The following is a 288,358-nucleotide window of genomic DNA, read 5'->3' as shown; positions in this document are numbered from 1 at the left end:
TGTCAAATCTTCAATACCTTCTACATTTTTTAATGTAGTGGCACCAAATTTACACTGGTTACCAATTACCAAAACTTACTACAACCTTTATTTTTTGGATCTGGACATTTATTTTGAAATTTACGACAAAATATGACGATTTACGGATAGTACTATTTGACAGCTTCTACAGTTTTCAATGTAGTGACACTAGGCAAGGCAAGGCAACTTTGTTTATACCGCGCATTTAGTACACAAGGCAACTCAATGTGCCTTGCCTCAATGCACTAAATTTACACCAGTTACCAATTATTATACTAGCAACCTTCTACAACCTTTACTTTTAAGGTCTGGACCTTTATTTTGAAATGTATGCACAAATATGACCATTCATGCTCTTCAATAGCTTCTACAGTTTTCACAGTAGTGACACTAAAGGCACCAGATCAATTATTAAATTAGCAACTTTCTATAACCTTTATTTTTCTAGCACCAAATTTACACCATTACCAAATCACAATAGAAACTTACTACATGTGTTTAATCCTACTTCATTGCAAAAATATACGGTGTATTTAAAGTATTCAGAATACAGTACTCTGATTGGCCAGAGTAACGGAATACATTACAAAATACATTTCAGGCAAGTATTCAGCATTCTATAACGTAATAAATTTTTAAAGTATTCTCCTCAGCACTCGGGGTGGGAGACTATACGTTTTCTTCTTCTTACTCCGTTTCGAGCTGTTCTGTATGAAAAAACACAGTATACAGTATTGGATACTTCTGTACCTGGTTATGTATAATGTGATTCTGGAAAACTGTAATGAAAGTGTAAGTTATTGACTGAATTGTAGTTCATAGTGATTAGGAAAAGTTGATTGAGGAAGCCAGAATTTGCCTTTTGTTACATTAAAGCAGAACTAAAGCTTTTTTCTGCTCATAAACCGAGGAGGAGCATCAGTTTTTCCTTGTCCTATTTTTGGTATATAGTTAAACAGGGAACGCGCCACAGATGAGTCTTTCTGTCTGTGCTCATCTGTGGCGCTCTCTTGGCACAGACCACTTGTCTTTTGGGACTGAGAATGTGGACAGTTATGTGTTGTATTAAACCTTCAACTAAAGCCAACAGTGTTATTTGATGTAGAATTTTTGACCAAGTTTACCTGAGTGTTGTAGCCTCTGAACTAAAGACAAATCATGATAAGGCCTCTTCTTATATACATGAAACAAGACTTTGAATTGTCTTGGTTTTCCTGCAGTGCCGTCAGGTGAAGATCCGTATCCTGGGGGAGGAGGGCATCGCGGTGCAGGTGGACGGAGAGGCCTGGGTCCAGCCTCCGGGAGTGGTCAAGATCGTCCACAAGAACAGAGCCCAGATGCTCACCAGAGACAGGGTACGGCACTGGGACTTTGCTTGTTTTAGAAAATGAACGTGCCTGTCATAAGTACAAACCGGAATGTGTTTCTGTTGGCCAGGCGTTCGAGAGCACCCTGAAGTCGTGGGAGGATAAGATGAAGGTGGACCCCTACCAAGCGCCACGGCCCCGGCTCAACTCCCAGCAGTCCATGGAGTACCTGACGGAGGAGGAGTGCGCGCAAGTGCAGCAGCTGGGGCTGGTGGCCGACACGCTCATCAACAAGTGAGTGACGTGGGGGCCAGTGAAATCAGAATGGGTGAAAGTTTTGTGCACTTAAAGGGGATGTTTGAGGCGTGAGCTCTTTGTGGTTTTAAACAATACTGAACTTTCCATGAACTTCCTCTTCAAGACTCATTTAGATACACTCTGTTATTGTAACTCTTCAGATTCAATTGTCTGCTTTATTCCTTTTATGAACCGTCATTGGAAGCAGAAAAAAAAAATGTATTCTGGGAAATTTAGGAAGACAGGAAGAAGTCATTTAGTTCTGAAATGTATAAAATATAATGTTTTTGATGTCGAAAAATCACGATTGATTTAAAATGGTCGTCCTGAAGATATTCTTTATTGCAGGTCTGAAGTGATCTGATCATTACAAATATTATATATATATGTAGTTTTTTCTTAACCTTTTGCTTAATCCTAACTCTCATCTGAAGTGAGCACATTTTCCCCATTTTGGCTTTCTCAAATAAAAGCTGCTTGATTAAAAAGCGTAAAAATAGCGCCGAAAACAAGGATGAGAAGGCAAAAATAAAGCAACAAAACCATGACAAAAAAAAGCAATGAAAACCCGATGAAAATGAGACAAAAGCATGACAAAAAAACTATGAAAAAAGTCAAAAAGTGAAGACAAGGCGAGGAAAAAGATCAAATGAGGCTTTACTCTGGCCTATAGGCTGCAACATTTTAGATTTGGATAAAGCTGAACCAGAAGAGAGAAAATGAGAAAAAATGTGAGAGATAATGTGCTCAGTTAAGGCGGGGTTAAGGGGTTAAACTACGACACAAACACTTGGCTTCAGCAGTGGTTATTTCATTTTATTTGGCTACTTAAGGTATTTGTATCATAGCTTCTGACCCAGCCTTGATTAGTGTTCGTTTGCATTAGCATGCTCCCGCTAGCTTTAGCATGCTACTGCTAACTGCAGAATTTTGCGCGAGAATCAAAAAAAGGTTAAAACTAAGGTTAAAACTAATTGAAATCTCCAGGGTCTTAGCTTTACAATGACATACAGCATGCCCATATTCACTTAGATTTAGAGGGTAAAAGTTGTGTTTTTAAGGCGTGGGGGAGCCATAACTTGTATCGGTTCAGTATCGGATATTTGTAGCCGATACCCGATATCGTAGTTTTTCCAGTATCAGCTCCGATATTGGATCAGTGCATCCCTATTTAGTACAGTTATTCATTTATTAGTGAACTAAATGTGTGTACAGTACATTTTTAGATCAGATCAACAAAACAGAAATGCCAAAATATACTTTTGTAGACACAGGTTATACCATATGTGGACATGGCATTCCTAATTTGAACGCTTAGAACATCTAGAGATCAGAGTTGACAGAAAACTCCCATAAACCCTCACAGTTATGTTTTAAGTCAGTTTTCGGTTCCTTTTTAACACGTCCATGAGCTGAGACTGGAATATGAAACACCAAAGTAATACAAGACATTTCCATTGGGTTTCAGGACGTATTTGTCGAGGCCTAAACTACACGATGAGCAGGCTTTAAACATAATAAGACTCGGTTGTTTTGCGAAAGATTTGTCATTTCGTAAAAGAAAAACATCCGATCTGCAATTTTATATTTATGTTTTTCAAAGCGCTCATGATAGACACTCATAAACACCATTTTGTTATGTTTACACATTCCCCCGCCCCATAAACGCTCCCAAAATGACCCTCCATTTTCCTCCTTGAAAGCATCTTGACATTGCAAATCGCCGGTCACTATTTTTTGCCGAGATTCCTCCGCCTCGCAGCAATCATCGGCGTTATTTGCAGAACTAATGCCTTCTCCTTTCCCGCTCCATCTCTCCCCCTATCACCTCTCCCCGGGCTCCGGCGCCTGGATTTCCCATTATTATTTTCAGCTGGGGTACTTTTTCAATCATCCCCGCTCAACTAATTGTCTCCAGCGCGACGGTAAATATTGTAATAGTAGACTTACGCTGCCGAGTAAACGCCGTTTTCAATATCGCGGTGTACAATAGAGAGCGCTCGGAGTTTAACCCGTTCATCTAATCATTGTAATTACGCCGTCGCTAATTACGCAGGAGTGGTAATTAAAGTTGGTTCCAGCCGCTGATTTTCTCCTCCCACTCGTTTCGCAGGATCCGGGACACCGCCAAGAGCCAGAAGCTGGTGGAGCAGGAGCTGGCCCACGCAGTCAACGCCACGGCGCTGGTGCTGACCGAGGCCAAGCTGTCCAGTCCGGAGGTGAGGGAGAGGAGAGGGGGGACAGAGGGGAGCGAGAGGAAACATGCTCAGGTTTGGGAAAGGGTGGAGCTCAGCCGCCTCAGAGTCCAGATCTTTACCCTGTTGAGGATCTTTGGGATGTGCTGGAGAAGTGGTCGCATTCTCCCATCATCAAAGCCGCACTGGGTCTTTTGCAGAGCCAGCGTCAGCATCTAGATTAGTTTAAATGTCTCAAATTGAGCATAATATTTTATATTTAGTCGGACCTAGAATATTTCACTTGTTCTGAGTAGTTTCTTTCATGTTTATTTATCTGCCAATGGGATGGGAATATTGCACTTCTCCCATTGACAGTTTTACTTTCTTATTTCAAGAGAGATTAACTTAGAACCAGTAAAGAATATCATCAAATCAGCAAAGTGTTTTCGTTTAGATCAGGAAAAAAGTTTGAACCAAGATTAATATTCTCAATTCAAGTAATTTTAACCCATGCTTGAGATTTAGTTTTTGAAGTGTAATCAAAGCTATATCAAAGCTTAATCTTCTTTAGTGTTAAAGCAGAACTAAGTAACTCATGCCCCTAGAGGCCATAGGCGCCACTGCAGGTGACAGAAAAGACAAAGGGAGAGAGGGATGTTGTACATCCAATTACACAATGGAGATCATTTTTCTTAACTCAAACTTGGCTGTAAATACTGTTTAAGTGGCGCTAGCCCACAGTTAGCTTTGCCCTTTAGCCTGTTAGCTTCTTCGTGATTCCTCCCGGGGGGAGATGAAAGATCATCCCATTAACTCTTGTTTTACCTACAGAGGGACTACGGAAACAAGTAAACATGTTACTTAGTACTGCTTTAATGCACAGGCGACAATGGCGTCTGATGCAAAGGGATAGATTTAGCCTGTATTTGTAGACATTTTAAGTTTCATTTAGTGGATCAGTCAACATCAACATGCGCAGAATTGCAAATGGTGCTATTCAATTAGAGTTAAAGGCCATTTCAGCGCTCACAAAGCAGTCACCAGGCAACCGCTGACTTTGCCACGTTTTATGCCAAGGTTTTTTTTTTTTCATTGTTTTATTCAGTACAGTGAAATTCCACTGAATTGTGTGCTGTTTACCCAGTGTCTGAGTCGAAGCACGGCTGTGGAGATCGTCAACAGCAGCAAAGTCCTTCAGGCCGAGACCAGGATGCTGCTGGATGGAAAACTACTGGTAAAAGAACTCAACCTCGATCTTTGCTTTTCTTTTTCTGCTCGCGTTTCACTTTATTTTTGCTTTTGTCCACCGTAGTTTTGTCGCTTCAGAGAAAAACAGGCTCTTTACAATAGGCCTTTGTCAAAGCAGTGACATGCCAGGGAACAGCTCAAGTTACAGAACTGTCCCTGCTGTCAATGCAAAGTCCATTTATTTACAAGGGCAGAAAAAGAAATGTTTGGCCTCATGTACCAATCAGTGAATAAACGTTCACCCACACACAAAACAGCTCTTTCCATCAACTCTGAAGCCATCACAGACTTTCAAACTCCTCAGTACACACATCAGTAACACATTCAAATGGAAGCAGCATGCAGATGAAACCTACAACAAAAAACAATAAAAGACTTCTTGCAACAACTGAAAAAGTTCAGAGTCAGACACAACATCCTCCTTCAGTTTTACACAGCCATAATTGAGAGCATCCTCAAATAATCAATAACAGTCTGGTATGGAAGACTGTCATTCATGCACAAAACTCCAACATATACCATATTTTCCAGACTATAAGTCGCTCCTGAGTATAATAAAAATTGCCTAATGAAGGAAAAAACAACAGGCTGAATTGGTGCTAACGTAACACATTGATTGTTAGCTACATGAAGCATAAACAACAAACTAAATAGGTGTCTGGTATGTTAATGTCACATAAACAGTTCAGATAACTATAGCAAGAACATACAAAACTCTCCATCTCACTCCAAAATCTTCATCCTCTGTGTCACTTCTGAACAATCGCCATGGCAATGACCTGGGCACAGAGGTGAACCGTTGACAAGCTTCTCCCGGCAGCACGTTTTTCAAGCTCTCATTTACAAACTCGTTCCTCTCGCTGTGACTCTAGCTTTCAACCCGTGATTAGCTTTGTTATGTTTTCTTCTTTGTGGTAAGAGTAATCTCCGCTTCTTGCTCACTCCAACCTTGCTTTCTGCTGCTCGATTAGCAGCAGAAGCTGCTAATGTGAAATTATATATTCGAATTTTTAAAAAAGGGGAAAAAAAATCACATATAAGTCACTCCGGAGTATAAGACGCACCTGCCAAACTATGATAAAAAGTGCGACTTATTGTCCGGAAAATACGGTTATCAACAAATCATCCAAAATCACTGTCCACACAGTCCCATCCATAGAGACTCTGTATCAAAGACGAGCCACACAGCGGGCGCTGAAAATCACCTCAGACCACACACACCCTGCTCACCACCTGTTCACACTCACGCCCTCTGGGAGGCGCTGCAGGTCTTTGAAAGCCAACTCAGACAGAGCTAAGAACAGTTTTTTTCCTACTGCCATATGGACACTAAAAAAATGCCTATAGTAACTGTACCTGTATCTGTACCTCATCATCGTCACTCTTTTTGTCACTTTTTTGGGGTTAAGAAGTTAAAAAGCATCAAATGAACTGCAGTAATTAATTTTCTGGAAAATAATGACATCGCTCACCAATTTTGACTGCATTAGTTTGTCAGAAATACCCGCCCTCCTGTAGCTTTCCCCATGTCCCGCTGAGTGACCCTGTATTGTCCACAGTCCCATTGTGAGGAGGAGAAGGAGCTGAGGTCCACGCTGAACTCTCTGAGCGCTGAGCTGCACAAACTCGACGACATCCACTGGATCTGCCCGCTCATGCAGTGCACTGAGGAGGTGAGACACTCGACACTGGAGACTCAGGAGAATGACGAGCAAGAACGATAGTTTTATACTTTTATCCTGAATAAGTTGAGACAAAGCATACGCTAAACAGATTTAACCAATTCTTTCATATCAGTATTCGATAAGGCCGGGTAAGAAAAGATAATCCGTTATTGATCTCACAATGGAGAAATTCACTCAGTTAAATGTTTCCTGTCTGGTATCGGAAAAATAGTGATGGTTCTACTGGTATCGAAAAAATATAAGTATTGAAAGCAGGTACCACTTCTTTTTTTTTAATCTTTAGATCCAACTTTTGATTGGTTGATTCCATTACAGGAAGTGACTTTTTTTTCTTTCTTTTTTTGTTTTTGTTTTACTGATATTTTCCCCCAATTTTTCTTCCCAATTTTTCTTCCCTATTTTTGCCCCATTTTTTACACAATTCTTTCTTATTATTGCCACAATTTCTCCCAATTTTACAATTTTTTTTCCAAAATTATTCCACATTTTTCAGACACATTGGAGATTAATTATTTTTCTGTTTTCTGGTTCTAGATGACAAATATTTTAGGTATCGTTCAGGTATCGGTATCGATATCGAAAACCAAGTATCGTTAAAGTACTGGTATTGAAAAGAATGTAACGTTACCCAGCTCTTGTATTAGGTCACATTTTTTACTTTATTTTTTAATAACAAAGGCTAAAATGGCCAAATTCCATAAGAATACTTTGGTTTCCGTTGCCATGCAGTGACATCATCTGCATACCCACCACAGTCCTGCTCGTCACTGTCAGACGCCAGGGGAAGCTCTCGTGCCCTGAGTCTCTCTGGACAGTCCATAACTGCAGGTCAAACATGATTTTGTCTGACAGCGATCTTTTGACCCCGGGGCCGGGTCTCCTGACGCTCCGAGGTCAGACGGGGTCGTTTGTTTTGACGTTTTGACGCGTGTTTGTTGTGTCTCCGCCAGGACTCGGTGAGGAGCAGCAAGAGCAGCAGCAGCAGCAGCAGCATGAAGCTCAAGATCATCCCCAAAGCAAAGAAGGAGAGGGAGAAGCTCCACAAACAGAAGTCCAACAGCTCCCTGTCAGGTAAACACACAGGCAGTCTCTATCCTTGCTTTTTTTGCGCTATTTATAGTCGCATTATTGTTGCTTTTTCGGCAGATACAGTGCCTCTCGAAAGTACTAATACACATTGAACTTTTGCACATTTTGTCATGTTTACAACCATAAACATAAAGATTTTATTTTGATTTTTTTTTACTGAAAGTTCACACACAAGAAACAGACAACTGTGAAGTGAAAGCAAAATGATACATGATTCTGTTTTGTTTTTTGTTTTTTTTAATAGAAAACCGAAAAGTGGGCGTGCATAAGTATTCATACAGCATGAATGAATACTTTGTGGAACCCCCTTTTGCTGCAATAACAGCACAAGTCTTTTAGGGTCTGACTCTACAAGATTTGCACATGTAGAGACTGACATTTTAGCCCATTCCTCTTTCCAAAACAACTCAAGCTCTGTCAGATTAGAAGGAGAGCATTTGTGAACAGCTGTTTTCAGATCTTTCCACGGATTTAGGTCAGGACTTTGACTGGGCCATTCTAACTCATTAATATGTTGTTGTTTTTTTTCATTTGTCATTGTCCTGCTGGAAGGTGAATCTCCGCCCCAGCCTCAATTCTCTTGCAGGTTTTCCTCCAAAATGTTCCTGTATTTGGCTCCATCCATCTTCCCAACTATTCTTACAATCGTCCTAGTCCCCACTGAGGAAAAGCAGCCCCACAGCATGATGCTCCCCCCCATATTTGACACTGGGGATGGTGCACTCAGGACCATGAGCAGTGTTAGGTTTGCTCCATACATAACGTTTTGCATTTGGGCCAAAAAGTTACATTTTTGTCTCATCTGACCAAAGCTCCTTCTTCCACATGGAGCTGTGTCCTCCATATGACTTCTAGCAAACTTTAAACGGGATTTCTTATGGCCTCCTTTCAATAATGACTTTCTTCTTCCACTCGTCCATGGAGGCCAGATTTGTTAGAGTACGACTTATGTCCCATGTACAGATTCCCCCAGCTCAGCGGCAGGACTTCACAGCTCCTCCAGAGTTATCATGGGGCACTCGGTTGTATTTCTTACTTGATCATGTGCTCCACTCATTTAAAGGGATATTTCAGGATTTTTGACACAGGGCCTCATTTCCTAGTTTTCCAGAGTGTTGCTGATTTCTGGTGATATTTTATTTTATTTTAACATATTTTATTATGTTTGAAGAGTTTCGTGGCGCTAGGCTAGTGCTAGGCTAGCACATTTATATGGTATCAGCTAGCCTGCGTTAAAAACAGACATTTATATGGTTAGTCTGGCGTTATAAGTGATTTGCCTCAGGTGCACTGTGGAGCGGGTCAGACTGTTTTTAACGCAGGCTAGCTGATACCATAGAAATGCGCTAGCCTTGCACTAGCCTAGCGCCACGAAACTCTTTAAATATAAGAACTGCATGAATTACAAAAAAAAATATCTCCAGAAATCAGCAACACTCTGGATAACTAGGAAATTAGGCCCTATGTCAAAAATCCTGAAATATCCCTTTAATGACATCACATGGAAACAAACGGAACAGAAACCTTTCTTTAAATGAGTGTTTTCCTAAGCAGTGATCTTCTTCTCCCCCCAGGGACCTTGGACATCAAAGCCGGCGACGATTTCTCAGGCAACTGAAGCGGCTCCTCCCGTTGGGGTGCGTTTGTTTTTTTCACCTGTGACCCAGTGGCGTTGAGGAGCTCCCCCTGCTGCTCTCCTGCTGTCACTGCTCACGGCGCCCGGCAGAGAGGATCGAGCCAAACACACAGGAAGTTCAACTCTCCTCCGGCTTCTTTTACTCCTCGGCACTTCTTTTTTTTTTAACATTTTATTTAATTTTACACAACTTTACAAACTTTTCCGTTCAAAAATGTGCTTACGACTTACAACTCCGCCGGTTTGGGGAGGACGAAGCCATGACGAGCGGCTAAAGCGTCAAGAAAAACTGTCTGAAAAACGAGGAACAAGACCATTTCTTTGCATGTGGAGTCCGCCATTTTGTTTTTGTTTTTTTTACGTTCAAAGTGGTTTTAAGCCTTTTTAATTTCTCTATTTTCGCCTTATTTATTTGCTGTTGCTACTGCCATGAGAACTTCTTAACTACTACAGCAACGAAAACGATCAAACATCTCGACTTTACGAACTTCTTTATCCTAAATGTTGCAAAAAATATACAGACGAATGTAACTCGTGTGGACTTGTTTTAAATATGTGAATAATAATAATAATAATAACGATGTTTTAGGTCGTACTGTTGTGGTACTAAAAAGTGGTTAGACTGTGGTGATAATAACTGTATACGCTGCAAAAATCTGTGTTTTTGACGAGTCGTTTCATGTTGACGTGGAAACAAAAAGTGGTCGAGCGATATTAGTAAAAAGGGAGCATACTTGAATCTATGGGCGGACTTAAGATATTAGTAAAAAAAAAGAAAAAAAAACAAAGTCATCCACTGCTTTTCACTCGTGCTGAACGCTATACGGAGGATTTCTCAGTCTATTGCAATGATTGTATCCGAGTATGTGGACATTTGAGTTTTTTGCCTTGTCCGTGGTTAAAAGCTATTATTACAGATATATATATATATTTTTTGTATTTCCTGACGGTACTACGTGAAGCTGGTTTTTTGCTGCTTCTCTCTCTCAGACTTAACTCCACTGTGCGTAATAGTTATCGATATGTAAACAAAAACAAAAAAAATCGACTCTAGTTTGTGTGCGTGTCCCCCCCCCCATCCCCCCCGTCCCTTTGCATGCAAACCTCTCGCCGCCTCAAAGATACTGAAGCCTCAATGTGGAGTTTCGGGTTCCACTCCCGAGACGGCGTTCTTATAGTTTACCGCGTGCCGTCTGCTCAAGGGTTAACGATGAAATACTACAGGACTGATGTTTCGGACGGAGTTGAGGGAAATGTTCAAAGCGAATACTAATGATCCTTAGAAGTAAAGTAAAAAGTCGGACAATATCAACACGCTGTGGCTTCGGGAAGTCTAAACTCAGATTATCCTTCAGTAATACATGAAAGTACAAACTGCAAAGTCTTAAAAGTATGAAAAAATTGCATCAATATCATGAATTAACCCGGGAGTTAGGGTTATGATTAGGGTTAAGAACGGCAAATGCGATGTAAGTTGTGTTTCACCCGCACAAATCTTGCACATAGTTTCAGAAACTAGAAGGTCTTGGCTTTCAAATGAGGCATCACACGGGCATATAGGCTGTAAGCTCTCCTGTCAATACGCTTTGAGATTTGGGTGTGCATAATTGCAAACACTAACCAGGTTAAAGCCAATGTCGGCTTAAAGCAGAACTAAGTAACTTTTTTATCTTACTAAATCCTTTTCGTAGTCCCTTTGGTGATAATACAAGTGTTAATGGGATGATTGGGGGGTCTTTCATCTCCCCCTGGTGTCTCTGTCCAGAAAACCACAATTGCAACTTCCCTGCACCGGGTCGGAGCCACCAATACACAATAACAGAATCACGAAGAAGAAGCTAACAGGCTAATGGGCGAAGCTAACTGTGGGCTAGCGCCACTTAAACAGTATTTACAGCCAAGTTGGAGTGAAAAAAATTAGCTCCATTGTGTAATTGGATGAACAATATCCCTCTCTCCCTTTGTGTTTTCTGTCAGTGTAGTATTTACTCTCACAGACGATTAATGAGTCAAAAAAACTCAACATGCTACGACACTTGCAGTGGCGCTTATGGCCTTTAGGTGCATGAGTTACTTAGTTCTGCTTTAAGTTCCTGAATAAGGTGAATACATGAAACATAAAATGAAATAAGGGTACGAGGGCTATAAGGGTACGAGAAATAAAATAAGAGAAAAAGATGTGGTAAACTTAGCAAAACTCTGAATTAGAAGAGGGCAATATTTCGTCTACAAGATAATTTCAAAATTTCTGTTTGGAAGTTATGCAAATTTACGAGTTTATCTCCAACGTCAAGAAATATGGGGAAAACTGGGGAGAAAAAATTGGCAGAAAATTTTTTAAAATAAGGGGAAAACAAGTTTTAAAAATGGAGGAAATCATAAAAATAAAAAAAAGCAATTTTAAGAAAATGATGCACATTTTTGCATATTTCTGATGGTTTGCCAAAACCGTTATCAAGAAAGTCCCCAAAAATATTGAAATATAATTTTTTGTCAATATCACATATATATTTAGATAACTGTGCAAATGTATGGTAACAGGTTACTTAGTGTTCATGATTCAGACAGGAAAAAGCCGTCCATGGGGTTGTTATTGGGTAAAATGATCTCAAGCGAAAATGCCTTTGGAGTGTAATATTTTTACTACTGTACTTTGGGTATCTAGGATCATAGTATTTGCTGCGTAGGGCTTTCACATTTTACCTTCATGTGCCATGGTTGACCCGCTCACTTTCTCGCGAGGCTTTGGTGAATCTGTGCCAACTCAGAGAGAGAGAGAGAGAGAGAGAGAGAGAGGGCCCATGTCGAACATTTCAAAACGTTTACTTACTGTGTCACGCCTTGCACTTTACGACTACGCAAACTCCATGGGGAAAAAAAGAAAAGTACATACTGTGTGCATTATAATGATTGTTTTTTATTCATCTGAGAAAAGGATATATTTATATGTATACAGAAGTAAAGCGTGGGTGTGTGAAATGTTTAAATAGCAAACAAAAAGAGTATTTACGAGATGTTCTTTAAGAGCTGTGTGACATCCTAAAGTTTTTAAGGCGTTTGAGCTTCGTCGCAGATTTACAAAAGACAGTTTAGTGTTTTGTAAAGGAGGAAACTATGAGAAGCTGATTTGTTAAATGGAAAAGTGCCCTTCGCATGTTGTGATCTGGCAACTAAAGTGAAAATACCTCACACTGGTAACAATCGTCTGAAACCCACTATGTCTTTTGTTTTTCCCATAGATTTAAAAACATAGCTAATCCGCTACATGCTAACTCGCAACCATAGAACACACACTTTATATAATCCCTATAGTTTTCTGAACCTTTATGAACAGAAAAGTATTTACAACGATATTATCCTCCACCGTGCTTTTACCAGGCCTGTCATGAGAGCAAATTTTTAAGTTCGATATATATTATTGACTCTAACACATGTGTAGAGCATAAATTACTGACTATTCCAAAAAAAGACAGACTAACCATTTACCACGTGGCCATAATGTGTTGTTTATATCTGGATCTCTTATTATGTCAGTGCCCTCTGCTGGACACGTGTGGAATTCTTTCCTTTGTTGATTCAAGCTGCCCCATAGTGGCTGGAGTGAGCATTCTGGTTATTTCTCATCACTCCACACGGGAATATGCTAGAGCCAGGGGTAGACAATGTCAGGCCCGGGGGCCAAATCCGGCCCTCCAGCACAGAACCTCTGGCCCCCAGGATGATTTTGAGAAATATTATTGTGCAAATAAGAGATTAAATACCTGTTAAAGTAGTCTTAAAATGCTAGAAATAGTGTCAGTATTTTAAAAATGTCAGAACATCCCGCTTGGTCACATATAATGTTCAATGGGAATTCTCTACTGGTGGGTCGGGACCCTAAAGTGGGTCACGGAACCAAGTTTCAGTGGGTTGCGAGACTATAGGGAAGTTTTATTCAATATTTTCCATCTGAAAATGACAAATTACAGTTCTATTTGGGTCCTCGGCTTGTCATCCAAGGGTAATGGAGGATCCCAAAGCCCTGCTTTCTGAGAACCACATATGTAAAACATTGGCATTTGCAGAAAATAGTTCTTTACTTTAGGCTACAATGTGGAGGTTCGGCCCTTGGGTGTTTTGGGAATGATGAAAATCGGCCTCCACGACGCCTACCCCTGGGCTAGACTTACTTTTTATAACATACTCAGGAATTTGTGCTCTACAAGTCATGGGCTTGATTGAATCATCTCGGAAGTGGCCCGCGGGCCGCCTGTTGGAGACCCCAGCTCTAGCCCATTCCTGTGCGGAGTTAAGATAAGATAATATAGCCTTTATTGACCTCACAATGGAGGAATTCACTTGTTAGATTCAGCTCTCAGAATAGACAAGAAATGTACAAAGAATGTTCACTCCAGCCACCAGGGGGCAGCCAAAATAATAATTAAAAAGAGGAAAGAATTCCACACGTGTCCAGCAGAGGGAACTGACTTCATATGAGATCCGGATATAAACAACACATTAGAGCCACGTGGTAAATGGTCGGCCTAGTGTAGAGAAACCTGTGACACAGGCTGGTAAAGTGCAATACAAATGAAAGCCATTGTTATTATTATTTATTAGGCTTCATTCATGTCCAAATCAGCATCATGTTAAAATCACAGCTCATTATTTTTAATTTATTTACATTTAGATACTTTCAAATGACTGTAAAGCTTTGTTCTAAAAGTGCATACCCTGAAATAAATGTAGATACAATTAATATTGAGCCCAAAAAAGTATCATCTGTTGTAAGATATAGTTATTATCGTGACGAGCTTTTACACTTAATAGTTTTTGTCTATGGGGAAATGTACTATGTTTGGAGTGTGGTTCCATTTAGTGCCAATTATTGCCATTAAAACAAACGACTGTCTTGAATAGATAGATTTCCTAAGTATCTCATAGTCTCAATTTTACAAACCACTACACTGTGTTTTATTTTTATTATTTATTTTATTGATAAAAATCCTACTTTCCCAAAACAGATGTTAACTTATTCTTTTGATCTTGAGTGCTCTTTGTTGTAAATTATAAGTTGCCTAAGACAAAAAAAAAACGTAAAAAAAAAAAAAACATTGTTGCCTAAATGAATCTTTTTGAGAAGGATTGAGTACAGCTTTTGTTTTTTTATAAGTTGTTTACCGTTGTGTTCGATTTAGTTTTTTGCTGTATTTATATATTAAGTGCTTTAAAGACTCTACAAATGCTTTCCCACAGTGGACCATGGACTGTCCTCTGGCGTCAGTGTGCAACAGTGTTTGACAGTGCTGTCTGTGAACGCAGCTCTGAGCCCCATGTGACAGACCTGGGTGTCGATGTTGCACGATCGTGTGATGGAGGTGTTTATCGTGTTCGTTGTGTGCATTTGTAACAGATACAAGTCGGAGCAACTCTCTGGAGATTAAACCGTTTATTAAAGTGTGAAAACAAAGGATGTGTCTTTTCTTTCCGTTTCTGTTACTATTTCCCTCCCCCTACATGTTCCAGCCATGTCCTAATGTGTAGAATGAGCCCAGACCTGTTAAAGGTGTTATTTCGGGTCCGAAGTCCTGTCATGCACGAGCTTAAAGGGACTATAAGGAGTTTAAAAATGTTAAAATTAAGTATTTTCCTCCCCCTACATGTTCCAGCCATGTCCTAATGTGTAGAATGAGCTCAGACCTGTTCACCACAACTGCCTCTAAAATCCTGTACGGTCAATCAAAAATGTGTCACTTCGGCCCGAATTGCCGTCATGCACGAGCTTAATATAGAAGGTGCAGTTACACATATGGCCTGAGGTGGCAGTAGTGGGTATAAAATGGCCATCTTGCATCTAGCCCCTTTAAAGCAGAATTATGCAACTTTTTATGCAAAAAACAAGTTGATATTTGTGCGTATTTGACCTTAGAGTGACAGTGGGTCAGCTTGGCGCCTTTACTTTCCATCACAGTGGTCTCTACAAAGCTCCAGGACCAATTGTTTTGTAGGTATTCTGGTGGGAGGGTCCATCAGCAGTGAAAACCTTCCAAACATTTGATCCTGGAGCGTCCAAGAGACCACTGGGATGGAAAGTAAAAGCGCCATGCTGATCACTCATACAGCCAATGGTCAAATACGCACAAATATCAACTTTTTTTTCCCACATAAAAAGTTGCATAATGCACCTTTAAGCTGAGCTCTAAAAAAAGACCCTTCATTTCATCATAACATTGAATTTAATCTGGATATGATATGGGGACACTGAAGTGGCCTGTTACAAAACCAAGAGAGAGAAAAGAAAAACTGGTCATTTCTAAACAGCCTATATTTCTTTTGAATACACAGAAATCGAGAAAAAACTTTTTTTCAGTAGTTGTAAGGACAGAAACACGATGCCCAGAAGTGGCTCAAATCACTGTGAACACTCAGACAAAAATGCTTTTATGGGGAGATTTCGGATGGTCAGGGACAGTCTTTTGTCCCCGAGTTGAACAACAATTTGACCGAGCGGGGTGCTTTACTGTAATAGCACTAATAGTTGTGCAACAAAAGTCATCGTTCCATGAGGGGGCGTGGCTTATAGTTCAAGTGTGATTGATTGATTGATTGATTGATTGATTGATTGATTGATTGATTGATTGATTGAAGTGTGTTTTTCTTGATTGCACATTTTTCCTGACTATTTGCACCCTGACTGTTCTGAAGAGCTGCTGTAAGTCCAATGTTATCCTCATATTAAAATAACCAAATACATAATTCATTTCAAAATTAAGCTAAATGTAGAGTTTGAACTTGTCCCTCTAATTTCCCTCATTGTCCAGCTTCGTCCCTCTTAAAAACAAAAACGCCCCACATCTTTGTATTTCTCTTTATTCAAATGAAATAGCTCTCCAAAATACCACTTTTCACTGTTTTAACACTGAAAATGACAAACAAAACATTGGCAAAATAAAAAAGAAGGAGGACAGTTTGCAGAGCACGCAGTGGCACAGTGAGGTAAACACTCTTGTAAACTGTTGTGAATCATCTGAGGCCTGAACACGATCAGGTTAATCCTCCAGGTCGGGCATGTCGTCGTCGTCGTATCCCTCCTTCGCGTCCTCCTCCCTCTGCCTCGCCTTCTCCTCTTCGTCCCTCTTCCTCTTCTCCATGGCTTTCTTCATGTCCGCCTGCACCTGGGCCATCTGAATCTTCTGCATCTCCTCCAGCTTCTCCCTCAGGTCCTCCTCGTCGCTCTTCTTCTCCGGCTCTTGCTGAACCGGTTTGTTTTTCCTGTTTTCGGGCGTGTCGTAGGCCCACTCCTCGTCCGAGTCGCTGATGTCGTCGTCCTCGATGTCCCAGGTGGACTGGTTCTGCTCCTGCTCCAGCTCCAGGTCCTCGGGCTCCGGCTCCGGTTTGTAGTTGGGGTCCTCCAGTTTGCCCCAGGACACGGGGTCGGCTTTGCGCAGCACGATCTCCACTTTGGACGGGACGTAGTTGATGCCGCTCTGCTGGACGTCGGCCACCTGAAGGAGGGAGAGAACAGGCTGTGAAGGTTTCAAACCATGTCAAGACACAGATCAGGATTGTGTTGTCAACCTCTGGACCGAGCGCATTTTCTCCAGTTCGTTTTTTTTCCCCAAATCTAAAAGCTTCTCGACTGGAGAGTCAGTGTAACACCTCATTTGAGAGACTTACAAAAGTGCTTGTAGCGTTTTTGTCACATTTTTGAAACATTTTTCTTGTGTTTGACATGTTTTTTTAATTACATTTTTGTCACTTTTAAACATTTTTATTCAACTTTTTATCACAATTTTGTCACATTTTTATCACTTTTTTATTTTTATCACATTTATTTTAGCAAATTTTTGTCACTGTTTTAAGACTTTTTGTTACTTTTTTATCACTTTTCAACACATTTTTGTCACTTTTTAAACACATTTTTGTCACTTTTTTAACACCTTTTGTCACTTTTTTAACACCTTTTGTCACTTTTTTCTAACACTTTTTGTTACTTTTTGTCACTTTTTCACACATTTTTGTCACTTTTTTAACACTTTTTTATCACATTTTTGTCACTTTTTAAACACATTTTTGTCACTTTTTTAACACTTTTTGTCACTTTTTAAAAACTTTTTATCACATTTTTGTCACTTTTTTAACACTTTATCACATTTTTGTCACTTTTTTAACACTTTTTTATCACATTTTTGTCACTTTTTTAACACTTTATCACATTTTTGTCACTTTTTTAACACTTTTTTATCACATTTTTGTCACTTTTTAAACACATTTTTGTCACTTTTTTCTAACACTATTTGTTACTTTTTGTCACTTTTTCACACATTTTTGTCACTTTTTTAACACTTTTTGTTACTTTTTGTCACTTTTTAACACATTTTTGTCACTTTTTTAACACTTTTTTTATCACATTTTTGTCACTTTTTTAACACTTTTTTATCACATTTTTGTCACTTTTTAAACACATTTTTGTCACTTTTTTAACACTTTTTGTCACTTTTTAAAAACTTTTTATCACATTTTTGTCACTTTTTTAACACTTTATCACATTTTTGTCACTTTTTTAACACTTTTTTATCACATTTTTGTCACTTTTTTCTAATACTTTTTGTTACTTTTTGTCACTTTTTCACACATTTTTGTCACTTTTTTAACACTTTTTTATCACATTTTTGTCACTTTTTAAACACATTTTTGTCACTTTTTTAACACTTTTTGTCACTTTTTAAAAACTTTTTATCACATTTTTGTCACTTTTTTAACACTTTATCACATTTTTGTCACTTTTTTAACACTTTTTTATCACATTTTTGTCACTTTTTTAACACTTTATCACATTTTTGTCACTTTTTTAACACTTTTTTATCACATTTTTGTCACTTTTTAAACACATTTTTGTCACTTTTTTCTAACACTATTTGTTACTTTTTGTCACTTTTTCACACATTTTTGTCACTTTTTTAACACTTTTTGTTACTTTTTGTCACTTTTTAACACATTTTTGTCACTTTTTTAACACTTTTTTTATCACATTTTTGTCACTTTTTTAACACTTTTTTATCACATTTTTGTCACTTTTTAAACACATTTTTGTCACTTTTTTAACACTTTTTGTCACTTTTTAAAAACTTTTTATCACATTTTTGTCACTTTTTTAACACTTTATCACATTTTTGTCACTTTTTTAACACTTTTTTATCACATTTTTGTCACTTTTTTCTAATACTTTTTGTTACTTTTTGTCACTTTTTCACACATTTTTGTCACTTTTTTAACACTTTTTTATCACATTTTTGTCACTTTTTTAACACTTTATCACATTTTTGTCACTTTTTTAACACTTTTTTATCACATTTTTGTCACTTTTTAAACACATTTTTGTCACTTTTTTCTAACACTATTTGTTACTTTTTGTCACTTTTTCACACATTTTTGTCACTTTTTTAACACTTTTTGTTACTTTTTGTCACTTTTTAACACATTTTTGTCACTTTTTTAACACTTTTTTTATCACATTTTTGTCACTTTTTTATGAATGTTTCATTGCTTTTTTGTCACTTTTTGTCGCGTTTTCATCCTTGTTTCGTTGCTATTTTTATGCAGCTGTGTCTCGCACTGAAATACAACTTTTTAAGATTTTAATCATGTAGATCAGAATAATTAAACTTAAAGCTGCATTATGCAACTTTTATGTGGAAAAATAAAGTATGTGTGGTCAGTATCGCCCTTTCACTTTCCATCACAGTGGTCTCTAGGACGCTCCAGGATCAACTGTTTGGAAGGTTTTCTCTACTGACGGATCCTCTCACCAGCAAACCTACAAAACAAGGGATTCTGGAGTGTTGTAGAGACCACCGTGATGGAAAGTAAAGCTGGCTCATTACAAGGTCAAATAAGCACAAATATCAACTTTTTTCCAAATCAAAAAGTTGCACAATGCAGCTTTAACCTCTCTTTAACTGGGTGCATTTCCTCCAGTTCGACTTAACACAAATCTAAAAGCTTCTCGACTGGAGCTCACAGGGCACAAAAAACACAACAATAAAGACTAAACTATGTGTAACAAGATCCACCTGAATCTGTGTAAACTATATTTAAGCTGAGTGTACTGTAAACATGCCTAAGCCTGGACAAACGCAATAATTAGTCATTTCTTTACTTACCCCCCAAAGGTGAAACTCCCTCTTGAAAATCTTGTCGTTTTCAAACTGGATTTGGCAGAAGACCTAAAGAAACAAAAGAGAAACACAATCAATAAAGAGACATGAGTTTAGAAATGTTAAAGAATATATGAAACTCACTATGGTGCTGTTGGCCTCGATGGTGGTGAACTCCGGTTGTGCGTTCTTGGCATAAATGGTCACGACCACGTTGTTTCCCGTCTGGTGCCAGTCGTGTCGACACGCCACCTTCTTCTTATCCTGGAGATGTGTTTAGATGTGTTTAGATGTGGATAGTTTAACAGCACCCAGCTCTCAAACACTATAAAGAGCACAATATGCAAAAGAGATCCACAACTGTATTTCAACACTTTAGCATTAAAAAAACATAAAACACACCATTTTTGATCTACACCATTTACTGTCTTTTTAAGCCATTTCTTTGCGCTAAAGTTAGTTGTTCCCACATGCTGATTTTGTAAATGTACAGCAGGGGTTTTCAAACTTTAACTCTCGGGTCTCGTGCATGTAAATACACCACACCAGGTTGTAGCCTTAGGTTAATTTCCATCCGTTGTCCCACACTTGCACTTTCAAACACACTCACATTCATCCTGGCCTATTGTACATGTTTTTAGTGGTAGGGGAAACCGGAGTACCCGGAATGAACCTATGCAGACACAGGAGAACATGCAAACTCCACACACGTTAGAGCTGTGAAGCTAGAGCTACCGTGCTGCCCAATAGTGCAAGAATCAGCTTATTAATATCCATAAACATATGACCAACGCTAACCAGTATGCTAACCAGTATGCTAACCAGTATGCTAACCAGTATGGTAACCAGTTTGCTAACCAGCATGCTAACCAGTTATCTGCCAGCTCAGGGTTAGGGTTAGCGATTATGCATATCCAAATTTCAAAGCGTATTGACAGGAGAGCTTACAGCCTATGTGCCAGTGTGAAACCTTATTTGAAAGCCAAGACCCTCTAGTTTCTAAAACTGTGTGTAAGATCAGTGCTGCACTACCCTGCCCCTACAGGCCAAAGCTGCAACTGCAATAGTACAGAGGCGGCACCGAGTCCGGAGAAAATCACCTGGAGGTCAGAGAAAGCCTAATCTACAGATCTGTGTTTACAGTTACAGTACCTTTTCTTAACCCCCACCTTGGCTTTACACAAATCTAAAAGCTTCTGGAAAAAAAGTGTCAAAATAGCGACAAAAATGAGTCAAAAACATGATGAAAATGCAACAATAAAGCCACAAAAGAGCAACAGAGGAGTAACAGAAAAATAAGAGACAAATAAGAGACAAATAAGAGACAAATAAGAGACGAAGAAGTGATGAAAAAGTGACAAATAAGTGATTAATAAGTGATTAATAAGTGATCAATAAGTGATTAATAAGAGACAAATGAGAGACGAAAAAGTGACGAAAAAGTGACGAAAAGTGACGAAAAGTGACGGAAAAGTGACGGAAAAGTGACAAGAAAGTGACAAGAAAGTGACGGAAAAGTGACGGAAAAGTGATGGAAAAGTGACAAGAAAGTGACAAGAAAGTGACGGAAAAGTGACGGAAAAGTGACGGAAAAGTGACAAGAAAGTGACAAAAAAGTGACGGAAAAGTGACAAAAAAGAGACAAATAAGAGACGAAGAAGTGATGAAAAAGTGACAAATAAGTGATTAATAAGTGATCAATAAGTGATTAATAAGAGACAAATGAGAGACGGAAAAGTGACGAAAAAGTGACGAAAAGTGACGAAAAGTGACAAGAAAGTGACAAAAAAGTGACGGAAAAGTGACGGAAAAGTGACAAAAAAGTGATGAAAAAGTGACGAAAAAGTGATGGAAAAGTGACAAAAAAGTGCCGAATAAGAGACAAATAAGAGACGAAAAAGCAACAGTGATTAAAAGGAGACCAAAAAGTGACGAAAAAGTGATGAAAAAGTGATGAAAAAGTGATGAAAAAGTGATGAAAAAGTGACGGAAAAGTGATGAAAAAGTGATGAAAAAGTGATGAAAAAGTGATGAAAAAGTGATGAAAAAGTGATGAAAAAGTGATGAAAAAGTGATGAAAAAGTGATGAAAAAGTGACGAAAAAGTGATGAAAAAGTGATGAAAAAGTGATGAAAAAGTGATGAAAAAGTGACGGAAAAGTGATGAAAAAGTGATGAAAAAGTGATGAAAAAGTGACGGAAAAGTGATGAAAAAGTGACGGAAAAGTGATGAAAAAGTGACGGAAAAGTGATGAAGAAAGTGACGAAAAAGTGACGGAAAAGTGATGAAAAAGTGATGAAAAAGTGACGGAAAAGTGACGGAAAAGTGACGAAAAAGTGATGAAAAAGTGACGAAAAAGTGATGAAAAAAGTGATGAAACAGTGCCGAATAAGAGACAAATAAGTGATATAAAATAAAATAAAAGTGACAAATAAGAGACAAATAAGAGCCGAAAAAGTAACAGTGATTAATAAGAAGTGACTAATAAGAAACAAAAAAGTGATGAAAAAGTGACAAATAAGTGATTAATAAGAGACAAATAAGTGACAAATAAGAGACGAAAAAGTGACGAAAAAGTGACGAAAAAGTGACGAATAAGAGACAAATAAGTGACAAATAAGTGACGAAAAAGTCTTAGCTTCCATATGTTACTCTGGCCTATCAGCTGCGACACTTTAGATTTGGGTAAAGCTGACCTTGGCTCTGGATAAGATCATTTTGTCCAATCGTCCGGCTGCCTTGCCTCTTTGACCACTGACTCATTGGTCACTTCGGACATGACCTCACACCTGTGGATCCCTGTCAGGGCCACCTCTCCTCACACCTGTGGATCCATGTCAGGGCCACCTCTCCTCACACCTGTGGATCCCTGTCAGGGCCACCTCTCCTCACACCTGTGGATCCATGTCAGGGCCACCTCTCCTCACACCTGTGGATCCCTGTCAGGGCCACCTCTCCTCACACCTGTGGATCCATGTCAGGGCCACCTCTCCTCACACCTGTGGATCCATGTCAGGGCCACCTCTCCTCACACCTGTGGATCCCTGTCAGGGCCACCTCTCCTCACACCTGTGGATCCCTGTCCCTGTCAGGGCCACCTCCCCACACACCTATGGATCCCTGTCAGGGCCACCTCTCCTCACACCTGTGGATCCCTGTCAGGGCCACCTCCCCTCACACCTATGGATCCCTGTCAGGGCCACCTCTCCTCACACCTATGGATCCCTGTCAGGGCCACCTCTCCTCACACCTGTGGATCCCTGTCAGGGCCACCTCCTCTCACACCTGTGGATCCCTGTCAGGGCCACCTCTCCTCACACCTATGGATCCCTGTCAGGGCCACCTCCTCTCACACCTGTGGATCCCTGTCAGGGCCACCTCTCCTCACACCTGTGGATCCATGTCAGGGCCACCTCTCCTCACACCTGTGGATCCCTGTCAGGGCCACCTCTCCTCACACCTGTGGATCCATGTCAGGGCCACCTCTCCTCACACCTGTGGATCCATGTCAGGGCCACCTCTCCTCACACCTGTGGATCCCTGTCAGGGCCACCTCTCCTCACACCTGTGGATCCATGTCAGGGCCACCTCTCCTCACACCTGTGGATCCCTGTCAGGGCCACCTCTCCTCACACCTGTGGATCCATGTCAGGGCCACCTCTCCTCACACCTGTGGATCCATGTCAGGGCCACCTCTCCTCACACCTGTGGATCCCTGTCAGGGCCACCTCTCCTCACACCTGTGGATCCCTGTCCCTGTCAGGGCCACCTCCCCACACACCTATGGATCCCTGTCAGGGCCACCTCTCCTCACACCTGTGGATCCCTGTCAGGGCCACCTCCCCTCACACCTATGGATCCCTGTCAGGGCCACCTCTCCTCACACCTATGGATCCCTGTCAGGGCCACCTCTCCTCACACCTGTGGATCCCTGTCAGGGCCACCTCCTCTCACACCTGTGGATCCCTGTCAGGGCCACCTCTCCTCACACCTATGGATCCCTGTCAGGGCCACCTCCTCTCACACCTGTGGATCCCTGTCAGGGCCACCTCTCCTCACACCTGTGGATCCATGTCAGGGCCACCTCTCCTCACACCTGTGGATCCCTGTCAGGGCCACCTCTCCTCACACCTGTGGATCCATGTCAGGGCCACCTCTCCTCACACCTGTGGATCCATGTCAGGGCCACCTCTCCTCACACCTGTGGATCCCTGTCAGGGCCACCTCTCCTCACACCTATGGATCCCTGTCAGGGCCACCTCTCCTCACACCTGTGGATCCCTGTCAGGGCCACCTCTCCTCACACCTGTGGATCCCTGTCAGGGCCACCTCTCCTCACACCTGTGGATCCCTGTCAGGGCCACCTCTCCTCACACCTGTGGATCCCTGTCAGGGCCACCTCTCCTCACACCTGTGGATCCCTGTCAGGACCACCTCTCCTCACACCTGTGGATCCCTGTCAGGGCCACCTCCTCTCACACCTGTGGATCCCTGTCAGGGCCACCTCTCCTCACACCTGTGGATCCCTGTCAGGGCCACCTCTCCTCACACCTGTGGATCCCTGTCAGGGCCACCTCCTCTCACACCTGTGGATCCCTGTCAGGGCCACCTCTCCTCACACCTGTGGATCCCTGTCAGGGCCACCTCTCCTCACACCTGTGGATCCCTGTCAGGACCACCTCTCCTCACACCTGTGGATCCCTGTCAGGGCCACCTCCTCTCACACCTGTGGATCCCTGTCAGGGCCACCTCTCCTCACACCTGTGGATCCCTGTCAGGGCCACCTCTCCTCACACCTGTGGATCCCTGTCAGGGCCACCTCTCCTCACACCTGTGGATCCCTGTCAGGGCCACCTCTCCTCACACCTGTGGATCCCTGTCAGGGCCACCTCTCCTCACACCTGTGGATCCCTGTCAGGGCCACCTCTCCTCACACCTGTGGATCCCTGTCAGGGCCACCTCTCCTCACACCTGTGGATCCCTGTCAGGGCCACCTCTCCTCACACCTGTGGATCCCTGTCAGGGCCACCTCTCCTCACACCTGTGGATCCCTGTCAGGGCCACCTCTCCTCACACCTGTGGATCCCTGTCAGGGCCACCTCTCCTCACACCTGTGGATCCCTGTCCGGGCCACCTCTCCTCACACCATGACTCCATCTCGTTACTGCTCGGCCCCGTGTTCCCGTGTACCTCATTAAACTTTCATACCTGTTTCCGCACCCAGCAGTGTTTGCCCGTGGTGCAGCCTTTCTGATCCAAGAAGGCGTTGAAGTCGAGAGTTTTGATGCAGCAGCAGCTCCAGTACTTGTATCTGCGGGATCACGGCGTGCAAAATTAATGAATCAAATGAAAACAAAAGCCGTGCGTTAGAACTTCCTTTTCAACTTTTGCGAAAAGCCCGCTCTCTTTTATCATCATCATTTCGGGCTGGATCCTCCGTGCGCGAAAGGCCTTGAGTCCCGTTTTCGGAGCCGCTAATTGTGGCTTCAGAGAGTTATGTAAATGAATATAGGAACGCGGGACTCTGATGTTTCGCGCACAGTCGGATCAAAAGTGATTATGTTCTTTTCTCTTACCCCTCGTGGAAGACCGGCCCGCCCGGATGGTGCATGCACGGTTCTTTGTCTGTGTTCGCGTCTTGATAGACCTATAAAGGATAATAACATCAACAATGGTGGAGGATAAAGAAGAAGAAGAAGAAGAAACTGGATGAAACTGAACAGATGAAAACTTGAGGCAAGTCCTGCACATGAGCTGATGAGAAGGACTCGAGCACAGGAGAAAGGACCTTCTTAAAAAATCACTTGAATTAAGGCACTTTATGTTGAGTTTGAGTCAGTTTGAACTTAACTAAGATCAGATAAAAATGCCAATGATACGAAATGATACGAAATAATCTGAATTAAAGTCGCACTATGCAACTTTGTACATGTATGTAATCTTTTTTTAACTCATTAAAATGTATTTGACCTTTCAGGGACCCCAGGGATGCTTGGGTGTTATCACACACTGCAAACATGTTATCTTGAAATCAGAGGAATTTTCTTGAAATAAGTAAATTTGTCTTTGATTTGAGTCTAATGTCAAGAAATCTGTCCATGCAGCAAGATATATACACTTAAAGGGACTATACAGAGTTTAAAAATGTTAAAACTAAGTATTTTCTCCCCCTACATGTTCCAGCCATGTCCTAATGTGTAGAATGAGCCCAGACCTGTTCACCACAACTGCCTCTAAAATCCTGCACTTTCACTCATAATGTTGCTACTTCAGGTCCGAAGTGCCGTCATGCTCGAGCTTAATAAAGGCAAGGCAACTTTATTTATACCATTTCGTACACAAGGCAACTCAATATAGAAGCTGCAGTTACACATAAGACCTGAGGTGGCAGCAGTGAGTATAAAATGGCCAACTTGCATCTAGTCTCTTTCATTTCAGTGTAAATATCTTAACACAAGGACAAATGAGGCAACTCCTGTATTCATTTATTTTTACTTTATGCAGTGTAGCCTTAACAGCTGATTGAACCGTCTCCGTGGTTACAAATCCAGAAATCCTAAAAAAAAACCTGAAATGAAATTGATCCTGAAGCATTATATGAGCATTATATTATTATTATTATTTTATTTTTTTTGGAACTAAAAGTTGCATAGTGCATCTTCCAATGTTCCATTTGCAAGAGGTTTTATCTTATCCGAGACCAGACTAAATAACACTTTAGATTTAATCTCTTAATCCAAGTAAATTGATGTCATTTCTTACTTAAAATGATGATTATTTTTCCAGTGTGTTAATGTGTCTTAATCAATAAGCACACATGAACAAATGTGAATATGAAATTAGAAGTCATGGTTTACTCAGGAAATCTAGTTCAGTTGTTACCAAAGCCAGAAGACTTATAGAGAAAATCAAGTAATAAATCAGCGTACGTCCCCCCCACTCCCAAAAACATATTTAAAACAATATTTATCAAGTTTACAGCATTTAACATCTTCCAAAAATGTGACTTTCATGCAGAGTGACGTTTCCTGCTTTGCACACTAGATGGTGCTGTTTATGAACTTAAGAAAAGCCCTGATGTGGATTTGAGATTGCAGTTGGAGAAGCTTTCATCTAACCTTTGTGGAGGAGTGTGTTGTTTTTATATAATCTGGCAGATCTCTGAGTACAAGTACACAGATATTTCCCATGTACAAGTGTCAGATAAAAGCAGTGAACCTGATAAACCAAAATACACTGTAAAAGTAAGCTGTCTGCATTGACATCATTGTCCAGTTTTTGCTTCAGTGATAAAGTCTCGTACCGTTTTACAGCCCGCGTTCTTGCAGCGAGTTCCCGGCGTCACTCCTTCACTCTCTGTTCAAACAACAAAAGCAGAAACTATGAAAGTCGCGCCGTATCTTTCAGCAATCGGCCACATTCTCCTCAGAGCGGCAGACAGCGCCGAGCCTTGACCTTTGCAGACCCTATTATAGCCGAGTTTAAAGTTTCTGGGAGAAAAGTTCACATTAGAACTTCATTTGCTGGAGTTGCATAACATAAGTTCATCACTGACCTTTTGAAGCGTAAAGGTTATAGAGTTGGGGATGGAATATTATATAAATTAAAAAAAACATTACAAACGACTAACAACATGGGATACTTTAATTTATGCTGATTCTAATAATAAATATGAGTCTAGTGTTAAAGTACTGCAACAGATAATATAAAATTCCTCAGAAACAAAACAAAAGGGTTTTAGTTTTGGCGGTGTTGTTTTACTAAGGCCCGCCCCAGGCAAAAAGGCGAGCGTTTGGGGAGTCCCAGTTGCCATGGGTTTCGATTGATTGTTGCCATAGCAATAAATAATAAGAAGCATCACTGGGCTTTCTTTTGATTGGTCAGAAAGTCCTCAAAATGGCAACAGGAAATAGAAAACGAGCAGATGAGCAGATTCAATGAGAAATTCACTGATGACGTGCTTTCCCCTAAGATACGTACATTTTAGGTTACATCATATTTTCTGGAACCCTATATAAGCTCTTACAGTGTAGGTTAGAGTTCACTCCAAACATAAATAAATAAATTCTGAATAGTTTAGAGACTTTATTGTCGTACCTTTCTTCTCCTGCTCCGCCTTCTTGTTGAGGTTGAGCTTCTGTAGGATTTGCTCCAGAGAAGGGGACACTTTGAAGGGCAGTTTGGTCCTGGCCTCGTCCGCACTGTGGACGCAAACAACCACAAGAGGTCACCAAAAAATGTAACAAATGAGTGTTTTAATCTGAACTTTCCAAGGTCAGATAATAGTCTAAAATCTGTCCAAAGTGCTTTACAGTAAGGAGTCTAGTCACTCATTCACTCTCTCATTCACACACCAGTGTGCGCAGACACTGGAGGTGAGGAGGGGGAAGTGTCTTGCCCAAAGACACAATGACAGTGTGCATTTGCGGGAACTGGGATTCGAACCTACGACCTTCCGATCACGAGACGATCAGCTCTAACAACAAGGCTGTTTACCTCTTCACCCCCACCTTAACCGAGCACATTTTCTCCAGCTCGGCATTTGTCAAATTGTTGTCATGTTTTTGGAGCTTTTTTGTTACATTTTTGTTGCTTTTTTGTTACTTTTTTATTACATTTTTGTTGCTTTTTTGTTAATTTTTGTTATTTTTTGTTCCTTTTTTGTTATTTTTTGTTACATTTTTGTTGCTTTTTTGTTACTTTTAGTTATTTTTATAGTTATTTTTTTAGTTGTTTTTTACTTATTTTTTGTTACATTTTTGTCACGTTTTTCTTGATTTTTTGTTAATTTTTGTTATTTTTTGTTGCTTTTTTGTTGCTTTTTTGTTGCTTTTCTGTTACTTTTTTGTTACTTTTTTGTTCCTTTTTTATTTTTGTTATTTTTTGTTGCTTTTTTGTTATTTTTTGTTCCTTTTTTGTTATTTTTTGTTACATTTTTGTTGCTTTTTTGTTATTTTTTGTTATTTTTTGTTCCTTTTTTGTTATTTTTTGTTACATTTTTGTTGCTTTTTGTTACATTTTTGTTGCTTTTTTGCTATTTTTTGTTTCTTTTTTGTACTCTTTTGACGCTTTTTACAATAGGCTTTTAGATTTGGATGACGACAAATGAGCAATACCAAGATCAAAGTTTGTTTACATTTCTAAAGCCGTCATCGGTGCTGCTTCGGTTTTAAGGTTGAGGATGTGTCACCTTTCACCTCCAAAGGCTTTGTCAGCAACTAATCTTTTAGCAGCAGGCTATATTTTAAAATCATTTGACTTGACTGATTTAGCAGGGAGGGGTTAACTCATTTTAGAATAACGATGGATGGAACCAATGCCGAGATAAATCCCTCCCTGCTCAGTCAGTAAAAGTATATCCTGCTGCCAAAACATCAATAGTTGCTGATGAAGCCCGGCGAGGCGAAAAGATCCATAACGTTATAACCTCGCGACCCTGGAATCCACATAAATGTTTGACAGGAGCAGATTGTGAACTCAACCGAGCGCACTTCAATGTCGTGCTCCCTAAAACCGTGATATTAGCAGTCGTCGCGAGAGCAAGAAAACATGAACTTTTAATAGTCTCAATTTCAAAGTCAGACTAGACCACAGCGCTTGATAGACTTCCTGCTGAATATTCAACACAGCCGCGCCGTATATGACCCGAGGATGACCCGTCGGATTTGGTGCATACTGATATGTCTGTTTGCATAAAGAGGGAGAAGCATCGCGCCCAAAAAAAAAAAAAGGTTGGACAAAATTTCGAAAACTCATACTACTGCGAGGGGGGATTGGTCTCTACTTGAGTACGTGTTATTTGAAAGTAGGTGCGAAGGGTTGAAGGGTGTTGCCGGGGAAACAAGAATGAAAGATTTAATCAATATTTTACCCCAGTTTATGGTTGAAAACGACTCGATTTTGAGAAACATTATTACACAAATCAGAGAGTACTTTGAACATTATTAGAGTTAAACGGGAGAAACAAAATTATAAATACTCATTACACCCAATTAGGTCATATATTATGTACAACACTGGAAAAAGAATAATCGTTTTAAGGAAGAAATGACATAAATCTACTTGAATTAAAGGGGGGTATTATGCAAAATCGACTTTTTCAAGCTTTACATCATGTTATTATGTCATTCCGTTAAAAACATGCCTGAAGTGTTGCCTTGGCACATTCACGTGTTTTTGAGTAATCTGTAAAAACTCTGATGGCGGCCATTTTAGGGATAGGTTTGCCTGAGTCCTCCTAGGAACGCCCCCACCTCCTGGAGACGCCTCCGAGCTTTGGTCACCAGCCGAGTAACCAACCACTGCTCCTCAGCAGAGCCCCCTCCCCACTGATGCCACAGACAGCGTGTGGAGGGGGCGTGTCTGAAAGGGTCAGAGGTTCTTAAAGAGACAGGGGCCTATTTCAAGACATTCCCTACAGCCATTTTGAGAGAGACATTTTATACAAGGCAGTTGTTCTAATTTACTGCATTTACAGACCAACAGAAGGTTTGGTCATCATTGTAGTGTGATATAGACTGGTGCTATGTGATTGAAAAAAGCAAAATACCCCCTCTTTAAAAGATTAAAGTAGATTAGGTCTGGTCTTGGATGAGATACAACCTCTGGTAGTAGTTATTCTCTTAATTCAGATAATTTTGTGTCATTTCCCGTGAAAAGCTGATCTAAAAAAAAAAAAAATCTGATTTCAAGTGGGTTTTATTCTTGTTCCACTGGTGCGAGCTTTTGTATCTTGGATTAGTTCATTCATCAAATTTAAAATGGTCATAAGATGGTTATTTTTCCAGTGTTGTGCTTTACTTTGGGCTAATAATCAGCGGCTTCGGCCCTCGGTCTATTTACAACAAAGAAAATCGGCCCTCCGCCAAGAAAACTTGCCTACCCCTGCCGTATATTTTTGAAAAACCTTAGAATTAGTTACATCAGGCTTTGATTATGGGAACATGGCTCAACAACAATGATCTGGATCAGGGGTGGGCAATTAATTTTCATAAGGGGCCACATAAGAAGCCTGAATTGCTTGGAGGGCCGCACCAACAATAACTCGAACTTATTTGGCAACTTTATCCTATTGTACATTATACTAAATTGTGTATTTTGAATATCTGATCTTGTTATTCAGTAGGACTATTCTTCTTTATTTTGCTTATTCAACTTCTTATACTCATTAACTCTCCAAGTAAATTTCCCTGGGGGCCAAAACATACATGGGGAGTGTATTGCCGGGGTCCATAAACAAAAGCTCCTAAATACAAAATATGTTTTCATTGGGAAAATACAATTGAGGAAACTTTTTTGTAGCCAATGTGTTGTTTGTATCCTGATCTTTCATTATGTCAGTGCCCTCTGCTGGACACGTGTGGAATTCTTTCCTTTTCTTTTTATTTAAGTGGCCCCCTAGTGGCTGGAGTGAGTATTCTGGTAATTTCTTTAAATAATCATAACTCTTCAACGGAATGGGCTTGAGACTTCCTTTTTTTTTTGACATACTCAAGAATTTATGCCTGACATGTCGTGGGCTCAATCATCATAATTTGCCCAGGTCTGATCTGGACAGTGCCAGTTTTACAGGTTTTCGATCAAAAAGGATTATCTCATAGGGAGATTCACACATGAGTCTTACAACTTCTTCACTCCTGCCATTATGGAGAAGACTGTGATCTGGTCCAGGTCCAACTGACAGGAAGCTGAACTCTCCCCTTCCAACCCTCCACATAAATACGTTTGTTAAGTGGTGACGTCACAGCTCTACTTCCGGGTCGGCAGATGTGCGAGAAACTACAAAAAACTCTTTAATACCACAATGAATATTTCTGAAACTCAACAGAGAGTTACTGAACATACTTATTTATCAGACTCATTAGCCAAAACTGCTGTACCTACTGCTATAAAAGTAATATTTACCAAAATCGGCACTTCCTGGTTAGCGGAGATAAATGCTAACGGCGCAGCAGCTACGCTAACCCTGGAAGCAGTGACTTTGGTAAATATTACTTTTTTAGCAGTAGGTGCGGAATTTTTGGCTAATGAGTCTGAGAAATAAGTAGGTTCAGTAACTCTCCGTTGACTTTCAGAAATATTGACGGTTGTTTTTAAGAGTTTTTTATGTTTTTTTCTCGCATATTTGCCGCATATTGCCTAAGTCATGACGTCACACTTAACAAACGTATAGCTTTGACATAGGGCTAACTTTGACTTAATAGAAAGTCAAAGTCTTAAGCACTATAATACTAATTTTCCATAATAATGAGATATTTACAAATGTATTTCTGTATTTTCTTCAAGGTCACACTGATAAGTAATATACATTGGTTCACATATTCACCTCTACAAAGTCGTGTTTTACGGATTACCTGGGTCTCTCCCTCTGCAGCGCCTCTGCAGACTTGGGCCCCTGGAAAATCATCTCGGCGCCGTTGATGACTTTGTTCTGTCCTTTGTCTGAGCTCACCTCCGGCACAAGAGGCTCCTGAGGCTTCTCATTACTGTGGCGCCCCCTGGTGCAGCCCTAGGGTATAACGCACAGGTCAAATCAGGTTAAATTATCTAAGTGTGGATTACTAAAGGGTTATGGTAAATCAATTCTGAGCTACATTTGGCAACTTGTCAGTCTTTGCTTTTCGCTTGTTCCAACTAGTTTAGTATTGGATAGAGATTGATGTTTTGTGTGACTATATTTCAAAACAGTCAGTATCAGTCAGGTATTGCAGTACTTTTTCAAGGTAACTGTGGCAACACTGCTCATTGTCGCACTCGAAATTAGATTAAAAAAAATCTCAATTCACATGAAAAAAGATCGTTTTGGGGAGACACTACAGGCAAAACTCAATGTTTTCAGTTTTCGGGCCAAATTGGTCTCCAGAAACAAAACCTGGAAACAAACAAAATACCTAATCTTCATAATGACATGTTTGAATATTGCGCTGATTCAATGTTTCCCCATAGACATATGTAGGATAACGGAATTTCAATAGCTTTTTTCTCAAACTGCATTTTTCTCTCATTGTGGCGACACCATCTCCACGTCAGGAGCTCCTAAAGACTTCAAATTCTCCAACCTTGGACTGAACAATATTTTGAAGATTTTTTCAGAGGGATTTTTCAATATCTAATTCCTAGCCTGATTTATTGAGTTTTAAATGTCAAAAAATGAGGCGAAAATTGGTAACTCATATGTTATTCAGATTTTGTCCCTTAAAAGATGGGAAATTTGGGGGCATTTTCAGGCATAAAACACCTTATTTTTTATATGAAAACATAAAATGACAGAAAACTTGCAATATATTTTTTTGTCACATTTATGCCAGTAATCTACAGCGAAAGTTTCAAATGAATATCAGTAAATTAAAAAAAAAATCCTATTTGCCTGCAGTGTTATTCGGGCTGCAGTGTTATTCACCTTAACTGTACAAAAATAACTTGCCACACGGACAGATTCCTTGAAATTTGTTACTCAAATCATTCCAAGAAAATTGTACTTATTTCGAGATTTTCAAGTCACTAAAACTTGTTAAATTCTCTGTTTACTGCTGAGGAGTTCCACAAGGATCTGTTTTAGGTCCTCTTTACTTTCATGACCGAAGATGAATTGTTACTTTGGAAGCATAGCATGTAAATAGCAATACAAGTAGATCTGTACCCAATTGTCATTTAGATTTATTTTAGAAAGAGACATGTTAAATAGGTACATTATCTGTTTACTGCTGAGGAGTTCCACAAGGGTCTGTTTTAGGTCCGCTTTACTTTCATGACGGAAGATGAATTGTTACTTTGGAAGCATAGCATGTAAATAGCAATACAAGTAGATCTGTATCTAATTGTCATTTAGATTTATTTTAGAAAGAGACATGTTAAATAGGTACATTCTCTGTTCACTGCTGAGGAGCTCCACAAGGGTCTGTTTTAGGTCCGCTTTACTTTCAGGACGGAAGATGAATTGTTACTTTGGAAGCATAGCATGTAAATAGCAATACAAGTAGATCTGTACCCAATTGTCATTTAGATTAGTTTAGAAAGACATTATGTTAAATATCTTCACAGGATAATAGTGTTTCAGGGTTCATTGTCACCTTGATGGAGAGAAACTCGGAGAAGTCTGTCGTCCTCTTCCTACAGCAGGACCATCCCTACAGGCACAGACACAAACATTATTATGGCGCCTTGTTCGGTTTTATTAATCCTTTATTTATCGTGTAGCCGCCGATGTTTCTGCCTTCCCTCAATTTACTTCCCTGAGAAGACATCTTTGAATTTCAATGAGTTCTGTCAAATTAATTCAGGACACAAACTGAAATGAGACGACTTGAGATTTGTATCGGGCTTCGCTGCTTTTCTTATCTATTTATTTATTTTTTACCTTTAGAGCGTCGTGGAAGATGGGAACGCCGGGATGAAACACGCAGGAATCTGAAGGGAAAAGAGTTTGGAGAATGAGATGGAGAAGCTTAGGTTTGGGGGAGGAGAGGTGTGGTCGACATCAGCCCGAATAACTGTTCACAAAGGCCTCAACCAAGACTGTTTTTGGATTTCAGATAAAACTGTAGGAGCTAGAACGCACTACTTTTTCTGATCCAAAATCTGTTGTTTTGGTCAAATCTTACACCAGTGGTCCCTATCCCTTTTTGTCTTACCCTTAGACGTTTCTTTTATACTTCAAGCACTATGTATGTCATGATTGCTAACAACTATTGAGAAAATGATCAAGAAAAGCTCAGATTTTGGGTAAACAAAGCTAAAAAGGCTCTAATCCATGTACAACATAATTCAAACTGCTTTAATTTGAAGACATTACTCTGCACTTTTCCCCTGCTGGGAAACACAGGATCAATAAGATCATTCTTGGCAAAGCTATCAGATATCCTGCAGAAGAAGAAGCTATTTTCATCTCAAGGTTTATTTTCATTACAAACATGGAACCTATTATATGCAGCATGTTCATTGCAAACAAGGAGGGAAACTGAAAAGGTGTAGCTGAAGCTGCAGCTTATTATTATGTTTGGGGCCTTGGCTAGAAAAAATGTTGAAGCCAGGGGTCTCCAACCATTTTTTAACCAAGTGCAATAATCTTGGTCAAACAGCCAACTACATTTATACTAGTCAAAAGAAATCAAATTTCAATTATTTTGCTCAATTTGAGACATATTAACTTATACTTGTATATACTTGTTATACCGATCAGGTATCGCTCGGGTTAGGGTTAGGGTCAGAGGTTAGGGTTATGATTAGGGTTTCACTTACACAGATCTTGGCTTTTAAATGAGGTACCACACTGGTATAGGCTGCTATAGGTATAGGCTGTAAGCTCTACTGTTAATACGCTTTGAGATTTGGTTATGCAAAATTGCTAACCCTAAGCTGGCAGATAACAAGTTAACTAACCTAGTTAATTATTTTTGCAGTGTGTTTGGAGAATGCGTTCAACATATTTAAAACAAATAGAAAATTAGTCTAAATCTTGATTTATCAAGCGTTTGCAGAAACAGAGAGCCTTTGTGGAGCTGCTTAAGGGCAGACGAGCTCCCGGTAACTCCCGAACTGCTGGTTGTGGATCCCTGCTTTACCTTGAGAACATAATTTGTTACAAAACACATGCTTGGAAGATATTGTACCTGCATGTTTCGTTTTTCTGTAGTTTTTAAGGATGAACATACTGATGATAAACTTAAACCGCACACCCATCTGACGGTGTTTTGCTTTTCCTCTTACTCTCGGGCTATCCTCTTGTTTACATCTACAGAGCGTGTTTCATCTGAGGACCCCCCACTGAGAATGTGCCGGCCTCCAGAACCTTCTCTTGCTTTACCGACATCACAGTAAATCCTTCACAATGGAGCGCGCTGTGGTGGTATAGTGTGAATGTCGTCATCTCGTCAACATTGTTACTAAATGCCAACTTAATCAAGAACCACTAAATCATCACTCCATTCAAATGCATGGGTATCGCACACACTGATCGCCCCCTTGTGGTCAGTAGCTCCACTCATTCATTCTACCATTTGGCAAGATTATGGTTTTAGAATCGCCCTTATTGTTTACTACATGTTATTACAAAAATAAGCTTCAAGCATGCATAAAACATATAGGCATCAGTACAAGTTGAAATATCTCACCGTCCTTATTCTTGGGTGGATCAAACTTCTCCCCACAGCCTCGGTTGTAGCAGTTTAAAGCCATCTCAGCCTGTGCTTTGTAGTCGCAGTAGTAGCAGTAACAGTTGTGAGTAAAGTAGTAGTTGTGGTATTCCCTCAGTGCTCACGATCTTCTCCCCCAAACTCTCTGCCCTCGCGGTCTTTAAAAACCCATAGAAACCTCCAGAAAGAGCTTCCCCCGTCCTGGACAGTGTGGGACCATGTGGTGGTGGTGGAGGTGGTGGTGGTGGGGTAAGGCCAGGGTGAATGAAGGTTAAATTTAGAAGCTCCCCCCCCCCTCACCACTCCCCACAGCTGTCAGGACTTATCTGCGGAGCGGCCTGTCAGCGAGGGAGTGCCACTGGAGACTGACACAGCGCAGATTTGTGTCGTTTTAGGCCGTCACAGCCGCTGAAGAGGGACATTTCTCCGCTTATTGATACTGATCAAAAAAAAAGGAAGAAGAGGGAAAACAAACCAAAGGTGAACGCAGATGACAATACGAAACTGTGGTGGTGATGAAAGTAGAGAAGCCACAGTTTTTAAGTGAAGACTTTGGATAACAAGCTCTCATTGAGTTGTGATATGAATGGTATGCTGAGTGCTTGACTGTTTCCTGAAGTGCTGCTGGTTTTGAGATGTGAGTATAACATCAGCCGGTCCAGGGTAGGGCTGATACCAGTATAAAAGTTTAGGCACTACTGGAATTGAAAAATTAGAATGATCGAAAATCTTTATAGACCTTAGAGCAGGGGTAGGCAAGTTTGTGTCCTGGAGGGCCGATTTTCATCATCGTCAAATCACCAAGGGCTGAACCTTAGGGCTTTTACATTATACATGATGTATGAGATGTTTTTTTTTTACTTCTTACCTCCTGGAAAGCTAAGACCTACGAAAGGGATTGGAACTTCTCTGTTTTTATGCTCTGCACATTTTTTTTGTGGTCACATTTTAAGTGTTTTTGTAGGTCTTTGGTCCTGTTTTCTTGTCACTTTTTTCTCGCCTTTTTGTCCGTTTGTTGTTATTACTGTCTGGCATGTTTTAGAGGTTATTTTGTTTGCATTTTTTTGTCCCTTTTTCTTTGTCGTCAGGTTTTCATCCACATTTTCGACACCATTTTGATGTTTTTTTTTTTTTCAAAAAGTTTTTAGAGCTGAGTAAAGCCAAACTGGACAAAATGTGCTACGGCGATTTCTGAATCCGAAAATGGACAATATATATACATAGTAAGATTTTGTATTTACATGGTACAGTTTTTACACAATAACCACAAAAGCAAAAAGAGGCTCATCTTCCCCCACTCTCCCCGACTTTAGCAGGTATTTGATCTCTTATTTGCGTAATAATATTTATCAAATTCATCTTGTGGGCCAGAGGTTTAAGCTGGAGGGCCGGATTTGGCCCCCAGGCCTGACGTTGCCAACCCCTGCCTTAGAGAGTTATCATGCCTGTTTGTCCAGAGACAGCATTAAAGGAGGTTAAGTAGAAGAAATAGTCTTTAATGGAGTAAATTAACATAATTGTTCTGTTTCTGGTTTGAGGCGACAAATATTTTAGTAAAGGTATCAACATACTGGATACTTTTGTACGTCTTTGCCGTGTTTTTGTGGGGTTTGGGGATTTTTTTTTACTGCAGAGAGTCAATAATGGTCCTGAAGGAATCAGCTTTTTATAAGTAAACAGCCAGACCTACAGGCCTACAAATATCTTCTTCTGAGACACTGAAGAGGCACCAAGAGCCCCCACACCTGCAGCACAGAGGAGGCGTCACAAGAGGAACTAAAGGAAACAAGGAAGGGACAAACGAGGAGGTATCCAGGCGAGACTCACAGCTAAGCCACACATGCCTTCTATTGTTCTGACTAATGGATGTTCACTGGAGAATGAAACAGATTAACTGCTGAGCTCTTCCCAGAAGATGGTGAAAGACTGTTGTGGAGCGGAGGGAGCTGCGCAGGAGGAAGGAGGAGTTGACCAGTGCAGGACACCACGCTCTGAAACAGGGACAAACCCAGGAGGCGCTGCACCGTTTCAGAGGATCAGAGGAGAATGAAGGGAACCAGGTTTCCTCCAGGTGCCACAATCTCCCCGACCTCCAAAAACATGTTGGTCAGGTTGACCCACAGTGGTGGTTCGGCTCAGTTGCAGCGGCTCAGGACTAACACTTGAACACTATTTCGTTGTATGGTTGTACAATGACAAATAAAGCACTTACATAAAGAGAGTATTGTTCAGGTATGGCATCATGAACAAAGTATTGTTTAAGCACCTGTAATGAAAGAAATGTGACAGTGCCCAGCCCTTAGGGTGGAAATGTCATGTTTAGCTTTAAACTGGCACATGACGTCTTTTTAGATGTTTTTTCTACATTGCCCTGGTCATTAATAAGCATTATCTATTAACCTACTTCCCATCCCCCTGATCAGGGGTTTGGGGATTGGGGTTATGAACGACAAATGTTACATAAGTTGTGTTCCACTTGCACTGATCTTACACATAGTTTTAGAAAGTAGAGGGTCTTGGCTTTCAAATGAGGTTTCACTCTGGCATATAAGCTGTAAGCTCTCCTGTCAATACGCTTTGAGATTTGGATATGCATAATGCTAACCGTAAACCTTAGCTGGCAGATAACTGGCTAGCATTCTAGGGCATTGATAATACGTTTATAAGTAAGTATAATAAGCTGATTCTTGTAGTATTGGGCGGCACTGTAGAAGCAAGAAGGTCCCGGGTTGGATTCCTGCCTGGGCATGGTCTTCCTGTCTGGAGTTTGCATGTTCTCCTCGTGTCTGTGTAGGTTTCCTCTACCACTAAAAACATGCACAATAGATAACCTTCTGGGGCAAGGATTCCCCTGAAAAAGCCATTCTTTATCTCAGTGGGACTTTCCTGGTTAAATAAAGTTCAAATACAAAAAAAATATATATCTACCACGCTAATAGGCCATGAATAATCTTCTTATTCAAATACAAATCCTAACCTTAACCTGTAACCCTAAGAAGATTACTAATGCTTTGTGATACTTTATTAATACTTAAGCAGCACACCTTGATATAAAGCGATATAATTGTACCTCATCAAATGAATACACTGAGCAAATATGGATTTTTTTTTTAACAGATCCTCATTATTATTTACACAATTAAAACTATCTACAAAAAAACACACAGACGAAAATGATTTAGGAATGGAAAATGACTTTTATTTCTTCCAAAAAAAGAGAGAAAACAAACCCGGAGGATAAACAATTTACATTTTACGACAAAAATAAAACGCTTCCGAAGTGATTTTCGTAACATTAGTCGAACGTCCCATGCTCAATACAATCCATAGACCTCGAATTTAAATAAATAGAGACATGTACAAAGAAGGGGAGGAGACAGAAGACAGAGGAGATCGAAAACATTTGGCATCATCGACCAATCAAGAGCCGATCCTGACGTTAGTCCCGCCCCCCCCGAACCCTAGACTAGTATATACTGCATTGCGGATATGAAAAAATAATAGTCATGATTTGGCGATGTCTATATACACGAGAGTGAGGCAGCAGTCAGAGGGTGTTCAGTTTGGAAACGTTACAAAAAAAAACAGCGTGCACGAAAGGACGAAAACAAGAGCATTTGTTACCAACAGAGGGCGCCACCACAGAGGAGGAGTAAGGCAGTAAGAAAATGTTGCATGAAAGAAGAAGTTGTCTTTGGGGAAATGAAAATGCTTGTGGTTTTTTGCTACAGTGGCTTGACTTTTTGACGATTTCGATGACATTCTTTCAAAGCAGAAGCAACGTAAATGTGAGGTTCAACACTTTCTCAGAATTTTGAATTTTGTAGGAATTTATATTCGCTAAATATAGAGGATTTGTTTGTGTGTCATCAGAATGAGAACTTGAATTGCCTGTGAATGTTCTGCTTTGAAATATTCGAACACTGGAATAACAAGTTTGGATATTTTTGTCCTCGGATTCCAGACACTGAATATTCATGACTCATTATTCAAAGTGTTTTAAATTCAAAATGAAAAATTCACCGTGTATTGTTTTTGAAATATCTCAAATTCATTCGCAGTGGGAAAAAAAAATCAAATGGAAAAAAAAATCACCCTTAAAATATTCAATATTTAAAAAATCAAGCCCTCAGCTATGTCTTTTTGATTATTTTTTTGTCTGTCAGTGAGTGTAGGGAGTAGGGAACACTGCTTTTTTTCTGGCATTTAGAACATAATACTTTCATGTAGTGCAGAGCTTTTTAACCCGCAACCCTAGAACGCCTCACAGCCTCCCAGTGCCTGTTTTGCTTATAAGGAGGAAAAAGACCTGATAGCTCCCTGTAGATAATCTATCCAGAGTCATCAGCAAACAGTGCAAAGGACCAATCAGAAGCTCTTATTTTGACTCTTCGATTCCTGTTTCCTCATCTGTAAGTCCCGCCCACAAAATACACAAACCAATAGGAAACATCCTGCGTCTCGGCTCTCAGTCACCCAGGATCGATTGGTCATGCCTTGAAGTCCAGGATGTTCTGTGCGAATTTTTTCACAGCAAATTTCACTCTGAATTTCAACTGTACAGGATTTCAAAATATTTTCATGTTTCATTTGAGATATTAGGTTTGTACAGGACCACAGGAGAGCGAGGGGAAAAAAACTTTACATTTTAATTGGCCCACCGCAAATTCTAAAAATATAATTGAATTTTGATTATATAATTGAATATATATAAAATAAATGAACGCTGTGATGAAGGCTGTTTCTTACTTTAAGCACATTCAATTAAAAAGCAGATTTAACATTTCATTTAATTTTTTCACAGCAAATTTCACTGTTGAATTTAATAACTTGGACTTTTTTACATTTCATATTTTAAGGGTGAATTTATGTATTTCATTTTTCTTAATTGCAAATTTTACACCGTTTTCACTACTCGGTGCCTGAAATTCGAGGACGAAAAATATTTTCAGATTCAAAGCCTAAACTTCACAGACATTCACATTTTGACGACGCAAAAAAAAAAGAATCTCCCATAGACTTAGGGTGTAATTCTATGGACAAAACAGCGATTTATCTTCTAAATTGTGTTATGTTTGTGTGAAAATTGAGTCTGTGTCGTATGCTTTGATGATAAACAACACGTTTCTGACCTTTTTACCAAATCAGGCCACTGAATGCGTGACTATGTGCGCTTTGTTTTTCCCCGTTCGGTTTGGAGAACAGATCTGCTCACACACACAAACACACACACACAATCTTGTACTTCTATCTTAGTGAGGACAATCGTAGGCATAATGTGCTACCCAGACCCTAACACTAAGTTTAGAGCCCCGAACCCCAAACCTAACCTTAATCCTAACCCTAAACCTGACCTAAACCCAATTCTGACCCTAACCCTAAAACCCCATCCTGACCCTCAAACAGTCCTTCAAACAAGTGAGGACCACCCAAAATGTCCTCACTCTGTCTTAAAAACGCAAACGGGTCCTCACAAAGTAGCAAGTACAAGAACACACACACAGCCACACACACAACTGGGTACAGACAGAAGTTATCATTCCACCACCGTCACAGTCAAATCATGCTTTTCCCACAACAATAACAACAACAACGACAAAAACGAAAAAAGAACAGCACACAAACATGCACTCACCACCCAGAACTCACGACCCAAAGAGACGGCAGAGACAGTTTCATCTCACCTTCACTGCGTTATTCATGCTACAAAAGCTGGTAGGAACAGCCGGAGAAGCTTCTGGAAATGGCGGGGGAATTCCATTCAGTGAAAGGGGTTTTACCGAAAACAGCGTGCGAGTTCAAGACCGACCACGCCTCGGATAAATAGGGTTAATCCGAAAGAGCTTTTACTGCAGACGTTTGAATGGAAGTCAATGGAGAGGCGTGTTTTGACACATAGAGGAAGGATATTTGGTGATTTTCTCTTCATTAATTAAGTTGGTCTGATTAACAAAGCTTGGCGAGGTGCGGGAATAAGTGCAAGGGTTGCTATGCAGTAAACACATTCTAAATAAATATCTCTCAAGAAAAGTAAAGTGCAATTGGCCTATAGATGAGACAATTTCAAATGAAGTGCGTTCCTTTGGGGATCGTGGTGGACAAAAACATTTGGGACAGATTCTATGTACAGGGTTTCAAAATCTTTTTAATTTTTCATTTGGTTCGATTTGGAAACATTTAATCAAACAGGAGAGTGAGGGGAAATTTTGATGTTCAACTCTAAATTGGACACAATGGGCAACTTTTGAGGAGAAGATTGTAAAATTTCAGTCAGAACAGCCGTTTGTTTTAGACCAGGGGTGTCCAAACTACGGCCCACGGGCCAATTGCGGCCCGCGGCCCACTTTTCATTGTCCCGCTGCAAATTGTAAAAAAATATAATTGAATTTTGAATATATAAAATAAATGAAAATCCATCAATAGAGAGCTGTGATGAAGGCTGTTTTTACTTTAAAGGGGCTAGAAAGCTGCAAGTTAGCCATTTTATGCTCACTACTGCCACCTCAGGTCATACGTGTAACTGCAGCTTCTATATTGAGTGACAGTGCAGGATTTTAGAGGCAGTTGTGGTGAACAGGACATGGCTGGAACATGTAGGGGGAGGAAAATACTTAATTTAAACATTTTTTAAAACTCTGTATAGTCCCTTTAAGCATATTCATTTAAAAGTATAAACATTTCAATACAATAGAGGTGAAGTTACTTATCTGACCTCTATGGGTGTGGCCCAGTTGTTTATTTTTCTGTATGTGGCCCTCAGTGAAAAAAGTTTGGACACCCCATAGTGTTTTTGACAAATGTATGAGGCAATGGAAACTTTATATTCTAAGAAATGTTGGATTTAATTTTGAGCATATCTCATTTTAATGCCCCCTGGAAACCCTGTATGTAAAACTGGGACAAATCGATGGTTTTCTATAAGGGCATGGGACAAGGGACTCAAAACTGGGACTGTCCTGGGCAAACTGGGACACATGGTCACCCTAGCTAAATGTCTCCAATTTCACATGGAATAAGTAAGAATACAACACCTTTTTAAAGTGTTATTCAGCAGAACTATTACATGTGACCTTTTTAATTGGCCTGAACACACTATGACTGCATTGACTTCCACTCAAAACTTTTACACTTCAATAGTAAATAGCTTCAACAAAAAATTGCATGATGGAGCATTGAATTGGCCAAATATACCAATTAAACACTATAGTGCGCAGCAAATCGATAAAAAACTTTGTAAAGGGAATCCAGTTCATAGAGAATTGAATCTAGACCTGATGTTGTTGTTTTATTTTCCAAGTTCCAATTCCGACGAGCCGCCATTGTGGCTTTCTTAGAACGCTCCAGAGATATTGAGTTTCACAAATCGGATCGTACGGGCTACGAGAAGAATCCCCCCCCCAAAAAAAAACTGCAACCAAAAGTGCATAAAGTCAGTTCACCGGCACGGACAAGCTACATTTGGCCACTCGAGACCGTCCTACGTTGCTATAGTTAAAAGCTAAAGCTAACAAACAGGCTGCTTAAAAAAATCTCTGATGATTTGTTGTAGAAAAAATAAAAACCTGGGTATTTAAGTTACTGCAGACAATTCACAGTTCGGTCCAAGTTTCAAACGCATTTGACATCATATAGTGGCGATAAAAGATGGATGGGGGGGAAATATCGTATGGCCAGCGAACGGCAAAGGACAGAGACGAGATAGATAAAGCTATAGTCACTAGACACTGGCGGAGATAAAGGGGCCTACGGGAAGAGGTCAACTACGGGGGGCGGGGAGGGTCAAAATGGACAGCACTAACACAAGACGGTTTGGGGAGGAGGAGGAGAATTAGCTATCCACAAGCGACGGAGATGTTAGTATTTTGTACATATCTACACAGAGTGGTTAAGCGGCTACGAGAGCAGAGGAGACAGGAGAGATTTCACAGCAAAGAACACGGATTATGGTACAAACGGGCCAGGGGTGTCCAGATAGCGGTCGAATAGGGCACCTGTAGTATGTTCATGTTAGTCCAGTGCTCAGGTCTCTGCACCGGCTTCTAGTACCGTTCATCTCTGACGTGTTAGAAGAGAGAGTCTCTTGCTGGTCCCAGAGTAAGGACTAAACATTTTTTAGTTTTATGTAGCTAAGAACAGTTTTCCAGAAGATGTGAGACAGGCCTCAACTTTGACAAATCCCGGAGTTAACAGTTATTTTTAGCTGTACACATGATTGGTTGATGAATGTGTCCATCTTGTTCGTCTTAAGGTGAGACACTGGTGAATAGGGAAACTTTTTAAATTTAGAGAAGTCAATTTGAAACTTTTGATGTAGATTACTGACATAAATATGAGGAAAAAATATATAGACAGACGGCATAGTGTGATAGAAGGGGACGTGGCTTTGCTGAGAGGGAAAACAGAATATTTAGGGAAACACAAATTCCACTCTTTTTAGCCATTCTCTAGTGAAGTCTAAATTGGGTCCATATGGATATTTTCTCACAGCAGATTGTTCAGTAGAAGTGAAAAAACGGCAGTCGTAGCTAGTGCTAGCTAGCTTAAGCATTAGCACGATGCTAACATGTAGCATCATGTTAGCATTCTCCGTTATTAATGTATTTATGGGCTGTTGAACCACTTTGCTCCTCTCCATGTCTTTGTATCTTTATTTAGTAGAAAACTATATTCATAATTCAGCGTTCGTTAAAGTAGTTTTTGAATAATTAGAGAAAGTTTAGATTTTTCTCCCCCTTAGCTGTTTTCAAACATGACCATATATGGGCGAGTCCAGAGATGCCGTCTGTATCTATTGCAAGTTTTCTGTCAAAAACCTTTTATGCCTAAAAATCAAACTTTTTTTTTGACATATATAAGGGGTGTTATGTTTATTATTGGAAAAATCAGCAAAAAATCTATTTCATCTTGTATTTTAAATCAGGCTTCAAAATACTGTTCGGTTCAAGGCTGAAAAATTTGAAGTCTGTAAGCGCTACTTGTGGCCCCTGAAATTTTAATTTGGCGTATAAATCTATTTACGACATTGTGAAGATTAGGTATTTCTTTGTTTCCAGGTGAAGGTTTATATGTTTGGCCCAAAACCTGATGTAGTGTCTCCCCTTAAGTTTCTTCTAGATACATTTCCAAACAGGACCGTAACACAAAGCACATTGCACTTTGTTGAGGAGTCACATTTGACCAATTGATACTTGGCGAATAAAGGTTTGCATAATTTGTATTAAATGCTACATGAGCCTGATCTTTGCACTCGGTCTGGACGATCATGCGGGCGGTTTCAGACGACTGTGCATGTTTTAATCTTACAGTACCTGCGGGAAACCTGCCCAGACACAGGCAGGACGTGGCAAAACTCTGCCTAGAAGTGTGAGGCGAGAGGTCCATAACAGCAACAAGAAATCCCCACATTATTATTTTGCTTCATTTTGCTGATGTAAAGAAAACTGGCAAAGGTTCTTACTGGTGAGCACATTTTAGATGAAACTACGGGCTCAGTGCAGCTCTATTTTGGCAAGAGAAAATACTTCAATACTAGCGAGTGCCAACTACATAATCGCATCTGGACATCCCTGGTTACAATGGAGATGACACTTACAAAAGGCTGAAGATGGCGACTTTAGTGAGTGCCAAAAAGGCTGGCGTTAAACAAACTCGTATCGTTGTAATTATTGTTACTGGAAAAAACCCCAAACTACAAATCTCAAATCTACTAATCGCCAGAAAAGCCGGCGGCAGCTCTACGACGGCAGGATAGTCACTTCAGTGCAAAGTTTCTGCATGTGCATTTCGCAACAAAACGTGATTTTTCTTTCCGTTATAGAAAACAAAAGGATATTAAAAGCGAGTGTCAAGTTTCGTTTGGCTCAAATTTGGCTCGAAGGTTTGACACGTTTTGACCCTTAGAAATAGCCCTCAATGAAAGACGAGTGTGTAACAAATATCAACACCATGGCAACGGACGCTTTGGCGAAAAGTGGCACGGTCAGCGCGTTCATAATCGACGACACACTATTAACCCTTTGTAACACATTTGCAAATACTTCCAAAACATTCCCGAAGCATTTCTGATCATTCGTGAATCGCTTATAGGCACGAAAAAAACAGATGCTATGTGTGTTGCCGTGGTAACACTGCGCACCATCCCCCGTGTCTGGGGGAAAGAACTATTCCATTATTTTGTGCTTAGAAATGATTCTCAAATGATGTGGAAAGCTTCATAAGTGTTCTATAAACGGGAAAGTAAGTATTCGGGCCTGGGTTTAACGGTGTGTAGTTATCACGACGCGCAACCGATGGCATCAATCTCCGAGATTTGGATGAATTTACATCAACAGTAAACAATGAAGTAACCCAAAGTACATGACGCTTGGCTGTAGGGACATGTGAGCCTCCTATAGACCGGGCGTTTTCCATCAGATTAGGACCGAGCTTCGGGCTTTGGAGACTTGGCCGATGAGATTCACCATCATAAATCAGTGGTTGAGGAGAGATTAGTCGTATTAGCTCCAATCTGATGTCACTGCCGGGTCTATGAGAGCCCGTTTCTATTCAGTGCAAAGTATTAAAAATAACAAATTATCTTCTTGCGTTCCGTCCTTCAGTCAGCGCGGTGTCATCCGTCACCAGCACCGACCGCATTCCTAATAGAAAAGCTTTTTATTTTGATAGCTTTGTTGATTCCGAGTGTCACGAAGGCTCAAATAAACACATATTTTAACGATCATGCCTTCCCGTTATTCAGCAGCCAAAAACTGTCAGTAACTTTCCTTTCTGGGAGAGGAAAAAAACAAAACCAAAATATGCAAATTTAAGGTTACAAAAACATCAATTTAGACAACATTAGCTTGCTTGCATGTTGTCGACACTTAAGGGCTAAAAACATTGCTTATGAATAGCTTAAAAACAACCATTGCTATTAACAACAAATTGGCGTAAAAAGCCTCGGTGTCACAGAGCAGGGAACACAGATTGAAGAATACAAAGCGGGAAATTGGGGCGACACTCTTAAAAGATGCTGACTTCGATACAAAAGGAGGAGGAGGAGGAGTGGTGGTCTGGAGCAACCGGAGGTAATGAACGAACCCGTGGCCTCTGCTGCGCGCCCAGCCTCCGAGAGGAGAGGTCTACGGGAGGCCGGAGAGGACAAGTAGCACCATTGTGAAATAAAGCTAATTGTGCAGCAAACCCCGTCCCACACCTGGATAAGAGTTAGGTGCCCCACCCCCCTCCCTCGCTAGTTTTAGCTCCTTACATTGTTTAGAAATGTGGAAAGAAGTGATCGATCGAAAACACCCGTAAATCTGAAACCACTCGGCAATGGACGGTCATTCCTAGTATTTAATATATCAGTTTAAATGGCTTCATTCATGTTTTAACACAGAAGAATCACCAGGAGTGGATTTTTATTACTTTTTTTTTTGTCGATATTCGGAGGCACAAAAATCAGTTTGCATTTCAAAATAAACAGAACATGTACATTATTTTATCAATTATAAAACAACACCAAGCTATATCGTACTTTACGTCCCGTTGGTAAAGTGTCACATAAATTACTGGCCTTTGTCAAAAAAGTCCCTTAGCCCAACGTTTAAGCTAGCTCAATTGCTTTACGAAAATATAGTCCAGTTCTATTGGTCTATGATAGATTTTCATGGGGACATTAGGGTAAAAAACTAAACAAAAGCCATGTAGACACTCAATACTGATGCTAAGCGCTAACCGCTAAGCTAACACATGAGCTAGCTTTGTTAGCTGACTTTTCTGTATTATAACATTACAAACTACACAAAAAAGTAGCAAATTGATCAACTTGATCTACTAAAGTTCCCGATCAGTCCCCAAAACACAGAATTTTGCCACTTTTATACATGTTTTTTCAAATTCTTGCTTGATTTTCTGGTCCTGTCAAAGTGGACCTAGCAAACGCAAATGTGGCTGGAAACCTTCTTTGTAGCACTTGCTCTTTTAGGGATTTAATATGTTGCTTTTAGCGCCCTCTGCTGACACTTAGGAGGAATTACAAATGATGAAAGAGATACGAGCTACCATCTTTAGCTAACAGCAACATGCTAACAAATCGATGGTGCTGTGGTGAGCGCATTTAGGCTAAGAACAGGTCCGGTGATGGTTTACGGATATGAAAAAAAATGCGACGGACACTTCTGGGTTCGATCTATTACGTAAAAAAAAATCCAGGAGACGCAGATTGCCGTGTTTTTGCGGAATATCGTTGATCAAAAAAGTCAATTTCGCATGATAAGTCCCCTTTTAAAATCCCCAGCCTTACCAATTCCCAACAATTCTTGTACAAAATAAATATACAAAATCAAATATCTAGCACACAGTTGTTTCAGACCACCACTGACATCAACCCTCTCCTCATCACATCCCATCATGCATCAGTCCTCAGACACTTCCTGTGGCCTGGTTCTGTTCGTGTCGGTTTCTCTAAGTTTCTCACTTCTCAATCTGCCTGACCTCGTCCTCCCTCCCTCCCTCCCTCTCTCTCTCTCCCTCTCTCTCCATCGAATGCGCTTCCCCCTTCGTTTCTTCCGCTGTTTGTTTGTTTATTTGTTCGTTGCTTTTGGCACTCTGCTTCCCTCCTCGTCGCTCGGGTTTTTTACATAAACTGCATCTGAAAAGTGGGACGGAAAAGACAACACTTGTTAGTGTGGGATTTCAACAGCTGCTCGCTAAAATCAACTCGCTTTTGGACGATAAACGATGAGGATTTTTGGGTACCATTTGTGAGTTGCGTGTAGAATAACTTAAATGTCGGGAGCGGAGGGCTGTGGCCTGATGATCGAGATCTTAACACCTATTCACCTTATTCAGGAGGTGGCGATTGGTGCTTTTGTTCAGAACCTCAGACATTCACCTTGATTTCTGTTTCTGGTGTAACATGCACTGTGGTTCAAAAAAGAAAAAAAGAGTAATCTGAAGAAGGCAGTGCCGAAACGTAATCTTTGATCAATAAATACACCTTTGGACATCGGGTACTTGACTGCAAAGCTGTTTTTTGATTTTTGAAGATTTTCCTCAACATCTGCACCTCTGATACAACTTTAGTTACTCCTCTGATGTAACATTTCAGATATATACTGTACATCTTGGGAAATATATTTGGTTCTGTGTTTCCCAACCAGAACCGAACATGGGGACCCCTGGGACTACTTGAGCACTTGGCAGGGGGTACTTGGAATTACCTGAGATACAAAAAAGTGAAACTGAGCAGAATTTCAATATTGCTTTCAAAGAAAAGTTAGTTTTATTGATGTTTTCCAGTAAAAGGTTTGACTTTGAGATTATTTTAGCTAAACTATGTACGTGTAGTTGCTCACGAGTTAGGGGGTATTCGGAGTATAAATCAATGCCTCAAGGGGTACGTGGGACAATAGGAAGTAAACAAAAAGCATCACTAAAAATAATGAGGTCAATCTGTTTTTAGCCAGAGGAGAGGATACTCATTTCCTTTGAGTTTTTGGTTTATTCACATCACACTCTTCCACTGACAACAAGGCCGTGCTTACACAAAAAGGAAATTCTTTAACAACAAACGTGGCCAGGGCTGAATAAGGTGAATAAGGTTAAGTGTCTCGTTGAGTTTGTCAAAATTCAAATTGGGATGACCAGAGTCCAGACCATATCTTTTGGGGTTTCCCAGTCTGTAGGGATCTATGAGCAGTGCTTTTTAGCAGAGGCTCCCAACCTTTTTTCCTAGAGGTCCCCCAGGTTTGTGCTGGAGACAGGCCACGCCCCCAAGTCTAACACCTCAGCCCCCAAAATGCAATAAAACTAAAAATAAAGGCCAAATAGCATTTATTTCAAGCAAATAAACAGAGTGTAGTGTTTTCTTAGTCACATGTGATGCTTTTTTACCATTTAATTTGCTAATATATCTTATGTTCAGTTCTTAGCGTATAGTTCTGTAGTTCTGGGTGTATTTACATTTAGCTTTATACAGTATTTAATCGAGCATCGAACATTTTAATGGCGACAGTTTGTCATATTTGTAGCACTTCCGATGCGAGTGGTAAATGTTTTTTTTTTAATGAACCTAATGTGTCACCGACTGCCAGTGTTTCAGTCGTTAAGAAAGAATATTTAAGCGGTGACAGCCAGGTGTCTCGAACGCTCATGTGAATTATCAAAGAGGCACAAATGTGGCCGTAGTAGCTGCGGGATGAGGTACCTGCGCTCCTGGGATGGGGGCGAAGGGGTTGGTGGGTCTGAGCACAGGCTGGTTGTACATCATGGGCTGATGCGCCATCACCGGGACCCCTCCCATCTGACCCATCTGGGGAGGGACCTGCAGGTTGTGAAAGGAGAGAGAAATGAGGAGAAGAAATGGCAGTAAATGCTTGTGTCAAAACAAAGAGAATTAGCATTTTACAGTCAACAATTATAAGCAACAATTCAGCCGTTCTGCTCTCCCTAAAATCTTATCCGATGGGCAGGGGAGTGACTGAGTTTTGCATTGCATTATGGGTAATTCTCCCCATCACAACCTCCGGATTTGTCTGCTGGCGAGTCTTCGTTCACTCGCTCACTGTCATCTACTTCTACTAAAGCAAAAAAGTTGTGTAGCTGATATTTATGATGCAGACTTTGACTGTTCCGACTCCCTACATTTGGCGCTTGTGTCTCCCTGCGTCCCGTACAGCCTTCAGCGTACACTCAGTCACACACTGCCTCACTCTACAGTCTCCCGCCTGCCTCGGAGCCTCGAAGGCAGCCTGGGATGGCTAACCGCTGCCCCCTGTGAGCTGTCCCTGGGAGAATAAAGCAGCCCCATCTCATAAGCCCTAGCAGCCTCTGATTAGCTCTCTCTGCCCAATACAGCTTTATCCTGCCTGTATTTTCAACGTGAGAACATCCATGTCAATAGAGTTCGGGAATGTGACGTCATATCGCTAAGCATTATGGGATTAGCAGCAATTGTAAGCTAATGGAGAAGTTAAAATACTGGAGTTATTGTTCACATCAAAACAGCACAGTGAGTTAGATGTATTAACCAGCAGTAGCCTAACCCAGCAGCTAACGGAGTTGTTCCACGGCTATTTTCTCCACTTTTTATACTGTTTTTAGCTGATGTTAGTCAATGGGAATGTATGATCACAGCTGCAAAGATGGCGGATCTCCATGGTGCCGAACACTTTAAATAAGTCCGTAGCCGAAGGGTTAGCACCCGGGGTGCTAGCTAAATTAGCTTCTAGCTTGCATCGATCCTGCAAAAAAAAAGTAGCCTTTCATGCACTAACAACGTCAATAAAGCCGGTAACTACATGAAGCAGCCTTTAAGAGGATCACACTGAGCCGGGGTTGTTGATTTAGTCGTTTATTGCTCACATTTAATCTACAATTGACGATAGCAGAGCGGTTAGCACCCGGAGCTAACCTAACTCGCTGATCAGCAGCCTGCAGCTAGCTCGCATCGATCCATTGAAGTATTATGCACTAATAACGTAAAAAAAAAAAAACTAACTGTATAAAGCAGCCTTTAAGATTATGACACACTGAGACTTATTTGTGTTTTATTGCAGATTTTTCATCAACAATGAGCTGTAGGCGATGGTAACATGCTAACGGGGTAACCTGGAATAACCATTGTCTGCGGGCACAAATAACTGCCCTGTATTCAAGCGTATGGGCTGGATATAATAAAGGCTTAAAATCTGGGGAGATCCTGGCATAGAACATGGGGGTAAGATCCATAGGACATGGCAGTATCAAAGAGGCATGAGGTCCTTCTAAAAAAATGACAAACAATATCATTTTTTGACCACAACGCCGCTCAGTGGATGACATTTTGGGAAGCAAGGAATCCATACATGTTTCATAGCGTGAACACAATCAGCCTATTGGAAATGTAGCTGCCAATACAGCACAGTGGCCACATCTATTTGACTATTCTGCTCTCCTGCATGCACTGGCCTCAGGAGAGACGCATGCATAAACATCAGCAGCACACAGACACGGCGAGGCAGAGGCAGTAGATCCAGCAGCGCTAACGACTTTTACACAGGCTCCATAAACTCACCATTCCATAGACAGGCACTTGAGGTGTGGTCATGGGGAACGCCATAGGAGCCGGAGCCTGGAGCAAAAGCAGAGAAACTGGTTAGAAACAGCAAAGAAGGAAAGAAGACAAATGTGCATAAAGTGATGAATAAAAGAACAAGTGTCAGTGTGATGTGTTTTTTCGCAACACGACGTCTTCATTACTCAGTTTTACAGCAGAATGTTTATAGTTCTCATTTGAAAAGGTGACTTTGGGCACTTTGTACGAGCTGTGAATGAATGAACTTGCATTATAGCATCTTACATCAGTCTTTTTATTGGACAAACCTCTTTTAAAGACCATGAACTCACTCACTAATCTAATAATAAAGTCTTAAAATGTATTAGATTGTAAAAAATGCCATAATCCACATTGCACACTGCTGATACTGAGTGGGCAAACCATTGGTGCAAAAAGACAATAGTCTGTACTATATACAAAGCAATATCAAATAGGTAAGCAGACAAGAGGGGGCAGTAGAGGGAAGGGAAGAGTTCAGCTTCCTGACAGCCAGTTGGGCAAAGCTGTTTTCAGTCAGTTGGACCCGTCACTGTTTTGAGAGTCTTCTCCCTGAGGCTGGACTAAAGAGGTTGTGAGATGGGAGTTGTATCTCCCTCTGAGGTTACTCTGCCGGTTTAAATTCCCTCATGGTTCCACAGATTTGAAAACCGACTTGGCCTCGCTTGAGAAAATGAACGCGAATAATAAAATATTAACTAAATCCATTAACTTTCTTGAACATGAAAATATTGTAGCCATGTTTATGATTTTGTGCTGATGTTTAATAAAAAGAACAGGTTTTGGTTCAACAACAATGATCTGGACGGGACCCATTCCACTAGTTTTTCTGCAGGTCCCACTGACTCAAAGGCAGCTTCACTCCTAAGTTCAACTCTCCACTTCCCTCCCTCTGCTTCCCCCTATTGTCGACATGTAGGCCTGTCACCATAACAAAATTTGAAGTTCGATATATTGAGACGATAAATGATATTATTGAGGACCTTTTAATGCCACGGAAACTAACTCTAAAGCTTAAAAAAGAACTTCATCTTAGAAATATCCCATAAAAAACATGAAATACCAGGGTCATGGGAACATATTTTGGTTAGGGCAGGCGTGTCGTTTGGGTCGAGGGCCAAAATTCAGCCCCCACGGCGGGTCGTGGGCCACATATATTGTAAAAGACTGTGGCCTCATGAATAACAACAGCTTACACTTATTGCTCTTTATCAGCCTGTGTCACATGTTTCTCAAAGTGTTACATGAAGTCATTATTCATTCACTCCACACTCGATGGCAGTAAGTTACTATTGTAACCACAGCCTGGGGCAGATTGACCATTTACCACATGGCTATAATATGCTGTTTATAACATCCTGATCTCTTATTGTGTCAGTTCTCTCTGCTGGACACGTGTGGAATTCTTTCCTTCTTTTTATTTAAGCTGCCCCCTAGTGGCTGGAGTGAGCAAACTGGTTGTTCCGTTAAAAATCCATAACTCCACACAGGAATGGGATAGAGGCTTACTTTTTTTTTGACATGCTCAGGACTGTGGCCTTGACCTTGCCACATGTGGGTTAGGGGATGCTGAGGAATAAGACTGACCTCAAAAACATGTTTTTTACTGCTTACATTCCAGATAATATTTGTTGCTACTATCCACCAGGGGGTGCTGCAACACTCTCAGCACCCTGTGTTCCCACGGCTTTGTGAAATGAAGAGATGATAAATAATGTTCTCAAAAATGTATCGACTTCAGGAAGAGTGCTCTCACGAAGGATGGCACGAAGCATCATAAAAGACACTGCGCATCCTTTGCATTCAGAGTTTCGATTGCTTCCGCCTGGGCGTCGGTTTTTGATGCCAATGAGCCACACAAACCGTTTTAAGAAAAGCTTTGTTCCCGCTGCCCTTTCCTTTATGAACAAGTCGGGATCAAATTGCCCCTGACACGGCTTTTTATCTTTGTTACTGTCAAGTGGCTTAAATTTCAGTTGTATCTATACCAAAGGCACATCCTGTTAGTATCTGGAGCACATACAAGCTTTATATTTAAATATGTGTGATGTTTTATCTTTGTATAATGTGTTTTAATGTGTTGACTAGTTCTCAGAATTGCAAGACGAATTTACCCACGGGTACAAATAAATTAACCTAACCTAACCTATTGTTTATCTGTCACTTATTGAACGATAAGTCGATGTAGTAATTATCGCGACAGCCCTATGCTTGTATTTGAAAATTGCCCTGTATATGTAAACTATTTATTTTGTTCAGAGTTGACGACAAAGCAGAACTGAACTACTAAACCGGGTGGCTGATCTTGTCAAAAAAAACTTGATTTGGAAAGACAACACAAGAAAAGAGACAAATGCACTATCTTTTTTTTTACTAAAAGCAGCCGACTTGATTCACCCTCTTTGTCCCGACTTTTTTACAAAACCTGTAATTTGCATGTCCTAAACTCGTGTGTCCCCTCTTTATCTCGGTGCCAGACTGCTCCGCTGGCTCCATTACCCCCTCTGTCATAAATACGTGTAATCCTCCCCTGTGCGTTTCTCTTTGAAGGATCGGGAATTGTGTTAGCGCCGATGAAGGATGCGCGCGTTAGCAGCCAAACAACGCAGCGTGTAGCAGAGGTACTTAGCAATATCCCACTGGGAGCCATCATTAGCCCCTGCTTTTAAAGGGACGTGAGCGATAGGACGGCGCTCAGAACGCCTCGCCACTGCACCAAATCACAAATCACGGCCATGTCGGCTCAACGGGCAAACAAATCTAACGAGACGGGGCAATTTGTTTAAACCCTACGGACTTGTGTAAGCGAGATGGGCATTTTTAGCATTGGCAAATTGGTCATTCATGGAGTCGCTTGTCCGTCAGTGTGTGGGTGAACGTCTGGGAAAGAAATAATAAGTTGGCAAATGGAGAAGCGCAGTTTAAACTTTCACACCGGCTGCTACCACACAAAATATTGACTTGGCCTGAACGGTCTATGGACTAAAGGAAAACCCAGCCAGGTCCAAATCATGTTTCACTGTAGTATTAGTCAAAACATTTAAGATTTCATGTAAATTACTACATCCAAAATACCTTCATGTTTTACATTTTGCTGAATTTATATATGATGCTCTTTCAAATAGTGTTTGTGGAACTTTAGGTATTTTTAGTCCCTCCTTTTCATTCACAAAAATGTGTGGGCAATTTAGTCATAGTTATAGTCTTTATTACCCGCCCCTCCCATATATACTTTTTAATAGGCTATATTAGGGCTGAACAATACTGAAGCAACTTGCGATATGCGATACGGCTGTGAAATATCGTGATAATGATATTATTGCGATATTGCACTAAACCATTTCAACAAAACTAGTTCCTTACAACAAAACTTGTAAGGAACTAGTTTTTCAGCCAATTGTCAAAAAAGACTAAAATGTAACTAAATTCTGACAATTTTAATTAAACGAAGACTTTAGTGATGTTGCAATATATTGTGGCTTCTTGCGATACGAATACTGCATCGCCTAATATCGCAATACGATTTTTTTTTTTGCATATTCGTTATTTCCCTTTAAGTTAGTAGCAGCATCTTGTCTGAAAAAAATAAAAAAAACTTACAGAACTTACAGAAAGATTACATGGCAGGCAGTGAGTTTCTGGTTAACAGTCACAGCATCATGTTAACTCATTGACTGCCAATGACGTCTATAGACGTCAATGAAGTTTTTCAATGGGAACGGCTGCAGCAAAGCCTTGAGCATCACAGTCACTGTTTTGCTTGATTACAAACACCTTGTTTTCTCAGCTTTTTGGTCAGAAACTAGCATTTTGGATGATTTCACCTAATTCTACGAACAATTACTAAAGAATGGAAAGAGTACAAACAGACTTTCTTTTTTTAGATGAGTCAAAATCCTGAAAAACCTCTGGCAGTGGGGACCTCTCTGATTTGAAAATGGCTCGCAGTCAGTGAGTTAAAAACTTTGCCTCAGGAGCAAAGAATTCACTGAGGAAACTCAAAACTCATTACAGAATTGATGCCATGTACTTGAACCAGCTGAGACCCACTGAATTTCACAAATGCCATCCAAGTTCTCCTCAGTTACTGTAAAACTTCCTTCTCTTTCCCATATGTCTTACACATGATGGGACATCACCACCAGAGGGCGCCTGTGTGCCACCATTCGGACCTGCGCCGCATCTTGGGAAGCACTGATTCGGAAAGTTAGCCTCCTACACAACACTCTGTGGCATATAATACATTTGGACATGACGTGGGTTAGCTGTCCATAAAGCAATTTCACAGCACAGCAGCCCAACAAATCACCTGCGCAATTCTCTACGGGGATATACAGTGCCCGCCGCTGCGTGCACAGAAGAATAGGGGCCTTATAGGTAGATTCTGAGGATGTAGTCTATAAAAGTGGCCATAGAAATAGTTACATCAGAGGAAATGTAAGCATAAAGACAGGCAGGGAGTCGGGGAGGTGACATTTAAAACCGGACAGAGCAAGAAACTGACCAAACGTGTTAATGAGAGAATATAAGAGCATACTGTAAACGTTAAAGGTCAGCAGTGATATAGCAGTGATATGCTATACAATGGTGGCATGGTGTGGTGGAGTGGTCAGCTTTCTTTTTTCACGGAAAGATAGGTTTCCTCCTTCTCTTTCAAAACACGCATTCTGGGCTAATCCTCCTGCAATGTGCACCTAACAAAGACCATGGCTCAAGATCTGGAGATCGGTCTCTGGGTGGAGAACGACTGGTGATCACTGCTCCACACAGTTTGGATGGGAAAAAAGCCACAGAGCCGCCAAGGATCTGCAGCCCATTAGATGCAAAGAGCCGATTCCTCCAGAAAATACCACATTGTTATCCGTAATGAGGACTAAACCAGAGGTAAACAACTACTGAGCAAACCAAGGAGCGAGCTCATCAGGAGAGTCCAAACATTGAAGCGTAGAGAGGGTGAAGGGCCACAGATCAGTGGAACCTTCGACTGAGTGTATTTAGCAAAGGTTTAACTGTGCTTCACAACTTTATCACGGTTAAAACCAGCTCTGTCTCACAATAAAATGTTGTTGAGGATATAATTGTGTAGAATGAAAAACTTGATGAACTTGAAAAAAAAAAAGGACCATCTCAGGTGATGTGTGCTCATTCAGGAAGAAGCCTGATTTTCTTCATTATAAATAGACCGAGGGCCAACGCCACCACACTGGAAAAATTACCATCTGGAATGAGATAAATGACTAAAATTACTTTAAATAAAAGTTCTTTAAGTTGAATTTGAGTCTGTTTGAAAAAGATACAAATGCTAGCGCCAATAGAACAAGTATAAAACCCACCTTAAACAAGACAAATTAACTTTTATTTTCAAAAAAAGATTTGATTTACTTTTAAAATTATACATAATCGAATTAAGAGAATGATTACTTGTTCCTTTCGCAAAAAGAGGTTTTATCTAATCCAAGACCAGACCAAACCCACCCAAATTTAAGATTTAATATCTTAATTCAAGCAGATGTATGTAATTTCTTCCTTAAAGCAGTACTTAACTTGTTTATCTCAATAAATCCTTTCCGTAGTCCCTCTGGAGGTAATACAAGTGTTAATGGGATGATTGTGGGGGTCTTTCATCTCCCCTCTGGTGTCTCTGTCCAGAAAGCCACAATTGCAACTTTGCTGCCACCGGGTCGGAGCCACCAATACACACTAGTGGAATCATAAAGAAGCTAACAGGCTAACGGGCAAAGCTAACTGCGGGCTAGCACCACTTAAACAGCATTTACATTTAAGTTTGAGTGAAAAAATGTAATTGGATGTACAATATCCCTCTCTCCCTTTGTCTTTTCTGTCTGCGTAGTATTTACTCTCACGGACAATTAATGAGTTAAAAAACACAACATGCTACACCTGGAGTGGCGCTTATGGCCTCTAAGGGGTTACTTAGTACTGCTTTAAAACTATTATTATTTTACCAGTGCACTTTCTACATATGCCAGTGCTTTACACAACATATGACATAATAGGTGGAATTGACAGTATTTCTCCCTTTTTCCTCCCATGTGCTGGAGAAGGCGGCACATCCTAGACTTCAAAATCCAAACTCCGAGCTACAGTCAGTTACTTGCTGACAAAACAAAAATGCAGAAAGTTGTTATAAATCACGCAGCTTCATCCTAAAGAAAAGGGAAGTCAGATAAAGATTACTGAAATGCTTTCTGGACACGATTTATAAGATAATTGTGTGATAAAAAAAAAAAAAGGAATACTAAAGTTTGCACATTCAAAGTGCTGTAAACTTGAGATATTTTTATTAAAAGGACGACAAATTGTTTCGGTTTTTGCATTTCAAACTCTCAATGGCCACACGGCTGCAGATGAAGCAGCCTTCTCCTCATTCTTCTCTGGTTAAAGAGCCCTGAGCAGATGATGTAGCTTTGTTTACAACTGGCAGCGGAGCATAGAAATGATAAAAAATGTGGGATAATTACACTGAAGTCCAGTCATTTTCCATGCTGCGGAGCCATAAAACGCCTCAGCTCTCTTCTGTAGTGATGGATGGCACTAATCAAGGCTATACATCGCAGTGTTTAGGCTATTCACAGGCAAAATCATCACATGGAGGAAATTGGCAGCAGTTTCTGCCGGTGCAATACAGTAAAAATCCCATATCGTGCTTTACCGAGGCTTGGACTCTTAACTTAGTGGAAATGTGGACTTGATTGTGGCAGGTGCAGTGAAAGAGAGTTCCTCTGGGTCTATAACAAACTGTGTTGAGTCATAGGATCAAAGCACAACTCCGGGCATGTTTTTGATAAGCGAACAATGGTCAGAAGCTTATGTCAGATCAGTATTATGTTGGAACTTTAATGCTTTTCCCAACAGTTCACACAATGATGTCGTGGTGCAAAAATACTGTGGGAATGCAAGTGGTTTCTTCAGGCCACAGGGAAAGCTCTCGGTTAGCCTGAGTGTGGACGGATGTGAAGCGCTAATCAATGCGATTGAGTGGAGTCTGTACTTAGTCCGGTCTCGGAGGAGCGGACTGTGAAACTGATCACAAGCATCGATCCAGAGGAGATGTCTCGGAGGAGGTGTCGGAGCTGGAGCTAACAGGAAACATGCTAGCAGGTGAGACGAGAGATATTAAACGCTCTGTTAATTGGGCAAACTGCATCGAGTTTTGAGTTGTTAGGACTAATGGTTGAGAGTGCAATTAGCAAAGACAGGCAATCAGCCAAGATCAGCTTAATGGTGTTGCATTGCAATACTTCATTTGTTGTATTTTGTGAAGAATAAACTGTGGTTATAGTGAGAAAGATATAAGCAGAAAGTATTCTTTTACTTTGCCATTTCTTTCCATTAGTACCCATTGCCAATATGGTGCCAGGAAGAGAATCTGTTTGGTGACAAAAAAACTAATACTGTATTCTAGCCTGTTATCTGGGCTTTTTTCCACTTGAAAATTACGACTTACGACCTCAGAGCGCACCAGCTGAATAAACTCGTATGTTAACAAAGCAGCTAATGCTACAGCAGTTAGCTAATAACACAAACTTGCTAAATACATAACATTCAATGCTTTGACCAACACACCATTGGGTCAGTGGTTTTGTTCAGGTTTTATCATTAGCACTTCTCCACTCGGGACCACCATTGCTTCATCTCGTATCTGAACTCACTATGATCATTACCGAGTTTACATGTTGTAACCACTTTCAGCGGTGTTTCAAGGTATTTTTCTGAGTCAGGGGTTGGAAATTTACCAATTACCAATTGCTTGGAACACACCATAACTTCCTGTTTGCTTGTGTGGACTTCTGACTACTTCCTGTCACTGTTTAAACATAGATTAAAAATAAAATAGGGTTAAAAAAACATAATTAAACTTAAAAAAAACAGTCAAGCCAAGTGTGTTTCATGAAAGTAAATGTTGAAATAGCTCCACCGTCTGCTATTTCAACATTTACTAGCGTGAATTGGCCGTTAGCCATTAGCTTCAAGGCTAAAACACTTACAATTACTGCATTTTCTGGACTATAAGTTGCTCTGAAGTATAAGTCGCACCAGCCTTGGTAACTACCTGGGCATGGAGGTGTAACTACACTGTTGACAAGCTCCCAGTTCTTCTAGCTGTGGCCATCTATCTTATAGCCCTTTTAGCTTTTTTTTTTTTTTTCTTCATTGCAGTCAAAGTAACCTACGCTTTTCACCAGTCCCCCCAAATTTAGTAATAGCAGATACAGGTACACAAGCCTAGAGCGCCCTCTAGCGGCTATCAGTGTGAAAATAACACATATGTTTAATGATATATTTGTATATGTAAGTCGCACCTGAGTATAAGTCACACCACAAGCCAAACTATGAAAAAAAGTGCGATTTATAGTCCGGCAAATGCGGTACTAAAAACACAGAGACAAAGGAGGGAAAGAAATTTCATCTCAGTATGGGTGAGATTTGCAGGGGGCGGCTGGTTTACTTGGACAGCGACGTGATTGGTTACATGTGGAATTCAACCATGACAACAGATGTTCCCCAAAATCCACTAGTTTTCTCCTCCACAGCCTCAAACATGGCAAGTGATTACCAACTACTCAAAGCCTAAAACGTAACACTTCAATTAGCACATCCTAATGCTCCAATCATTTTGCTTTTAAACACCGACATCCATTTCCTCCCGAGACTGTTGCACGTGTAAGAAGTGTTGAAATGACAAGCCCATTTATCACTCGCATGTACTGCCTCCTCTCCTCCGTCTGCCTCCAAACATCTGCACGCCACCGCGCCTTTCAATCACCTGCTTTACCCCATCTACATTTGCAACACGCGATCCGTCTTTGTTAATATCATCTTCTCCCCGTCTTTAAGCTCTCCGCAGCCTGCCGATTGATGCCGTTGTCTGCGCGCCGCCGACTTTCAAGCTGAACTTTTGCTATTCCCTCTGCAATCGCCTTCAAAGAGCCACTTTCTTGCTCTCCTTTTCCGATGAGTAGTGCGTCTTACCCTTTAAACAAACCAGCCGCTATAGTTAAGTCAAGGTTAAAAAATGCGTAATAGGCTTTCACGGAGGTGCAGGACCAGCATTTAAAGTACAGAAGTGGTTACAATGCCGGCAATGCTTCATCAGATGTGGGAGGTAGGCGCTGGAGTGAACTGTGAATGCCTATAGAGTCAACCAGAAAGCTGCCTTCTACATACCGATAATGTCTCTTAAAGGGGGATATTCAAAGAGGCTGCGGCAACTATAAAGAAGCACATTTCTTCTACCTTTTTTTTTTTCACATAGAAGTACAAGTTGGTAACACTAAAATGGCGGATACGAAAGAAGAAAAAGTTCTCAATGTGGGTAGTAGTTTTTCCCAAGCACTTGATTGATATGACTGCTGCTGATACAATTACTACAACAGAAACTCATATTACTACAACTTTTACTACTGCCGCCACTGCTATTCCTACAGTTAAGGTTGGTGTCTCTTGCAAGCGAGTTAAAATACAAGGATGTTTGCGGCTCATTTCCAAAAATATCCTGAAAATAATGCAGGAAAATAGAAATGTAAAGCTATTTTTGAGCTTGTTATACTGCTAGCTGATGCCTAGCGTAGTATTTGGCAGGTTTTCATATTTAGTTTGGTCCTGTCTTACCGTATAACTGTATTGTCCGGATTATAAGTCGCTCCTGAGTATAAGTCACACTAGAAACCCATGTGCACCGTTGACAAGCCTCCTCAGCAGCACGTTGTTCAAGCACCCATTTGTGAACTCATCCTCTAGCTGTGGCCATCTAGCTTTTGACCCGCAATTAGCTTTTTTTTTCTTCATTGCAGTAAGAGCAGAGGCGTAGCTTGCCATAAGGAAAGAAAGGCAGCTGCCTGGGGCCCCCAACAGTCAAGGGCCCTTATGAACTAGCCCATTATTTATAGGCCTGCATCAAACGCTTGATTTTCACAGGCTTCCTAATGACTTTGGTGTTTCAATTACATCTTCTCTCCACTAATCCTCCCTGGCGCTGTTTACCCCCTCCTGCTACATGCTTTAGTGAGTCATGGTTCTGTAATTTTAATTTAAAATGAGCAGTGGCCAGACTTTTTTACTCATGGCTCTATTTTAATAGTGAAACCAGTTTATTGTAACATTCATCATGACCTAAAGAACCCCATCCCTTTGTTCTGAGGGAAACTTATTCAGAGAACTGCATTATGGGAGTTGTCAGGTGCGACTTATAGTCCGGAAAACACAATACTGTGGAAGTCACTTCATTCTGCATTTTCATTATTTTGTTGAGTTATTAGGCATGGGTGTGACCTCAGCATTTAGCCGTTAAACTATAATCCTTCCTTCTTGTTCTGAGCAGTTCTGCAGTCAAACTCATTTATTACGCCGCCATCTATTTGATATGTTTTTTGTGTGTAGCATAATGTCCACAGCTGCCTGCAGAGGGCACTCTAACTTTACTCTGCAATGCAAACGAACACAGTCCATGCTAATTGTCATTTCAGTACACACACAATGACGACCTAAAACAATCAATGTTGAGGCGCTTAAAAGCACTTATGTATGATATGTCCACTTTAAACTAGAGCTAAGTGTATAGGTTGTTGTAAAGCCTGGAACAAGCCCAGTACAAATGCAGTCAGACTTGTCTTTTCAACAACATAAAGAGCTTTGTACGATGGCCCACTCCGCTGCCCTATATAGTTTCACATAGCTTTAATATTTAAAAAGTGAATTTTAATAAGCCTTTACTGCCATACTTTCACTATAGTAAGCACAAAAAACATTTCTTTGTTCAGATGCTTGTCTTGCTAAACGCGCTCTGCTGACTGTACCTCGTCAGGACTTCTGTCTCGGAGCACAGAGGAGGAGGAGAGGGGGGAGCGCTTTGGTTTCGCTGAAGGAACAGTTGTGACATTTGAACAAATCCGTGCGCTGATTTAATCCCTATGGACATTGTGGCTTTAAAGCTTTTGTTTAGCGGCGGCCACTGTCAAAGCAGGAAAAACAGCGCAGGCCTATTTTGCTCCTCTCAAACTTACTTCTAACAAGAAACATTTCGTTTTCATATCAGATTGTATCGTCAGGAGGTGAGTCCTCATTAAATGGAAGCATACGGACCACCCCAGGCTTGTCTTAACAGGCTTAACTTCTACATTGTGTAAAATGCTATTGTCATTGTGAATAAAGCAACATAATTGTTACAATGTCTGACTAAAAATAAAAAGTTCACACGCTCTAGGGCTGAACGATACTGAAGCAACTTTGCGAGATGTGATACAGCTGTGCAATATTGCAATAACGATATGTGATATTTCACTAAACGAAAAGTTCCCAGTCTGGGGAGCAAAGCTCTCGATTTACCGATCGATCTGCGCTCCCACTCTCACCTATGTTCATGAGATTTGTGAAATGACCGTAAGGACAAGATCGCGAATACAAGCGGCCGAAATGAGTTTCCTTCGCAGGGTGGCTGGGCGCACCCTCCGAGATCATGTGAGGAGCTCAGTTACCCGGGAGGAGCTCGGAGTAGAGCCGCTGTTCCTTCACGTCGAAAGGAGCAGCTGAGGTGGCTCGGGCATCTGTTCTGGATGCCTCCTGGTCGCCTCTCGCGGGAGGTGTTCCAGGCATGTCTTATTGGGACAAGGCCTCGTGGAAGACCCAGGACACGCTGGTGGGACTATGTCTCTGAGCTGGCCTGGTGTCACCTCGGGGTCCCCCCAGAACAGCTGGAGGAGGTGTGTGTGGATCGGGAAGTCTGCATCTCTCCTGAGACTGCTGCCACCACAACCCGGCCCCGGATAAAGCGGAAGAAAATGGATGGATGGAAAAGTACCCATCTAATTAAACACAAATTGTAAGTAACTAGTTTTTCAGCAAATTGTGACTAAAATAAGACTAAAACTGAACTTTCACACATTAATAAGTTCAATTCATGTTTTTTTTTTGGCTGAATTTGCTAAAAATGTGTCGATCTCAGTCAGATAGCGACTTTAGTAATGTTGCGATATATTGTGGCTTCTTGCGATACAGATATTGCAGCAGCTAATATCGCGATACGATATCTTTTGCGATATATTGTGCAGCCCTAACACGCTCTATTATTTGGTTGGACCCCCTTTAGCTTTGATTGTGGCTTTGCTTCAATAAGCTTCTGCAGTGTCAAAAGATCCAGTGTTGCATTCATTCAACACCAAGATCTTGTATTGATGATCGGAGAGTGTGACCACTGTGCAAAGCCTTCTCCAGCACATCCCAAAGATTCTCAAAGGGTTAAGATCTGGACTCAATCCATGTGTGAAAATGAAGTCTTGTGCTCCTTGCACCATTCTTTCACAATGTGAGCTGGATAAATCTTGGTAGTCTCATCTTGGAATATGCCCGTGCCATCCATCAGTGCCACCACTGATGGAACAACCTGGTCTTTCAGGATGTTCAGGTCTTCAGCTGATCTCATTCTTTGGGCTCACAGTGTTGCTGAACCTGGTCCCAGCACATAAACTACTTTTAAAAACATATGACTGAAAACTGACACCGCTCAAGAGCAGAAATTGATGAACCGACAAAGAAAGCCTTGAGGTATTGTGTGTGTGAGTGCATTAAGAGTTCTGCTGTCATGAATGTAACAATATTGCTTCCCATAATGCAACAGAATTCTTTGTCGACAATAAACAGATAAGTTGAAAGCAAATGGAAAAGATTAAGTTGTCAAGTGAAGAGTTTGCGAGATAAGTACTTACATAACTAGTATAGAACATTCCATTCTGCAGCGAGAGGCGACAAAAGACAGAGATAGGAGGGAAGAAGAGAGGATGACAATAGTAAGAAAAGTTTGTTAATACGCTTGAACGCAGGTGAGTGGGTGCAAGTGAAGGCCGCGGCGTTCTAAAGAACACGAGCGAGCCAACGAGAGAAGATAAAGTGAGTCACGAGATACACAGAAGGACAAATGCATGACGGTGCAAAAAGAGAAAAGGGAGGCGAGATTAGAACAAAAAAAAAAAAAGATGACGAGGGTCGAAGGGAAGGAAGAAAAATGATAAATATTGGAGAGGGAGGAAACGGGGAAGTGCAGGGTTAGTGACAGTTTGGCTTCGTAAGCTCAAAATCACAGTCCGGAGATCAAGAGCGGAGAGCGGAGCTGCCAAAGAGCATGAGCACGGACACGGCATGCACGGGCAGAACAGGCGGAAACGGCACCAAGGCAACGGCAACGAGTAAAGCACAAAACGATCCTCGTATAAATGACACATCAAGTCAGGAACGATGAAAAAAAAAAGGTGTATTGACATAAATTAAACACTCAATGCTCTTAGGATAAAGGAGCAGAGTATGCAATGTATCCAACATGTTGAAAATGTACTCTGGATTTAAGTGTGGCTGCAAGGAAGTACAACAAATACAAATTTAAAGCCATACTGAAGAACATTCCAGGTTATACATGTGTTTCCAGTGACATCACGCATAGTTACGGCGGCCATTTTGAATACCGAAGTAGCATTATGCAGTAGTACTACATCAATATATCTACTCAGGATGAAAATGAATGACAACTGATTGATAGGGGCATTTTTATGTTCTCGTAATCATTGCTCAAGAAGTTAAAACATGGCCCCAGAGACGCACGTTTATGTGATATAACCAGCAAATATGGTACAGACGTAGCAGCTCTGTCTGTCGAGCTACAGCAGGATTTGATTAAATGAACACATCAAAGAGGAAACAGAGTCTCAGTCTGAGTCACTGTTTAAGCTGCTCAAGACGATAGCATGCTACCGGTTAGCAACTGTCATCAATCAACTGTCAATGGCTTCAACACGATAAACACATCCATGAACACTGAGGAAATACTACAGTAACAGCTCAGCTCTGACCTCTGACACATGATGTTTTGAGTGTCAGAGCTGAGCTTTGAAGCAAAATGCTAACCGGTAGCACGCTAACATCTTAAACACTGACACACTAGTTTCTTCACATAAACGTGTGTTTCTATGGCCGTGTTTTACTGTTATCTTCTTGAGCAGTGATTACGAAAAAAATAAATATGCCACCATTTATCAGTTCATTTTCATCTTGAGTAGAGATCTTGTTACTTCAGTATTCAAAATGGCCGCCATAACAACACAGGTCACATGACTGAAAGGCATGTATACTGTATCTTGCTGCGTCATAAGATCAACCACTCAGCTCGCTCCTGATGATGCAAAGGCAAAACAGGCGGGACGGCACCAAGGCAGCACCCAGTTAAGCCGGGTGTTAACGCTCGCCGTGGGGAAAATCTTAGGTCAGAGCTCAAAATTAGATGGTACAGTGAGGACAAAGATAGAACGGCAAAACTTTGGTCGTAGCTTTGATTGTCTAATGTTGACTGTTTGGTTTCCTGTGGTCAAAGCTCCCTTCAGAGCAATGATTCAGGCGTGAGGAGAGCCCACTCAGAGCTATTTTTCACCAATAAAAAACTCATAATGAAATGCAGTATGGCTTTAAAAAAGTTATGCTTAATTTGTGTTCATTAACCTTGCAAAACTGTGAAAGTATGTAGGCTGGATATACTTTCACATAAGGGACTGTAACAACGTCCTTGTTGAAAGAACAGCGAACTGAAAAACCCTCCTCATAACAATCTGGTTACTATAGAAATATAATTGCGTTGCCATTTAGATAAGAACATAAGCACAGCAGGAGAAAACAGCTTTTGTCGTGTCTTATAGAAGCACACACAGAAATACAACATAGCACAATGGGGAAAGATTTCTCGTTACATATTAAATGAGTAGCATGGACCGAGTGGTACCAGGTGTCTTAAATGGACTCTGCAGTGTTGGTTTGGCTGTGTGTTTCTTACCACATGTTGGACGGGCATAGGCGGAGGGGCCATGGGCGCGGGGCCCCACTGTGTGGTGGACATGGTCTTGTTCTGCCAGTTCTGTCCCCCGGTCAGCTTCTTCTCCCCGGGCTGCGTCCACTGCATCTCTGGCCTAACACCAACATGTACTATCAGACTGAAGGGCAAATTAATATTGGTTTCCATTCTAGTTGCTCGCCTTCTCATCAAGTCTTATCTAGAGTATTTAGCTGCACACACGACAACTGAAAGTATTTTATCTGCACTAATCACATTTGATTGAACTTGAATGTTAAGAGAAAACAAACCGCCTTTCTACATAAAACTATAGGCTACAATTTCACATCAAACTTCTCTCTTTTATGCTCGATCTTGTTTGAAAAGAACAACAAAGCATTAGCACTCTTTAGATGATTCTGAGGCACACAGTGAAATACAAACAAATTCAGCGCTGTAATGAATGTAAACAGATGTTGTTGATTTGAGGCTTTAAGACACGACGACGGCGCAGGCTTAATGTACTGAGGAGCTGTCAGCGCTCGGAGATGACAACACTGGATTTTATGCTTCAGCAAAAACACACTTGGAATTAAATACTGAAAAGTTTATGAGGAATTTAAGCTGATTATAGAAGTGACAAGTTGCCTTCAGATTTCCTATTCCAAAGATACGGATGGGTTTTTACCAATAATGATGTTATGGAAATAGGGATGTGTCGATATAACCAATAATATTAGTGGCTCTATTGGTGTGATTGATAGCCACAGTTTTTGCGCAAATGACATATACTTGCAAATTGAGCCAAATAACTAAATCACCCCTTTTTGTTTCAGTTATAATAAGATTCTTGTTTGAAAAGTCATAGATAAAAAGTATCTGTCACACAAGTTAACCTTTTAAACCCCGCCTTAACCGAGCACATGTTCTCCAGTCTGGTTTTACCCAAATTTAAAGGCTTTTTACAGCCTATAGGCCAGTGCCTCATTTGAAAAGCTGATCTACGATTTTTCCTCGTTGTGTTTCCATGCATTGTTGCCGCACTTCTTCATCCCATTTTGGGCACGTTTGGCTACTTTTTTTTATTGCATTTTTGCTACTTTTTCCATCACTTTTTTGTGGTCTTTGTTGTCGCTTTGTTTTTCTGTTAATTTTTTGTTAGATTTTTGTTAAGTTTTTGCCACATTTATGTTAATTTTTTATCACATTTACGTTAATTTTTTGTCACATTTGTGTACATTTTTTGTCATATTTTGTTAATCTTTTGTCATATTTTTGTTAATTTTTCGTCATGTTTTAGTTAATTTTTTGTCACATTTATGTTAATTTTTAGTAGTCTTACTTTTTTGGGGCTCCACCAAAGTGCAGATCTGAAAGCAGGAAAACAAAGTAAGAAAAATAAAATGCCTCACCTACTAATCCATTTCCACAGCAAACCACAACATTGTCTAACTAAGGTAGTTTCTAACAAGTAAACATTGCATAAATAAAGTAAAAATAAAGTTTTCCAAGCTTGACCTAGAATCATTTTTCACCATCATGATTTGCCCAGAGCGAGATCAAACTGCAAACCTTTCGATTAATGTATAAATACTCTTTTGCCCAATATCTTTAGCCGGACGTTATGTAATCCCAAACAAACTTAAAAATAAAGTTCTCCTGGTTCGAACAAAATCCTTCTCCGCCGACATCACGATTTCGCCCTGAGCGCTCGGTGCATTTGTGCGGCAGAGAGACAGGGAGAGAAAGAGGCTGCACTCACTGCCTACGAGGTTAGCCAGAGACGAGTCCAGGTCGTTGGCCAAAAGTTTCCCTCCAGGATGGATGGCCATAGGTGGGGGCGGCGGAGGAGCGCTGTGGGTGGGAATGGTCGGTTTCAGCAGGTCTCCCAGAGCATCAAAACCTGGGCGGATGAAGCAGAAAACTAGCTTTAATCAATACAATACATTACAATACAAAGATACACTGTTGGCTTGAAGAGGAAATGCTGTGGGTTTAGAGTCCAGGAAACTTTTAAATATTCGTTAGCCTGATCAGTGTATTATCCCTATAGCCGTTAGCATTTAACATTATGCAAGATCCAGATGTTTTCAGCTGTTGTCAACTCATCGCCCACATGAGGAGATGTCAAAGCCTGTTAGAAATCATGAATGAATGTGCAAAGCTTTTGAGATGTCACTTTGGAGACACATTGGTGAATAAAAGTAGCCTCTGAGCTAAATGCTAAATCATAGACAGTTAGCCTCTTAACCCCCGCCTTAACCAAACACATTTTCTCCAGTTCAGCTTTACCCAAATCTAAAAGCTTCTTGGAAAAAGCGGCAAAACAGTGACGAAAACGCAACAAGACAAAAAAGTGATGACAAGCAGCAAAACAGACACCCAAAAGTTAAAAAAAAACAACAACAAAAGTTACAAAAATGCACAATAAAAACTGTAACTAAAAACGAAAAAAAATGCAACAAAAATGTTACAAAAAAGCGACAAAAATGCAACGGAAACAGCCCAGAAAAAAACACGACACAGAAATACAGAAAAAGTGTCAAACATTTACAAAACTGTTACAAAACTGTTACAAAACTGTTACAAAAACAAAACAAAAATGTTCAAAAATGTTACAAAAAATTTACAAAAATGTTACAAAAAAAGAGACAAAAAGGCGTCAATAGTACGACACAAAAGTGACAACACCACCGCAACAACGAAAAGTAAAATCTTAGATCAGTTTTGTAATTCTTAGCTTTCAAATGAGGTGTTACTCTGACCTATGGGCGTGAGCTCCAGTCAAGAAGCTTTTAAGATTTGGGTAAAGCCGAACTGGAGAAAATGTGCTCGGTTAAGGCGGGGGTTAAGAGGTTAAGTTTCTGATTTGTGTGGGGTTGGATACAGAGCCAAATAACCACAGAAATTAAATAAATATCATGAAACGGACATGTCATACCTCGCCATACTTTAATATAGGGACAGGCTTCACCATTGATTCGTATGGGGGAAGAACTGTGTCTGAAACCTACTCTTTGAAAAGATGTCAGTGTCAACACAATAGGAATAAACACAGGTGCATGACAACTTTCTGAATAAGCAAAGTGTGGTTAAAAGGTTTCCAAAACTACAACACAAAGTTACCGACATATATTATCATCAGGAGAGCGACGAGAGTGAAGAATCAGGCTGCTTTGAAGCACCAGAAACCTTGGATTGGTGACTCAGCTTTGGAAAAAAAAATGCTCCCTCACATTTTTAACGCGACAATAGCAAGAGTCGTTATGTAAAGGTATTTCTCAGGTGAAGCATACTTAATGAAAAGCCACGTTAAATAGGACTTTGTGGCGCGTAAACACGTCTTTCAACAAGTCTGAAAGGGGGAGGTGTGGGAGTGCTTTCAACCCGTTCAACTTTCAATCTCAATTCAATGAGGTGCTGAGATTCCATTATTGACACAATGTTAAGCCAAGGTCTGCCAGAGCACTGATTTTTAAGGAGAGAAATTGTAACACCACACCGCGCATGCCACACATCAGCGACTAGTAACCATTAGAAATCTACTGATTGAAAGAACCTTGAGCAAACACAACCATGGACTGCAGCTAATGTGATGAACCGAAAAGAGAAAGTGCATTGAGTTCTGTCTGTGTCTTCTGGAAATGTTAGATCTGCATTATATTAGCTCTATGTGCCCGAGTCCATCCTTTCATAACCTGAATTTGTATACTTGTGCCAGGAAAGTGTCAGGTTGGGTCATGAAATTCTCCTTCGATCACGGGTCGGGTTGGGGCGGGTCAAAAAACTGCAGTCCGGTTAATTTCAAGCACATTCAGACGTCAATTTTAAAGGTCCGATATCATGCAAAATCAACTTTTTGGAGCTTTTAACCATCCTGTTACGCTATTTCCTTATCAAAAACACCCCCAGAGTGGTTTATGACTTTGGTTCACGCAGCAATCCTCCTGAAGAAGGAGCTCTTTCTAACCTACTCTGGACACACCTGTTCTTTTTTTCTTGCAACGAGAGGTACAGGACTTTATTCAACCTTCCTAAAGAACAGGCTACTCCCCAGAAGTTGGAATTTCTCTCGGGGTTCAGCGACTGTCAGCCAAAATAGTGTTTTTCTGTGACCGTCACTGATGGGTGTTTGGTGAACCTTGGCCAGAATCAATGTGGATTAACTTTAATAACCAACGCGAGTCGTATAATGTAAACACCCGATGGAGCGGCCAGGACAGAGCGGTGAGTCAATCAAAACACGTGTTAACTTGTGTGTCAGCCATTTACGAGGCTGTGTTGCAGATGTCAACTCCTTATAACTGCATTGTGAAGTAACTTCACTTATTGCTAGAGAGGGGGCGGAGTTAACTGAATCGAAGCGTCTTGTCTTCCGGGTTTACAAAATACCCCCAGAAAATCCTTATATTTCTCACAAAAATGAGTACTCCATAGTGGTAGAGGTAAAATGCATCATATAAATGCCTACAGTTTATTTTGGGATGGCTAAAACAGCATGATACAGATCCTTTAATGGTTGGATCATGTCAGACCACGCTCCAAATGCCGCTGACTGAAAAGAACACTGACCCATGCATCACTAGTCCTCATGGCGGGGTTCTTAACAGCTGCGATACTACCCCTAGCAGTTAGAAGTGGCTTCAGAAGGAACTCTCTCATATAAAATCCTATGGAGACTTTACATCTCCCAAAATCAGCTTCAAAAGCCTGGCTCCAAAGACTTGTATTGTTTCTTAAAAAACAGAGCTTTCTCTTGTGACGACTCTGAGGGGTGTGTGCTCATTTTAACCACGCTGGTTCTGGTTCAGTAAATCTTTAAAGTTTGCGCTTTTTCCTTGGATTGACAGGCCCTGGAGGACAGTGGAGGCTCACTGTGGCTGCGAGGACAGAACTTCTCTCCTTTTTCCTCTTTTTAGGAGCAGAAGGAGATTGAGCAGCCATCATGGATTTTCTCTGGTGTTAACGCTAATGGGGAGGAGTGAGGACAAGAGGTCTATTACTTATTATGTCTTCAGTCATAACTCAAGACTTACTTTCTCTGGGGTGTCAACGCAACAAATCTGCACCGCATAGTGAAGAGATGGGCATTTATTTGGCTTCAGGAATAAGCACAGGAGTCTTTGTACGGTTGGAATCAGGTCATGTGATATTCCAGATATGTTTCAGAAGACTCTATAAGCTAAGGTAAGGTGTTTAGTATCCCTGAGGGCGTTGGGCGACCGCAGTGCAGCAGCTGAGGACCCATCTCCAGGTTTTGAGCTGACTATAAAACCTGAGGTAATGGACCGCGACTTGGTTTATGGTTAATATCTCTGAATAGCTACTGAACCTACCCACATGAAGCAAAATATGAGGTCAAACTATTTTCTCATAATCGTGAGCAAAAGTTGTGACAATATTGGCCCGTGGAGGATTTTACGTCAAAGGCTTGGACTCTTCCCCTCCTGGAACCGCCACCTTAACGTGGTGGAGGGGTTTGAGCACCTGAATGATCCTGGGAGTGCTGTTGTCGGGGGCTTCGTGCCCCTGGTAGGGTCTCCCATGGCAAAAAGGTCCTAGGTGACGGGTCAGACCAAGACCGGTTCAGAAGCCCATTTGAGCCCATCGGTCTGTAGGTGGGTCCACAGGAGGCCGTCCTCCTGTGGACCCACCACCTGCAGGAGGAGCCATAGGGGCTGGTGCAATGTGATTTGGCAATGGACATATGGAAGAAGATGGATGGATGGATGGATGGATGGATGGATTGGACACACATTTCTCATTCTTAAAAACAGAGTTCTCTTCGCCCTTGATCTCCACGAGAGCTTGAGAGGTTATCAAATTGCAGAATGTAAATGGTTGATGGGGGAACTGGAGCACCTGCAAGAAGTAATAAGCAAAAATTCTCAGTAATGCCACTCTCCAAGTCTGGTCTGACATCCTTTTCCACCTACCTCCAACTTAAAACATGACATGAATATGGACAAAAAACCCAGGTGTTTCATTTTTCTCCTGTTTTGAGTCATAGGCTTCTTGCTTCAATCACCATTTCTCCATTTCTCTCAGAATGTGTCACGCCTTTGACAGTAAGTCAGGCTCTAAATCCTTGGCCTTTTATATCATTCGTTACGTGTGCAGCGGCGGTTCCCGTCTCTACCTCTGCCCTCGGTCTTTGATTGATTTATCTGCTCGCGCCTGTCAGGTCTCGCCTCCACTCTGAAAACCATTACTTTGAACATACATGAGCTGTACCGGGCAGAGTATTTTCCAAAAAGGAGAAAACGAAAGAGCAATTTTATGCCCAAACAATTTCGATATTTATTGGAAAAATAGGCAGGAGGTGTTGAAAGTGGTGCTCACTTTGAAGATCTATCGATTCCAGAAGTGCTTGTGTCAACATCACTGAACCTGTACTTTTCTTTTGTTGCGTAAATAGTAGCGTAGTAGAAATTCGATGCAGCTACTGGCGCACTTTTCCTGGTGCTAACTACCCTTCGTTAAGAGGGGCAGAGAAATTACCTTCTGAAGCTTTTCCCTAGAGCGACACAAACTTTATTTTTAGCCTGTGTGGCTTTAGGCTCTTTAGGCCGAGGCCTGCATTGCTCTTCGATCGAGTTGCTGCCCTCTTTTTTGGGCTACCTGCCAAGAAGCTCACGCCTTTTAAATGTGCCCAGCTACAAGCCGAGCGAGGCGGGATTCTCTGGAAAACAACAGCCTGTCTGAGTCAAGAGTGTTGGGGAAACTGCAGTATATGACTCAAGAAGTGATGAGACTTTAAAGCAGAGCAAGTTTTCTTCGTGGCTGGATGTTTTTTGTTTCCTCTTCGAAAGACTAGAGGCTGAAGATCCTAATTGTGGCCCAAAGTAAAGCACCACTTACTCCAAATCCCAGTGAACACATCATCTATGACCTAACAGGGAGTTTTCTAAGGACAGTATTTTCATCAGTACTTTAACAAATATTCTATCTATCATACGTGAATATTATCCGTCACAATCATTTTGGGGACCAGACATGCTTTGCTGGAGGCGCCAAGTTGACAGAAAGGTCCCATCTTAGACAAACACATAATGGGCCCGATCTTGTGTCTCAAAACGCAGACAATAGCGTGACATTTTGCGCTCAGTAGGAGTGCACTTTGTAATCTTGCCACTCCAGACTTAGCGCATTTAAGTGGGTGGAGACACACATTTTCCTCCACTCTTCTGGACGCGGTTGTGGGGGGTGAACATGTGCTTTTGTTTTGCTTCGCGTTCACACCAAGCGCGGGCCAATCCGCGCCACAGCGGACGCTGTAGCTCTTTTTCTCTTGAGACGTGAACATCGTTTAGCTCACGATGGGGTAAATAAAGTTTTTAGTTTGACCTGTGAGAGCCTAAGGCTTAAGAAAGAACGCAAGACAGCGCAATGTAAACGAGGAAGTGAATGTCAGCCGTGTTTCCATCAGTGCAGTCACCTCCTCTTGTGACGCCCCCTCACAGGTGGCGGAGGCGAATGGCACATATAGCGCCGCCACTCGGAAAATAATTCGCTAAGAGCCTGCGCCGCCCCGTGCGCCGCCACAAGATCTGGCCCAATGACTTGCATTTTTAAATGGTAAATGGTCTCAACTTATATACCTTTTTCTACCTTGCTTCAAAAAATTAAAACTGTCATCATCAGCTAAGTCTTTGAGACTGAGCACTGGTCTTATATACACAGCTGTAGGTGATGACCCAATAGGCCATACCTGTGTCAGTCTGTGTTGCCAGGTTAGATGGTAAATATCCCTTTGAGGCAATCCTCCTTTAGTCTAAGGGGTAAAGATGTTTATGTTACCTGGATGAAAACCTTCACTAGGCCCAAAGCGCTTTACAGCAAGTAATCAGTGACTCATTCACACTTACATTCATACACCAATGTACGCTAGGGGTGAAGTGTCTTGCCCAAGGACACAGTGTGCATCCTCAGGAGCTGGGATTCGAAACCCGCTCTACCAACTACACCACTGCTCACCAATTTACAGGTTTAGTAAGCTTTTCCAAGTGCTACTTTACAGTCATTCATTGTTGTAGCCACAGCTGTGTGTGACAGTGACTCAGGCCGCCACTGTCACATTTCTTAACTTCTTAACCCACGCCTTATCCGAGCACATTTTCTCCAGCTTTATCCAAATCTAAAAGCTTCTTGACTGGAGCTTACAGTCTATAGGCCAGTGTAATGCCTCATTTGAAAGCTAAGACCTACAAAACTCATCAAAGCTTCTTCCTTGTCCTTGTCACGTTTTCACTGTAGGTCTCAGCTTTCAAATGAGACTGTAAGCTCCAGTCAAGAAGGTTTAAGAATTGGGTGGAGAAAATGCTTTAGAGAGTTTATAAGTGAAATGTGACAGTGTGAACGGAGCCCTGATTTCCAACCACTGACATTCGGATTCATGGACAAATCCAACTACAGCAGTAATAGTAAAAGTTGTAGGTGTAGCAGCAGTTGAAGTAGTTAAACCTTCAGGTACAGTATGTAAGTATCTTTAGGAGCAGAAGATCTCCCACATCACTTTAGCAATGAATAGCTCCTGTATATCCAATAGCCCGGTGTTTACAAGCGTCAGAATGCAGAAAGCACCGCAGAGAAAGCCTAACTCTGATAAGAAAGTGGTTTACAGAACTGGGAGGAGGCGGTGTGGGCCGGAGTGACTTGCTTTGGGAATAATATTTAGTTAGGAAGCCCTGTGTTGGTGTGACAGTGCTGCTGACACAAGAGATTCAGAAAGCGCTTTCCTGCTAACTTAGCAGATGAGAGCGACCAGGAGGGAGGCATATTATACGGAGGAGCGAAACAGACGTCTGACGAAAAACGGAGAGGAAATTAAATATGGATTGATAAGAAAGAGGAGCAACGTACTGTATAGGTTTAATTTAGCTTTTAGGAGGGGGTTTTAGTGCAGGCAGATGGGAGTAAGTGGTGAACTCAGCATCTAGACTTTCAGAGCAGACAAGTTTGATAAAGTTCTTGCGGTATTTTGTGGACGCTATTGTCCCCGTAGAGGATTAGCAAGATCAATAAAGCTTCAAACAAAATGGTAATATGCAATGGTGGAACGCAGAATTATTTCATTGATTTTAAGGTGAAAGGCGAGAACATTGATTTTTCCCGCAGTGAGATTTTTAACATCCTTTAACATCTTAGTTTAAAGGGACTATACAGAGTTTAAAAATGTGAAAACCAAGTATCTTCCTCCCCCCACATGTTCCAGCCATGTCCTAATGTGTAGACTGAACCCAGACCTGTTCACCACAACTGCCTCTAAAATCCTGCACTGTCTCGCAAAAGGTTGTTATTTCGGGTCCGAAGCTGCAGTTACGCGTAAGACCTGAGGTGGCAGTAGTGAGTATAAAATGGCTAACTTGCATCTAGTCTCTTTATTGTCTACATGTCTGAAAGTACCTACACTGCTAGTATTACTACAATTCATCACCAACGTGTTCCTTTAACTTAAAGGGACTAGATGCAAGCTGGTCATTTTGTGCTCACTACTGCCACCTCAGGTCTTACGTGTAACTGCAGTCCCTATATTAAGCACTTCGGACCTGAAATAACAACCTTTTGCAAGACAGTGCAGGATTTTTGAGGCAGTTGTGGTGAATAAGTCTGAGCTCATTCTACACATTAGGAGATTGTTGGAACATGTAGGAAAATACATCATTTGAACATTTTAAAACCCCGTTTAGTCCCTTTAATGTTAGTGTAAAAAAGGCCAGACACTCCCTTCACGATGCCTAAGATATATACAGGCAGCAGCAAGTCAAGTTTAATGCTTTTTAATGCCCAACTACTATATTTTAATGCCACATTTTCAGTCAAAACTTCAGGTGAATGCGCTTTCAATGCTTCAATGCTTTTTCATTACATTTAAGGCCTTAATTTTGACACAATTCATTTAATGCCTTTTAATGCCCCTCGGAAACCCTGTTACTGTATGACTTTTTCGCGTCTTGCCCGTCATAGCTATTTAGGAAACCAGTACAGCATCCCTTGGCTGAACCTTGTCTTTCCCACGCTTATCCAAAAACAAATATTGACATGTTTGGTGTCCATGTGTAGCACGAAACCAAGATGGCGCCGACAAATATGGTGATTTCCTTTGTGGCAGACAGCAACGGATAGAAATGAGGTTTTCCTTACACTCTTGCAACAATATCTGGACATAAGTAGGTCCTACAGCCTCCAAACTGTCCAGTCTTGTGCTTACCACGGGATTTTTGACTATCTAATCCCTGCCTGACTTATCAAAGATGCTTCTGCTGATCATCAATACTCTCCCATGTTTGTGCAGTCTTGCTTGCGACACTTCTGGGCAAATCTCTTTTCATTTTCATGGGAGCATCACTGAATTATTGGACCCTGGCAGCTGTAGCCAAAGAGATAAAAGCAAAGCAGTCTTTATAGTAGATCACGTACACCAGAGGCCAAGCACAACAACCAAGATGGAGGGGGCAGGTGAAGAAAGAAGAAGCAGGGATTGTCGTATCGAACGGATGGGATAATGCTATCAGTGGGAAGCTTAGCCCACAATCTGTATCGATATGGTTTAAGATCAACGGGAGAGAGGGGAGTAAATCCATGTCACGCCGAAGAATCAAAGGCGTAAAAGCCGCTGGAAGCAATGAAACATGGCGGATACGGAGTCCAGTTCAATAAGTAAGTAATAAAGAGGATATGGGGAGGATACGGGAGGTAGATGGAGAGAGGTAGATAGAGGGGAAGGGACAACAAGACCATTATACAAAATACAGAGAGCCAAAAATACAGAGAGCTGAGGTTTAAGAATGGATCAAGTTAGATTCTGTCATATTGTGAAACAGAGTGAAATGTTCGCAAATGTGTAACCACAGTTTACACAATTGCAAGGAGGCGGGACAGTTTTATCCTCCTAATTTCAAAAGAAGAGGGGGTCGAGCTTATGGTGCCCACAACTTTCTACAAATATTAGCGCCATACAGTAGTTAGGGGGTCTGAGAGTTCTTCTCCAGCAAACTGAGGGTATTTTAGAGCAGTGTTGCCCAACCATGGGCACAGGGACTCAATGAGAACACTGAGAAAGAAGCGTTTAACAGCGGCAAGTGAGGAAGGAAAGAGGGGAAGGCGCAGAGAGAGAAGACAAGTCTGAGCTCAAGTTCACTGCGGCTGCAGGGGCGGAGCCGAGAAACTCAGGTTCTGGGGGGAGGGGGCACCAACTATTAAACTGTTACATCTAAACTGTTATCTTAACTCAATTCCATTAATCCTACAAATATTATTGGTGTAGTTTTGAGCTGCAGTTTAATTTTAATGAGCTGCCCCTCCTCCCCTGTTTTTTGTTTTATTTCTGCTTCGGGCACCACAATGGCAGCCCTGCTTTAGCCTGTTTTTGAACAGAACATATTCGTTACTAAAAATCTGAACTTTGGTGGATCATTTTCTAAATTATTGGCAGCAACCTCAACATAGAGGGACATAGGGGGACAAGTACCCCCTATGTTCTGATTTTTAGTAACAAACATGAATAAAAGAAGTATAAAAGTATAAAGGGAAGGTCCAAGGGGTAAAAGGTTGGGCCCCAAAAATCACCCCCAACTGTAAAATATAATTAGTATTTACAATAAATTATGCAGAGTAAAGTATGTCGATTTCACTAACACGAAGCAATACATCAAAATCATTGTTATAGGAATTTCAGAACAATCATGTGGGGGCTAGAGGATATATTAGGAGGATGTAGCCTATAGGTTTCATTGAAAATATCTCTACAAAATAAAATAGAAAAGTGTTTTAAAGAGTGTAATGAAAGAAAACAATAGCGATACCCGTTCTTTGGTATTATCTTTGTTTTGCTGTAAGATAAAACATATATTCCTTTTTTTTCTTTCTTTTTCTGTAACATAAAAACATCCCTATTGAAGGAAACTACAGCTCTATAAAGACGACTGCTCAAAAAGAGAATTTACTGTGAAAATGCATCCAAAAAATAAATGTACTTAATCAAAGTGCCATCCTTGGAAACCTGTAGAAACTATTGCCAATTTTTCTGAACTCGTAATTCAATCGTTTTCTAAAAATAGAATAAAAGCTACACACCGCATCGTTTTACAGATGAACCATTAAAAAACTGATTTTCCCCGTCATGTCGTGCCAGCGCTCGACCTTCCAAATCAAATACTATGCAGATCCCGAATCGAAATACAGGAGATAAAGGAGGACACGGCGAAACATCTGCTTCACCAAATGCACGCTGTAAACCCCACGCAGGGCAAACAATAGAGAGACGTGCTCGAGTGGAGAGACAGGGGAGCGAGGAGGTGAGGAGTGAATTTTGCATGAGGGGAAGCCGTGTTGCCGGCAGATGGAGAGGAGCTGCCTGGGTGATTTTAGCTTCGGTGGGGCGTGAGAGAGAGAAAGAAAGGAAGAGAGAGAGAGAAAGCGTGATGGACAACAAACACGGAAACAAATAAGAGCTGTAGCAGTCGTGCAGGCGGGGTGGCGAGAATTGACAAAAAAACAATACAACTTGTCACAGACCGGTGAATAGACGTGCTACTTGGACAGACTGAGTACAAGGGGCTGCATTGCGAGAGAAATATTGCAGTTTGAGCGGCTGCGACGGCAGGTCTCAAAGGAGGTAATTCTTTTTGATCATACAGTATGACGTCCACTGCACAGTAAGGGTCACACTGGGGTCTAACTATGAACAAAACCTGCCTATGCTGTAGTTTAGACTTCTATAAACACGCTATGAAACACTTGGGATTCTAGTGTTAGAAGCTCAAACCTCTTGTGAGTAAATGTAACAAAATATAACGACAGACGGGATTTACAGGCGGAGAACACCCTGATACTTCAACACAAAGAAAGAAAATACATTAAGTCTTCGCTTAACATTTTATTGCTTTTGACTAAATATTTGCAGATTGCGTCCAGTGCGTTCATAGTAGGGATGCACCAATATGATACTGGTTAAAGCAGTACTAAGTAACTTGTTTATCTTAATAAATCCTTTTCGTAGTCCCTCTGGGGGTAATACAAGTGTTAATGGGATGATTGGGGGATCTTTCATCTCCCCTGGTGTCAGAAAACCACAATTGCAACTTTCCCTGCACTGGGTCGGAGCCCCCAATACACACTAATGGAATCAGGAAGAAGCTAACAGGCTAAAGGGCAAAGCCAACTGTGGGCTAGCACCACTTAAACAGTATTTACAGCCAAGTTTGAGTGAAAAAAATGATCTCCGTTGTAGTATTTACTCTCACGGACAATTAATGAGTAAAAAAAAAAACGCGACAGAACCTGGAGAATTCAGTCGCTGGGTCTGCGCAAAATGCCACGGCTAGCAACAGTATGTTAAAGGTAGTGGAAACATGCTAATGCTAACGTCAACTAATCAAGACTGGGACAGAACCTACACCTAAAGTAGTCTAATAAAATAAAAGCTGCGTTTGTATTTTAGCTCAGGATATAAGGCCTAGGCGTTAATTCAACCTGGTAGACTAATTTCAGCATCGCCTCCTCCAGCCAATGATCGCTTCCGTGAGGGCCACACCTCCACCTCAGCCATTAGCGTAAGAGCCACACCTCCAAAACAGCCAATAATCGCCCTCGGTCCGGCTTTTAAGCCCCAGCAATCATTGTTCGTTCGTTTCCCAGCTGTGCTGCGACCCACCTTCACTCCGTCTCCACCTCTTCTGCCCACGGTTTCTCCCTACTGCATCTTCATGGGTCTCCTATACCACCACCAGTGTCCAGGCTCCAGGGGAAGACATCCCTAACTCCAAGCTGTTCATCCATACTCGATGTCTGCCGCCGGAGTCTGCTCGCCAAAACTAATATACATGTCAATAAATCTTCCTAATCACTGCTTGTGTCTGTTTGAGTCTATCCAGGTTGAAATGCTATTAAGGAATAACATGTTTGTTATGCACAAGTTGTAATCATCCGATCAATTTATGAAAGTAAATTTCAAACTACTTTATGCTGCACGATTGAACCAAAGAAAAGTCCTAGTAGTAAACCTGTTCACTGACAATGGCAAATAAACCCCAATTCTGATTCTGCAGCGCACTATAAACAAACTCCTCCTGTGACTCGTGCAGTGCAAACTACAAACTTTTCTCACCGCTAGAAACAAATAACGAGTGTTTCGCGGCTCGCGGGTCGGTTTGGGTCAAGGAATTATCATTTCATCGCAGAGCGGGTCGGGGTGGCCCAAAAAAAAAAAAAAAGGCGATTGTCACACATGCGTATCATTGTACTGTGTAAAACAACGTCTTTACAGATGGTTAGTGGCATAAATATGAGGCTGATTCTCATAAAACGAGCAGCGTTTTGCAGCTTGTGATTCAGACTCATGCTTTAATGTAGCTGAATAGGGAGAAAGAGTGTGAGAGTGATTAAAACTACAGATGTTTTTCTGACAGCTCCATAAAATGCATCTCGCAGATTTGTATCTTGTCTGAAATGTAATAACTGAGTATGATGACGGTTAACAGCAGTTTTAAAAGAATATATGCAGCTCAAAGCTCAGACGCATTAAAAGGAAAACACATTATGCTGTATATGAAATATTAAAATCGCACATAGATACAGACGGCATCTCGTCATAGAAGGGGGCGTGGCTTCGCCGAGGGGGAAAATAGAATCTTTAGAGAAACACAATTTTTCAGTTTTTGGCCATTTTCTGGTGGAATAGGAACTTATTTATCGCACATAAGTAAAGTCAAGTGTAAATCGGGCCCATTTGGATATTTTCTCACAGCAGATTGTTCAGTAGAAGTGAAAAAACGGCAGTTGTAGCTAATGCCAGCTAACCGTTAGCATTAGCCCGATGCTAACATGTAGCATCAGGTTAGCATTCTCCGTTATTTACGTATTTATGGGCTGTGGAACCTCTTTGCTCCTCCCCATGTCTTTGTATCTTTATTTAGAAGAAAACTATATTCATAATTCCGCATTTGTTAAAGTAGTAATAGTAGTAGTAGTTTATTCGGTCACTTCATTCCTTTAAATGTTATACAAACATTTCCAATTCTTTGTGTACAACATGACCGAAAGGGTTTAGGCTGAAGTGAAAACTTATTACGCCTAACCCAGTTTACAGACTTCCACGAGAGAAAAAGCAAAACATTTATAATGAACAATATCAAGTGTCAAACAGAAGAGAAATAAGCATGTATCTGGAGTTGGTAACATAAATCTCAATATTCCAACAAATATGTATACATACATTTGTTTTATGTTAATTTAGTTGAAACTAAATCCTGTAATCATTATTATTTTGTATTTATTTTCTATTTTTTTCTTACTTTATTCATCCTAAGCTTATATATTCTTGAATTTTAGTAGCTTTAAACAACTTTTTGAAAGCTTTGACTGTTTGGGACTGTTTTAACTGATCTTCCAAGTTGTTCCACAGATTAACACCTCTTACAGTAGTTTTTGAAGAACTAGAGAAAGTCTAGATTTTTCTCCAAATTGTTTTCCCCCTTAACTGCTTTCAAACATGACCATATATGGGCGATTCCAGAGACGCCGTCTGTATCTATTGAATCACAAATAAAAATGTAGAAATCTTTTGGAAGGTTCACGGTAACTATTGGAGACCCTTCATTTATCATTTCAGCCTCCTCTCAAACGCTAATACTCCTGGTTTCAAATGCGCACTCCTTTTTAGAAAACTAGCAATTTTCGCTCAGCCCCAGACACGGGAAGGCATACATTACAGTAGCAGCGTGCACAAAGGAAGACATGCTGCCAGGGGCCCAGATGGTGAATTGATTTTCATCGTGGCAATTTAAACAACAGCGCTATTAATAAGAAATTTAGTCCAGCGAGATGCCAACTGTCACTGTGAGACGCTGAGACTAGCGGGGTTAGCGGAATCATGATTAAACTCTAAAAAAGACAGGGATTCTTTTTTATCACGTCTACAGGAATTGTCGTAATAATCTAGAGTGATCGAAAAGTAATCTTCGTGAATTAGGGCCCTGGCTCTGCCGTGGTCTCGTCCGAAGTCAAATAGAGCAGATGGGGGTTAATGTTGTGTTTCTGTTATAGGGCGACAGATTGGTGTCGCTGGCAGGATGCGGAAATGGCAAGATAATAAAAATCTCGGCATTGGGGTGAAATTGATTGCTTACTTTTTTTGCAACATAACAAAGACGTTTATTGCAGGAGCTACGGCTTGTTTGTCAGTGGGAAAAATAATGAAAGAGAGGTAAGGTTTTGATCAGGGACATGAGACATCTTTGGTTTCTGCTTTCATGTTCAAAATGAGAGATCGTAAACCGGACTGCTCCTCTGAAACGGCAAACTAACGCCTGGGTTTGTCCCTGTTTCAGAGCGTGGTGTCCTGCACTGGTCAGCTCCTCCTCCCTCCTCTTCCTCCTGCGCAGCTCCCTCCGCTCCACAACAGTCTCTCACCATTATCTGTCGTATTCTGCAGTGAACGAACATTGGTATAGAAGGCATGTGTGGCTTAGCTGTGAGTCTTGCCCGGATACCTCCTTGTCTGTCCCTTCCTTGTTTCCTGTAGCCCTCTTGTGACCATAGATATCATATAATAAAGGCTTGATGTCTCGCACGCGCTGCTGGCCAACGGAGGGCGACGTCCCCACACGGTGGCCATCTTGCCACAAGGAGCTCGCTCACTCGTAACATTATGTTTGGTGCATGTACTTTTTAAGTAACCACAACTTGCTCAATTTTCTACCGATTTTCAAACGATTTGGTTTGTTATAAACGTCAGAGATGTAGGTATGACACTGCATACACATGAACATAATCAACATGTTCCAAGAAACCAAATCGCTTGTAAATCCGTATAGATTTGTGTTTGTGCTGATCACTCACTTACTTAAGCTCGCCAGAAAGCTTCCTTGTGGCAAGATGGCCGCCGGACCTTAAGAGATCTAGCCTTTATTATATGATATCTATGCTTGTGACGCCTCCACTGTGCAGCAGGCGAGGGGAGCTCCTTGTGCCTCTTCAGTGTTTCAGAAGAAAACAATTGTAGGTCTCAAATGTCTTCAGCTCATAAGCTAGCTGTTTGATAGATTCAAGATTCAAAGATTTTATTTGTCAATTCATTTCACAGTGAATCGAAATGTTCATTCTCTCGTCCTTGTTGTGGGGCAGGGGGTGGGGTGTAAGGGAGGGAGGGAGTTCAGCTTCCTGACAGCCTGGTGTATGAAACTGTTCTTCATTATGTTACAAAAAAAAAGCCTCATACTCAAAGGGTCTGATTTACTGAACCAGGTGCTAAACTGCAAGTACCACGTAAAATGAGCAGATTCGATTTTACAGCGTGTTGCACCTGATTCATCATAAGTGGCATCATTAGTGAAAGACAAAAATCTCTCTCAATATCTATTTACACAAGTGCAAATGCTTAGTAAATCACGCCCAAAAGCCCAAGAAAAGAGAAATGTCTGTAATGTTTAGACACGGGAGGTCCTGGCCTGGTTCTCTCCGGCGCCCCTCACTCCAAATGCAAATGCAGAACAATCTGAAGAGGATGAGCGTTAATTAGACTCGCCTCTTTTTTTTAGATCATCATATTCACTCGACTTATTCCCTGTCAGCACCAGGTACTCGGCAGGTCTAATCTCTGTGACCACTGGCCACATTTAATTGAAACAGCCGACATGAAAGTTTAAAGTGAGTTCTAAGGGCCGGTTTCGTGTTAAACCACTCCACTGGGATGGGAATTGATCAAATTTTATCAATATCAATTCCAGTGGTAATTCCTGCTATCGATCCAGTTCTTTATTGAGTCCTGATAAATCTGGACTAAACTTCATGTTATTTAAAGCAGTGGTTCTCAACTGGTGGGTGGGGGGCCTTTACCACAAAACATTTTATATTCATGTACAGAAAAAATTACTTTTATCGGGTTGTTTTCATCACAATTTCAGCTTTTTTTTGGCTTATTTAATGCATATTCAACAACTTTTTTACAGGGAAAGACAATATTTTACATGATATTTTACAAGTCTGAGTTGTTTTTGGGTCACGGCTTGTCATCCCAGGGTGATAGGCCAAACCAGTTGAGAACCACTGCATTTTAAAGCATTTAAAAAGCCTAATTTTGAAAATGAGTATCAAATAAACAAGATTGTAAGCTTAAAGCTGCACTATGCAACTTTTGAAGTGAGAAAAAAAAAAAAGGAAAATCTTAATATTTGTGTATATTTGACCTTGTAGTGACTCAGGGGCTTCATAGGTGCGGCAAGGAACCTTTGCTTTCCCTCACAGTGGGGTCTATGATGCTCCAGAGTCAATTGTCTTGGGGTTTCTGGACAGTTTCTGGTACGAACTCAAAAAAACAACGGATCCTGGAGCGTCATAAAGGCCACTGTGAGGGAAAGCAAAGCCACTGAGTCAAATATACACAAATATGAAGATTTTTTTTTTCACTTCAAAAGTTGCATAGTGCACCTTTAAAGGAATAGGCCACCGTTTTTACATACTGAGATATGTTCTTGCCTGAGCTTAGACGAGTTGATACATACCTGTCTGGTCTTCACGCGTGCCCTCAGTCACATAAACACAGCAGAGACGGCGTTAGCATTTAGCCTCCCTCCTCTTCTCAATAGCTCCAAACGAGGTCAAGATAGAAGCTTCCAAGGTCTTCCACGTTTTCCCTATTTAACAATGTGGATTTTCTAAGCGGATAAAAGGGGGAACGATATTGTAAGGCGTAATAATACCAGGAGTATTTCGGTATCCGCACAGTAAAGTGAAGATATTACTGCACGGATGTCGAACTACTCCTGGTATTATTACGCCTTACAATATAGTTCCCCCTTTTATCCGCTTAGAAAATCCACATTGTATAATTTTGTGTAACTGTACTTTATAGTGCAACACTTCACGTAACCATATTTAAATAGGGAATACGTGGAAGAGCTTGGTAGCTTCTATCTTCACCTGGTTTGGAGCTATAGAGGAGAGGAGGAGAAGCTAAATGCTAACGCCGTCTGTGCTGTGTTTACGTGACTGAGGGCACGCGGGAAGACCAGACAGGTACACATGAACTCGTCTAAGCTGAGGTAAAAACATATCTCAGTATGTAAAAAACGTGGCCTATTCGTTTAAGTCCTAATTTCAGAGAAGCAGGAGACACAGACTTCTCTAAATAGAACTCTTATCTGACTCGAGGCTGCTTCATGCTGCCCATGTCAAAACCCGCCCCTGTGTTGAGACTGACAAAGTTCGATCAGTGGAATCTGCCGGATCTCACTGACAAGTTTTCAGTGACTAACCCAGTCACTTCCTCAGGGCAGTGACACATGAAAGATCACGCAAGTGCTGCAAAAAACCTGACTGAATTACAAAAAGGAGTCCCAAGACATCCATGAAAATATCTCAAATGACAATGACTTGCAATTTCAGCTGTGCATTTTCATGTATCACAACCCAAGGAAACATCCAGTGGAGGTTTTGTCACAAATAGTCACGAAACATTGCCTTTTCTGAGACCGGAAGAGCCGTATGTGTTGAACTGGATGTCTTAGGGTTCCCTTTTTATGTACAATGTTATGGCTACACAGATTCTACTCATTCAACATAAGTTCGGACAATGTTTTATAAAGCCTTGGCTGTAAGTTTGAGGTCATACCGCAGATAAGACCAGACACACCACACTGCAGAAGAGCAACAAAGCCGTTGTAAGCCCGCAGAGCAGCAGAATCACTCAGAGAGGGTTAGTTTTTGTGCCAGCGAAGCCAAGAGGAGGTTTTTAGTTTTGCTCCTCTGTCCGGACAGCGAGACAGAGGCAGGGCTTTTTACCGGCTGGCGTCTGTGAACCGTTGGTACTGGGAGCGGAGTTATTCCCGAACACGGCGTCAAAATCTACTGTCATGGTCTGGGCGGGAGGCTGCAGAGGCTGGCTGTCCACTCCTGAGGGAGGCACTACAGTCAGACACACGGCACATGAGGGAACATTTTACATAATACAGGCTGGGAGAGGCGCTTTAAATGTTTCACTGGTGTCAAAAGTTAAATGAAATTGTTGTTGACATTCTCTGTATATTGCAAGTGCAGACATGTGTGAAATCTCATTAAAAAGCATTATTAATCGATGATCAAGCAGCTGATTAAAGTAGTTGTTTGCTTTACTGTTGATCTTTGAAAGGTGTTCTTATAAACTAATCCCTGCCGGAAAAAAAAGCTGCCACCTGGATTTAACTGTTCTGATCTGAGGCTGCTGCAGTTGGTCAGAATAACTTGGAGAAAGAATAAATGTCTGGGTAAAGGTTCACGCTCTCACTGTAAAAATAAAAATAAAAAAATTATAAAATTATGACCTCCTAACCCCCACATGAACTGAGCACATTTTCTCCAGTTTGGCTTTACCCAAATTTAAAAGCTTCTTGAAAAAAGCAACATGAGAAGAAAACAAGGATGAGAAAAAAAGAGTGACAATAAAGTGATAAAAAAAATGTGTGACAAAAACAAAACAAAAAAGCCACAAAGAGTAATGGAAAAGTGACAAAAATACGACGTAAATGTGACAAAAAAGTGACATAAATACAACAAAAAAGTGGCAAAAAAAAAAAAAAAAAAAGACAAAAAAGTGGCAAAAAAATTATAAAAAATACGACAAAAAAAGTGACAAAAAATGAAAAAATACGACAAAAAAATGACAAAAAGTGGCAAAAAAATGACAAAAAAACGACAAAAAAGTTACAAAAAAAACAACAAAAAAGTGGCAAATAAGCCAAAAATACGACAAAAAACGGTCAAAAACACAACAAAAAAGTGGCACAAAAATACGACAAAAAAGTGACAAAAAAATTATGAAAAAAATATGACCAAAAAGTGGCAAAAATACAATAAAAAAGTGACAATAATGTGTGATGAAAACAACAAAAAGCCACAAAACCGCAAACAGAAAAATGCCAAAAAGTGATTAAAATGTGGAAAATATGTGACAAAAATGCAACAAAAAAGCGGTGGAAAAAAAAGGTGAGGCAAAAGATCAGTTTAGATCAGTTTTTCTCAGCTTTCAAATAAGGCATTACAATGGCCCAAAGGCTGTTAGATTTGGGTAAAGCTGAACTGGAGAAAATGCAGCTGGTTAAGGCGGGGGTTAAGAGGTTAAAGGTGATATGTTAAATAACTATTTTGGTGTTTTACTCAATTTCTGACGGATTTATATTTATCATAACCTTTGAAAACTCAACTTTCTTATTCATTTCATCCCGGGTAAAGTATCGCAGTTATAACAGTTTGTTACAATGACAAGTATAGGGAAATATATTGTATCACAACAAAAGTGTATCGTCCCAGCACTGCTTTAAATGAATGAAATCAGTGGTACTCTGTAGAATCATCTCTTCTAGCACAGTGAAAGTCTTGCCACTACCACCAGTTCACTTCCCCTTCAGTTGTTGGTCTTAGTTTGAGCCTCTAATCCATACATTAAAGCGTGCTATTGCCGCCTTATCCAGAGACATGCATCAGAAGTGTTGCAATGCCGGCGTGGTGAGGCTTTCTCCACCTCCACGCAGATCTAATCCTATTACTTGGGGAACACAGATGTGACAATGCGAGCCGGCGCCACTTTGTTGTTGCTTAGTAACTTGGGATTCGCAAAAAACATCGGCAGGAGAGCCGAGCCGGAGCGAGCGCAAATCCACTGATACACCTTTTGTTTTTGTCCTCTTCCCCGCGGAGGATTAGGCTGAGAGGGTGGCTGCCTTCACCGCGACGCCGCCCCCGGAATAAGAATAGGCTGCTAAAAATGACACAGCACTCCACAATGGCGATTATTCAACGCAAGGCACTGAAGAACATTTCCAGGAAAAGAAATACGAGGGAAATGAACAGATTTGTCTTCTGTACGCTTTTTAGGCAGTCAAAACAACGAGTGCAAAAGCCTCTGAGGGTCTAAATTCAAATCAAAGACGCATCAGAGGAGCAGATTTAGAACTACGGCGACCTGGGTGGGTCAGATCTCACATTCTCACCGCTACAACATGGGAAAATATATGATGCATGAAACGGAAGAGTTAAACTGGTGCAAAACTCAACATAAACAAACCCGTCGTGTGTTCATAATGATCAGCTTAGACACAGACAATGCCATTTTTTTGCTTTTCAAAACAGGGAATTTGAAAGGGGCCTAATTTATTTCAATCTTTAGAGAAACACACATTTTCACTCTTTTAGCCATTTTCTGGTGGAATATGAACTTATTTATCACATATAAATAAAGTCAAGTGCAAATCGGGCCCATATGGATATTTTATCACAGCAGATTGTTCAGTAGAAGTGAAATACACGGCAGTTGTAGCTAGCACTAGCTAACGTTAGCATGTAGCATCAAGTGTAGCATCAATTTAGCATTCTCCGTTATTTATGTATTTATGGGCTGTAGAAACACTTTGCTCCTCTCCATGTCTTTGTATCTTTATTTAGTAGAAAACTATATTCATAATTCAGCATTTGTTAAAGTAGTTTTTGAATAATTAAAGAAAGTTTAAATTTTTCTCCAATCTAAAAATTGTTGTCCTTCATCTATTGATACAGACGGCATTGCGTCATAGAAGGGGGTGTGGCTTCGCCAAGGGGGAAAATGTATCTTATGGGAAACACAATTTTCCACTCTTTTAAAGGAATAGGCCACCGTTTTTACATACTGAGATATGTTCTTACCTAACCTTAGCCGAGTTAATATATCCCCGTCTGGTCTTTGTCCGTGCGCTCTGCCAGGCAAACGGAGCACATACGCAGCCTCTGCCACATGTCACATAGCTCCAAAAAAGCTCACGATAGAAGCTACCAAGCTCTACGTGCAGTAACTCCTAAAGACCTCCCCGCTCAGTTCCGTCAATAGCCTTTAGCGCGGACGTTTTGCTCCTGTATCATTACGCCTCACAATATAGTACCCCTTTTTATCTGCTTATAAAATCGACATGCTACATTTCTGTGTAAATATACTTCGCATGAAAACACTTCATGTAACTTTATTTAAATAGGGAACACGTGGAAGAGCTTGGTAGCTTCTATCGTGAGCTTTTTTGGAGCTATGTGACATGTGGGAGAGGCTGCGTATGTGCTCCGTTTGCCTGGCAGAGCGCACGGACAAAGACCAGACGGGGATATATTAACTCGACTAAAGTTAGGTAAGAGCATATCTCAGTATGTAAAAACGGTGGCCTATTCCTTTAAGTGATTTTCTGGTGGAATATGAACAATCACACATAAATAAAGTCAGGTGTAAATCGGCCCATTAGCACGATGCTAACATGAAGCATCATGTTAGCATTCTCTGTTATTTATGTATTTATGGGCTGTTGAACCACTTTGCTCCTCCCCATGTCTTTGTATCTTTATTTAGTAGAAAACCATAGTCATAATTCAGCATTTGTTAAAGAAGTTTTTGAATAATTAGAGAAAGTTTAGATTTTTCTCCAAATTGTTTTCAGCTTTTGGAGCTGCCCAAATCACACTGCACCAGCCCCTTATGTCTCCTCCTGCAGGTGGTGGATTTACAGAAGCACGGCCTCATGATTAACCGGGCCTGTTGGTCTCTCATAAGGGGCTTCTGAACCGCTCTTTGTCTGATCCGTCACAGGACCTGTGGGAGACGCTACCAGGGGCACGAAGCCCCCGACAACAGAGCTCCAGGATCATTCAGGTGCTCAAACCCCTACACCATGTTAAGCCGGCGGTTCCAGGAGGGGACCTTCAAAATATACTGAACCTAAATCCACCCAAGGAGGATACAGCTCTCAATGGTGAACAACTGAGGAAAGCTTCGGGAACACAAGGCAAACTGCAGAAGTATTAGTTCAAACACTAAAACGGAGCATCTTCGGTAGGAGAACTGGCAAGACAGCAGTTTTAAGAGTCACATCCAACCCAAACGGTCAAAGCTCAAATCAGGTCACCTTGAATTATGCAAAGCTTCAAACTCGAACCACTGTAGATTTGAACTTAACTACAGCAGCAACTTCATCCTCCCAATATTTGACAGACAACAACATCCCTAACAGCGCTAATAAAACTGCTGCTTTATTTTCTGTCCGCATGATTTTTAAAATGAGGAGAGGGAGCCACACATGTTTGATCAAAGCCAGTTTTAATATCTCCATACTGCTTTAATACGCTTTCGCTCGGGGGGGAGTAAACAGCAATCTGAAATCGTGCAGCTGCATCGATCAGGCAGGTTTAAAAAGCACAAATACGGCCGCAGATTGCCAAAATATCCTTGTTTTCGGCGGCAAATTCCTCTCCCTCTGTTGGCTGTTTATCCAAGCTGGTCCGTCTCCAAAAAAAAAAAAAAAAGTTCTGGTTTATTTAGTGATTTCATGAATAGTGAAAGTCATTTGTACATGAAATTGGTCCATCTTCCTTTACATTAGTCGTGTATTTGATAACCTACACAAAACCCTGACTCGACTTCTTTTTGTGTCAGTTTTCATCCTCTTTATTCAATTCCCAGGCCCATCCTTCCTGATCTACTGCACCTTTTTTCGCTCGTCATAGCTCAGCGTTTTTCTGCCGCGGCCACATTTTCCAGTCTGACAAACAGGAAGACGAGAAGGCGCTGAGGACCCGAATCTCTGCACACATTTCCTCACGCGCCGGTTATTGAGCCGCTCCGAGCAACGTGTGGCGGCGATTTATTGGGGACGCGAGGCCGGAGGGCATTTACTGTGTGTATAATGCATGTCAGTTCTAACACGGGCAAGGCGAGGATTTATGACGTTTACAATGATCACCTTTATAGGCATGTTCAATACAATACCAGTTTAAACATTTGTGAAAAGGCATTTTTTATGGTTATATTTTGCTATGTCACAAGAGCAACTACTTCCGCCTGATTTCCCGGGCCATTTTTGCAAAAAGCACGAGACCCAAGGCCTGTCACGATAACAAAATCTGATGTTGGATGCAATAAACAATATAACTGAAGACCTTTTAGTGCCACAGAAACTAACTCTAAAGCTTTAAAATGACAGTAAAGATTTGTTCGAAAAGTACTTCATCTTGAAGGGACTATACAGAGTTTAAACATGTTAAAATGAAGTATTTTCCTACATGTTCCAGCAATGTCCTAAGATGTAGGATGAGAAATTGCAGTTACATGTGTGACCTGGGGTGGCAGTAGTGAGTATAAAATGGCCAACTTGCATCAAGCCCCTTTAAAGTATGCCGAAATAAACATGAAATACAATAAAACTCATCTTAATGCAGAACAAAGTAACTCATGCCCCTAGAGGCCATAAGCGGCACTGCAGGTGTTGTAGCATGCTACGTTTTTTTACTCATTAATTGTCCGTGAGAGCAAATACTACGCCTGATAGAAAAGACAAAGGGACAGAGGGATATTGTACATCTAACTACACAATGGAGATATTTTTTTTTCACTCAATCTTGGCTGTAAATATTGTTTAAGTGGCGCTAGCTGCAGCTAGCTTTGCCCGCTAGCCTGCTAGCTTCTTCTTCATGATTCCATTAGTGTGTATGGGGTCACCGGGTCGGAGCAGGGAAAGCTGCAACTGTGGTTTTCTGGCCAGAGACACCAAGGGGAGATGAAAGACCCCCCAATCATCCCATCCCAGGGACTACGGAAAGGATTTATTGAGATAAACAAGTTACTTAGTTCTGCTTTAACACAATAAACATGAAATACAATGAAACTCATCTCAATTTAGGTAAGGAAAAAAGGTATTACAATAGAAAAATGGGGGAAAAAATGCTAATAAATTTACTAACAATAAATATTGAGCCCAAAATGTATTGTTTATCTGCAAATTATTGAACACTAAGTTGATATAGTCTTTATCGCGACAGCCATATGATGATAAGTTAATTGGATTTAACTGGTTGCAGAGTAAAGCAGAAAAGTCGCAGGAAAGTAGAGGGTCTTTTGGAAAAGGCCGCACTGATTCTGCAGAGTTTCTTGATTTTGCGTCAATAGTTACGATCTCAAACTTCCTGAAGGGACTGAATAATGCTATTTATTGCAATGGTTCACCTTTGAAAGAGGAACTAATGTATTTAAACCTTATGTTTGGCTTCCTGTCGTCAAAGCAAAGCAAGAAACTCACGGTAAAGAGTTTAAAGATCATGTGGTAGGTAACATGTGGTTAGGCTCAATTTATGGGGACACAAAACTGCAGAGGCATTTACTGCACTGTCTGTGTAATGTGTAATGTACGTCATTTCTACCACACGGTGAGACAAAGATTTATAGTAACGAACGACCATGGATTAATCATCTTCATAGACCTGTCCCATACAATACAATATAAGTTGATATGAGAGCTTTGTCAATAAGGATTCATTCGCAATAACACCAGGTTAGTTCTGATTGACTTGAAGTCGGATAATCAATAGCAATTAAGTGGAGATCGCAATGTCTGTCATTGAGGTAATGCAATGTCCTCTGAAAACAACAACAATGCCGTCTCTGAAAGAAGCTACAAACTTGTCCTGAAATGCATGTAATTATTGTTAAAGTTTGACATTTCAGTCTTATCTTAAATGTTAATGCGAAGTGAAAAGTGCATTGTGACCTGAATCTTGATTTCCAAACATAATTGGCAAATCTAATCGGAAATATTGAAGGAGCAGCGAGTTACTACAAGAGGCTCCAAGTATGTGTGTGTAAAGAGATTTATGGGGACGCAGTACTGTAGGCCTTTACTGCGCTGTCTGTGTAATGTGTAATGCATGTCACTTCGAACACGGGGCGAGGTGAAGATTTATATTTACTGGAGGCAATGCAATGATCACTTTTATAGACAAGGCCGATATAAGTTGATAGGTAACTGTGTTTTTCTGCAAGCATTTCTACTGAACAGAAATGGATAAAATAGGAAAGTCTCCTTAAATTTGAAATGTGAAAGACAATTTGTCACATCTCTCTTTAGATATAAAGGGCATCTTAGGGAACACCCACAGATGGCCACAGTTGAGCAGCAAAAACAAAGTAAACAAACAAATGTTTCCCCTATATTACGCCAACGCAAATGATGAATTATGGATGTATTTTCTACCAAACAAAGGTTACAAAGACATGGAGAGGAGCAAAGTAGTTCAACAACCCATAAATACACAAACAACGGAGAATGCTAACCATAATGCTAATGTTAGCTTCATGCTACAAGCAACTTTGAGTGCCTTTTTTTTTATTTCTAGTGGACAATCTGCTCTGTAAGAACATTAAAAATGCCCTGATTTTGACTTTATTTGTGTTTGCTAAATATGCTATAGAGTTCAGGATCGTGATGTCCTATCGCTAAGCATCATGGGATTTGCAGCAATAATAAATTGATGAGATTTTAAAAGGCAAAATATTGGAGTTATTGCTCACATTAACTGTAACTGGTTCTGTAAATGTGCACAGTCTAAAACGAATTGGGCGACTCACAGGCTAATTCTCAGTGGTTTCAGTTAGTTTTAAATCAGCGGTTCCCAAACCGTGGGTCAGGGACCAGAGGTGAGAGAATGGGACCATTTGCCATTTTAAAAAGTTGGGAAATAGACTATAGTAGTCCTAAAAAATCCCAGTCTCATAGTGGCTTAGTGGTTCCCACACAGAGGGATGGGGCCTGAATTGAGGTCATTATTTTCCACTTCTGCCCTGCACCACTGCACCTTGGAACTGTTTTTGACCGTATATGGATTCACTCTTCGTCGAATAACCATGGGACGTGAACTGTAGGGCCCCCATGTGGATTTTTGTTTAGGGCCCCAGAAGGGCCAGAACCGGCTCTGCTGCTAGGACCCGGAAGCAGAAGTTGTGACGTCACACTTAACAAACGTATGTCGCATGTTCTTAATTATATCTGGTTTGGAGAAACTTTCAAATAACGTTAGTATCGTATGAGCTAGCATTAGCCGTTTTGTTTACATACGACCTTATTCACCTGGAGCGCTCTGAGGTCGTAAGGCGTAGTTTTCAAGTGGGAAAGGTACTGAGAACGCACCATTAGTCTTTGGAAAATGCTTTCTAGAACCAACAAACATGGCGGATCTCCATGGTAACAGTTAACAATTTTTCCGAACTCTGTAGCTAGCCAGAAAAACATGTTTGCTAGTCCACTCTCCATGACGCATTGCTGTCTGTATCTACAGCGCTCAGGATCGTGATGTCATATCGATGAGCATCATAAAACATTCGGCAACTACAGTGACAATGTTGTGCTCGTACCCACAAACATGGCGGATCTCCATGGTAACAGTGAATTCATAACACTCCACCCCGAACTCTATTCAATCCATTAAAATTAAAACAGTAAGACGTCAAAACATATCACGCTCTCGTACCCGCACACCGCTAGTTATAGTATTGTAAATAATAATATGCAAGTTTAATATTCAGAGCTTAACAACCCTTTTTTATTATGAATACGATTTATGGGGGCCTGTAAGTGTAGACATTTATTAGCCTGTAGTACCTCCATATCTTTTGACAGATATGCATAAAATAGGTCAACGCTTCCCATAAATCTAAAATGATGTTTATTATGAGCCGAGACGAAATGTTATGGCCATTTTCGCCCCCACGCAAAGTTCTTGGGCTTTGCAAATGACACACCAACACTCATTTAGCTCAGGGACAGAACATCGGAATAATAGAAATTAGATATTACGGGCAACACTTGCATTTGCTCGGGATGTATAGGCTAATGAAGTGCAAAATGGAGTTTCTGCATGAGAGTTTCAATTTGGGGGAAATTATTTTACAAATTAGAAACCGTGTTACATCGGCTTGTTTTTCGACAGTGTGTGTTTTGCAGCAAATTAGCCATGTTTTTCAGACCCAAAGGCAAAAGAAGATTAGGGAAACGCAACATGAGTAAAGGTCGTATCTGCCCACCGTCCGCAATCACGTCTTTGAGATTGAAAAATGCCGCAACTTTTGGATGAACTGAATAAAATTGCATGATAGACTGTCAATTTGATCTTGTTATTATAGTCAGTGCCATGTGGTTAGTGTGCAGGACGTACCTCCCCAGGCACTGTTGGCGTTGGACATGTTGGGGGTGTGAACAGCGGGGATGAAGGCCGGCTGCAGATCAAACAGGTCGCTGTTCAGATTTGGCATGCTGCGGAGACACGAAAGGAAAACGGGCACAATTATTTCGATAAGAAAACAGACAAAAGAAGATCCACAGAGATTTTTTTATACATGCACTGTATAATTCAGAGCAACTTAATCTGTAGGTGACTCATCAATATTCATGTCTGTCTGCAGCTATATGGTTTTATACAGCTTTGCTTTTTCTACTTCAGCACGACTCCAATTAAAATTTCTCCATGGGTCTAATATATACATTTGTATGCAGTCTTGTTGATTTTTATAGGCGGTAGGTACAATGTTTTTTGCAGTTCTCTGATAATACTTTCAAACACATCTTGATCAATATCTTAAAGGGGCAATACAGAGTTTACAAATGTTAAAATGATGTATTTTCCTCCCCCTACATGTTCCAGCCATGTCCTAATGTGTAGAATGAGCCCAGACTTATTCACCAAAACTGCCTCTAAAATCCTGCACTGTCACTCAAAAAGGTGTTTCTTCGGGTCTGAATTGCCATCAAGCTTAATATAGAAGGTGCAGTTACACGTATGACCTGAGGTGGCAGTAGTGAGTGTAAAATGGCTAACTTGCATCCAGCCCCTTTAAGCTGGGTGTACAGTGATCGATTTTGCCTTTCTGAGAGACAAACCAACGAGGAAAATCTTGAGGTGGGTGGTGGGTAATGGACCCCTGTTGATAATCTTGCAGCTTTTTGGGTGTCCATTTTCACAATGTAGTATTGCTTGATGGGTTATAAGTTGAATTTCCTGATTGTATGTGCGAAATTGTGAAATAAACTAAACTAAACTAAACCAAGGTTGTAGCTTATCGTTATCGTAGCTTAACCATCGTACGACCAAAGACGAGCTGTGACCGACATCAGGCAGTGTCTGATATTTTGGAAAGCTAATCTCAGACTGAGCCTCTCGCTGCAACTACGATCTCTGTCAAGAGTCTAATCGACATAATACAACAAAGGCACCGCCGCCAGAGTCACAAGCAACAGAGGCCAGGCATCAACGGGACCACAGTTAGCATGTTATACTCGCTATATAAGACTATAAGACTTCGTTGGTTAGAAACTGCTATATTGATCTAAAACGGCTTACTCTTCCTCGTAAAACAAACAAAACAAAAACAAACTCGTAAAACAGTGTGCACTCGGGACATGTTCAGACTAGTCCCAGTTGCAAATGTTTCTACCATCAGTACCTGTGATGGAAGGGCTTTGACAGAGATCACGAGGTGAGAAAAGCACTTCCTGGTTATGTAGGGCTACAGGAGGAGCTTTCTTCATGCATAATACATTTAAGTATCTATAAATAGTACTGCAGCAGAGTAATTCAAGTGTCTATGAACAGGAGGGTAGAAAGATCGATACTCGCCTGAGGACTCTGTGTCATTGTTACAATGTTCTCTCATCTACCTGGAGCTATGTTTCGGGCCACGAGCGCATCTTTGAGTCTTTTTTGGCTCTTCACTGAGCTCATGAGATCCTATGTGAAATGTTTGCCTCACCTCTTAATCTAATCTTAATCTTTTCATTTTTCAGCAGCTGCACAGCAAGGGGGAGCAATATTGTATATTCTCACTCGGGACCCCCATTGTATAAAGTTATTGCGATGTATGCTACTTAAAGTAAGAAAAAACATTTTAATATCATGTTAATATGTATTTAAACACTTTGTTTTAAGCATTTGAATGTTTTTTTCCCACAAATTATATGCAGTTACACACTCAAAAATATACTAAAAACAGTAGCAATTTTCTTTTCATTACATCTTGAAATCATTTGGGGACCCCCACCCAAGACCCCCCGAGGGGTCCCGACCCTCACATTGGGAACCACTGTTCTAACCAACAGTGTAAGATACAGTAGTGATGTGTTTGAGATTATAAAGCGTAAACACTTGTCATGTCTTCACTACGGGCAGAGCAATCTATTGTTTTTTTTTAAGCAGCTGCACAGCAAGGGAGAGCAAGGGGGAGGGGCTTATGAGGAGACTGTGGTAAATTTCAGGAAGTGAAACTACTGGATATTCTGTTGTTTTACACCAACATTGTATGTTCTAACCCAAGGGTTCCCAAACTTTTTTGGCTGGGACCCCAAAAATTGACAAGTAAACAACCTGGGACCCTCATTGTATAACATTATTGCGTTGTATGCTACTTAAAGGAGCTAGATGCAAGTTAGCCATTTTATGCTCACTACTGCCACCTCAGGTCATACGTGTAACTGCACCTTCTATATTAAGCTCGTGCATGACGGCACTTTGGACCCGAATTAACACCTTTTTGAGTGACAGTGCAGGATTTTAGAGGCAGTTGTGATGAACAGGTCTGGGCTCATTCTACACATTAGGACATTGTTGAAAAATGTAGGAGGAGGAAAATACTTAATTTGAACATTTTTAAACTGCGTATAGTCCCTTTAAAGTAAGAAAAAAACATTTAATATCATGTTAATATGTATTTAAACAGTTTGTTTCAAGCATTTGAATGTTTTTCACAAAGTATACAGTTATACACTCAAAAATATACTAAAAACAGTAGATTCAGATTCAGATTCAGATTCAGATTCATTTATTGGCCATTTGCAGTTTGAAGTTTGAGTAGCAATTTTCTTTTCATTACATCTTGAAATCATTTGGGGACCCCCACCCAAGACCCCCCCCGAGGGGTCCCACTGTTCTAACCAACAAAGTGTAAGATACAGTAGTGATGTGTTTGAGATTATAAAGTATATATATTTAAGTAAAGTAGCTGAGATGGCGACTGAATGGTAAAAACTGTCCTTTTTTAAAAAATAAAACAAAAGAAAGAGCCACAATACAGGGAGAAGAGAAGGAATTTTAAAAAGATCAAGAGCGATATATAACGGGCCCGCGACAATAACGGATTAGAAATCAAAGCTACAGGAGGGAGCAGAGCGGGGGGACAAAAGCCAGGAGTTTTTCAGCGAGACAAAGCCAACACATGAATGAGGAGGTGATGGAGGGAGACAGCAGCGGGACGCAACAAAGACGGATGAGGACAGGGGCGTTAATATTTAATCAGGCGCACATAAATAGCAAAAGCCACCACTAAAAACGTTCATTTGCCCGTGATCGAGGTGAATCCCGCGCCTCCGTGGGGCTGTAAAACTTCAGCGGCGCAGTTAAAGCGAACGGGGAGGAGCAGGGGAGGAGTAAATTGTACAGGAAACGGTGAAAGTCAATTACGGCGGCAGACTGTGTGTAAAACCCCATGTCTCTGCGATTAATAACATTTGGAAAGGTTTCGATGTGAGTATTTACTGTTCAGCTGGTTTAGTCTAGAGCCGTGTGTTAAATTTCTATACAGGGTTTGATGAGGAGACAATTAATATAACATCGATTTAATTTACCACGAACCACGACTCAAATGAACATGTTTATTGCAAGGACAAAGTAATACTGCATTTTCCCACTACTTGTTGCTGAAATAAAGGTTTACATACTTTTTCTGCGGATAAAATAGTGAACCAAAGAACTTCTGGCCCTCAAGACGATTTTGACAAATATTAAAATGTACTTCAAAGATAAAAAACCTGTTAAAGCTGTGGCATTTGTAACCCTAACCCAGTACTATGAAAGTTGTTGAATCTCATTAATAAATTGAAGATGAAGAATAAGTAGTAGAAGTAAAGGAAGTAAAAGAAGAAGTAGTAGAAGTAAAAGAAGTAGAAGAAGAAGTAGAAGAAGTAGAAGAAGTAGAAGAAGAAAATGAAGAATAAGTAGTAGAAGTAAAAGAAGTAAAAGAAGTAGAAGTAGAAGAAGTAGAAGAAGATGAAGAATAAGTAGTAGAAGTAAAAGAAGAAGTAGAAGAAGTAAAAGAAGAAGTAGAAGTAGAAGAAGAAGTAGAAGTAGAAGAAGTAGTAGTAGTAGTAGTAGCAGTAGCAGAAGTAGTACAAGTAGAAGAAGAAGTAGAACTAGAAGAAATAGAAGAAGTAGTAGTAGTAGTAGAAGTAGAAAAAGTAGAAGAAGAAGTAGAAGTAAAGGAAGTAAAAGAAGTAGGAGAATAAGTAGAAGAAGAAAATGAAGAATAAGTAGTAGAAGTAAAAGAAGTAGAAGAAGTAGAAGAAGTAGAAGAAGAAGATGAAGAATAAGTAGTAGAAGTAAAAGAAGAAGTAGAAGTAGAAGTAGTAGTAGTAGTAGTAGTAGTAGTAGTAGTAGTAGTAGTAGTAGTAGTAGTAGTAGTAGCAGAAGTAGTACAAGTAGAAGAAGAAGTAGAACTAGAAGAAGTAGAAGAAGTAGTAGTAGTAGTAGAAGTAGAAAAAATAGAAGAAGAAGTAGAAGAAGAAGTAAAAGAAGTAGAGGAAGTAGAAGAAGAAGTAGAAGTAGAAGAGGTAGAAGAAGAAGTAGTAGAAGAAGAAGTAGAAGAAGTAGTAGGAGTAGAAGAAGAAGTAGTAGAAGAATAAGTAGAAGTAGAACAAGTAGAAGAAGAAAAAGAAGAAGAATGGCTGCTGAATTAATGTTAAATAAGTCTTAAATAAACCTAAAAAGCTGAAATTATCATTGAAAAATCGTATTTTTTTTATATATTTTTTTTCCGTAGAAAAATATGGAAAGAACTGTTACTCAAATGTTCCCACAGTTGGTTTCCTTGGTCTCCCGTTAAGAACCATTGCTATATAGTATTTGTTGAGGTTGCGATTGACTTTAAACATGTTGAATTGATTTTACCCAAACAATAAACAAAGTATCATCAAAATTCAACACATTTGACAACAATCAATTAAAGATTCACCTACTCTCTATACAATACTAAGGAGGCATTAGGTTTCCCCTCTTTGGATCGCCAGGTTGAGGGTTAGTTGAGGACCCCACCAATAGTCCCTGTATTGGAGAAACTCTGCACTAGAACCCGTACACCCCCCACATGAATACGTTTAGTCAGTACCTGTTAGCGTTGAGCGTGGCGGTGAACAGCTCCGGCGTGTGCGTGATGTGGTTGTTGTTGATGCTGCCGATGGACACGCTGCTGGGGGAGGCCGAGGGGGGGGTCTGCATACTGATCTCCTTCAGGCGCTGGTCCTGGAAGATGCACCACACAACCGTATATGAGACTAGTTTATATTCATTTCATGGACTGACCTAAGAAGAGCTTTAAGTGGACAACAAACAAAGAAAAGGGTTTATACAGGGAATAGCAAGACACATTTACTGCTTTTTAATGTCATTTGAAGATAGAAGTCCCAAACAATATAACTCAGATGCTACAAATGCTAAAACAGAGGAAAGAAGAGAAATCTCAATATTCAAAAGGACATTTTTGTTATGTTTTTTAGTTTGACAGGAAGTGACAGGTAGAGCCAAACCATTTGACACTGTTGCCGTGCCAACCATGTCATGTCAATGGGAAATGAGGGAGTCAAACTGCTATAGAGTTCGGGAATGTCCACAGTTACCATGGAGATCGGCCATCTTTGCAGCTGTTAGCATACATTTCCATAGACTAACATTAGCTAAAAACAGTATAAAAAGTGGAGAAAAAAACAGTGGAACGACTCCGCTAGCTGCTGAGATACTGCTGGTAAACATATCTAACACACTGTGGTCTCCAAGTGTTTTAATGTGAACAATAACTCCAGTATTTTAACTTTTAAAATCTCCATTAGTTTACAATGGCTGCTAATCCCATAATGCTTAGCGATATGACGTCACATTCCCGAACTCTATAGAAAGGGGCGTGGCCTCGCCAAGGGGGAAAATAGAATCTTTTGGGAAACACAATTTTTCGGCATTTGGTGAAATATAAACTTATTTATTACATACAAACAAAGTCCAGTCTAAATCGGGTCCATGTGGATGTCTACTCACAGCAGATTGTTCAGTAGAAGCCAGCGCTAGCTCGCGTTAGCATTAGCACGATGCCAACATGTAGCATCACGTTAGCATTCTCCGTTTTTTATGTATTTATGGGCTGTTGAACCACTTTGCTCCTCTCCATGTCTTTGTATCTTTATTTAGTACAAAACTATATTCATAATTCAGGATTTGTTAAAGTGTTTTTTAAATAATTAGAGAAAGTTTAGATTATTCTCCAAATTGTTTTCCGCCTTAACTGTTTTTAAGCATGACCAATATATGGCCGATTCCAGAGATGCCGTCTGTATCTATGGAACTTTACCTCTATCTATGTCACTTCCTGTCAGCAGCTAAAGTCAAAATAATGATTTTGCCCAACATTTCTTCATTAAAATTGCTGCTAATGATAATTATTACGTGCCACTAATGTTATCCGTCTAAATGAGTCATATTTTCAAAAGCATTAACCTCTTAACCCCCACCTGAACCAAGCACATTTTCTCTAGTTTGGCTTTACCCAAAACCTAAAAACTTTAACTTTAACTTTAAAAACTTTAAAAAAGAGAAAGCTTAAAAATTGCGAAGAAAACGAGGATGAAAACACAAAAACAAAAAAGCCACAAAAAAGTGAGACCAAAAAGGTGAGAAAAAACCTGTCATATGCACTTTAAGCACTAAAAATAATATCCCAGCTTTAGAACGAGCATCATTATTTCCCAGGAAATCAATTTAATGCAAGCGTAACCTTTATTTAAGCCTGTTAGATTCAATCTACCCTCATCATTACGCTACTTATTTTTCCTGCAATGTGTGTACAAGAGCATGAAACATTTAAATGATAGTAGCAAGTATTATAATTGTGCCGCCATTAAACAAAGAGACTGTATCCAACCCATTTACAAGTTATCAAGCATTTTGTTTATGTCACTTCTCACATGGATTCTTCCCGGTTTTGAGAAACAATAACGATCGAGAAGGGGCTTAAAACACAACAGAAAAGCCGAGCATTAATATGAACTCTTTTAGCAGGACGGTTCCTCCTCCTGTTCCCCATTACTACGGCCGTGTTCCCGGATTCGTAATGAGTCTTTGGGAACCGGTCATTTCCCAGTTGGAGTTGCGTTCGCAGACGACTCAAACGGTGGGAAATGACAAACACGTTTTCCTGAGAGATTATTATGTAAATACAGATGTCGTTACACAAACAGGCCATTATAAAGTGAAGCCCCGGATTCATTCAGAATGGGCTTAAAGTCTGGGTTACACAACAGGATAATTACAGAAGCTGATATTTGTAGTGGCAAAAAACGTAAACAAACGCCATTGACCCAGCGTTTGGAAGAGTATACATGTTTTGGTTCACATGGTCAGATATTTAGCGTTTGCGTATATACAAGTCGATTTTAATACTTTAATTCTGTGTTTTTAATGTCACAAACGCATATGTCTTTTCACACGATTACAGTCCAGCAGACAGAGGAATGACTCGGGGAATTTTCATTATTCAAAAGCAGATTGGACTCAACGGGGAACTTCGGAGACAGAAAGTGTGTTCGGTTTCGGAGAAAACTGCAGCTGAATGTGTTTCAGACCAGGATCTTTATAGCCATGTCATTACTTTGCAAGAAATGTTGATATAATGACATTTAGACGTCTTAACACCAGCCGCAGCCAAGTGCATTTTCTCGTGTTCGGCTTCACCCAAATCCAGAAGGTCACGGCCTCATTTGAAAGCTAAGACCTATAAAACTCATCTAAATGGATCTTTTTCTTCACGTTGTTGACACATTTTTGCCATATTTTCATTGCTTTTTCAACACGTTTTCGTCACTTTTTCATAATATTTCAGTCACTTTTTCATCATATTTTAGTCACTTTTTCCTCACATTTTCCTCATATTTTTGTCACTTTTTCATCATATTTTTGTCACTTTTTCATCATATTTTTGTCACCTTTTCATCATATTTTTGTCAATTTTTCGTCATATTTTTGTCACTTTTGCCTCACATTTTCCTCATATTTTTGTCACTTTTTCCTCATATTTTTGTCACTTTTTCATCATATTTTAGTCACTTTTTCATCATATTTTTGTCAATTTTTCGTCATATTTTTGTCAATTTTTCGTCATATTTTTGTCACTTTTTCATCATATTTTTGTCAATTTTTCGTCATATTTTTGTCACTTTTGCCTCACATTTTCCTCATATTTTTGTCACTTTTTCATCATATTTTTGTCACTTTTTCATCACATTTTCATTGTATTTTTGTCACTTTTTCATCATATTTTTATCACTTTTTCGTCACATTTTCGTCTCTTTTCTGTTGTGTTGCCATCCTTGTTTTCATCTTTTTTATTGCTAAAATTACCCTTTTTTCAAGAAGCTTCTAGATTTGGGTAAAGCCAAGTCAGGTACAATTGGCACAATTCCTTGACTTCTACTATAACTATTTTCATTTCTGCTGCTACAACTAACCATATTCAAATCTCTCACTACAGTGTTTTTGTTCTCCAGTCCGTGCACCTTCATAGGATTTGTTCTGGGCATTTTGGTTCTCAAATAGCCTTCAGTACAAAGCATGTATTATAAAAAGAAAAAAAAAAAAGTTAGCATGTTATGTCACTTAACAACAATACTTGTTCCAATTAAAAAAGTCTGAAAAAGATTGATAATAATAATGAAGTATAATATAGGACGTCTCTGGAGACTTCATTTGCTATATTAAAATTTTGCCTTAGCAATAGGTCATTCCCCCATAATTTCACCATTATGCAAATATCACCTTTTGGAATAATTACTGCTGATTAGAAAGAAAATCCTTATTAAACGGAAGTGCTCAAAGGAAGGAAATTTGATCAACAGGAACCGCGCATGAATTTTGTATTTTAACTCTGAGCCACTGCGTCTGAGTTTGGCCCGTAAACTTCCACATTTGAAGTCTGCGGGGCCTGTGGGGAGCAGCCTCCTGATCCCGTATCAGGCTGCGGCGCTTTGAAGGTGGTGTCGGCCTGGACTCTCATCTGAGGCATGAATTTAAACATTTATCGCTCTGGGGTTGGTTTAACGCGGGCTGGAGCTTAAGCGCCACATGACCACGTTTTAGAATGTGTAGGTAAAAAAGGAATTCCTGCAGCAGTTCGACATGTGTATTTGTGGACATTTTTCAACACGTGTAGGGATATTTGATTTCTGTATTTGGCCCATTCCTACGACGCCGCTGGGAAAGGAGCGGGCGGGTGACTACAGCGCAGCGCCCGGGCTCATTTCCTCAAATCTTAAGCCAGGATCTTGATCAGGAGAACTTAGCAGGAAGATTAGTCAACTGCAGTAGTTCCCAAGGTGAGATCCGGATCTGAGTCACTGCAGCGAGGCCCCTAAGGCTGGTCTATACAACCGGCACATAAAAAAAAAGGGAATTTTAAGGGAAATGTACATGTATTTGTCACCAAGTGCTCATGGGATCTTGGCATGAATAGGAGGACCACGATGCTCTGGTAATGGCTACTGTGTATGTTTTAGTATGTGTCTTATGTTATTCACTGTAATGACAGAGGTGACAAAACTCCTAAGTTCCTTTAACCTCTTAACCCCCGCCTTAAAAGGGCTATACAGATGCTCTTTCTCCAGTTCAGCTTTACCCGAATCTAAAGTTTACAGCCAGCTAAGACTCAAACAAAATAGCTAATTAGCTAAATCTGGTGTAAGCTTCTTTTGTAAAGACTAATGGTTTTGTACATTGTCCCTGTTCTAATAAACAATAAACTAGTAAGTAAAAGTAAACTAGAAACTAATCTAAACAGATTTTTTTCATCAAATTTGTCACTTTTTCATCCCATTTTTGTCACGTTTTCGTCCCATTTTTGTCACTTTTTCGTCCCAGTTTTTCCACTTTATGGTCCCGTTTTTGTCCCTTTTTCGTCCAACTTTTGTCACTTTTTCGTCCCATTTTTGCCTTTTTTCGTCCCATTTTTGTCACTTTTTCATCCTATTTTTGTCATTTTTTCGTCCAACTTTTGTCACTTTTTCGTCCCATTTTTGTCACTTTTTAATCACATTTTTGTCCCATTTTTGCCTCTTTTCGTCCAATTTTTGTCTCTTTTTCATCCAATTTTTGTCCCATTTTTGCCTCTTTTTCGTCCCATTTTTGTCTCTTTTTCGTCCCATTTTTGTCCCATTTTTGCCTCTTTTTCTTCCAATTTTTGTTTCTTTTTCGTTACATTTTTGTTCCTTTTTCATCCTTTTTTGTCACTTTTTCGTCCAACTTTTGTCACTTTTACGTCCCATTTTTTTCATTGTTGTTTTGTTGTATTTTCATCCTTGCTTCTGTCTAATTTGTTGCTATTTTGACACTTTTTCCAAGAAGCTTTCAGATTTGGGTAAAGCCAAGGGTTAAGATGTTTAAGGCCCATTTTTCTAATAGCAGTAAAATCAAATGCTTTATCCTTCAGTGTATTGTAAAAGAGAACAATGCGCCATCACCAACAATGTAAATGTATCTACAGTATGTGCTCACTCCTTGTGCATAAATCAGGCATAAAGCTTTAAAGCAACAGTGACCAGTGTTTTTATCTTATTCTGAGAGTGTTTCTCTCCCCACGGTGGAGCAGATGTCGGCCTTGCTCCCTCTTTACAATATGTAGATCTCAGGACAACTACAAGGCCTGGAGGTATTTTCCAGACACGTAATTAATCTGATACTACAAGAAACACCAAGGCTAATGCGTCCCTCAGTATTTTAAATGAATGCGTAAAACAGGAATAGGACGTAACTAAACCTGGCTCATGCAGTGTGTTTGCTATATGTAATAAAAACAGACTATTATGGGCTGTGCAAATGCAAAAATAAGCAGTGCATGTTTTAGTAAGCGTTTTGTTCACCCCGTTCCACGACTTCATAGACCGCGCATTATTAAAATCCATGGTATAGGCCTTTCTTTATGTGCCCTCGCCCTGGCTCCAACTCCCTTCGGGCATTATTACATTTTGCGGTTGAAACGACCCAATTTCAAAGGACTACCAGCACGGCGTCCGGTGGGAGCGTGTAGCCGCGAATAAAAGTTTGTTTGCGCTTTCAAATTCACAAGACAGAATGCGCGAGGAGCACGGACGGCCACAAAGGAAATGGTAATGCAGTCGGTCCGTGCATGTACCTGGGGTTTAAATATGGACAGCACACGGCTTTCGGTTCAGTGGAGGGTGTGAGCTGGAAGAGTGCGGCAGTGATGGGGGTTTACTTAAAAAGCTCAAGTGTTTTTTCTGATGAGCATTTTGTGAATTAGTGAATAGCTTGAACAGGAGCATCAGCATTTGAGAGAGAACTATAAGATGAACTGCAAAGTGTAATCACAAGCATCTCAAAATGGTGGATGTTGAGCACAGTGTTTAGTTATCCGAGCACATTAAAGCTGCATTATGCAACTTTTGTGCAAAAAACAAACAAACAGCTGATATTTGTGCTTAATCGACCTTTTTGTGACCCAATGGCTGCACTTTCCATCACAGAGGCCTCTCCAGGATCAATTGTTTTGTAGGTATACTGGTAAGAGGGTCCTTCAGCAGTGATAATCCACCAGAAACTCTAAAAACAATTGATCCTGCAGCCGCATCGAGGGCGCTGTGATGGAAAATAAAAGGTCAAATACGCACAAATAATACCATAAGAGGCCATAAGCACCACTGCAGGTGTCGTAGCATGTTGCGTTCTTTTTCTCATTGTCTGTGAGAGTAAATACTACGCTGACAGAAAAGACGAAGGGAGAGAGGGATATTGTACATCCAATTACACAATGGAGAGAATTTCTTTCACTCAAACTTGGCTGTAAATACTGCTTAAGTCATATAAATATATTTGAGAGCAAGTCTCTCTCTCTCTCTAAAATCAAGAAATCAGGTTAGAAATCTAGGAGTGATCATGGACTCAGACCTGAACTTAAACAACCACATCAGAGCAATAACATCAGCAGCTTTTTACCATCTGAAAAACATGGCTCAGATCAGAGGAATAGTGTCAAAACCAGACTTAGAGAGACTTATCCATGCATTTGTCTCCTGCAGGTTAGACGACTGTAACGGCTGCTCACTGTCAGAGCTGCAGAACATCCAGAACGCTGCTGCTCAACTCCTGACCAGAACCAAGAAATACGACCATATTAGTCCAGTGCTCTGGTCTCTGCACTGGCTTCACTCAGAGAATATACTGTAAAACAGCTCTGCTTGTGTACAAGTCTCTTTATGGTCTGGCACCAAAGCACATCTCTGACATGTTGGAGCCGTATGAACCATCTCGGGCCCTGAGAACTTCAGGGAGGGGTCTCCTGGTGGTTCCCAGAGTCGATAATAAACACGGTGAGGCTGCGTTTCAGTTTCTGGAACAGTCGTCATGAGGATGTGAGACAGGCCTCTGACAATGTTCAAATCCAGGCTGAAAACAGTTTTTTGGCCTGTACATATGACACTGTACTGAAAGTATCTTATCTGCACTCTTGCCTTTCACTGTAATTGATTAATTGTATGTTCATGTATTGATTTTTATCTGTTTTCTTGTAATTTTATGCAACTGTGAAGCACTTTGAATTGCCTTGTGTATGAATTGTGCTCTACAGTTCCATAAACACAATTTCATATGTGATCATCGAGACATGAGGAGAACATACACAATACCACGTCTACCACCGGTCCACGTCCATGTGCATGAATCTAAATGTGTTTGATGAAGACGGGGAACTATAATGAGCGCTGGCACATGACAGTGGCACGGCGAGGAAACTCACTGCGCTGCACAGAGAGTTCACAATTTAAAAATCAATGTGTAAGGACCACATACACAGAGCACACGTGTCTCCAGCATTCTCTGCCAAGTTCTGATTAAATCAATAGAGAGCAAGACTAAAAAAATTAATTACTGTATTTCAAATTGATCTGTTGCCGTGGCTACGACATCATACACAGTCTCACACAGTCTCCAACCCCTTGAGAAAGCGACATGTTTTGTGGCTTTAAAAGAAAATGAAACAGTTAAACGGACGCCTCTCATAAACAACCTTCCTGGATGTTTTCTGTGTTGTGTGGATTAAAGTTTGAACCGTCCTCTGGCCTGTGCATCGCGTCGCTGTATCCTTGCGAGACACTTTACCCGGCGTGCCCCCGGTGTCCGTCTGCGTATGAACGGGCGAGTGCTTCTTTGATGTAAAGTGCTCTGAGTGCCCAGTGAAGGTAGAAAAAAATAAATAAGTATGACCATTTATCATTGAAAAGATCTACCGCTATCAACATCCACTATACAAATATCCCCGGCGTCCTCCTCTGACCCGCTGACCTCGTGTTCTCCGTTTGCAGCAAATGGCATCATCTCAGGACCCCTTTTAACTCCGCCGGGACCCGCTTCTCTCCGTGTTTTCCGAGCCATCAAACCACTTTTTGCGACGTTAAACTGTGAGAATTTCACAGATTTTCTCGACTGAAAAGACTAAATTCCGGTCGCTGCACCAATCCACCGACTGATTGGAATAATTTCTTCAAAAAAACACGTCTTTTTTTTCTTTTCTGTGCTTTTTGTCAAAATTTAAAACGCAAGGTTTTCACACTTTTCCCCAAACCTTTCTCTCTCTTTGTCAGGGCACATTCTCACACGTGATGATGCAAAAACATTATTAATTAAACAAAAATCTACCCATTTATTCTTGTGCAAAGATTTGTATGTATTTGATTTGTATCTACTCTCCGGATCTTTGGCGTTTTGAAGCATATTTTTTGAGCAGTTTCATTGTTTCACTCCCCCCAAAAAAATCTACATTTATTACCTCTTTGAATCCAATTGGCTGTTTTTTTTTTTAACCTCTTACCCTCCTGAGCGCACTTTCTCCAGTTCAGCTTTACCCCAATCTAAAAGCTTCTCTACAGGAGCTTTAATCTTAAAGGTCATAGACTGTCTTATTTGACTTTTTTGTAGGGTTTTATGACATACATGTGCTTATCCTGTAAACAGAATATCATGAAAAAGTGCATTTACTTCTGTTATTCAACTTAAACTGTGAAACTAATATATGACATAGACTCATTACATGCAAAGTGACATATGTATGTGACCATTGTGATTATGGCTCGGCTTGTAAAAACCTCACATAAAACATCTCAGAAAATTAGAATGTTTAAAAAATGGACTGTCACTTCGCATGTCATGAGTTTATATCATATATTAGTGTCACATTTTAAGCTGTATTACAGAAGTAAATGCACCTTTTCATGATATTTTGAGATATTTTTGTCTCTTTTTTTGTATTTATTTGGTCAGTTAATGAACACACATGGAACACATGCATGTAAACACGCCACGGCGGATTGCAGCCTTGGGCTAATTTGCTCTCATTCATCCTGGCCTATTGTACATGTTTTTAGTCGTAGGGAAACCAGAGGACCCGGAGGAAACCTACACAGACACGTGGAGAACATGCAAACTCCACACAGAGAGACCCCGTCCAGGTGGGAATCGAACCTGGGACCATCTAGCTGTGAAGCACAAGTGCTTACCGGTAGTGGTAGTCTTTTTTTTGGGGGGGGTCACTTTTTAATCATGTTTTTTTTGCTTGTTTATTGTGTTTTTGTTGTGTTTTGTTGTGTTATCTGCTTCACTTTATCAACCACTAGTATGACTGTAAAGCTGCAATGCTAATACATAAATTTTTTTTTACTATAGTCTGTTTATTTCATTGTTTACTGTTTATGCTTTTGAATAAAGTTTTTGGTAGTCATTGTATATAAGACACCTCTATTTACTATATAATTGTTTCCTGTCTATTGTGTTTCTGAGAGCTGAATGTGTGTCCATTGTGAGATCAATGTAGGCTTATCTTATCTTTTCATCCTCATTTTCAAGAAGCTTTAAATTTGGGTAAAGCCAAACTGTAGAAAATGTGCTGGTTTCAGGTGATGGGGGGTTAATGACTTTTAAGGCCTTAGTACGTCCTTAGAGCGCTGCGCTTTGTGAATTTTGGGTCCTAATGAAGAAAGTAGTGTGCGGTGTCTGGGGAAACATCTGCTCTGTGTCAGCAACAGTGCCCTATCATCTGAGGAAAACTGTAATGCAGCCATCCTCTCTTTGCAGCAGCCGGCTTCATCTGTATTCAGCGCGTGTAGCCTGAACAAATGGGATGCGCTGTTATGGTCTGGCGTGGCTGGACAGTAGCAGGCGGTGTGTGTGTGTGTGTGTGTGTTCGCCCCATATGGACACCAGAGGGAGCCGGCATCTGGGGCGAGAGAGCGTTCGCATGGCCCCCCTGACCTCGGCCTGGCCCTTTCCCTCACTCGGCTGAAGTCTATCCCAAACGCGTTATCTGTCCTCGTGTGTCTGAACTAAACCCAGAGGTAATCACTGGACCTTGGCAGGAGCAGGGCAAACAAGGGCAGAGTAAACAGCGAAAGCTAAAATCCAATCAAGTAGAAGCACGGGCTGATGGGAAAGACTGACAGAAGCAGCGCAGGCTAATATAGCGGGTGTCCACTAGGTACATGAGATAAGAGTATGGGATGTTTTACTCTAGAAATTATCAGGTAAACAGCTGGAGGTGGTCGATGACAGTGAGGCTACGCAGGTGCACACAGACGGGAATGTTCATCTCTATTTTGATACCGAGCTTATGCAACAATAATACCATATTAGGAAGAAAGAAAAGGTATGGACAGACAATAGACCAGGGGTGCCCAAAGTGGGGCCCGCGCACCAAATTTGGCCCGCCAGAGGGTGATCTACTTTTGCGCAGCATCTGGTTAACTCTCTCCCATTCATGTTCAATGGTAAATATGGATGCAGTACACTTTTTGGCCACCAGCGTCAAATTGGGGGCGCTGTTTCACTCCTTTCGCAAAGTTAAGGAAACACTGTCGTAGTGTCTGGTTATTTATCAATCACAGAGCATCAACTTTCACATTCTTCCAACTTTTATTGCAAAGGTTGTTGACATCAACAAAGGTACATGTTAAAAATGTACTTATAAAAGAATTTTGCTGAGCTGACACTTTCAAAATGATCTAATGTGGCATTTTCTTTGAGTTAACAAATGAATGAGGTAAAGTCACTGTAGGTGCTTTAGATCCAGGTGGTGTTGTTGTTTACATTTTGCACTATATGGCTACAATTGTTGATTTGCCATAATTAACATTTGTTGTAATGTAACATGTTATTTGCATGGATATAATCAAATGCAAATGTATGCCAAAAGATTATATAAAGTAACTATATTATTATTTGCTGTTATATGTGTTTCACGCTTCACATCGCCGTGTTTGGCCTACAGGCACTTCTTCATTTTGGCCCTCGGAGGCAAAAAGTTTGGGCAGCCCTGCAATAGACAATAGTGGCAGCGTGTTTAAAAGGAGGGTCGTTTGGTGTTTATTTGATCAGGGAAATCCCATTGAGATTTCAGAATCCATTTTTAGGGGAGTCCTGGCCCCAAAGAGCACCCTATCGTTGTTTGTTTTTTACTGGTGGGGAAACCGGAGCACCCAGAGGAGACCGAAACAGCTGCGCCGCCGTCTGTTTGCGAAAGATATTGTGAACGTAATTAATCGTTGCAGCCCAAACATACATTACGCTCGCCTCTGCTAAAAGCAAAAAAATCTGTGTGATTTCGCAGCGAGATGCACTGTCCTCCTAAACTGGATTAATTTTTAAACAGTTAGGAAAATAACCGCTCTGCGCCTGAGGGAAACCTTTGAATCTGGATAAAGGTCAGAATTTAGTAAACAACAAGCATCTGCCAAGTTAACTGTTGCTAGCCGGCTAAATGCTAGGATTAGCATACGCAATAACAAGCAGTTCTTGGGCTCAATGGGGCAGGAAAAAGAAAACAGTTTTAAAAAAGTAATGGCAATGTGGAAATGTGTTCATTTTCCTCCTAGCAATCAATCTCCAAAAGCATTGTTGGGGAAGTCACACAGAACCTATTTAGGATTTCTTTGTGGGTTCTGTGGTAATCATAGGATGTTTATTAGCACTAAACACTACAATTTAGGTTAATCTATAGCAGTGGTTTCCGACCTTTTTTGTATTGTGGACCCTTTGAACCATTGACAGTATGCTTTGAACCCTTCACAGGTTCTCCAGCTACCCCCTAGGGTGTTGCAGATTATTTAGAAGGGATCTATACAGTTTCATGCTCCTTTTTAATCTGAAATAATTCCAAGTACCCCTGGTTGGGAAAGACTGCTCTACAGGTTTAATTGTCACATTATATTACAAATGTTATAACACTGTATTAACGCATTTTCCGGACTATAAGACGCTCCGGAGTATAAATCGCACCAGCCAAAAAATGCAAAATGATGAAGAAAAGAACATAATAATAATATAAGTCGCACAAGCCTGGGCAACTTTCTGGGCATGGAGGCCTGACTGCACTGTTGACAAGCCTCTCCTCTGCAGTAAGAGTAACCTCCACAGCATAAGAAGACCAAGTATTAGACAGTGGGTTAAACAGATGTTGGCTACTCTTCCATTGGAGCGCATTACATATTTGCTAAAAGGAAAAAAGGACTTGTTTGAAAGTATCTGGAGACCGTTCATGCTTTTTGCAGAAAGCACAGACTGAACAGAGAGAATGACATTTTTGAGTAATTATACGATCTGCTCGATGGGAGATTGTTGGTCTCTGTTATCTTGTGTCAAAGGGCATGATCAATATTGTATTGTATTTTGTGTCTGAGAGGATGTTTTGTTGAATGTCATTTAAAAATCTAAAAAGACAAATAAACATAATGTTGGGGAAAAAAAAAAGAGTAACCTCCACTTTTCGTAGTCCCTTTCTTTCAGCTGCTCAATTACCGTGTTTTTTTCTTAAAGGAATAGGCCACCGTTTTTACATACTGAGATATGTTCTTACCTTAGCTTTGACGAGTTCTTCAGGACCTGTCTGGTCTTCACCCGTGCCTTCAGTCACGTAAACACAGCGCAGACGGCGTTAGCATCTAGCCTCTCCTGCTCTCCACAATAGCTCCAAAACAGGTCAAGATAGAAGCGGCAAGCTCTTCCACGTTTTCCCTATTTAAAGAGGGGTTATTATGCAAAATTGACTTTTTCAAGCTCTCCATCATGTTATTATGTCATTCCCTCATTAAAAACATGCCTGAAGTGTTGCCTTGGCACATTCACGTATTTTTGAGTAATCTGTAAAAACTCTGATGGCGGCCATTTTAGGGATAGGTTTGCCTGAGTCCTCCTGAATCCACATTGTTTATTTTTGTGTAATTATACTTTGTAGTGTAGCACTTCACGTAACCATATTTAAATAGGGAAAACGTGGAAGAGCTTGGTAGCTTCTATCTTGACCTGTTTTAGAGCTATAGAGGAGAGAGGGAGAGGCTAAATGCTAACGCCGTCTGCGCTGTGTTTACGTGACTGAAGGCACGGGTGAAGATCAGACAGGTCCTAAAGAACTCGTCAAAGCTAAGGTAAGAACATATCTCAGTATGTAAAAACGGTGGGCTATTCCTTTAAGTGGTACAGGAGTAGCAGATACTGGTGCATAAGCCTAGAGCGCCCTCTAGCGGCTGTCAGTGTGAAAATAACCAACATTGTGGGATTATATATTTTGATATATAACTCACACCTGAGTTTAAATCGCACCCCAAGGCAAATTATGACTTATAGTTCGGTAAAGACGATAATTATCCTTATATCACGCTTCCCAAGTAGATTCAATCTCTCCTCAGATGATGCGTTTCGTGAGGGGGTCTGGACTTTAATGGTACACTGCGTAACTTTTTTGACTATATTGTTGCCATCAACACAAAACATGCTCTCAGTGACCAGCTCAACACAGAAAATACTATTTTTGCAGTGGATAATCAAAGAATGGATCTGGATGAGGACCTAACATGTTTAACTCTCAATTCTACTGACTCTAGTCGACGTCTCCATGGAGACGAGCTGGAGACGTACCCACTCCCGGTAAAGTTATAGTCATGTGTTAGCAGAGGCGAGCTGCTCAAAGCTAAAGCACATGTTTGTTTGAGGTATTTTTCAATGGTGAAAATATCTATCATAAAATAAATGCTTGTATTTCAATTTTGTTTATAGACCCTTTAACTGCTGACATCATCTGGAGGCAGGAAGTGATCAAGAGAAATAAGATTAAACTAAAACTAGTGATTATAAGTGTAAAACTACGACTAAATAATGTGGTCCTGTTGTGGCTTGAGGTGCAAGACCAAGAGGAATGACATTTGAGATGATAAAATAAGGTTTATCTGATATTTCCTAAAACAGTTAAACATTTGTTTATCGGCAACAGATCTAATGGAAATAGATAGGAATCGAAACTTCCTGCCTCCAGCTAAGCCCGGAATGTTTACAAACAATTAAAGGGTGAAATCTTACGCGGTGTGGCTTTAAATCACAGAGGAGCAGAGTGTGGGCTGGCGTTTTGAGCGCGTAAATGAGAGATGGACAGAACATGCAGGAAACAAGCACAAATGAAACAAAACAACAGCCCAGGAATGTTTTCTTGAAGAGCATTTCCGATTGAACATGACATTCCACAAATACAACATTACCGGGACTCTAACCACCAGCCGTTCCCACTGCGCCCCCTCACTCGCCCGCTTTAACACGGCGTCCCCCCCCCCCTTCATGCTGGAAGTGATTGCGGAGAACGCATCCCATTGCCCGCTGAGCTGATGCATTTTCCTCACAGTGTTCGCCCCGTGAGGTCCGTCTGAAGAGTGCTTTAGATTCAGACCTCGTCTCTCTCCTCCTGGACTTGCCCTCTTAAGTACCTCCATGTCTCTTACTCAATTACAGTTAGCTGTGAGCCACTAGCGCTCTCCCGGACCGCCTCTACAAAATGTCAACACGTTCTTATACCCCGGCACCGCGCGGCTATTTCCTCCTCTACGACTCCCCCAATACCTTCTCCCTATAGCTCACAATTCGACAAAACAGCCACCTCTGCCAAGCTATCTATCAGGCTTTCCTTGGCAACGACACTAAAGCAGGCTCCTAAATGAAAGATTCGTTCTTTTCCTCTTTTTACTTTTGGGAGAAGAGTGGGTGCATTTTTTTTTTTTTTTTTTTCCCGGTTTGGAGTGTTGTGCCGTTTTCTGAAGTGGCTTGGCTTATTCCCTCCGAGAGAGCCGTCGCAGCGGGAGAGCGGATCAAGGCCAATGGCGCCTCTTCTTGCACAATCTATTTTTTTTCCCCCTTCCTCAAAAACCGTCCGTCCCTCTTTTACACAGCTTAGCTAAAACAGAACGCTTCTCCTCGTTTCCCCTGTCAAAAAATTATACGGTTTGACAACTGCGGGCCCTGCAGAGTTTAATTTTACTCCCCCAAGGTCTAAAGCGGTGATTCACGACCGGGGCGGTTTTTGGCACCGGCGTTCAACATTTTCGATTTCGTGTTAAACCGTGCCCTTCATGAATGGATTCGTCTCGACATGTAATGAAAACATTTAGCACTTTGACCGTCACCTTAATACAAAATATCAAATTAGTTTCCCTCAGAAGTCTGTTGATTTGAGGCAAAACGGGAAAAACATACATTTAGAGACTTTTGCTGTAAAACTGAAATAAATTACCAAAAAAATTACCAATGTTTTCAGCAATAAGTTAATAATGGGTAAAGCAGGTTTAAATGTATGGTTTCATTTTGTTGCTATATTAATCACAAAATAAATAAATAAACTGGTTTGAAGTGAAGCACTGTGTTTTTTGCCTTTCAAAGCTAAATAATTAGATGAAAAAGAGTCCTTCAAAACATTGTGAAGTACAAGATCAGAGTCTGTAGGAGCTACTTAAAGGTGAATAAAGTAACTTTTTATGCAAAAAAGAAGTTGATATTAGTGCGTATTTGACCTTCCAGTGACCCTGCAGCTGTTTGGGTGGTTAGCTTAGCGCTCCAGGCCCACTTATTTTAGTGTTCTGTATGTAGTACATGCGTAACCATGGCGATGGTTCCATCAGCAATGAAAACCAACCAGAAACCCTGAAAACAATTGGTCCTAGAGCGTCCTAAAAGCCACTGTGATGGAAAGACAAGTCACCACGCCAACCACCTAAGCTGCTGAGTCACAGAAAGGTCAAATACACACTACTATTAATAATTATGCACCTTTAAAGGGACTAAATGCAAGTTGGTCGCCTGTACATTATTTTGATTTCAGCGTCGTCTTAGTCGCCTTTCATGCTACACGTGGATACCAAACATGTCAGTATTTGTGACGCCTGGGAAACCGGCCGGTGTGGTGTTGTAGATATTTCTCCGGCTCGATAGCGGACAAAATGGCATAACATGAGCATGGTAAAGAGTCTTTTTTTTTTTACTCTAACTTTAAAACTAAGATGTTAAAGGAACAGGCCACCGTTTTTTACATACTGAGATATGTTCTTACCTTCGCTTAGACGAGTTCATTTGTACCTGTCTGTTCTTCACACGTGCCCTCAGTCACGTAAACACAGCACAGACGGCGTTAGCATTTAGCCTCTCCTCTTCTATAGCTCCAAAAGAGGTGAGGATCAAAGCTACAAAGCTCTTCCACGTATCTCCTATTTAAATACGGTTACATGAAGTGCTACACCATCGAAGTATAATTACACAAAATTAAACAATGTGGATTTTCTAAGCGGATAAAAAGGGGAACTATATTGTAAGCCGCAATAATACCAGGAGTAGTTCGACATCCGGGCTGCAATATCTTCACTTTACTGGTACTCCTGGTATTATTACGCCTTACAATATAGTTCCCCCTTTATCCGCTTAGAAAATCCACATTGTTTAATTTTGTGTAATTATACATTATCATGTAACTTCACATAACCATATTTAAATAGGGAAAATGTGGAAGAACTTGGTAGCTTCTATCTTCACCTCGTTTGGAGCTATAGAGGAGAGGAGGAGAGGCTGTAAAAACGGTAGCCTATTCCTTTAAAGGAAGCTACAAATCACTGGTTATGATGCATAGAAAGGAAAGATACAGTACCATTCATGAGTCTACAGACGCTTCTCAACTTCAAAATAAGTAACTGTTTCCTAAAATAAAGTCTACAAATTGCCTTTGGTTCGAAATGACATTTGTTTGCCGATGATTTATGATTATCAGCCCAAGTATTTACAGACAAAATGGTTCAAAAGCACATCTAATCCTTGTTATCCCATTATATCCATCATTTGCAGGGTGGATGTGCTGCTGTTTCCCATCGGCCTCCTCATACAGTCGTACTTATGGAGCCCATGTATTTTGAGCGTGACCTTTTTCCGCGAGTGTCTTACAAGAGTGGTTCATTACACGATTTTCTTCACATGCCGTCGTACGGCTAATCCAACTGGGAGCCAGGAGCACTCCGAGAGCACGGAGTTCATTTCCTAACTGTGTCGATATAAAGCAGTGGCCAGGCTGAGGAATAAAACCACCCATCTGGGAGCTCCGGGATGGAAGTTTGATCAGTCCTTGTGTAACATCCAGTACAGTCTTGCTTTACTTACACCTTTTGGCTTAATTATAAGATCTAAACAGCATCCACAACAAAAGCCATTTAATCCAAAGCTAATGAACGACCCTTTGCTTTTAATTACTCAAAGTAAGCACATTTTTTGTTATCCAAATACAGGTTTATCTTCTTCAGAAGATTGTGAGGTAGCAAGAGTTTAAATGTATGGTTTATTTTACAGATAGGGCTCATCATATAATTAGAATATCATGAAAAAGTGAATTTACTTCTGTTATTCAATTTAAAGGGGCTAGATGCAAGTTAGCCAATTTATACTCACTACTGCCACCTCAGGTCATACGTGTAACTGCACCTTCTATATTAAGCTCGTGCATGACGGCTCTTTGGACCCGAATCAACAACTTTTTGAGTGACAGTGCAGGATTTTAGAGGCAGTTGTGGTGAATATGTCTGGGCTCATTCTACACATTAGGACATTGTTGAAACATGAAGGGGGAAGTAAATACTTCATTTTAACATTTTGAAACTCCGTATAGTCCCTTTAAACTGTGAAACTAATAAATGATAGACTCATTACATGCAAAATGAGATATGTAGCCTTTATTTGTTATCATTATGGCTCAGCTTGTAAAAACCCCAAATTTCACTTTGCATGTAATGAGTCTATATCATATATTAGGTTCACATTTTAAGTTGAATTATAGAAGTAAATGCACTTTTTCATGACATTCTAATTATATGATGAGCACCTGTATATTAGTAACAAGGATTTTTCAGATGGGATTTTGGATTTTTTGTTTAGTTTTTGAATAAGATTTTAATTAGATAGTGATTCTAAAAATTCAACTGTCGTCTTGTTTTTGAAAATGAGGCTGGGAATAAGATATTTTAACAAACACCTCTGAACAAAGATTGAGATATAGATAGAGATATTGTCGCAACAGTGAAATAAAACCTCATATTGAGAAAACTGGTCCTAAAGTAACATCTTCACCTGTATTTTTCTCCCACTGTTTGTCTCTCAGAAAGGAAGTTGGATTTCAGCATCATTTCGGTCGCCTTTTGTGTTACACGTGGACACTAAATATGTCAACATTTACTCAGACATTAAAAGTAAGATGTTAAGGGAGAAAACTATCTCAACATTGACCACAGCGTGAAAAATCAATGTTTTCACCTTAATTATGCACCATTAATTTGAATAAAGTACTTTCTACTGCTGTGAATCCAATATAAGCACAAAGTATCCGCTTACAATATGCCAAGCAGCACAGAGACAAGCCTCAACATATTTTTCTCTATGTTTGTTGTCATAGTATGTTATATTTGACACTTATTTGACCAAGTGAGTCAAACTGAGATTCAGAATACCGTTTTCAGCCCCAGAGTGAACCCTATTGTACATGTTTTTAAGTGGTAGTGGAAACAAGGGCACACAAAGACAACAACAAATGAAGCAAAACAAGTATATATCCACACAGAACGGCCCCGTTAGGTTTAAGGATTAAAGACTCACTCAAACCCGGGACATTCCAGCTGGGAGACAATAACACTAACCACTATGCCACAGCTCTGCTCAAAAGTATTCAGTAGTATCCGTACCTTGAGTGCCAGTAGCCGAGCCTGCTCCTCCTCCAAGGCCTGCTGCCGCTCCTTCTCATCCATCCGGCTGAAGGACATCCCGGTGGAGGACAGAGATGAGACCGCGCTGTTCAGAGTGGACGCCCTGAAACACGGTAATCCAATATGTCCGTAATCTGTATGAGCCATTTAATAATCGAATAGAGTCGCTTTGGCCTGCGCCGCTTTACGCACACACACAGCAAGACTATCAAAGCAATGCATCAATATTATGATGAAGACAGAAGTCAGTGCCATGAAAATACCGGACAAAGACATCTACTTTCACAAAAGCTAGTGCTATTTGGTTTGGATTCTTTTGCCAGACACACATTATAGATGTAGATATTCAAATATGATCAGGCAAAAATGCTTAAGCAGCTCCATGTACATTTTTTCGGAACCTTTTAATGGTCATAAATGTAGACCACATTTCAATTTGATGCAGTCAGAATCAAGAAACATGTCTCAACTCTGATCATTTTGAATTTTGTAATGATTAGTTATGTTGTATGGACTTTTTTACCTTTACTTGGTGAAGCACTCTGAAGTACTTTGTGTATAACTTGTGCTCTACAAATAAAGTTGCCTCGCTTTGTCAAATTTATAGATTGAGGATGAATACAGGTACAGTACCCGTCAAAAGTTTGGATAATCAAATCAAAAGTTCAAATCAAATCAAAGTGCCATTTCTTATCCTGACAAGGGTTAGGGTTGTTGTGGCTCACAGTGGGCGTGGCTGGAGTGTTTGTTTGAGGCTAACGCTAACATTAGCATCGAGGACGTCTCTGTGTTTGAGGTAACGCTAACATTAGCATCGAGGACGTCTCTGTGTTTGAGGCTAACGCTAACATTAGCATCAAGGACGTCTCGATGCCCCAACATGTTTTACATTGAGATGGTATTTTAGACTTGAGTAACTACGGTGGACGGAGAACTCTTTTTTGCACAACCCGCACACAGCAGTACAGCGTCTATCGTCCCATCAGGACGTTTTTAAAACTAAACTGATCTCCAATGGGCTGTTCATTGCTGTTGTGGGCGGATGTGCGTCAGATATAGGGGTGTACCAGAAACACGCAAATAGAAAGGCTTCGGCTCGCGAGTTCTGGTCTAGGGGGGAAATTAAGGGTAATACGCTTAACGTGTTAAAATATATATAATTAATTAATCGAAATTAACGCATTAAAGTCCCACCCCTAATATGTACACATCAAAATTGAAGCTCCAGGGCCTAAAGTGGCGTGCCTTGTTGCAGCTAAACCTTGTCCTTTGCAAAGTTTGTGCCATGAAAATTCCTGCATTTCTTCTTTATTTTGAGTTTGGTGCTTCCAAACTCTGTACATCCCCAAACACACATGTTAGGCTACTTTCCAGACCAAACACACAAGGTCATATTGGGGCACATGTGTAACCAGCTCTTGTTACATCCACATGAACTCCGACAGAGATTTATGAACCTACCTGGTGTCTGCGCTGAGCTCCTTGGTCTTTTTGCCCTCCAGCGAAGCCAAGTGCTGCTCCAAAGCCTCCAACAGACTGCTGGGAGCCTGTGAGGGACATTTCAGACAGAAAGCGAAGTGAGGGGATACATCGTCTTTGGAGAATAGGTCGATTGAGGATTGAGAACAGGACGCACACACACACAAACACAAAGTTAGTCAGGTGAAAGGCGCAGGGGAAGCCATAGCAGCGAGCATTGGAGAGGAAAGAAGCGATGAAGAGATGGAGAGTGTCTCTGTAATTTCATGCGGTTTTACTGTTTTGTATCAGTGCAATTTTCTTGTTTCTGTTTGGCCTATTATCCAGCTGTGAGGTCCTGTCATCCCTGTGCAATTAGCGCTGCAGCAAACTACCGCAGTCCGGCTGAAAACTTCGCTTTTTACGGCAGTTCAAGCGGGGATAAAGACCATTTGCAAATCTCGGTATTTTGCATAATGAGCCGAAGAATGTGAAATATGCAGTGTCTTTATTGTACTTTTGCGTCAAAGAAGAGATGCATTAGCTGAGCTTTAAACACGCGCAACAGGCAAATGCTCCACTTCAGATCTATCCACAACAAAGGAATGAGGGAGGATTTCGATATTCAAAAGCAAATTGCAAACAACGGGCAACTTTAGAGCATAAAATAGGATACAAATCCAGCCAAAACTGCAGCTGAGTGTGTTTTAGACCAGTGTTTAGAAGGGGGTGAAGTGAGACAAAGACAAATTTCTAAATTGATGTAAAGGGAAAGTTAATTCTAATGTTTTTTCCGTAAAATCGCAAACAACACAATTCTGGATAATCGGAGTTTAGTTGAACACGCTGTGAAAGTATTGGCAGAATCCTCGAGGTAGGGGGTACACGGAGATAAACACCTGAAAGGAGTCCGCGAGGCAAAAAAATAGGCTGGGAACCAGTTTTAAAACATATGTTTTGCTATTTTGACGAAGCTATGCAGTAGAAATTAGAGGTCGACCGATATGGGTTTTTTCTAAAGCTGATGCCGATATGCACGGCCGATATCTTTGACCGATTTTTCCAAATGTCTGGTCTATAATCCTGTAAAAACATAAATACTTGGCCGCTCCAGCAGTGGCTGATTTTGTTTCATTACTTAAGATGAGTCAATCATAGTTTCTGTTTTCTTTGATTAGCTTCCGCTAGCATTAGCGTACTGTTGCTAGCCACTGCATTTTGCACGGTGATCGAAAATACAATTGCAGAGATTAAAACTAACTCAGCGATTTAATTCTCCAAGTTCTGTGCTTCAGAATGACATACAGCATCTTGATATTCACTTAGGTTTAGCGAAACTAGCTAACTTTAGTCTAACTTGTAGCTAACCAATTTTCATCACGATGTTACTCAGTTCCCCTGAGGACTAGGAGGTTATGGGGGGACTCGTTTTAAAGCCATGACTTCACTCTTCCCAAAGCAAAACACGGGAAGTCTCCATCACTTTCAGTCCTGGTGATATCGGCTTGTATCAGTGCTAGATCGGCCGATTGCTGATATAGTAAAATCCCTTAATATTGGCCCGATATATTGGTTGGCCAATATAATAGAAATATGTAAATGTTTCCCTAAGACATTAGGATTTAACACCAGTTGGTGATTTTTAAAGACATGTAAGCTCTTTAATTTTGGCACAATAACTGAATGACTTTTAATCCTGATGCTGCAGTTCAAGTGTGTTCCTCCCCTTTATTGGCATTAAGCTATCGGCTCAAAATGGACTACAATTAGTACAATTAGCTTCGATTTGGCACAATGGCACCCTTTCTCTCTCGCAACTGTTGTGCCAAAGTCTTTAAAAGCCAAAGCTGAACGGCCACTGCGTCTTACAGAAGCAACAGTTTAGCTTTCTGTGGTTTCGCGGAAGGAGAAAGGGGAAATTCTTGCCGAGAGAAAAGGATGAAAACGTCATGTCTGCCTCCGTCCACAAGAATGTGCCGAGCCGTTGGTACGACTGCACTCTCTGCCCTCCTCCTCTCTCATTTCGGGAGCGTTTTGTGGCCAGACGAAGACAGGCTTTTTGCCAAACAGCCAGAGAGAAACCGTAGCCTTTTTAGCTGTCAGCATACTGGAATGGGCCGATCGGACAGGCTGGTCAATATTAGCTTTGAGGCACAAATAGCCCCTCTCTCAGACGGGGGGTCCGGGCTGAATACTTTCCCCATGTTGTGTCAATGCGCCTTATCTCAAATTAAATTGCGACCGAGGATACAAGCAAGGAAAAAAAAAAAGATTTCTCGTGTTCTGCTCTTGTAGTGTTTACGATGATGACAGGGTGCTTGGAGGGTGACGGTTTTCAAAGGAGCGCACGCTGGGGCCTTGTTGAGGAGCGCGGCGAAATATGAACGAAAATATGAAACTAAAAATGACTTACACTTAATCATTGTCTGTTTTGACAGGTTTTGATTCATTTCATTGTGAAGCATTTTCTGATTTCATCTGCGAAAGGTGCTACAATAAATCAAGTTTCTTCTTTATTTGGTAGGTCCTTTCTTTGGTGTAGAGTGTAGCAGTGACTTCTCAGGAGGTGCTGCTCTTCTTGTCCCGTTATTTGTTATTGTCCAAAAAATTATATAGGTCAAGATTACATGGCAGGCAGTGATTTACTGACAGGGTCATGATTCGTTGTTTGTTCCCCTGTTTTTGTTTGTATTCTTGTCTTTGGTCTAGTCCTGTGTTATATTTTGACAAGTGTTCAGTCCTTGTGATTTTGCTTTACTTCCCTTGTGTTAATTGCCTGCCCCGCCCTGATTACCCCTGTGCCCTGTTTCCTTATGTATTTATGCCCATAGATATCACATAGTAAAGGCTAGATGTCTTAAGGCGGAGTCACATCCGGCATAACTGGCGGCCATCTTGCCACAGGGAGGCTTTCTGGCTATCTCGCTGAAATCTTGACGGTTGTACAAGCGGTTAAGTTTCTTACAAACGTTATTAACGTGGCTATAATTCTGAATGCTGGAACATGTTGATCATGTTCATAAGTATAAAGTGTCATAACTACTTCTCTAACGTCTAAAACAAACCAAACCGAAAATTTAGCAAGTTATCGTTATTTAAAAAGTACATGCGCCATAAAACACAATGTTAGGAGTGAGCGAGCTCCCTGTGGCAAGATGGCCGTCGTGTGCAGACGTCGACCTCCATTGGCCAGCAGCGCGTATGAGACATCAAGACTTTATTATACTGTATGAGATCTATGTTTATACACCGGTGTTTCCCATGTCCTTTGTTGGTTCACTGGTCAGTGTCAACCCTGGTTCCTTTAAGTTTTTGTTCCTTCTGTTTTTGGATTTTGTTGTCATTTCCAACACTTTCAGTTATTAAACATCACCAGTTTTTGTTGCAGTCCTGATTTTGGGTTTTGTTTTCCTCGTTCCACCACGCCAACCATGACAGATGGACAGTCACAGCATCTTGATAAAAAACATTGCGTCAAGAGCAATTAGAATTAACCTGAGGAAACTTGTGTCTTGATGCTAACGGCTAATGCAAAAAAAAAATCTGAATAGGGCCAAGATTTTGAAAGAGCTCATAAAAGAATCAGCCTGTCTTTAGTATAAATACTTTTTTTGGTAAACGCTTTATATTAAGGTGTGCTCGTTAAGTATTAACAAGCATGAATAACATGCTTGTAAAGTATTAACACACAGCTCAATATACTTTTATCTGTTAACATACTAATAGTCCATTAATAATACGCTTATTCATAGCCAACCCTTAACCTAACCCTAAAATGATTACTAATGCGAACAAAAACACTCAAAAGTGGCAAAAATTGGATGAAATAAGAATGTAAAAATAGTGACGACAACGCAGCAAAAACGCAAGGACAAAGATCCGTTAACATCAGTTTGTCTTGGTCTTAGCTTTCAAATGAGGCGTTACACTGGCCTATAGATACAGACGGCATCTCGTCATAGAAGGGGGCGTGGCTTCACCGAGGGGGAAAATAGAATCTTTTGGGAAACACAGTTTTTCGCTCTTTTTAACCATTTTCTGTCAAAATATAAACTTACTCATCACATACAAATAAAGTCAAGTTTAAATTGGGTCCATGTGGATGTTTATTCACAGCAGATTGTTCAGTAGAAGCGAAAAAACCGTAGTCATAGCAAGCGCTAGCTAGCGTTAGCATTAGCACGATGCTAGAATGTAGCATCATGCTAGCATTCTCTGTTTTTTTATGTATTTATGGGCTGTTGAACCACTTTGCTCCTCTCCATGTCTTTGTATCTTTATTCAGTAGAAAACCATATTCATAATTCAGCATTTGTTAGTCGTTTTTGAATAATTAGAGAAAGTTTAGATTTTTCTCCAAATCATTTTCCCCCTTAACTGTTTTGAAACACGACCATATATGGGCGATTCCAGAGATGCCGTCTTATATGTCAAAATGAAAACTGCACAACGGACCGCTAAGCTAACACTGTGCTACTGTAGCCTCTCACTTCCTGGTTTGCCCTGGAGGAAAAATGCTCTATATTTCGACCCACAACAGCGCACATGGTCTGTTTTTCTGTCACAAATGTTTACAATGCAGTCAGAGTTTAATATTCTGAATGAAAGCCCTTCTGACGCGCGTGGATACCCGTTGTTTTGGCGTGTGCGGTTTGAGTGCAGGTGGGATGAGAACATGCAGATGGAGCAGAGGGGGCTCATTGTTCATTCATGAGGCTGCGTGGCCTTTAGTCGGTCTTGTTCTGTCTGAGGCCACCTGGGTCCAAAACAAACACACACACACACACTGATCATTCAGGCCAAGATCACACGTTTACAGACGACGGCAAGCGGGTTTTAACAGGGGGATTGGAAAGAACATATCCAGGAGCATGACTCTACTACAAACAAATGCCAGCACCAGTAAAATATGTACGGCTTGGACTTTGGGGGTTTTCCTGCTTTGATGAAATCCAAGTCATATTGTACAAAACCTGGAGTGGAGATCTGAACATCGTCGACTGGTCTGGGTCGATTGAGAAGAGGAAGCTTGGTTTCTATCTTCAGCAGCTCTGGTTCCTCTCGTTCTCGTAGTCAGACCTTCAACAGTCTTACCCCCCGGGGAGGCCCGAGCACTGAACAGGGTGGCGTCCCAGCAAACCGGTCAAGTTATGGACCAAATATGGTGGTTTCCCGAGACTTGACAGCTACGCTAACCTCACGACAGAGTTCAGTTGGGAGAGATACATTAGTGATAATACGGGATTGGAGATAATGCTGGTATGGGAGGACGCCGGGAAGGAGAGGCAAAAAATGATATAAACTATCTATTAGTCTTTCGAGTTGGGAGTCGGGTCCCTGATGATTTTGGGCGTCCCGTCCTACTCAATCAACCCAGTCCAGCAAATGATGATAATCTCAACAACGAACTGGGAACTGTCTGGACTCAGAGCCGAAACAAACTAATACTTCATCATAAGAGCGACTCTATGGGGGTAATTTACCAAGCGTTTGCTCATGTGCAAAACATTCTCTCATTACATATCAGATTTGGGGCTTTAACCGCGTAACCCCCACCTGAATTGAGCACATTTTAGCCACACCAGTGTGGCTAAAAGCTTCTTGAAAAAAAGTGTCAAAATAGCAGTTTGTAGTTTTGTAGATTTGGGTAAAGCTGAACTGGAGTTGAAATGCACTTGGTTAAAGGAATGGCCAACGTTTTTACATACTGCTCTTAACTGAGCCTAGACGAGTTGATGCGTACCTGTGTGGTCTTTACGCGTGCGCTCAGTCACACAAATGTTGTTAGCATTTAGCCTCTCCTAGCAAAGTATAGCTCCAAACTGGGGAGTTAGAAGCTACACCCTTTCCCTATTTAAATAAGTTAAAAGTTAAACATGTAAATTTTCTAAGCGGATAAAAATGGGAATTATATTGTAGGCATGATAACATAGAGCACTATGACTTTACTGCGCGAACGTCGAAGTACTCCTAAGGTGTTATTACGCCCTACAATATAGTTCCCATTTTTATCCGCTTAGAAAATCGACATGTTTAATTTTGTGTAACTAGACTTGGATCGTGTAACTTTTCACGTAACTATTTAAATAGGGAAAACGTGGAAGAGCTTGGTAGCTTCAAACTTCAACCCAGTGTGGAGCTATACTTTGCTGGGAGAGGCTAAATGCTAACAACAACTTTGGTCTTTTTGTGTGACTGAGCGCACGCACAGAGACCAGGCAGTTACGCATCAGCTCATCTAATTTAAAGGGGCTAGATGCAAGTTGGCCATTTTATATTAACTACTGCCACCTCAGGCCATATGTGTAACTGCACCTTTTATATTAAGCTCGTGCATGACGGCAATTCGGACCCGAAGTGACACCTTTCTGAGTGACAGTGCAGGATTTTAGAGACAGTTGTGGTGAACAGGTCTGAGCTCATTCTACACATTAGGGCATGGCTGGAACATCTAGGTGGAGGAAATACATAATTTTAACATTTTTAAATTCCCTATAGTCCCTTTAAGGTAAGAACATATCTAAGTATGTAAAAAAAAGCAGCCTATTCCTTTAAGGCGGGGGTTAAGAGGTTAATACAGTAGTACTGGCTATTCCGAATGGTAAATTAGGTGCAACATGAATGAAAAAAAAAATTGCCTATTTTATTTTTCACCTTGCACCTGTTATATAGCACCTGTCTTGATAAGATAAATGATCCTCTATGTGTTCAGACGACTAACATTTCCAGTTGCACTCTGAGACTTTGGCATAGAGCTCTGTATAAGTGTGAAAACGTGGCCTGAGGGGGGAAACAAGAACATGCTTCGCTCATGCATCAGAGAGTGAAGTAGCATCAGGGGAAGCCACCACCTACAAGGTAAGTTCCTTTAGTCTTCTGCCGCAGCGAAGGAGGGGAAAGAAAAGCGTCTTGAACAACTTTGTGCAGTTATAAAATCAACTCAGTGCCACCCACACGGTCATGCATTCGCCCAACAGCATTTTACTAATGCACCACCAAGGTTAAATACCAGCCAGGCGCGAACAGGTTCTTTTCTTTGTGTGGAGGATTTGTGATTCTCTCTTCAGGCAAAAGGAAGCTTTTTTTGTCCAACTTTTACTTCACTGATTTTACAATTGCGATAAAGACTAAGCGAGGAGCAGACATTAGAAGAACGAATGGAAATGTTTTAGGAGCTTCAAGTGTCTGACGAACAATACTCCAATCACAATACATCGAAGCTCTTTCGAGTCTTGAATCCAAACTTTACAAAGAAAGAAGTTGCATTTTTAGTCAGAGTGTTGCTCGAGAGATTGCGGCTCCTCGATTGAACGCTACATAAAGTCACTGTAAACTAAGTCAAGAAATAAGCGTTAAATCAGCCTGTTATCGTCTCCATCTTTTGTTTCAAAGAGATAACAGCTTATGGAGGCTTTTATTTCATCACAGTGAGCACTAAAGAGAAAGCCAATTTAGTAGAAAACTTGTATTCCAGGGTCATGTTTTTATTAGATAACGCATCTAACCGTAGGAAAGGTTAAATCATCGACTGGATAAGGTTTTGGTAAAGCTGAGGACATTTTGCTTCTAGTCACAGATGCTTCTTAAAGGGATATTTCAGGTTTTTGACACAGGGCCTCATTTCCTAGTTATCCAGAGTGTTGCTGATTTCTGGAGATATTTGTTTGTAATTCAAGCAGTTCTTATATTTGAAGAGTTTCGTGGCACTAGGCTAGTGCATTTCTATGGTATCAGCTAGCCTGCATTAAAAACAGACTGACCCGCTCCACAGTGCACCTGAGGCAAATCACTTATAACGCCAGACTAACCATATAAATGTCTGTGTTGATAATTTTAATCATTTTGCATTTAAAAGACCTTATATTTGAGCAGCATTAGCTTCGTGGTTGTACAAGCTACGCAGCAGCGGAGGGATCTGCTAGAAAACAGTCCCTCAAAATGTGATAATTCATGTGATGAAAGGTCAGTTATATTCCAAAAATTATTCTATCAACACAGACATTTATATGGTTAGTCTGGTGCTATTAGTAATTTTCCTCAGGTGCACTGTGGAGCGGGTCAGACTGTTTTTAATGCAGGGTAGCTGATACCATAGAAATGCGCAAGCCAAGCACAAGCCTAGGTCCACGAATCTCTTCAAATATAAGAACTGCATGAATTACAACAAAAAAAAAGTCCAGAAAAAGCAACACTCTGGATAACTTTAAAATAGCTCTTCAGGTCATAAAAGACACAATGACCCAAACTGTTAGGGCTCCTCCCAGGAGGAGGGAACCAGACTGCCAAAAAAATCCTATTAAAGTTGTTTACAGTATCACTCAACTAGCCGGTCTTCGCTGAATCGATGGGCGTTTTCAACCCATTAGGCTTAACAAAAGAGGGTTGTTCACCTGCTCTCAATAGGCCGTTATGGAGCGGGGACAAGGCATGCCTCAAGTCCCCCACTTTTCTTATACAAGGATAGCTTCCTTTACTCCCCTTTCGCACCATCTCTTCTCCCTAGCAAATATTTCAATCTCTTCAAAAGTGTGGTTAGTGGCTTTCAGATGGAGATGGACAGTCGACTGTGGACCACTGCGGTTTTCCCTGCGGTGTTGCGCCATTCTTTCGAAGAGAGGTTGCTTGTTTTCACCTATTTCACCGCAACCTTCCTGGCACTGAATAGAGTCAACTATATTACTCTTTAGGATGGACTTACTTCTGGCTCAAATTGTTTACTGGTTTGAAATATAACGGTATCTTGTGTTGTCTGAAAATCCTCTGCAGCTTTTCTCCTACTCCTGCTTCATAAGGGATGGCTTTCCTTCTAGGCTCTGTTTCTTGTCTTCACCTTATCAAAGACCCATCTTGGGAATCCACAGTCTTTTTAGTCCCTTACAGTTCGGGTAATAGTGTCATTTAAGGAGAAGCTTCTGTGACTAGAAGCGAAACGTCCTCAACTTTACCTGACCCAGTCCAGTCAATGATTTAACCTTTTTCTTCGATGGATACTCCTTGGCTGAGTGTCCACAAACAAAATACATCTAAGTTAGGCTTGAGTTTTCCTGGTTTAGACATTAGATCTTCAAAATGAAAGGCCCTTTACCTGATTGTTTCTGTTTACCAGCAATGAAAGAGGTCAATTCTGGTGTCATTTATTCCTGATTTGGAAGAGAACTGCATTAAATGTTTAACAAACTAAATCCATAATGATATCGCTGGGTCACGATTAAGACAAACACAAGATCCTGAGCCTATATGAAACTGTCTGGTAATAACTTTTCGCTGCAGTGAATCTCTCCCGATGAGACTTGTGTTCGGGCGCATCATCTGTAATAAGCATTTAGAGGGAAAAAAGGCAGGACAGGCAGAATCGATCAGCGCCGAGGGAGCTGCCCGGACACAAGACAATTACACTGAGTTAGACAAGTTCAAATGAAAAAACAGTGAAGAGGAGGGTAAACTCTTGAGGTGCATTAGGACCACAGTGAAAAAGACTAACAAGACAATGCAAGAATGGACGTGTACCGTTACAAAAGCAAAGACAATGCACTGCGGCTGAGGCGCTTAACTCCTCGAGTAATCTGAGGACACCGAGTCTGAAAAGTACAAGTGATTCTCCCCTTCGCTGTCAGGGAAGAGTCATCACAGCTTTGCGCATCTATATTTAATGACGCTGAGGTTATAAAGCCGAACTTACACTGAGCTCAAGTCCGTATAGCGAGTGATTTGTGGCTGAGGGGCTGAGATTGTCTCCTGCACTTCGCACGTGGTTAGGCATTTGGTTGCGCGACACTAGGGGTCAGATAAGAGGCATTTGAACTGAAGTTTCTCGCATGAATTTTGACGTGAAATGTCATGGATGGAGGTTCAAAAACATCCACAATGATCAGATGCTCTCCCCAGTATGTCCAGCCAGAGAACACACCTTTCCTAGTCTGAACCCTATGTTGGCGGCTTAGCGAAGTACATGGACAACACGCCAATCTCCAAACTCTTATAAACTAGTGAGTGACGCTTTACAAATTGGCATTGTTGTTTGGATTGTGAAAGAACTTATCGTAGAAGTGATTGGGTATGAGCAAAGTCACACACGCTCCTGCTTTTGGACAGAAACAGTGAGTGGCTGGCCAGCTCCTCGGAAGTTGCTTTGAAATGCAGAAGACATTAAAAGTATGCTTGAACACTGCTCTACCCAAATTACTCTGTTATCAAAGCGTGAAAGTTGGAGTTTGTTGAGTGAAATCTCTCAGCTGTTGCCTAAATGCTTTTCAAGCTCTCCCAGACTCTCCCTCCACATCCCAATTGTTCACTTGAGTTCATTAGAAGCTTGTGAACAGGGCGGAACATAGAAATCACAAAAATGCCTTAACTCTGAGGGCCCGATCTTGTGCATCAAAACGGAGACGATAGCGTGACATTTTGCGCTCAGTCGGAGCGCACTTTGTGATCTTGCCACTCCAGACTTAGCGCATTTTAGTGGGTGGAGACACAGACATTTTCCTCCAACCAGATTGACTCCGTGTCCAGGAGAGTGGTTGTGTGGGAGTGGGGGGTGAACATGTGCTTTTGTTTTGCTTCGCGTTCACGCCGAGCGCGGGCCGATCCGCGCCACAGCGGACGCTGTAGCTCTTTTTCTCTCGAGACGTGAACGTCGTTTAGCTCACGATGGGGTAAATAAAGTTTTTAGTTTGACCTGTGAGAGCCTAAGGCTTAAGAAAGAACGCAAGACAGCGCAATGTAAACGAGGAAGTGAATGTCAGCCGTGTTTCCATCAGTGCAGTCACCTCCTCTTGTGACGCCCCCTCACAGGTGGCGGAGGCGAATGGCACATATAGCGCAGCCACTCGGAAAATAATTCGCCAAGAGCCTGCGCCGCCCCGTGCGCCGCCACAAGATCTGGCCCTGAGTCTGTTCCTACAAATGTGCTGTTAAATGGAACCTTCTATCCCCATACAAATGAATAGGCAAGACAGGCGCAATACTAACGAATGTGGAGGCATGCTTTGCCCTTTTCATGGCATTTATATCATTTCTGTGGTTTCTTTATCAATAACATTTTATAAGATGAAGTTTAGTGGCCATTGGATGTGTATCCGACCTCACAAAAAACAAAAACGTAACTGAATTTGAGTCAGCATTTAGCTTTTAAACAATAATTTGTATCTAAAGTAAAATCTCAAAAGGTCAGTAATGATTTCTAATTAAGCTTGAACATCACCTAAATGTGGTTGATGGGTTGACAACAGCTGAAGGAGCACTTCATCAGACATGATGATGCTAGTAATTGAATCATTATTAGCATTAGCCATGAAACATTGCAAATTATGAACGATCCAGATGTTTTCAGCTGTTGTCAAGGTAAAAAGAAAAACGCACACATACCAGTCCTGTAATTGGCGTGCTGGATCCAAGGCAGGTAGTTTAGGAGGTAAAGGAAAGATCCGCACAACCAGATTGCTCCCAAAAGCTATTTTTAATTGCTTACACCGTACGTGACGTTCATCAGACAGGACAGACCTTCATCAGACATGATGGGGGGGCAATCTGGTTGTGCGGATCTTTCCTTTACCTCCTAAACTACCTGCCTTGGATCCAGCACGCCAATTACAGGACTGGGATGTGTGTGTTTTTCCTTTTACCTTGACAACAGCTGAAAACATCTGGATCGTTCATAATTCGCGATGTTTCATGGCTAATGCTAACGGATTACAGAATAATACATTGAGCAGGCTAACGGACTCTGAAAAGTCTCCCGAACCTTCTTGCTAATTGACTGCATACGTTAGGATCGAACGCCGCTTCTCCTTTTTATTTCTATGGGGCAAAGACCGCCAATGCTAACACTGTGCTAATTTAGCCTCTGACTTCCTGGTTTGCACTGGAAGAAAATGTGCTATATTTAGGCACACAACAGCGCTCACGGTCTGTTTTTCTTTGTGTAAAATGTAGATCTATGCTGCCAAATGAAGTTTCCTCTACTGCGAGAAAATAATTCGACAACCACAGCTTTAAACGTACAAACTTCTTTGCAGCTAGACCCTTTCTGTCAGTCAGCCGCTACTTTGTCAGCCAATCACTCTCTTTCCTCTCCATCTCTTTGCCGCTTCAGAGAAAGAACTTATCTTTTTCTAATAAATATGTTCTACTTTAGCTATTTAGAAATATTTAAAAATATTTAGTCTTTTGTATCAGCGTGACTTGCATTGTGTCGTAGTTTTCAGTGTGGCCACGGTGCACCATTGCTTTTCAGTAACAAGGACAATGCAGACGTGAGACAGGATGCAAGCAGAAAGAAGGAACTTTGAAACCACCAATCCATGTTTCAAACAGAAATAAAAAACCAGGTCCAAAATCAAAGACAGAGGTGGAGTGTGAGATGTACACTGACCTGTGAGAGATCGGGGATGTCTCCCTGATCTATTCCAACTTGCTGTCGTCAAAAAACAAGCAAATAAAAAGAAAAGAAAAAAAAAAGAGGAGGAAGAGGGAGGAGGAATGGAGAAATGCAGGGTCCATTACTTCATGCAGTGTTCAAAACGTTAACAACAGAAAAAAAAACATGGAAATCTGTGGACTGGACGAGTGTGGGATTGGAGCAATGACCAATCCGTGCACGGTGACGTAATGGGGCGTGGCCAATGAGGAGGACAGGTGGATTATGGGTAATGGGTGAGACGTATATAGCGGTCCACAAATCCTTAGACAGACTACAGTGACGGGACTTAGACACAGTTAACCAATCGTTTCATAAAGTTCAGAAATGAGTGGCTGCTTTTATCTTTATTTTGCTAAAAGAGTGCGGATATTTCACACTTTTATATCTTACAATTGTACAACAGAAAATCCACTGAGAGTTTGTTCATATCGTTGTCATGCAATGTGCTGTTGACCGATAAAACCCTGTACGGAAGGAAAAGTTAACAAGATAAACAGTTACATTACAATGTAAACAAGTGGCAGAATGTCCAATTTAATGCTTTGCCCACATACTACATTTCTTATGACACAAATGCTAAACGCAAAAGCTAAACGGTCCACCATACATTAATACCCTGATTAAAGGCGTTTTCATGTCATTTTAATGGCTACAAATCTATGCATTTATCATTGCTAAAGATTGCAATCATTAAGGCCCTTTCACACCAAAGCAATAATCTCCAGTATAGTCTATAGTATAGTACCTAATCATCACTGATTAGGTACTATACAATCAATGTGGTTGTTCCTGATTGGATACTGCTTCCTTATAAATACAAAGTGGAAGGGAGGTTTTGCTGAGATGTGTTATTACCTGAGCTTAGACGAGTTGATACGTACCTGTCTGGTCTTTGTGCCCGTGGAAGTGCGTGGTCGCTTCCAACTTCACCCCCGTTTGGAGCTATAGGAATATACTGGGAGAGGCTACATGCTAGCAACATCTTTGGTCTTTTTGCATGACTGAGCGCACGCACAAAGACCAGACAGGTACGCATCAACTCGTCTAAGCTCAGGTAAGAACATATCTCAGCTTGGAAGAACTGTGTGCCCTCAGTAACGCAAAAAGACCAAAGATGTTGCTAGCATTTGGCCTCTCCCAGTATATTCCTATAGCTCCAAACTGGGGGTGAAGTTAGAAGCGACCACGCTCTTCCACGGGGCACAAAGACCAGACAGGTACGTATCAACTCGTCTAAGCTCAGGTAAGAACATATCTCAGAATGGAAAAATGTAAGTATTCTCCTCTCTTACGCACCTGTCGCCTTCTTAAGTGTGCAGAGCTTCTACTTATCAGTTATTCAACTCTCTAAATGTGGCTCCCTCGTGCAAATTTGGCCCAACATGCACCGTTTTATCGACTAGCCAGGAAAATATGCGAAGTAATAGCAATAAAAAGGCGACGGGACTCTCTGAGAAAACAGAGACGACCACCAGACAGTGTTTGAACGGGACCGAGGCATTTTGTTTACAATTTTACTACTAAACATACTCTACAAACACTGTGCAGCTGTCGGAATGATAGTTTCAAGCAAATTCAACAAAATTGACAACTTTTAAGCAACGCTGTGGAGTAAGTTTTGGGCCATATTGTTGAAGACATTCAGATTTAAAGCCTTCTGGAAACCGAGCCAATGCTTTTCGATAACATTTATAAAGGCCTTCATTTTAGCACAATTCTTCTTTTAGAAAACTATTGCTACTTTTGTAATAATAAGAACTACTACCGCTGCTGGTACTGTGTTGTTATTTTGGCATTTGGTTTGAAAATGAACCAAAAAATGCCAAAATAATCTCCATGAAACTTTTCTTTGCTTGTTTTGAGCTATCTGAGCTTTTTGCTAACAAGATAAACCCCTTTAAAGTCTCTCTACTCCAACATAACGTGAGAGCATTCATGTAAAGGAGCCCTCGGTGGCTGCCTTCACCCAGAGTTTTTCAAAAGTAGCTGACTCCACTTAAAAAAAACAGCAAACCTCATTATGGACTAATAATTTGTTTAATTTTTGCACAATGGGACGCTATTGTTTTAATTTAAATGTCTGGAAAATAATTATCCCAGTGGGGGCTCATCCAAACATAATTATAAAAGACAAAGGGATTAGATAGGGACCATTTATTTTACTGTTCGTCGGTGGAGAACACGAGGCGCCGCTGTCGGGGAGAGAACAGGCCCGGGGTTTTGCTTTGAGTCGTGTCAGATTTGAGTAGAAGTCGGTTCGTGGGTTGGAAAGTCACTGTTTAAGCCGTGATTTAAGGCGAGACACGGCAGGTGAAAACATCCCTTCACATGTTAGTTTTAGTGTCAGAGTAAAATAAACTCCCCTTTACGATGTTTATATCTACGTTTTATTCGCCAGTGAGCAGGAGACTTTCTGGAAATAACTACAACTACTTTGGTCTTTCACGGTTGTTTTCATTCACAAATATTGACATGTTTGGTATCCATGTGTAGCACAAAAGGCGGCTGAGGTTTTCTCCTTTCTGGGATATACAGTACAAGTATACAGGTGTATGTGCCAAAAAGTTACAAAACTTTAGAGTCCTTAGACTCCAAACTTTACAGTCTTGGACAACATTTTTAATTTTCCTTTGAGGGATTTAAACAGTGTTCGGCAAGTTACTTTAAAATGGTAATATACTTTTTTCTATATTAGTAGTTACAGTTTTAAAAATATAATATGCTTGTATTGCATATGACTGTTTCAAAAATGTAACTAAGTTACACTACTTTGAGTTACTTTTGAGTTACTTTTGTCAAAATATCAACTGAAAATAGTAATAATGCCACTGAGCAAAAGTGCAGTCACAGATTTCCTTTTTCTTTGCTATCACCATTTTCTCTTGTCATTTGTTTTGATGGTTTGCAGCTGCAGATCTTATTTATTTATTTATTGGTTTATTTGGTCGGGACAGTGCATGTTAATGAACATACATGGGTCTCATGCATGTAAACAAGCCACACCGGATTGTAGCCTCGGGCTAATTTCCATCCGTTGTCCCCCATGTGCTCTCTCAAACTCACTCTCATTCAACCTGGTCTATTGTACATGTTTTTAGTAGTAGGTGAAACCGGAGTACCCGGAGGATATAGGTTTTATTCTTTAGTTACTGAAAAAGTACTTTCATTACTTTTGCAATACATTATTGCTTATTCACCAAGATTCAAAATCCTCTAAAAAAAAATCGTATATAATATATCAAGAAAATAAAACCTTAATTTTAAAGCTGGCTCGGTTCTGTATTCAGATTTCATCACTGAAAACCAGGCCATTTTTCTACATCTGCATGTATTTAATTTCTTATGATTTCCAAACATAAGTGACATGTCCTCATTCAAAAAACAACTTTGATGCAAGTGCATCTTAAGTGCATTAAAGTGTGTACAATTTGAACTGTAGTTGAATGTGTTTTAGACGTTGTTTTGATTAAACTTATGCAGCAAAAGGTAGTCGAGCAACATAATTATTTTACATTAAATTTAGCTTTCGCCAGCTGGAGTCCAACTTAATGCTTTTAAAAGAAATGTAAGGCCGCAATCTTAGCAGAGTTCATTTAATGCTTTTGAATTCCCAGCAGAAACCTTGTGTAAACAGTTGTTGCTTCACTTAACCCTGCTTTTGACTTCCTCCTTCTTCTTCTTTAAATCCTCCACTTTTCACTTGATTGAATGTTTTTTTTTATGCAAACTCATATTTAATTCCTTGATCTAGTCCAGCTGCACATCATCTTTTCAGTATGTTAAATGCTAATCTTTGTTTTGTTTGTTTCTTTCCTGAGAAGGCGTGAAGCTCGGGTCCATGTTCAGCGTGCTGGAGTCTGCTGTGTCGACGAGGCTGAACAAAGAGGATGATCGGTGGGCGCCGGGCGCAGAGGAGCCCGCGAGTATCCATCTCTGTCAGGGAGAGGCGGAAGTGCACGGAGCAGAGGGAGCTACAGCGCAGCGGCGAGCCACGTCCTCCATCCACGCGCTATTTTGGGTTCAGATACACGGATACATGCGGCGGTAATAAGTGTACGGGCCCAGGCTGAATGTAGGGCAGACTATACGGCAACTACGACGACTTCAGGGCGTGTGCGGAGAGGAGCGAGTTAAATTCAAGGCTTTTCCATGTTATTTTAATGCCCAAATGCAGTATTATAATACCACAGATCTATGGCTTTATCATTTCTGAAGATTTGCAAACATTAGATTAAAGTGAGATGCTGCAGCTGAACAGAGGACAAAAATTAAAATTGGAGATTTGAAATGTTTACTGTAGATTAATTATGTAAATATGAAGAAAAAATGTATTCCTAAATTGTCTGTAATTTGCCATTTTATGCATAGCAAGGCTTATTCACCGCAACTGCCTCAAAAATCCTGCATTGTCACTCAAAAAGTTGTTAATTCGGGTCATGCACGAGCTAAACATAGAGACTGCAGTGATGTGTAAGACCTGAGGTGGCAGTAGTGAGTATAAAATGACCAACTTGCATCTAGTGCCTTTAAAGCAGTACTACGTAACTCATGCCCCTAGAGGACATAAGCGCCACTGCAGGTGTCGTAGCATGTTGCGTTTTTTTAATCATTAATTGTCCGTGAGAGTAAATACTACACAAAGGGACAGAGGGATATTGTACATCCAATAATTATACAATGGAGAACTTTTTTTTTCAAACTTGGCTGTAAATACTGTTTAAGTAGTGCTAGCCCGCAGTTAGCTTTGCCCGTTAGCCTGTTAGCTTCTTCTACATGATTCCATTAGTGTGTATTGGTGACTCCAACCCAGAGGCAGCGAAGTTGCAATTGTGGTTTTCTGGACAGAGACACCAGGGGGAGATGAAAGACCCTCCAATCTTGTATTACCCCCAGAGGGACTACGGAAAGGATTTATTAAGGTAAACATGATACTTACTGCTTCAAAGGGGCTAGATGCAAGTTAGCCATTTTATACTCACTACTGCCACCTAAGGTCTTACGTGTAACTGCAGCTTCTATATTAAGCTCGTGCATGACGACAATTCGGACTCGAAGTAGCTTTTTGAGTGACAGTGCAGGATTTTAGAGGCAGTTGCTGGAACATGCAGGGGGAGGAAAGTACATTATTTTAACATTTTTAAACTCTGTATAGTTCCTTTAACACAAAATGCAACAAAGTGCATTAATGGAAAACAAAGGAGTGCAAAATAAAAATGGCATAAATCAGGCTAGGAATGAGATGTTAACAAATCTCTGGCTTTATTTCTCGCTGCTGTCTCCCACAAAGGAAACGACCATATTTGGATAACAGCGTCATCTCAATCGCCTTTCGTGCTACACATGGATACCAAACCAGTCAATATTTGTTAACGAATACACGCGAGGAAAACGAGGGAGCGCCGCGACGTTGTCGTGATTTCCTGAATAACTACTGCTCACGACTCGGCAAATTTGGTCTTTTTTTCACACTGACATTAAAACTAAGATGTTAAAAATCAATGCCTCCACCTGTCCTTCTCTCCTCTTAAGCAGGGATAAAGTCGAATTTGAATTTTTGAGTAAATTCAACAAACTTGACAACTTTTAAGCAAACATTTGTGTAAAAAATAACCAAAATTTGCTGTTGAATTAGTTTTGGAACAAATTTTTGTGAAATTTGCGGCACCAAAGAAATTGAATCCCTCCTAAAACCCAACAAACTTAACTCTTTTCAACAACATTTAAGACAAATTTTGGCACAATTATAACACACTGCAAGACCTACGTAAACAGAACTCCCACTATTAGTACTTTGGCAACGGTTTTGAAATGAACCGTTGCCAAAGAAAACAACAAATCTTGGCTCAAATGTTTTCAGAAAATATCAAACTTATAAAACCAATCGTTCACAGTAAGACTTCGTTGCTTGCTGAGCTTTTCCCCCCAAAAGTCTTAGCCCATCGACTCGACGGTCTAATCTAAGGCAATCTAAATGGAAATGAACCGCATCAATTATTTAGAAAAAATATGAGCATTTACGATTTTGAGCTAGTATCAGAAAAGGCATAAAAGTTGACATTCAGGGCATCTATAAAGTATTTATCACATTAGAAACAAAGTACATGGGCTAAGTTTTCTCTGCTTTATGTGTTTGTCTGGGACTGTGAATGTGGAAGTGAGAGACTGTACCTCTGCCACTTTGAGGAACTCCGACAGCTTGGTCATCCTGTACAGAAACTTCTTGTAGATGTCTAACGCATCTTTACACTGGTTCTTCTTCATGTCAAAATATTTCTCTGTGAAAACAAATCAAATCTTCATGTTACCAAAGGATATGTATGATTTCTTTCTTCTGCATTCCAAAATCTTGCAAAGGAAGATTATTATAACAATTTCAGAACGGCAGAAGTTAATACACAAAATAGTCATATATAACAATGTATTTGCTGCGTAAGTGCTCAGGGTGACAGTGGCGTTCATGTGTAAAGCATCATTGGTCATAGACTAACAATATCGTCCCAAAAATCAACTGAAATGGTCAGCCCATATCGCTTTAGACAAAACTAAGTCCAAAAGTCCATCATCAGACTGAAGATTGAACCAAAAACAGCTAAAAAAAAATGTCGCCATAGAGGAACAATATTCGGGGCTGTAAATTAAAGTTTTATCTGATATATCCAACAGTTAAACATGTATTAATATGACAACAGCTACAATAGAGTGATAAAACATTTACTTATAGCAACTTTTTTCTACAAATCAGTTTCGCACATCATATATGCTGGGAAATGTAAAAATATTGACGGTACTTTCCACATTTTAGAGTACTTTATCACATATTTGTGGGGTTTACTAAGTGTTTGCTCATGTGCAAAGTGAGTAGCACAGTCAGTAAAGTGATTTATGCATTTTCTACTAATACTGTAATACAGTGTTTTTCAACCACTGTGCCGTGGAACACTAGTGTGCCGTGAGATATTGTCTGGTGTGCCTTGGGAAATTATGCAATTTCAACTAGTTTAAAAAAAAAAAAAAATCATTATTATCCGCAAATAATGTACAGTTTTCGAATGTCTGTGCCCTCTAGTGATCGGCAGAGTAACCATGTAATACTCTTCCATATCAGTAAGTGGCCGCAGGTAGCACATTTGTGATGATCAATGGCATTGTGGCTGGCGAGACTATACGGTGTTCCTATTCAAGACACTTTGATGAGAATGACTGAATATAGGCTACAGAGTTGCATTTATTTATTTATTTTTTAACTTTTTCTGCTCGTGGTGTGCCTCGTGATTTTTTCAATGAAAAATATGTGCCTTGGCTAAAAAAAGGTTGAAAAACACTGCTGTAATACATGATTCATCAAATGATAGATTAAGTTCAACTTGCCTATAAAATAGAATAGTTTATTCTTGAGCTTGCACTCGCTATTTAGCACCTGCATTGATAAATGATCCCCTTGGTCTCTGATTTGTGAAATAATATTTCTTCAAAATCCTCTTGGGGGGCCAAATGTTGTTGCCTACCCTTGGTCTATAGCAGTGTTGCCCAAAAGTGCGGCCCTCAGATCAGATCAGATCAGATTTTTGGCGGCCCTCCGGCTTCCTCTTGACTTGACATATATCTCCAGAGATGATACTTTTTACTGAAAGTTTCATTTTTCCACATAATTAAAACCTCAAAAACGTACATGTTATTGTGAGACAGAGTAATACTTATCAAGGAGTAAGTACCAGAGCTGGAGTCAGCAGAAACTGCAGAGTGAAGTGGTGCAAAACTGCTCTGGGTCAGTCTGCGTTCTCAGTGAAAGGGACTCAGTTATGGAACTCTTTGCCACTGGAGCAAAAGCCCCAAATGGACCTGAGACTTTTCTCACAAAAGCTGAAGCTGTGGCTGAAGAACAACAAAAATGCAAGCACTGAACTGTATGGCTGAACTTGAGGTGGGAAGTGGTCCGATATGTCTTCTCTTCTTTCTTTTTATTGTTGTATTGTTTGATGCTTTTTACTGATTTTTCATCTTTCTGTTCTTTTATAAACCCTCTCAAAAGCCTAACTAGGGACGGATTATTTTTAGACTGTCATTGCTCACTCGTCCGTGGGAATAAACTGTATTTTTTGAAACAATAAATGTCTTTAGAGCCAGGCTTTTAAGTTGTTTTTAACACGTGTAAAGTCACCATTAGAGTTCATGTACTACTGAATCTTCTGGAGTTGCCCCAAACCACTAGGGGGCAGTATCACAGCAATGCAAGTCTCCCGTCATGAGGACCAAAGAGAATCGCTTTCCTTGCCCACTGGTCTATCATCTTGTTCAAATGTTACCTGGGATTGAACCGCAAAGCTTTTCATCAGTGGGTAAACTCATTACAACCCCCTAAACTTGCACTGAAACAGCTAATACGCCAGATACTTTTCAATCAGATTTCCTGCTCCCATCTCCGCATTGACAGACACGATGATATGAAAACGTGCGAAAATACGGCGGATCTACATAAGCTGTCAGGATCGGTGTTCGACGGCTGATTCGAGCGCTGGTTTTCGACATGACAGGCCTCGTCCTCCTGCGGCGCGTTTCAGAGGCAGCCCGTGTGCACATATGTGATCACTGCTGTTCCCGGCTCCATAGAACTGTCAGGGGCGAATCAAAACAAGCGCCATGAATGGTACACTCCTCTCTTCCCCTTCCTTCTCACTCTGTGTCCACACAAAGGCTGGAGATGGAGGCAGCGCTACACAATATACTGTACACTGACCTGGGAGCGACCTGGAGGACAGGCTGCTTTATAAATGGGATATTTTGGGACAGTTTTGGGGCTTTAATTGAAAGTCTCGATGGCTGCAGTGATGGGGAAGAGAGCAGGGATAGACATTTGGGCGACTATTGGAAAACGTATTTATTTTTAGTGTTTTATAGCTTGTTTTCTCGACATATTTCCTGGATACGTAGGGCCTCAGGAGGAGGATTGGGGAAAGAGGAGCAGGTTTACATGAGCTGCTCCGGTCGAGGTGGCAATACTATATCGTCTACAAGATAATATGGAAATAGCTGTTTGGAAGATATGCAAATGTCGACTTAATCTCCAATGTCAAGAAATGTGGGGGGGAAATGTGGGAAACAGTGGGAAGAAATGTGTAGAAATTGGAGAAAAAATAGGTGGGTAGAGTTGAAAAAATGTAAGAAAAATAGGGGGGAAATTTTGACAAAAATGTGGGAAAAAATGATTAAAACAAAAAAGTGGAAAGATTGTTAAAGGACCTATGTCATGCAAAATGTACGTTTTGGTGCTTTTAACCATGTTGTTATGATATTTCCTTGACATAAACACCCCCAGAGTGTTTTTTGGCGTCATTCACGCAGTTCTTAGCAATCCTCCTGAATCCTGCTCTCTGAGCAGCTGCTCCGCCCTCTTGTAAAACAGCGTTTTCATTATTTCTGTCGTAAGAAAGAAAGAAAGAAAGAAAGAAAGAAAGAAAGAAAGAAAGAAAGAAAGAAAGAAAGAAAGAAAGAAAAAAGGAAGTGCCTGACCCGTCCACGCTGCACCAACGCACAAATGCACCCCCCAACAGATGTCATGTTTGCACTGAAAGTTGTGAAGAAGGAGCTCTTTCTAACCTTCTCTGGACACAACTGTTCTTTTTTCTTACCTAACGATAATGTCACGGAGAAAATTGCGCTTGGCTGCGAGAGGACAGACTTGATTCAACCTTCCTAAAGAAGAGGCCACTCGCCAGAAGTTGGAATTTCTCTCCGGGATTCGGCGACTGTCCGCCAAAATAATGTTTGCCTGTGACTGTCACTTATCCTTGGTGAACCTTGGCCAGAATCAAAGTGGCTAAACTTTTATAACCAGCGCGAGTCCCACAATAAAAACAGCCGATGGAGAGCTGTGAGTCAATCAAAACACGTGTTAGCATGTGTTAGCCATTTATGAAGTTGTGTTGCAGATGTCAACTCCTTATAAGGGGGCGGAGTTAACTGAATCCAAGCGTCGTGTCTTCCAGGTTTGAAAAATACCTCCAGAAAACACTTATATTTATCACAAAAATTAGTGCAGCACATTTTTTAATAACTCTGATGTTTTGCCAAAATATTGTTTCATCAATATCGTTTGCGAGAAAGTCCCCAACAATACTGAGATATTCATTTATGTCAATGCCGCCCAGGCCTGGTCACCGAGACACAGCTCCAACGGGAACAACACTGTAACTAAAAACTTGATTATGCGTAATACCATCCCTTCAAGACTTTATAGTATTTTTAGAGAGCGGGAGAGTCAATATTTACCCAACAGGTTGATGACTCCTTCGTTGTAGGCCGCGAACAGCCGGATGGAGTCTTTGAACAGGAGCATGAAGGCCGAGTTGATCACTCCGTTGGTCAGCTCGTTTGGGTTGGCCTGAAAACGACACTCACGATTAGACACTGAAAGTAACATTTTTACATCCATGAATTACACATAGGCCCTCCTGCATTTCTACATAAGCTCAATAAGCACACTTTTATAACAGTCTTGGCGAAATGAGTCATGTCTCAAGTCACATTTCTCTTCGAGTGCCAAATGATGAAATTATGAGCATGTTGAAAGCAATCTGTACACATTTGGGGTGAGTACAGCAAAGTATAATGAGGAAACAGATTTATTTTCTTAGCTCGTGGTGAAATATCGCCTTGAAGTATCCTCAAATGACAACCAATAACGTCACACTACAAAAGAAGCAGCTGGATTTTGCACCGCTGTTTTGATTGGACAGTATTTTAAAGTGCATATTAGACACATTTTTTGCGAAAACATAGTTAACATGATTATATGTAAGATTTTGCTAAAGATTGTACCCAGTTTGGCCATTTTTGTGATGTTTGTAGTTTCACTTCCTTATTGGACACCGACAGGAAGTGACATAGAAGAGGGTAAACAATTTTAAACTGTTGCCGTGCCGACCATGTCAAGTCAATGGGAAATGAGAAGTGTTGGGCAAGTTACTTTAAAATTGCAATATATTCTGTATTAGTAGTTACAGCTATAAAAATGAAATATGCTTGTATTGTATTTTAGAATGTAGTGTATTAAAATGTAGCTGAGTTACACTACTTTGAGTCACATTTGAGTCACTTTTGGCAAAATATAAACCGAAAATAGTGATAATGCCACCGAATAAAACTGCAGTCAAAGATTTCCTTTTCCTTCTCTTTCCCCCATTCTCTTTGTTTTGTCGACGTTAGCTAAACTTAACTGCAGTGTTCGTTATTTGGGGGTTGTTTGGCTTTTTTTGTTCATACATTTAAATGCACTTGTAACTCGAGTTACTTGAATTGTAATGACTAATATATTCCGGTATTTTGTTTAAAGGGACTATACAGTTTAAAAATGTTAAAATTCTGTATTTCCCTCCCCCTACATGTTCCAGCCATGTCCTAATGTGTAGAATGAGCCCAGACCAGTTCACCACAACTGCCTCTAAAATCCTGCACTGTCACTCAAAAAGGTGTTCGAATTGCCGTCATGCACGAGCTTAATATAGAAGGTGCAGTTACATATATGACCTGAGGTGGCAGTAGTGAGTATAAAATAGCAAAGCTGCATCTAGCCCCTTTAAGAAATATTTTATATTCCTGAGTTACTGAAAAAAGTAATATATTTTTGTAACTCATGACTTTTGTTGTACGTTACCCCCAACACTGGAAATGAATGAGTCAAACTACTACAGAACTTTACTTTTATCTGTCACTTCCTGTCAGCAGCAAAATTTTATAAAAATAACTTTTATCATCTCTTCATTAAAATTGCTGCTTCTCTGAAATAACTGATAATTATACAACTGATGGTATCCTTCTAAATAAGTCATATTTTCAAAAGCATTAAAACCTGTACCATGCACTTTAAAGCTGTATTATGCAACTTCTTTGTGAAAAAGTTTATCTCTGTGTGTATTTGACCTTGCAGTGACCCGGCAGCTGTATGAGTGCTCAGCATGAACACTATAGTCTCTCTAGGACACTCCAGGATCAACTGTTTGGAAGGTTTTCTCTGCTGACGGAGCCTCTCACCTGAAAACCTACAAAACAATTGATCCTGGAGCGTTGTAGAGACCACTGTGATTGAAAGTAAAGGCGTTATGCTGATCACTCACATATCCACTGGGTCACTACAAGGTCGAACGCACACAAATACCAACTTTTTTTTGGCTTAAAAAGTTGCATAATGCAGCTTTAAAGACTGTATCTGATTTGTTTATTGGAATAGTTTAGATTTGTGGCCCGAAAATCATTCCTAATTATCTCCAACACATTTCTATTTGAGTTTACGAGAGTGTTGCACAACTTTCCTGGAGCAAAGAGGAGATTCTACACTTCGATAAAATGCTTTACAATTAGAAAGCCCAGTGCTTTGAGGTCATTTTCTCCCCCCGAACAAATTTCTACTTTAAATATATAGAAGGAGAGCACGAAAAATGCAAAATGGCAGCATGTCTTCTCGTAATAAACCCCCAAATGTGACGAGTGCTAACAAAATTGCACCGAGCCAGGAATGAAAAAATGTTCAGCGACTACATGTTCCCTCTCTCTAAAAGATGTTTTTCTCGACGCGGAGCGCACATCGTGACAAGGAACTGTCGAATTGATTTCTATATTTGGATCCCCATTCGAGATTATTTTTCAGGTCGCAGAGTGCATTAAATGCTCTTGGATGTTTTGTCGAATAATAACCCCCCCCCCCCCCCCCCCCGAAAAAAGATTACCCAGTGCAAGGTTAAAAGTGTCAGAAATAAAGAGCTTTAATAGAAAACTAATGTCACTCTGAGCAGTGGTTTGAGTCATCAGTCACATGTCTTAGAAAAATACAGCGATATTTCCTTCTTTTCCTCCTGTTTTTGGACGCCTGCTCCATCTCTCTGGCTCTTCTTTGCACCAATAACTACTTTTCACTGAACTTGATCTTTCCAGGAAGCGCAGAAACCTCCACAACACGCCAACGCGAAACTCCCGCTCATTCATTTTTAACCGGTCTGCCTCGCCCCCAAACCACAAGGCGCCCGACCGTTTTCTGCAGCTCTCTCCACCCCGATCCCTGCCTTTCCTTCTTTTTTTTTCTGTTCACTCTGCAGTTTTTTTAAACAGTGGAGAGCTCGAAGCGGTGAATGCAGTGCTTGGATTTTTCTCTTTTTTGATTTGAAGGGGGTGGGGGTGGGGGGGTATGTCTCCTCCTGACAGGTACCTGGAAATCCAACAGCGCGTCCAGCTGATTCTGAATGATGGGTAACGTCTTAATTAGCTTCTCTGTGGTCATGGTCCGCATCACGCCATCGATTCTGCTCCGAGACAAAAGAGAAAGTACATAAACAAACAAAGAAAGCACAGCTGGTTTGATCTGTGAATACACTGTGTACATTTCTGCTGTAGTTCAACTGTTCCATAAAGGCTTGAAATATGAACCAGTGATTAAATGTTTGCCGAGGGGGTCAGGGACAAAGTAAATTTACCTCTGAACCTGAGCACATTTCCTCCAGTTTGGCTTTACTCAAATTTAAAAGCTAGAATCAATTGGTTTCTAGAACGAACACCTAAAAACATTTGCTCCTGGAGTGTCATAAAAGCCACCGTCAGGGAAAACAAAGATGCCATGCTGCACCCAAAACGCCACTGAGTCACTATAAGATCAAATGCGCGCAAATATTAAGATTTTTTTCACCTAAAAAGTTGCATAATGCACCTTTAAAGGTCCTAAAAATATTAAAACTAAGTATTTTCCTCACCCTACATGTCACAGCAATGTCCTGATGTGTAGTATGAGCTCAGACCTGTTCACAACTGCCTCTAAAATCCTGCACTGTCACTCAAAAAGTTGTTATTTTGGTCTAAAGTGCTGTCATGCATGAGCTTAATATAGAAGGTGCAGTTACGCCCAAGACCTGAGGTGGCAGTAGTGAGCATAAAAATGACCAAATTACATCTAGTCTCTTTTTTCCACATTCAAACGGACATAGTGCACCTTTAAGTAATTTCAAGAAACATCGAGTACGTCGACCGCCTCCGAATGTTTGTAGAGGTGAAAAATACAGGGGTAGAAGATATTTCATGCTCTGCAGAGGACATCGCTTTACCAATTAACTGCAGGCTTTGAGATTTGCTAATTGTGACAGAATTTGCCGGTAATTAATCTCGCAGTGACTGAAAAAACGACTGACGATACTGTATGTAGATGCGTTTGGTGAGTGCCTTGTTTAAACTCATTAAAGGGGCTAGATGCACATTGTTTAATTTTATACTCACTACTGCCACCTCAGGTCTTAAGCGTAACTGCAGCTTCTATATTAAGTATGACGGCACTGCGGACCCGAATTAACACCTTTTTGAGTGACAGTGCAGGATTTTAGAGGCAGTTGTGGTGAACAGGTCAGAGCTCATTCTACACATTAGGACATGGCTGGAACATGAAGGGGGAGAAAAATACTTAGTTTTAACATTTTTAAACTCCGTATAGTCCCTTTAAAAGGTGCATTATGCAACTTTTTAGGTGAAAAAATATCTTAATATTTGCGCACATTTGACCTTTTAGTGACTCAGTGGCGTTATGGGTGCAGCATGGCACCTTTGTTTTCCCTGACGGTGGCCTTTATGACACTCCAGGAGCAAATGTTTTTAGGGGTTTGTACCAGAAACGTTCCAGAAACCCCCCCAAAAAATAGATTCTGGAGCGTGATAAAGGCCACTGTGAGGGAAACCAAAGGTGCCATGTTGCACCCATAACGCCACTAAAAGGTCAAATACACACAAATATCAACTTTTTTTTTTCCTGCATAAAAAAGTTGCAGAATGCATCACGAAACATCAACCTCTGCATGTTTGTAGAGGTGAAAAATACAGGGGTAGAAGATACTTCATGCTCTGCAGAGGACATCGCTTTACCAATTAACTGCAGGCTTTGAGATTTGCTAATTGTGACCGTTCAAACAGAATTTGCCGGTAATTAATCTCGCAGTGACTGAAAAAACGACTGACGATACTGTATGTAGATGCTTTTGGTGAGTGCCTTGTTTAAACTCATTAAAAGGCTTTGAACGTTGAGAGAAGCCTGGAATATAAACAAATACAAGAAAAACATACATTTCAGAGCTTAGGTTTCAACTCCTCGACATAATCAGACCCCATGGAGACAGGATATTAAGTTCTCAGCACAGGACATTATACTATCTAATGATTCCAGCCTTTCCGATTTGATAAAACCGTGACCATTCATTTCATTTTCGATTGTGCCGAGTCTTATGCGTATCCGAATGAGGATGTAAATGAGAACGAGGGAAATTATAGGAAAGACGCTGAGGCAATTTAGCACGGGCAAAGTTTTGTCAGAAATGCTAAAAATATTTGCCGATACGCAGAGCCAGAACTGACGCATAATGAGCCCGGAGGAAATCAACATGACAAAAGGATCGGTGGCGTCCCACAAACAGCTGGACCCTGTGAATTTAAAAAGCGTCTTTCCCCAACAATAAAAAACAGGAATGAAATGACCTTTTTTTCTTTTTTTTTGCAGGAGCACCAGCCGGGTTGAAGAGTCAGCAATGCATTTACAATGAGCTCCTCCAGACAATCAGACAAAAGGACAAGTTTTCATATGCACTTCCACTGTGGGAGGTGGGGGGGAAAGTTTCTGGATGTTTTTTTTTGGGGGGGAGATTATGCATTTCGAAGCTTTTTAATGTCAAGTGGATCAGGTGGCAGAGCGGGAACAGGAGCGTGGGCGGTCAAATCAAATGGCTATCAAGAAGAAATATCAACTAAATTACTTTATTCTGGTTTCCGAGGATCTAGCACAGGGAAAAACACTGACCACTAACTGATATACTGCCCCCGTTATTAGGCTTGTCACCATAACAAAATCTGAAATTCTATATATTGAGGAAGGATATGTTGAGGACCACTTAACACCACTGAAACTAACTTCGAAATCTCAGTAATCCCTTGTTCTAAAAGTACATATCCTTCATACCACACGAGTTGCAATTAAAATTATACAAGTGTACAGATGGAGGGTAAACTCAATGAAACTCAATTTACTTCGGTATACTGTACAAGTACCGTACTTTCCGGACTATCCGTCGCTCCGGAGTATAAGTCGCACCAGCCTTGACAACGACCTGGACATGGAGGCATAACTGCACCGTTAACAAACCTCTCCCGGCATCACGTTGTTCAAGAGCGTCTGAACAGACGTCATGTTTGCAATGGAAGCTGTGAAGAAGGAGCTCTTTCTAACCAACTCTGGACACGCCTTTTTTCTTACCTAGCGATAATGTCAAGGAGAAAAGCGTGTTTGGCTACGAGGACGAGGCCACTCCGGGATTCGGCAAAGTATCAGCCAAAATATTGTTTTTCTGTGACCGTCTCCTGATGGATGTTTGGTGAACCTTCACCAGAACCAAAGTGGATTAACTTCCACAACCAACGTGAGTCCCATAACGTAAACAACGAGGACCAGAGCGGTCACTAACTGCATCGTGAAGTAACTTTAACACTTTTTGCTGTGTATTTATATTTCTACTACTGCAAAAGTTGTATGAGCGGAGAGAGGGGGCGGAGTTAACTGAATCGAAGCGTTGTGTCTTCCGGGTTTGAAAAATACCTCCAGAAAATACAAAAAATTAGTGCTCCATTGTGGTAGAGGTACAATAAATCATATCTTTGGGATGGCTAAAATATCTGATACAGATCCTTTGTTGTCCATACAGATGGACAACAAATAAAAGTTACTGATGGTAAATCAGTTCAAAATGAAGACAGATTGAGTTGTAACAAAATAAGAGCCGGTATGAATACGGATTATATAAGCCTAAAAATCTGAAATCGAGAAGAAAACGACCTGATAATAGTGGTGCTACTTTACTCATTAAATCAATATTGAAAGAAATGTTTGCAGGGAAAGGTTCACGACCCACTGAAAACATTTCCCACCCACAAGTTTAGAAGCAAACAAGTGCTGAACTAGTCCAGACTTCTATCTACAAACATGCTCTGAAATGCACAGGATTCTTGTATCAGTTTTGCAGGAAGAATTTCAATCAATGGAATCAATGTCCACTAAAATGTACTAACAAATCGCAGCCATGTGACCTTAAGTTGTCTGATCATTATGTAATCCTTCAAATCAGCCCCGTGAAAGTATTTACTTACAAAACTATATTTTTTTGAGCCTACACTTTCTCACTTTTCAATCTTCCGAACCTCTCCTAACCTGCAGTAGACTCTAATAAAATCCCTGGTGTATTGGCAACGACACTTTCATCTCTGCGCTGTAGACGCTGCACTCGGGGGAGGGCTGTGAACTGCACTCAGAATAAGACATTTCGGAGTGAAACCGTCTCCCGCTCCGGTGCCAAAAGCGGTGGCCCGTGTGTGTGTGTGTGTGTGTGTGTGTGTTTATGTCTCGCTCCCAGTTTGACACGTAAAAGTCCTACCCTCTCTTCATCTTTGTGAAGTCCACCGCCACCAGCCTGTAGGACATGGCCTTCTCGTTCAGGTAGCGGCTGTAACGGCGGATGAAAGTGGACATGTCGTAACCTGGGAGGAAAGAGTGAGACAGAGGTGAGTCAAGTGGAGGGGGGGGGGGGAAGACGCATTTAACCGAACAAGAAATGCTTCTAAAAATACGCCAGTAAAGGTTACAAAGATGGAGCGGATTTATCACGCGTTTTAGGCAGCTCGGCATTGATATTTCACTTTTTATCAATTGAAATGATGTCTAGTATGTCAGGAAAGGGCAGGACCGAGTGAGACTGGACTGGTCGGTGTTACAAATACAGCAAAACAAGCTTTCATTTTTAGTTTACTTTTACGTCATTCTAACAAATCAATGACATGAACACAGTTTGAGCACAGAGCTGAATTTTTGGTTTGACAAAAGCAATGGGCGAGGATCACGCGTCTGTATTAATGGCCGCTGGCTGCTCTGCTTTATGCCCACAACACTAGAAGCTGCCATTGCTGTAGTACCTCCATATCGCCGCTAGTCCCCGATTGAAAAGCATTGGACTTTAGACACGTTTAAAACAACTTTAACGCCTGGTGTCTGTTTTTTACACACTAGACTAGGCTAGATATTCCTCCTGTGATAACACTGGGTTAGTCACAATTAAAGAAACCAGGCTGGTTTTCGTAAGAAGAATTTTAGAAATCTCGTACTCAAAGAGGGTCGGACTGTTAGCATTGGAGCAGCGCGAGCTACACGTCATGCAAGGGCCAAGTCTACAGTGAAGATCCCGCCCTTCTGCCCTTTTTAGGAACATGCTTCGTCAGAGCTGGGGAGGGGGAGTCTGTAAATCCGCCATGATTTCCCCCACGACCGTGTTCTTTATGGTAAAAGGGGAGGAGTGAGCAGAAGCTGTCCATTATATATACAGTCTATGGTCTGTATGGTCCTTATGGTGGGGAGCTGATATTGCTGTAACACCGCCCCCTGGTGGGCAGAGGCAACACCAAGAGACACTTGGGAGCATTGGTTCTACTGGACTTCACACGTCCCAAGAACGGCTTAAAAGCCTGGCTCTAAAAAGTTTTTCTTTATCTTAAAATCACTCTGACCCATGTGACCACCCTGGGGTAGGTGAAATAATTTTAACCACGCTAGTTTTGAACATTTTCAGTATATCTGAAATAGTATATTTTCAGTATCAATCAATCTCTGGAGCTCTGTGGAGGCTCCACCCGCTCCTCGAGTGCAGGGCTTCCCGCCCTTTTGCCCTTTTAAGGAACAGGCCGCTTAGGAGGAGACCAGAGAGGCCATTCAATTTTACACAGGACTCTGGACCTTTTTCAATGAATGGGGCTGAATGGGACCCACTCATCTTTATCATATCATATCATATCATATCATATCATATCATATCATATTATATTTTATCTATGGGTAAAAATAAAGAAGACAGTTTTGTGTCCCACCTAGAGCTGAGTACTGTTAAATTTGATATACTGGACCGATACTGGTACTTTAACGATACTTTTTTCGATACCTATACTAAAATATTTGCCATACAGAACCAAAAAGCAGATGAATAATTAATTTATTCCTTTTCCTTCCATTTAATTTCTTCTGCATTTGTATCATTTGTTTGAGGTGAAACTGTAATTGTTTACCTTTAACTATGTCAATTTGGAAGGGGGTAGGCGTGTACAAGCACCTTGCTTCTGCCTACTCCTTTTGGGCATCTTACCTGTTAGTCTGTTTGCTTGTTTTGTCATGTCATCTGCTGAATACTCAGCTGCTCAAATAAAAAAAAGAGAAGAAGAAGAAGAAACTTCCTTTAACTACAAAAGGGCAGAAAAATTCTCATCCATTTCTGTTTTTTTTCAACTTGTGTTTCACTTCTTTTTTTTTCATTTTAAATTTAGATCCAAAAAGGTGAGCACAACCCGAGGAAAAAGATCCATTTAGAGGAGATTTGTAGGTCTTAGCTTTCAAATGAGGCATTACTCTGGCCTATAGGCTGTGACCTTATGGATTTGGGTGAAGCTGGGGACAGGGAGAAAATGCGCTCGGTTGAGGCGGGGGTTAAGAGGTTAACATTTATGCAGGTTTAGCGCTAGCACAAGCATTACATGGATGAAACAAAACAATCTATTGCATTTTTCTTTATAGCGGTTTATCTTTGTGTCTTTTTTCACCTGATTAGATTTTTTTTTCATATATATTTCTATGATTGAAACTATAGGCTTATTGAGATTAAAAAAAAACATTTAATTACTCAAAATATTGGCCTACACATCGGCTATCGGTCATGCCAACCCCATTCATATTGGTGTCCGACCCCAAAGATCCATGTCGCCCCTACTAAATATATTTAAAGCAGTACTAAGTAACGTGTTTACCTTAATAAATCCTTTCCGTAGTCCCTGTGGGGGTAATACAAGTGTTTATGGGATGACTGGAGCATCTTTCATCTCCCCCTGGTGTCTCTGGCCAGAAAACCAGGTTTGCAACTTGACTGCCACCGGTCCGGAGAAAGCAATACACACTAATGAAATCACGAAGAAGAAGCTAACATGCTAACGGGCAAAGCTAACTGGGGGCTAACGTCACTTTAAACAGTATTTACAGCCAAGTTTGAGTGAAAACAAATATTTCCATTGTATAATTGGATGCACAGCAACCCTCTCTCCTTTCGCCTTTCCTGTCAGCGTCGTATTTACTCTCCAAGACCATTAATACGTTAAAAAAATCGTAACTTGCTACTACACCTGCAGTTGCGCTTATGACCTCTAGGGGGAAGAGTTACTTAGTACTGCTTTAAGTTTATTTTTTTAATGGTACAGTTTTGCAATATAGTTTTTTTCAAAATGAAGGAGTGGGCCGTTACGTACGAGTAATAAGAACCTTAATGGATGATATTTATTTATATATAATGGATGTATTTCTGAGGGATCGGAAATACAGTAAATACTTGAAAGCAATAGAGCCGAAAAAAACACTAAGAAAAACAACACTAAGTGGTCCTTACGTTCCCACAGCGGCTAAATTTAGCCGGAGATGTCTTCATTGTATTGTCTGGGTTTAAAAGCAATGGAGTTTTCTATTGATTTTGTGCGCATAGAAATATGAAATGATAAAGCTACCTTGCAGGGCTCCTTTGTCCAGGAAGTTGTTGAGGTTGAAGAGAGTGTTTCTGGAGGCCAGGTACTGGATGAAACGCTGTGGGGAAAACAAAACGTTCAATCTAGGATTCAGCCACAGTGAGAGAATACAAGGATACAAAGAGCACAAGGGCAATTCGTCGCATACAAGATAGTGTCAAAAATGTGGTTTGGAAAGAGAAGATTATAAAATAGAGTACAGTATATTGTCAATATCAGGGTAGCTGCCGATGCCAAGTACAAGTCCGATACCAAGTGGTGTGGATAAAAACAATAGTGAGGCAGGAAAAAAGGCCAAGTCCAAGAGCATATGGCTAATTATGCTAAATAAACCACGTCGGTGTGTGCTGGAAGTCACTTTTCTGCTTGATTGTGGAAAAAAATTCGCTCTAAAGGCTAAATGAAGGCATTACAGAGGAAACGCAAATCCCTTGTTTGGGAGTATTAGAGATTTTAGCTTTGCCAGAGCCTTTGAGCAAGTGATGAAGCTTTGAGTGATAGCATTAGCATTAGCCACAGCACAGTGAGCCGCTGTATTACTGTATTACTATTGGGGACTTGGTATGTAAGTATGTGTTGATATCAATACTTGGGAAATCTGTGACATCTGCAATAATTCTGATATCAACAAATAGCATGTCAAAGCACAGGAGGAGGAGGATGGAGGAGGTGGACGAGTTGACCAGTGCAGGACACCACGCTCTGAAACGGGGATAAACCCAGGAGGCGCTGCACCGTTTCAGAGGAGACTAAAGGCAGTGCTCTGGTTTCCATGCTGGTTCTAAAAACTATACACAATCTAGGGCTGAAAGGTATATCGTTATCGCATTGATATCGAGTTATGACCAGTCAAAACATTACAATCAAAAAACAAAATATAAACAATATAGATTTTCATCAATAAAACTGCACTCTTTTGTTTTTTAATTTTTATTTTTCTGAAAAATGCTTGGTTTTCACCGAACCCGTAGTTATATCATATCGTATCGACATCGAGATGAAATTGTGTCCATATCGTTCAGCCCTAATACAATCTGAACTTTTTTTTAACAATATTGGTAGCGATACAGTACCGGTCAAACACTTTGACATGTCTTGTTTTTCTTCTATTTCAAGACCATTGTAGATTCTCACTGAAGGCACTCACTTATGAACAAACTCACATGGAATTATGTTTTAAACGAAAAAAAGTTTAAATAAATTCTTCAAAATGGCCACCTTTTGCTTTGATGACTGGTTTGCATTTTTGACATTTTCTCAATGAGCTTTTTTCACTTCACACACTGTAGAAAACCATTTTGAGCTCATTGAGAAAATGCCAAGAATGAAGCGTGGCAATTTTGAAAAGAATTTGGAAAACAAAACATATTTTGAGTTATTATTCCACGCTTTTTGTTTCCTACATAATCCCATGTGTTCATTCATAGTTTAATGTCTCCAATGAGAATCTCACAATGTAAATATGTTTCTAAACGTTAAGCGGTACAGAACATTTTATTTTTAAGCGGCTTTTTAGAGACTATGCGGGTCACCGTTCAAGAAAAGTGTAGAATACAAATTTACAGATTATTACAGATTAAAAGAGCGTTCCCCCAAAAGAGTATGGAAAGTGGAAAGTTCTCCTTATATACTATACAAGTGTAGAAGTAAAACTCCTTCTAAGCCTGTTCTTTGTAGTGTAATGAGCCACATTATGACAAATGTCGAAAACACATTCATTAGGCATTGATAATAATGAAGAAGGATGTGATTTGTTTGAACAGTGCATTAAACGCGGTACAGTTTCCTCAGCCACGACTGTCCACTTAATCTCCGCAGACGCTTTATGGCTCTAATGATTAATCCATACTTTTACACTCTGGGAACCACGTAGTACTTTTAGCACAGAGGAGTCAAAGTTCAGAAACAAGCGCAGAAAGTGTTTTTCGTGGGGAGTAAACTTGCTGCGGTTTCTGCTAAATCGATGGTGCTTCCCAAAATCCCCCTGTGCCCTCGCCTCTCCGCACATAAGTGTGTGTTTTGCAGTTTGTAAGGCTAATACATCACTGTGTTGACATTTCCATTCGCTTTTTTTTTTTTTGGCAGTGTGTTTATAATCAAGAGGAAGGTCATAAGCAATTAGCAGAACCATGATCTTTGAAAAGTTAGGAGGATTTATGTTGCCAGATTGAAATTTTAAAATATTTTGTTAAGACACGAGTTGATTGTGAATGTCACTGTAATTTCAATCGATGTTTTGAGGTCTAGGCCAGTGGTTCTCAACCTGGGGGTCGGGACCCCCAAGGGGGTCGCGAGACAAATTTGGGGGGTCGCCAGATCATTTAGATAAAATATATATATTTTCATTAGCATATAATCTACTGTTTTATTGTAGCATGTGTTTGCTACTTTACCAGAGTGCCATCATTTGATTGTAGTTTAATGGATTTTATTTCAGCCATTTGTTTTTTTCTTTGTTTTTTAAGAATCATGTAGGCTAATGTTCCTATTTTTCACGTTGTGACCCGGGTGGGGGGTCACAAACCCCATTACCTCTTATACTGGGGGTCACGGCTCCAAAAGGTTGAGAACCACTGGTCTAGGCCTGTCATGACAACAAATTTGAGGTTCGATATATTGTGGTAGGAAAGTATCGCGATAAACGATATTATTGACTCTAACGATACTCGATACTGTAAACTCTCAGCCATAAAAATGACAGCCTTTGATCTAAAAGTGCATCATCATATCCTAATATACCACACAAGCTGCAAGAAACATGAAATATTATGTAATTTAATTTGCCTCAATTAGAAATCAAAGTTGTATAAAGGAAAAATTGGGCGGATGATAAAAATCGAGCCCAAAAATGTATCGTTTACCTGTTACTAATTGAACGATAAGTCGATATAGTAATTATCGTGACAGCCCTAGTTTTGACTGAATCAAAGTGTGTGGTTCTCTTCACTGTATTGCTGCCCGTTCGATAAAATGGTAAATGGACTCAACTTATATAGCACTTTTTTTTACCTTTACTAGGCCCAAAGCGCTTTACAGTAAGGATTGGAACCCATCACCCATACTTTCTCATTCATACACCAATGTACGCTAACACTGGAGGCACCGAGGGCGAAGTGTCTTGCCCAAGGACACAACGACAGTGTGCATTTGCAGATGCTGAGATTCGAACCCACTAACTTCCGATCACAAAAGCACCCGCTCTACCAACTGCGCCACCGTCGCCATGTCATGTTTAAAATTTTAATATGAAATGAATCTAATCCCTGACAGGCAGCTAGATAAAGCAAAGCTTTTTTATAAAGTAGAGCAATACAGTAAAGTACTTTCAGAGTATTGAGTGTAAGAGACCAGGATAGTCAAATAAAATGTATATAAAAATGCAGCCCGGGGGTCAATCAAATATTTCTGTTTACGTCTACGTTACTTTGATGTTCCCTGAAAATGATGGGTGGATAAACTCATAGGGCTGGGACAATGCACTTTTATCATACATATCACGATACTAAGGGGCCGATCCGATTCGTACTGCGATACAGTAAGTAATTATGAAGTAGTATGTTGTGTGTAAAAAGAAAACAGTCATGTGTTCAAAGTTCAGTGTTTAGATTGAAGAGTGCATTCACACAAAATGCAACAAAGTGCCGTGTAACTGTAACAAAGCAGTGCATGATAAAAATGAAAGTATTGAATGTATTGCAGTACTTGATAAAGTACCATATTTTCTGGACTATAAGTCGCACTTTTTCATAGCTTGGCATGGGTCTTATACTCCAGAGTGACCAATGTGTTTTTTTTTTTTTTTTTTTAATTCAAATATATAATTTCACATGCTGCTAGAGGGCGCTGCAGGCTGATCGAGCAGCAGAAATAAAGTTTGGAGTGAGTGAGAAACTTGTGAGGGCGAAAAGCCGCAATGAAGAAAACTAAAACAGCTAATCACGGGCTAAAACCTCGATGGCCACAGCGAGAGGAACGAGTTCGCAAATGAGAGCTTGAAAAACGTGCTGCCGGGAGAGGCTTGTCGACGGCGCAGTTTTGCCTCCGTGACCAGGTAGTTGCCATGGCGATTGTTCAGAAGTGACACCGAGGATGACGATTTCAATGGATTTAGTGATTTGGAGTGAGTTCTTTATACTGTAGTTGTCTGAACTTATTTAGTTTGTTGTTTATGCTTCATGTAGCTAACCATCAATGTGTTAAGTTAGCATAACACATTGTACGCCTATTCAGCCTGTCATTTTTTGGCTGGTGCATCTTATAGTCCGGAAAATACAGTATTGATACTTGGTATTGCAGCAAAATGTAAATAAATGATTTGTGTTACTTTCATTAGTTTCCATACTTACATAATGTTGTGGTTCAAACAGTGGCTCATCAAACACACCAGATATTTAGCCAAAGAAATATCACTTTTTCAGCAAAAACATGCCTTTACTTTGGTCCTACGACAGAAATAACCATCTGATTATTAAGGCTTCCTGATTTAAAAAGCAATATGTTCAAATCAGTAATCACAAACCACAGATGAGCTTTCATTCATAGCCCGAGACCATTTAAAACATTTATCAGGGCTCAACAAAGGTCCAAACTTGATGGACGGTGAACCAGCCAATCGCGGCCTCCCTCCGGCCCATCAAATGTTTGGACTAATCCCTTTTTAGCTCGAGGGCACTTGAGCAAGGCACTTTTTAAATGAGCGAAACCCGGCGCGGTGAAACCTCCCCTACGGCGGCGCCGCTTCGCCCCGCATTAATTTGTACCGCGTTCGAGCGAGGGGGAAACGGCGGTGGGTGGGGGGGGGAAAGTGGTGGAAAAAAATTAATTAACCTTTTGAGAGGATGCAGAAGACTGGCAGCGCGCTCGAATGAATTATTACGTAACCAGCCCTCGAAAATGTTAACGAGATCCGATTTTCGCTTGAGCATAGAGAGGAATGATGAATCGGCCGCGCGTCGCCTCGTGGCATTTCTCTGTTTGCGCCGACTGTGATATTTGGAAAAACGTACAGCCACCGACGTCGTGTTTGTCTTGGCACATTCCGTCTATTTTTTTTTTTCCAAAGATGTAATGTCACTTCACTTCAATAGAAAATTACAAACGTCAGAATAAACAGGCTGAAACCGGATTCGAACCACAGACCACAGATATTACTCTATTCTTACATTACTGTGACTATAAGAACAAAACCTCATCATCCATAATACATCACTGCCGAAGGACATGCTCATTTTCATTTAATTTAAAACACTGTTGTTGTCTGCAGCAGCCAGACGACCTTTATACATTAATAACCGCTTCTGCTGTTGCCAGGTTTGCTCACATGAGACTTAAATCGGTCGAAAGTCACCTGCCCTGCCGTGAACCCTGCCTCTCAGACTGGGCCGGAGCTTGTCCCTTATGGGCTTCAGTAGTCTCCATCTCTCTCTCTGCCAGTGAAAAACAAACTCTTTCTACAAGTATATAGCTAAAGCAGTTCAATTCAGATAACTAGCTTGATTTGAGTTGTGCTGACTTGTTTACATTTATAGTCAGGCGCAATACACACTAATGGAATCACGAAGAAGAAGCTAACAGGCTAACGGGCAAAGTTAGCTGCGGGCTAGCACCACTTAAACACTATTTACCGCCAAGTTTGAGTGAAAAAAAATGATCTTCATTGAACCCTGGCTCTCATTCTGGGCTGGAGCTTGTCCCTTATGGGCTTCAGTAGTCTCTCTCTCTCTCTCTGCCAGTGAAAAAAAAACTCTTTCTACAAGTATATAGCTTAGAAGCCTGCTAGAAGAAGAGGCTAACAGGCTAACGGGCAAAGTTAGCTGCGGGCTAGCACCACTTAAACAGTACTTACAGCCAAGTTTGAGTGAAAAAAATGAACTTCATTGTGTAATTGGATGTACAATATCCCTCTGTCCCTTTGTCTTTTCTTTTACGACAAATGCAGTGGCGCTTATGGCCACTAGGGGCAGGAGTTACTTAGTTCTACTTTAAATGGTACTTGGTTTAAGTATTTTTTGACTTTTGTTTAAAAACCTGCATTAATCATTCTCAAAGTGGGATTCAGCCTTTGTTAAAGTAATGGTGGAGAAATGGGATTTTTTTTTCTCTTTTCCCCATCTGGCTGCTTCGAACATGACCATATATGGGCATTTCCGTCTGTGTCTGTGGGTGGGTTTCATTCACATGACTTTTCACCACTGAATTTCTTATTGCTATGGTAACGATAAGCCCCTCCCATCTGAGAACATGACATCGTCCTGTTCTCGAATCTGAATTCTAAAACGGGCTCATCTCCATAACGACAGCAGTGACGTCATCGTAAACGTGACCTTGCTTGTATTAGCAGCTTCACTGTTACCTTCATTCGAGCTCACCCCTGACCGACGAACGCACATAGACACAGACACAGCATTTGACTTAAACGTAGGTATTTCTTTACGAAAACCCTGTTTAATCTCTCATTTTCTAAGAAAATGCAGAACCAAAGCAGAGTTTCACTGTTTGAAGACATAGATCTGGAAATGTCCCGAGTCCAAACATCTGGCTCATCACATGAGGCAAATATGGATTTCTGGGAGTATTCAGAGCTGTTCCCCTCCTTGGAGGAGTGCGGGAACAGTGCCTTTTGGGAACTGACGGACGCAGAACAGGATAATGCAAGGCCTCACCCCAAATTGGCCCAAAGACTTAAGATATACGCTGGGAAAGCGACACGCAGGATCAAAAAAGGTCTCCAGCGCCTTCAGCCAGGCAAGACTTTGAAAAAGGACATTCAGACCCTCCGTGGAGAGAACGGGGCTCTGGTAGGAGAGTTAGTGGACGTCCACATGGCGCTTGGCAATCAGAAAAAGGTTATTCACATTGTAAGTGAAGATCTAGATGAGGAAAGGTGCCAATATGAGACAGAGATCTCTCGTCTCACAGCAGATCTCCTGGCCACACGGGAGCACTGCAGGAACTATCATGTCAACCTCAAGGAACTGCAGATGCACAAGAAAACCATCACGGACCTTGAAACCAAACTGCGTGTTCAGAAAGAGGCCACAGAAAAAGAAATCTCAACGTTGAAATCTACAAACCAAGACCTGAGCGTGGCCAATGCTGCTCTGGACGCCGAAGTTGTTTTTTTGAAACGAGAGCTTCATCTTTGTGAGGCTCACAAAGCCAATGAGGCGGAAAAGCTTCTCTCTCAACATAAGCAGATTGTTGAGGAGATGAAGAATGAATTTGACAGTCAAACTAAGCAAAACGAAGCTTGTGTGAAGGCCGAACAGGAGAAGAATGCTGCTAAGATCTTGCAATTGAAGACAGCATTTGACAATCTGCAGGAAGACATGGAAACCTTTGAGGACGAGATGATGAATGTTCAGGCAGAGCAGGACGAGAAACTCGCCGCTCAACAGTTAATAATTCAGGACTACGCCAAAGAAGTTACGAGGCTCGAATCCCTACAAGCCGAGCATGAGGCTCGCGCTAAGGCCGATCAGGAGAGGAACACAGCAAAGATCCTCCAACTGCAGACGGCATATAACAATCTGAAGGAAAGCATGGCTACGTTTGATGACGAGGTCACGACTGTTCAGTTTGAACAAGATGAGAAAATCGCCGCCCAAGAAGCAAGAATTGAAGAGTACGCTGAAGAGGTTAAAGAGCTGGAATCAGACAAGGCCGCGCTTCAAGATAAAGTGTCCAGCTTGGAGCGCGAGCGTCGAGTCCTACAGAAGATGTGCGATTTCTCTGAAAGAGAGACAGCGCATCGCTCGACCATCTCAGCCCAGCGGGACATTATAACGTGTCTCACAGAGAGCAAGGCTGACCTGCAGAGAGACTTTGAGGACATCTTAAAGGCTCTGGAGGACAGACAGAACGCCGAGGGAGACGCCGACAGGTTGAAAAAGGACAATGAGACGATCCAGAAACAACTTGCAGAAGCTCAGGCTGAGATCATACGGCTCTCGTGTCATCGCTGCGAGAAAAAAGAACCAAAAACGATCGCAGCAAATCTAGAGACCAATGTGAAGGCCGTTAAACAAGAGAAGAAGATGCAAAAGCGTCCAAAACTACGGCCCATAAGTCAAGGAGCAGAGAGGAAGTGTCGGAGAACGTCCTGTGAAGTCTGCAAATTGAAATATGGATCGAACTATTAACCCTTTATCAGCCATTATTAATCAGATTTGTTTTGTTGTTGTTGTTTTTTTTTTTTTTTTACATATTTTCCCCCCTAAAAATGTCCCAATTAGTCAAAAGTGCAAATAAATGTCCAGATGATATTTATGTGCTATTAACACAGTACATTAACAGCATGGCAATAAGACGTCCGTGCAGGCTCTCAGTCGTACAGGAGTTGTCGATCTTCAGTGAAGGTTTTTGAGTTGTCTTCTGTACTGTGTAGTTTAAGTGTAGTACGTTTCCCCTCTCATCCAAAGGGCTTCGTCAGCGACACTAAAGTCTCAGCTCAGCTCGCAGACTAGATACAGACCACAGGGAGGGGTTTAGCTTGGCTCAGTCCCGCCTCTCTTACTGTCTGCTCTCACCTGGAGGTAAACATCTGTGTAGCTACGAGTCTTGGGTTTCACCTGGGTTTCAGTCTGAACGGCCCGAGCAGCGATCAGCTGAGTGAAGGGTTGTTCAGATTAAGGCTTATAGCTGCAAAGGTGTTGACCTACAGGGGAGAGGGGCGGGGCCTAGCCAAGCTGAACGTCTCTCTGTGGTCTGTATCTAGTCTGCGAGCTGAGCTGAAACTTTAGTGACGCTGACGAAGCCTTTTGGATCAGAGGCGAAACGTTCTACACTTCAACCACACAGTTCAGAAGACGACCCAAGAACCTGCATTGAAGATGGACGACTCCTGTACGACTGAGAGCCTACACTGACGTCCTATCGTCAGGCTAGTGTGCTGTAATTCACTGCTAAATGATATTTATCTTCTGTACATTTATTATTTGCACTTTCCCCCCTATTTTGTTTATATAACCTGTGTTTTTTTCTTACAGGGTTTGTAAAGGCAGTGTTGCTGACGAAGCCTTGTGGATCAGAGGCGTGTGACGTCTTACGTGTGTGATGTAACAACATGAAAACAGGGTTAAAATACAGAATCCACTGCAGTGCTGTTCTTACTGCTCTGTCTTTTAATGATTTGTATCTGTTCATCACTGATCACATGGTGTCCCCTCCTCTGTTTCAGCTTCAGATGGGCCTGTCTGCGGAGAATCCCTCTCCAACTGGAGCTGGACAACGAAAACTGCTCCAACAAGGACTGGACGTTCTTCTGTGGTTAAATAAACTTTCTTTCAGTTGAGACATTAATATGTGTTTTGTCTGTTCATATTTAGGCATAAGGTTAAGGTTATACTTTATTGTCCCTGTGGGAAAGTTTGAGAGCGTTGAACTACTGAATTCTTGCTTCTCTAGATCAGAACAGATGCGCCGATCCAGCTGTTTTGCTTCCGATCCTGATACTGAGGGTTTGAGTATCTGCAGATACTCAAAGATATCTGAGAGATGTTGTTGGCCCAAGTTGTTGTTCTGGTGATTTGGGGGAAATGTTTGTGAACCACAGAGCTAAACTATAAGCAAAACCAGTGTTTTCTATAATATTTTTGAACCGGAACACTTTCATTCATGTCATTTCACAGGACTGACACAACAATTAATATATCAACTTACCGTTCAATACAAGACATTGTGACCTCAATATTAATCATCTGTTCATTATTCCCCACTCTCTCTACCAAGTGTGTAATACTCAAAATATCCAGTTTAAATCAGATTGGTTGGGACTGGTTTTATGCTGGTTTGGACTGGTTTAGATCAAGTTTAGACTGGTTTAGATCAAGGTTGGACTGGTTCAGAGCAAGTTTGGACTGGTTTAGATCAAGGTTGGACTGGTTCAGAGCAAGTTTGGACTGGTTTAGATCAAGGTTGGACTGGTTTAGATCAAGTGTAGACTGGTTCAGATAAAGGTTGGACTGGTTAAGAGCAAATTTGGACTGGTTTAGATCAAGGTTAGACTGGTTTAGAGCAAGTTTAGACTGGTTTAGATCAAGGTTGGACTGGTTTAGAGCAAGTTTAGACTGGTTTAGATCATGTTGGACTGGTTTAGATTAAGTTTAGACTGGTTTAGATAAAGGTTGGACTGGTTTAGATTAAGTTAAGACTGGTTTAGATCAAGTTTAGACTGGTTTAGATAAAGGTTGGACTGGTTTAGATTAAGTTTAGGCTGGTTTAGATAAAGGTTGGACTGGTTTAGATCAAGTTTGGACTGGTTTAGATGAAGTTTAGACTGGTTTATGCTTCTTTTGACAACTTTAAGACAGTTTTATACTGGTTTACACTGATTTAAATCAGGTTTGGACCGTTTAAAAAAAATAAAAAATACTGTTGTCTCCTTTTTTATGGCTGTGGGGGTTTAATAGAATTTTTCCTCCTTTCCAGCTGTATTTGCACTTAAAGCTGTATTTCAGTGACGTCCACATTCAAGTCTTGGAATCTGAACCTCGAGGTGCATTAAAGATCTTTGCTCCTCAGAGTCCGAGTCAAACCCGATGTTATTAGTGATATGTTCATTGTCCAAGTCGTCCAAAAATCGGTTCCAGTCCTGGTTTTCATCTCTATTCTTCTCTACTCTCCATATGAAGTAAACTAAATCCTCACATTTCTTTCTCCAGACCCCAAAAAGATCTCCATGTCTCTGGGAGTGTCTTTGCTGAATAATCAGAGGTTGTTTTGCGTAATGTGCTCCCCTGCGCTGATGCTCGTGGTTTTTTATAGCCTCGGCAGCCGCGGCAGAAGCAGCAGCGGCGTCTTTTGAACCGAGCCCATGTGTTTTCCGCAGCGCCTCTGTCTCCGCCTTTGTGCTCCAGATTGAGACTCGCAGCTGGGGGTTTGTCTTCAAGGGCCGGAGTTGAAAGACCAGACTCCGGCGTAACCGAGATACGCCCGGCTCTCGCGAGTAGAGTACTTTTCTGAAGTTCACACGAGGAGAAGTCAGTATCGCTTGTAATCAGCTTCTCCGGGTGCCGTTTTGCGACGTTTCTCCGCGTTGTTATAAAAATGACTGGACAGGATTGCAGATCAAACTGAAGTCACGTCAGACCTCCTTATTGAGACGTTTGAAAAGTAAAAAAGGCTGATACAAAGAAGACAGATACAAAAATGGTTTTCAAAAGACTTCGAGCGATTTGCAGGTTAGACGACCCTTTTCACCAGAGCATTGTTAAATTTTTGTGATGTTTATTATCATTTTACATTCTTATTGTGCTTACCTTACAGTGCTTGCAGTGACTTTGAAGCCATGCTGTACATAAGGGCCGTGAGCAGGTCTCAACTGCAGAATAATGATCTTGGAACATTTCATTTCAAAGTTGTATATTGCTCCCAAGTTGTTTTCATGACTGTGCAAAAGAAATGACTTAGAAACATAAAACTAGAGATGCACCGATCCAGCTTTTTTGCTACCGATGCTGGGTTTTGAGTATCTGCAGATATCCAATATTTACCGATATCACTTTCTTAAGAGTGTCTTTCTCTGAGTGAAAAATTGAACTGACTCTTTTTTCCATTTTAATATCAATAAAGTCATATTTTATTGTCATGATGCTACGGATCAATGATCAATTATAATAATAATGCATCGGTTTTATAATAGCACTTTTCTGGACACTCAAAGACACTTTACATTGCACTATTCGAGGCAACCAGTCTGTGACATCAGCTCCTCCGACCACCACCAACCACTCACTCACTACATTCGCCTCAGGCTTCCTGGTGTTACAAAACGGTCTCCCATCCAAGTCCTGACCAGGCCCTGCCCTGCCCTGCTTAGCTTCCAAGGTCTGACCGGATTGGGCAGAGCAAAGGCGGTGTATCTATTGATAAACTCTTGGATAAACATTTAACAAAGATCTGGACTTTTCTACACTAAATATCCTTGGGTATACGACAGGCTTTATGTTACATTAATATAAACAACTCACATGAAGTGATTTGATCACAACAAAAATGTTAAATCAGTTATTTATTAAACTAAAACACAAACACTTGGTTATTTTATTTTATTAGGCCAATGTAGGTATTTCTATCATAGTTTCTGACCCAGCCTTGAGTCGTTTCCATTAGCATTAGCATGCTAACTGTGGCATTTTGCGCTGCGATCAAAAATATGTCAGCGATTGAATTCCCCTGGTTCTTAGCTTTACATTGATGTGCAGCATGTCCAAATTTAGTTGGTAAAAGTTGTGTTTTTAAGGCGTTAAGACCCAAAACTGGTATCGGTTCAGTATCATATATATGTAGCCGATGCATGATATCGTATGTTTTTCAGTATCGGCTCAGTCCATCCCTACATGAAACCCAACACGTTCAGGTACACAACTTCAGAACAGAATATTTAATATCAAAGTCCTGCAGTTAAGCTTGTGATTCATAGCTTAAAATATAAGATTCAGTTCACAGTGCACCTTTTAAACATTTAGGAGGATTAATAATTGAAAAGACGGATTTAAGAACAGCTAAACTAGTCCTTCGTCAAAGTGTAAAGTGGAGATAATACGCAATTAGCAGGTTTTACACATAATGGGTCATTGTAAGCCTCCCTCACTGTTTTATTGTCATTATAGTGAGATGTTCATCACTAATGCTTCGTTTTATTCCACCACTATCTGAGCTCGTTTGATGGCGCTTGTTTTCTCGGCTAATCTTCATTTCAATGCCAATTTAACATTTCGTGCAGCCTCGTTGAGGTCCGTCAATTTTCCATTTTTGCCCAGAAAGCGCAGACATTTCAGCTTTACCTCGGCCGGTTCCTGGTAATTAGTTTTGTTCGATTAGGTCTAGAATATATGAAAGCGCTGCCTGGGAATGATAACACAAAACGCTTGGAGCAGCAAAAGTCCATCAAGCACAACTCTGCACCTGCTTAAAACAGACTCCTTAATGAAGTGTGCCGTCGCTTTAGCAGCACGCAGTTCCACGGGCCAATTCTGCTCATGTTTATGCTTCCAAAATCTATTCCTTTATGTGGCAGTGTTTGGGGAAATGAAAGCTTTACATTTATACTTATTCATTTTAGGCGGGGACGGTGGTTCAGGTGGTTGAGCAGTAAACGCTTCAGAGTGATTGGTAATGGACACTGGTCAATTCAATCCATTTATTGTTTAAAGGGGAAATATGTTAATTATTGGAAAGACATACAAATGAAGTAAAACAATTCCCATTGGAACCGAAAGTCATAATATCATAATATAGCTCACATTTTAACATTTCCTAAAAGGATTACGGTCTCATGTCTCAAACCTCAGCCCCCACCATGACCCAATGGAAAGATAAACTGACAGAAGTGTCTCATATGGAGAAAATAACGGCGAGATTGCAAATGAGAATTATTTGTGGACAGAAAAATATATTGCAGGTTGATTTTGAATGTGCTGTACCCATTTTCTTTTTGTGTGTGTGTGATTTACATTGAAAAGTTGGAATAAGAATAAAAATAATTTAAAAGTCAAGACTGTTTTCTGTCTGTGTCTTAGACCCATGGAGAGTTAGTCGGTGAAATAAATGTGTATTTAAAGAGTAGAAAACAAGCAGCTGTTGTATAATTGCTGTTAAAAAAAATACTTTAATGGAGACATCTGTGTTTATAACTGAAAGTGTTTTAGCCTCGATGCTAAAGGCTTACACTAATTTAAAGCAGAACTAAGTAACTCATTTCCCAAACTTGCCTGTGAATACTGTTTAAGTGGTGCTAGCACGCAGTTAGCTTTGCCCGTTAGCCTGTTAGCTTCTTCTTTGTGATTCTATTAGTGTGTATTGCGCCTCTGACCCGGAGCAGGGAAGTTGCAATTGTGGTTTTCTGGCCAGGAGACACCGGAGGAGATGAAAGACCCCCCCCCAATCATCCCATTAACACTTGTATTACGCCTAAAGGGACTACGAAAAGGATTAATTAAGTTAAACAAGTTACTTAGTTCTGCTTTAAAGATAACAAATGGTAAAGCAGCACCGTCATCTGAACTAATTTTTATGAAACACACTTGGCTTGATTTTATTCTATTTTTTAAAATCTTAATTTATTTGTAATTGACGATAAAATGTTGACAGGAAGTAGTTGTTATCCTCCATGGGCTAACAGGAAGTTAGCCAAAAACGTATTTTACATTTTTTTATATGTGAAATAATGTCAATGTAAGGTAAATACAGTTAGAAGTGAGAGGATTTCAAATGTTTTTTTCAGCTTCTTAAAAATGTTATCAGACATTCTGGACATTGAGGATTGTCCTGGAGCGCCCTCTACAGGCAGCAGTGACAATAACACCCCAAACATAAAGAGGAGGACTAGCTAACCCGTCCCCAGTGGTCTATCTATAGTCCACCTGTGGTCACAATTCTTCAGTGTCGCCAATGAAGCTTCTACACTTCAGAGTACATGTGAGTGAAAACAACCTTTCATTTTCACCTGACAGCATGATAGCAAATCCATGGCGTCATGAAGAACACCCTTTGAATACATAACGAGTCTGGTGTCGGATTATGGGCTTTACAAAATTCAAGGACTGTTTCGATATAAAATCCAGAAGTAAAGACGGGAGCGTTTCATCAGTAGAAGAAGAAACGACCCAAGGGAACCGGCTTACTCAAAAGCGCATAAATGAAGCAAAAGGTATGTTTTTGACGAGGGAACAATAAAGATGCTCAGAGTCAGATGAAGAATGCTTTGTAAATGTTTTGTAAATGATGAATAAAGCATTTATCACTGCTTATTGTCTTCTGTGGCATCTAAAATGTACACAAATGAAGAAACTATAAACCGATTGCCTCATCCATGGACGCTTTTCCTTTTATAGGCGTCGTTAAAAAGCATTGTGCTAAACAGTTGCACAAATTACCAACCGCTAAATGAAATATGCATTTTGACGTGACTCCCCGGCTTGTTATTGGCCTCTTACACCAATGCCGCGCTCATTGTAATTCAGAGCATTCGAACATCTGACATTTCCCTCTAAATAAGCCAAAGCAAGTGTTGAATAAAATAACACACATCGGGCTCCGGGCCATTCTCGCACACAAACGCTGCCAAAGCACTCCAGATTAATAGATTACAAAACAAAAGCTGCCTCTCCATATCAATATTTACATTTCATAAGAGTCACTGTGTCAGATGGGAGCAGGGATCACTGCAGCAAACCGCAGTTAGTTCGAATAGCGTCGACAACAAATTCAGTCGCTCTCCAACAAAAAAAGGACTAAATGAAATTCACTTTTAAGCAGTCCCAGAGGCTTGGAAACGTGTCAGTGTTGCTCCGTTTGAAAGATATGCCACTGGCGAAATTCCGCAAACACACACGCAGCTAAAAAACAGGTCCAATTCAGGCTTTTAAAAGGGGGGGGTTGGGCAAAAAAGCAAATCTTTGATCATTCGAATACATTTGGACGAAAAGGTATTTTGAGGCGAGACACTGCAGGTGAAAAGGGGAAGTGATTACAGTTAGAGATATGGAGACTTTTAAGTGTTTCTGTGTGGAGTTTCCTTGTTCTCCTCGTGTCTGCGTAGGTTTCCTCCGTGTACTCCGGTTTCCCCTACCACTAAAAACATGTACAAAAGGTCAGGATGAACTTTTTTTTTTTTATTTGCAGGTACAGGTGTGTGAGTGGGAGGGATGAGGGGAGTGGAGTATGAAAGAGGTGCACTTTATGTATTGTGTAGTTGTTGTCCTTCTCTTGTTTTGTCTGTAATGTACTGCTGCCTTATTCTTCTACTCCTACTCCTCCTCCTACTTCTTCTCCTTCTCCTCCTTACTCCTAGTTCTTCTCCTTCTCCTCCTACTCCTCCTCCTACTTCTTCTCCCCCTACTACTCCTACTTCTTCTTCTCCTCCTCCTACTTCTCCTCCTCCTATTTCTTCTTCTCCTCCTCCTACTTCTCCTCCTCCTATTTCTTCTACTCCTCCTCCTACTACTCCTCCTACTACTCCTTCTCCTCCTACCCTACTACTCCTCCTCCTACTTCTTCTCCTTCTCCTCCTCCTACTTCTTCTTCTCCTCCTACTTCTTCTCCTTCTCCTACTTCTTCTCCTTCTCCTACTTCTCCTTCTCCTACTTCTCCTCCTCCTAGTTCGTCTCCTTCTCCTCCTCCTCCTCCTTCTTCTTCTCCTTCTCCTACTTCTTCTCCTTCTCCTACTTCTCCTCCTACTTCTCCTCCTCCTAGTTCGTCTCCTTCTCCTCCTCCTCCTACTTCTTCTCCTTCTCCTACTTCTTCTCCTTCTCCTCCTACTACTCCTCCTCCTCCTAGTTCTTCTCCTTCTCCTCCTACTCCTCCTCCTACTTTTACTCCTTCTCGTTCTCCTCCTACTACTCCTACTACTAATTCTCCTCCTCCTCCTCCTCGGAAACAACCTTCAAAATATTGTTATGTACAAGACTGGAAGGTTCAGAGTCTGTACTAAAGTAGAGATATTGTTACAAAAGAGCAAAGAACACATCATTTTGAGGAAAAAACGTTTTGTAATTCTCCCATCTTTACCCGAGGCCATGTCTACGGCCGTCAGTAAGAAAGGAAAGTCCATATTTGGATTAAAGCGCCATCCCAGTTGCCTTTCATACTACAGGTGGACACCAAACTAAAATATGTGTGGGGAGAGATGAGAAAATGCTGCGATGGTGTAGCTAGCTCCGGCTCGCTAACGGACAAAACGTCTCAATTTAAAAAGTGATAATGGCTTGGATTGAATAAAGGCATTGATTGTGATATATTTAATGTTCTTAAGGCTCTGAGATGAACAGGTGGAGGAGCCCTGACTTCAATAAACACATCACCCAGAAACCCCATCATCCCTGCTTGTGTTTTGGGGAGGTTTTGGATAGAGATAGAGAGACACAGGAGCAGATATAGAAAGAGCATCAGGGAGTCAGGAGGTGTATAAGGATGTGTGCAGTGTGTCGAGGCGGCCGTCAAATAATTCATGTTAGCATATCGGAGAACAAGCGCATGTTTTATTAATGCGCCTCGGTCCCGGCTACTCCGCCTCATGCAGAAGAGCAGGCCGCACTGTGGAGCACTGTAAAAACGCAATGGGATGGCTTATGAGAGGAGACAGGTTCAGCGCGATGCAGTGATTTACTTGACCTCGCGGCAAATAGAAATCAGTTTATCCAGTTCTACAGTTGGCTGGAGAACTGGAATCTGGATTTAACTGTATTGTTACGGCTATGGGGCCCGCCTGGTATTCAATAACTGTCTTGAATCTTTTACTAAGCCATTTCATCTCAGTGTGCTCCATTAAATATAAAAGCAAAATCATCAATCATAATCATCTGCCTGACCAAGGTGGGCACAAAAAAAAAAGGTCACACTGTATAATATTTTGTTGAAGCACACATTCGCTGTGGTATGAGCTTCTACAATGTCACAAGATCAAGGATTGGCTCTGCAATTATTCAAACGTATTCGAAATTGCAATCTCGACTCTAAACAGCACCGGGTTTTGGAGCTTCGATGAGACAAGAAGATTATTTGTGTAAAATGATACAGGAGGACAGATTGTTTTTGTTTGAGCTGAGGTTTGCATATAAGTTCATAAACCAGCTACATGGATCAATTTAAATCAAAAATCTAGATGGGTATCTTTGCCATATTGTCTAGCTGTAAGTGTTGCGTTCATTTTTCACCAAGATCTTGTACTGATGATGGGAGAGTGTGACCACAGCCCAAAGCCTTCTTTCAGCACATCCCAGAGATTCTCAATGGGGTTAAGATCTGGACTCTGTGGAGGTCAATCCATGTGTGAAAATGGTGCTCTTTCACAATGTGAGCCTGGCAAATCCTGGCATTGTCATCTTGGAATACGCTGTGCCACCGGGGAAATTTATTGATGGAAAACCCTGGATGAGATTTGGGTAATGACCGAAAGGACCGGCCGAAATGAGTATTCCTTCGCAGGGTGGCTGGGCGCACCCTTCGAGATCGGGTGAGGAGCTCAGTTACCCGGGAGGAGCTTGGAGTAGAGTCGCTGCTCCTTCATGTCGAAAGGAGTCAGCTGAGGTGGCTCGGGCATCTGTTTGGAATGCCTCCCGCGGGAGGTGTTCCAGGCATGTCCCAGTGGGACAAGGCCTCGTGGAAGACCCAGGACACGCTGGTGGGACTATGTCTCAGAGATGGCCTGGTGTCGCCTCGGGGTCCCCCCAGAACAGCTGGAGGAGGTGTGTGTGGATCGGGAAGTCTGGACATCTCTGCTGAGACTGCTGCCCCCACGACCCGGCCCCGGATAAAGCGGAAGAAAATGGATGGATGTAAAACCCTGGTCATTCAGGATGTTCAGGTCATCAGCTAATCTCCTTCTTTGGGCACATATGTTGCTGAACCTAGAATAAAACCTACCAAATAAAAACAGTTAGTGAAATCCAGGTGGTGACTTTTTAATTTTGGTCAGGCAGCGCATTTGTTCACATGAAACAAAATTCAGAAAATCATGACCAAAACTGAAATTTTGCACAAGTTAAAGTGACCTGGCATTATTGTTATAGTCTGTGTTAGCAAAAGAACTGTGCTAAAGTTGCTCACACACACTTGTTTTAACTAGTTTGCAGTGTAGACGCTCAGCTATAGGGCAGTCTACCCGCTCTCCTCTGTCTCTCAATCCTCCATCTTTGAAAGTGCAGGAGTCGCTGGTTTCCATGGCAACCCGGGCATTTCTTTGACCTCAAGTGATTTTTTCTTTTTTTTTTTTTCTTCCTCCCCCTTCCGAAAGATGGCCTCGGTAAAACCCACTCCGAATAAACAAATAGCGCACACGAAATTACACTGGCTCTTTTCCCGACTAAATACGCCTTTCATTTGGGTTTACAATGTGCTAAAAGAAAAAGGTCAGGGCGCAACCTTGAACGATTAAATACCAGCGCTAGCCGAGGCATTAGTCACGTATTAGCCGAGCTTGACAGAGGTTAGACAGTGGGTGTGCAGAAAAGGCGGCAATTAGCGCTCAATCCTAACCGCGAACTTAATACGCCTCGAGTTAATGATGTGGCGACCAAGTTCCTTCGAATCAAAGAACAGAGGCTAATTTACACTTCATCGTAATCACGTAAAAGTTAAGTTTCGGGGGAAATATGTGTTGGAAAGTATAGGAAGACTCAGATGTGGTAGTTGCAAAACCTCAACATCATCGTGTTACTGGGGTTTGTCGTCATATAGTTAGCGCACATGAAGGTCCTGGGTTCGATTCCCACCTGGACAGGGCCTTTCTTTATGGAGCTTCCATGTGCTGGCTGTGTCTGCATAGGTTTCCTCAGAGTACTCCAGTTTGTCCGACCACTAAAAACATGTACAATAGGACAGGATGAATGATGTGTGTTTGTGAATGCATGGTGGTCGTCAGAGGGACAGTAAAGATACCAGATAGTCATGGTCACTTGACTTGAACATGCATAACTATGGAAAGCTTTGTAGGAATCAATCTATATTAGAGCTGGGACGATACACTGTTGTCACGATCCAATGCCTATCACGATACAGAGGGCCCGATATGTGTTGCAATATAATATATTCCAGTGCATAAAGTATTACATTTATATCATGACAAAAAATATTTCCCCCAAATGGATTTAAAGCAGAACTATGTAAGCAGCACTGCAGGTGTCGTAGCATGTTGTGCTTTTGTACTCATTAATTGTCCGTGAGAGTCAATACTACACTGACAGAAAAGACAAAGGGACAGAGGGATATTGTACATCCAATTACACAATGGAGATCATTTTTTTCACTCACACTTGGCTGTAAATACAGTTTAAGTGGTGCTAGCCTCCAGTTAGCTTTGCCCGTTAGCCTGCTAGCTTCTTCTTCATGATTCCATTAGTGTGTATTGTGCCTCTGACCCGGTGCAGGCAAAGCTGCAATTGTGGTTTTCTGGCCAGAGACACCAGGGGGAGATGAAAGACCCCCCAATCATCACATCAACATTTGTATTACCCCCAGAGGGACTACGAAAAGGATTAACAAGTTACTTAGTTCTTCTTTAATAAGAAAGCATAAGTGGAGTTTCCAAAATGTATTAATTAAATATAAATCAGTCTGAAATGTATGTTAAAAGTCTTTTGTCTAAACCAATCAGCACCAAATTTGGTCTTAAAGGAACAGGCCACTGTTTTTACACACTGAGATATGTTCTTACCTGAGCTTAGACGAGTTGATACCTACCTGTCTGGTCTTTGTGTGTGCTCGTAGAAGAGCTTGGTAACTTCCAACTACACCCCCGTTTGGAGCTATAGGAATATACTGGGAGAGGCCAAATGCTAACAACATCTTTGGTCATTTTGCGTGACTGAGGGCACGCACAAAGACCAGACAGGTACGCATCAACTCGTCTAAGCTCAGGTAAGAACACATCTCAGTATAGAAAAAACGGTGGCCTGTTCCTTTAACAAAACTATCTTTGAGTTCGTAATGTTACGTTTTTTTTCTATAACTGAGTTGAGTATCAAAAGTATCGCGATACATTGTTTCCGATACAATACATGTATCACAACAAAGATATATTGCTCAATTCGTCTTCTTTGGCAAATCTGCTGCCTTTTTTTTGGCTTGATCGTTCCCATTTCTAATTAAACTGGACTTATACCTGACCTCCGGTCTGAATGAATGCGGACCCACGACGTGCAACATCACACGAAGCCGTCGTTTCTTTGCCTGTGACCTTTCGCGAGGCAGTGGGAGCGACGTCGGTGCAGCGAGAAAACGAGCGGCTGGATAGTGAGGCCGAGCGGCTTCGCTAACACAGACTTCACTCATAACAAGGTGAAAGTGTTGATTTTCTTCCCGCTCCCATCTATTATCGCAGACTGACTGACATTTGTAGTTGTCGAAGTGTAGGTCGGATGAATGCGACCTGGCTGATCAGACCGAAGTCACATTGCAAAAGATTGTATTGGATTCAGGAGCACATATGAAAGTGAAATAGGTCACATTTGTTAAAAAAAAAAAAAAGAAAAAGAAAAAAAAAGATCTATGATGAAAGGTCAGGGGTGGGCAAAAAGGATGGATGCAACATATAGGGCTTCAATGATTAAATAGCTGTGCCATCCTCTAACAACTCATTTTGGAAGATATGCACAAAGAGGTAGATAGCTTACTCCCAGCAGACCCAGGAGTTTGAAGTTTCCCTGCCTTTTCTCCGAGCAGAAAGAGCAGCATATGGTCAGATTTCAGGCTGCCTTTTAAAGCGAGGAGTACATCTGCCAAACAGCGTTCAGAGAGTCAGATCTTTCATCGCTTCCCTGCGGTATTAAAAAAGTAAAAGGCAAAAATCCCAGTCCACTTCAGTCGGTAAACATCGGTGAGCAGAGCGGAGCGGGCTGACGTCACGGCGGGAGTTAAAAGCAAGTTAAAAGAACGGCAAAGATCGCTGCACAGTTTATGAGTCAATAGCAATGTGCTTAGTCATAATCCTTTGCAAAGAGCTGTCTCGTGTAGTCGCTGGAGGCAATCAGTCAGGAGAGGCGGTCGAGTGGTGGTAATCCCTCTCCAGATCTTCAGACTGGATCGGGAGTCTGTAGCTGGAGGAAAAGTCTGTTGTACATGTTTTAAGTTGATAGGGAGAACCCAAACAAAATGCACTATAGGGAACTTAAAATGCCAAACACGAGATTCAAAAGTAGAAGCCAGGATTGTCTTTTTTATCTTTATCACATTTTTTTGACACAAACCTTAAAGTGATAGTCTGTAAGTTTGTAAAATTAGGAGAGAAAGAAATTTAAAAGGTAAACAATCAAGTCCACTCCACTCCTGATTGGACCTGAAAGCCACTCGTAGTTTGTAAAATGAGGAGAGAGAGAGAGAGAGACAAAAAATTCAAAAGTAAACAAACAAGCTCCCGCCCCCTCCCCTCCTGATTGGACCTGACAGAGGAAAAGCTTGTCTCATTGGTCAAAGTCATGGGATTCTGATCAGTTGCTGAGAGCAGGATGGTGGGAAGGAATTTAGAAAAGTATTCTTTACTATTACTAACATTGTGTCAAATTTCAGGCCCAGGCGGTCAAATCTACACAATCTATTCACTTTGTAAAACATTTAAACTCACAAACTATCACTTTAAAGCAGTAACTCATGCCCCTAGAGGCCACAAGTGCCACTGAAGGTGTCACAGCAGGTTTTTTTTAGTCATTCTTTGGCAGTAAATACTCTTTAAGTGGCGCTAGCCCGCAGTTAGCTTTGCCCATTAGCCTGCTAGCTTCTTCTGTTAGCTTCCATTAGTGTGTATTGGTGCCTCCGATCCGGTGCAGGGAAAGCTGTAATTGCGGTTTCCTGGCCAGAGACACCAGGGGGAGATGAAAGACCCCCCCAACCAGCCCAGAGGGATTACGGAAAGAATTTATTTTACTTAGCACTGCTTTAAAATTGACACTGATAGACATTTCACAGCATGCCAAAATATGACGAACGCCCAATCTCATTACATGCCGAAAGCTAAGCAGAGGCAGTAGCCGGATGGGAGACAGTGAGGAAATACCAGGCAGAGAGGCTGCACAATATGGAAAAAACGTGCGACATGCTATACGAGTGTGCAGTATTGTGATGTGGTATCATTGTGATATTTTACTGTTCCATTCAATGTCAACAAATATCATGCTAGTTGTTTTATTAAGCAAACTGTGCCAAAATAAGACTTCAACAAGCATGAAATCCACCAAAATGAGGCTTAAATGGAACTAAATTAGGAAAATTAAAACTAAAACTTAACTTTTTGCGCATTTATAAGTTCCATGCTGAGTTTGTTTTTTAAAAATGTGTCGATCTCAGTCAGATGGAAGAAGGGTTTGTGATGTATTGTGGCTTCCTGTGATACAACATGTTTTTATGATATATAAAAGGTAGCACTATAGAAATCCTCTTCCCTGCTGCATGTACATCACAGTTTGTTCCTTAGACTATTTCTGATACAGACCACTTTATACCCCAGAAGAGCAGCACTTACCGGGAGTAAACAAGTAAGCAAGTCTAAAACTCTTATGACAGACACGGACCACTGCAGATCAGAAACACTCCACCAGAGCTGCAGTTTTGTGGATGCTCTGACCCAGTCGTCTGGCCAACGCAAATGAGTTGTTGTCTCAAACGCTTTCGCTGGCCATCTTACACAGCTAAAAATATAACTCGGTGTTTGGCCTTTAAATGTTGCTGCCCTCGCTCGGCCTCTCTGGACAAAACAACATCATTATCATCTGAAGCCAGCTCTTAATAGACGCAGCGTTTTCGTCTGACAGCTCTGTATCGCAACACACTGCTGCTCAGGACGAGATGTGACAACTACATACTTAACTTGTTTTGAAAAAATAAAGTGAAAGGGCCAATTACATTCTGTTTGTGCGGTGGCCCTGAGAGGAGAAAGAAATGCTGGTGTTTTAAGAATGTTTGAAGGGTGCAATGTGGAATTCAAAGGTATAAAATGATGCATTATTCAGCGTTTTAGGACAGATTTTATAACATAAAATAATGGAAAACAAGTGACTCTAACTCATTTCTGGAGACGGGCTCCGAAGGGCTTTCCCAACAAGAGCAAAAGAAAAACTTAAGGCGAGACACTGCATGGGAATAGGGTAAACAGTTTGACACTTTTGCTGTAGATTACTGATGCATTGCAAGTGGAGATGCACCAATCCAGCTACCGATACCGGGGTTTGAGTATCTGCCGATATCCAATATTTACCGATACCAAGAGACTTTCTTAAAAGTGGCTTTCGCTGTGAGTTAAAAATGTAATTGACTCTTTTCTCCATTTTAAGATAAAAAAAAGTGATATTTTATTGTCATGATGCTACAGGTCATTTATCAATTATATCTATTGATAAACTAATGCATAAACATTTAACAAGGATCACTGGACGTTTCTATCCTTGAGTAAATTACAGTGGTCTGATGATTAGATCAGTTAGATAAGTTATACTTTAAAGGGACTATAAAGAGTTTAAAAATGTTAAAATTAAGTATTTTCCTCCCCCTACATGTTCCAGCCATGTCCTAATGTGTAGAATGAGCTCAGACCTGTTCACCACAACTGCCTCTAAAATCCTGTACGGTCACTCAAAAATGTGTCACTTCGGCCCGAATTGCCGTCATGCACGAGCTTAATATAGAAGGTGCAGTTACACATATGGCCTGAGGTGGCAGTAGTGAGTATAAAATGGCGAACTTGCTTCCAGCCCCTTTAAACAAAAACACAAACATTTTGGCTGATTTTATTTTATTAGGCTACTTTAGGCATTTGTATCATAGTTACTGTCCCAGCCTTGATTAGTTTCCGTTAGCATTAGCATGCTCCTGCTAGCTTTAGCATACTGTTGCTAGGTGCGGCATTTTGCGCAGAGGCTAATACTAATTCAGTGATCAAACTGTCCAGGTTCGTAGCTTCAGAATAATATACAGCATATTCACTGAGATTTACTTAGTGAAAGTTGTGTTTTTAAGGCCTTATTGGAAGTTTTCTGTCATTTTATGTTTTGCTACAAAAAAAAATGCATAAAATGGCCTATATTTTCAACAACAAAAAAATGGTTAGAGCTAGAGTTAGTTTAAATGTGTTTTTATTTTGTTAATATATTAGTTACAATGATATATTTTTTTCAGGGTAGATATATATACATATATATATAAAAAAAATCCCTCTGACAAATACTGTACAAGACTGGAAAGGTTGGAGCTACTTTAGTGAAGATGTTGCATCTAAAGAAAACGCCTGTATAATTCTCCCGTCTTTAGCTGTACAGTCATGGCTGTCTGAAAGGAAATTACCATATTTGGATTATAGCGTCATCTCGGTCGCCTTTCGTGCTACACGTGGATACCAAACCTGTCAATATGTTTGTGAAAGACCAGGAAAACTCTGCCTCACTAGCAGACAAAACGTCATAAAAATCTTTTGGCCAAACTAAGATGTTAGGGAATTATTTTCATTTTCATGAGAGTAATCATGTGGTATTTTGTGGAGTGCAGTTGCATGCGCACATCCTTACATATTCAATCATGTTGATGAAATACAACAGAGGAGAAGAAATGCAAAGAGTATGTTCTTGAAGGAGGTGAGTCAGAGCGGCGAGTCGTGAGGCTGATCGAAAACACGACTTGCTCAACAGAAACATGGCCGGAGCAGATGCACCGCACACAGACGCACGGATAATGGAGATCTCCACTCACAGAAACCGTCCTTTCACTACAGAAAATGTGAAACAACTGAACTCGCTCATTGACAAGAAATATCTAGTATAATTTTGGGAGAAGCCAGAGCCAAATTCAGAATTTTATGCGGTCCCTTGTGTTGAGCAGGTGTTTGAGTGCTTTTTCCACTCAACATCATTAACCAGTTTCTGACCTTCTGTTGCCATGGAAATGCTGTTTGTATGTGATGCTTGATAATAGGGGGGAAAAATTGAGAAATGTTGCTTCTTTTAGTATTTTTTTAAGCAAGATTGTAGATACAAATACAGGAAAATGTAGACTATTGTCCGAATGTCCACACTATTCCCTATAGTGCACTATATAGTCGCCCCCTCACTTCTTAGTGGTGTCCGAATGTCCAGAGAGAAAAACGCAGTGCACTCAAAATTTCCCACAATGCATCCTGAAAAGCAGAACGATCAATATAGACCACAATGCATTGCGAGAGCCAGAGAAGAACAGCCGACAGCATCAGGTCAGGAACTGATCACAACACGAATGACTGAAGACAGCTGTTTTAATTACGTGTTTTTCATGAACTACTTGAATGTAAATTGTTATAGGTTAGCTGCTTATCTTTAGCTTGAACTGCTAATTGATCGATAGCAATAATCCGTATGTATCTGACTAATATAGCCATAAATATTCCACGGCCTCTTGAATTTGGTTGGTCTTTATCACAGAAATACATAATTACTGAACATGTAGTAGATATAGTGCACTCATTATGCTGGCGTTCCCGGTGGACATTCGGACACAGCCTATGTCTTTTGGATTCCTACACCCCGTAGTAGAATTACCAAGGAACCTTGATAAAAGCAAACATTTCCTAAAGTCCTTGGCGTTTCTATGCCCGTGCCAATCTGCTGCGTCAGTAATTCTGAAGGTGACTATTCCGCCAATTTATATTCCGGCAAACTCCAAAGTCTTCATGTAATTCTCATTCCGTCCATAACCGTCCCTTTATATCCATTTTAAAGCAGAACTAAGTGACTCATGCCCCCAGAGGCCATAAGCGCCACTGCAGGTGTCGTAGCATGTTACGTTTTTTTACTCATTAATTGTCAATGAGAGTAAATACTACGCTGACAGAAAAGACAAAGGGAGAGAGGGATATTGCACATCCAATTACACAATGGAGATCATTTTGTTCACTCAAACTTGGCTGTAAATGCTGTTTAAGTGGTGCTAGCCCACAGTTAGCTTTGCCCGTTAGCCTGCTAGCTTCTTCTTCGTGATTCCATTAGTGTGTATTGGGTGATGAAAGACCCCCCAATCACCCCATTAACACTTGTATTACCCCCAGAGGGACAATGAAAAGGATTTATTAAGGTAAACAAATTACTAAGAACTGCTTTAAAGCTACATCAAAGCATTATTTCGACCCATTATTTTGCTGTTTTTTTAATCTATACATACGTGACCTTCACAGCGACACTAAACGGACCCACCGAGAAGCTCCTTGGGAAAGTTTGGACGTGTTTGGTGCAGAGTTTAGATCGAGAAAGCTGCATCAAAGAGAATTGAAGAAAAGAGAGAGGCTAGTCAAGTCTTATGAGAAGAGCAAGATCCCAGAAACATAACGTGGATGTCACTCGTCGAAGGGGAGAAACCGATTTTGTCGCACAGCACACAAACAAACCTAACCTAGGACCATTGTAGCGCCAGCAGCACTAATGATTAAAAGTTGTCAGTCATTCAGTGTTGTCATCCGTCCATCATTCCAGGGGAAAAAAGAACTAAAACTGACATTGCTTTTCCCGTGTGAATGTGGAGCTTCAGTTTTATCTACGTCCCTGGATACTTCTAATCCTGTGTGAATAGGGCTTATGACTTACTTTGACATTAGCAGTCAAAACACCAGACGTCATGTTTCATCATAGTCTATAACACGTCATAAAGCAATCACCTTCCAGACAATAGCCTAAAAAACAAATTATGGCTCATCATTATGGAAGTTTTAGGTGTTCTATCTCTGACGCAACTTTATTGTCCCATCATTACAAGATTTAAGCATACCTTGTCCTTCAAAGTTTTGCGATTTGACAAGATCTGTCTCCGAGTATATTTCAGCGCGGTGACAGAAGAGCGTGCTATTCTTAACCCCCGACATCACACAGTTGTCAGTGTAGCCTGTTCTCAGACCGCGACCTGCTAATGCTACGTGTCTGTTTAAAACGGTGACTCATGTTGTTTGGCTGCATCACTGACCTGAACCAACGCATTCAGCTCACAGCCAGACTCCACACTCCCACCGGAGACTTGATATTACGCGCAGACAAACTCTTCACCTCAATACCCACTCAATATTGAGGCTGGGTACACGCTTTTAAAGGTGATCCAACTTTCTGGAGCTTTTTTTTTCACTTTAAAATGTAGTTCCCCCGTAAAAAACATTCCTCGTGTTGTTGTTGTTGTTTCATTCATGCGTGTTTTGAGTAATCCTTCTTATTCATGTCAAAGAGAGAGCCCAAAATGGTCGTCATCCACCTGCTGATGTCACGAGGTGGCGATCCTTGAGAGCTTGCGAAGATGGTAGCTCAGTAAGCAATGCACATGCTAAGAGTGTAGAATACTGTGTCAACGGGTTTACTTGCTACATGCTAGTCCAAATGTCATGGGTTAAAGTTCTAGATAAACTACTCTTTTCGCCCTCCTCCTGGAACCGCCTCCCTAACATGGTGGAGGGGTTTGAGCACCCGAATGATTCTGGGGGCTCCGTTGTGCCCCTGGTAGGGTCTCCCATGGCAAACAGGTCCTAGGTGATGGGTCAGACAAAGAGCGGTTCAGAAGCCCAGTATGAGAATGAGAGACCAACAGGCCCGGTTAGAACCATGAGGCCGTCCTCCTGTGGACCCACCACCTGCAGGAGGAGCCATAGGGGCTGGTGCAATGTGATTCGGGCAGCTCCAAAAGATGCCCCCACGACCCGGAAACGGAGAAGTGGAAGAAAATGGATGCACGGATGGATGGATACTCTTTTCGCCAATGGGCGGCAGTTTTCTTCAACAGATCTTTTAGTATAGTATTCATGTCTGAGGTGGGAGGCTGTGGAGGAAAAGACAGGAACATGGATTTAACTAAACTACGGATTTGTAAATATTTGACAAAATGTGATATTTCTGACGCAACTGGTCAAAGCACATTTTCAATGAACAAATCCTGTACTGAATGTATTCCTTTGACTTTCCTCTTCCCGAAGTGCAGGGTTGAAATCATGGTTAAGTGCAATCTGGGTTTATACTGAAATATCTTGCCATTTAGAATGTTTTTCTAATTTGACGACAAATTTTTACAGTATGAGGGACTACAAGACTTTTGACTTTGGGAGTAGTAGTCCTTAAGGTTGCCTGGCCTGCAAAACTCCATGCTTTTTCATAGATATTTCAAACACATAGTCTGGGAGCAAGTATGATCTCAACAATTTCCCACCGTGATTGACAGACGGCATCAACCAATTAGAGAAGCGCTAAATACGTCACAGTAACAAGCGGCAGGAAACCTTCCCTCCTTTTTCTTGCTCCGGTTTTAGGGATTTCATAATTTCCAATTGATTTAAAACAGATGAAAGAGCAGAAGAAAACAGTGATTCTTCTGTATCTGTCGCTGCGCTGCCATCTTTAATGTTTGGAAGAGTGTGTGGTGGTGACAGGTGACGGCCTCCTTCTCTCGGTGCGTGATTGGACCGATGTGGGTAAAATCCTGAAATGATAGGCTGCGCACAGACGGTTCTTCTTTTGAACAGAAAGGAGGAGTGTCTGGCAGGCCAGGCAATCCTTGAGGAAGAATAAATCAATGCTTGTAACGAGGCAGTAGGACAGCTCTGAGTCTCCATCTCAATCCAGTCAGCTCCCTTTGTGCTACACCAGAAAGACAAAGATTATTACATGACCAGTAGTAGAATCTGGAGCGAGGCAATCCCATTCCACCAAGTTCTTTTGGTCTTTGTGAAAAAGTTTTCTTAATCCTAGAAGTCGTTTTGTTCCAAATAAACTGGGAAATTAAACTATTTTGTAAAAAGGCTTTAGTGATTAAAAAATAAAGGTGTGTAGGTAGGTAAAAAAAAAGGTATTCTTACTGTGTTAATTCTTCCTGCTAGTGAAACTGGGATGTTACTCTTAGTCTAAATTCTGTTTGGTTTGGTCGTACAGTGTTGTGAAATCATGTTTAAAAAGACCAAAAAATTCTTGTGTAAAGCCAATCCCTAGATGCTTCAATTTAGTTGATGTAGTAAATGGATGAGAGCTAAATATGGTATTAGATTTCTGGGCTGAACGGCTGATCAAGAAAAGAACACTTTTAGAGAAATCGGTTCTATATCCTGAGATAAATCTTTTAAAACAGACATAATAACCGTGAGAGATTCTTTAGGCTTTGACATGTACATCAATAAATCGAGTATGGACGCCAATTTTTTAACAATATTTTGTGAATTCACATTTTTGCAGGGCAGTCGAAAGATTTGCTATGGCCTAGGGTCAGCAGGTTTCACATGGGCCCCCTACTAACAGTTTTCCATAAATAAATGGCTTGTAATCTGGGGCCCCTTAACCACAGGCATGAGATCTTTCCCTCATATCTTCCCTTTCAATCATTTCAGCAGAAAAATAAATAATGTCTGCTCGACTTCCCAAGTTAACAGTCCTAATTTTACCTCACTTGAAACTCCCGGCCCTTCCAAGAGCGATGCAGCTCGGGGTTTGGAGTCAATCCCATTAACTCTGGCCATGGATCAAAACCGCTCTGAATTTGCTAAAGTTTTCTAACCAGGCTCTGAAGTATAGTGCACGTCGTCAGGTTCATAATTGGCAAAGTTTGGTGGCCAGCGCTAATGTCTCCACTGAAAATGTCCCAAGTTCCAATTGGTACCAGCCGTGGGAAAGCAGGTGCTCTTTTTACAAGCCATAACCGCCCCCGTTCACGGTCAATATACCTGGAAGCCATTTGGGAATTGTTCAGCTTTATGTCAGTTATAGGAAGCTGCAAAAAAAAAATCTCGCACCCAAATTAGTGTAAAAGTGTGGCTTGCTACTCCTTCAAACTGTGTTCAAGATCTGTTAAAGAGCCAATTACGAATGCTCAAGGTGCCATTTTACAGAGGGCTAGCCGCGCAGAGCTAATTACAGACTGCTAATTAAACTCGAGGAGGGAGGGAAATGTCAGGGTGGCGCTGCAAAAAAAAAAAAAAAGGGAATAAAATGAAAATAAAAACAAAGCAACATCAAAAGACCGGAGTGTTTGTTTGTGGCTGCGGGTGAACGGACTTGGTCGGAGCGGGGGCTGGACACATTTCATGGGCCATTAGCGGCTAAGCTATACTTCCGTCTCCTCCCACCAATGTCATAAAGGTCTGCTTTTGATACGAAAATAACATTGACAAGGACCTCAAGTAACTTTTCGGGTCCAAGTATTGGTTAATGGAGGCTACATTGCTTTCTGAAGCTTAAAGTGGACACATCATGCATAATTAAACATTATTTTGGGTATCGTTTAACTTTGAAATAATGTCTATGAAAGCCGAGACTGTGAGCGGAGTGAGAGACTACACAGGTTAGGATTGTGAAATGACCTTGAGCGCCCTCTACAGGCTTTAATGGGAATGATATGTTACAAAACAGTGAAAACCTTGAAAACTAGTGATGAATGATGGGCTTTAAACATTTGAAGGACAGTTTTGTGTAATAAAATCCAGGAGTACAAGAAGAAACAACCACAGAATAAACAGGATTGCCTGTGTGCATGAAGCAAGGCACTACTATGTTTTTGACAAGGGAACAATGCTATAACATGGTTAAAAGAGAAAAAAAAAAGAGTCAATTTTGCATATGTGTCCTTTGATGTGAAATAAGAAAGTCCAGACCTCGGGCAGGGTATCAAAGCTGTAGCGTTGTTGTAGGTTCAAACTGAAATTGAGTTATGTCTTCCAACCCTTGGGGCCTTGTACATTCAGCATGACAATCTATTATTTCAAAAGATTCAAAATGGCAGCCGCATTGGATCGATCTTTTGCTCCTGCACTTCTGTTTTTGAAGGACAAGACCGCGGCTATAATAGCTGCTTTTCATTTTTTTTAAAGACACTTTTTACTGCTTTCTGCACCTTCACTGACGAATACGAACAGATCACTTGCCTCATTTCTCTCCGGTTCATTATGCTCCAAGAAGTTATATTCAAATGAACCACTGCCATTTTTAATTTTTGACCTTTGTGTAACCGGGAAATCCCACTGAGATTACAGAATCTTTTTCACTCATTCTCAGGGGAGTCCTGGCCCCAGAGGAGAAGCTTTGTACGTGTTTTTTTTGTGTTAGGAGAAACCTGCTTTCAACACGGTCCCAATGCCTTGTAGAATGAAGCTATCTCTTGACAACGTTGGAAATATCCCAAGGGAATTAACAGGATTTTATGGGAACTAATTAGGAATTAACTTTACAGACAGATATAAACTGAAGCTTAATAATGTGATTTGATAGTTATACACTGAAATATCTATCACAGCAGAGATGAAAAGTCTCAAAGAAAGAGGACGAGGACAGTGTTTTAGGTTGTGGCCATTACAAAGAAGGGCTTTTGGAAATGGAGTAGACTCATTCCATTATTAAAATATTATGTTGACTTTTATGTAAAAGTCTGTAATTTAGATTGTGTTCTGTTTCTGTTTTGTTCAATGCATCTCTGAGTCAGACACAGGCTCCGCCCACTCCAACATAAATAACGATCACTGTTCGTCATGATCGGAGTTAAAGAGACGTGAATTTAACCAATCGTAGTGTTATTTGTCCCACCACTTATTAGAAAGAAGCAGAATGTAGGTTGAGGAAAGTTATGTTTTAACCTGACAATATGGTCTTATGGTTCTTGTTAGAGATACCAAGAGACTGTCTTAAAAGTGTCTTTCTCTGAGTTAAACATTTAATTGACTCTTCTCCATTTTAAGATCAATAAAATCATATTTTATTGTCATGATATTACGGATCAATTATCAATTACATCTATTGATAAACTCTTGGATAAACATTTAACAAGGATCACTGGACTTTTCTACACTAAATATCCTTGGGTATATGACTCACATGAAGTGATCTGATCATTACAAACATGCTATTTCTTAAACTAAAATACAAACACTTGGCTTCAGCAGTGGTTATTTATTTTATTTGACTACTTTAGGTATTTCTATGCTACTTTCTGTCACAGCCTTGATTAGTTTTCGTTCGCATTAGCATGGTCCTGCTAGCTTTAGCATGCTATTCCTAACAACAGATCAAAAATACATTTGCGGAGGGTAAAACCAAATCAGTGGTTGAATTCTCCAGGTTCTTAGCTTTAAAATGATATATAGCATCCCCATATTCCCTTATATTTAGGTGGGAAAAATTGTGTTTTTAAGGCGTTGAGACACAAAACTGGTATCGGTTCCATATCGGATATTTGCATTTTTTCCAGTATCGGCTCCGATTTCCAATACCAGTATGGGATCCCTAATTCGGGGGTTGACATCACACAAATGCATCCTTTGTGGTGGTTTTGTGGTTCAAAAACGTAATCAATGGCTTGGTAATAGTTCACCAATTGCTTATTCAACAAAAACTGCATAAATATGTTTATTTAAGCAAAAAATTCCCACTATTTTCGAGCTTCAGTTCGAATTGAGAGTTTTGGGACAATTATTAGGACTATTTCCGACTCTTGACTATTTTAAGACTTTGATAATACACCAATCCAAACAATGCTAACCATTTTGTCAACCCGCGTATGGAAATCAATTTACTGCCTCCACGTAAGAGCTTTATCGATCCACCCAACGCACTGCGCACTTTCACAATAGTTCTGCTCTATGAAACAAAACGAAGTGCCCGTCTGTAGTGTCGACTTATCATCGGGCACAACTGCGGCGATAAGCAGGAGTCCGTCTCAGCCACAACACTCGAAGACACTCATCATTTTTATCACAGGCTGGAGCAGATAGAGCACCCACCCGTCCGCCTGCTGTCTGTGTCTTCAGATTATCTCTGCTGGCCTCTGCAGAGCTCAGGGCCACGCAAAGTGCAATCACATGAAAGCCCCACAGTAAAAACGGGATTCAAGCTTGAGCGATATCATCAAATGCGTTATCTGTAAAAAGAAAACAAAAGACTGCATACGTGATAATGGGTCTTCATCATTATCATTTTGTATTTTCTGACCGTGGTATGCATTTCAGTAAGCTGTTTACTTGGACACGGGCTGATTTTTTTCCTCGCCAATACATGAGGAGAGCAAACCCACTTTTTACTACAGTATTATTTGCTTTTGTTCATCATGTAGACCAGTGGTTCCTCAAAAGTAAAATATTATATTACCGTTGAATAAGCATGACATCATCCAATATAAAGTTGAAATCATGATCAGCAGAGAAATATTCAAAGAAATGTTCCCCTGGAAAACCTGGTGTTAACACTAACCACTATTAGATATTCAATTCAATTCATCCATCCATTCATTTTCTTCCGCTTTATTTCGCGGGGGCAGCAGTCTCAGCAGAGATGCCCAAACTTCCCGATCCACGCACACCTCCTCCAGCTGTTCTGGGGAGACCCCGAGGCGACACCAGGCCAGCTCAGAGACATAGTCCCTCCAGCGTGTCCTGGGTCTTCCACGAGGTCTTGTCCCACTAGGACATGCCTGGAACATCTCCTGCGGGAGGCGACCAGGAGGCAACAGATTGCCACCTCTACTGGCTCCTTTGACGTGAAGGAGCAGCGACTCTACTCCGAGCTCCTCCCGGGTAACTGAGCTCCTCACCCGATCTCGATTCAATTCATAGAACGTTATTGATCCCCATGGGGCAATTAAAAAGGGCACACAGAGCAGCAAATTCCCAGGCTGTATGTTTGGTAGCCACAAGTAGGCAGGCTTCCCTGTCCCCAACTGCAGTACTACTACTATTACTACTACTACTTCGTGTTCGGGAGGTTTACAGCCTTAGGGACAAAAGCTTCCCTTCTCCTCTCGGGCAGCGGAGCCTGCGTCCAGACGGTAGCCACTCAAACCGATTATGAAGCGGGTGACAGCTCAGAATCCTTTGAGCTGATTTCCTAGTCAACTCATTGCACAGGGTGGGAGGAGCTCGAACAGGGCATCCAATTATTTATGAACAACTTCTTGTGATGTTCATGAGATGATTGCAGTCATTGATGTTTAATGAGAAAAAACAGCAAGAGAAGGAGAATGTGACAACACTTCAATAAATGAGTAGTAGAATGTAGTCAGGATTTTTGCACAAACACTGAAAGATATCAACTTTCTCAATAAATATTGCCTCTGTGGTACTTCTTGAGAATTGCCTCAGTATAGGAGATGAATTTGAGAGAGCTGTCCAAAATGGTTCCCAGGTGTTTGTGGTGGTACCTAGACCCAAAATGGGGAGTCTTCCAAGTTGGCAGCGCGCAACAGTGCAGCACTTTCTCTGGCTCCTTTTTGCAGTTGGATCCAAGACTTTTTGATCAACAGACCCCAAACTGTCAAAATCTACATCTCCTCCTCCATCACACTATGGACAGGCTCTCCCCAAGGGTGTGTGCTGTGCCCCCTCCTGTATACATTGCTGACCTGTGATTGTGTGGCACATCACACAGGCAATCATATACATTTGCTGATGACACAGCAGTCATTGGGCTCATTACAAAAAAACAAAACAACAAAGCAGCAGCAAACAGAAGGGAGGTGAGTGAGCTGCAGGAACAACCTCTTCATCAACACCGGCAAAACCACAGAGATAATTGTGGATTTCCGCAGGAGAAAAACTACTCACGCTCCACTTCACATCCATGGAGATGAGGTAGAGCTTGCGTCATGCTTCAAGTACCTGGGAGTGTAATCATGGGCAACCTAACTTGGAGCCAAAACAAACCCAACACCCTCACAAAGACACACCAGCATCTTCAGTACTGACCTCCTTCTACAGATGGAGAGTGTCCTCACATCCTGCATCAACGGGTGACACTGAGGCTGTACTGAAGCAGAGAGGAAAGCGCCGCAGAGGGAAGTAAACACTGCCCAGAAAATCATCAGCTGCAACATCTACTCCACCCTGTGCACAGGGAGAGCTGCTGCCATCATGAAAGATGTCACTCACCCTGCGCTCAATCTGTCTGTCGTTGTTAAAAGAATATACAATATTTATTCTTTAATCTGTGTTTAGATAATTAGAGTCACATTCTATTTCTCATAATGATCTTGAGGGAAACAGGGTATATGCTAGAGGTTCGGATTTTGGCCTGCCTTTACCCAGCCCACTGCAAAAAGTAAATATCAAGCATTAGCTTAAATGTCTTGAATTGAGAAAATGTTTCTTGTTTTGAGCAGTTTTCATTCAATTAGACTTTTTTCCTAATCTGACCAAGTTTATTTTGCTCTTTTGAGGACGTTTACGACTAGTTCTAAGGTGAATCTCGCCTGAAATAAGAAAGTAATACTGCCAATGAGATAAGACCCATTGTCTTACCCCATTGGCAAAGAAAATTACTTGAAATAAGGACAAAATGTATTGAAACAAGTCAGAAAGGTCTCAAAACAAGTAAAATAATCTGTGTAAAAAGCCCAACTGCATCCTTCCACCTCAAAACATCTCAAATTTGGATTATTATGCTCAAATTGAGACTTTTATACTAATCTAGTTAATTACTTTTTGCAGAAGACCCTTTCTAGTCCCGGTTTAGGTCACATAAGGTGGCACTTGGTCTGAAAGGTTTGAAAACCACTGCGTTAGAACAGTGATACAAGTCGTTTACCAATTGTAAGTTGGACATTACATTGTTGTTTAGTCCAGATATTGTATGTTTTTTTCCTTTGGCCTCCTTTTCACCACAGTGAGGAGGAGAGGCATCACCCGCCAGGCCGTCTATTGTCTGTGTCTTTAGATTATCTCCGCTGACCTCTGTGGAAGTCAGCGTGACCTCAAATATAAAAAAAAAAAACAGGCTCCTCTGTGTTCACTTCGACACAGGAACATCGTCAGCACTTTTTATATTGTCCTCCAGTCCTCCCGCGCGGCATTTTATCCTTTCAGCGGTGTCTGGGGCAGCAGTCTCTCAAATACTGTCAGTAAACTAGACAAGGGTGATGCTAACGTCTGAATGGGCAGTGTTAGCAATTAGCAGTGTAAGTTTACATGCTAAAAACACGAAAAAGTATGATTCTTTTATCTAAATTAAAAGGTCTGTACTTGTTATAACGGTAGTAAATCCATTTCAGCCACTTCTAGTATTTCATATTTGCACACATTTGTGAAAAAAACTATATTTTCAAAAGTATTGTTAGCCTTCATGCACCAGGATGTAGCGCCGATGCTAAAAACAAATTGTCTGATGCAGGCTACGTGTAAGTAACAATACACTTTGCATCTTGAAAGGATTGAAACATGCTTATAAACTCCCGCTGAACAATCGTGATGCAGAAATTGCGTGAGGAAAGTCTGGTTCGGAAACTTAGGGGTGAGTTTTGACAGCAATTAAGAATATGACCTTCATTAGCGCCGTTTAGCACAGTTTGAAAATACCACAACGCCTTTAAATGAAAAAGAAAAGTCTTTTTGTCTTCGATCTTTATAATTAACTGCAACTTGATACTTAATACAATGAAAATGCAAATGACTTCACTGCACTGCCTTTGCTTTTAGTATGTAAATTTAAAGATGATATATTTATTGACACAAATTGTGCGTTTGATGCTGGAGGCAAAACGTGCAAGCGAGTGGAGTCAGAAAACCTTTTAAAACCGCTTGCCTGCTGTAAATGCTTGTTTTGAAACATCTTAATGGTTTGGATGAAACAAGCTTTTGCCAAGTCGGCGGGAAAACACTTGATAATTTCACTTTCTTGAACACTTTGTTTTCAATTCTTGAGTATATTTTAAGATGTACAGCAATTAAATCCACTGACTGATCCCTCAACTATAGCTAGTGCGGCTGCTAATACTGCTACTTGTCCTCTATCTATTGTGTTAACCCTTGTTCATACCCTTCCCCTCCCCTCACGTTCTCTTAACATGACAGAAACCTGACATCACCGATACAAATGGTCCTTGGTCCTTTATCTGGGACAGGACTGACACTTCACGCACACATTATTTAAAGGAGAGAGAGACAGAGAGAGGCCGTCGTCAGCACTTCTTCTGAGTGTCCTCTCCACGGCGTCCTGTCTGCACTCATGTCCTTAACCGCTCCGGCTCCTCCCTCCAGCCTCCTCTTTATCCTAAGTGTTTTATAATGTGGGGCCGCACAATGACGCACCCTTTTAGCACGCTTGTTTCACAGTAAGCAGGTTCGATTCCTGGACCAGGCGGGACCTTTCTGTGTGACGTTTGCATGTTCTCCTCTTGAGAATAGGCTTCCTCTGGGTGTTATGATTGGGGTTTTCATGACCACTAAAACCATGTACAATACAAGAACTAAGTAACTTGTTTACCTTAATAAATCCTTTTCTTAGTAATAAAAGTGTTGATGCGATTATTGGGTGGTCTTTTATCTCCCCCGATGTCTCTGGCCCGAAAAAAACACAATTGCAACTTTCCCTGAACCGGGTCGGAGGCGCAAAACACACTAACATAATCACAAAGAAGAAGCTAACAGGCTAACGGGCAAAGCTAACTGCGGGCTAGCACCACTTTAGCAGTATTTACAGCCAAGTTTGAGTGAAAAAATGATCTCCATTGTGTGTAATTGGGTTGTGGCACGACACCTGCAGTGGCGCTTTTTGCCTCTAGGGGCATGAGTTACTTAGTTCTGCTTTAAGGTGAACACCCCTCCAGGTTAGATTTCCAAGTTGGTGCAGTCCAATGCAGCGGACACAGAGAAGTGTCTGCATGAGTAAAGAAGGGAACAGAGAAAAGGCAGGTGCGGCAAAAAAGAAAGAAAAGCATTAGCGTTCAATGCAGAAAAAGTGGATAAATAATGTATTCTTCATCTACATAACTTGGTGCTGACTGTGGAGATGTATCAGGCTCAGGCTGTGTGTGCAGCGGCCCACGTGAAAAGAGACAGTATCATCAACTGGAACCGATCCTACAGTCTTTGATTTATAAAGCTGACGGCGTACGAGTTGAGCTAAAACTCTGTGGGTATGTGGGCCAGTCTAAATCATTAATCTCTTAACCCCCACCTTTGTCCAGTTCAAGTTTACCCAAATCTAAAAAAAAATCTGAACTGGAGAGCAACAGTGTAATGCCTCATTTGAAAGATAAGACCTACAAAAGAGATTGGAACATTTTGATCAAATTGTCGCTGCATTTCTGTCACTTCTTTGTCCTGTTTTCGTCACGTTTTTATCACTTCTTGTGGCTTTTTCATTGCTTTTCCAACACGTTTTTTTTGTTATTTTTTGTCACATTTTTGTTGCGTTTTCATCCTCGTTTTTGTCGCTATTTTGAGTTTTTTTGGGGGGGAGGTTTAAGCTTTTATGTGCGCGGCTAGGTGGGGGTTAAGAGGTAAAACTCCTGAGCCCATCCATCCATCCATCCATTTTCTTCCGCTTTATCTGGGGCCTTCTCGCAGGGGCAGCAGTCTCAGCAGAGACGCCCAAACTTCCCGATCCACACACACCTCCTCCAGCTGTTCTGATCCCGAGGCGACACCAGGCCAGCTCGGAGACATATTCCCTCCAGCGTGTCCTGGGTCTTCCACAAGGCCTTGTCCCACTAGGACATTCTTGGAGCACTTCCCGCGGGAGGCGACCAAGAGGCATCCGAAACAGATGCCCTAGTCACCTCAGCTGCTCCTTTCGACGTGAAGGAGCAGCGACTCTACTCCGAGCTCCTCCCGGGTAGCTGAGCTCCTCACCCGATCTCGAAGGAAACTCATTTCGGTCGCTTGTATCCGTGATCTTGTCCTTTCAGTCATTGCCCAAATCTCATGACCATAGGTGAGGGTGGGAACGTAGATCGAGAGCTTTGCCCCGTGACTCAGCTCCCTCTTCACCAAGACAGACCGATACAGCGACCGCATCACTGCTGACGCCGCACCGATCCTGAGCCAAGATTAGTAAATAGACTAAAATACAGGTGTTCATTTTATTGTGAGAGTTTTTACTGGTGAAAATACACTTTCACAGTAGCCTCCCCTCCTCTTCAGACCTGATTAGAAAGGGGGCGGGACATCGCCTGCTTGTCTCCCTGGAGATGTTGCTGCTCTGCTTTGACAACAGGTAGTCAAACATGAGTTTTAAATACAGTAGGTCCTCATCCAAATGCTATATTTAGCAAAAATAGCACTGTCTGTGTCTGGCTGATCATTAGGAACATGTTTATATCACTGGTTAATGTTTTGAGTTTCTACAACAGTTGCCCTCGTCGCGTAGCAACATTTGCTCCGCAGTGTGGCCTTAACTAACAGTCTCCGAGTACAATGTCTTGAGAGGGTCCCTCCTCTGCTCCTCCGTTCAGAAGCGAACACACTGTGTACCTCGGATCCCAAAGCTCTGAGGACCAATCAATCACAGTCTAATATTCCCCCGTGACAGCCGCAACTGCCCGGTCCCAATGAGGAGAAAGTGATGGGACATTTCTGGAGGTCCGCGCGTCCTTCAAAACAACTTCGCCAGAAAGATGTCACAAAAAGCCTCTTAGAAACTTCTGACAGCCATATAATTCAAATAAAGCACACAGAGACAACACGAGCAGTGAGAGAGAAGGCCAGAAGCGCTTTGTCATTTGGCCTCTGTGCTTTTCGAGCATTTGAATCGGCAGAAGCTCAGTAAGTCGTGACAATAAATCGCAATCAAATAACGGAAGGTGCATTCTGCAACTTTTAAAGCGAAAAATAAAGTTGATATTTGTGCGTATTTTACCTTGACTGTATGAGTGGTCAACATGGCGCCTTTACTTTCCATCACAGTGGTCTCTACAACGCTCCAGGATCAATTGTTTTGTAGGTTTTCTGGTGAGAGCAGCAGTGAAAACCCTCCAAACAACTGAGTCTAAATCGGGTCCATATGGATGTGTCTACACAGCAGATTGTCCAGCAGAAGCGGAAAAAAAAACGGCAGTCATAGCTCGCTAGCGTTAGCATTAGCATGACACTAACATGTAGCATCATGTTAGCATTCTCCGTTTTTTTATGTATCTATGGGCTGTTGAACCTCTTTGCTCCTCTCCATGTCTTTTTATCTTTATTTAGTAGAAAACTATATTCATAATTCAGCATCTGTTAAAGTTTGGATTTTTCTCAAAATTGTTTTCCCCTCGACTGTTTTCAAACATGACCATATATGGGAGATTCCAGAGATGCCGTCTTTATTTATCCTGGAGAGTCCTTAAGACCACTGTGATGGAAAGTAAAGGCAGCACGCTGACCAACGATACAGCCACTTGGTCATTACAAGGTCAAATACGCACGGATATATCAACTTTTTTTTCACATAAAAAATTGCATAATGCACCTTTAAAGCAATACTAAGTAACTTGTTTACCTTAATAAATCCTTTCCGTGGTCCCTCTGGGAGTACTACAAGTGTTAATGGGATGATTGGGGGGTCTTTCATCTCCCCCTGGTGTCTCTGGCCAGAAAACCACGCTTGGAGTCACCAATATACGCTAATGGAAGCTAACAGGCTAACGGGCAAAGCTAACTGCGGGCTAGCGCCACTTTAAACAGTATTTACAGCCAAGTTTGAGTGAAAAAAATTATCTCCATTGTGTAATTTGATGTACAATATCCCTCTCTCCCTTCGCCTTTTCTGTCAGCGTAGTATTTACTCCCACGGACAATTAATAGGTTAAAAAATCGCAACTTGCTACAACACCTGCAGTTGTGCTTATGGCCTCTAGGGGCAAGAGTTACTTAGTACTGCTTTAAGTCCCACGGGCAATGGCATTCAGAAAATCTGTTATAGAGCTCATTGTGCCCATTGTGCATGTTTTTAGTTAAGCTCAGACATTAGACGAACATGCAAATTCCAGAAAGGCTCAATTCAGACGAGAGTGAACCTACGACCTATTCTCTTTAAGTCCTAGGTTCGAGGACGAAGAAACACACTTTTACACTTTATTTTATTTTCATCATATGCCTCATGTCATCTCCAATCACACTTTTGACTTGTGGCTGTTAATGCATTGTCTAAAGACCGTTTATGACTTTGAAATGTCAAAACACTTAATTCAAATTAGGAGGTAATTTCAATGCCATGTCCCAACCTTCAAACTAGCATTTTATCGTCTAGACCGGCATTATCCGCCTCGCCCGTTCTGCCGTATAATTTTTATCTGCAACGATAAACAAATATAAAAGGAAAGACACAAAAGAACTTTACATAATTAAAGTTAAGCTGGAGGCTGACTACAATAAAACCCATTTGCTCAAATCACTGCGCCGTCAGTATTTAACTCGATGCTGTCGGACTGAACTGCTTTGAGCTCGGTGATGTAAAAATAACTTGACTTTCTAAATGACACCACTTTCCCATAAGCACTTATTTGTCCTCATTTCTGCAACATCGCCGCAGTTTCACAATGGATTTTGCGCCATTAGATACGACCGAAACCGAGCCTTTTATCCAATTCTGCAATAAAAATCAAGAGTAGTGTGGTACATGATAGTAGCAAACAGGCCTGTTGAGTTAGCGCTGCTTTAGCGTCAAGTCAAGCGTTTTAGTCCTAGTTCTGACCAGTCCTGGTTCAAACAGCTCAAATACAGTGGGGAAAAAAAGTATTTGGCCAAAATCCAATACAATGTCTATGTGAAACTGACCAAATACTTTTTTTCCCCACTGTACATGTAGATTTGACCTACCAAATCTTGAGGCTTATTTAGTTCTTTGGGAAACTGTTTATTTTATTTCCTCTTGAACATTATGCCAACCAAATTCAGTCCAATGCAACGAGTTATGCAACAATCGGGTATAACTTCTTCCTATGTCGTACATACACAATGGAATAATGTGAATTAGTAAGTTGGAGGTACATAATGTAATGAGACATAAGACCACCTCCCATGTCGGACTTCTTTAAACCAGGACACAGGCCCCATCGGGAGGTGACTGTGAGGAGCTAGAAGAACAACCTTTGGACAAGATGATCTGTTTGTGAAGGCCTGTAAGTTATGGAACAGTTTTCCCTTCACTGTCACACTTTCCTATAGTCAAAACTCAACTAAAAGTGTGGTTTAGAGCAAACCAGACGTGTGACCATTAAGTGACTCTTCTTTTACATTTCTTGTACTTCACTAACATCTGTAACATTTTCAATTAAGGTTTTTGAGTCATCTTCTGTACTTGGTAGTTGAAATGTTGAACGTTTCGCCGCTCATCCAAAAGGCTGAGATTTTAACATTTGAGTTTGGATTGTGGGTTGTTGGCACTCGACGGCTAAATCCCAAAAACAGCGCAGCACTGTGTTAATTAATCAATAATTTTGCCATTTTATTTCAATGTTATTCAAATTGTTTAGATACGTTTTGATTTAGGAAGATTAGGAAGATTTAGGAAGTATACTGAGCGGATGAAAAGGCTTTGGGGTCCGGACTAAAGCCTCTGGAGGTCCGGACCCATGTCCGCGAGTTGGGGACCTCTGGCCTCGGGACGACGGCTATAAATCAGCCTTATGGCTTTAATCCAGAATGTTTATTGTGCATTGTCCTTATCAAATAAATAAATAAACAATATTCCATTGTGTATGTGATACAAGTCAATCCAGACTGTTACATAGCACAATCATGTGGTAGGGACAGAAAGAGACTGAATCAGACCTGTGAAACCTGATTTGGCCTTGAATTACTCCTAGCTTAGACTTGGCCTGTTTTGCCCTTTATCTACATTTCAGTTCAGCTCTCTCTACTGGTTTATCCCTGGGCCTGAGCTGCCATAGACCTAATTGAATCCCAGTTTAGACCTCGTTTTTAGCTCATATTTAGTTTCGCTTTATCTCTGTTTACCTCTGGTTCCGCCCTGGACCTGCTTTCGCCTCCCTCTTTACAGTACATCCAAACACCGAGACCTGCTGCCGTATCAGCCGCCTTTTTGAAGGTGTGGGCGGTGCATTGTTTGGGCTTTTCCTGTTGGACTGTTTGGCTACGCTGGCCGTGGATACAAAGACCCGCAGACTGTGGCCCACGCTGACAAATGATAACACATTAGACAATGGCTAGACTTGCAGCCAAGGAGGGGGAGTGCGGTGATTAAAAACTGGCTCCAGATCGAAACTGAATCTCAGACTGGGTAGTTGTTATGCAGCCACGATTTAAAACAGCAGGAGTCGAATATTTCATTTAGCGATTTGATTGCTGATACTTTACTGTACATTCTTTCCATTCGTTGGTGAGCTGGTTTGTTGCTTCTTTTATATATATTTCTTGAGTTGTTTGAGGTGGTTTTGTGGCAGCGGCAGTAATGCACGGTCACACACTGAAAGCTGTTGAAGGCTCATAACATTCACAGTGGCACTGGGGACCGAGCCAGGAGTGCTTCTTGGCAGGAGGCAAAAAGCTCCGGCCGAAAAAAGTGAAAGTGTATCAATACAAGCTGTGCGAGAAAATATAGAAAGCTTTGTTGGGCTGGTTTTGGAACTGCGAGGCATTGGAAGCCGGCTTTAAACTTTAACAGGATGAAGAGAACACAGGTTTTTTGAGGGGGGTAATTATTTATTAATGAGTTAGGAGCTTATGCGCCGAGAGGTATGTTTTAATGCACAGTTTGGCTCAGAGTATGACGGCTGAGGGGTTTGCGTTCTTATTCTTGCAATTCCTGGGCTACATGAAGTCTCAGCCTGAACACGTATGTATTAAAGGAGGGGTAGGGAACGTCAGGCCCAGCATAGAACCTCTGCCCCCAAGATGAATTTGATAAATATTATTATGTGAATAAGAGATCACATACCTGCTAAAGTAGGGGAGAGAGGGGGAGGATGAGACACATTTTGCTTTGGTGGTTAGTGTGTAAAAGCAGTATAATATACTATTCACATACATTTGGGGTGTTTTTTTTTTCAGTTTGTATCTTGAAAAATGTGTTGAACGACCATATTAAAAGGGGAAATTGACCATAAACATTATAAAATCTTTTTCTTTTTTACATTTTAGTGTTTCCCATTAGCAGTTATACAAATGCACACACAAAATCATAATATGTGTTTGTTTATGAAATTTTCTCTCTAAACATTTTTTTTTTTCCATTCATTTATAAAAATGCAACAAAAGCATTTATGAAAAGGAGCAGAAAGAAGCAAAAACGTATAATGTCCGTCCCTTATCAACACAAAATCATACAGTTCCAGTTCATTGAAATTTTAAACTGTCTCATGCAGACATCAAAACACAAAATACATAAATAAAGATGATCTGCTGCTCCGCAGTGTCATATTTTTGTGACATTGATCATATTGCATACTTCTTAAACACATCAATGGACTTGGTTTTAACTAATTTTCATAATAAGTTAAGTTAAAAAATTGAGTACCAGCACTTCTTTATGTCCACTTAAAGCACTGATAGATACAGTCTGGAATTATGGTAATAGGGCACATGTTCCAAACCGAGGCTGGAGGCGGGGCTACCGATCACAGCTTGAACGAGGGAGAACCAATCAAACACAAAGCAACTTACGCTTAGTGTTTACGTCCGCCATGATCGTTTGTCGTCCACACGTGCAAGTCCAGCTCATTTAAAACAAAAGAGGGCACTGGTCGAAAATCATTGTGTTGCAGCCGCCATCTTCACTGTTTTGGTTACGGCCCGGAGGAGCACTGGTTGATGGGAAATCCTAGCGCGGAAGATGGCGCTCCATTAACTCCCACCTCCCGTGCTATGATTGGCTCGTCTTGGTTTTGCCGGAGTCAGCAAGATTCAAATCACACAATTCCAGACTGTATCCTTATGTATCTCTTAACATGGAGGATCAGTCTGGCCACTTACAGCAAAAATGTGGAAAATACTTTCTTTAAAGAGCATGTATTAAATCATGCACACAAGACATAGACGACAAGTACAGCAAGTGAAGTCCATATCAGGCCACTGCGTCGCATCAGAGGAGCCATCGAGACACAGACACCAAACAACTGAGTAAATAAAGTGGTGTTAAAATCAGCTCATGAAAAGGGGCATATCATAAGAACGCTCCTCTACCTGCTCCTTTTCACTCAAGCTGCATTAACCGAGCTGTGCAGAGGAAATGTGGAAAGATATGACACAAAAACACAGGTGATTAATGGGCTGGGTCTTTCCATGTGGAGTCTGCATGTAGGGTTTGCTTTCAGGGTGCCGTCAATATACAAACATGCACAATAATGTTAATTTGTCAAATGCAGACAAAGACAGACAAGTGCACCTCCCCCAGTCCTGTCTATATCATCATTATCGCCACGGAAATGAATGAACACAATGAATGAAGTCGTAAACGCTGTTATTTTAAGTTGCTGGCGCATTCGATGGAAACACAAGCCATTTAAAACTATATACTGTAAAAATTTGTAATGCCAGCACGACAATTTATTGGACAATAATCCTAAATCCTCACATCAGCAGGGCGCAGCAGAAACGACATATTAAAAACTTCACCTGCTTCTAAACTCCCGGCAAAATAAAACCGACCGGCGCATTGTGCTGACCAAAAAGCAATTTACAATAAACGCGACGGCGGACCATATATAAATACCTCCTTATATTAAAGTCTGTTCATTTGTATTCCGGCTTAGGTAAAGGGGATTTCCTGGGTAAATAAAATGATCTATTTGCACACACACGGGGCGGGGGGGGGGGGGAGGCAGTGACGAGAGCATCTAAGGTTAATTTGCTTCGTCCAAGGTCTGCGGCGCTGTCAACAAGCACCAATGGACGGATAGGAAGCATTTATCAAAATATCCTCGTCGAAATTTCTAGCCGGTGTCCTCGGTTGACCTCGTGGGTGTCAAAGGCACAGTGCGGCTGGATGGAGCTTTAAAGTGAACGTATAGGATCAAAACAAAGGAAGAAGAGATGGAAGAGCTGGAAAAAAGTAGTAAAGGATAAGAAAGAGTCTTCATCCATGGGGGGGCCAGCTGACTGAAAGACAGCTTCACCCACCTGGAGGCTGAATCCCCCTCTTCCCTCCTTCTGCTGCCCAGTTTTCAGTCCTCTGTAGGGATGCACTAGCCTGGTCTTACCATAATCTTGTACTCATATCGTACGGAGGTTCTGGATCGAGCTCCGTTTTCAGGTGTTAGGGGTGAACTCTTCTTAAAGTTTGAAACAACTGGATCGGATTTTACCCAATTGCTAAAGTACGTAATGCGCCCAAGTAGGTGAAGGAGCTATCATAACTCGGCAGCAGCCTTCAATTTCAATGTCTGGATACGCTGTCAGCTCACTGCTCCTACAGGTCGCCCCAGCAGCACTGAGGATGGGTCAAATGCAGAGAATAAATTTCCCTTAATAAAGTATACCTTAACCCTAACCTTAACCTTAAATACAACATCGGGTATTGGCTACAAATATCCAATACTGACCCGATGCTTGTTTTGGCTCTCAGCGTTTTAAAGCCACAACTTTCCCTGACCAAACATCAGTGGATCTGGGAATGCTGTACCTCATTTAGGAACCTAGAGAATCCAATCGCTCAGTTAGTAGTTCTGACTCCCACAAATGTATTTGTAATCATCTCGCAAAATGCCGTGGCTAGCAACAGCATGCTAAAGCTAGCGGAAGCATGCTAAAGCTAACGCCAACTAATCAAGGCTGGGACAGAAACTCTGATTGGATCACCTGATAAAAGTGTCTGTATTTTAGTTTATGAAATAACTGATCTACCCCTCCTGGAACCACCACCTTAACGTGGTGGAGGGGTTTGAGCACCTGAATGATCCTGGGAGCTCTGTTTTCGGGGGCTTTTTGCCCCTGGTAGGGTCGCCCATGGCAAACTGGTCCTCGGTGACGGGTCAGACAAAGAGCGGTTCAGAAGCCCCTTATGAGAGACCATGAGGCCCGGTTAATCGTGAGGCCGTCCTGTGGACCCACCACCTGCAGAAGGAGCCATAAGGGGATGGTGCAATGTGATTTGGGCAGCTCCAACAGCCCCCACGACCCGGCAACGGACAAGTGGAAGAAAATGGATGGATGGAAATAACTGATCTATATTTGTATTGATCAGATCACCTTATGTGAGTGTTTATATTAATATGATCTAAATTGCGTGTCATATACCTGAGGATATTTAGTGTTGAAAAGTCCTGTAATTCTTCTCTAATGTTTTTCCCATTACAGTTTATCAATAAATCGCCCATAATTGATAATTGAAAACGTCGCAAGAAAAGATCAGACTGTATTGAAGTCACAATGGAGAAAAGGGGACATTCACTTATTCACTTAGAGAAAGCCACATTTAAGAAAGTCTCTTGGTATTGGTTAATATCGGCAGATAATCAAACGGCCAGTATCGGTATCGGAGGCAAAAAGCTGGATCGGTTCATCTCTAATCCTCTGTATGCGCTTCACATGCATAAGGATTGACAATATATTTAGCTGAACTGAAATGAAAACAGAAAGAAAACAGGAAAGTGCGTAAGAAAGAACTGAAGTGAGAAAGCAGAGTAAACATGGTAAAAGGATGAAAGTAGCATGACACCTAAAAGTGTAATAAAGCGGTAATTGTGGCAATTACATGGAAACAGGACATACACCTACATCTGTAATAGGATTAATCATAGCCATTATCATCCTAGCCAGTAAGAAGACTGTAAAGTACAAGGAAATAGTGAGAAAATACGGCTAACCGAAGGAAGAAGCAACAAAAGCAAGCACAGAAGAAGAAAGAGATAAAAGGACAAATAAAAGCATGAAGGAAATTACACACAGATGCTTCGACAAATCCATGTAAAACAGATTCCCGCTCTTGCTTGTGTGTGAAAATTATGCTGGATGAAGCTAAACAAACACACGATTTATTTATTTTTTCTTCATCTTTGCCACCTCCTCGGGAACGACAGCAGCCCATTTAATCCGTTTGACAGCGCAGATCTAATGTCACTCCAGTGCCCACACGTTCTATTATAAAACTTGGACATTATGACTGACAGCTATAATGACGGAAAGCGTTGCACCATCAGTCTGAGGTAAGTCGACAGCTAACAAGACGGGAATTAAGTTGGCGACGGTATATTCAGACATTTTGTGGGTGGCGCGCGGTTAATTTGCTCCCCAAGTTTCTCCAGGTTTCGGTTTTGAAGGTGATTAACTCGGGGAAGGCCGGGATTTGCGGCGGATTACGACGTCAGGATGTAAGTTTTATTTTAATTTCCGTTGGATCGACCGTTTTAATCTGACCGTGCAAGAAAAATGGATCCTTTACAACACTTGGGTTAGGCGTCGGACGGGACGGCCTCTGCTGGTTTGGAGGGATACTGAAAAATCACCGCTGTTGCTACTGTATGTGTAGGCTCTCAGTCGTCCAGAGCTTATACGAGTAGTAATTTTACACCATTTGAGGCAATACTTCTTATGCCTCAAATGCAATTTCACAACCATTCCATAAAAAACGTGGGTATTGTGCTTTTTGCAGGTATATACTAATAATCTCAGTGCAGCTGTATCAGTGAAGAGAGAAAACTGTGGCGGGTGTTTTTGCTTCACCATGTAAGGATTGAGCTTGATGGAGAGGTGAGGAAAGCATTTCCTGCATATGTAGGACCTCAGGAGGAGCTGCCGCCGCGCTGCAGGGAATAGCCACTGGGGAAGATTCAGAGATGACTGAAAGATGCGCGAGCGAACAACATTGTAACATGATTAACCTGTTACCTGCCGTATCCCTGGATCAGGGGGCTAGGGTTAGTTAATCGTAATCAGGATATAATTAGGGTTAAAGGGACTATACAGAGTTTTAAAAATGTTAATATTAAGTATTTTCCTCCCCCACATGTTCCCGCCATGTCCTAATGTGTAGAAGCTCAGACCTGTTCACCACAACTGCCACTAAAATCCTGCACTGTCACTCAAAAAGTTGCTGCACAAGCTTCATATAGAACCTGCAGTTACGCGTAAGACCTGAGGTGGCAGTAGTGAGTATAAAATCACCAATTTGCTTCTAGTCCTTTTAAGAACGGCAAATGCAACGTAAATTGTGTTTCATTCACACAGATCTCACACATATTTTTAGAAACTAGAAGGTCTTGGCTTTAAAATGAGGCATCACACTGGCACATAGGCTGTAAGCTCTCCATCGATCGATCGATTATGCTAAATAGTTTCTCAAAGTATTGATATTTTCAATACTTTTTAAATGTACATTTATTCAGGAACAAATCACTTTATGATTAACCTATATTTTGTTATGACAATACACATTACAGTCTTAACACATAAAAATAAAACACAATACATACTGTGTCGCAATACATATCATATCAGCTCCGCAGTATCGAGGTATTGTATCGCAACTAAACTGAATCGTCCCAGCCCTACTAACAACGTCGTTTTGTTGTCTCTTCTGCTCTCACTCTGATCCCTCTTTCTTCTACTCTTTCTCCAGGTAAGTCTTTGAGGTGGAACACCATGTGAAATCCTCGAAACAGTTTGCAATTACCGCAATCATTAATAATACAACGTGAATACTCTGCAAACTATATGTTCAGGGATTATCAGCAGATTTTAGCTTTTTTTTTTTTTACATTAGCAAAAGTACATTGGGAACACTCGTAGGCAGCACATTTGTACACGGGGCTTTACTTGGAAGGGTAATAAGCAGTTTCATTAGCTTCCAGGGCTAAAAATAGCGCAGTGTTGATGGCGTGCCAAAGACATTAACGTGCGGTGAAGGAATGCCAACAAAACAGATCCTAATATTTAAAGGAAAACGCAGAATATTGAAGTCAGGTTGTAAACATCATGCCGGAAGTAAATCTTAAAGTGTTTCCTAAGCAGGGGTACACGGACCTCACTCTGCAGGTTAAAAAATGAAAAGTATTTGAATATTACATCGATTAATTGGCCACCTCAATCAACGATTATAGTGGAGGCGTCACAAGAGGCGCTCGAGGAAACAAAAAGGGGGCAAACGAGGAGGTATCCGGGCAAGACTCGCAGCTAACCCACACAATCGTGAAATACAAGCATTTATTTTATGACATTATGACATTTTCATCATTGAAAAATACCCCATAAATGTACAAACAAACACGTGCCTTTGCTGTGAGCGGCTCAACTCTCCGAAGACATGACTGTAACTTTACCGGGAGTGGGTGCGTCTCCAGCTCGTCTCCATGGAGATGTCGACAAAACTCAGCAGAATTTGAGATTGAAACAGGTTCACATCCAAACACATTATTTGATTACAAACTGCAGTAAAAGCATCATCTGTGTTGAGCTGGTCATTAAGAGCATGTTTTGTACTGGTGACAACAGAATAGTCTAAAAAGTTATGCAGTGTGCCTTTAAGAGAGTCAGGACTAGAGACCAACCGATATATCTGGCTGATATTTGGGGATTTTACAATATTGACTATCGGCCGATCGAGTGCCGAAAATAGTCTATATTTCAGGGACCGATGGGAGAGACTTGTTGATTTAAAACGAGTCCTCCCACAACTCCCCAGGCCTCAGGAGAGGGGACAAACATCGCAATGAAAATTGGTTAGCTTTAAGTTTGTTTAACACAAGTTTCACTAAACCGTCAATATGGACATGCTGTATGTCATTTTGAAGTGCAGAATATGGAGAATTTCTTTCATTTTCATTTATTAATGTATTTATTTAATATGGACATAGCAATTATACATTGGAAGAACCAGATGCATTGTTTAAAAGGACTATACAGAGTTTAAAAATGTTAAAATTAAGTAGTTTCCTCCCCCTTCATGTTCCAGCCATGTCCCAATGTGTAGAATGAGCCCAGATCTGTTCACCACAACTGCCTCTAAAATCCTGCACTGTCACTCAAAAAGGTGTTAATTCGGGTCCGAAGTGCCGTCATGCACGAGCTTAATATAGAAGCTGCAGTTACACGTATGACCTGAGGTGGCAGTAGTGAGTATAAAATGGCTAACTTGCATCTAGCCCCTTTAAAGTGTTATAGCACATGTGGTCATTTTCAACACCTGTCCATATGGGGCGTTTAGGTAACAAAGATAAAACACAATTCAATCGCTCAGTTAGTTTTAACCTCCACTATTGTATTTTTGATCGCCACAGCGGCTCGTAACAATATGCTAATGCTAACGACAACTAATCAAAGCTGGGACAGAAACTATGATTGGATCACCTAAAGCAATAAAACAAAATCGGCCAGTGCTGGAGTGGCAAAGTATTTGTTTTTTACAGGATTATAGACCAGATACTTGGAAAAATCGGGCAAAAATATCGGGCGAGCATATCGGCATCGGACAATTAACATCCCAAAATATCAGCATCGGCCTTAGAAAAACCCATTCACATGACACTGAAAGTATTTTATCTGCACTCTGTCATAATGTCAGTTTTCAATCTTACGAATATTATGCTTGAGTAGCAATAACACAGACCTAGCCAAACAGAACAAGCATCAGTAAATAAAACTTTCTTCCTTGTTTTGAACACAAAGTTACTTGAGGTTAACACACAAATATTTATGTATTGAGTCATAACTTCATCGCTGCACTTCCTGTCTTGTAAAAGAGCCAGAATTTGCCAACAGTCTCTCTCTTAATGATTCACCCCTTACATAAGATCCACTTGAACATGGATTTTTATAAGGCAAAATGACATCAAGCGCATCGTCACCTACAGGCTGTGTGTATTTTTAGGATCTTGTTAAAGTTTTTTTTTTTTTTTTTTTTTGGAAAAGCCCATTGTTGCAACAAGCGTCAAATCTTTCCGAGTGAGACATCAAAGTGTCTGACAGTCACGGCTCCGCGGAGAACTCAAACCGGGAATACCTCCAAACCACGGCGCTGACCTACTTAGCACCGCGAGACACCGGAAAGAATACATGAAACTGTTGACGGGATTTCTACACTTAGACGCTGTGTACAAATAAGTGAGATGTTGTGTTTCAGAGCTGTCAGGAAGTTGCTACTTAACTGTTGACACAATAGGAAAGAAACCTGTGTGTGTGTGTAAAGCTAAAAACAAATTGTGAGCAAGATGTACAATCCGTGTACCTTTCGATCATTAGTTATTCCGTTTCAAAATAAAATCAGAAAAACAACATTTCCATTTTTTTTATTTTTTTTTCCCTTTCTAAACTTGAATTAGAAAAAGAAATCTTGTATACGTCAATGTCAATGAGTTTGTTTTGGTTCTAGTTGTTTTAAATTCCCTCTAAAATTATGACGTTACTATTTCGTTTTATTATTGTTTGCGTCACCGGAAGTGAGGAGAGACCTCAGCTCAGAGCCGCTTCTACACTTGTTTGGAAAGTTTTATGCATATACTTTTTAAAAATTGGGCAACACATGCAGAGATCAGAGATGTTTTATACCACGGAGGGAATGGTCGCTCAGAAATATCCGTGAGGAGATTCTGCTTGGAAAACAACCTTAAAAAGCTGGGCAGACACTGTGCGTCTCTGTCATGCAGTGTCCAGGGGGCTACGAGCCACGAACAGCTGCTCACGACGAACGTACGAGTGAAAATCGCACGGTCGCAAGGTTTTCAAACATGTTTGATATTTTTTGCGAGTCGTGCGGTCCTGGCCCTGTGGCAGCGACACTGAAGCCGGCGGAAAGCAGCGCGAACACGGGGAAATGCAGCTGCAGGCGCCGGGAGGAGAGGACACATGCGTTATCAGTCCGCGTTATCAGCTATATTTTATTTTGTGCCCAGACAACACGGGAGCCGTGCGCAATTGCGCACGAGCGCAGCTTAGAGGGAACCGTGCCAGAGAAAGAGAGAGAGGGATGAAATGCCGCCGCTCCCCTCTCTCGGTGTCAGGGGAGGAAATAGTTACTTGTTGTGGAGTTTAGGCTGGTCTAAAGTAACACTGCGCAAACGAGTGATACGTAGCCTGTCTTTGCCCAACTTGTAGTGGCTTCTCGTGGTTATACGGCGTATACCTGCGTATCACGTAGACGACACCACATCTGTGTCTGGGGGGCACAAGCATCTTGGGGGACGGGCACGGCCCCCTATGGCCCGCCCATAGCGACGGTATGCGCGTTTTTATATATTTTTTTATTCCTCTTCGTCACTTTAGTTGTGCATGATTAATTTGCAAAACAAAAGTCACTGCTGAAGTGGGGTGGACGGAGAGAGGCGTGGCAGAGGGACAGTTTGGGAATGCACGACGGGAAAGGGTTTTAGAGCGCGGCTCTGGGGAAACAGAGAGAGAGCTCCCGAACACTCCCGGCACCAGCTCTCCCGGGCCATGGGGGAGAAAAAGGCGTGTGGAGTCCGTGAGTGAGGCGGCTACAGGAGCCCCGACACTCACATCTTCCACCTGTTCGCTCAGCTCCGCTCTTGGCCGCCTCCGAAGCCCACTGCCTCCTCCTCCTCCGCCCCGGTCACTTCAGCTGCTGCTGCTGCAGCTCAACGAGGAGCTCAAAGTGAGCAGCAACGAGTTTGAGAAATAAAAGTTCTAATGACATAATAAACAACGGTTACAGCGGAGATCGCGTTGAAGCTCGACCTCTTTTTCTTAAGTTTGTTTTTGTTTCCCTCTTGCGCGAGGGAGAGAGAGGCGGAGAAAAAGTTACTCATTTCCAGTAGCAAATCAAACCGAAGCAGTAGTGAACAAAATAACGGAGGTTGTTTTAGCAGCGTTTGTTTCCACTGCATAGCAAAGAAATGGGTCAATATTTCATTTAGAATTTTTTGCCTTCCCAATTTAATTTAGAAAATGGAAATACAATAAAACAACCACATAATTAGTTTTTCTGATTTTATTTTGAAACAGAATAACTAATGATCGAAAGGTACACGGATTATGTACTTTGTAGCGAGGGCGATTTGTCCATTCAAAAGCTGTCAGGAAGTCGTTGTTTAACTTTTGACGTAATGGTGAAGTAACTTGTGCACAATGGAGTGGAGCAGATATAGAAAGCATAATCAACTTCCATCACCTCAAAAGGGATGATTAAAACCACATTGTGTAACATTTTGGGCTACACTGTTGCCAGCTATACAAAACATGCTCCTAATGACCAGCTACACCCAGAAAATACTATTTTTGCTTCAGGTAAGAGTGGATGAGGATGTAACCTTTCAATCTCATATCTAGCTGCCTTTAGACGACATTGCCATGGCAACGAGCTGTAGACGTCATGCTTCCAGTTACTTAGCAGAGATGAGCCAACACTTTAAAGATATTTTTCAACAATAAAATAACTGTTTGTATTTCAATATATCTGTTAAATGAAATGTTACAAAAGCAGCATGATACAGACGGCCTCTTTGGAGTTGCCCATATATGCTCGAAGCAGTCAGTGGGGGAAAACAAAGTGGGGAAAAGCTAAACTTTCTCCCGATTCTCCACAATTACTTGAACAAATAAATTATTAAGATTTCTACTAAATGAATATACAGAGGAGCAAAGAGCTTCAACAGCCCATAAATACTTAAAAACTGTAAATTAAATAAATACCTACAAAAACTGACAATGCTAACCAGGAAGCTACTTCAGCTTCATGCTTCATATGCTAACTGTAGCTACGAGTGCCTTTTTTTTTTGCTTCTACTGAATAATTTCAGTGAAAAAAACATATATTTTGGCTTGACATTATTTGTGTGTGATAAATGTGTTGATAGTCCTTCAGAAAACGACAAAAAATTGTGAAAAAATTGTGATTCCAATGAGAGGTTTTCAAGAAGACACACTGAATGTAATAAAAGAGGCTTTCTTCTCACTCAGGCCAGGCAGCAAAAATATTTTTCCCAGGATAGTTGGTAAACGGTGGACATTCATCATGCAATCAGAGACTTATTAAGATTAGGCACCTGCCCACTATCCTTAAAGGGACTATACGGAGTTCAAAAATAGTTAAAATTAAGTATTTTCCTCCCCCTACATGTTCCAGTCATGCACGAGCTTAATATAGAAGGTGCAGTTACACGCATGACCTGAGGTGGCAGTAGTGAGCATAAAATGACCAACTTGCATCTAGTGACTCCCTTGTATGCCGTGTTGCTGTCTGTATGTGTGTATTACCTAACAGAATGAAGGAGTGAAGGCAATTTGAGTGCTGAAATGATCAGTAAAAGTCTGCTAATAGGTTTTTAAGGCAATTTTAGCTCAGAAACCAAATCAAAATCAATTAATTCACAATGAAGGAGCTCACACCACATCATGACATCAGCAGGTGGGACAGTGTTTTGAGATTTTGGTGATAGAAAATATGTTTTTCACGAGAGAACAAAGATCTAAGTGTCTGTGGTTAGATTTTGAGATGCAAATCACACCACATCAGTGAAAATTGCAAAAGTGAGAGCTGACAGAACGTACACGGCTGCAATTTTTGACACCATTTCCGGTTTCGTTGTGAAATCAACCGCACCCCAAAGAGTTCACAAGAAACACCCAAGAGTTTAGGGAAGTTTAGCCCTGGGGAAGCGACATAGGAAGAGTTACGTAATGCTGAGTCGAGTGATCAGCAAAACAATAGCATTGTAGTTGAATTAAAAGGAAAACATAGCGACGTAGGGAGTGTCAGTGTGTTTGTATAGAGCAAGACACAACATTTAATAACGCTCGGTGTCATTCTGAAAACCACAAAATAAATGGCCTACTCTCCATTTACTTTCTAGCACACGACAAAACTGCAGCCTGCTTCCAAACTAAGTCCCCGAGTTCTAATAAATATAGCCGCATGAATTTTCATTTTCAATTACAATGACGGAAATCCACCGAGGCGGCTCCTTTTTTCTTTACTCAAAACGCTTTGATCCATATTTTTAGTTCATTTATTAGATTCTTCTCCATTTGTTTCCACTATCCCTGACCTCCATCTTGGCTCTCGCGGCTCTGAGCTAATTATTCTCTGTGCGGGCGCAAAAAGAAATCAATTAATAGCGCCAAGCGGTGTCCACCATGCAGTATGTTGATGCTGAAAGGGATAGTTGCGTAAATAAACGGTCAGGATTTGAATGTGTGATGTGTTCATGGAGCTGTGGGAGAGACGAGCTTAGACGAGTGTGGGGTGTTGACCAGTGGGGGGTGTTGTCTGTGCGAAAAGTTTAAATAAAGGGTAAGGATAGTGGTGGGAGATATATTTTATTTTATTTTATTTATTTATTTATTTGATAGGGACAATGCATATTGATGAACAGTTGCACATGAGCACTGTAAATATGCCAGATTATAGCGGGGATGCTAGTTTCCATCTGTAGTCCCTAGGCAGGCAGCACATACACAATTTACAAATTACAATTAACATAATGTGACAACAATAAATGCAGAACAAGTAAAAGTGTTCACAGGCCTGGTTTTCCTTTAGCCACAGTTTAAAACGTGCTTTAAAAGTGGCCAGAGTTGGAGTCTCTCTGACTGATAAAGGGAGACTATTCCAGTACTTGGTGCCTTTTACAGAGAGCACAGTCTGTCCAGAGGAGGTTCTCTTGTGTGGAACCTCACAGTCTCCTCGAGCTGATGCCCTGGTGCCCGTGATCCCACTAACAGACTTTGGCTTGATGAAATCCTGCAATGGTGCAATGGAGCAAGTCCATGCAATACTTTATATACAAGGCAACCATATTTAAAATTAATGAAGTTATTAAAATTGAGTAAATGATGCTTCTCTAAAACAGTGCAGTGGTGAAAGGAGAACGGTTTCTTGTCCAAGATTTTTATGGCTTTTTTAAAAAGAGACTCTATTGGTTTGAGTGTTGTACCAGCAGCAAGTGACCATGTGGTTATACAATACTCTACATGAGACAGAATCATGGAGTGTAATATCGCTTAGACCAGGGGTGTAAACTCATTTTGGGTATAATATATATTTTTTATATATATAAATGAAAAATATAAATATTATTATAAATGTGTAATAATATGCTGTGATTTGGTCAAAGCCCCAGCTTGACTGTAGCTTCATTAAAAACAACGGCTTACACTTGTATTGCACTTTACAAGCCTGTGTCACAAGTTCCTCAAGTTATTCATTCACTTCACACTCGGTGGTGGTCAGCTGTTATTGAAGCCACAGCCGCCCTGGGGCAGACTGTCCATTTACCACGTGGCTATAACATGTGTTGTTCATATCCTGAGCTCTTATGTCAGTGCCCTCTGCTGGACACGTGTGGAACTCTTTCCTTTTTTTTATTTAATGCCCCCTAGTGGCCGGAATGAGCATTCTGGTTATTCTTTAAAAAATCATAACTCCGCACAGGAATGGGCTAGAGACTTGCTTTTTTTCCTACATACTCTGGAATTCAGGCTCTACAGGGCAGGGGCCGGATTAAATCATCTCGCATGTTTGACACCCCTGGCTTAGACGATAATATCCAAATGGTTGCCTGGACGATATGCAAAATTGGGATCGCATATTTCATAATTTGTACAGTCCGACCCCTCAAACATGATTTTTTCTTTCTTTTTTTCCACCACTTTGTTGCGTTGTCCTTTACCAGTCAAAACAACAACAGGGCAGCGTGGAGCAATTACAGAGATAACGAATCTAATGGTATGAGATAGAGATTTAGATGAATGAGTAGAATAAACAAGCTTTAAATGAATTTGCCCTATTGTCTAAAGGCTTTGATTTTGAAGTAGTTTGTCAGGTGTAAATTATATCGCCAAATACATCATTGTTTATATCGCCTTGCCCTAATGTTCAAATCAATAATGTCTTATATAACTAGTAATTCTATACAATAATAGGTCAGATACAGCAAGCCAAAAGACCAACAGGACCTTCTTTGCCAGTTTGCACACATTTCTTTAAAGGATTGCAAAAATATCGTCCGAATATCGATATCGAGATATTTAAAAAAAAAAAAATATCGAGATATCCATTTTTGTCAATATCTCCCACCCCTAGTTAATGGTCGTAATATGTAGCGCAAAATGTTCAGTAGTTATTGTAAGTGCATAAACAGGCTGCATGAGATACGAGTGCCATTCAATCCATTTTTTTCTTCATCAAATTGTGTCAAAACAAGACGAAAGTGTCCTGTGATACTAATCTAGTTGTCAGGTTTCCCCAAATGTGAATGTATAATGCGGTTATGGGCACGGGGGCGAGACAGAAGCTGACTAATGCATGAGATATCGATGCAGGTTTGACGGTTGAGCCTCCGGAGGCAGGGATTTGTCGGTGTAAACAGTCTAAATAAAGCATAAAGCCGTTCTCTGTCCCTTACGTCATCAAGTGTATCACCGGGTCAGTAGTAACAGTAGCAGTTCTTGCGTGGGCGTTTTCCGTACCTCGTTGCCGTACATCATGAGGTGGTGGGTGGTGATGAGGGCTTTGAAGACCACCACCCAGCTGGAGTTGGCCGTGCGCTCGAACAGCGTGTCTGCCAGCTGTGGGATGTTCACGTTCATCTCGTTGGTGCAGTGGATCAGATCTGGCACGGGAAGAAAGCACAGCGTCAGGAGACAACGGCGGCATCAGATACGAGGGCTAAATTAAAACCAGTGTTTCCCATTAACGTGAGGGGAGAACGGTGGCCCCCCCCCCCACATGGTCATTAAAGTGCATTGTGGGGCTTTCTATGTGGTGAAAAACAACCTTGATTTTAGTGCAAAAGCAATGACACCTGCAGACCACCAATACTGGGTCACTGAAGGGCAGAGGTGGTCAAAAACAAAGTAAATGTACTTCCTTATGTAGTACTTAAATAGAGCTTTTGAGGATCTGTACTTTCCTTGAGTCGCATTTGTGTTGAGAACTTACTACTTTTACTCCCCTATATTTGAAAGACAAACATAATACTTTCAACTCCACTACATTTATAAAAGGCTCCATAGTAAAAAAGCAAATTCGGTCACTGTTTTGGTCATTTTTTGGTCTGCACATTCCAGACCAGTAGGTGGCGATGTGCGGGTGTGCTGTCAATGCCACTGACTCACAACAAGGAAGAAGGTTTGTCCCCGTTGCGTTGCCGTACAGGGAAGTCAATCTGGGCACAATTGACTCTGTGCATAACTTCATAGCAACGCTGCCCAAGAAGTGACTTCCTGTTTCGGTCTAGCACACCAAAATAGAGGCAGCATCTTATTCATTAGTTCAGCAGTTCATTAGTTCAACTTTCTTTCTGCCTAACTATTAACAGACAAAACACTTAAAATGTGTGTATTTACTTATATTCTTGTAAAGTAGCAAGTACCTGCTGCACTAATCAATGAGACGAGCTGTGTGCTTTTATTTTGGCGCGATGGATCGAAACAGGAAGTCACTTCTTGGGCGCCGTTGTTATGATTTTGTTATGATGACTTTATGTACGTTATGCACAGTACATTTTTAAGTTTTTAAAGCTGCAAATGCTAAGTTAGTTTTCAAAACACTTATTTAATCTGATGACGACGTTCCTTGACTTTCTACTTTGAAAACTTAAAGAGACCAGATGCAAGTTGGTTATTTTTTACTCACTACTGCCACTTCAGGTCTTATGCGTAACTGCATTCTCTATATTAAGCATAATACCCGAAATAACAACTTTTTGAGTGACAGTGCAGGATTTTAGAGGCAGTTGTGGTGAACAGGTCTGAGCTCATTCTACACATTAGGACATGGCTGGAACATGTAGGGGGAGAAACAAATTTAAACCCCTTATAGTCCCTGTAAGTATTTTCTACGGCAAATACTTTTCAATACTGTGACTTGACTAAACCTTTGACTGGAGTTGAACCTTCTTCATCGTCTTATTAATGTATGTTTCAGTTCTCAAGGGTAGAAAGCCCACATCATTAATTACTAAGTCCACATATGGCATACAATCTAAAATCAATCTAATGCTCATCTTAATCTAGTATTCTGAGTCAAATCGTATTCATTTGTTGTTACAGACAAACCAAGAAACTTGTGAAAGCTGAAAAAATACTGAGCCTTAAAGTCCCAGCCATAGAGCATGTCCATATAAACTTGTGCAATTCTCCGCAAATGTAACGCCACGTTAAAAAGCCTGGCTCTCTGAAAAGCTTTTAATTAGTTTCATCTTCAAAGTCCTGTTTGTTGAAACACCATTACGAGTTTCCACTTTTGTACAGCCTCTGAATGGCCCCGCTTCCCTCCCATAGCAGCCTTGACCGAGGAGTACACCACGAACGATATACAGCGTGCAGAGAATGCCATAACTACACAAAGCAGCCGGACAAGGACAGCGCTGATGTTTTCATGAATGTAGTTTGAATACTGTGAAGGGCACATTATAAAACTTTCCTAACTCTCTGCTCCCTCTGCTCCCTGACTCTCCGGGGACCAGGTTCAGATGTCGTTCACTCATTGAACCAGGAAAAGTTTAACTTCATGACTCGAGAAGACACTTTTTCTCTCAGAGGATCCGACGCTGTGTGAGTGTGTGGTGTAAGCTGCAGCAAATGGCAGTGAAATATTAATCACAAATGCCCATGCTAGGCTTAAGTGCTGCAGATACTGTTTTAGCCTCATTTCAGCTGATTCTGGTTATAACGGTGTTGCACAGAATACTTCACTCTTTATTCAAGCTTTATAAATCACTGCAGGATTCCACACCCTCGATTTGTGTCAAAGAGCAATCCAAGTATTAAACACATTATTGTGAATCTACACAAAGAGAAGGAGACAGACTAAATATGCAGGATTACTGAAACATGTGCATATGAAGCAACCAACCAATGCTTTAGATGAGGCATTACAACATGGTTAAAACGCAAAGTATTTTCTTTTTAAGATGTAAAACAGCAGTTCTTGGTATTGCCCCTGTATTTGCATTATTGCTGTGTTGGCGCAGTAAGAAAAGCCGTTCACGCTGCAACCCTAATTGTTAATGGTTTAGTGCCCACAAGCTTACTGTTGCTGCATCATTGGGCAAGAAAGTGTAAATGTGAGAAAATCCTCTACTTGTCTTGATTAGGACAACAGACATTTGACTTTTTATTTATTTAGCCCCCCATGAATCTGAAGGTAAAACAATGTGAATGCACTCTTATCAAAGAATATGTTTACATTTTCTCATAGGCCACATAGTGTGATGGACTCAGTCAGGGAGGCGTCCCCACAGTGTTCAGCGCAGGCTCACTGAAGCTCATTCATGCTAGCAATATGGTAGGGTTTTTGGAGCCAAAACATAGAATAATGTTAAGACAAACGTGGAGGTAAGAATGACAAGCCTGTGCTTAATAATGTTTTATGACAAATCCATTACAACAAGGAACTTCCGGAGCAGGCCACCGTGAGTGTGTTTACATGCACTCGAGTTTCCCAGTTATTATCATTATATTATTTAATGTTCTGGTTAAGCCTTTGCTATATTCAGGTTTCTATAATAATAATAATAATACCAGTAACACCAGTAAGACGAAGGACATGGTGATCGACTTCACGAGGAAGCCACTACCGCACACACCGCTGAACATCCAGGGGGAGGACATTGAGGAGGTGGACAGTTTCAAGTACCTGGGTGTTCACCTCAACAATAAACTGGACTGGTCCCACAACACCAACTCCCTGTACAAGAAGGGCCAAAGTCGCCTCCACCTTCTGAGGAGACTGAGGTCGTTCGGAGTGAGCAGGCCTCTGCTCAGGACCTTTTATGACTCTGTGGTCGCCTCTGCTCTCCACTACGCTGCCGTGTGCTGGGCCCCGGGCAGCACAGAGCGGGACAAGAACAGACTGAACAAGCTGGTCAGGAGGGCCAGCTCCGTCCTGGGCTGCCCCCTGGACTCTGTGGAGGAGGTGAGTGACAGGAGGGTATTAGCCAAGCTCACCTCCATCATGGACAACACCTCCCACCAACTGCACGGGACTGTAGAAGAGCTGAGCAGCTCTCTCAGTGGCAGACTGAGACACCCTCAGTGCAGGACGGAGCGCTACCGCAAAGCCTTCATCCCCACTGCTGTCAGACTGTACAAGAAGACTGTGAAGTAATATGTGCAATAATCTCTGTACCAGCTGCACTTTATTAACTCTTCTTCTTGAACGCCGACTGTAACAAGTGAATTTCTCCTTTGTGAGATCAAGAAAGTTTTATCTTATCTTATCTTATCTTAGACTCAGATTTAACATAAAAAAAAAACGTTTATTCAAGCGATTTTAAGTGATTTCTCTCATTTACGATGGACATTTGTCCAGTGTATATGATGTACAACACTGGCATATGCAGAAAGTGATGCTTTACTTCAATTGCTTCAATTGGGGGGCCGGCCCTTGGTCTTTTGACGATGAAAAATCCTGGCCCTCCACAGAGCAAACTTGCCTACCCCTGATTTAAAGTCTGTTATTTTTGCCATATTGTGCTCAAATATATTTAAATGTGCCGACGCATATGTAGCCCTCAATATGAGAAGCCGGGATCCTTTATTTGAGTGTCACGATTTCTCAGTTACATATAAACACCATATCCCGAAAAATGGCATAACTGGATTATGGTTAATAAAGGAATACTGGAGCGAATGTTAACGCACTCCACGTCCTATTAGGCTTCAGCGACAAATAATCTCTGGCTTTTCCCATAAACTTACACAATCACAGTGACTACAGCCTTACTACTGGTTATATTTACGCAAATATCAAATGAATACAAACTTATTTTTAAGTCAATGATTTTGAAGCCGCCCCTGCAGTACCACCGGCAACCACCGCGCTGCTGTACACTCAGGGTTGCACACTGTATCCAATTTAAATCGCCCTTTAAAGATTGTTATTAGCAGATCACAAAGCCTGCATTTATTTAGCCTGCAGAAAATCCTTTGCAAACAACAAAATAACCAGTCCCCATGAGGTCTTATTATGTGTGCCTGCTAGCCATGTAGCCTGGACCTCCTCAAGCATGTTCCACTATTCTTGTGTTAGTTTAGCAGTTCACTTTTCTCAGATGTTAATGTATAAAAAAGTGCACTGTGGACTGATTCTCCATTTAAAAAACATCAGTCACAAATATCAATACTTGTCAGAGCCGGTGCGGCCCTATTTCAGCGCAACAAAAAACTGAAAACGCTTGTCATAAAAAGTGCACATTATGAAACTGTGTGGAAGAGATTTCAGGATATTATTGCCCGCTCCGGAAAGTTGTACAAACAGCTCCAGTCGATTTAACTGGAGGAAGCGGAGCACAAACACGCATCAAAAAGCTATAACTTTCCGACGCACTCCCACTGGTGCTCAAAATGCTCCCAACATTTCTATTTGGCGTCGTTTGAAGGTAGAAATAGAGCAAATGGGAGGCTGTGAGCATTTCCTGGGCAAAACACAATTGACTTTAAAGTCCATTGAAGAGAGAAGGCAGGATTCCCTGATATGATAATGAGGTGGTTTCTTTAAATGAGAATCCGCCGCCTAACTTTGGTGGACTTAAGGTGTATATGAGGCTGAATCATTCTATTAGGTACTCCAGTCACTAGGAGTATAACAATATATCGATTTTCCAATATATCGGGATGTTTTACGGGACGATACGATACTTTTTAATCTGATATCAATACTTTTGATGACGTCATGTGTCGGCAGTGCTCCACTGATTTCAGTCAATTTACTCTGTGCATTACTTTAAATCATAGCAACGGCGCCCAAGAAGTGACTTCCTGTTTTGATCCAGCACACCAAAATAAAAGCACAGTCTTATACATTAGTTCAGTTCGTTTCTGCCTAACTATTAAAGGGATATTTCCGGATTTTTGACACAGGGCCTCATTTCCTAGTTATCCAGAGTGTTGCTGATTACTGGAGATATTTTTATTTGTAATTCATGCGGTATTTGAAGAGTTCCGTGCCGCTAGGCTAGTGCTAGGCTAGAGCATGTCTATGGTATCAGCTAGCCTGCATTAAAAACAGTCTGACTCGCTCCACAGTGCACCTGAGGCAAATCACTTATAACGCCAGACCGACCATATAAATGTCTGTCGATAGAATAATTTTTGAAATATAACTGACCTTGCATCACATGATCGCATTTTGAGGGACTATTTTATACCAGATCACTCCGCCGCTGCGTAGCTTATACAACCACGAAGCTGATGCTGCTCAAATATAAGTTCTTTTAAATGCAAAATGGTTGAATTACAAATGGTTGAATTCCCCAAAAAAATATCTCCAGAAATCAAAAACAGGCTCAGTATGTCAAAAATCCTGAAATATCCCTTTAACACTTAAAATGTGCGTATTTGATTTTATTATTGTAATGTTACAAGTACCTGCCGAACAAATCCAAGAGACGAACTGTGTGCTTTTATTTTGGCGTGCTGGATCGAAACATTCTTGGGAGGCGTTGCTATGATTTGACACAGAGTCAATAGAGGCCAACAATGATCAAGAATTCAGTCAGGACAGCAGGGGGCAGCACTACAGTTTTAAGCGTTTGGACTTGGTCAAACAAATAATTTGCTTTTAATGATAGTTTTTATATTTATATATAAGATTAATTTGGGATTGTGGTTTCTTGTTTATCTAAATGTAAATGAAGTCACTGACAGATCTAAAGACACATTTTCATTGTGAAAGTCAGGGATCATTTATTACACTGGGGGGGGAAAAAAGGTTAAAAAATAGCATTTTTTTTATTATCGTGATGTAGGATATTTTTGTGCAATATATCGATTATCGCAGTATCGGCTAGGGTTGGGCGATGTTCCCTTAATTGGCCGTTGACGATGTTTACAGTGAACCATCGTGATGGACGATGATATCGTCCATTTCTCATTATAAGCATTTTTAAATAAATTTACATAGCCTATATATATGCTGCTGCATATTACTATGTATGTTAGGAAAATGTGAGATTGCAGGATAAATGGATCTAAACTAAACATGATCTGAACAGATTCACGGAACACGACTTTTGCAAAAGAAATGTGTTAAAACTCGTGCGTAAAAGTGTGAGAGGAGAACGACTTATTCGTCAACTCCTCCTCAATAAGGCTCTTATCACACTAATACAAATGTAAATCGGAGCTTATTATTTGCATTTGCTCAATTTTAACGTAATGTTTAAGAAACAGTGGGTGAACGGGACAATATGTACACGTTTGCGTCGTAGCTTACGTTTTTGAAGCCGCTTCACGCGCCGCCCGCTCCGTGTGCTCGTAACTTCGTACCTCCTACACCGCGCCTCTTTCTCTCCTCTCCCTCTCCTCTCTCAGTTCTTCGTGAGAATATTCCAAACCCATGCGTGCCCATGCTAGCTCCGATGTGAGCGCTATCTCGTCATTTTAAAACGGTTTGTTTACGTACGAAGCAAAGCAAAACCACGCGCTGTTAAACTCTGAGCTGCAGAGAGAAAGAGAGAGAGCCCCGCGCGTCACAAACAGAGCAGCTGCGTCTTTACTTTAATAATTACGGCTAACACATCGTGGCTTCTGGCAGGCTACTGACGCTAGCGTGCATATTAGATATATCCGTGATTTAATATACAGTGCAATCCCTGCAAAGTTTGTAGGTTTACAAGGCCCACAGAAGACCAGTGCGTGTTTCTGACAGGAGGGGGCGTGGCATCACGATGGTGGCTCTCCATCGTGATGTTGCTCATCCATCACGATGGACGATGATATCGTCCATCGGCACAACCCTAGTATCGGCAAATCGTGAGATAATCCTTATCATAAGCCATGTATCGAATCGTGAGGTACCCAGAGGTTCCCACCCCATCAGTCACCAGATTCTTTAACTTGATGCCATTTCATTTAATCTTCCCCTTGTTTCTTCATTCACATAAACAGACATTTTGACTAATTGTGACCATAATTACAGCTCGAATGCAGCCCTGGATTAAATTTGCATTGTGTATAATAATAAGCTTTACAACAGTCGTATTTCTCCTGCGCAGCCGTGAGGTTAAAATCCATCTATCGACGTCGCGGCTAATGCATAAAACTCTCTTTAATTTAGCCCAAAGTCGACTTCATTTCAGCGGTTTGCGATTTGGTCCAGGACGAGATGCGAAAAGCTCACCCGTTCCTGGCTCGTTTTTGAGATGAGATTGATCCAAACTGGTTCATGCTCAAGTCCCACAGGCCATTACCGAGCGTCCCAATGCAACAAACAGCAACAAAAGAAAACATCAATAGGCAAAATACACAGCGGGACGGAGGGGGAGCGTTTGAACAAGAACGCCGTTTTTGGATTCTCCTCCGATGAATCTACTTATCGACAAAATCTTTGGCATTTACAAATCTTTTCCACAAATGCCATTGAAGATTACGTATTTATTCTTTTGGACGCAATAAAGACATTTGCAGGCTTCAAAAGGCATTGTTCTTATTCATTTCATTTGTGTCTTGGAAAAAGGAACTGCCTTTTTCGGTATCATTGAATCCAGGAATGAGTGCATGCTATGGTCCTACAAAAATGCTGAATCTAAACAGAGATATATCATGCAAAATATGCTTTTTGGGGCATTGAACCGATTAAAGGAACAGGCCACCGTTTTTTCCATACTGAGATATGTTCTTACCTGAGCTTAGAAGAGTTGATGTGTACCTGTCTGGTCTTTGTGTGTGCCCTCAGTCACGCAAAACAACCAAAGATGTTGTTAGCATTTGGCCTTTCACAATGTATTCCTATGGCTCCAAACGAGGGCTAGTTAGAAACGACCAAATTCTTCCATGGGCACAAAGACCAGACAGGTACGTATCAACAATGGAAAATCTAATCTAATCTTCTTCCTCATTATGATTGTCACGGTTTTGTCCTTTTTGGGTTTGTTTTCATTATGTTCTTGTTGTTTTCTTGTTGTTGGAAATGTGACAAAAAACGTCACAAAACGTGAAGAAAAAGCAACAAAAATGTGATAAGAACGTGGCAAAAATGCGACAACAGAGCAACGAAAATAAGTTAAAAACACAACTTAAAAAACTAAAACGTGCAACTAAAAAGCTTAGACGAGTTATAAGTCTTTCAATTGAGGCGTTTCACTGTCGTATAGGCTGTAAGCTCCAGTCGAGAAGCTTTTAGATTTGGGTAAAATTGGAGAAAATTTGCTTGGTTAAAATGGGGGTTAAAACAGTAGTATTTTGAGTATTAGAGTATTGAGTATTTTAAGTCACATGCTCTAATACTTGGTTGGACTATTAACCTTCTTCAATGCCAAAAGGTGTTGCTGTCCTTTTTCACCAAGATTTTGATGATGGGAGAGCGTGACCACCGCGTAAAGCCTCCAGCACATCCCAAAGATTCTCTATGGGGATAAGATCTGGACTCTGTGGTGGTTAATCCATTGCTCCCTGAATCACTCTTTCACAATGTGAGCCCGATGAACACTGGCATTGTCATCAGAAGAAATCCATCGATGGAATATTCAGGATGTTCAGGTCGTCAGCTGAACGACCAATTCTGAGCAGTTCTGCGATTAAACTGTGTTTATCACGTTGCCATTGATCTGTGGGTAAATGGCTGAAAATGAAAGCTTGTATTTTCTGCTTACAATCATTACTGCCTGTAGAGGGTGCTATTATAGGATGGAAAATGTCAAAAGAACCACTGCTGAGGTGTTCAAAAATGGTTTAAACCCATAATTATGCATTTGTCTACTTTAAACTAGACTAATATGGCAGCACAGCAAAAATCTAAATCACTGCAAAAACAAACCACATGCCCAAAATTGCAATTATTTTCATCATTTGCTTAAGGAAACAAACAAAGAAAAGAACAAACAAATAAGGAATCTCTCAAATCCCAAATAAGCATCAGGTAAACAAACCCGCAGTAAACAACATAATCATTTTTCTTCCATGTTTCCAAATTATCCTCCATTTTCCCTGACTTTCAGACTGATGTCTTTATTTGCCTCTCTCGCCGCCAGCTCCTCCTTTGTTCTTCTCCGCGGGACGTTTGGAAGCCCCCCCCCCCCTTCCTCCCCCTCTCTCTCCACCGTCTTCACCCCTTACACCTGGTAACAACACAAACGCTCCTCATTAGATTACATTACGGCGCGGGCTGGGGAGGGTCCCGCTGGGCGCCGCCGTCAACACAATCAGGAGTCAGGGCCGTTCACGAGCGTTACTTTGCATTTCCAGAACATGCGCAAGAAAAATGCTTGTAAATAAACGCTCATCATTTTTAGGAGATAAGAGTTTAGGCGACGGTTGCCGTATCGGACTCGCAAAGGCGAAGGTTGATGAGATGAGTTCACAAACATCTAACGACATGTAAGCAAATCAGTGCCGTGATAAAGACACTTTGAGCAATGAATTTGGGCGTTAAAAATGCACAGGACACACAGCTGCGGATTCTATCAATGAAGCAAATACAGCCGTAAAAGCAGGAAGTCGTATCTAATGCTTTTAAATGTCATTTTAATGCAGTACTAAGCAACTTCTTTTACCTAAATCCTTTCCATAGTCCCTCTGGGGGCAATATAAGTGTTAATGGGATGATTGGGGGGTCTTTCATCTCCCCCTGGTGTCTCTGGCCAGAAAACCACAATTGCAACATTCCCTGCTCCGACTCAGAGGCCCCAATACACACTAATCGAATCACAAAGAAGAAGCTAACAGGCTAACGGGCAAAGCTAACTGCGGGCTAGCACCACTTTAACAGTATTTATAGCCAAGTTTGAGTGACATAAATCATCTCCATTGTGTAATTGGATGTACAATATCCCTCTCTCCCTTTGTCTTTTCTGTCAGCGTAGTATTTACTCTCACGGACAATTAATGAGTAAAAAACCGTAACATGCTACGACACCTGCAGTGGTGCTTATGGCCTCTAGGGGCATGAGTTACTTAGTTCTGCTTTAATGCCCAAATGCTATACATTTTATGTCACAAATGGAAAAAATCTGGGCATATTTCGTTTTGCAAACATTCAAATCAGGGAATCAGGGAAATCAAAACATTTTAAAGCAAAATTCCTGTTACGGCTGGTAACCGTAAAAGGGGCTAGATGCAAGATGCATTTTATACTCACTACTAAATGATGCCAGTATGGTATCGGGGAAAAAAAGTTTTGTTTAGTTTACTACTGGTACCGAAAAATGTATTATATCTTTAGAGACAGAGGATGCTCAAATAAAGGATAAAAATGTCTAAGAAATGTAATTTTATGGAATAAATTATTATTGTTCAGCTTTCTAGTTCTAAATAACATTTAAATAAATAACATTTCAGTATCGTTCATGTATTGTAAACAAAGTGTTGTTACAGTACCGGTATAACATGTGAACAACTCGATAAAATAGTTCTAATTGTTCTTTTGTGTTAGCCACTAGCCTCATGCACCCACCGTTACGAACACAAAGGCTTCCTCCAGTTAAGTCGTTATATCAAAATCTTGAGCTATCTTTTTATGTGTGTAGGACTCTGCTAATCGTGAACGTAAAAGACAAGGAGGTCTGTTGGAATCCAATGTTTTTTTAATGACATTTAAAGGTGCAACTTTTGAAGCGAGAAAAAGAAAGTTGATATTTGTGCGTATTTGACCTTGTAGTGCATGGCTTTACGAGTGGCCAGCAAGGCGCCTTTAATTTCGATCATGGTGGTCTTTACAATAATCCAGGATCAACTGTTTTGGAGGTTTTCTGGTGAGAGGGTCCGTCAACAGTGAAAATCCTCCAAACTGAAATTGATCCTGGAGCATCCTGTGATGGAAAGTAATGGCGCCATGCTGACCACTCATACAGCAGCTGGGTCACTATAGGGTCAAATACGCACAAATATCAACAAATTTTCCCCCAAAAAGTTGCATAATGCACCTTTAAGGCTCTAGTTTGGGTGCAGTTATAGCATTTTATTTTATTAGATGCTGTATGTATGAAAGATTAAAAACATTATATGGGACCATGAATTTGTAGCAATTCTCTGATTACATTTTTATTCAACCCAACGCCCAGCGCACCTTTTCAAACGGCTAATCCCCCCCCCACCCCCGTCACATCTTATTCGTGCCTTTGTCCGTCCTTGATGAACACAATTACCCCCCAGAAAATCATCACCTGTTTGCCTCACAGCCCCTTCCCTCCGCCTGTCCATCTCTGCCTCTTCTAACGCCGCCTCATGTTTTTTCATCAGCTGCGGAGCGGTCCGTTTTGAGGGAGCGAGGCGAGCGGGGCTGATTAGGTCTGTGGGGATGGGTGCGCACGAGGCCGACGAGCGCGCACGGGGGGGGGGGACGGGCGTGCACGAGAGGAGAGGCTGGAGATAATGTAAAGGAGGCCACACTTCAGCATGTGAGAAGTGGCGCGGACGGGGGGGAGAGGGATGCTTTTGGCGCACAGGTGTCAAGTGGCTGATGTTGAAAGTCGAGGCACAAAAAGGACGTTGTGTTTCGTCTTTGAATCCACAATGTTCCCATGTAGGATGTTATCTTTATTTCTTCCTCTTGCTTTAGTTTGGTAATAATCTCTCTGCATTAAATGAGGTCAGCTGTACAGTAAGAGCCTCTCCAAAACATCCGGTCTCCAGAGGGACTTATTGTGAAGATGGGCCAATCCAGCGGTTTATCTCACAAACATGTTCAGAAACACATCTTCTTGTTTACAGTCTTCACCAGGACATGAACGCTGTGTGAACTGAATCATAAAGGCCCTGTAAATAACTGGAGTAAAATTAGTTTGATCGTTAAAATTACCTTTGTGTGTTGAGCAATGAGTTATGAGGAGAAATGTTAGATATGAACTAGGAAAGTGGGGGAGTCCTGGCCCCAGAGATGAAACCTACTGTACATGTTTTTAGTGGTAGGGGAAACTGGAGACACAGGGAGAACATGCAAACTCCACACAGAAACTCCAAACAGAAACCCGTCCAGGTGGGATTCGAACCCGGGACCTTCTAGCTGTGAAGCATGAGCGCTAACCGCTATGCTACAGTGCCGCCCTGAAGTTAAAGTCTGATAGCTTGTTTGCAAAGCTAGTTAGCTACTCATGATCAAAGATGACAATTGGCCACATTTGAAATGCAGATCCACTTTGCAGACGAATCTTACTGGTGGAGAATTGATAGCGAACTACAGACTTGCTTGTGGGACAGCTGTGTCAAGTGGGAAGCAGTCAATAGGAAAAAAAAGGTCTGAGGAACACGAGTCTATAGCAAAAATTAAAAATCCTTTATTGAATCATGGATACGCGTTTTGACCACCATTGATAGTATTCAGGTATAAGCATTGGACGCCAACTCTCTTCATAAAGGGCTGGGTATTTCCAATAACTTCAAGATACAATACGTAGCCCGATACAGAGTTCAAAATATGTATCGTGATTCAAGTGTATCGCAATAGTATCCATAACACAAGATAATATTCAGAATTTTAAGAAAAAAGTCTTATAGGTACACAAAATGGAGGTTTTTACTATGCTGACTAAGCTGAGTAAAGACTATGGTTCACGATACATGTGAAATCGATACGATACTCGTATAGTCACATACTCCACAATGATATATTGCAGATATATTGAGCACAGCCCTATGTCATATACCAGGTAAATTTCACTGGGGGCCAAAATATATCAGGAGTGTATTGCCGGGGTCCATAAACAAAAGCTCCAGTAAAATATGCTTTCATTGAGAATATACAATTGAGGAAACTTTTTTTCAATTAATGAATAATAATGAGCCTGACAGGACTGTAGCCTCATAAAAACGGCTTACACTTTTATTATTGTAGCCACAGATGCCCAGGGGCAGACTGTCCATTTACCAAGTGGCAATAATGTGTTGTTTATATCCTGATCTCCTATTATGTCACTGCCCTCTACTGGACACGTGTGGAATTATTAAATTTCTTTATTTAAGCTGCCCCCTAGTGCCTTGAGTGAGCATTATGGTTATTTCTTCAAAAGTTCAAAACTCCACATAGGGCTAGAGACGTCCTCTATTTTTTTTTTTGACATGCTCAGGAATTTGTGTTCTACAAGTCAGGGGCCGGATTGAATCATCTCAACATGGCCGCCTGTGTGAGACCCCTGTCATATACATTTAACAAACAACTTGGATAAATGAGGTTTATAGATACAAAGCAAAACCACACTGTAAATCAACGCTGCTGCGACCACAAAAAGCAAACGCTATAGGCCGCTGATGGCTTCAAACAACGGCGTGCACAAACCACAATGCTACAGACTAAACCATACACAGCAGGGCATGTTGGGAAATGGCAAGCTTTTACGACTATAGACATATAGGCGCACATAGATATCAAAGAAGACAGTGGGAGCATATCCTTACAGAACAATGATGAAACATGACGAGGCTTCGAGAACGGCTTTTTTTTTCTGATCCAGCTCCTTTATCTCCAGTCTGTCACGGTGCAGCACTAACTGGCTCAGCAGCGTTTTGTTTTTTTTTCAGTCCGAGAGCAATTATTGTGGCCGTCGATAGGAAAACACGCAGACAATCATCACCCAAACAGTACACCTTCAACGCGCTGTGTTAAACGCCTGCCTGCTGCTCACTGGTGACGGTGGAATAGTTTGCCATCGCGGTCCTGCAGAAAGATGAATCCGGAATCATCAGTGTTGCCAAAGAAACAAAAATCGCTTCTATCTTTACTTACTGGAGTGGATAATGAAGCTGATCAGTTTGCAGCTTCAGTTCTTGTTTGGACAGATCGTAATTGGTGAAATCATGTCAGATCTATCTTTAAAATGTTCATTCTTCTGGGCGTGAACTGAAAGCAATTTGCAAATCTAACGCTGGAAGTTGCTTTGAAGCTCCTCTCTGTACCGCTAATATGAACTCTTCTGCCTTGCTGGGCTACTTTTAAACGTTCTCATGAGCCAAATCCATTCATTTGAAAATGCAATTTCCTTCACTGTTGTCAAAGGCTCTCTCATCATTATGCGCCGTTACTTTCAAATTAATCGATTTGTGTGAATGAATTAATGAAATAGCCGACCACGTTACCATATTAAACACAGGCTTCTGACTAAAAACACTACCTCCTCAGCGTTAGCCCATTGTTAACCTGAACAAAGCAAAGGAAATCTAATATTAGCCTCCTGCACATGTTTGGAAAAATCTCTCGTTATGATCTTTTTGAATGTCGTATTGCATTTACAAAAAAGATTCAAGATTTAAATTAAGATTCACTTTACTTTGCACATTTGCATCTGAGATAAGGATGTTTCTAAATGTTTGAGTCACAATAACTACGAGGAGAAAATATTGCGATTTTACGATTATTCACAATCATCAAAATCAAGGGAGAAAATACAGAGAATTTCTCAAAGCCTTAAAGCAGAACTAAGTAACTCATGCCCCTAGAGGCCATAAGCGCCACTGCAGGTGTTGTAGCATGTTGCGGTTTTTTACTCATTAATTGTCGGTGAGAGTAAATACTACACTGACAGAAAAGACAAAGGGAGAGAGGGATATTGTACATCCAATTACACAAGGAGATCATTTTTTTCACTCAAACTTGGCTGTAAATACTGTTTAAATGGTGCTAGCCCGGCATTAGCTTTGCCCGTTAGCCTGTTAGCTTCTTCTTCGTGATTCCATTAGTGTGTATTGGGTCTCCGGGTTCAGAGCAGGGAAAGCTGCAAGTGTGCTTTTCTGACCAGAGACACCAGGGGGAGATGAAAGACCGCCAATCATCCCCAGAGGAACTACAAAATGGATTTATCATGGTAAACAAGTTACTTATTACTGCTTTAACCTCTTAACTCCCGCCTTAGTCAAGCACATTTTCTCCAGTCAGACCAAAAACCTTTTATCAGTTTTATAGGTCTTAGCTTTCAAATGAGGCCCATAGGCTGCTAGCTCCAGTCAAGAGGCTTTTAGATTTGGGTAAAGAAATGTTCAGGTGGGAGTAAAGAGGTTCAGTACAGTCTAATCTCCACAAAAAAGAAATAAGAAGACATTATACATTTTGATATAAGGTTGGTGTGAATGCTTTCCAAAGATGTTCTATAATCAGATATTCCCTCTCTCGTGAATTCACTATCATTACATCACTTTCGTTTTTACCGTGACATAACAAACGTAGCTGCACATGGTTCTTTTGGGACTCTTCCTTCAGCAACTTTCATTCAAAACTGATACAGATTTACTCTCTGCACGTTAGATTATTCAACCTACTTTGGCTCATGAGACGTGGTTCCAAAAATTCTGAACCTATTGTGAGCTTTTATAACGGCGGTAATTGCAAAACCGGTTAATCTTGACATCCCTAATCTGAGAACATGTTTTTGTCGGTTGAAACAAGGCAAGACCCTAAGGAGACGAGATATTCTGTAGTTTGTGCAGGACATTGTGCTGCGAATTCGCTAATTGCACCATCTCAATTCGGTTGCCGTAATTGTGCTCGCGCGGAAAGTACTATTGGTTTGAATTGCATCAACAGCGCCGAGCTTTCAGTCAAAAATATGACCACACATTTTCTAACAATAGACGACAATTTGAAGCCATAAATCGTAAAGCCTGTCTCCATTCAAACGCAGGCAGCGTCACTTATGTGTAATCTTCAAATTCAAGTCCCATTTGGACCACTGAAAAGCTGTGCGCCGCTTTGATGGCGGGAAAATAGCAATCTTTGCCAGAACTAAAAGTGAAATATGGATGAGAAAAATGCCATCTTGCTAGAGTGAGGACTGTCGTACATTTCCATATTGTATTAATAAGTAGCTTGTAACTATTATGTGTGGTATTGTTGGTCTTAAGCATGAATGAAAGGCCACATCTTATTTTCTACGCTGTAAATAGTCTTCGTCACATGTTTTCTAACAGTTTAAGTAAGAAAACTCTGTTAATGAGTCACTGCATGTACAAGTCGACATCTTTCACGGTGGTCAGCGGTTGCATAATCATCATGTGCTCATGTGTCCGGACTTTTTTCCACAGCCTGGTCAAAAAGGTGCTTTCTTTTTTTTCCCGGCGAGGAATGTCAGCTATGTGAAGCTGCCCTGTCCTGGTGGTCCCCCGACAATAATGTAGACTTTGAACTACGACAGGAATCTTTTTGGAAAATATCTGATTGCAATCTCTCTAAGTGTGCACATATGAACTTGTCGAGGCCTAAACCACAGGAAGAAAAAGGAGAAACTGCTTTCGATGGTGACATGTGAGTTAGCGAGACGGCTACTTCGGGAAACTCCTGAATCCTGTCACCTGTTCAGTCCTTTAGCCGCTAGCATTAGCCAAAAATCAAAAATCGCAAATAAAAAATTCTGGTTAGAAAGCCTGGTTAGAAATCATTACCGAATGTACGGATTTTACTTTAAAGTTGAACAATGCACCTTTAAATGATAAATAGCATGTCAAATTAGCATCTTAGCTAAAGGCTAGATCACAATAGTTTACATTTTTTGCTTTTTGTGGGGTCTGATACGCTTCTAGTGGCCACGAAATCCCTTATTTCAATGTGTTACTGATGGAAAAACCACATAAAATATATAAATATCATGAAATCAGTATTGTAGTAGGTCAGTAGTTGGTCCAGGGACAGCATTAAAGCAGTACCAAGTGACTCATGCCCCTAGAGACTAGGGATGTCACGGTAACCGGTGTAGCGGTAAACCCCGGTAAAAATTTTGACGGTGAAAATTACCGTCTTGTTTTGTGTTTTTATTATTATCTCGGTGAATAACCGCACCCGCGGTGTAGGCACGGTGAGCCTCACCAGCCACCGTCTCATCTGCTGCAGTTTCCGCGGCTATTGTCAAATATAAAGCTACAGGCATCACAAAACTTAGATCAGTTTGGTGCTCAGTCTCCTGCACAGTTGCGCGCTGTGTCGGCGTAGCTTTGTTGTGCAGATGCATTAGCCGCTCCCGCTAGCTACGAAGCAGTAAAAGTTCACTTGTCGTAATGTAAAGCCGTATAACTTTCACCTCAGCGTCTCATGCGGTTCATCGCCCTCAGTGGTGCGTCTGTTAGAGCGGGGTTAGTTTAATATAATAGATCCATGGGTTAGCGAGTAGACGAGCCTACAGTCAGCCGGCGGATGCGGGCGGCTACGGCCCGTATGCAGTGAAGTTGCAATTGTGGTTTTCTGGCAAGAGACTCCAGGGACCCCATCATCCCATTAACACTTGTATTACCGCTAGGATTTATTAAAGGTAAACAAGTTACTTAGTACTGCTTTAAAAGGAAGTGCCTAGGTTGTTTAGGCTAAAATAAAAGATTATTTTTTTTGTTTTATTGCCAAATGTTTGCCCAATTTTTTTTTCTTCTGAATTTTCTCCCATTTTTTCTTGTTTTTCCAATTTTTCCCTCATTTTGTATTACTAATATTCTCCCCATTTCCCCCCATTTATTAAACTCAATTTATTCCCTACTTTTGCCCAATCATTTTCAAACAAATTTACCTTATTTTTGCCACAGTTTCTCTCAAATTTACCCAATTTCCCCCCAACTTTCACACATCTCTTGGCATTGGAGATGAACCCGATGAATTTGCAGATCTTCCACACATTATTGTTCAAATATTTTCGTAAAGGTATCGCAAAAGACTAGGTTAGGTATCACTATATCATGAAAAAATGACATGGTGCCCAGCTTTAGGCTTCAGAAACATTCAAACAACTCTTAGAAGATAAAAGTGCGCATTTGCAGCAACATGAGCGAATACCCTAGACTGTTTATAAAGTCTATGGTCTAAAAATTACCCAAATCACAACAGTGTTTGCAATTCAACACATCACAAGAAAATAACAATTCAAAGTAGATTAATATTTGGACAGTGATGACAGCGGAGAAGCGTCCAGAGCAAAGATGTGAGCTCTTTTGTTGACTCTTAAGATTCTTTAGCCTTTTCTGGCACCATTGTGTCACCGCACGGAGCCGCACTTGATCCCGCGCGGCTGAAATGGATTAAGTCAAGAAGAGACGGACCGACTTTAGCTGCAAATAGAATGGAAACATAAAAGGGGGTGAGGATGAACTGCTAATAGGTTGCGTTCACGTGACATCATACCATTATAAAAGATAAATATTGCGGTGGGAGAGGAGCTATTGTGGAAATGGCCTTTAAACTGTCTTGTTGCGGAAGTTTTGACCTAGTTTACGGGTAATATCTCTGCAATTACAAGGCCTATCCACACAACGCAAAAAAACTGCACTTCTCGGTCCACAGAAATTAACTAGGTGAAATAATAAGCGCCAAAAAAAGTCGCGTTGGGGTGATTGTTGTCAGTGGGAGATGATTGTTATCGGTGGGAGATCAAAAAATGGCAGTTTTGTGGACCTAATCTCAAACAGACTTACAGTAAACGTCTTTTTGTGTCACCTAACATTATGATTACCATAATTTAGCGGCATATTCAACCGCCCTGGCTTGTGGTTTACGAGAATAGCAAAAAACTAATTAAAAGATGAACTAAAAGCTATAGAAAAAGACACGGTCATGGTTGTATTTCGATCAGAGGAGGCTGAGATGAAAGTGGGCTGCTGGGGTGTTGCAGAGAGCTGGCGCTTTGTTAAGGAGACTGGATAATGGGGATTTGGGAGACCAGTGGGGAATAAAGTAAGAGCCAGTGGATGAGAGAAGACGGCTGGACCAGATGTTAGTCTGCCCCCTTTTGGGTCAAACCATCTGCTCCCAGAGGCTAAGACGAGCTTTAGATGTGTTTGCAGTGGTGGTGAAGGAGAGAGTAGTTATCCAGAGTGTTTCTGAATGAAAAAAATGTTTTAATTCATGCAGTCCTTATATTTGAAGAGGTTAGTGGAGCTAGGCTAGTTCTATGCTAGTGCATGTCTATGGTAACTAGTAGCCTGCATTAAAAACAGTCTGACCCAAGCACAGTGCATCTGAGGCAAATCACTTATAACACCAGACAACCCATATAAATGCTTGTGTTGTCTGAATAATTTTTGAAATATAACCATTTTGGATTTAAAAGAACTTATAACTGAGCAGCATCAGCTTCCTGGTTGTAGCTACACAGCGGCGGAATGATCTGCTTGGTTACCGGATCTACAGTAGTTTGTTTACCTGCAGCAAGCATTACTGCATGTGGAATTCACAAAGGAGCTTCTGAAATCAGATATCGCAACGTTTGGAGGACGACCCCATGATTTGAAGTTAAATGTAGGCTACTAGTTACCATAGACATGCGCTAGCCTAGCACTAGCCTAGCACCACTAAACTCTTCAAATACAAGGACTGCGTGAATAAAAATCCAGAAATCAAGAACACTCTGGATAACTAGGAAATGACGCCCTATGTCAAAACTCCTTAAATATCCCTTTAATTATTAATGTATGGAATTTGTGTGGACTTACTTGACATCTCAATCATGCTAAAGTAGCGCCAAGACGAGAACATGAAACCCAACCGACCCAACTACATTTGAAAATCAATAACGGTTCGACTTTCTTTTGCCTTTCCGCCAACACCTTGTGCACTTAATCCTTTGTCAGGAGAATAATGAAGCCGCTTGACATGTGCATAATGACACAGTCAGAAATAGCCCTCGCATAAGAATGTCCAGGTGATTGTGTCTTTCACTTCAGCCCCTTTGCCAGCGCTGCAAAGCACTTATGCCCAACTGTCCACATATCCCCCCTACAGTGACTTGCAACACTGTTTTTCAAGCCATTATGTATAGAAACATAATTGGCTTTTTTCCTGTCGGGCTAAAGAATGAGACTCAAGAATATGAAAAACGGTTTCCAGCGACTGCTTTGAATACGGCTGTGACCTTTTTATATTTACAATAGCACATTATGTGGAGATGTACACAACATGCAGGTTCATAAATGAACCCTCGATCTACTTAAACCGCCCTTGTCAGTCTGTGTCAAACTCTGAAAGGCCGAATCTTCATAAGAAACTGAAAAAATACGAGAAAACCTGGAGCAATGAACGAATGATCCAAAAGGAATAACATTATAACAAAGTTGAAAGCTCAAAAAGTTCAAGTAGTGATAAATATTTGAAATCCACTGAAAAAAGAAAATCATATTTCAGAGGCAAAACTGTTTTGGAAAAGACGTCTCATTGAAATTCTTCCCATTTTTTTTATTTAGTTTAGAAAATCAAGATTGGGTTCACAGCGCACAGAACGGATTTCGGAACAATACCAGACTGAAATGACATGAACTCTCAAAAGAATCCATCATTTCATAGCCTGGCTGCACATACATAATATTAAAATGCGGCCTTTGTCATTTCCGACAGTAAATACAATGATTCAAATTGTGTTTTGAGTGTGATTCGTCTGGCAACCCTAGTTTGAACCAGCAAAGGTGGAAACTGCTCGGTAAGAAGCATGGATTTTAAGAGTATAAGCACACACTGACCTATTATGAGCCTCCGCTCTGAGTCTATAGCTTAAGGCCTGAATATAACTTCCTCCTTTTCTTTATCACTTTACTTTCAGTCTGGCACCTTCACGATTTCCTCAAGGGATTTTGGCTTCTTCGTACGTCTGTGATTGAACTGCCAACATCTTAGGGGGAACATCTCTCAATTTCTGTCAAAGAAAGGAGAGACAGACTTGCACGCATACAGGTAGCAAGCTGGGGGAAAATATATATATAAGAAGCCAGCCAATAGCTCTGAAGAGATGGGAGCTAAAAATATCCTCCACATCAGAATGGGACAGGGAACAGAGAGACGGCACTGAATGTTCCCAAACACAAACACAGCAAAGGCTTCAAACCATCACAGTTTAAGGCACTGAATAGATGTCGCGTACAGATGTATTACTTTAGCAGCAATAAGGAGACACACACTCCCTCATTGAAGATGCAACTAGTCCATTAACAGCCTCTGGGCGAACAGTGGAGGAATACGGTAATTTTGGGGCGAGATCGTGCACTTCGAGACGCCAACGCCAAATGTCGCCCAGGACCTTGTGCTGTGATAAAAGTTTGCCACCGAAAAGATAAGGTTTCCCACGATATCTGTGCAGCAGAGAGGCCAAGTTTCAGAGCTTTGATGATGTTTTTGTTTTTGTGACTGTTGACCTCAGCCTGTTACTAAAATCTTAAGTTCCACCTCTGCCCTATACCAGCAGGCTTTTCCAAAAGAACCCAAAGACCGAGCATATTTTGAGATTTTTTTTGCCTAATGTGCCACGCTACTACAGTACTGACTAGATGAGGCATTGGATAGGGCTTAAAGGAATAGTTCACAGTTCTTCCATACTGAGATATGTTCTTACCTGATCTTAGACGAGTTCCTGTTCCAGTACCTGTCTGGTCTTGGTGTGTGCCCGTGGAAGAGCTTGGTTGCGTCTAACTTCACCCCGTTTGGAAGTATACGTTTGTTAATCAATCAATATTTCTGAAACTCAACGGAGAGTTACTGAACCTGCTTATTTCTTAGACTCACCTACTGCTAAAAAAGCATTATTTACTAAAGTCACCACTCACAGGGTTAGCCTAGCATTTTTCTCCGCTATCCCGGATGTACCAGTTTTGGTAAATATTACTTTTATAGCAGTAGGTTCAGCATTTTTGGCCAATGGGCCTGATAAATAAGTATGTTCATTAACTCTCTGTTGAGTTTCAGAAATATTCATTGTGGTTTTAAAGAGTTTTTTGTAGTTTCTCGCACATCTGCGTGATGTGAAGTAGAGCTGTGACATCACCACTTAACAAAACGTATATGAATATACTGGGAGAGCTAAAAACATCTTTGGTCTTCTTGCATGATTGAGGGCACGCACAAAGACCAGACAGGTACGCATCAACTCGTCGAAGCTCAGGTAAGAACATATCTCAGTGTGGTAAAAACGGTGAACTATTCCTTTAATGTTGGTCATGCATGACATTGGGGAACTGGGTTTAGCTTTCGCCCCCAAACTGGACACTATACCCACCTGCCCACTCTGGTCACTGTAAGTCAAATGCAATGCCTCTACAGCCACAAAGTGCTTTGTCATTAAAACCAATGACTTTCCCATTCTCTCGTTGAATGAAGTGTTGGAGCTCTTAACTCTGAGAGCAGTGACACCTTGTCTTAAAGAGGCGCTTGACACTGTCCTGGGACCAATTAAAACCTCATAAAATGTAGAGTGTCAATGAACTGCCGTGAGCGATAAAACAGCTTTGTTCATTCCGAGTCTGTAGTGTTTTGATTGTAATTTTGAAGCAGATCACTGGCTTTGCACCTTAGTTTTTTTTCTTCTCATATGTCCCAGAATAGGAACTTAAGCAAAACGTTTGACTGCTATGTTGAAAGATTTAAAAAAAAAAAAAACAATGGGCCCGATCTTACGTTTCTAAAAGCTGACCATAGACTAGAATTTTGTGGAGACGACCTTCAACAGATCAACTTTCTGCGGCGTTGACTTTGTCCCGCTCTCTTTAATACTGGAGCTAGAGCGGGCCCATCGATATATTCAGGAGATGGCCAGTGTTTAACTCACAGTGGGAGAAATAGAGAGAGAGCTGAATAAGATACACAAGGCTGCGAGAGATGTTAATGTAAAGAAGAGGAAGAAGAGGTAGAAGAAGAAAAAGGAGATAAAAGAAGAAAAAGAGGTATAAGAAGAAAAAGAGGTATTAGAAGAAGAAGAGGTAGAAGAAGAAAAAGGAGATAAAAGAAGAAAAAGAGGTATAAGAAGAAAAAGAGGTATTAGAAGAAGAAGAGGTAGAAGAAGAAGAAGAAGAGGTAGAAGAAAAAGAAGGTAGAAGAAGAGGTAAAAGAAAAAGAGGTAGAAATAGAAAAAGGTAGATGAAGAAAAAGAGGTAGAAGAAGTAAAAGAATAAAAAGAGGAACGAAGAAAAAGAAGTAGAAATAGAAGAAGAAAGAAGAAAGAAGAAAGAAGAAAGAAGAAGAAGAAAAAGGGGTAGAAATAGAAAAAGGTAGATGAAGAAAAAGAGGTAGAAGAAGAGGTAGAAATAGAAAAAGGCAGACGAAGAAAAAGAGGTAGAAATAGAAAAAGGTAGACGAAGAAAAAGAGGTAGAAGAAGAAGAAGAGGTAGAAGAAGAAGAAGAAGAAGTAGAAGAAGAAGAGGAAGAAGAAGAAGAACAAGAACAAGAACAAGAACAAGAAGAACAAGAAGAAAAGAGGTGGAATATGATTAAGTATTAATACAATTATCTGAATGTGAACACCACCAGAGTAATCCAGCTGGGCTTATGACAGAAGGAACGATATACGGGGACAAAAAGAAAAAAAGTCATATAAGAGCACCTTATTGTAAACATTCTACTGACCTACATTAAAAGACAGTGACACAGGGCTACATTACACACATTCCCCCATGACCAGATGATTCCCGGTTCAGTTCGAGACCCTCTGTTGTTGTTGCGTCCCTGGTGCGTATAAACCTCAAAGCCAGTTTCGCTATAGAAGAAATACATTCTCTATTTTCTCTCCAGAGCGTGACTAATTCTGCTTTCCTTTCTATTAAACCCACCCACTGAACTTGCCCCTTGACCTTTTCGCGGCAGGTGGAGGACGCTCAATGTTGAGATTATTTTTGAAGCATCTCCGTTTCATCACTTTGTTGCTTTGGTGACCAACGTTTGTTGCTAAGAAACCTTTGGCATTTCTCGCGCTCGGTATCATTGTCCCTCGAATGAGATTGCAAAACCCGATTTCTTTTTTTTTCCCTTCTGAAGTTATTGTTGGCTGTTGGAGCATTTGTAATAGGAATCTGAACCATAGCCTTTGGCCTTGTTGCCGTTAGAGCACAGTATACTGTTTGTTGTGAGCGCATATTTTAGGGGATTTCTGAGCTCCGGTGAAAGTATGGAGGTGGCTAAAGCATGCCATATTGAATAGCTACATAGATTTCTGCCTTTTGCTATAGAAAGTTCGCTGAAGGTCCTATGTTATGCTTTAGCCAGGCTTTTGCAACTTCATCTTCTTTTTGGCATAAATGTAGCCACACACAACGGCAGACAAGGGAAGCTGTGCCAACATGAAACTTAGTACTGACATGATAATCAGCACGACTTTTGGTGAAAGTGTCTGAACTTAAAAACAAAGACAAGCTCAGTATGATGCACATTCGGATTGCGGGACAAATTAATTAGCCATGAATTATGATCGCTAAAAAAAAAAAAAAAAAAAGTGCAAATGAAACAAAACACAACAAGGACATGACATTATGGTTAGAAGCCCAAAAAAGACATGGATTTCGTGCATTGAAGTTTTTAAATACAATGGCATGTTAAAGGCACTATCTATGATCTTTTTCAAGTCTTCAAGTTTGTGGGAAAACACTGTGCATCTAAATATATTTGTATCAATTTCATAAACTCGTCCCTGGGAAGAACTGGGAAAGGTTAAGAATGAGTTTAGACCAGAACTCAAAATAGCAGAACTAAGCAACTCATGCCCCTAGACGCCATAAGCACCACTGCAGGTGTCGAAGCATGTTGCGTTTTTTTACTCATTAATTGTTTGTGAGAGTAAATACTACACTGACAGAAGAGACTAAGTGAGAGAGGGATATTGTTAGGGCTGGGTACCGTTTTTTTTCGATACAACTACTTTAACGATACCTGCTTTTCAGTACCGGTGCCTTAACGGTACTTTTTTTCTTCTATGTTTTTTTAATTGAGTTAAAATAATGTGTATAAAAAGTATCGTTCAGGAGATCAAACAGCACAGCAGCACAAACACGGCACATCAGAAAACAGGCCGCAGCAGCGACACCTGTAACTTCATGTTTTGAGCTGAAGGAACAGACCAGATCCACATCAGGCACCGTTTTTTTTTCAGCTAAACTTTTCTAAACACACTGTGCTGTTCGACAGTGAAAGCGCCTCACACGTCAAAGATCTGTTACATAGTGAGAGCGCTCACTCTGTCACTAAAAATGCACCATAACTGTTCCAAAAATGGCTAATGCAGAGTGAGCGCTCACTTTTTCCAGAAACAATCTTTGATCCCAAATGCTCCGGTCCAGCCATTTGGTGCAGCTGGAGTTGTAAACAACAGTGAGTAACTTCAGGCTCTGCGGGGCTAAAGCTAAAGGTAAAGCCCATGTGTTTCTTGTGGTTACTACAGTGTTGTCACTGCTTTTCTCTTTGTCTAAGAGTCTAGTTTCTTATTCAGTCCAGGTTTAGTCCTGGTTTTTACCAGTTTACTGTAAGTCCTGGTTTAGTCCTGGTTTAGTCCTGGCTCAGACCGCGGCTCTGCCATCTCTGAATATGACTGAAGTGTTGTGTGAGTAAGTGTGAGTAAGTTACAACTTTGCTTCGCTTCTGCATTTGCGCTGCAGCTGCTCATGAGTTCAGGCTTTTTTAGACTCACTGCGGATCATTTATTGACGTTTGGAGAGAAAAAGTACCGAAAATTAGCACCGATACCGCCCACTACCGGAGCTTTTTGGTCGGTACCAAGTAGGTACCGTTTAACGGTACCCAGCCCTAGATATTGTACATCCAATTACACAATGGAGATAATTTTTTTCACTCAAACTTGGCTGTAAATACTGTTTAAGTGGCGCTAGCCCTCAGTTAGCTTTGCCCATTAGCCTGTTAGCTTCTTCTTCCTGATTCCATTAGTGTGTATGGGTGGCTCCGACCCAGAGGCAGGAAAGTTACAATTGGAGTTTGGACTACGGACAGGATTTATAAAGGTAAACAAGTTACTTATTTCTTCTCTTCTTCTCTAAGGAAGACTTTCTAATGTTGGAAAAGAGCTCGGTGGTTAAATGCATATGGACTTATTCAATTAAAATTCACTACAGCATTGCATGTGTCAAGAGAAATAGTGTCACTATCAAACTCTGCGTGAATGAGTAAATCTATAGATTTCTTTTCACGCATTGTCATCAAAGTCCTGTAGCTTTTGTGCCATGGTTCAAAAGTATTCAAAAATATCTATACTCACTCGCAAAATTACTCTAAATCCAGCCTTTCATGAATTGTTATGAATGGTCTTGATATTGGCCAAAACTAAACTAAATGTTAAAATGAGAAATAGGAAGGTTTTCTGTTAAAAACTGGCACAGAGTAGAGTTTTATCTCAGTATCGAAATCAAGTTGTACAGTATATTGTGACAGCACTATATGTCGCCTGAGCGCTGTTTCGCACAAAGTTTTCCATCTTAAAGTTGTTTAACGGATGCCTGAGCGAGTCGTTTACTATAGACGAGAGTGTCATTGGTTTTACACCGGCCTCGTCCTGGCTGCCTCTCCGCCTATTGAAAGTTTACAGCTCTGCCAAGGCGGAGGAGGGCACCTTGACGGACACGTTTATTGTGCTTCTGTCCTTGATGCCTCTCTATAGAAGGCCGTACGCCGCAGAGGCTTCGTCAATACCGGCTTTGGGAAAAAAACAAAAGGAGTGTGCGTCAGCGATCGGCATCTGGTCAATAGCAGTAACGGCATGCTTGTATTGTGCTTATTGTGTCGCCAGCGGAGTTTGTGGAGGAGAGAAAATGTCACTTTGAATCACGGCGCGTGAAAGGAAGCGACAGAGGGATTTGATCGATCGACCGCTTGCCCTGTGTTCAACCAGCAACGATAAACAAGCGCATACATTTGAAGGAATATGATATTATTAGACGGAATTAAAGTCAAGTGTTTAGAGACAATTTCAGGGCAGTGGTGCAGAAAGTTTGAGTTTTTGTAATGTGATCCATGAAGTTCCCCTCCTGGAACCGCCACCTTAACGTGGTGGAGGGGTTTGAGCACCCGAATGTTCCTAGGAGCTCTGTTGTCGGGTTTTCTCTGCCCCTGGTAGGGTCTCCCATGGCAAACAGGTCCTAAGTGACGGGTCAGACAAAGAGCGGTTCAGAAGCCCCTCATGAGAGACCAACAGGGCCGGATAGAACCATGAGGCCGTCCTGTGACAGGTGGAAGTGGATGGATGGATGGATGGATGGATGGATGGATGGATGGATGGATGGATGGATGGATGGATGGATGGATGGATGGATGGATGGATTAAGTTCTTCCATGTTCTTGGAGTCCAGACACTTTCCATAAAACGATATTTCACAAACTATGACGGAGAAATGTCATTTGGAACTTCTTCTATTTGCTACGATTTAGTCCAAATTTAGCCTGATGCTAGCCGCTTTTAGACTGGGTTTAGTGCTGCTTTGCAAGTTCTGGAGGTACTCGGAAAGCCAAGCATTTCAAGAGGTGGAAAGGTTTAAGAAGCTCTTCACAGTAGACTTGTTCTGATCATGGGAGTGCTCGTATTGTCCAACAACAAACTTGCAAGTTGGCCGCCTTTGTTTTTAGCTTTCTTAATTTCAAGTTTCTCTTCAAGTTTCTCTTTACCTACAGTTTGACCCTCTGCAGAGTGGCCTCATATAGCCGACTACATCACACTTTGGGTATTTCCTGCTACTGTTGGTCACCAGCGATGCAAACTCAGATAAACATTTTCTGGGTGTAGCTTTCTCATTGTAGGTGAGTCTGGCATTATCTTAGCATTCAGAGTGCCCCTCCCTGGCTGCGGTGCCTAGATAACCCTGGTAGAAACGCAGGCTGGCGAGGAACAAATCATCAAAGGTGGAACGTTTCTATGTACTTTTGATGAAGTCATTTCAATAGTAGAAGCAGCAGCAATAGTCGTGGCACTTTATTATATTAAATGTACATGTCCTAGCTTTTAGAAGAAAATCTTGATTCTTTTGTACATCTAATTAATGTTTTTAGCAGTAGTAAAAGCAGAAGTGGTTGCACAGTACAGTAAGTTCCCCTCTGGAGCCAGGACTCCCCTGTAAAAGAGATTCTTAACCTCAGTGGGACTTTCCTGGTTAAATAAAGGTCAAATAAAAAAAAGCCAGATGAATCCTGGCATTGTTGCCTTGGAATATGCCCGTGCCATCAGGGAAGAAGACAGGGGAGAATAACCCAGTCATTCAGGATGTTCAGGCAGTCAGCTGATCTCATTCTGCAGCAAGCCCATATCATAACAGTTTTTTTTTGGTCAGACAGTGTAGGTTTGATGAGTTTAAATTCCACCAAAAGTACATTTTTGCCAAACGCTTCAAATTGAAGTCGAAATAAAAGAAAATGTCGCTTACAATGCAGCAGCAATCGATGGAGCGCACTCACAAGCGCATTGAGAAAGTCCTTCGATAATCTCAGCTTTTACCCGGGCCGAGCAAATACAGCTTGGTTTGTAAGGGCCGCATTCATCACAGGGACTATCCGTTACTTACTGCCTGTGGCCGTTTCCTTTATTACTCTGGACATGTTATTGCATTGAGTCTGGAGCTACTTAATTTCACATTTTGCTCCATTACAGTGGCGAGTAATCGGAAGCACTTTGTCTGTGTCAATTTATTCACTCGTATTGCCGGAGAATAAAGCACACAAAGATGTAGTTTTAAATGGACTGGCAATGAGAATGGACTTTAAGACACACAGCTTACTCCATGCGGTAATTGCCTGTTTTACAGTAATAGCAACTTTAAAGGAGACATACAGTATGAGTTTTTAAACATGTTTTAATGTTCCCTGGTAAAATATCTGGAGTTGGAAGGATTTCACACACCTTTGAGTAACCTTGGTTGTATCTTGTTGCTCCAGTCTGTATTTTCTGTATTTTACTACATCATAGAGGGAAAACAAAACTGTCACTTTACATTTTCTAAAGATCCATTCCCAGACCCATTCAGCGCTCAAAGTGTGTTCATCACCTTGCCATGATTTGCAATTCCCACAAATGCCTGTAGAGGAAGCTCCTTGCCAATTCAAAATCCTAACCAGCCAAGTCCTTTCCACACATACATTATTTCAAACTGTAAAACATAGTATATCAACACTAAGTCCCTAAAAGAATGGTTTTAAGCCACAGTTATGCATAATGTGTCTCTGTTATGCTTCGATCAATGTTTTTTTCTAATAAATGTTAATTGCTTTTGCGAATTACACTACAAATTACCCTTTTGTGCCCATGACCCACAGCTACTGTCATGTACTGCAACTTTAAATAAGCTACATACAGAACAAAAATAATCACAGTCAATTTCCGGGTGTAGACTTTTCTCCCTGTGACTTTGTTATAAGACGTTGAGAATTACATTGACCCCCGCTGTGGCCCCCACACTGTTATGTTCCTTCTCATTTAACCGTTCTGAGAAATGTGGTACACGGAAACGCTTGTGTGAGGGTTACGGTGGCCGTGAAAATCCAGCGAAAATAACTGAAACTGTAACATGGATCAGAGTCTTTATAGGATATGGGATTATGTTCAAGGTCTTTCTCGTAGTGGCGAGTCTGATTAAAGGCGAACCTCAGGGGATGATAGAATGACTGTTTTGCTTTTGTCATTGGTTGCTTCAGTGAACTAACATGCTGATTTGGCGGATCTTTTACGCCTGATGCCATTCCTGTTGCAACCACCTTCACACTGCATTGAACAGCTCCAACTCAAACGCAGTTATTTTCCCAAGAAAGAAAGACAACGTGTGAAAATTACCTCCAAAGAACTGATTTTCTTATAGGGATGGGACGATAATGGAATTTAGAGTCACGATTATCTTTTCGATATTATCACGATATTTGCCTATGGTTTAAATAAAATCACAGAAGCTCCAGATTTTACAGAAATTATGAAAATTAGGAAACGGAGTATTCCTCTTCATTGTCTCCTATGTGGTATTGAGTTAGATCTAATAAAGTATGTTTAAAGGGATTATGAGTTTTAAAATGTTAAAATTATGTATTTTCCTCCTCCTACATGTTCCAGCCATGTCCTGATGTGTAGAATGAGCCCAGACCTGTTCACCACAACTGCCTCTAAAATCCTGCACTGTCACTCAAAAAGGTGTCACTTCGGGTCTGAAGTGCTGTCATGCACAAGCTCAACATAGAAGGTGCAGTTACACGCATGACCTGAGGTGGCAGTAGTGAGTATAAAATGGCCAACTTCCATCCAGCCCCTTTAAAGGGACTATATGGAGTTTAAAAATGTTAAAACTAAGTATTTTCCTCCCCCTACATGCTCCTAACCTGGCTAACGCCATGCTGCTGTGTGCGCTCGAATCATTTCGAACTGCACAGCAGCCTGGGAACCATGGCCGAAATTTTTGCATGGATTTGGGAACCAATCACAGAACGAGGAGGGACGGCAAGATGATGACGAGCTATTCAATATACGGAAGCTTGTAGTTTATTTACGGATTAAAAAAAAAAAAAGTTTATTTACAGATCAAACATGACAGCAGCAGACACGATGATATTTTTCTATCAAGCTTTAGGCCGTGTTCTAAATAGTTTAGCTCGATACGATTGGCTGTGGCTATGTGCAGACGCATGATAGAAATTCTTAGCGCCCAATAAACGGCCATGGACGATCGTAAACCACACCATTCCTACGAGAAAATGAATTGGTGGTCCTCCGACTAAACATCACTTGTGATTTTAGCCAGGCTAACATGCTCCAGCAATGTCCTAATGTGTAGAATGAGCTCAGACCTGTTCACCACAACTGCCTCTAAAATCCTAAAAGGTGCAGTTACACGTATGACCTGAGGTGGCAGTAGTGAGTATAAAATGGCCAACTTCCATCCAGCCCCTTTAAACAAATTTGCCACCAAACTCATCAAGAGAAAACAAAATTGCAGCAAATTACACACACAGAATGAAGAACAGCTAATCTTTTCATAGCCATAATCAATAGAAAGTCATTGTGGCTGGTTTTATAACGTTGCACTACATGGTGGATTCAGCGATTATCTTGGAGCATGATAATCACGATTATAAAAAAATGTGGCGATCGATTCATTTATCGCGATCAAAAAGGTTTTATCATATCAGCCAACAAAGCAAGCTACTGTACATGAAGCTAAATAAAGTCGAATATGTTACTACTTTCGCCAAACAGGTTTTTCAGTCATGCAAATAACCTTTATGAGTCACTGATCACGCACACAGCCAGCCTCTGAATATTAAAACACATTGTAAAGAAAGATCCAACGTGATCAGAGCAGTTCGCAGTCAGGACAAGAGCAGAAAAAGTAGACTTTGATTTTAAAAGGAAAATTGCAAATCCTGCCAATTATTTATGTGAGAATAGGTACTTATAGTGCAAGAACCTGCTAACCCTTTACTTTCAACCGCTACAAACATGTTCTCAAATTCATTGTACAAGTCACACAGTTAATATTTCTGGCTGTTCAAATCTCATCGCAAAACCTGACACCAAAATAATCCCCATTTGGCACAAAAATAACTCAGAAACGGACCCATGAAACAAACAGTGTAAGCCCTCCCCTCAGCCTATTCCAAGTGGGCAGCCATTTTTATATTTACGATAATCCATAATAAAAGGGGTTTTAGGGGAGGAGAGAGACAGGAGGCGGCAATAACTTGTGCGGATGACTCAGGTGGGGTTAATTGAGGTGGACAGTCCCAATCATGACACTATAAATGGCTTTAAAACGCAGCCGATTTCGACCACTGGTGCATGAATGTCGCGGCTGCTCCCCCTGAATAGCGGCTGGAGACTGGCAGACGGTGGCACGACTCGGGGTCTATACAAATGGAGCTTGCAATCGTAGTTTCAGCAGCTTAGAGTGAGATTCCAACAATAATGGGCAATAGAAGAGTGTGGACCATAGACTCCTGGTAATAGAAAAATGCATCAAATCTTGAATGTGGTCCAATGTTTTTTGTTGTTGTTTTTTTACAATACAATACCAAATCCCTACCATTTCAAGTCTTAAGCCCAGTTGGACTAAGAAATCATTACGCTTAGTGCTCAATAAACTTTCTCTATAATTATTGTTGCAAAAAGTGTCTCAGTATTAGCGTTTCATGAAAGTTTAGTGACGTAGCATCATTAAACCTGTAATGTTCAGCAATGTGGCTTTAAAGGAGATTGTCAAGTTCAACAAGGAAGACACTTTTTCCTATCGCGTTCGTAACCTCATCTGTCTCTGTCAGCCAATCACAGTCACCTCTGACCTCTCCAGTGATAAAAGAGGTCACTGTCTTCAGCAACAGTAGAATCATCCGCCACCTCAGCCTCTCCTGCTATTCATTTTTACCCTCACCACCACCAAGCATAAGTAAAGGTAAATGCAGCACATATGGCTGATCCAGAGCTTAATCTGTGATCTGCCAGTTTAATGTTAGGGTTAGTAATTATGCAAATCTCAAAGCATATTGACAGGAGAACTTACACCGCCATATGCCAGTGTGATACCTCATTCGAAAGCCTAGGCCTGGGGTTGGCAATGTCAGGCCCAGGAGCCAAACCCGGCCCTATAGCAAGGAACCTCTGGTCCTCAAGATGATTTTGAGAAATATTATTATTACACCAGAGATTAAATGCCTGTTTGAGTTAGAGATGCACCGATCCTCTGCCGATACCAGATATTTACCAATACCACTTTCTTAAAAGTGTCTTTCTCTGAGTGAAAAATTGAATTGACTCTTTTCTCCATTTTAAGATCAATAAAGTCATATTTTATTGTCATGATGTTACAGATCAATTATCAATTTATATCTATTGATGAACCCTTGGATAAACATTCAACAAGGATCACTGGACTTTTCTACACTAAATATCCTTGGGAATATGACTGGCTTTAGATTACATTAATATAAACAACTCACATGAAGCGATCTGATCATTACAAAATATGTGAGGTCAGTTATTTCTTAAACTAAAATACAAACACTTTACTTCAGCAGTAGTCAATTTATTTTACTAGGTTACTTTAGGTGTTTCTATCATAGTTTCTGACCCAGCCTTGATTAGCTTCCGTTAGCAATAGCATGCTAACTAGGGCTGCAACTAACGATTATTTTGGTAATCGATTAATCGACCGATTATTTTTACGATTAATCGATTAATCGCTTGGCTGTGAAAGGTGCATGGAAATTGTATTTTTTTTCAATTTTTTTTATCACATAAGCTAAAGTGGCGCCGTTTGAGGACACGTGGATGGCGTAAACTTAAAGTAAACATTTGTAAGAGGCTCTTTGTGCTAATTCTGCTTCTGATTGGACGAGACAAAGACAGATATTTATGAAATTTACGATGTACAAAACACTGCAGACCCTAACTTTAAAAACAAAGTAGGTTTTCATCCAAAATACATAATTGTCAAGTCTTTTTAGCTCTATTTTAGTCTGTGTTTACTAGAAAACGATTAATCGATTACTGGAATAGTTGACAACTATTTTAGTAATCGATTAGTTGTCGATTAATCGATTAGTTGTTTCAGCCCTAATGCTAACACTAGCTTTTACATACTGATGCTCAAAAATATGTTTGCAGAGGTTCTGACTGACGCGATTGGATTCTCCTGGTTCTTAGCTTTCCATTGCTTGCATTGGTTCAGTATCGGATATTTGTAGCCGATACCTGATCTTGTATCGGCTCCGATATTGGATTGGTGCATCCCTAGTTCAGGTACTCTAAAAATGTGACAAAATACTGTCATTTCCTTTAACATTTCTTAGCAGAACACCCATTTAAGTCATGTAAGTACAACACTGGCATTTGAAGAAAGTGATGCTTTACTTTGGCCAACAATTGGGGGGTCTGGACCTTGGTCTTTTGACAATGAAGAAAATCGTCCCCAACAAGAAAACTAGCCTACCCCTGGCCTAGACCTCCTAGTTTCTAACACAATGTGCAAGATCTGTGTGGATGAAACACACCTTACATCACATTTGCCTAACCCTAATCATAACCCTAACCCCTGACCCTAAACCTAGCCCTAGTTCCCTGAGCAAGTAAGAAGTTGGGGCAACTCATTCCCTGCACTCTTAATGGTAGTGTTCCGGCAACTGTTTTGGCCTGTTCCCCGAATCCATCACATCAGCCCAAAAGAGTTCCTCACAACTACTAACTCACAAATCAAGCATCGCGTTTTCATGTCCTGGCTCTGACAATTCGATGAATATTTCTCTCCGCTCTTCGTCTTGAGCTGAACTGTCTTGTTGAAGAAAGCCAACGGGCTGAGAAATCAAGTCCTGGAGCATAAACATTTGATAGACGAGTGAACTACGAACTGCAAAACTACAATCCCGTGCACTTCCAAATATATTTTAGAGGTCTACGCTAGAGGGCTTTATACATAATGAGACCCCATTGATGCCAGGGACATTCGGTTCACTGGTGTTTTTCTATTTGCCTCCATTAAAACACCATTTTCATCCACACATTTTCAACAAACTGTGGGCTTCAAATGTCGGGCTCTTTTCTTTTATTAAGAGCACGTGTGATAAAAATACAGACTTTTGTGACGAAGTTGTAAGCTTTTATGAACTCTTCTTTACGTCTCTGAAGGGAATCGAACCACAATAACTTTCCTCCCTGGACATTTCCTCGTCATAGCCCATTTTATCTTTTCCAATAGAACCTTTTTACGACATCCACTTTTAAACTAATGATATTTCCGACAGCGTGTTGTGTTTTAGTGCTTATTGGCCGGCGTCGGACGTACAAGAGTCTATGGCGAACATGATAAAATTGAATAATATGTGGTATCAGCAGGTTGCTTATGCTGACTTTAGCGTTAAGGGCCGCCGTTGATCCGCGGAGAGCCCGGAGCGTAGCCATAAACGCTCTTGTCTTGTGTCCAGGCGGGATCTTTGGTCATTAATAAATACCTCCGCGGGTGTCCACTGCTCTGGCTGCGTGCTCTTGTTAGCTGACTCACACACAGAGGCTGCCCGGCGGGTTGGCTGGGAGCGTGGCTGTCGGGAGGAGCTGCCAACAGTGCTTCCCCAGTAAAAAAGTTGGCCTTGTACAAAAGAGAATTGTTGATTGTAGATTGAGAGATTTTGATGGGGCCACTCGGCTTTAGGTTCAGTCTTTAAAGGGCCCTCCACTGGATTTGTTTTGTTTCGTTACAAAACTATGAAAGGGTGAAGCTGAATGGTTGGTTGTGGCCGAAACTCAATCCAAACTTTCCTAACGCGTTTGTAATATCCCAGCTTTTGGCAGTGACGAGGTCATGGCCAGATTTCCCAACTTTCCTGACTTTAAGTTGGCCACAGCTACACACTTGGAGGGAGTACTCAAGAAAAAAATGGGGAAGTGCACCGGGACAAAAAGAAATGGTGGGAAACTGCATTAGTCGCAATGAGGCTACCATGTACAATAAACACACTCTCGAATCACACTATTTTGTGTTTCTATGGGTCCTGATTGCTATAAAGCCCAAGATGTTTCCAAGACTCAAAGAAGAAAGATGTTTTATATGTTTAATCTAGAGATGCAGCAGATTGGTTAATTAGTTACTTACATTCATTTACATTTCCTTGAGTAAAGTAGGCTACACTTTTAAGAGAAGTTATATCAGAATTTAACATTATTTTTCGTTCAATATATTTTATTATTTGTATGGCACTGTCCATCATAGACAGAACAGCCCATGTCCAAAAGTTACTCAATGCTTGTGCTGTATTCATTTTAATAGTATTGACTTATCACTACAGCAAATTGGCCTCTTTTTGCCTCATCTCTGTGGATTTTCCCGTACGTGTGTTTTGGAGCCAGTAGCCTACAGCGCTTTGATTATTTTTGTTGCTGCTAAATTTCGCTCAATGTGGGCATGCTATATCTCTTTATTTTCAGTGGGTTAGTTTTACAGATGAACGACGCCCCTGGGCATAAAGCGGCTTAAGAATCACCAGAGCTGCTAGCCGCTAGTTAGCATCCCCTCCTGGAACCGCTTAACGTGGTGGAGGGGTTTGAGCATCCGAATGATCTGGGGGGGCTCTGTTGTCGGGGGCTTCGTGTCCCTGGGTCTCCCATTGCAAACAGGTCCTAGGTGATGGGTCAGACAAAGAGCGGTTCAGAAGCCCCTTATGAGAGACCAACAGGCCCGGTTAGAACCGTGAGGGCGTCCTCCCGTGGACCCACCACCTGCAGGAGGAGCTGCATAAGGGGCTGGTGCAATGTGATGTGGCAATGGACAAGTGGAAGAAGATGGGTGGATGGATGGATGGATGGATGGATGGATGGATGGATGGATGGATGGATGGATGGATGGATGGATGGATGGATGGATGGATGGATGGATGGATGGATGGATGGATGGATGGATGGATGGATGGATGGATGGATGGATGGATGGATGGATGGATGGATGGATGGATGGATGGATGGATGGATGGATGGATGGATGGATGGAGCATTGGACTTGTTAAAAACAACTTTAACGCCTGGTCCCAATGTTTTTGGAACTATCTAGAGCTAGATATTCCTCCTGTGATAACGCTGGTTTAGCTACAATTAAAGAGACCAGGCTGATTTTGTAAAAAAAAAAAAAAACTCATGCTAATAAGGGCCAGACTGTTAGCATTGGAGCACAGTGAACTACGCAAGGGCCGAGTCTACAGAGATCCCGCCCTTATGCCCTTTTTAGGAACGTGCCTCGTCAGAGCTGGGGAGGAGGAGTCTGTAAACCTGCCATGATTTCCCCCTCGAGCGTGGTCATTGTGGTAAACGGGGAGGAGTGAGGAGGAGACGTCCATTACAAAGTCTATGGAGTACAAGCCTGTGGTATCGGGCCGATACTGGTGTCGGTATCGGTGCATCCCTAGTTAATTGATTGATTGCTTGGTTGATTTAAAACAGTATATATTTGTGAAATATAGGTAAAATGGCTCAATAAACTATGTAAATTCATATTATTAGAAAAGATTTTGAAAGTTTTGCGGCTTGATATGATTAAAAGTGCCAAAAACCTTTTAAAGAGGGGTTCCCGAGTAGCTTGCATGGTAATTTAGGAGGTCATGGCCTGAAAAGTCCTCTACATGAATTTGCATTTCAGAATCTAGTTCTGAAATGCATGAGATTCTGGTTATTTTAACAGTTAATATTTTAGTCTTCTCTGAAATGGAAATGCTCTTGGTGAAGTTTATTATGCGCACTGTGAACTGAATCCTAAAGTATAAATCGCAAATCGAATCACAAAGCCCGTCACAAAAAAGAGCTTCTTTTTTCCCCGACAACCGACCAAACTACGGCAAATGGAAAGCTTCAAAATAATCTGGGCAATGTAGTGTATTTCAAAGTCAAGACAGTGGCCTTGAAAGCGGATAGAAAGTGGATGGCTCAAATTGATGTATGGTCTTTTTATGAGCGTTGGGTACGAGCCAACGTGAAGCACGGCGCACAGTGCCTGGTACATACATGCCAACAAGAATTAGGGAGTGTGAAACTAACTGAGGAAGACCACTTCATCAAGAGATAGATAGATAGATAGATAGATAGATAGATAGATAGATAGATAGATAGATAGATAGATAGATAGATAGATAGATAGATAGATAGATAGATAGATAGATAGATAGATAGATAGATAGATAGATAGATAGATAGATAGATAGATAGATAGATAGATAGATAGATAGATAGATAGTTTTTTGAAATCCCGATAACAAGCCTCTCTCTCTCTCTTTATTTTTTCCTTTTCCAATAACTTAAAAAAAAAATAATAATAAATCCCTTATAATTTTCTCCCCCCATTTTGTCCAAATGGTTCCAAATTTTCCCCCTTATATTTATTTTCTTTAAAGTCTCCCCAATTTTTCTCGATTTTCTCCCCATTGCTCACAGTTCTTCTTTTTCTTTCTTTCTTTGTTTTCCCCCAGTGTTCCCCATGTGTTGACCTTGTAGATAAACTCGATACATGTGCATGTCTTCCACAGAGCAAGTTCGATATCATCACCTCTAGTGAGTAGAATTATGCTTAATTCACACAGTTGAAGCGCTCTGATCTGTGTTCCTTGGATTATAAATAGAAACAATCTAAAAGAATCAATTCCTTTTGATTTAGTAGCATGCCAGTTATTGTGGCATGTGTAATAAATGGAGGCTCGCGTTCTGTTTTAGCATGTTAGATTCCCCCTGCTGCCAGTGGAAGGCGCAAACCATCATAGACCTAGAGGATAAAGTCTCCCTTCCATACGCAGAAGTTATTTCAGGTTATAATACGTACAATATAAATGCTGAAGTGCCCAAAAGCGATTATGCATGATACGCCAACTCTAAACCTTAATATGGTAATAAATTAAAGCTACCGTGCACAAATCTATGGGTCTTCTTGAACTTGTCTGTCCCGTGCCTATTTTCCGGCCGAGATCTCGTCCTGCGATGGCCGTTTTGTCTAATTACCTCCGTATCTCTGCCAGCTTAATACCCGCGCAGCTGATTCATCATTTACATTTAGGGGAAGAGCGCTCCTCCATAGAGGGCGCAAACAAGGACACAATCGCCCCGCACTCTGTAGCTGTACCTGCCTCCGTCCCGATGCCAAGGCTGCGGCCGTAAATTTGATCCCTTATTTTTGTCCTTGCGCGATTTATTTACACCACTCTGAATGTAAATAGAAGACACCGTGAAAGCACAGTCCTCTTTGCCATCTTGGCTGACTGGTCGACTGAGTAATGATCGAGCTCAGTGCCTGCTGGCTTCAGTGGCTTCCTAACCAACTCTCAAATTGACTAGCCGCCCAAATGACAACCGATATCCCACATTCGCTTCTGCCCGCTGTCCGCCGTCCATTCTGATATAGCCAGCACAATGCAGGAGACATTATGGCCATAAATATCATTTGTAAGCAATAAAAGACATCTCCAATCTATGCGGCCGTTGCACAGAATGATGCAGGGGCGCACTTACTTACCGGCCAATTTTCCGGAGTTCTGTCACAGGTTTTGAAACGTTTTCACACATTATTATTGAAAGCGACTAGAGCAAAAAAGCGCAGTCTGTGTAGCTGGAGGTTTTTTCTAGCACAGAATCCAACAATCTATCAAACTGCAGCCGAACTTACCAAGTAGCTAGCTCATAAATCACCATTATATCGATATGAAGTGGCAATTACCACAGCGTAATGAATCACAACACAAATATATTGCACATGCATGTTGTTTTGCTTCCCTGTGCTTAATTTGTGTTACATTTGCTGGAAACGCTAGTGTCTGGGATTTCAACCAAAGTTTACCCGTGAACAAACCCAGAAGAACGGGAGCGTGAACTGTTGGAAAGCGATCTGAAAAGTGAATGCCGTTTTTTGCCAACATAGTTTTATGGGATTTGAATTAACAGCCACTCATTGAAGTTGCCCATAAATCAATGCAAGACCGTTCACTTTCCGTCTGGCTGCTTGGTTGTGGATAGAGAAAATTAGGTGTAGTATCAGACAGCATTACAATTAGGAGCATAATGATACTGTGGTGTCCAACCTATTTTACCCGTGAGGTATATTTACTTGACCAAAACTGCGAAGAGCTACTTATGCTTTGAAGACATATAACTAAGTGATTTAGAGGAACAGGCCACCGTTTTTCCATACTGAGATATGTTCTTACCTGGGCTTAGACGAGTTGATATGTACCTGTCTGGTCTGTGTGCCCGTGGAAGAGCATGGTAGCTTCCAACTTCACCCCTGTTTGGAGCTATAGGAATATACTGCAAGAGGCGAAATGCTAACAATATCTTTGGTCGTTGTATGTGACTGAGCGCCGAGACTAGACAGGTACGCATCAACTTGTCTAAGCTCAGGTAAGAACATATCTCAGTATGGAAAAACGGTGGCCTGTTCCTTTAAGGGCCTATCTCTCCAGAAAGAGTTGCAGAGACATTGTAGAGACTGCCTGACTGTCCACAACTCAGACTGATTGGCCCCATCTCACTGGCCTGGAGACAAGTTCACTATAGTCCCCTGGAAATAAGGCAAGTCTCCTGGTAGTTTCGGTGAAAAAACATGGTTAGATTTCAGCGGAGTCTCCGCATGGTCTCAGAGAGGTCTCCAGGAGATCAATGAGGTCTCAAGCAGCTGTGGCAATGTTGTGAACACTATTTCTTGTCCTCAACCTATGAGGCGTGTCTGTGATGGAAAGACTCAAAGGAGATCTCAAAGAGTCTCGGAGACATTGCAGGGACGTCACAGAAACGTCTCATAGGTTGAGGACAACAAATAGTATTCGCGACACAACTGCTTGAAACAGCGTAGACCTCTCTAGAACCTCTTGGAGACCCTAACCGCACAGAAGCTTTTCAAGTCTCCATATGGTCTTCGAACCCGCTGAAATTGAGACTGCTAGATTTCACCGAGATTGCCTGGAGACGCCTCATCGCAGAGACATTTCCATGAACAGTAGCAACTCAACCCTCTAACTAGTCACCAACTAGTCTCCAGGCTGGTGAGTTAGGCCCTGTAGATGAGTTAGAAGCCAAGATGTTGCCACAATTTTGGGAGATCCCGCCCCTCTGTCTTCTCCGCAGTTTTTTACTTTAGTCTCTTGCAAATCTTCCTTTAAAATGAACTGAAACTCTTGATCTTGATCTTCAAAGCTCGCAAACAAAAAGCTCAAGCCTCTATACTGCCTGTGGCTGCATAGGCGACTGTACCCTGACGGCAAAATGATCAGCCACAACAAGAGGCTCTAATGGCGGCGCACCTCTGAGTGACCGCTCCACCTCCGGGGCTCTGGGGTTTGCTGCTCTCACAAAAAAAGGAAAAGAAAAATCAATATCTTCCAATGATTTAGGCCGCCGCTCTAAAGTGAATTGGCTGCAAAGGGCCTAGGCCAAGTTCAGAAAAGGAGCACAGACAATGCTGGACTTCTGCACGACGTCAGCAGAGAGCGGAGGAGAGTGAGTGGGCAGCGAGTCCTGACTTAGTCCTTGTTTTGTTTTTGTTGGTTTATCCCTCCTGGTTTAGTCCTGGATGTAAGATAGATAGATAAAGCTTAGATTAAACCCGTATTGTTCCCAGAAATGTACGTTAAGCCGATTTAGGAGAAAGGCGCCGCTGCTGTTTACTTGATTCATCGATCCTGCGCTTTCATCTGGTCCCAGGAGCCGCTCTGACACACTGAACAACAAATACCTGTGGGCTGATGCACCGAAGGGTTAATCATAAATCATTACCGAGAACAACCCACTGAGACCACACCAGCCATCGGCGATACGAAGCAAGAGCTATTAATGTTTGAAGAATCCGTCGCCACCTAATTCGTCATCCGCGAGTCTAAATCTCCGTCACAGGATCAAAATTAATACTTGTGTTTTGATCAAAGAGCGAGGCGGCTCCGGCCTTGCAGCGTGGTATTCAGTTCTGAGTGCGGAGTCCGCCATCTCAAATGTACTTAAAATGAAGCTGAATGGCCCATCAATGGCGAGAGTAATGGCCACAATAATCTTAAGTAGCAATTCTCAAACTGCAGCACAATACAGCTGCTGATGTAGGGCAGACATGCAACCACTACCTCGAGAGACACACGCGACTCTTTGAAGCCTTTTGGTGCGGCATTCTTTATCTTTGATAGAAGAAAGACACCCATGAAGCGCATTTATATGAGTAATGGCTTGCCTAAGATACATTTAAACTGGAGCAGAACACAGTTTTAACGTAATCTTTGGCAGTGATCAAAGAGTGTGTTTACATGCGCTCGAGTAACCTGGTTATTCGGCATATCCTGGTTATGACAGTATTCTGGATATGATGTTTACATGCGTCCGAGAAACCAGGACACTCCCTGTTTACATGAGCAACCACAGTATACTGGATATTTAGGCTCCAGAGAGGGGCGGAGCAAATGGCGAATATGGTAAGGAGCTAAATACTTTAGCAATGTGGCTAACGCCTGGCCTTTTTGGACATATCTCAAGCACAGGGACAAAAACTTTCAGAATAAGTACTTTAAACAATAGAGGTCTTTCCCAGCTTTAGAGACAGACATGAGAAGTAAAATAAAATAATAAAATATGGTTTCACTCGAGAGCAATGCTGACTTCCATGGGAGATACTACAGCGCAAAAAAGTAATTGTTATAGTTCAAGGGTCAAGGTTCAACTTTATTACTGTCCCGAAGGAAATTATTATGCAGCAGGTGTCCACACATAATAAAGCAAAAACAAACAAGAAAACATGGTGAGACAACAATCGTGTTTGGGACAAAGATCATACAGTCACAGCCATCATCAGTCCGGCTCTGAAGCTGAGAGACAATCAGCATAAGATCAAATAAAGCCTCATTTGCAGCAGCTTCACTGAGCAACATATCATCATTTTTCTTCGCAACAGGCTCTGGAATAAAAGAGGCCCTGGCCCGACGAGTTCCAGTACAGGGCATTCTTAGCCTGCGTCCGGTGGGGAGTAGGTTAAACCCCTTAAATAGCGGATAGTCCGGACACTCCATTATCTGTTGGGCTTTACGTACAACCCTTTGGCTGTAAAGGTCAAGCATATTAAGGTTACTTTAATGTTTGGTTGAAGATACAACATTTTAAAAGCCCAGGTACCAGATAAAGTGGCGGTAGGATCGTTTTTGCTCCTGCCATATCCGTTTCAAAGGTTTGCACATGCTCAGTTCATCAGCAATGGTCAAAAACCAGGATACTGTGTTTACATGGTGCAGTATCCTGGAAACTGTGGGAATATCCAGGTTTCTAATAACCTGGATATTGGCTTATCCAGGAAACTGAAACCAGGATTCTGCGTTTACATGAACCAGACAAAACTAGGAAACTTAAAATCCCCATGAATAACCTGGATACTCAAGTGCATGTAAACGCACTCTTTGTTAAGTTCAAATTTTCCGATGGGACGACCCTCCAAAGCACCTTAACTAATGATGTGATATACAATAAATGGACACGTTTGGTTGTTTGTTATTGCGGCTCTTTCACTTTCATTTGGTTCGAAACTGGCTGACATTGATCTTTTCATGTTGAAGTTTGCAAACCCCAAGGCTGTATTATGAGGAAATGTGCGATAATTGTTTACTAGCTTGAATAATGTGATAATTATTGTGATATACTGCCTGACCTAAAATAATGTTGCCACAAAAAAGAAGGTCACACGCTCTAATATTTCAATGGGTCGGCTTTAGCTTTGACTGCAGCACACACTCGCTGTGGCATGTTGTATTGATGATGGGAGAGTGTGACCACAGCGCAAAGCCATCTACAGCACATCCGAAAGATTCTCAATGGGGTTAAGATCTGGACTCTGACCATGTGTGGAAATGGCGTCTCACAACACTTTCATAATGTGAACCCGGAGAATCCTGGCATTGTCATCTTGGAATATGCCGTCAGGGAAGAAGAAATCCATAGATAGGGGATCGTTCAGGATGTTCAGGTCGTCAGCTGATCTCGTTCTTTGGGCACATAGTGTTGCGGAACCTAGACTTGACCAACTGCAGAAACCCCAGATCAGTCAGTGTATTCCTAGACAATACCCATACATTTTTGTTGTTTTGTTCTGTAAAAGATACAGACGGCATCTCTGGAATCGGCCATATATGGTCATGTTTGAAAGCAGTTAAGGGGGAAAACAATTTGGAGAAAAATCTAAACTTTCTCTAATTATTCAAAAAATACTTTAACAAATGCTGAATTATAAATATAGTTTTCTACTAAAGAAAGAAACAAAGACATGGAGAGGAGCAAAGTGGTTCAACAGCCCATAAATACATAAAAAACAGAGAATGCTAACTTGATGCTACATGTTAGCATCGGGCTAATGCTAACGGTTAGCTAGCGGGAGCTAAAACTGCCGTTTTTTTTACTTCTACTGAACAAGGTGCTGTGAGAAAATATGGGCTAACGATTTACACCTAACTTTATTTATGTGTGATAAATGACTTCATATTCCACCAGAAAATGGCTTAAAAGAGTGAATAATTTTGTTTCCCTAAAGATTCTATTTGTCTGTATCTATAAAAGAAATGTGTTCTCTATAACTTGAACTTAAAGACCTCAGTGATAGTGTGGCTTAGTGGCTCCGACCTGGTTTGACCTTGGTTTGGACCGTGTTGATCTGGTCCTGAGCTGACCCCCCCCATTTGGCCTTGGTTTCGTCCCGGTTCACTCTAACCTCACCTCGCTCTCTTTGCTCCGTGCAACAGGAACTTGTTGTGTAACTGCGCTTCCACTCATTTATTTATTTATCAAGCCCCACAAAGAAACGCGCCGCTAAAAATACTCACGTCTATGAATAATTATTGACGATTTTAATGACTTTGCACCAGCACAAAGACGAAACAAGAGGTTTAATAGCTGCAGCTGGCTAATTGACAGGATTTAGCGGGTTTTTACACTACATTTCCACTAAAAGCCCTTTGTATTTAGATGCTTAGTGAACACGTATGCAGCACTTTTCTATGTATTCAAATCGAAAAACCATTTTAATGATTTGCCATTGCTGCCTCGCATACTGTAAAGCCGCGTCGTGAAGATTACAGGAAGACCCAAATGCACCGCTGACATTGAGTGATTTATTATGACACCTGCATTTTAAACTACTGGAAAATACTAGGAAAAGCAGAGAGAACTGGAGCTGTCAAAAGACTGATCGAGATTAGCGCTGAATGATATAAATTGACAACCGTCGTGAATGTTGCTGCAGTATATTTGACTAAACTGTTCCAACACAAAATGTTCCCTTGAATAAAAGAAAGGTCCGAGGCACAGCCGACTCACGAAAGTAAAAATCCTTTACTATTTGAGGGACACCAACGCGTTTCGACCGCTTAGACAAGTGCCTGCATTAAAAACAGTCTGACCCAAACACAGTGCACCTGACGCAAATCACTTAAAACACCAGACTACCCATATAAATGTCTGTGTTGACTGAATAACTTTGGAAATATAACCATTGTGCATTTAAAATAACTTATATTTGAGCAGCATCAGTTTCCTGGCAGTAGCTACGCAGCGGCGGAGTGATCTGCTGGGTTACCGGATCTACAGTAGTTTGTTTACCCGCGGCCGACATTACTACACGTGGAATCCACAAAGGAGCTTTCTGCAAATCAGACATGGCAACATTTGGAGGACAACCCCGTGATTTTAAGAGGTTTTTAATGCAGGCTACTAGTTACCATAGACATGCGCTAGCCTAGCACTAGCCTAGCATCGCTAAACTCTTCAAATATAAGGACTGCATGAATTAAAAAAATAAATAAACAAAATCTCCAGAAATCAACAACACTCTGGATAACTAGGAAATGAGGCTATGTCAAAAATCCTGAAATATCCCTTTAACTTTCTCCAATTATTCAAAAACTACTTTAAAAAGTGCGGAATTATTGATATAGTTTTCTACCCAATAAAGATACAAAGACATGGAGAGGAGCAAAGTGGTTTAAAGCCCATAATTACATAAATAATGGAGAATTCTAACATGCTGCTTTATGTTAGCATCATGCTACATGCTAGCGCAGCTACAGCTGCAGTTTTTTCGCTTCTACTGAACAATCTGCTGTGAAAAAATATCCATATGGACCTGATTTAGACTTGACTTTATTTATGTGATAAACAAGTTCATTCAGAAATTGATGGATACCCTTTGATGACACGATGCTGTCTGTATATTGTGGTAATGATGATGTGGTCACAAATGGTTTACAAGGTTAGACAACTGCACTTAATTAGGCCTATCAGGTTGCCAACCCAATAGCTTACACCCCTACAAACATGTTCTGAAATGTTTCTTGTATTAGTTTAGACATTTTTCAGCTATTTCAGTCGTCCCTCGAATGTTAGTGCCTCTGGACGTGTTTAAAATGTGCACAGTGAACTGAATCTTGGTCTTAAAACACGAAGCGCATATCAATTTCCAAGTGCAATACTCTGAAAAGTCAAATATGGAAATCACGCGGCCCTAGTACATGTTAATAACATTCAAATAAACCAGCACACCGAGCCAAAAGCACCCACACATACATACTTAACTTGGCGATCAGGTTAGCTACTGTATAATAAAGTACCATCTTATCTTATAAGCCTGTTGTAACCAAGGACAACTGTGGTAACCACTGACAACAATGACATCTTTGTAATATCCCATTAACTACAAAAGTACAAAATAAATGAATAAACATTACCAAAAAGAAGTATTCCGACTATGAATAAGTGACTATTGCCGGTGGAAAAGCATGTTTACCGTTTACCCAAAATACCTTCAGTTGCTCCATGAAACGAAACCAAAACAGTGCGTTCTCCGCGTGATTGGCAGCCCATTGTCGCTGTCAGTCACCCGAAAGGTATTTCAAACCGCACATGACAAACCTATGAAGCCTCCGCTCGGCTCGAATAACAAAAACAAGCCGCGTCCGACGTCTGGCTCGGGGGGCCGATCGCGGCACAAGGCGAGAAAGTCAGGGTCGGCGTGGGGCTCGTGTAGCTGGATCCACCGGTTACACGAAGCGATTTAGCGTAGTCACGGGGTTCACACATGGCAACCCAACCGGATCTGCGGACTTCAAAGTGCTGCGTGCTAAGCGTCGACCCGCTTTACCTATTCCTATATGCACAGTACGAGCAATAAAACGGCATAAAAGATGATTTCCGGGGAGAACCATTCTGCATAATGTATACTTTCGCTTTGATGTCGCTTTCTCTGCAAAAGCACGGTGTATTTAAATGTTCCTGGATGGGATTTTTGTGCCTTTGGGGCTGTACAGTGATGCTGCCCAAACCAGTCAGGTGCAGCGATGCTATGTGCCTTTAAACAACAGTATCAACCCAATTTGCTCCATTCATACTTGTTTAAGAAATCCTTCACAGGCATGAGCGCTCATTTTGCCTCTACTGCAATCAAGTATGCCCTTTAATGCATTAAGGTCCTTTCCTGCCCTGTGTACCAGCCAAAGACATATCAGACAAGATGTTTTTGTTAGCTCAGCAGTCTTTTTACCTGTTTATTACGCATAACAGTACATTATAAAACATTAAAGCAATACTAAGTAACTTGTTTACCTTAAAGGGACACTGCGTAACATTTTGGACTATACTGTTGCCATCAATTTGGCTTGTTGCACGGTATGGCTATGCTAGTTCCTCTGACATGAAGTTGTGAGCGCCAGTACTTCCTGTCTGTATTCTTTTCCTGGAATAAAAATCATATTGTCTAAAAGATTACGTTGTGGGCAGTGAGTTCCCAGTCGATGATCCTTTACTGTGTGTTCAAATCATGATGTAACGAGTTCAGATCGGAGACACCTGTGATCACAAAGGATTGATAGTTTGTCTTGAAGCTAAAGGCTAACATGCTATAAAATGATTACACTGTACAGCAACTCATTAACCTGCAGGAAGTGATCATCTACCAGGAACTCACTGTCCACCACAGAATCGTTAGGAAATACGACGATTCGAACAGGTCTAATCTTAATGGAAATTAATACGAACAGGAAGTACTAGCGCCCACACCTTCAGCTCAGAGGAACTAGCGTAGTCACATTGTGCAACAAGCCAGTTCAACACAGAAAAATGCTATTACTGCAGGGACTAATCAATCAAAGAATGGTTTTGGATGAGAATCTAACCTATTTTAATCTCAAATTCTGCTGGTTTTAGTCACATCTCCATGGAGACGAGCTGGAGACGCACCCTCTCCCGGTAAAGTTACAGTCATGTCTTTGGAGAGCTGAGCCACTCACAGCAAAAGCACATGTGTCTTTGTCTATTTATGAGGTATTTTTCCAATGATGCAATGATCTATCTTAAAATAAATGCTAGTATTTCAATTTTATTTATCAGTGAAAATCCTACGCGGTGTGGCTTTAATGAATCCTTTCCATAGTCCCTCTGGGGGGTAATACATGTGTTATTGGGATGATTGGGGGGGGGGTCTTTCATCTCCCCCTGGTGTCTCTGGCCAGAAAACCACAATTGCAGCTTCCCCTGCTCCGACCCAGAGGCACCAATACACACTAATGGAATCACGAGCTAACAGGCTAACGGGCAAAGCTAACAGCAGGCTAGCACCATTTAAACATTATTTACAGCCAAGTTTGAGTGAAAAAATATCGCCATTGTGTAATTGGATGTACGATATCCCTCTTTCCCGTTGTCAGCGTAGTATTTATTTACACTCATGGACAATTAATGAGTAAAAAAACGCAACATGCTACAACACCTGCAGTGGTGCACGAGTTACTTAGTTCTGCTTTAAAATACCACAGCTAACATGATTCCAATAGCCTGAAGACAACATGCTATGAGCCCTTTCTGAACTGACAAACACTACATTCAAGTGTGTATTTGAGCAACTTTCTGAATCAACATCTAGGAGTAGTTTCATCATACAGACTACTTTCACTTTGAAGTATCAGTACTCCTACTTGGTTAAAACAATGAATTAGAGACAAAAGCTTCAAATTTTCATGTGAAAATGTTTATCCATTTAAACTACAATCGATTTTCTTGTTCATTATGTTGAAAATCTTTCTTTTATCTAGTAACATTGATGTCCTATTCTTTGGAAATACCTGTTTTTTAATGTTATTTTGAGGTCTGTGTGCCCTATTACATCAGTGTTTCCCAACCGGGGGTACTCGAGGACCTAGCAGGGGGTACTTGGAACTATTTCAGATTGAAAAAAGTGGAAGATGTAACATATTTTGTATAGGAAAAGCTATATTTTTCAGCAAAATGTGTTGCTTTGGGAGAATTTTAGGTTTATTTTGACTGCAACATTGCCCTTTTTCTAACAAATACCACTTTTAAGTAATTACTTTCTCAATAAACTGTAACACCCTTGAGGAAGGGGGTACACGGTTGACCACTGAAAGGCAAAAGGGGTACGAAAGACAAAAAAAAGGTTGGGAACCACTGTACTACATCAACAATAAACATAAATGTGACTTTTACTTTCAGTTCTCACAGTGCACCAAGTATGTAGTATAGTCACCAAGCACTTCTGAACTCCTCCTCCAGTCAGTATTCGGATGACTACTTAACTATTGTACATGTTTGGCCTCTCTACCCACCATTCACAAGTGAGAACACCTTTGATTGCCATTGCAGCATATGTAGTGTGTTACAAAGTTCACATTTTTCTGCAGGAAGTGGAGTGATTTTAACCAAAGAGTGCATTTGCCTTATGAACTAGCACTTTACCAAACCTTAATGGAGGGAAATCGTGTAGGGAGATGAGTGTTATGTGTCATAAAACAGTGACAATAACAGGTAGACCTCGCATCATGAATGGAGGAAATACTCACAATCGAGGTGCTTTTTCTTTGGCCCGCTGACTTCGTGCGTCGTAGCCTTGCACACCGCTTTGCTGATGGCAGAGCCGGTCATGCTGTGCTGGGCAGCCGCGATCCTGTCCGTGATGGATTGCCCCGACATCTTTCTTCCTTCTTCTTCTTCCGTGTTTCCTTGCTTCTTCTCCCCTTTTCGCTTATAGCCTCTTCTCTCTCTCTCTCCAATCAGCTAAAATAGCCCAATAATGACCCGGATCGATAGGGAGCCACAACCCGACGTGACTTCTCCTTCTTCCTTTCCTTTTCCCCCCCGTTTAGTTAATGCAAAGTGGGCGAAAACGGCACAGATGTAATCCCCTCAAGGTGCGTGCAACAAAAAAAAAAACAAAAAAAGATAGAAACCTCTGCTGCTAAGTGTTTTTTGGCGTGAAAACAAGTCTGGCTGATTTTTTTTTTTTTTTTTTGCAGGTTGTGTGGAAAGAATTTGGCAACCCTAAAAGCGACACACTAATGCGAGCTAGTTTGTGTTAGCTAAATAAGCAGATGTTTTCCTTGCAGAAGTAGAAGTGATGAAGAGTCCCAATGCGATTCTTGGAAACACTGAAATTCACTTTTTGGCCGCAATCTAACATAGCTGGTTTGTAACTTTTTTTTTTTTTTGTTAAGTGTCAGGATGTAATATTGTAAGAAGGTTATTCCAAAAAAAAATGCAGTTGCAAAAAAACAAACAAAAAAAAAACACACACACAGCTGAGTTCCTCCTTGAAGTTCACCCAAAGGTTGCGAGGGGTTTTCACAAAACGCGTGATAAAAGCGAGCGAAAGTCCTGTAAAAAGTAGTTAAAAATTGAGCAGCGCATCGCCTGGAAAGTTTAACCGGTGGGGAAGGTGCTGACAGCCGGGACAGGTGTCTCTTTTCCCCCCTTTGCAAATGAGGAGAAGTGAAGGGTGGGTGTTAGCAGCAGCAGCAGGAGCGGCGGCTACTAGCAGCTCCAGACAGACAGCGAGGGAACGTCAAGTCTGTGACCGTGGAGCGAAGCCTGCAGACGGGGGGAAGTTCAAGCCAGACGGGTGCCCCCTCCCCTCCTTCCGTTCCTCTTCCCCTTGGCCGGTTCCGATCGGAGGTGTCCTGGGCGCGGATGTCACAGTCCTCCCGGTGACGGAGGGGTCGGTTTTTGGCGGTGGTTGGGAGCCCACAGTACGGTCCCGTGCTGGGTCGGTGTGTCTGAGGGGCTGGTGGTGCCTCTGAGTGCTGCCTCTACCGGACAAAATGGCAGCGTAAAAAATCAGCTGATCTCACAACCGCGCCGCGTTCACGGGCCTCCGCCGCGGTGGGAGAACGCGGCTTCGGGGGGGTGATTGCAGCGTGATTCACAATCGTGTACGTAATAATATGGCGTTTTCAGTATTTATCTTTCAAAACACAATAGAAAAGGCTATGATTGCTAGGAATAACTATAGCCTAATGTAATTTTTTTTTTTTTTTTATTGCTAAGATACAAAATGTCATATGTGGAATATTTCTTAACCTCTTAACCCCCGCTTTACCCAAATATAAAAGCTTCTCGACTGGAAAGCAACAGTGTAACGCCTCATTTGAAAGCTAAGACCTACAAAACTGCCTTTTTTGTTGTGTTTTCATCGTGTTTTTGTCACTTTTTCCATCGCTTTCTTGTCACTTTGTTTGTTTGTGGGGGTTTTTGTCACGTTTTCGTCACTTTTTTGTGGCTTTAGTTTTGCTTTTCCAGCGTATTTTTGTCTCTCTCCTAACTGTAGAAAATGTGTGTGGCTCTGGTGGGAGTTAAGAGATTACTAATGAACTAGTTAAACTTTATTTTACACTACCCTTGATCCCCAGGTTGTCCCCACCAAATTTGTAATGTGCTGTGTAACAATGTGTAATAACTTGTCCCGATGGGTTAGGCACCCAATGGAATAATATGCATTAGTAGCTTTGAGGTACGCCAACATTAATGCCCTAAAACAATGGTTTAAAACTGGTGGGTCGCAAGCCTTTCTCAGAAAACATTTATTTTAATATCTGTGTGCAGAAAAAGAATATATATACAACATTGGGTCTGTTAAATGTCTGTTATGGGTTGTTTTTATCATCATGGGCGACAGTGGCACAGGTGGTAGAGGGGGTTGTGTCATGATCGGAAGGTCAGGGGTTCAAATCCCGGTTTCTGCAGGTGCACACTGTCATTGTGTCCTTGGGCAAGACACTTCACCCACTTTGCCTCCAGTGTCTGTGTACATTGGTGCATGAATGAGAGAGTGAATGGGTGACCGGTTTCTTTCTGTAAAACACTTTGGGCGTAATGAAGGTAGAAAAGTGCTATATAAGTTGAGCCCATTTACCATCATTTCACCTTTTTTGGCTTATTTAATGCTTATTCAATAACAGTTCTTGAGGAAAAGAATATTTTACGTTGTATTTTACAAGTCTAAGTTGTATTTGTGTCATGGCTTGTCATCCCCAGCCTATTATTACATGTACCTCCAAACTAATACACATTAGTTTATTGTGTACCTGCTAAATATATTACAGATATTACATAGTACTTTACATTGTATTAAATGTGCTTGGTGCACTGTATTAAGGGTTGTGTAAAATAAAGTGTAACCATAAACTACTTCAAAATGCACAATTCTGGAGTTATTGTTCACATAAAAGCAATACAATGTGTGCAATACAATGGCTAATTGGGTTCTGCTAATATTTTCTATACTTTTTATATTGTAATTAGATACTATGGGCAATGTTGTGTGATGGCAGATTTCTATGGGTGCATTTCATTTCTAACTTTCCATTGTAGTTTATTGTACCCTATAGAGGAGACGTGTCTTATATGACCGAGGACTGCAGGATCATCTCCAGATCTTAAAGGGGCTAGATACAAGTTGGCCATTTTATGCTCACTACTGCCACCTCAGGTCATACGTGTAACTGCAGCTTCTATATTAAGCTCGTGCATGACGGCACTTCGGACCCGAATCAACACCTTTTTGAGTGACAGTGCAGGATTTTAGAGGCAGTTGTGGTGAACAGGTCTCAGATCATTCTACACATTAGGACATTGCTGGAACATATGAGAGGAAAATACATAATTTTAACGTTTTTAAAACCCAATATAGTCCCTTTAAGCCAGAAACTTGGTCAGGAGTTTTCAGCCCATACCCTGCATGCTTTGAACCAGGAACTCATCCATAGAGGGAGATAAAAGGTTGCAAATTCCACACATAGCATTTGTGACCATTCACCCGCTGTGTTTTCAATGCAATATTAGTTCATTGAATTAAATGATATACTAAGTTGTATGAAAATAGCTTTATTTATTCCACAAGGACAACTGGATATAATGCATTCCATTCCCGAGATATGGGCTATAATTTTGGAAAAGAAACCACACATTCCCTCAAGCTGTGTACCTATAATGCCAGCCTATGCTTTTAATAAAGAGCTATTACACTATACACACAGTTATAGCACATCGCATAGGACTAAACATTTACTGACACAATCTCAAAAAAGACCCTGCAAGTTCATTTAGATCAATCTTTGCTCTTGCCTAGTAATTATAAAGTCCAATTGTCTCGGTATGTGACTGTGTTTTCTTGCATGACGACCAGAGGACATTTGTATTCAGGAAACAACTACATATACAGGTAGCCATCAATCAATCCGTGTATAAGCATAATGCGTGTGTAGCCTATAATGCAAAGTAAACCCAGCCATAAATCAGAGCTGGGTTTGTCCTTCATGAGCTTCTGTAGGACCTGGTTGTGACAGCTAATATAATGTCACCCGATAAACAAAATTAGACAAGAAAGGTCTATACGTACAGTAAACACGAGCACATTCAACAAACTGTTATTGCTAGTCATAACATTACCGTGATATCGCAGTATCAGTGTTAGTATTTCATGTATATTTACAATGTAACGGATGGCACATGGAATAAACATATAAAAGTCAATCATGAACCAGGTCTGAGGTAAAAGGACTGAATTGTGTCTAGATAGTAGATACATCTTATTTCTCTCCTGTTTGACACTAGATATTATTTATTATAAATGTTTGGAAGTCTGTAAAGTGGGTTAGGCATAAAAAGTTTTCACTTCAGCCTAAACCCTTTGGAAATGTTTGTTTAATGTTTAAAGGAATGAAATGACAGAATAAACTACTAGTACTCCTACTACTACTAGTACTACTACTACTACTACTACTCCTCCTACTACTACTACTACTCCTACTACTACTACTCCTACTACTACTACTACTACTACTACTCCTACTACAACTCCTACTGCTCCTATACTACTACTCCTACTAGTACTACTCCTACTCCTACTACTACTCCTACTTCTACTACTACTACTACTACTACTACTACTACTACTACTACTACTACTACTACTCATACTCCTCCTACTACTACTACTACTCCTACTACTACTACTACTACTACTCCTACTACTACTACTACAACTCCTACTGCTCCTATACTACTACTTCTACTACTACTACTACTACTACTACTCATACTCCTCCTACTACTCCTACTTCTACTCCTACTACTACTACTACAACTCCTACTGCTCCTATACTACTACTACTACTACTACTACTCATACTCCTCATCCTACTACTACTACTCCTACTACTACTACTCCTACTCCTCCTCCTCCTACTACTACTCCTACTACTACTACTACTCCTACTCCTCCTACTACTACTACTACTCCTACTACTCCTACTACTCCTACTACAACTCCTACTGCTCCTATACTACTACTCCTACTAGTACTACTCCTACTCCTACTACTACTCCTACTTCTACTCCTACTACTACTACTACTACTACTACTACTACTCACACTCCTCCAACTACTACTACTACTACTCCTACTACTACTCCTACTACTACTCCTACTCCTACTCCTACTACTACTACTACAACTCCTACTGCTCCTATACTACTACTCCTACTAGTACTACTCCTACTCCTACTCCTACTACTACTACTACTACTACTACTACTACTACTACTACTACTAATACTAAACTGGTGTAAGCCATGTTTTGATCCCCGCCTTAACCAAATGCTTTTCCTCCATGTTCAGCTTTAACAAATCTAAACGTTTCTCGTCTGGAGAGCCTCATTTGAAAGCTAAGACCACGTTGTTGCCGTGTCGTCACCTTTTTGTTGCATTTTTGCTGCTTTTTTGCCATATTTTTGTTGCTTTTTTGTCATGTTCTAGTTGCTTTTTTTGTCGCTTTTTCGTCATGTTTTTTGTTACATTTTTGTTGCTTTTTTGTCATGTTTTTGCTGCTTTTTTGTCACGTTTTTGGTGCTCCAGAAAACACAAAAGCATGAGTGAAATGCATAAAGTATAAATGAAATGTTCTATAATTCAAAAGTAACTATGTTTACAACTGCACCTGAAGAAGAAAAGTACCATCAGGTATGCGTAACACAACTGGAACCACTGTAATAAATAATGTCTCTGCATCAGTTGAGCAGATGAAAATTCCACCGAGCTTATTCAAACGTGGCATCCAAATAATGTGCGCTTGAATAGCCAGATCTGATCATAGAAACTTACTTACATTCATAAATGATCCTTTCATTTGTACCTAATGGCTTTCTCATTGATTTTGCCTCTTGCCACACCTGGCCACCTGCAACTCTCCTTTATCCCACGGTCCCTGAACACAACCCGGAGCTATTGGCCGAGACGCCGACAGAGAGCGTATCTTTAAGGTGTCGCGGATTCAACAGTGGTGGCATCTTTGGCTGTAATTAAACGCTTTTCACAACACGCAAGCCCTAAGCACGTGCATGTGGCGCATTTACGTTCAATCAAAGAAACAGGTTGCGCTCGGGGTGGGGGGGGGGGAATCCCGTGCGTAAAAAGGGTGAAAGCGCCTCGGATGGGCACTTTGACTTGGTTGGCATCACATCCCGCCGTTTTTAAGGTCGTATCCCAGAGAAAGACGAGTCCTCAGACGCCTGTGTCCTTGTTTGACTCCGGCGAGGAACACGGTGTGCCACTGCTGCTGATGCTGGGAATGAGTGGGGATGGAAAAGCGCGCTCCCGATGTGCCTCCCAGCCGGCGGGGGAATCATCACTGTCTGCGTTTACGCACGGGGCGCACACACACGACGCTGCACGAGAGGCGGATGCGCACGCCAAGACTTGAATAAATGTAATCTCTGCTACACAGTATGGTAATGGAGATTCCAGAGATGTGACGACGCAAAGAGGAATAGGATACTTTAATGGGAGAAATGAAGTACAATAAAGCTACAGACTAATAAGATTTAAAACGTCGTTGTCACACATATAGCCAGGAGCACGCTTTTAATTGCCTATTACGCATTCAATTATCGAAAAGCTAGACTGTCATGTGGCAAGATGATAAGGCTGAGGAGGGAGTAAGAAGAGTGGGTTCATGTGAGGACATCTTGTGCTAAAGTGAAAAGGATGGGAAAGAGTGGGCGGTGACTGCGAGTAGCCAGTCTTACTGTACACTGAGGAAACCAATTAGGCTGCGTTTTAAAACCAATGTTTCCCGTCGCAATGCTGTCTGACGCTTTATTGGTAAAATGCTTTTTTTTTTTTTTTGAGGGAAGAGAGTTACAGTGGATAGCAGAACAGTCAGAAGCAAAGACAAAGGCTCTCTATGTGGACCAGTCACATTTGGATCATTATGACTTGAGAAGCAGTGGTGATATCAGTCTTTTGCAGAAAGGGGGATTTCTTCAGTCAGTTTCTCATTCATGCAGTGAAAGTACACAGCATGCAGTAGTAGTATGGCAAGGCACTTCAGTTTCCTTGCTTTCAGTGTTTGCGTATACACTGGTGTATGAATGAGAGTGTGAATGGGTGGATGGTTGCTTGATGTAAAGCGTTTTGATTGCCTAAAGCAGTTTGAAAGGCGCTGTATAAATGTGACCATTTATGTGACCGTGTAGGGGAGGCCGGGTGTGGTTGCAGCACTTTTTTGCTTCAGCTCCTTTAACTCACTGTATTTTTGAGCTAGAGTTCTCAAACTTTCATACAGAGTACCTACATTTGTTGACTACACGTGGAACCAATTCAAACCTCTGCAAGAATATCGCAGACCTCGTGAGTTGATGTCAAATACATGGTGTCCCTTTGTTACAACCTACCCCACTAGGGTTGTAAAACATGCCGGGGTGAGTTGTAACAGACAAAAGAAACAAAAACAGAGGCCACGCCATGTGATATACTTCCGGTAGAGGTTTATTGAAATAAAAGAACAGCAATGTAGAACAATGTCTATCCCTCTCTGATCTGTCATATGCTTATCTCACGTGGAGTCGGTCCATAATACAGATCTACAATCGAAGTCAATAGTCCGCCAACACTTCCTCCTGCACCTCAGAGAAAAGTGACCTGTGACCTACACTGGGATGATCCCTGGACCCCTGTTCTCTCAGCGTCTGCAGCGTTTTGCAATATCTGCTCAGTGTTACATGGCAGATCCCATGTGCCTTTGCAACTGATCTGACTGACTTGCCCTTCTGTCTGACCTCATCAGATGCTGCTTTTTATTTTACATTTACAGGCACATCTCTGTCAGTCTTTCTTCTCCACTGGCCATGCATTCTGTAAAATAATTAAAATGAAGAAAGTGTTATTAGTTGTATGCACAGATGTAACATATGGGGGAAATGTTTACAACCCCCTAACATTCAAACCTAACTAATTTAACTAATCAGACTTCCTGAAAGGGATTGTCCCCTCCCAACCAATATTTTACCAAACGTTATTCTTGGTTGTATGTAAGGGAATGTAACACTTTTGAAAGATGTGTTTCAACCATCCCCACCCCTGTCAGCCATTGTTCAGCTAGCTGTACTAGCATAGTGGTTTGAAATTAGCAGGAAACACAAACTGCAATTTAATCTAATGTAAATCATATGGTTTTAGGTGCAATCGTATAAGCACTAAACCAAATATAGTCTAAAAATGTACTTTCTTACCTCAATATACTTTTTTTTTCTCTATAGAATCTGCATGAACCTGTTTCCAGCCTTGACAATGTCCATGTGGGATCAGGGAGGGAGAGGGTAAACACTGATGACTCTTATGTGTCTTATCCCTGAGTGGTGGAATGGTGGTGTTACAACTCCACCCATGTTAAACCATACCCGATCTCCCCTATCTATACAGTCGGCATCTCTGGAATCCCATATATGGTCATGTTTGAAAGCAGTTAAGGGGGAAACCAATTTGGAGAAAAATCTAAACTTTCTCTAGTTATTCCAAAACTACTTTAACAAATGCTGAATTATCAATATAGTTTTCTACTAAATAAAGATACAAAGACATGGGGCCAGATCTGATGTGTGTGTCTCCACCCACTTAAATGCACTAAGTCTGGAGTGGCAAGATCACAAAGCGTGATCACAAAATGTCACGCTATCGTCTGCATTTTGAGACACAAGATCGGGCCCATGGAGAGGAGCAAAGTAGTTCAACAGCCCATAAATACATAAATAACGGAGAATGCTAACACAATGCTTCATGTTAGCATCATGCTAATTCCAACGGCTAGCTAGCGCGAGCTACAACTGCCGTTTTTTCACTTCTACTGAACAATCTGCTGTGATAAAACATCCATATGGGCCCAATTTACACTTGACTTTATTTATGTGATAAATAAGTTCATATTCCACCAGAAATGGCTTAAAAGAGTGGATAATTGTGTTTCCCAAAAGATTCTATTTTCCCCCTTGGCGAAGCCCCGCCCCCTTCTATATCTATTCTGTATGTATTGTGTATCGGGCTTATGGCGCAGATTGGCAGCCTCGCTTCCACCGTCTGCCCCAGAGCAGCTGTTGCTATGACTTCGAAGTGAATGAATAATGACTACTAAGAAACGTGTCATTTCCCGCTGTTATCGTTAACTCTAATTCTAGTATAATCGTGGTTTTATTTACTTCTTCACCAGTGTGCAGGGAGTCTGTGTGTTTTCGTTTCCCTGCACCGCCGCACAGCTCCCCGGTATTTGTCGAAGCAGTGAGAAATACAACAGTTGAGGCTCTAAATCTCCAGGAGCAGGTTAGACAAGTGAATGCACCACAGCCGACCTGACGTGACCCCCCCACTCACTCTCTCCCTGCTTCACAAACTCTACCAAATGGCAAACACATGGACGGCCTCAAAGGTGTGACTTTTCTGCACGAATCTACAGCAGAGACATTATTAAAGGACTTAAACCGGGACCAAACACGGAAACCAAGACGTGAAAGTCAACAATGGACCTCGGTATGTCAACACTTGAGCGCCCAGAAAACACAATTTCACACTCCCAAGGACCTCACCCGCGCAAAAGATGGTGTACGACTCCCCCTGGTGGTCGCAGAGTGAACAGCCTCGCACAATCAAATCTGACCAGGGAGATAATGCACCCGTGTATTATCGGCGTATTTGCATATTTTTCCATATTTCGATTAACAAACATGAGCTGGAGATAACCCCATGCCCAACCAGGATGATTGCATAAACCAGCGCGCATATTCTGAAATAATTATGGTTATCTTGTAGATCAGCTTATTCTGCAAGGTAAAACGAGTAGAATAGAAATCAATTAAAAATGCAATCAGGTTTAGGCCTTCCTACTGCTGAAATGGCATATGCATTTTGTGATATGAAATGATGAGTGAGCGTGTTTTGGAGTGGATTTTTTTATATGCTGCCGTATGTACATTTAAATATGTGGCTGTTGCATTTTGCATTTACGCGAATCAACAGCCAGCGAATGACTAACCGGGAAACTATAGTCTCTGATTTTGCAGCACAAACAACAATCAGAGGAGCTCATGAATGATTTCTTAGACTTGCAGTGAGAGGTGAGACACATTGAGTTGTGCTTTCATACCATGTTGATTGTGAGCTGGTACGTTTCAGTTTGAAGGTCCCTTTGTGATGTTCATACAATTAAAGTTTTCTGCTTCCCGCTTCTTTTCAAGTCGAATTTCCAAAATGCATTTATTCATATTTGGATTATTAGCATTGGAATTGGCTGTTTGTTACATATTATGTGTTCTCTCACTTCCATAGAATAAATAAAACATAATAAATGGATTAACATATTATAATCAACTATAATAACGCAGTATTCTTACTTTAGTAAACGTGCAGATACAGGACCAACAATGTACTTAAGTAAAATTATCTGATAACATTTTTACTTATGTAAAAGTATGAAAGTATGCATAGTAAAATGTACTTTATAAGTATTAAGTAAAAGTATTTAAGAGTTTGATGATGATTTTTTTAATCATTTGAATCAAACCAGGTCCAAACAAGTAAACCACGATCTCAGGTCAGAAACAGGATCTAAACCAGGTCCAAACCGTGACTAAACTGGATCTCAAAGGTGGAGTAGAAAGTACAGATACAGGCTCTAGAATGTAGTGAAGTAAAAGTAATAAGTGGCCAAGCCGCCTTTGCTCTGCCCGATCCCGTCAGACCTTGGAAGCTCAGCAGGAGAGGGCCTGGTCGGTACTTGGATGGGAGACCGTTTAGGAACAGCAGGAAGCCTGGGGTGAGTGAGTGAGTGAGTGAGTGAGTGAGTGAGTGAGTGAGTGAGTGAGTGAGTGAGTGAGTGAGTGAGTGAGTGAGTGAGTGAGTGAGTGAGTGAGTGAGTGAGTGAGTGAGTGAGTGAGTGAGTGAGTGAGTGAGTGAGTGATGATGGTCGGAGGGGCCGATGGCTCAGACTGGTTGCCTCGCTTCGGTCAGTCTACCCCAGGGCAGCTGTGGCTATAATTGTAGCTTACCACCACTGGGTATTGTGTGAATGAATAATGCAATGTAAAGCGTCTTTGAGTGTCCGGAAAAGCGCTGTATAAAACCAATGCCTTATTTTTTATCATAAAATGTACCTATAATTTTACTTTGTTACTTTCCACCGCTGCAAATAATGATAGCAAAAAAAAACACTCATTCCAAACAGGATGTAACATTACTGTGAAATAAGTCAATCATGTAGAAGTAAAAAGTAGTGACCCAAATACAAGTAAATCCTAATATTTCCACAGAAAAAGCCCTAAAAATGTATCTGTCTGAAGAAAAGGGGTCACGAAATACCAATTATATTCATTTCAGGTCGACCTTTAAGCTTTTGTAACATTAACATTTCCTCACAGTGGCACAAGACTTCATCACAATGTTACTCTAGTAGAAGTAAAACATAGTTCAACAGATCCCACGGTGCTAATCTGGTCTGCTTTGATGCCATCAGAGTCCAGATAAACATCGAGGGCGTAATCTGTTGGAGTGTGTGAGAAAACGACGTCTCAGAAACTGTGGCGCGATGCAATTAATGCTGAGCTAAAACACTGGAGACCCTGCTGTACAGCCTGCAGCGCTGCTTTGAAAGTTTATTTTTTGTTTTCATCCATTTACCCTGAGCCCACGAGATGTAGTTGTGCTTCCTTTGACGATATTTTTGACAGTTACTTAATCAGACAAGAATGAGATTAAACTCGGATTAAATAGAGTTCTCGTTGCTCAGTATTTCATCAACCTGAAATCCCCGTTACTGTCTCTCCTCCCCCCCCTCTCTCTCTCTGAGGATTCCCTTCAGATGCGGCCCCTTGTTGCCATCTGCAGGCGGACATCCCTCGTCTCCGTGGAAACCGCAGCATCCCCCGGAATCACCCCGTCCACGCGTCGTCATGGCAACTGCCTCCGGACCTCGGATCGAGATTTAGGCCAGGCCGAAGCCGTGGAGGGAGTCCTGGAAGCTCACAGCGGCTTTTGTAGTGGATCTTCGAAACTGAAAAGATACTGGAAACAGGGAGGTGACAGGCCAGGTCCAGCCGACTGAGGAGCGATGTAAGGGCTGAACTCTCTCTCTTCCTCTACACTGCCAACAAAGATATCTCAGGTATGTTAAAATGACTAAAAATAAGAAAGTAAAACATGTGATCTTACGTTGACAAAAAATCTACCAGTGAGAACAAGTAACAAACAAAACATCTCAATGCAGATAAAAATTGATAATAAATCCCATTTTCTGCTTGAAATAGGAAGCGTTTTGTGTATTAACCTCTTAACTCCCACCTGAAGGGATCCCATTTTATCCAGTTTGGCTTTACCCTAATCAAAAAGCTTCTTGGGGATAAAGCACTAAAACAGCCACAAAAAATGAGAAGAAAACAAGGATGTAAACGCAACAAAAAAGTGACAAAAATTCAACAAAAATGTGACAAAAACTCAACCAAAAAGTGACAAAAATAAAAAAAAAAATGTGACAAAAACTCAACGGAAAAATGACAAAAATTCAACCAAAATGTGACAAAAAATCAACAAAAAAATTACAAAAATGTGACCAACATAAAAAAGGTGACACAACACAGCAACAACGCGAGGAAAAAGATCAGTTTTGTGGGTCTTAGCTTTCAAATGAGGTGCTGCACAGGCCTATATAAAAGCCAAAGGAGGACAGAATGCATTTGGTTTAGGCGGGTGGTAAGAGGTTAAAGTAATAGTCTGTAAGATTACAAAATAAGGAGAGAAAGAGAAATTGCAAACGTATACAATCAAGTCTCCGCCCTCCCCTTCTGATTGGACCGGAAAACCCCTCGTAGTTTGCAAAATCAGGATAGAGAGAGAAAGACATTTTAAAAGTAAACGATCAAGCCTGACCGGTTCACAGGAAAGCTCACCTCATTGCTGACATCGGCAAACAAACTTGTGTTACGTCAAATTGCAGACTATCACTTTAAGGGCAATAACGTCCACTTCCAGATTTTAAGTTAAAATTACAAAATTTAAAGGAATAGGCCAGATAGGGGGAACTATATTGTAGTAGTAGTGTGAGTAGTCCGACATCCGTGCAGTAAAGTGATGATTACTGCACGGATGCCGAACTACTCCTGGTATTATTACGCCTTACAATATAGTTCCCCTTTTTATCCACTTAGAAAATCCACATTGTTTAATTTTGTGTAATTATACTTTTATAGTGCAACACTTCACGTAACCATATTTAAATAGGGAAAACATGGAAGAGCTTGGTAGCTTCTATCTTGACTTCTATCTTTTTTTTTGTTGCTGTGTGGAAAACCTCAAATCCAATGCAGAAAAGTGGAATCTTGTTCTGTTAAAATGACAGATATTAAGTTCACACCCCGAATGTGAGTAATTCTGACTGCCAGTAAAGAAATCTCACAACAACAACAACAACAACAACAACAAAACATATAATTTCAAGTATACTGAGACTTATTATCTAATTGAGATCCGTCTTTCTTTTTTCTAAACTTTTTCCACAGGCAGATTTTCTTTTTCTTTTCTTTTTTTGCCAACTCAAATCAAGGGAGATCAACTTAATTCAAGCATTATTACTGAATACTAGATTACTTTTTAACAGCTCCTCAAAGACACTGAACTGCAATGATACTGATATTAATAGAACTGCGCAGTAGAAGCTCTTGTACCATCAACCCAGTCACCGTATTTCAGTCTATTTGTTTAAAAAATGCCTATTGTTTAATATTTTTTAGTTTTTCACACATTTGTGGGTGCCATCGTTTTGAACTGGGGAGGAGGGGGGGCCTCAAGGAAAAAAGGTTGGAGACCACTGACCTACAGAATGTCGTTAAAATATCATTATGTGCCAATCACCTCGTACTCTTCTCGATAGGAGTAGGAGAACATCACACTCCACCAGACAGTAGCTATAAAGATAGACCATTATATCACCACCTTTTATAGGAGCCCATTATGAGGATTCTATGGCCAAAGTAGTATCTACAATAGACTCCGGCAAGAGGCTTGAGGCAACCGGTAATAGTATGGACGACGTGGAGGAAACATAATGCTGCTGTGAGAGGCGCCAGGACACAGGAGGCCTCGGGGAAGAGGAAATTAATGGAAGCTGTGAAAAAGCACACGAAGATGCTATCAGACGTGTAGATGCAGAGGAGACAGTTATGGAGCAAAATGCGGAAATTATGTGATCATTTATTTAACTGATATTGAAAAACAGGTGTTACTCTTTCAATCAGTGAGCACAAGCGGCCGGGAAGAATTTTAATATGTTAATTGGTTGTTATTTTTTTTAAGATATATTAATAAATATTTCAAAACCCATAGAAACAACTTGAATAGTTCGTGCTGGCAAAAAGTGTGTAGAAATCCTTTTAGGAGAAGGACCGAGTACTGCTGCATTTTTTTCAATACCGGTACTTTAATGATACTTTTTACTATACTGATACCTTAACAATACTATGCCGGTATCTATATACTTAAAATATTTGTCGACTAGAACCGGAAAACACAACAATAATGTGTGGAAGATCTGCAAATTTACAATATCGGGTTCATCTCCGGGGTCAAGAAATGTGTGAAAAATGGGGAATAATTTGTGGAGAATTGAGAGAAATTAAGGCAGAAAAGGAAAAAAAAAGTGTGGAAAATAAATTGCAAAAAAATGGGGGAAAAATTGGGAAAATGCAGAATGTATTGGGGAGAAATAAGGAAAATCATACTAATGAAAAAAAAAAAAAAAAATGAAAAAAAAAAAAAATGGGGGCAAAAATAGTGGAAATGCAGAAGGTATTGGGGAGAAATAGGGAAAATAATAGTAATTAAATTTTATTTTAAAAATGGAAAAAAATGGGAAAAAAATGGCTAAAATAGGGAAAAATACAGAATGTATTGGGGAGAAATAGGGAAAATAATAGTAATAAAAAAAGGGAAAATTTGAAAAAAATGTGTCAAACATTGGGCAAAAAATAATTTATTTCAGCTTAAACCAAATCATTTTCTTTGATGCTGTCCGTGGACCAACAGCATCAAAACTTCAAGCTAAACATATATTTTTTGAGCTACCAGTAGAACCTCAACCCCATCCTTTCCCCTTCTGCTTTATACAGGGCCGAGCAAACTAGCAGAGATGCCCAGACTTCCCTCTCCAAGACCGCACACACTCATCACTTTAATTTCTCAACGTCAATGCAGAGAAAATCACAAAAATAAGCAGAGCTATTGAGCATAATGACAGTCACAATGCAGCAGCCAGAGCTGGACATTTGCTCCAATACAATACAATACTTACCATGGCAACGGCCTATCTCGAGCGTGATAAAACTCTATTACAATAGTCCGCTGAGATAAAGCTATAGGCCCCAGCTGAAAAATGGACTCTGAGAGATATGATCAAGAGTAGAGGAGGACAGACCACATCTCACGGTCTTCGACTCACCTTCAGATACGGACGATTTCACAAAGTAATTAAAATGGAAGAAAAGGGAAAAACCAGACGGATGGGTTTCCCCTCATACCAGGTCTGTAGGCACTTGGAGAAGATTTAATATGTTATAGCAAAACACAACCGTTTCAAGAATTCAATTGAAATTACATTCTCACTCAGTCATTTCAATACTTAGGCCATACATAAAAATAAATACGTACATACGGTGAAAAAAAGAAAGTAAGAAGAGCCCCAAAAGGATACCGTATTTTCCGGATTATACGTAGCTCTGGAGTATAAGTCGCACCAGCCAAAAAATGCATTATGAAGAATAAAAAACTTATACAGGTATAAGTCTTTCTCAGTTGTTTATGTAATATTCAGTGATACAGGAGTAGCAGATACTGGTACACAAGCCTAGAGTCAGTGTGAAAATAATAAACATGTGCAATTATATATTCTGATGTATAAGTCGCACCTGAGTATAAGTCGCAAACCCGGCCACACTATGAAAAAAAGTGCGACTTATAGTTCGGAAAATACGGTAAGTCCCGATACAGAATTAAAAACGTACTCACATTAAAGGGATATTTCAGGATTTTTGACATAGGGCCTCGTTTCCTAGTTAACCAGAGTGTTCTTGATTTCTGGAGAGAGATATATTTTTTTATTCATACAGTCCTTATATTTGAAGAGTTTGTGATGCTAGGCTAGTGTTAGGCTAGTGCATGTCTATGGTAACTAGTAGCCTGCATTAAAAACCTCTTCAAACCCATCAGGTAGTCCTCCAAACGTTGCCATATCTGATTTGTAGAAAGCTCCTTTGTGAATTCTAATGCCGAACGTAGGTAAAGGCTTACAACCAGGAAGCTGATGCTGCTCAGATAATAGCTCTTTTAAATGCAAAATGGATATATTTCAAAAAGTATTCAGTCAACACAGACATTTATATGGGTAGTCTGGTGTTATAAGTGATTTGCCTCAGGTGCACTGTGCTTGGGTGAGACTGTTTTTAATCCAGGCTACTAGTTACCATAGACATGCACTAGCCTAGCACCACTAAACTCTTCAAATATAAGGACTGCATGAATTAAAAAAAAAAAAAAAAACCTCACCCAACAACGCTCTGGATAACTAGGAAATGAGGCCCTATGTCAAAAATCCTGAAATGTCCCTGTTTTTTTTTTTTTTTTTTAGCAACTTTTGTGTTTGAGTGGAGGAAAAGACTACACGGAGTTAGCATTGTCGCTAAAATCGCTAAAATCAAAAATAAAATCGCTAAAATAAAAAATAAAATTGCTAAAATAAAGATCTAAACAGCCCATGACAGAAAACTAGTAGCTTGCAGCATGTTATAAACTTTACTCAGAATGTAAATACTGTTTAGCCTTGAAGCTAACGGCTAACGCTAGGCTAATTTAACACTAACAAATGGAAAAGTAGCATTTTTCATGAAAAAACACTCGGCCTGATGTTTATTTAAGTTTTCTTCTGTTTTTTAAATCTTATTGTATTTTTAATTCACAATTAAATGTGGAAAGGAAGTGGTCTTTACCCTCCACTTGCCAAACAGGAAGCTAGCCAAAAACCTTCCACGCACAGAGCCTAAACTTGGTCTTTTGCCACGAGTAAAAAAATATTTAGCACAAAAATAAATTACATTAAAAATATGATATTTAGGCACAAGAAGCACAAATTTACAAACCATTTTACTTTACAACAACATAAAGAACTGCACATAATCCTTAAAAACAACAGCGCATGTGCAATGTACAAGTATATCCAAGAACATAATTTTAATGTTCATTTTATTCACATTCTGAAGATTAAAGCAGCCATCACTGCGTTTCTTACCTTTGGTCTTGACGCTTCTCTTCGTCTAAAAATACTTTCCAATTTACACCTATTCCCAAGTGTCCGTGAAGGCAACGCCGGTGTGAATTGTGACCTACATTGTATTTCAATATTCCTGGTTGGCTGTAGTGTAGTGGGTTCAGCGTTTGTCTGGGAACCAAGTGGTCATTGGAGTCCCGTCCAAGCACATGCTGTTGTTGTGTCCGTGGGCAAGACACTTTGATTTCTTTGCCGAGCCGCGGGAGTGGAATCCAGCTTCAAACTCTGTCACATTAAAGGGACCTGACAAATCTTGCGCGAGGATCTTGGTTAGAAGATGGGGAACTCGTCCATCCCTTAATCCCTCCAAATCAAAAGTTTGGACAGTTTTCATGTGACATTCTTCGACATCAAAACACACCCAAGTTTCATGTTCCTGCACAGTTTGAAGCAGTGTTCACTTAAATGACAAAAAAAAGGAGCTTTTTCTTACATTTTCAGCAGAAAGAGCTGTCTTGGAAACACGTCCGGCAAGGTTTTGTTCTGCCACTCTGAAATAACCTTGGATTTAAAGTGCATTTTACCGGAAAAGAACAAAAAGCGCTTGTATAACCATTGGCATGTTTGTTGGTCTGAAAAAGGCCTATTCAATTGGCTGACCAGGGACCAGATTTGGCCCGGTGAACCACTGGCAATTTCCTAAATAAATGATAGCCTATTAGGCGAATCGCGATACCCCCGCTAATGCTACTGCGGCGCCTGCTAACGTCCACAGCAGCTTACACTCTCACAAAGGAGGCTCTGCACCTGCAAAAACATTATTATTTCAGAAAATTCCTTTAACAAAACACCTTTGTGTTGCTTTTGTTAAAGGAACAGGCCACCGTTTTTCTATACTGAGATATGTTCTTACCTTACGTTGAAATGTTGGAGAGTTTGGTCGCTTCTAACTTAAATAGAGGAGAGGAGGAGAGGCTAAATGCTAACAACATGTTTGCTGTTTTTGTGTGACTGAGCGCACCCGTGAAGACCAGACAGGTACGCATCAACTCGTCTAAGCTCAGGTAAGAACATATCTCAGTATGAAAAAAGTGGTGGCCTATTCCTTTAAGAGTCAAGACCCCTGTAGAATCGAGTTCAACAGGTATGACGGAGCGTTAAAGCACTTCATCTTTATGCATATCCTTTTAAATAAACTGTATGTGCTTCTGTGCTTATCAGGCCTTGAAAATAATACACAGTGAGAGTTATAATGGTGTATCTGCTGCTGCTTGCTGTAGTTTTTAAAAGTTCTTAAAATGCTGGTGAGCGTTGATGGTAAGTATTTTTTCATTCATGTATTCCAAAAATATGAATATCTTTTGAGGGGGTGGCCAAGTGTCCAATGACCTCCAAAAAATGTGTCCCAGTAAGAAATGTGACCGCTAATTCATAGACCGTGTCCAAGGTAAAGGTCGGGGAAATTCTCCATTAGTGTTGAAAAACAACGGAATGGGACACGGAGCCTTGTGTGAATGACCGAACACCCCCAATGCAGGCAACATTTGTGCACAAACGGCACAAATGTGGGCTTTTATTCCCAATTCAGACCATCCCGTCCAAGGACTCGGGCTCGGCTCCCACGGCGACCGGCTGACAGCACCCGATGCAGATGTAGCGCAGCACCCACAGGTAGATGATCCCAGAGAGGACCACGGTGAACCCCAGGAGTACGAGGCTCATGACGTACTCCGAGGCCAGGGCCGCGTCTCCGTCGGCGGGCACGGGGGAGGACATAGTGTGGGCTGGGAAACAAGAGGAGACTCCCTTGAATATAATGGACATCAATGAATACATTTTAGCCATTTACCTACATTTTAGGACGTTTTAGACTCTCAATAAATAAATAAATCCTCAAATATATGGTTTTAGAGTCTTGAGAGTTGACATGTGGTTCACTTTACTAGAACCAGGGCTTAGGGTAAGTTGAACCACCAGATTTAAAGATGAAACTCCCTGCAGATTCAACTCTTCAGTGGGGGAAGGGACAAAAGAGATGGAGAAATCGTTTTTTTTTTTTTTTTTTTTTTCAAAAGGTACATAAAAACAACGTCCTAAAGGCATGGAGAGGCTGACCCAGGATACATTTACCTTTCTTTAGCACTTACTCCTCCCATAGATAATGTAAGTCTCTCTGTTTAACTCCAATGATTTTTAAGAGCAGGTTTTGACAATGTTTTGCAGTTTGTTTTTATCGTTCACAGACAAACGATTGACCAAACAAATGAGAAAGTTAAGAGGCTCTCCATGAAACAGCAGTAATGAGAAATGTTCTGTCATTTCTTAATGAGCCAGAGTGTGGTTCACTTTACCCTGCAGCCATTGTCAATTTTTCATCAAATACTCTTTTCTGTGAAATTGAAATGATGTAGTGCTTTCATCTAGAATGATCTAAAATTCTCATTTTTAATCTGCGGTTCACTTTACTCCACTCGTCCCACACATCTTTCTATATTTTCATTTGCTTGCCCCCCCCCAATGCTATATCAAAGAACGGAGACAGCCTTGTTTCAAAGAGCAGATGCATTAGAGCTGCTCTTCAAAAAGCGGCGAGTGGCTTATGCAATGAATTTGAACAACAGTCAGGTCACACATGATCACTACAGAGAGGTCTGCGACAAGGACAGCAACAGCAGAGGGTTTTGTGGAAACGCAAGGGCAATATGAAGTAACACTTATGATGTAGTGGAGGCAGTTTGTTCACGTTTTTATTTAAATTGCAAAATAGACAAAAGCAGCATTGGGAATAACCGACAGGAAAGTGAGCTCAGTGACTGGATTTATTGACAATAAACTTAAAGGCCCTATACATGCTTTTGCAATGACATCACTCATAGTTCCCGCGGCCATTTTGAAAACCGAAATAGAATTATGCAGTACTACAACATGCAACAATATCTCTGCTCAGGATGAAAATGAAAGACATAATCATAATATCATTAATCATTGCTGAAGAAGATAATAGTTAAAACACAGCCCCGGAGACGCAAGTTTATGTGATGTAATGAGCAAATGTGGCAGTTCTGTCTGTCGAGCTACAGCAGGATTTACTAAAGATCTACTTCACTCTGAAGACTAAATTAACACATCAAAGAGGAAACAGAAAAACTTTCTCTGTGGTTTTTACCGTTTGTCATGTCAACAGAGTCTCAGTCTGAGTCAGTGTTTAAGTTGCTCAAGACGTTAGCATGCTACCGGTTAGCAACTGTCATCAATCAACTGTCAATGGCTTCACCACGATAAACACATCTGTGGCTCACTACTATATGTCACATGTTGTATCCAAAGCTAGATGTTTGGAGTGTGGTTCAGGGTTTTTTCTTGGAGAGATCAGAGCTGAGCTGTTGAAGCTAAATGCTAACCGGTAGCATGCTAGCGGCTTAAACACTGACTCACTGGTTATATTACATAAACGTGCGTCTCTGGGGCCGTGTTCTTATCTTCTTGAGCAATGATTACGAGTACATAAAAATGCCACAGTCACAACATAAGTTTCATTTTCATCCTGAGTAGAGATATTGTTACATGTTGTAGTACAGCATACTTCTAGTTCGGTATTCAAAATGGCCGCCATAACAAAAAAAAGTCAAATGACTGAAAGGCGTACCTGATTTTCTTTTTTAGTAGTGTAATTGAACACATTTGAGGGAAAAAAACCTGTGCATCTAATAATAAAGCAGTTTTATCAAGTTTCTGGCTAATTTTCTAGCATTTCTGTGAAAGTGACCCTGAAAAGTGACGTAGAAGAAAAATGATTTTATGATCAATAGTTGAATCAATGGAACTCAGTGATGAAACACCGTATTTTGATATTGTGATTCGCTGAAAGTCGGTCTCAAAGCCACACCAGCTGCTCCACCAACACAGGCCTAATTTATGTCCTTTTTGTCCAATTGAGTATGCTTCTAACATCTCTAAATTATGTTCACCGCCCACTGCTTGTACGCTTCAGTGTGAGTGTCAGAGAAATTCAAAGAGGCAGATTCCAAAACAAAAGCAGGTTGCTGAATGGGAGCTGATTTCCTGATGTACAACATTATCGCAGCCGCACAACAATGAGGAGTGATTGCGGCTCACGTCATAGTAATCTGTGCGAGACCTTTGTGTGGAAGAGTGTGGAGCTCTGCCTGGACAGAGAGTGCTCGTCGACTGCTTCTTTAACAGGCACATATTGAATCCAATTTCTTATACTTTGTTGCTACTGTTCTACTGTCATAAACGTAATTTCAATTTGCTTTTTGTCGCTTCCTTGCTCGCTTGAGTAATCCGGCATATTCAGTCTGACTTCACAAGATCTTAAGCTACAGACCTTCTGACTGTGCTAACCAGCATTACGCCACTGGGATGTTTGTCAGTATAACATCCAATATTACACACTCAAATAAACACTGATTGCTTCAAGGACTAATCTCAGCAGAATGATCTTAATTGTCATTCAGTCAGGCAGGCACAGCAGAGTCGATAATGCACGGCTGGCTTTTAGCTTTTAGCTCGTGTGCAGCTCATGTGCATGTGTTTTAGTCTTTAGCAAATCAGTCAGTGTTATGATTTCGATTTCAATTTGCTGGTGACATTTTCAGAATCAATGCAGCACATTGGCAGCAACTGATTTAAAGCCTGTAGTAGAGAGTCTCAAGCCTTTTAGAAACTACACAGGGCTTATGTGTGGCTTTTGTAGACTGCTATTATTCAGCTAATTTAGCATATATAGAAAAAGCCTGTGGTATGTTTTGCATATGAATGAATAGGAAGTGTCTGTGCTACACTGGGAGCAGAGAGGAGTTTAATAACGCTGCAGCTATAACTCAAGACTAACTGAAGTCATTATCAAAGTTCTTCCCGATATAGACGCTGATATTTGCAAACCATGACAACACAAACAAGAGAAGTGACGCACAAGCACGTGGAGGAGTGCAAGGGGTTTTAGGAAGAGCTCATTCTTCTCTCACAACAAGGATCCTCGCTTTTTCTGGGCAAGCTGTCGCTCGAGCCGCACTCAACACTAGCGCCAGGGAAGTATCTCCTCCAACTGAGGAGACAGCAGAGGCTTGGGTACAAATAAGCATTTCTTCTGGTATCTATCTATCTATCTATCTATCTATCTATCTATCTATCTATCTATCTATCTATCTATCTATCTATCTATCTATCTATCTATCTATCTATGATGAGAAAACAGGAGGCTGTGGAGCGTCAGGGCGACACGTTTCTGATCAAAACACAACTCAGATCCAATCATCTGTCAGTCTGCTGTCGGCGCACGTGCAAGGTGATGAAAAGCAACTTCCGCCCGCCTTGCTCAGGGGCTCCAGGCGCCATACTCTCACGGGAGCGTCAGGACCGTGGCACAGATCGGCTCATCTTTAAACTAATGTCACAAAAACGCACTTACTTGGTGCAAGAGTCTGTTGGTCCACCTTTTTAAGTGGATGAAGTGTGAACATGCATATTCATTCGGTTTTCATCAATACAACATTGACAAGGGATTGTTTATGTTCTGCAAAGTCATGTCTAATCCTGTAGCAGCCCTTAAAGGAACAGGCCACCGTTATTCTATACTGAGATATGTTCTTACCTGAGCTTAGACGAGTTGATGCGTACCTGTCTGCAAAACAACCATAGATGTTGTTAGCATTTGGCCTCTCCCAGTGTATTCCTATAGCTCCAAACAGGGGTGAAGTGAAAAGCTACCACGCTGTTCCACGGGCACAAAGACCAGACAGGTACGCATCAACTCGTCTAAGCTCAGGAAAGAACATATCTCAGTTTGGAGAAACGGTGGCCTGTTCCTTTAAGTTAAAACAAATACAGAAAAGTCTTCTGAATATTTTGGCGGGAGGACCCCATAAAGTAAAAACCTATACCTTGAACTTATTGAATGGCACCATAAGTGTTCAATGTTGATAATCCAATGTCCTTTTTTGTCTTTTAAAAAGCATTTAATGAAGGAATTGCTCAAACCACTTCTGTTGATTGCTGCGTACAAGACGATCTCTAATGTGCATAAACAAACTGTAGGCTATGTCACATAATACACCTTAAGTAATTGCTACCTGAAGCCCATCAATCCAAGAGGGAAACTGGTTCAGCTGAGATTGTGCCTGTCAGAGGAGCTTGTAGCGCTGGATTTGCGTTTTAATGAGGCTGTCAAACACGGTAAGCAGGAAAAGACCTTGAGTGGGGCTACTTGAGCTTGAGATCTACTTTAGAGGCTTTTTGCGGCAAACACAACATGCTCTGCTGCTGTGTGAGGCGGAAGAGCCGCGTTCAACTCAACACAGTGGGGTTTCTTTATACTAGCCCAATTTGAAATGCGTCGAGAAAGACTGTTCGATTTCCAAGACTGCGACCTTTCTGTGTGGAGAATCAGGCTGCAGATAGGCACAGGGGGAACAAGCTTTTTATAAAGGCAGGCTCTGTGGTTGGATCGAAAGTCCCAACCGTCTGAGTGGCTGATGGAAGAATGCTCTCAAAACTCAAGGCTATAGTGAAGAGCTCCACTCACCCCCTTCCTGCCCTGGAGGTGATCAACAGCAGCGCCATTAGTCACAGACCGATGGCACCAAAGGCCAAGTCAAGACATTAATTCCAGTGGCTATTGGACTGTTCAATGAGCATCGATGATGAGCTTTTATATGTGTGAATGATGAATTGACTATTGAATGTGGCTTTGAATGAGCTGCTGGAATAGAGTAATTTCTTGTGAAGGATCGATAAAGTATCTGTCTATTATGGCGAGGCAGAATGTCTTCATCAGGGTTAGTCAAAAGTATCTACTATATGTCATTCAAAGTCATCTTTCCCACTATTATACACTTGGTTGGCTAGAAAATGTAATATTGATCTAAAACTTCTGAAGCAAAATATCCAGTAGTTTCACTTCCTGGTCATTGAGTTACCTTGAACTGTGCCAGGTCCTATGAGTGAGCTAAAATAAGCACCTCCCACACACCCCTCCTTTTGCTCCCAGTGAAGCTATGACAGATGTTTTTACTTTGTAGTGACAGGATTAAGTTAAGCAAGAGATCAAGTGGTGAGGATTTTTTTAAGAGCTGTTGCTAAGAATGTTAAGAATTGCCACCGGTGAAGATCCAAAGATTACTCGAACATTATAGCTAGCGGCTCAAAACACAACTCCAGATCTGTTCTTGATAAAGAGAATTACAGCCGTGCTCAAAAGTTTACATGCCCCGGCAGAATTTTAGATTTTAGATAGAGTATGAACAACAGCACTTTTTTTTTTTTTTTTTAACTCATGGTTATGGTTGTGTGAAGCCACTTCTGGTAAAAAAAAAAAAACAAGCTTCCTCTTTGGAAAAAAGAAACTGGCAATTAAAGCAGTACTAAGTAACTTGTTTAACTTAAGAAATCCTTTCCGTAGTCCCTCTGGGGGTAATACAAGTGTTGATGGGATGATTGGAGGGTCTTTCATCCGCCCTGGTGTCTCTGGCCAGAAAACCATAATTGCAGCTTTCTTGTCTCCGGGTCGGAGGCCCCAAAACACACTAATAGAATCACGAAGAAGAAGCTAATTGGCTAACGGACGAATTTCCCTTCAGGGATTAATAAAGTACAACCTAAATAAGAAAATCATATTCCATTAGCAAATTGGCAAGTCAGAATTAATTACAGTCATTTCAACCAATCAATCAATAGCTTTTTATCTTTACTTTACTTTACTTTATTTGTTTATTTGAAGAGGACAGTCCACATTAAAGGTATACAGGAGGATTTTCCCGAATTTTAGGAAAGAACCGCCCCCTCCACTTTTTAAAAAAAATGCGCATGCGGAACGCTCTACCTGCCTCCCAAAAACTCTCTGGTCTTGTTTCTCTCTTCTGAAGCCTTTCTCTTCTTCTCATACACTTCGAAGACACTTTTTCTCTTGCCCCTCTGCCATTTTCAAACGACTCGGTGTGTTCTGCGAGCAGCAATGAATGGCTAACAGCGTAACTCACATAGGCCTGAAAGTGCGCATGCGCAGAAATTAACAAGGGGCGAGCGTGCACGACGGCCTTACGTGGGCATATCACCACAATGATTGACAATTACGAGGACCAATCGTCTTGATGATCCACCCGGAAATAGAACATCCTCTGCTATACCTTTAATGAACACTCAGTACAGTTACTTTGTGTAAATGTGCCAGATTCATCCATGGGCGACTTTCCATCCGTAGTCCTTGTACATTTAAGACAACAAATATATTATTTACAACACATTATAAAACGTTTCCCAATCTATAGCAGTAAATCTTACAAGTGATCACAAGATTGATTAGCTTTTAACCACTGTTCAAGCTCTTTTTCAAACACTGTAAAGGTAAAAGACTCTTGAATAGTAATTGGAAGACTATTTCAGCTTATGCACCCTTTCACATATGGTGTTTTGTCCAGAGGCGGTTCGTCTGAATGGAACCTCAGTCACCTCTCACTAAGATTCCTGTCGTCCTGTCTTAATGATTTCCTCCAAAGGGGGAGGTGCCAAGCCATATGACCGTGCTCTATGTGCGAGAAAATCATACAGTGAAGATACGATTTAGCAGCAGTAGTGGAGATAAAAGGCCTGATTTGTTTAAAATTATGGAGATTGAATTTACAACCTTTTTAATATGTTTTTTGAAGGTGAAATTTGTGTCTAGTATGACTCCAAGGTACTTAAACTGGGAGACCAGTTCAAGCACCTCTTCATCTATAGAGACTGAGAGATTGTTCTGCTTTGTGGTCTTTTGGTGAATGTTATACACATTGTTTTTTTCTTCTTTTTTTTTTGACCTGACAGTTATCTTTGAGCCACATCTGGCCCTTTGTTAAGGCATTTGTAAGTTTGGATGAAATATTATCAGTTGTTGGACCATGAGTAAAAATGACTGCATCCGCATATATTTGAACGTTAAGGTTGGGACGTATGTTTGGGAGGTTATTTATGTATTCACCTTATTCCGCCCCGCCCACTTTTGCCACTTTTTGCGTTGTCTCGGCACCTCGTTTGCCAGACACTTCCAGTCGAGCGCGAAGCCCGTTCATTTTAACGGAGAACGAGGGAAAATATTCTCCGCTCAAATCTGATGTTTAGTCGATTGATTTGTGTAAAATGGCCAATGTTCATTTGCACCAACATGTCAACACTGCAGCGTTTCTCTGCGCGGCCTGAAAACGGCTTTGTTTTTGTGTGGTGACTGATTTTATGTGGACTTCTCCAGCCCCATGTTAACACATAGGAGAAAAGGGGCGGGCACAATTCATGGCGGCGCCCACGTGAGCCTCCGGAATAAGGTGAATAATGAAAATAATAAGGGCCCAAGGACTGATCCCTGTGGGACACCTACTGGATA

General features: G+C 41.1%; 3 protein-coding genes across 13 annotated transcripts in view; 1 reads left to right on the top strand and 2 right to left on the bottom strand.

Annotated features, from left to right (window-relative positions):
* LOC306980477 (diacylglycerol kinase eta) overlaps positions 1-9,637 on the top strand; it is a 117,996-nt gene extending 108,359 nt beyond the window's left edge. For 2 of the 4 annotated variants that reach the window (XM_079579875.1, XM_079579876.1), the window contains 7 exons: positions 1,242-1,376; positions 1,459-1,622; positions 3,739-3,844; positions 4,947-5,036; positions 6,610-6,723; positions 7,686-7,806; positions 9,399-9,636. In XM_079579875.1, coding sequence (XP_079436001.1) covers positions 1,242-1,376; positions 1,459-1,622; positions 3,739-3,844; positions 4,947-5,036; positions 6,610-6,723; positions 7,686-7,806; positions 9,399-9,442 — 774 coding nt within the window. In that variant the 3' untranslated portion in view covers positions 9,443-9,636. Of the gene's footprint in view, positions 1-1,241; positions 1,377-1,458; positions 1,623-3,738; positions 3,845-4,946; positions 5,037-6,609; positions 6,724-7,685; positions 7,807-9,398 lie in introns of all 4 variants that reach the window. The other 2 variants (XM_079579874.1, XM_079579877.1) reach the window with 2 other exon arrangements.
* Positions 9,638-16,488: 6,851 nt separating this feature from the next.
* On the bottom strand, positions 16,489-35,769 carry LOC306980522 (cysteine and histidine-rich domain-containing protein 1; the record flags this gene model as incomplete). The annotated part of the gene is made up of 11 exons (XM_079579951.1): positions 16,489-16,944; positions 19,603-19,665; positions 19,741-19,860; positions 24,805-24,907; positions 25,173-25,243; positions 26,900-26,952; positions 27,694-27,797; positions 31,950-32,104; positions 33,666-33,722; positions 33,953-34,002; positions 35,706-35,769. The coding sequence occupies 11 exons, from the start codon at positions 35,767-35,769 to the stop codon at positions 16,489-16,491; spliced, it is 1,296 nt and encodes a 431-aa protein (XP_079436077.1).
* Positions 35,770-47,535: 11,766 nt separating this feature from the next.
* LOC306980501 (phosphatidylinositol-binding clathrin assembly protein) lies at positions 47,536-262,560 on the bottom strand. Of its 8 annotated transcripts, none has more exons than XM_079579917.1 (20): positions 261,925-262,559; positions 212,475-212,617; positions 154,010-154,085; positions 150,859-150,961; positions 146,619-146,712; positions 143,690-143,801; positions 139,592-139,698; positions 133,376-133,417; positions 121,009-121,094; positions 119,527-119,650; positions 100,581-100,714; positions 95,588-95,685; positions 86,405-86,515; positions 68,388-68,528; positions 67,968-67,995; positions 66,629-66,785; positions 64,524-64,547; positions 51,763-51,819; positions 49,915-50,031; positions 47,537-48,357 (listed from the first exon to the last, which is right to left on the bottom strand). In XM_079579917.1, the coding sequence occupies exons 1-20, from the start codon at positions 262,052-262,054 to the stop codon at positions 48,343-48,345; spliced, it is 1,899 nt and encodes a 632-aa protein (XP_079436043.1). In that variant the 5' UTR covers positions 262,055-262,559; the 3' UTR covers positions 47,537-48,342. The 8 variants fall into 8 exon arrangements, with proteins under 8 accessions (XP_079436047.1, XP_079436043.1, XP_079436046.1 ...); XM_079579920.1 differs by lacking the exon at positions 133,376-133,417 and adding an exon at positions 127,861-127,878; XM_079579918.1 differs by lacking the exon at positions 133,376-133,417 and adding an exon at positions 127,861-127,881 and having other exon boundaries at positions 47,538-48,357; positions 261,925-262,558.
* Positions 262,561-288,358: the final 25,798 nt, after the last annotated feature.

This window comes from Gobius niger, assembly GCF_951799975.1.
Source record: "Gobius niger genome assembly, chromosome: 21".
Classification (NCBI taxonomy): domain Eukaryota; kingdom Metazoa; phylum Chordata; class Actinopteri; order Gobiiformes; family Gobiidae; genus Gobius; species Gobius niger.
The sequence above is the reverse complement of the archived record's forward strand: the minus strand, read 5'-3'. Positions and strand labels throughout refer to the sequence as shown.

Bases quoted from the DNA above. Each gene is read 5' to 3' on its own strand.
- LOC306980501 (XM_079579917.1), bottom strand. From the start codon at position 262,054: ATGTCGGGGCAATCCATCACGGACAGGATCGCGGCTGCCCAGCACAGC. The intron at 150,962-154,009 runs GTAGCTTTATCA...CTTTCCTCCCAG, and splicing joins GGACAAAGGAGCCCTGCAAG to GTTACGACATGTCCACTTTC. The intron at 139,699-143,689 runs GTAAATATTGAC...TTGTTTTCACAG, and splicing joins AGGAGTCATCAACCTGTTGG to AGAAATATTTTGACATGAAG.